At 51.1% G+C, this 279191-nt stretch overlaps 10 protein-coding genes across 15 annotated transcripts; 2 read left to right on the top strand and 8 right to left on the bottom strand.

Annotated features, from left to right (window-relative positions):
* Window positions 1-206: 206 nt before the first annotated feature.
* CCDC187 (coiled-coil domain containing 187) lies at window positions 207-35126 on the bottom strand (the record flags this gene model as incomplete). The annotated part of the gene is given in 28 exon segments (XM_082295481.1): window positions 207-787; window positions 1070-1195; window positions 1628-1774; window positions 2118-2459; window positions 3109-5456; window positions 6195-6363; window positions 6551-6734; window positions 8811-9031; window positions 9799-9886; window positions 11024-11211; window positions 11335-11459; window positions 11951-12179; window positions 12989-13099; window positions 13485-13582; window positions 19103-19278; window positions 23743-23842; window positions 24284-24963; window positions 25042-25133; window positions 25497-26206; window positions 26530-26658; window positions 29238-29336; window positions 29746-29853; window positions 29856-29863; window positions 31150-31656; window positions 32200-32269; window positions 32987-33080; window positions 33865-33908; window positions 35108-35126. Coding segments are annotated over 28 exon segments (7398 nt in total). The 3' UTR covers window positions 207-601.
* Window positions 35127-49573: 14447 nt separating this feature from the next.
* GPSM1 (G protein signaling modulator 1) lies at window positions 49574-116128 on the top strand. The gene is made up of 14 exons (XM_082295370.1): window positions 49574-49662; window positions 72097-72318; window positions 72778-72913; window positions 73185-73327; window positions 74453-74576; window positions 75330-75445; window positions 75659-75814; window positions 77468-77576; window positions 80101-80227; window positions 91848-91918; window positions 94025-94204; window positions 111718-111877; window positions 114076-114284; window positions 114392-116128. The coding sequence occupies exons 1-14, from the start codon at window positions 49604-49606 to the stop codon at window positions 114578-114580; spliced, it is 2001 nt and encodes a 666-aa protein (XP_082151496.1). The 5' UTR covers window positions 49574-49603; the 3' UTR covers window positions 114581-116128.
* Window positions 116129-119567: 3439 nt separating this feature from the next.
* DNLZ (DNL-type zinc finger) lies at window positions 119568-121192 on the bottom strand (the record flags this gene model as incomplete). Its single annotated transcript, XM_082295353.1, has 3 exons — window positions 119568-119874; window positions 120400-120539; window positions 120962-121192. The coding sequence occupies 3 exons, from the start codon at window positions 121190-121192 to the stop codon at window positions 119703-119705; spliced, it is 543 nt and encodes a 180-aa protein (XP_082151479.1). The 3' UTR covers window positions 119568-119702.
* A 229-nt stretch (window positions 121193-121421) lies between these two features.
* Window positions 121422-129999, bottom strand: CARD9 (caspase recruitment domain family member 9). The gene is made up of 14 exons (XM_082295274.1): window positions 129871-129999; window positions 128678-128774; window positions 127116-127338; window positions 126634-126771; window positions 125956-126281; window positions 125367-125546; window positions 125042-125191; window positions 124640-124765; window positions 124348-124539; window positions 123752-123793; window positions 123117-123162; window positions 122421-122491; window positions 121832-121908; window positions 121422-121639 (listed from the first exon to the last, which is right to left on the bottom strand). Exons 3-14 carry the CDS (start codon window positions 127297-127299, stop codon window positions 121543-121545), a joined length of 1629 nt encoding a protein of 542 aa, XP_082151400.1. The 5' UTR covers window positions 127300-127338; window positions 128678-128774; window positions 129871-129999; the 3' UTR covers window positions 121422-121542.
* SNAPC4 (small nuclear RNA activating complex polypeptide 4) lies at window positions 129128-142829 on the bottom strand (the record flags this gene model as incomplete). 2 transcript variants are annotated; one of them, XM_082295267.1, is made up of 23 exons in its annotated part: window positions 129128-130033; window positions 130656-130786; window positions 131279-133344; window positions 133766-133793; window positions 134017-134115; window positions 134439-134509; window positions 134599-134833; window positions 135062-135151; window positions 135538-135939; window positions 136402-136487; window positions 136756-136850; window positions 136996-137090; window positions 137356-137462; window positions 137742-137889; window positions 138106-138270; window positions 138537-138609; window positions 139101-139205; window positions 139746-139827; window positions 140164-140242; window positions 140900-141025; window positions 141401-141559; window positions 141941-141987; window positions 142664-142829. In XM_082295267.1, 22 exons carry the CDS (start codon window positions 142827-142829, stop codon window positions 130667-130669), a joined length of 4644 nt encoding a protein of 1547 aa, XP_082151393.1. In that variant the 3' UTR covers window positions 129128-130033; window positions 130656-130666. The 2 variants fall into 2 exon arrangements, with proteins under 2 accessions (XP_082151393.1, XP_082151392.1); XM_082295266.1 differs by having other exon boundaries at window positions 135538-135942.
* A 90-nt stretch (window positions 142830-142919) lies between these two features.
* ENTR1 (endosome associated trafficking regulator 1) lies at window positions 142920-146351 on the bottom strand. The gene is made up of 7 exons (XM_082294970.1): window positions 146222-146351; window positions 145920-146138; window positions 145362-145435; window positions 144850-144961; window positions 144520-144582; window positions 143765-143901; window positions 142920-143464 (listed from the first exon to the last, which is right to left on the bottom strand). Exons 1-7 carry the CDS (start codon window positions 146333-146335, stop codon window positions 143371-143373), a joined length of 813 nt encoding a protein of 270 aa, XP_082151096.1. The 5' UTR covers window positions 146336-146351; the 3' UTR covers window positions 142920-143370.
* Window positions 146352-146473: 122 nt separating this feature from the next.
* On the top strand, window positions 146474-152051 carry PMPCA (peptidase, mitochondrial processing subunit alpha). Its single transcript, XM_082295040.1, has 13 exons — window positions 146474-146565; window positions 146761-146963; window positions 147104-147183; window positions 147515-147597; window positions 147904-147998; window positions 148142-148242; window positions 148634-148897; window positions 149093-149185; window positions 149423-149541; window positions 150000-150090; window positions 150214-150276; window positions 150643-150787; window positions 151078-152051. Exons 1-13 carry the CDS (start codon window positions 146513-146515, stop codon window positions 151245-151247), a joined length of 1560 nt encoding a protein of 519 aa, XP_082151166.1. The 5' UTR covers window positions 146474-146512; the 3' UTR covers window positions 151248-152051.
* An 825-nt stretch (window positions 152052-152876) lies between these two features.
* INPP5E (inositol polyphosphate-5-phosphatase E) lies at window positions 152877-162475 on the bottom strand. The gene is made up of 11 exons (XM_082294964.1): window positions 162349-162475; window positions 160574-161625; window positions 158936-159059; window positions 158625-158722; window positions 157936-158060; window positions 157696-157815; window positions 157212-157319; window positions 156369-156530; window positions 155695-155810; window positions 155200-155336; window positions 152877-154160 (listed from the first exon to the last, which is right to left on the bottom strand). The coding sequence occupies exons 2-11, from the start codon at window positions 161413-161415 to the stop codon at window positions 154028-154030; spliced, it is 1965 nt and encodes a 654-aa protein (XP_082151090.1). The 5' UTR covers window positions 161416-161625; window positions 162349-162475; the 3' UTR covers window positions 152877-154027.
* A 585-nt stretch (window positions 162476-163060) lies between these two features.
* On the bottom strand, window positions 163061-189780 carry SEC16A (SEC16 homolog A, endoplasmic reticulum export factor). Of its 4 annotated transcripts, XM_082295260.1 has the most exons (31): window positions 189737-189780; window positions 183221-185775; window positions 181961-182473; window positions 181260-181405; window positions 178836-178921; window positions 177838-177967; window positions 177194-177392; window positions 175940-176117; window positions 175384-175526; window positions 174883-174944; window positions 174521-174659; window positions 174020-174262; window positions 173675-173772; window positions 173054-173135; window positions 172782-172899; window positions 172450-172561; window positions 172085-172190; window positions 171488-171628; window positions 171279-171392; window positions 170475-170676; window positions 170041-170283; window positions 169277-169365; window positions 168729-168887; window positions 168411-168488; window positions 168130-168186; window positions 167842-167953; window positions 167414-167551; window positions 167233-167333; window positions 166768-166842; window positions 165130-165204; window positions 163061-164715 (listed from the first exon to the last, which is right to left on the bottom strand). In XM_082295260.1, the coding sequence occupies exons 2-31, from the start codon at window positions 185699-185701 to the stop codon at window positions 164647-164649; spliced, it is 6489 nt and encodes a 2162-aa protein (XP_082151386.1). In that variant the 5' UTR covers window positions 185702-185775; window positions 189737-189780; the 3' UTR covers window positions 163061-164646. The 4 variants fall into 4 exon arrangements, with proteins under 4 accessions (XP_082151386.1, XP_082151385.1, XP_082151383.1 ...); XM_082295259.1 differs by having other exon boundaries at window positions 175940-176057; window positions 181961-185775; XM_082295257.1 differs by having other exon boundaries at window positions 181961-185775.
* Window positions 189781-194248: 4468 nt separating this feature from the next.
* Window positions 194249-236795, bottom strand: NOTCH1 (notch receptor 1). 2 transcript variants are annotated; one of them, XM_082295276.1, is made up of 34 exons: window positions 236629-236795; window positions 234868-234949; window positions 218218-218480; window positions 217577-217915; window positions 214458-214580; window positions 214074-214307; window positions 213801-213956; window positions 213525-213710; window positions 212992-213105; window positions 212249-212362; window positions 211010-211243; window positions 210545-210655; window positions 209684-209876; window positions 209305-209450; window positions 208635-208748; window positions 207595-207714; window positions 207171-207323; window positions 206550-206778; window positions 206216-206417; window positions 205950-206103; window positions 205520-205704; window positions 205209-205341; window positions 204644-204763; window positions 204437-204549; window positions 203416-203987; window positions 202280-202708; window positions 201335-201483; window positions 200483-200699; window positions 200064-200154; window positions 199678-199843; window positions 198688-198983; window positions 198226-198373; window positions 198024-198121; window positions 194249-197568 (listed from the first exon to the last, which is right to left on the bottom strand). In XM_082295276.1, the coding sequence occupies exons 1-34, from the start codon at window positions 236684-236686 to the stop codon at window positions 196090-196092; spliced, it is 7521 nt and encodes a 2506-aa protein (XP_082151402.1). In that variant the 5' UTR covers window positions 236687-236795; the 3' UTR covers window positions 194249-196089. The 2 variants fall into 2 exon arrangements, with proteins under 2 accessions (XP_082151402.1, XP_082151401.1); XM_082295275.1 differs by having other exon boundaries at window positions 204644-204901.
* Window positions 236796-279191: the final 42396 nt, after the last annotated feature.

Below are 279191 nucleotides of genomic sequence, written 5' to 3' on the forward strand. Positions count from 1 at the left end.
TTATATCTTTATTTATCCTGATTTTAATTTTATTTGAAAGACACCCTGAATGAATGGGACTGGAAGAAATCTGATCTCTTTTCAATCAATTATTCAATAATGAACACTTTCTGAATTCCCGTAAGAAATATTTGCACAGTATTTATTTTAAAAAGAACTAACAAAAATTTGGTCTTCTCAGTGCAAAATAGGTGGGGCCACAGCAATTAACATAGTGAACAACTACCATACTGAGGAAATGCTTCCATTTCCTTGTTAAAATGTTGATTTTTCCAGTTTTGCCAATACAAAAGGAGTATTGATTTCCTCTGTTTTGTCTAAAGTACATTCTCAGCACCCCACATTTGGATGTTGTAAAAATTCAACAGGCTCACGTGCACTGCATGATAAATAACCCAATTACAGGCACATATCTAATTGGCAGGAATTGAAGGTGCTGATAGAAAAGCCTCCAGTTTAAAGTGCATTACATCAGTATTTTGTCTCATTTACATAAAATTGTAGGTACTTAACCTGAATGCCTGGCTCTAGGTCCTGCCATTCCATGTGCCACCTTCTCTGAAGCCATCTCCAGGCTCCTTTTAACCAGTTCCACAGTATATTAAAAGAAAAAAGATGGTGCACAGTCCCCTTTAAAACAGGCTTTTTTCAGATAAATCTTATTAAGAACTCTGATTGTGTCAAGGATCAAGCTATCAAATATGGCTTCAGTCATCCTCATCTTCACTGTGAATTCATCATCACCATAGGAAGTCCACTGAGATTCTTCCTTGTGGAGCTCCTGAATCTAAAATATAACATGAAAGGAATTTTGACTTCAAGGATAAGAGGTTCACAAAACTATTGAGACACTGCACCTAATCCAACAACTTTATACATGCATCATTAATTTATTTAATTTAAACCCCTCATAAGAACTGGAAATACTGGGTTATTAATTCAATAAAAGGAAGGTGCTAATTTGAAGTTCTGAAGTTAATTTAAGAAGATGTGATTCTCACAAAAGGATGAGAATTTCTAGTTTAAATCCAGAGGAAATAAACAAATCCCCACTGGAAAGTCTGCTTACCAGAATAAGGTCCACTCTGTCTCTCTTACAGTTTCCATACTTGGTCATATTTAGGAATTTTCTTTTCATTTCTAAGTCATTCTTTTCCAAGTTCATTATTTTATTAATTTCACCCTGAACAAACATCTACAAAATAAAGAAGGCTGAAAAGAACTCTCCTCATAGGAAGTCACTCCAGATGAGTGACAGGTGCCAGTGTGAAAATCCAGCTTTTAAGTACATCCCAAAGTTTAGGGGACTGATCTAGATGTAGCTGATCAATACTGGCCACCAAACACATTTTAATCATAATATTACTTCAGAGGTTACATACAAATTAGTCATAATTAGGAGAGTTTAAAGGCCCATTCCCATTCTTAACTCCACACATAGGGAATATTTTCACTAATTAGCTCAGTCTTGTATTTATTCAGGCATTTCAGAGTAATGCTGTTTTCTTCTCCCATCACCTCAGTTACACTGCCATAATCCTCCCAAATCTCACATTTCTTTTTGCCATTGCGGTGTCTGCTCTTTTCACTGATTCTTGTTCCTGTACTTTACACTGCCAGAACGTACCTTGACATCACTGACATCCGTCCTTTTGCAGAGATGCCTTCTGGAACAGTGGGATCCCACATTTTTTTTCATCCATGGGAACATATTTGTCTTTGCAGTCACTTGAACTTCTGCACGCAGCAACTCACGGCTCAAATCAAATATAACCTGTAACAAACTCAGCAGGACATTGAAGTCAGGAGACCTGGATTCTCCTGGTCTACAGCATTCCATGGAACTTGGCTTTTCCTGAACAGACCCAAACCAGACACTGGGTCAGGTGTCCAAGGTCTTATGGTGGAACAGTGGCAAAAGTCTGGATTCTCTACAAGGACATTTATTCAACTGGAATTATTCTGCAGCAAACTGCAAAATACTCCTGGTAGTAGCTTTCAGTGTCCCTTTAGCTATATTTAATGTTAGCAGCTGGAATAATATTAAATATTAGCTAATATGAGTCAGCCTACAGAACACTAGAAGCGTTAATTAACAGTTAGTGATTTAAAAATACCTGATTATACATCCTCTTGCTTTCCGCTTCCAAATCATTCCCTGGGAGATCATTATATTCAAAGTACTTTGGCACATTGATGTTCCTGAAATTTGAATTTATGCTCTCTGGGGTCCATAATTCTTCCACAGCATATGCAGACAAATTCTTAACATAAGAACTGTTATGTGGTATCACAAGAGGAACTTCGACAGTTTTCTTCCAAGGAGCTGAGTGCCACTGGTCTAATTTGTACAAGTATTGCTTTTGTGTTTGTCTCACCAGCACATTTTGGTCAGAATTAGGCTGATCAAAATCTTCAGAGCTTCCAAAAACACCAGCATCAAGGATTTTTAAAAGGAGCTTCAAGAGAGACAAAGAAAAGCCAAATGACATATTCCATATTTCCCCACAATTTTTAGAGGTATTGAGATTATTAGCAACTGATCAAGGTTACACTTAAAACCATCTTATTCATGGGCTCAAAGAAAGGCTTACTGATGTATTATTAAAAAAACCACAAACCTATTTTAACTGTATTTGGCAGAGTTCAGAATTAGAAAGAATTACAGTTCTGGAGTTCCATGAAAATTTTTGTCATTTGCAACATTTTTGCTCTAAATGTGGAACTGCTCTCCCCACCACCACCCTCAAAGCAATTTTCTCACAGCCAGGGGCTAGAAAGGAGTCAGGCAGATGAGCTGACAAGGGTTCAGTTTTGCTCTGAAGTTCATAAAAATTGAAGTCTTTGCAGATTTATCAGTTTTGACAACTGACAAATTCCAATAAAGAAGCCACATTTTCTTTGTTTGGACGATACACGTGCTATCCATTGGCTGCAGGATAATTCCCTAAGTGAGGAATGGGTCCCATGAACTGAGCAATCTGGTTCCTAACATCCACATGATATAATTTATATGGATGATAAAAAACTGGGCTACACAAATTTTTGCCTCTGTAGACCCAGCTTCAGGGGCAACACTTGAAATAAAAACATTCCTACTGTACTTACAGGCATGGTGGTTGGAGAAAATTCTGGAGATAAATGAAGTACCTTGTCTGCTTTTGATCTGTGTTTTTTTTTAATCTTCTTATATTCTTTAACTGCATCATCTATGAATTTAGTTACAATTCTGTCTGTTACTGTGTGACAACCATGAATGCAAAGAGTATCAAAATCACCCAGTGAAACATCAGAAACCTTTGCCGATGGTTCAGATAAGGCAGCAACTAAATTTTCTTTGAGGAGAAACACTTTCTGATTGTCTTCTTGCTTTAGGCCTTGGCTATAATTCATCATGTCTTTTTCAAAGGCACTTTTATATTTGTGTTGAGCTGTTTCAGAAAATGCAATTAAAATGTCAAACAGAAGTTTTTTACTGAGTTCACTTGCAATATCATCAGCAAGTTTAATTCTTTTCTGATCCTCTACCAAGCAACAAATATTTTTGCTTGTGTTTACCTCATCTGTCTTGCTTTTCTTTGAAAGAGCATCTGCAAATATCCTTTGTTTTATTTGTGCCAGTTCTGTTTTTTCATTATCTGATCCCAAGCACATTAAGTTATTTTGACAGAGGAATTCATTACAGTTACACTGGTTGGAATGGGGAAACTTTTGCCCTTTTCCAGACAGCAAGGCACTGTGTAACCTAGATTGGTTTTCTTTCACTTCCGAACCTCCTGCACTGTTTGTGTCTTCTGCTTTCTCCTCTGCAAACTCCATTCTCTGCTCAACATCTTCAGAACATTTGCAGTCTCCTTTGAGGGAGTTATCATCATCATAAAAGGAGTTGGAGTCTTCTTCATCCCCCATATAACTGGAACTATTTTTGTTAGCCCCCAACAGGTGTGAAATCTCATCAGATCTGACAAAGACCCCACAGCGCTGAGCACACTCAAAATACTTCACCCCTTCGTAAGTTCCAGCATTGTCACCTTCAGCTTTGTCCAGTGCAACACCAGCCCAATGGCCACTGCCAAAATGAGTCTGGCCTTTGAACATCAGAGTTCCAGGCTGGCTCTGCTTTACCAACACTCTGTCCCCAATTTCAAATGATGATAATGGGTCGTCACTGTCCTCCTCAGCACTGGGCAGCTTTACATACATTTTGCATTGTTTCATTGGGAATTCAGGACTTTTACTGCCACCAGAAGAATCTGTATTTGACACAGGCAGAAACTCCAAACGCTGCAAAGGTGTCTCCTGTTTTCCATGCTGATGTTCTGATAGACAGCTGGAAAGGGCTGGAAATGTAGATTGTTCTGAGAGACAACCATCCTGAGTTGAAAAAGAACCACTTGTCTCTATACTGAGCAGGGGAAATTCTTCAGGCACAATGTTATCAGGTAATGGGGGTAATGCATCCATTTTCAGTGATAAATCTTCATCCAGGCCCTGACTAGACTCTGAGCCTGTCATTTGTTCCGGTGGAGATGGGAAATCATCCGTGCCAGAGGCAGGATCACCATTTTTCATTTCATCTGCACCTAAAGGGGGAGGAGGAAGATCTTCACTTGGAAATGACAAATCCTTTTTGTTAGAGGATGGCAAGTCAGCACTTCCAGAGGACAATACTTCATGCAGGGGACAAAGTATTTCCGACAAGATATCCTCATCAGTTGGAGGGAGACCCTTATCACTAGTGGAGGTTGCATCAGTGCATGAAGGGCTGGCAGCTGCATCATTCCTCAGTTTTGGGATCTCCTGAGAACAGGGTTTGTTTCTGCTGCAGCTTTGTGAGACACCCCGATGTGGCTCAGCCGTTCCCTCAGAAGGGTTTTCAGACTGGGAGGAATGTGCTGACTCAGTTCTGGAGGCATTTGCTTCATCTGCTGGAATGAAGGAAAGCAAGTGATCAGTGCAGCCACAATCCAATGCATCTCCAGGGTATTTCTGAGAGTGGGATGAAGTCTCAGTTCTGTCATCTTCAGGCAGCCCACGCTCATTGTGTTTGTCACTCGGTGATGTCTCCTTTCCATTGCTTATTGCTATTGGCATAGCTTCTGAGAGATTAGCAAACATATCCCCACTGTCACAGACAAACTCTTCTGGGACACTGACATCTGTGTCCTCTCCATGTTTCAGCTCTAATACCAGGTCTGAAATGAAACTGTTTGAGATGTTGACTGCAGACACTTTCTGAAATGCTGGGGGTGAAGAGCCTGATTTGGCACTTTCACATTTCAAAAAGAAGTTGTTTGACTTGGATGATGATTCAGTGGAAGTTAATCCTTCAGAAAATGCTTTTAAATTTAGTTCTTCATCAGAAGCTTCATGAGAAATATGGTCCAAATGCTTCAAACACTGTCTGGCATCCACCTGATGGATCTCAGAAGAGACAAGCACTTCCACTTCTTTAACTGGAACATTTAAAAGAATTTGTTTTTAAAATCATCATTTTATAAAAAATATTTTGTAGAAGAGGTTGCTGATATATCACTTGGGATACAAAAATCTATAGTGCTCCTCACTATGATATCTAGGAGTAAATTAGGAGTTGGACTTTATGATCCTTGTGGGTCCCTTCCAAATCAAGATATTCTATGATTCTATGAAATGCAGAAAGACGATTCATTAGAAAAATGACAGAAACAGGAAATATTGCCACAATATGTAAATATTTATATTACAGAGATTATGCATACCCAGAACTATGTAAATGATATAACTGACTCATATATAAACAGACAGTTTTATTTTTTACCTGTCCTACTGAGAGTAAGAAATATGAACTGAGGATAAAACCTGGAAACAAAAATAACTCCAGCATGTCCTGTCCAAGTCTATCTTCAAGTGATCTATGTTCTTCTAAAAAGAACATCCTTAAATTCTTGAAAAACTGCCTCAAAAGAGGGTAAATTGTTAATGACACAATCAGAGTAAGTTATGATTTTGTTCTGGGGAAGCAGTATAATCATCTCTCTTAATAAACCTCCGAGACATCCCCACCATCTTGCCCAGCAGTGATTTATACATTGGTTATAGTGAGCAAGACATTTTGGTAATAAATGAGAAGATTGTCTCTCTTTCTGTCTGGATTAAAGTTTGATTGAAGTGGTTGAAACAGATTGTACATAATAGCATTAAATATGATTGACCTGTTCCTTCAAGAGTATTTTCTGCCTGAAGCAGGCATAAGTTACACCAAGCAGGAAGGATCCCCAGGCCTTTCACTGGGTACTTGCTGCCATATGGATTAATATCTTCATTATCTTTAGGATCAGTGTTTGGGTTTGAAAGAAGTGCCTTTTCCTCCAGCACAGGTTCCTAGAATGGAAATATTTAGGAGACAGAGTTAATGTCTTAAGGAAAAAGTGCACATAACCAACACACAAGGCTTATTTTGACTTCCTAAAACTGCCAAATGAGTCTTGTGTTGGTCCTATCTTAAGGCAAACATAAGCTGGGATACGCTTTCTTTAGGCATTAATGTAATTCCAGAGGTGATCCTTACCAGAAATGCACCCTTTTTGTCTTCTATTGTAATGAGTGTGGCTATAGGTTCCATTCCAGCTGAATTTGTAGGTTCCAGAGGTAAGAAAATGTTATCCTGAGCACTAAGGGACTGCTCCCAACCTGGGGACTCCTCCAGTTGTTTCTGGTGTTCTACCAGTAACTCCTTGTTCTCAGTAGAAAAGCTGTAAACAGTTAGACAAGGAATTAATGATTGGGAGTTGGTTTTGTGTTTCCAAGTTAGTCAAGCACAACCAGAAGCATTTAATTTGTACCTTTATTGATTTCCTATGGATTTGCCATGACTATCTCTAGACTGTTCACATACACGTTTTCAAAGCAGCAAATGAGTAAAGCCAGAAACACTCTGAATAGAATATTTATTTCTCCATTCTCCTCCCTCTCACTTGATCCTGTATTTTATATAATCAGTTTTCTAATCTGCATAGACAAGAATAGGAAGAAAGTGTAAAAATCATCTGCACTTAAAAGGCAAAACCAGGGTCAAGCTTTGAACCTGTTTGCCTTCTTAATTTCCAATCAATTATAGCACATCAGATTTCAATAGTTTTCATTAAATTTTTCACTTTAAATATTGCATCACAACTTTATGGACATTTGGGACATCAGATACTGATTGTGATGGTGAATTTGAACTTTCCTCTTACTGCAGAAGCACAAGGCAACATGATTCATACTCAGGATTTTCCATTAGAGGTACAGTTCTAAAATAGACAGTTGAGTAAATTATTCTGTCCAGAAAAAAAAAAAGTAGGTTTTTTTGGTTTTCTGACTTGTTTTTACTTTCATCCCTATTAATACTTTTTAAAGGTTTTTATTTTTTGTCTTTAAAGGAGACCTATGTAGTATTCCCCACCGCTGATGTTTAAGGACTTCAAAATAAATATCCTGATTCAGAGTATATATCCCCAATTCTTAGTTAAAATTTTGTACATTTACAATAAGCACAAGTTTCTGTATCCCTTATTTCTAGTATTCAACATTCAGTAACAGAACCCCAAACCAGCAGCTTTTTCTGCATGTTGGTAATTTATTATTTCACTTGCTTTCAGTTTTATAAGTATTTCCCAATCCTTTCCATCCCCTTACAGCCCTGCTTATTAATTGGTTCCTGATCAGTATAAAATATGAACACATCCATGCAGATGGATAAATAGCATAACTACCACTCTGCACTCCTACACAGGACAGAGATCTATGGACAATCAGCCAGAATTTGGGTACATTTGAGTTCCACCAGCCCCTGGCTGCTCCAGACTGACACCAATATTCACTGTTCTCCTATGAGCAGCCTTGTCAGTAATAAGAAGTGAAAGCACAGCCAAGAAACCTTTTAAAGATTTCTCTGACTTGTAATCAATAACACCATGAATTATAGATCAGTTCCATGCAGGGATTTATTTGAAAGCCTTTCCCTGTGGGGACTTAAGTAAATGCACAAACCTGACTCACCATCCTGCTAAAGTTCTGGGTAAAACTGAATGAAAGGGGGTTTTAATTCATATAGATAAATATATTGTCTTTAACTGCTTTTTTTCTTCCTGAAGCAAACCAGGTTTTTGTTCTGAGCAGAGTGGATACGGTGGGGTTCTCATTCACACTGCTCAGCTCCTCCAGCCCAGTGGAAAGCAGACAGGGATGCAGGGGATACAGCTCCTGGGGAGCAGGAGGATGGTGATTTCTCAGTCTGACTGAACTCCTGAACTATATCTCACTGTGGGCATTTTACGTGACACCTCCATGCTTCAGTTTAAGCAGAAAATTTAGCCCTATGTCTTACAAAATCCTTCTGTGGCTAAATCCTCAGTGAAGCACAAATATGCTCTGAGGGGCTGAGTGACACAGAGGCTCAGAGCCAGACGATGACAAAGGAGTGAATTTCGCCAATTAAATCAATACATTTCTACTCATTCCATATGGGTATTGTGAAGCCTAATTAATGTATAGTTGCAAAGTGGTTTGGGTTTGTAGTTAAAAGCCACCATGAAAACATGAACTATCATTAGCAGTTGTGTGGCATCATTAAAGGTGCCCTGAGGAACTCACCATTTGGGACAGAATGATAAGCAGTGAACTTGATTTATCAACTGCTTGAACACAGAAGTTTTCAAGATTTATCATCACAAACTCCCTCTTTGGAATATCTAAAGCTCACACAACTATCTAGGACATACCTGTCTCCATCTTCTCCCCTGGACTGGGTCTTACCTTCAGCAATCACTGGGAAAGGTTTTACTTACCCCTCATCTTTCTTGCTCTGCTTATTCTTTAGCTGGACACAACTCTCTTTACTCCCTGACTGTGACTTTGTAGCCTCTTTCTTCCCAGCCAAAGTGTGCAGCTTTTCCTGCAGTTGTGCTGTTGAATGCTGCATCATTAAGATTTCTCTCTGCTGCTTTAACAAAAGCTTCCTTTCTCGATGGGCTGCCTTGTGGATGTTTTGCAGGTTCTGGATTTCTGCCTACACAAAGCAGAGAAAGAAAGGAGCATAACAGAGTTAAGAAAACAGAGATCTACTTAAAAATATGCATAATGTTTCTTAACATAGGGCACTATTAATCCCAAAAGACCCTGAAAATTCAATATGTAGGTTTCTTCCTTTTTTATAAAAGAATTTGCAGTTTTATTTTTCACCTGGGGTTTCACCTGTGAAAACTGATGACAGGTAAAGGGATATTTTGATGGGGTGTCAAGAGCTGAGACCTTTAAAAATGAATTGTCTTCAGATCATTCAAAACTACAGGGTGCTTGTAGTTCACACAAGGAATTCCTTTACTTAAAGGAGAGGTTTGCACTACATAAGGAGCAGGACAGAAATTTTCTGACTACCAAGTGTAATTATGAACCCTGCATAGTGGAATAACTGAGACGATAAAATTAGCTGTCAGATTAATTTAATATATTTCAACATCACAAGCATAAATCAGTGGAAACCTACATTATATGACCTGTTTGTTATGGCATAAATAGAAAAATCCACAATAACACTGAGGTAGCAGAAGGAAAAAAAAAAGATGTTTTCTTTTATCCAAGATATACAGACTGCTGACTTTGGCACAAAACCCACCTCACTGAATGTAGGAAACATGCAGAATAATGGATGCAAAGTGATTTTTAATTTTTTTAAAACGCAAACCCCACTTGATCCAGCAGCTCCAGACACCTCCCTGTGCTGCATCCTCCCTGTGGATATGAGATGAATCCCAGCTCCTCTCGCTGCAGCATTACCTGCTCCCGTTTCAGCTCCGTCAGGATTTTGTGCTGCTTTGCTGCCACAGCAGAGGCTCCAGTACTATCCTGCAGGTTTTCCAGAACACTGGAGATCAGAAGGATGAGAATCACAGTCAGATAATTAAACACCTTGAATTTACACCAGGGATGGGAGCAAAGCTCCTCTCAAAGCAGCTATAGGTATAGAAGGCTCTGCAGAAAGTTCCAATACACTCAGAGGGCACCTCACCACTCTTTGGTGCCTGGACCGCTCCTGAAGCAACTGGAGTCTCCTGAGCTCTGGGGAGAGACACCCTCCCCTGGGGGCTTCCACACAGTGTCTAAGCCCAGTCAGTGCTGAGGGACACACTCACTGTCCATCCCTGAGGGCACCTCATCCCGGTCAGTGCTGAGGGACACACTCACTGTCCATCCCTGAGGGCACCTCATCCCGGTCAGTGCTGAGGGACACACTCACTGTCCATCCCTGAGGGCACCTCATCCCGGTCAGTGCTGAGGGACACACTCACTGTCCATCCCTGAGGGTACCTCATCCCGGTCAGTGCTGAGGGACACACTCACTGTCCATCCCTGAGGGCAGCTCATCCCGGTCAGTGCTGAGGGACACCCCTCACCATCCATCCCTGAGGGCACCTCATCCCGGTCAGTGCTGAGGGACACACTCACTGTCCATCCCTGAGGGCAGCTCAGCCTGGTCAGTGCTGAGGGACACCCCTCACCATTCATCCCTGCGGGCACCTCAGCCTGGTCAGTGCTGAGGGACACACTCACTGTCCATCCCTGAGGGCACCTCAGCCTGGTCAGCATTGAGGGACACACTCACTGTCCATCCCTGAGGGCACCTCAGCCTGGTCAGTGCTGAGGGACACACTCACTGTCCATCCCTGAGGGCACCTCAGCCTGGTCAGTGCTGAGGGACACACTCACTGTCCATCCCTGAGGGCACCTCAGCCTGGTCAGTGCTGAGGGACACCCCTCACCATCCATCCCTGCGGGCACCTCAGCCAGTTGGTGCCTCACACAACAACCCCAGAGGAGGCTGCAGTAGAAGCTCAACTCTGCTCTGGAGACACTAAAACCATGCAGGCTCCTTTTGTCTCTTCATGTTTTACTTGCTACTTGCTTCTTAAGAAGATTTTACATTTGTTGTCTTCCCCTGAAAGAAGGAAAACCTGTCCCGGCCGAGCAGGCCTCTGCCGGTGCTGCCCCCCGTGCCCCTCACCGTCTCCGGTGGCCCAGCCAGGCCAGCTCGGCCCTGGCCCTGTCCCGCAGAGCCTTTCTCCGGAGCCGCAGGAGCACTGCCTGGTGCCGAGCCCGCAGCTCCTCTCCCCTCAGGCACTGCTCCACCACAGCCAGGCTGGAACCATGGAAGGTGCTGGAGCCTCCGAAGCGTGGAATAGCTGCGCTCCACTGGGGACAGAGCAGAGCATTGGCGTCATTGGGTGAACAGTTTGATAGAGGGGCTAAAACCAAAAAAAGCCACCAACCCAGAGAAAGAAACGCCCTTCAGACTATTTCGAGAGCTGGTGTTACCTGGCTGTTGGAGCTGGCCTGGCCACTGCTCTCTCCAGAGTCCCAGGTCTCCCCGTGGGAGAGATTCACCTGAGGTGACAACAGACTCAAGGCGTGGTGGCTGTGCAGTGACTGCCTGTGATCTGCTGGCAGGGATCCCAAGGCAAAGAATTAACATCACCAAAAAGAAAATATTTGAAACAGAATGAAAAAAAAGAAACCCAAAAAATGACTCCCACAGTGCAAGTTAACATCCATTCCTGAACTCAAGGTGCCTTTGGCAAATACTTGTCAGCTGGGCACGTGCACTGCTCTCAGCAGGAGCCAGAGGAGCCACTCCACAGCTGTTCACTGTCAGGAGCAAGGTATGGACAATAAACTTCCATATAAGTCAAATCTTGATGAACAGGTAAAAATTAAAGAGTAGGCCCATCAATAGGGTAAATAACTCTCAGCTCCCAACATGATTTTCTTAGAAGGGCCAGGAGTGCAGAGGAACATGGCCGTGGTTTAAATAAGCACAATAAACATAAGTATTTAGGTCAAAATTTTCAAAATTAATTAGAAAATTGTGCTCCAGGCCAGGTTAAATGGGGCATTTTCTCAATATCACCAAATCCTTAAGCTTCATGTTCACCTCCTTGAAGCACTGAGCAATATGAACCTCCTCCTCGAGGTTTTCTTTCTCCCACTATTTTAGGATCCACTGGACTGTGCTCTCTTTCTATCTTCAATGCAGAGTGTCTCAGTGAACCCATCTCTTGATTACTGAAGGTAAGAAAAAGGAAATGCTTTCTTATTGCAGTCAGAGATACAATTTCAATTCCTAGCTTTCGCAGCCAAGTCCTCTGTGACAAAGACTGAATCTTTTTCAAACCAGAATGCCACTCATTTTTATGTGATACTGCAAGTTTTACCTGTGCAAAGGTGCCTTTCTGGTAATTGCATCAATAAGACCCTGGAACCAATTCTCATGTCTTTATACCACTTTAAATTAACATAAAAGTGCACAGACAATATTCTAATTCACATCAATGCTATGATGGTAAAGCAAAATGAACAAAATTATACTTTTCACACACGTTTCAGAGGGGTTCCTACTTTTTAAAAAATACAAAATCTCCCAAAACATTGCAAAAGTGTTAATACTGTAGTTTGGGCATAAAACACAGTAAAAAGACTGTATTGGAATTATTTTAATGCCCCAAAATATTCACATAGGCAAACCACAGGCCAATCCTTGGAGTGCCTCGCTGTACCCTGCCTCCTGTACCTGGCAGCAGCAAGGTCACCTTCCAACCAGTGTCCTCTCTGTGTCTGCTCTGCGTGGTACACTCTTGTCACAGAAGGATCACTGCCTCTGGAATTCCTGCTCTCCTGCACACACAGAAATTGTCACACACCTCAGTGATCTATTTGAAAGGCATGACATTTAAGCCTTTTTTTCCTCATCTTCTTGGGGAAGCACCTGGTTGTAGATAATGCTTTTCCTATGCCAACAGTTCCTAAAGAGCTGGATTAATTAATGGGCTGGATACTACTCCCAGGGAGAAAACTGTGTGGGTATATGAAGGTAAGGTGGAACAACAGCTCACAAATTGCTGTGCATTTAGAACTGCTCTCATGAGAGTTGAGGCCTAGAGGTGTTGACACAGGATCTGAAATCATAACTTACCTCTGAATTGTGCTGCAGCAGGTCCCTCAAAAACCTGTGGCTTTCCTGAACCTCTTGCTTTGCTTTCTCCCTCAGCACCATAAGCTGCTGTTTCTGCTGGAGCTGATGAAGCTGTGTTAGGAAGTGACACATTATAAATGATATCTTTAACCAGGTGACACAACACCTGAGAGCTGGGGGGGCAAAGGGCAGGACAGGAGCTGCACAGCCAGTTTCTGTCACATCCTGCTGCCCTGGGCAAGAAGCACAAATGCTGCTTTGGCTGCAGTACAGCAACATCTCCTTACCCACCAGAGCTATACTGAGGTCTCCAAACAGCAAATTAGGGCTGGCACCTCACCTTTATAGTCCATGGGGTTTATAAACCTGACTCAGATCAGCTGATGCCAACTGATTATGGCCTAAGCACACCCGAATCTGGGGATAGGGAGCACCTTTTTACCTGGGAGAGCAGGACTGGAATTCCCTTTGCTCCTTACACAGGTTTCCCACTGACCTTCAGTTTGTGAGCCAGTAGTAGGGAGGTTTGCCTCAAAACGTCCAGATGGCTCCTGTGTTTTTCTTCCAGCTCTGGGTGGCCAAGGTCTCCCTCACCTGCAGGAGTTTAGGGGACCATCACAATGGGAATGTGTACATTGTTCCTAATGGCATTTTCCTTTCAAATCCTCCCTGGGCCTATTTTTGGAAGCCTCCCTAATCTGACATCTGCCTTTATTCCTGAAATAACTTCTCTGCATACATTTACTTCTTCTGTCATAAGTGTAGAAGGGAAATGCCAGTCCTGCACCCTGTCAGGAAATGTGTGAGCATAAAGTCCTGCAAGTATTGGGAAGAGGCAGGACTTGAGGGTCCATGCGAGGAGAGAGAAGGAGTGAGAAACAATTCCTGTTCTAAGCCTGAATTTCAGAGTGTGGGTTATTGTCACTCTTGGTCCCACTTCTCCTTTGCTGCACGAACAGGATCAGCACCACTGGGTACAAAAGAAAAACTTCCCAACCTTGTGACAAGGTTTCCCAAGTGACAAAAGTCACTTCTTTGGGAACTCGAGCAGCATCCTGCATGTCCCCTCCATCTGTTTTGGGATGCAGGCTGGTTCTTCTCTTTTGTCACAGGAGGACACAAACCCCTGGAAAAAAGCTTTCATTTTTGAGTAGGGATGTTTTCCTTCCTGTTCCAGGTGCACTTATTTCACTGCTACTTCCTCATTGTACCTCCCCTGCCTGTGTGACAGTGCAGCTGATATTATGTTTACCAGCGAAATGTTCTTGGCTGCTTGAGCTTCTCAGATGAATTGCTCAGCTTATGCAAACAGGTTGTGTGTTTGTTCTGTGCTGTGCCACTGTCAAAGCAACCAGAGTCATAAAAGAATTGAAGTGTGTGTCATAAATAGAAATAGGTTTGGCTTGGAAACTTGAGATAAAATCTCTATCCAGATCACCTGAATCCAAATTACCCCATGGTGCAGGATAAGCCCATGACATGCTGAGTTTGTTTTTGCTTTGCAGACTGAAGGGTCTTTAACACAGAAGGAGCAAAGATGTGGGCTTGTTTGCATGCCAGGATGGGGTTTGTGTTTACGTGGGTGTGAGTGAAATAAAATATTAAATCTTTGAGCCTGGTGCAGATTTTCTATTAGAATGCTGCTCAGTTTTTATAAACAGCTTGATTGCAGATTTCACTTTCCTCCTACAGTGGTACTATAGGAGGCTTCTCTTAACCCCCTCCTTTTCAGAGTCAAGAGACTGGATGGAAATCTCACCCTTTATTTTTGTAATGGGCATTTCCTGGTTTTGAAGGGTGGTTTGAAAAGGCAAAATCATACTAAATTATCTAGACATGCCAAATTATGGGTTCACCCTTACAGAAAGCTTTTTGATTTTAGCCAATCTTTCTAATTTTGAGGACTGCATCAGGCTCTTTAATGCTGATAGTTACTAGAGATGATTTTGTGCAATTTTGTGCAATGGAGTGGATGAAAGAGCTGGTTTTAGTGCAGGGGAGTTTTATTAGTGGTTTTAAGCAATATCATAGAAGAAAAAGACGAGTGAACAATTCTTCCGTGGGTCCACAGACAACACTTTCAAAAGCTCCTTCAATACTAACACATAAGGTCATTCTATAAAAAAGAGTTACAAGCTAAGTTGTCTGAGTAGCTTTTAATACTAATATCTGGGTCAGTGAGAAATATGATCATGTATTAGGATATAATTTAAAACCTAACAAATATTTTCAAGCTGTGCCTCAAACTGAACAATGCTGTTGTTCTGCCCAAAGCCCAACCAGTGTTACTGACCTCAAAGTGATTAAAAAGTTTGCTCTGATCTCTTTTCCTTCCTTTTGAACATAATTTTCCTAATTGTGGCTATTTCCAGATGCATTTCTTGTGTTGCAACATTGTGCATTAAAGAAAATACCATCTGGCTAAACTTCACGTCCATTTAGGTGATGATGAATGGCATTTACTGCCTACCCAGATAGCTTCAATGTGCATACACTCAGCCTTGTGAAAAAAACGCTATTTATTAAATCACTTTCCGCTGCACCTGCAGAATCTCAGCAAAGCCCTGTAGAATCTCCCTGACATATAATTAAAAAAGCCAGGCTAAAAGTCTCATTTTTCTAATCACTTGAAGCAAGGCAGAAGCATTTACTGCTGCTTTACTCAAGGACAGCTTTTTCTCTTTCCGCCCATGTCAGCAATCAGACCAACCCAGTTATTATAAAAATACATACTTGCAACTTTAGCTGTAAGCACAACTTTGGCTGCATTATTGCTGGAGGTGTATGAATATGGGGTGTAAATTGTCCTGAAATGCTGCTGTGGAGTGGAGCAGCAGATCCAGAAGGAATTTCCCCATTTGCCCCCATTCAAGCAGTCCTTCCCCTGTCCAAAATTCCTGTGTTAGCTCAATTGCTTTATTATTTCAGGATGCTCTTCAGGTAAGGTGAAATCCCACCCAGGATTTCAGCACTCAGTGTGCAGGAAAGGAGCTGCAATGATGACAGGTAAAAGGGGGGAAGAAAAGAGGCTTGGTAACTCCTGATCACAGCTGAGAAATGCAGCACAGGCAGTTTGGCCCTTCTTCAGCAAGACCTGTGAGCCAAGAGCGATCCCCAAGCAAGAGACTTGAAATGTGAAGGCTCTGCCTGTTCCCCCAGGAAATCCATGGGCTGATCTGCACTCTGGAGAACCTCGGAGAATCTGTATTTCCACAGAATCAGGTCCTTCTCTCCTCTCTAAACACGTCTGGTACCCCACTTGCCACTGAAGAGTGGCTGCTTACCAAACAAGGGGATTAATGTGGCCTGTGCTGCTCCTGTGCTCTGCATATTTTGTGTTTATATAAATCCTCTGGTGTAGAGGGCTGGCCCGAGTTCAGCTTCCAGCCAGATGTTGCAGCACATGGCAGTGCCCTCACCCTGCTGCTGCCCCTTCTCACACGGAGCTGCAGGACAGCTCTTGGCTCAGGATAGCAACAGAGCTGGGCCTGAACCTGGACCTAACCAGAATCCTGAATTTCCGTGGAATGCTCCTTCTGTTCCTCATCAATTATTCTAAACTCTCTCAGTCAATGACACCATCATTGCAGACAACTCCAGAGGTGCTGGAAGGGAGACTGGAGCTCACTGGAGCTGTGGGAAATACAAAACACAGCCTAGGATTTGGGAGGGAACACGAAGAACTGCCTTAGCTCAATGCTCTCCATTAGACCACAATTAGCTGAAGCCATGCTGATACACTTCTGTGCTGATTCCACTAATTTAATAATTTCTCCCTCTTCCAGAAGCAAGAAGGCAGCTCCCTCTAGTGATATGAGAAAATATGTCAATCAGCACTTTAGGGGAAAGATGATACATGTAAATATATTTCCCTTGTAGTTCAGGTTAAAATTCTGCATTTTAAGAACAGTGGGAAAAATTAAATTCACTTTCCTAATGCAAATTACTCTGAAGCAGTCACCATGCTTAAGCTTCAACATTTAGAAAATACTTTTTTAACAATTAATTTGAGCTTAAATTTTGCTATCTCTCAAATACAAAAAAAAAAAAAACAAACAAAAAGTCTGGTCTGATGAAATGAGACTTCTGGCTCATTCAGTCCAGTCTGGCTCAAAGACCATTCCCTAGACTGTAGGAAGGGGCACAGGCAAAGTGTTGTATTTTTTTGAAATAATCGAATTATTTATTTAATAGAAATACAGAAATTTGGGTACCGTGGGCTGTATTCAGAGGACCAGACGAAATAGCAAGGAAAGTATAGCTCATCTCCTCAGCTCCCTGTGGGAGAGACCTGGTGGTTTGGCAGGAATGACAGAAAGATTTTACACACTGATGTAATATACAAATCTCTTCCTTACCAGCTCATTGGTTATACCAAGTTTTGTGCCTAAACTGATGAGAAATTCATATAAAAGCAATGTGAAATAGTTCCCAGTGCTACCCGTGGAGACAATTTTTGTTCACCACAGCACGTGCTTATAGGATTTGCAATTCTGGATTTTATACTGGCTGTGTGTAAAAAGAAAATTCAACAATTCAGGACAAGTTCACTGTCTTACCCCAGGCAGTAAACAGATACAAATATTTCGTGAATATCTTCTTCTCTCTGCTTAAAATGTTTAAAATGAATTTTGTTATTTTGCCAAGTATGACCACTACAGAAAATCTTTCTTTGGCGCAGCAGTGGGTGGTCAGGTGACGTGCGTCCCTCTGGAAGGTAAATATGTGCATTTGGCAGCAGTTGTAGAATTACACCTCATTATGCTGCGTGTGCACGATGACTTCTGTGTCCCGTGAAAGGACAGAGCCAAACTGCTGAGCGATGCCTCCGAGCAGACAATGCAGCCTCGAGCCTGAATGCCCCGTCCCTGCTCACGGTGGTGACAGACCCACTTGTGACCCATATTTCAAACCCACATTGTGTCCACCACGACACTTCTGTGCCTCCTGTGCAGCAGCAGGGCCGTGGTGGGAGTGCTGCTTCCCAGTCCAGCAAATACTTCCCAGCTCCTGCAAATACTCAGGGAAGGGGAAGGTTTCTCCTGGCAGAGACACGAGGTAGCAGCTCCTGTTGTTTCTGTGGTGAATAGTGGATGGATGGGTCTTGCAGAATTGGGGGCCTTAGTTATTAATAGTAAATAAATAGGTTGTCTTTCGCTTAGGGAAAAACACTTCAGACAACAGCCTTGCTGCCCAATCGTCTGAGGTCCCTGGGGATAGGGAGAAGCACAGTGAACAATGCTGGCTTCTCCACCACCCCAAAATCCAATATTATGTATAAAATATTGTGAGGAAAACAATGAAGAATCCTTAATAAGAGCAAAGGCTTTTTGTAAGTACCCTCTTTGAGGAAAGGTTATCTGATCTTGTTCTTTTGTCTGGGAAAAGCCCTTAAAACAATGCACCATCTGCTCCTGTTTGGTGGGAGCAGGCAGAGATCTCTTCAGACAGAGCGGTCGGCACGCTACTGGTCGGCTTTTAACCCTTTCGGCCACAAACTTTCCCTTGTTTCCGTGCAAACCTTTGCTCCGGGCAGAAGTGGCGATGTCCTGCACCCTGGCCAGCCCTGAGCACCCTGCAGCACATCCCTCCGTTCCCCCTGCATCCTGCCCACGTCCCGTGCCTTGATGTCTCTTGCTGTCCAAGGAGGACAATATCCCACACTGCTCAGATGGGATAATTATGAAGAGTTGATTGTAAGGCTCCCAGACCTTCAGATGATGCTGGGAGGTGCTGGAAATGTCTCTGAGCTAAATGGGGTCTGTTCCATCTGTAGCTGTCACTGTGAGCTGAATTCACACCTGTGACAGGACAGCATGGAAAAGGCAAAGAGTTTCTATTGCATTTCATGCAATTTTAATAATAATTTCATATAATCTCTTAGATTGTACATGAATGTTGAGAGGACAATTTTTCATGTACCCCTTTTTCACCTTCAAAATCTGGAACAGAACCATCTATTTGAAATTGCCCCTCACCCCAGAAGATTTTTCAGCCCTAGCCAGAGCCATTAGCAAGAATTCTGTTGCACTGAGGGACTGTTCATTCTATTGCCACAGCACAAGAAGTACCTTGGGAGGGCACTGAGTGTCCCTCTGGGAGATGCCACCTTACCCAAGTCCTGCTCAAAGCCGTCAGTGCTCAGGGTGGCAGAGGGCTGGAAGCTCAGGCTGTCCCAGATCCTCAGGCTCTCTCCACGAGACTGGTTGGCCATTTCCTCTTGGTTCTGAACTTTCGAAGTAGTCTCACATCCATAGTGATCCCTCCGTGCTGTGAGTTCTCCCTGCGGGCTGTGTCAAGGTAACAACAATTGCTAAGTTTTTGAGATGTGTATAAAGCAAACTTTTGAACTAAAAACCAAAAGTTCTTTCATTTGAACAGAACTGCTACATTTTGTTAAATGGAAACAAAAGGCTCCCTGAGAAGTCATACCTGCCAACGTACAAAATCTCCTGTCTTGTACCTTGATGCTGTCAGGAAAGCTAACAACAATCATTGTTACCTACTCTAATTACTGCTCTGAAAGAGCTGGGTATTTTTCAAGCTGATGGCAAACAGAAACAACAACCTTGCAGTGTGGAAGCTTAATTTATGAGGGCTGCATTGTACAATCTGTGCCATTGTTGGGACTTGGTTGCACAATCCAGCTCTGAACCTTGGCAAAGAAATCTGTTTAGAAACACAAAGTACTGAGCTCTGTTCCAGGGTTTCTGGGACTTGTGCTGAGCATGACTCTGGCCCAGCTAAAATCTGGGAGTGATAAATATGTTTTAATATTTCAAAACAATGTCAGCACCAAGTCCCGCAGACGAAGACCTCAGCTAATTGATTTTACTTTGTTTTGGTCTGTAACTATCTGAGCTTAACTAAAAAGATTAAGAAAGAAGGTGTGAAAATGGGCATTTATTGATCAAGCCTCAGCTGAACCACATGCGGGAGCACTGAGACACTGAAATGGTGACAGATGTTTTCTTTTTTATACAGAAAAATGAATGTGGAATTTTTTTTTTTATCGGCAATCAGCTTAGGGAAATCTTATTTCATTTTTCTCATTAATAAGCTTTTCTTTGTTTTTCATGACCCAGAAACTGCTAAAACGATTAGTACAGCTTCCACTAACGTGTCTTGGATGTAGTCTTCAGAAAGTGGGAGCAAAGGTGGATGAGAGAGAAAGAACAGAGGAAACAGGGATTTCTTAAAAAGCAGTTGTAATATTCATTGGTTAAATGTGCTGAGTTTTGTCTCTGCATTTGTGTTGTGATGGTTGTTTAGGCATTGTTTTCTCTGGCTCTTGGGAAATGCCTACTTCTCTTTGGGTCTGTGTCCTGGCAAGGGCATTGGTGGAAATCAATGCAGATTCTACAGAAAATACTGGGTTTACACAGCAACGCCTGCCCTCCAGACACAACCAGCTCTGCATAAACCACCACAACTGCCAGATGAGGCTCTTTGGGTTTGCACAAAAGAGAAGGTGTTGCTGGGTCCACAGGAGGAGGCACAGCTGTGATCCAACAGGTGACTCTCCAGCCATCACCCTCTGCCCTTCAGGCCACCCAGAGCACTTTCAAGTCTGAACTTACAGCAAAAATGGTATGATTTTTTTGACTCTTGAGAATGTAGCCACTTATAAAGGTAACTGAAACAAAATAAGATGGAATTGCCCACACATTTTCTGGCGGTTTGGAGAATTCCCATCAGTGAGTGATTTGCATCAGCAACAAATCTCCGCCAGCCGCCCCTGCGGATGGCAGAGCAGCCAGGCATGAAATGGGAACATTTCTTATGGAAACAGGCACCTGCGGGATTTCGTGCATGAACACGAGCCGCTGTTTTCAGGGCTATAATTAAACATGTAAACAGCAAACTGTGCTGTTGAAACTGGCTGTGGAGAAGGTCATGCTCAAGAGCACTGGGTTTGGAGCGCTGGGTGCTTTGTATTTGTGAATGAGGCCGGCACACAGTCAATTTTAACAGGTGGCTTTGTTCAGATCAGCTCTTGAGAGAGACAACTCTTGGTCTGTTGTAGTCAAATGTGGACTCCTAACTCCTTAGCAGTGGAAGTCAGAGCACAGACCCAACTCAGCTGTTTTTACCATCACATTTTCTAACCCAGCTCCAGCTCCATCAATGAGAGCTCTACAGAAACAGGTTTACAAGACCGAGAACACAGCACTGACCCCTCCTGTTAGCACAGCCTGTGAAGTTTTGTGTGCAAGTCAAGAGACAGGCTCCCTTCACTGCCTGCTAACACTAACACTCCCCACAGAGAATGCATGCACTCACAGTGCAAGTGTTCCTGGAGCAGGAGAAATTCTGGCCCTGCAAAGTTCATCAGTCACCTCCTTAGAGCACCCTGGTGCTCCTTTGTCAGGTGGCTTTCTGTCTGATCTGATCTGTAGTGAATCAGTTGATACCAGATCAACTTCAGGAGTGTCCAAGCTTCAGCAGAGGTGCAAAATTAGACTCTAGATTATATGCAAAGAAAAGCTGAGGACAAAAGACAGGCTTTTACTCTGAGCCTTTGTATTAATTATCTCCTTTACCAGTCGCTAAGGAAGGGTCAGGCATGGGGTGGTCTTTCCTTTATGTTGTCCCCTCACTGTCACTGCTGCTGCATCACAGGAAGCCCTCAGCCCACCAGGAGATGAGTTTGGAGTCATTCACAATACAGCCGCACTTTCCACTTCTAATCTCTAAATACAGCGATATTTTATCTGCAAGTAGCTCTCCTCATCTTTTGAAGCAGCACTTGCAAGAGGCTTGTGATTTATTGTTTGAGAGGTTTTATTGGTGTTTTTTCAGTGATGCTCTGAGGACTTTTTGACTCCGGCTGCTTTGCTTTCTCAGTAATTGCATTGTTCAGCAGATCAGTGCAATCTGTCTTATTTCTCCTTGGTTTGATGCTTGTCCCTTACAGCTGGGGGGCTGTTCCTGTTGGGCCCAGGGGGTCCTGCACCTACCATCCATTCCTGTGAGTTTGGGTTGTGTCAGGACAAGAGTGATGGACCCCACGGCTGCTGGGCTGTGCTCCCCAAGGTTCAGTGCAGACACAGCTCTGACTCTCTCTACTGCACACTCTCAGCGCCCAGGGCTCATGTTTTATACATTTGCCATCTTCTGTGACAGAACAGCTCCATAATCCTTGCAACTGATCTCTTGGAGCAGAAATCAGCCCAGGCTTTGTGAGTGTGGTGGTTGTGCACAAAGAACAGGGGTTTAACTCTCAGTAATTCCAGTAATTACTCCTCATAACTTTGGTAAGCTCATCTGTCTGGACTTACCTTTCCAATTTTCATTTTCCTCATGTTTGCTTTGCGCTGTAAAGCTGTAAACAATCTTCTTGAAAAGAATGCTGGGCCTAATATCCCGCCTTCAGTTAAAAAGAGAAAAAACACTCCTTTTCCCACTAGAGAAGTTTAGCTGCAGGTAGTTTGGCACAGCCAGCTCATTCCCAAGCACCATCAGAGTGCCCATGGAGCAGAGCCGGACTGTTCCTGCCTGGGCAGGACCCCACAGTCCTCAACCAACTCCTCATCCTTGTCTCTGAGCGGGACACCGGGGACATGCAGGCCAGTTTGCTGCACACAGGACCTTTCTTTGGTAATGCCTGTCCAGGTCATATTTAATCTTCCAGGGCTCAGGGGATTTATTCTCTTGGGGAAGACGTCTCTGCAAAGTCGTGTGGCCTCTGTGGGGACTCTGGCTTTGTCCTTCTCTGTGGCTGGGCACAGACACACTCTGACCTGCAGTTAATGTTTGTCCCTTCATGGTCCCCCTGTCACCCCCACCTGGGGCAGTTTGCTCTCTAAGTCAGGCCAAATTCAAAGAGGTTTCTCTCGACTGCTCTCTCCATTAAATATTTAATTAACGTAGGCTGAAAACAACCTACATTAACGTAATCCTTGTTTCTACAATTCCTGTTCCCAAACCAATTTTCCACAATATCACACGTGTGCTGTCCAAGGAAAGGTGCTGTGTGTGAGCAGGTGTTGCTCGGCACGCACACAACCCACAGAGCTGCAGTGACGGGAATCCTTCACTCACTTTTAGTGGCAGCAAAGCGAGTGAAAGCAATCACTCGAAATTAATTTTGTAATTATTCCCCGCCCGAAGGAGGCCGGGGCAGCTTTACCCGGGCTCTCGCTCCGTGCCCGCGGCTACCGCCGCCCTCCGGTGGCGAGAGAGCGGCATGGCAGCGCGCCCGGGGCATCACCGGAGCCGGGATCCACCGACCGGACCCGGGGATCCGCCGCTCCCGGGATCCACCATTCCCGGGGAAACCACTGCTCCCGGGAGCCCACGGGACCCGGGATCCACCGACCGGACCCGGGGAAACCACTGCTCCTAAGGAACACACCGGACCCGGGATTCACCGACTGCTCCCGGGGATCCACCAGCCCCGGGGAACTCACCATCCCCGCTATTTATTTTAAGTCTGTGTAGCACATTTAGCAGTGGATAATATATCCAGCTCTGTTATTCACAGTTTTCCAGCTACATGGGGTTGGGTTTACATTTCCTTTCTTACTTCTGGAAAAACCTAGGCAGCAGAAGGGGAAGTGATGTGTCCAAAATCAGTAGCAAAGCCACAGACAAAATTATGAAATGTCATTTCACAGATGCAATGAGAGGGAAGTGAAGCCTAGAAGACCCACTGCCCCGAGTCTGGCTCCAAGCTGAATTGGTGCTCCTTATTTTAAATACATGTGCATGAGGCGCATTTAGCAGAGAATAAAATATCCGGCTTTGTTTACCTTCTAGCGGGGAATCTGTGAGCTGGAGAGGCTGGGCTGGTTATTGGCTTTTCATGCCACAGACTTACGTCCACCTTGGAGCCCTTATGCACAGAGAAACCTTTTTAAAAGACAAATGAAGATACTTAATAAATATGGTCTTCATAGAAATGAAATGGCCCAAGCTTTGGCATCTATTCGCTGCCTACTTACGTGTGAGCACTTCACTTCCATACTGCTCTTCTTATCCACAGGTTTTTAACTACATGGGGTTAAGTTTATAATTCTTTTACTTCTGGTAAAGCCTAGGCACCAGAAGGTGAAGTGACGTGTCCAAACTTGATGGCAAAGCCACTGATAAAATTAAGAGATGTACTTTCACAGGTGCAAGGAGAGGGGAGGAAAGGAAAACCTAGGAGAGCCACTGCTCAGGGATTTTCCAAGACACAACACTTCCAATAAATAGCCAAGGGGAGATGAAGCCTAACCCCTGCTTGTAGCTTTGGAAGACCTGGGCAGTGGCACCTGAGCATCCCTGTTGTGTCACATCAAAAGGATTTACCTTGCAATGTGTTCCTCAGGTCTCCTGCAGAGCTGAGGTGCCTCTGTCCTGCACTACGAGTGATCCAGGACAATTCTTCCCTCTCAGCATTCCCACCAGGCAAAGGAGTTGGCATTTGCTTCTGTCTGTCCACGGCTGTTGCTCCCTCAGTGCTGCCCACCAGGCCAATCCTGCTCAGTCCATGACATTCCCTATGGGATGCCTCATGTAGCACATCAGGATCTGTGGTGTCCAGAAGCATTTGTACAGTCATTGTCCTGTCTTGCTCATCCCTGGAAGCCTCAGGTTCTCGGGCAGAAGGAGGCTCACTGTAAAGGTCCAGAGTTGTGTCTGTTGATTGTTTGTCAGCAGAGCCTTTAACCCAGCTTGCTGCACTCAGCCTCTCCCTTGCCATGTCAATCTTTTCTGCAAGTTCCTTGGACAGACTATGAATGGTTCTCACTTGATCCTGCTTGCTTCTGTGTGGAGAAAGTCCAAAAGATGAGTCCTTGGAGGAAGGTTTTGCATCTTTCTGAGGAGCAGAAAAGCTCAGAGGAGGTGAATGCAGAGCTGGGGGAGAGCAGTCCCTCAAGTCTTCACATTTCAGAGGACTGAGAAACCAGCACTGGGATTCCAGTGGTGCTGCAGGACCTGATGCCTCCCCTTTTTTAGGTGATTGAGCTGTTTCTAGGAGTTGATTCCTGTCAAAAGAAACAAAAGAGAGTCTGCAGTGTGAGCTGAGAAAGATGCTTTCTAGGATGCCTTTTATGTGTGAGTACCTGCCTCTGTGATCTTTAGGTGATAGAGGAGAGGATGTTTCATCCATCCAGGCCATGAAACTCGTTTCCAGGATTCCCCCACTGGTTTGCTCCTGAAAGAGAAGAGCCCATCAGTGTAAGCACTAAACAGCTGGCAACAGAAGGGTAATATTTGGCTTTTATTCCCCTTAATAATTGGCTCATATAACAGGAAAACTGCTCACACCACACAGCCAACCTGTTTTTTTCACTCAGGCAATGGAGATTTCCAGGGTTTTAGCCCGAAGTCAGGGTTCCAGCCCTACTAATGAGCCCAGCAGTTTATGCCATAATTATAAGCTAATTGCTCTATTTTTCTAGATAAAACTTTTTCTCCCTCGCACTTCAAAGCATTTGTATGAAGTGTTTCATGTCCTACACAGTGCTGCACTGATCAAGATTGGAGGGGGTTCAATCTGCCACTCCTTAGGACTCACAGGCTCAAGTTCACACTGAGGATTTCCTTTGGCAGAACCCATTTTCCCAATGGATTTGTGAATCTTATCAGGACACGATTTCTTCCCAATAGCTTCTTTTTGCTTCCTGTACACTTCTTGTAACCTCTTCTTCCTCATCTCTGCAGCCTGCACTGAAGACTTTTTCTCTTCGAGGAGTTTCTTCTTTCTTTCTGCCTTTTTTCGGTACATAAATTCCCGAACACTCTCACGGCTGTAGGGGTGAGGTTTTTTAAGGTTTCCCCTCCTCTTTGAAGGTTGCTTAAGGTTTTCTTTCTCAGACCCTTTCTGTCTCTGAGGAGATGCACTTTTTCCTCTGCTGCAGCTTCCTGAGGTGCTGAGTTTGGCTCCATCTTTCACTAATGAAGGTTGTATCCCTTCCCCACTGAAGGCAGAGGGAATGCCCCAAAGTCCTGGTGAAGGAGAATGGATCCCTAGAGATTGCTGTTTCACAGCATCTCTGGGGAGCCTGATATGTCTGTGTTCCTCACAGGACTGGCTTTGCAAGAGAAGGTTTCTGAGTGCTTGATTTGCATCCCCTGTTGGTGCAGTGCTGCCCCTTCCAGCCTTGCTGCGAGCAACCACAGAGCTTTGGAATCCAGGGCTCTTCCCCACAGGTTCATTTCCCTTTACTCCGGAGCTGCTTTCCATCGCTGGCATTGCCCCAAGTCCTCGACCTCTTTCCAAAGGTTCTGTGGGAAAGATTTGGAAACAACAATGATGTAATTACTTCAGAGAGTGACAATTCCTGTGTCTATAGTGTGCATCTCCCAACCTGCTTCCTACTGCAGCTCTGAGGACTATTTGCACGTGTCTGTTGTAAAATCTGGGATATTCAAGGGAGAAGATAAATCTGTAAAGGTGAAAGGTGAAGTTGCAGTGGCCATTTTTTTTTGCAGGAGCCATTAAAGAAAGGTGCTCAGAAGGGCCTGGAAAGCTTTTTTCAATTAGGTTTAAAACCCCCTGTTTTAGTTTGTGTGCCAAAACAACCAGTGCTGTAGAGGGGCAGCTATACCAAAGGTCTTTGCTGTGCTCTGCTCTCCAGGTCTGCTCCTCAAATGTGGAAATGGAGGGGGTGGACCCAGCAGCCTTCTAGCCAACTTCTGACCTTCTCTCCATGCAGAAACACCAGGTAGATTCACACCTGAAACACAGAGTTTGTATTTAATTATTAAAGCCCCACATGTTCTTTGAAAGATTATTGTAACTCTCTTATTCAAGTCTATTTAATGGTGATTTCCAGGAATCACAATCAAGAGGTGGGGAGATAAAAAAATCAGTCAGAGCAGGTTTAAAATTTTAAAAAAAGTTGGTGCTACTTTGATAACAAAACATTTTTAAAGCACTCAAACTTTGGAGGCTGCCAGGGTCATGAATTAGACAAATTCAGGAGTGCTACATGTGAAGGTTCAGTGCTTTCCCAAGGCTTTACCATCAGCATTTATATCATTTAACACCTGTGGTACATTCACACAGTTCTTACAAGTTTTACTCAGAAATCACTGACTCCCAAAGGCCTCAAGTACACTGAGAAAAGGTCAGGACTTCCTGGGTACCAGCCCATTTGAGAACTGAAGGGAAGGGGATAACAAAATTATTCTCTTCCTTGTGATTACTTCAAACTCACCAGAGGAAACTAATTCATTTTTAAACTGGTGAGAATCAGCAGGATGTGGTGTGGAAGAATCAATGGAGGATACAGGACGAGGGACAATGTATAATGCAGAAATAAACAGTGCAGAATGCAGCACAAACAAATTACTCTTGCTTAATAGGTGGTGTCACATAATAGACAACATTTATCACTGTTTTACTTCATAATTTTAGATTGCATTCACAGCATGCCAATACTCGTGCATTTATGTATTTATTGCAAACACTTCTCCAGCACAAGGTGGCTGAACAGGTACTTAGCTGGGTTTTGCATGGAAATCCTCACCCCCAAAATCTCCCCCAATTAAAACACTCACTTTTTTTTTTTTTAATAGGAAAGATTTTACTCTGAAATCAGTATCAGCCTCAGCTCATGTGGTTCAGTGCTCAGTCAATGGACTGAGCCAGGCTTTTCAAGCTGCTGCTCATATCTTGTCCGTGTGCTGAGCTGTGGGCAGCACCTCGGGGTCAGGGCAGCTGCTGGACACAAAGGACTTTCCAGAGACTGACTGGTCAGTGGGATTGCCCTGAGACTGCCCTGTGCTTTGGGAACAGTGTAAGGCAACATCTTCTCCTCTGTACCATGGCCATGGCTGGAGTCACAGCCACCAGCTCTGATGTCTTCATTTGCAGCAGCCTCTGAGATGCTCTGCAGGCTCATGTGAATCGTGTCACAAGGGGAGTGATGTTTTTCAGACAAGGAAGAGCTGCACTCCCTGTGGGGCTGAAGTCACTTCCTATAATCCCATGGATTTCCTTTGGAAGCCTTCAGAGGAATTATCACCAGATCTGTGCATGGTGTTCACAGCAGGAACACACAGGGGATTGCCAGGATCTGTTGGGCTCAGGAGTGCTGGGATCCATCCATGTCTTTAAGGAAACACCTTCCTGTATCACTTTGGCTTGTGTTTAGCAGTACTAAAAATGCAGGGTGCATTTATTTTGTAGCCTGTCTTAGTTCCTCTGAATGCACCAGACAAATTAATATGTGGAGCAAACAGAACATTGCTTCACATGTTGTTTATTTCAATTAAATCTTTTTTTTTATCTGCATCGTGCTCATTAACTACAGAAACTATGATGCTAAAGTTCAAGAGCAGCCTGCATTCCTGATGAGAACAGCTGATAGAAGAAAGTCTTTTGATTTAAATATTCTCCTGGGTTTTTCCCTACCTACGAACAGATGAATATTTTATAGCTGTGGTGACTTAATTTTTTGTTAACTACAGCAAATTTATAATTCATCAAATTCCTGAGTACTCTGGCTCTGACCCCTGCCCCTCATTCATCTCTTCATAGCCCTGCCTTGGCTCTTTCAGTGACAGAAACTAATAGCCAATAAAGACACCATGACACTGGCAGTTACAATGATGAATGCTTCACGTAGCATGGTCTTATTATGACCCACTCTCAGAGGAAGAGCAAGCCATTTTTCAAACAATCCATTAAAACAAAAAAAACCCAAAAAACAAAAAAACAAACCTCCCCCCCCCCAAAAAAAAAAAAAAAGATAAGGAAATTATTAAATATTTCATGCATTTTAAATCATACTTAGGTAGTAGAGCACACTATGCTCATAATTCCATCTGCATAGAATTAGAGAGCTTGGATTTTTTTCTTTCTGCTGCACACAAGTTACTTGGTGACTTGGCTGGTGTAAAGTACAACCCACAGCACTTCCACTTCTTCCCCACAACATCTGAATGCAACCACTTCTATGCAAAGCAATAGCACTAAATGGGTAAAATTACACCAGGGATTCAAAGCTGCCCTTAGAAATACCTGTCAAATAAAACTGAGAACTAGCAATTGAGACTTGGATAATGAATCCAACTTTTCACTGCCTTGATTTGGTCCCTGCTTGTCAGGCCAGGAAATCCCTGCCTTTGGTGGCACCCTTAATTCATTAGGGAAACTGAACTGAATAGGTGACAGACAGCTCTTCCCACCAAGGATGTATGACTTATTTTTCATTTCTGATGATTTTTGATCCTGGCAGGTCTGGAATTCAGCTGCTCCAGGCAGTTCTGTCCATCAGTCCTTGTAATTTCTCACCGTTTTCAGCCTTACCTTTCCCTGCCACTGCTTTCTCCAGAACACAGGACGTGGATGAAAGCTGCCTCTGGTGTTCTGTTTGGATTCTCTGTGCTGAGCTTCTCTCTCTTTGGTCTTTAAACAGGAGGGGAAAATAAAACACAGAAAAGAATTAGTGTAGCTAAAATCAAACTTGCTGAACCCAACAATCCAATCCTAATCCCATTCCCTTGGAATGTAAAAGCAGGAGTGTTTTTATTGAAACTGGTCACAAAAAACGCAGGACTCCTTTTTTTTATTTTTGTGGTATAGATGTGCCAGCAAAGGAAGCTTTGGCCTGGATCCATCCCTGAGGCTGTATCCATGACGCTGTCTGTCCGTACCACGGTTTACTGTGCACACAGCCCCGACCTAACTGCTGCATCCAGTGGGTGCAGTGGGACACCCTCCCCTTGGTGTCTCTGCAGATCCAGGCCAACCTTTCCATGCAGAGCAAACACTGAGTACTTGGGGAAGTTCCCAGTTATGATACCTCATTGCTAACCTGGGATCTCTGGGGCTTTTTTATAATCCCTTCCTTGTCCAGGGATGCTAAATCCTTCTCTGCCTGGTATTCTGTGCTCTTCATCAGGCAAGGAGAGAGCAGACTTGGGTTTGGAGCACTAAAACCCAGAAAAAGAAATGTTTGAGTCCCATTAGGAGCTGTGCAGATGCTGGTATTCAATAGCTGAGCTCCTGCATGTATGGAAAGCAGCACTGGGCTCCCAGGGCTGGGCTGCAGGTGTCTGACAGAGGGAATATCTGGCAAAGCAGCTGTGACACACTTTTTGCAGCAGTAGAGTATAGGCAGACAAAGTGAACAAGATGCAGCTGAACTGAGTGTCTGGAGCTGTCAATCCCCAGCCTCAGAGTCTGTGTCTGTCCTGCAAGCTGAAGAGTTTGTCTGGCAGTTCCCTCACTCAGTTGCGTAAAATGGTCTGGGTTAAAAACAAACTAAATAAGCCTTCCCTTGGGAATGTCCCAGAGAGGCTCAGCTCTGGCTTCTGGCTTTAGGAGGGGTAGCATCAGGCAGTGGTGACAGAAAGTGCTGCTTGATGCAGCTGGAAAGGGACACGTGGCTCCCACAGACCTGAGGGCAGCACCACAACATCCCTGCAAAAGGTGACGGGGAGCAAATCCAAGGGAAACGCCCCTGGAAGCTGGCAGTGTGTGACAGGGATGCCAGTGCCCAGTGAATTAACACTAATGCTATTACAGCAACAAGATTTATTATGTGCAGCTTTTCAGCTCGGCTCCTCTAGTGCTGTATTCCCTCAGTAATCCCCCTTGGCTGAGGCTGCCGGGCTGGCCCTGGGCAGCTCCTGACTCCACGCCTTGCTCCCAGCAATCCGAGATCTTAAACCACACTAAACTGAAGTGACAGCTGTAGATGGATGGTTCTTTGGCCCCAAATTTAGCAGCAAAGCAGGATAAGGAGGTCTAATAATATTTGCTTTCAGAACCACACCAGTTCCACTGAATGAGCTGATAAATCCCCTGTAATGCCTCTGAACTACACAATTCCTGCTTTAAATACCTGTGGTGCCTTTCCTCCTTACTGTACTCCTGGCTCCTATTCCATGTTTTATATATGGCAAAAGGAAGAATGTGGGAGGAAAGGGGAGAAAAGAATAGATTTGCAGCAAATTCTTTACTATTTTGAGGAAAGAAATTTATGAATTTGTGTGTGCTGGGGAGGAAATCCGGTGGGGAAGTGAACTGAGCAGTGGGATGTACAGCACAGGGAGGTTTGTAGCTGCAGAAATAAATGGATTTATCACAAGAACATGGGTGATGCCCAGAGATACCACAGGGAGGGGTGGAATCCGTGGTGAGTTATTCAGCTGTGCCAAAGCACTGCTAGGGAATACCCAGTTCCAGCCTTTCTCCATGGATTGCAGACTGTCACTGACCTCTGTAAGCTGGAGCAGGAGGAGCAGAGGCCACTCTGCACACCTTTCTTTTCAGGGCTCTCTTTGGCAGGGGCTCTTTGGTGAAAATCAGGCGCTCCTGCTCTTGAGCTGCTGCTTGCTGCTTTCTCTTCTGCTCCTGGATCCTCTTCTTGAGCTGCTCTAACTTATTTTGGGGTGATTTTCTCCACAGCTCTTCCTGCTTCTGATCTCTGGCCTTGCTGGCTGCCGAAAGGTGGGATGTGGGAAGCAGGAGAGCCGTGGGCATGGGGGTGCTGCTGCCACACGGGACAGAGAAGGAGCTGCTCCCTGCACAGGAGTGAAGTGGGCGACGCAGGGAGCAGGGACATTTTTCCTTCTGGACTGGGAATCCTCTTGAATCTCCCTGCTGAAGGAAATTGTCCCTTCTTGGGCTCTTCAGGCTCTTTGCAGGGACCCATGTTCCAGCTGAGCCTTCGCTATCCACAGCCCAATTCCTGGCAGGGCTGCAAGGTCCTGAGGCTGCTCTGGGGGCCAGAGGGGTCATTCTGGACGGGCCAGAGGTCACAGCAGGGCTCTCGGGCAAACAGGTCTGTGAGCGAGCAGGGAAGAGAACAGCACAGCTTCCCCCTCTTAAGAAAAAGAGAAACAAGGGTCAGTATGTAGGAGGTGTTATTAAATTTGTATAAATACACTGCCATGAGTGACTGCTGAGCTTGTACGTGTTCTGATGGTGACCTTGGCATCTCCACAGAATCAGCATTTTGCCAGTCACCAGCAGTCTGGCAAATGAAGATAATATTAGGAGAGTACAGTGCAAATTGTGATCTGATAAGAGAAATTATGAGCATGGGCAGAGAACTGATAGCAGGCACTGCCTTCCTCCTCTGCCTTGTTTGTCACAACTGAGGGTGAAATTGCTTGGTGACTCTTTTGTTCCCTTTTTCATTCTAAGGAACAGTAAGGTTCTAAACTTTTTCTGAAGTCCTGCATCCCAGAATTTTAAACTCCTTTACGTGTGCCTTCACCAGCTCACCCCCCAAGTGCTGTACACTCAGGTTATCATTTACCTGTGGGCTGGAGCAATCTCACTGCTCTTTTTCGCACTCAAAGCTGTTTCATCTTTGTTCCTCTCGCCATCTACAGCACATCAAAACCATGTCAGTGTCAAAATGTCAGAAATATGCCTTAACCATTAAATTCAAAGAGCAACTTTTACTGGGGACTATCCCCCAAACAAACCTGGCCCAGAAATATTAAATAAATATAAAATAAACAAGAAGTAAACATTAAATAAACATTAAATAAGTATTAAATAAATATTAAATAAATATTAAATATATATTAAAGGCTGGCAGCTGAAACTGTTCCCAGCCAATAAACCACCTCAAAAACAAATACCCAGCAGATATAAAAATAAGTGAAGTCTGTTCTTGTAATTAGTTTTTAAGAATGTTCTGGAATTGGGTTACATTTCCTGCTTTTTTCTTCTCCCACTTTATCTTTTAGAAATGACTTTAAACACATTATGTAGTTCCTGCCAAAGTTAGCAAACAAAATGCTGCATTTACATCACTTCAGTTGTCTCTGGAGAATAAACCCTCAGAGGAGAAGCACAGGGAGCTTTTGCTGTGCTGTAGCTGGTGGGTGTTAATGCTGCAGCTTTTGCTTGAGTTCTCCCCAGCAAGATGTGACTTCCTGAGCATTGTGATATTTTGCTGGGAACACTACAGAAAGCTGATGAAAATACACACTTGCCTCCATAAAGAGGGTTTTTCACTATCTCCTGCCACCTTCCCTTCCCTCCAGCACCAAAGCAGTCCCATCTCAGCGGTTTCCCAGTAACTCAGAACTCACCAAAGCTCTTTTCGTGCCAAAGCTTTCTTCTGGCTGCCTGTGATTTGGCACAGCTCCACGTTTGATGATAAAATTTGTTTTCAATCCTTTGTAGCTGTGAAAAGGCAGATTTTTCTTTTGAAGGGAGACATATGTTTTGGTTTATTTCTGGAGTAGTTTTTTGCTGGCATCCGCTGCTTCTCTGATTAATTTTGCAGCTCCTAGTTACTGTGTAAATACTGGCCTGTCTGAGCATGTTCCATGTGGTATTTCCTACAGTTGGAAAGAATGCAATTGACTGGGAGGATAAGAGGTGAAATCACCTCTCTCCTTTATTGCCACTTTGCAAGTATGTGTGCCTCAGATTTTTACTGATGTTTTTAAGGACAGCTTAAGCTGGAAGTGACCCCAGCCAAGAGCAACTCCAGCAGTGGGATGCTGCTGTCAGGTCTTTGCTGTGCAAGCAACACCCTGTGGATTTGGATAATATCCTGCATTTATCCAAGGAATGTCAGTTATGGTGGCAGCTGCTGTGCTCACAACTCCATCATGTTCCCCACGAAGAGGATGATAAGACAGGGAGAATCCAGAGGATGTCCCAGCTGTTGTTCTGCTCAGGGCTTCAACCACAAGCAAGGCAAAGCTTTGTCTGTTCTTGTCATTAAGTTTGTGAGTGTTGTGAAATAGGGTAAAATTATTTGCTTTTCCCCTTATCCTCTCTTTGTTATTTAGCAAATAAAGAGGTGATGTGTTCACTGGGAAAGAACAAACAAATAGCAGGTTTACATTGCTTTCAATTACAATATTTCCATGGAATTAAGCCGTGGAGGTGATGAACAGGCAGCTGACAGAAAGAGATAAAGGTTTGTGACAGCAAGTGCTCCCTGAAGTGCACATACCACTGCTTTGGCTTCCTGGAGACTCTTCCAAGCCAAGGCCACAGCTGTGGAATCCAGAGAGGAAAAATGTTTTAGCATCTCTTCACTATTGACAGTTTCCCCTCATGCCCAAACCAGGACAGATCATTGAGCTGGTGGCTGAAACACAGAACTGCTCCTGAAAAATTGTGTCTGGGCTGCTTTTGTATCTCAATGTGTGCTGAGTTCCATCAGAGCTAAAGATCTCTGGGCTATGCTAGTGCTTATTCAGCAAAATCCTTGCTGATACTAGCACACATTTTAAAAAGACTGAGCTGAATTTCCCAATTCAGTCCTATTTGTAGTAGTTGCTTACAAGAAAAAAATCCCATTCAGGACTAGTCATGAAAGAATGGCTCATGTCTTTTTATGGAAAAAAAAGTAAGTGCCACATCAGATACAGAGAAGCTCCTGCTGTGAACTCATTGAATGCACTCGACAGAAACTGAGCTGTGATGCTTTCAGGCTGAGGAAGGTTCACAGAGCAGGTTTCTTTAGAAAGCAGCATGAAATGGGGGGGTTGGTGTTGCTGTTAGGGCTATGAACAGTTACAAAACTCCCCAGCACTCTCCAAACTTTAAAATATTTGCTCCACTGTGCCTGAAGTCACAGAATCCAGATTAAACTAAGCACTAAAGTGTTTCCACAAGAGATAAATCCTCGGTTTAAAAAAAAGTTACCCAAGTCTCTGCTATGACTGTGCAGAGCAAAGTGGAAACTCATTACCCACACACCAGTTAGAGGATCCAATTCTCCAGAGGCAAAGCTGTTCTCCATTTTTCAGCTCTGCTCCAGCTCTGCTTACTCGGTCTCCATGTCTGAAACAACCATACAAAGGGACTGGTCACTGCTGCCCTCTGAGAACAACCCAGGGCATTTATATGCTGATAAGAATATAAATTTTCTCATCTCTAATTGCTGACGGCCCATGAAGAGCCTCAGCATTTACATTTCTGTGGTGTGTGCAAATCTTACCTGCTATTATTAATTTCTCAGCCTCGTGACAGAGTCTTCGGAGAGACACGGATATGACAGAGCTGGTAAACGTCCTGCCGTGGGTCAGTGCGCTTTGCAGAGCTGCCTGGGAGCTCAGGGATGGTCAGAGAGTCAGGAAAATCAGCTCCATCCATCCATCCATCCATCCATCCATCCATCCATCCATCCATCCATCCATCCCCTCCATCCATCCCCTCCATCCCCCTGTTCCTGCCCGTTCTACACTTACCTTTTGAAGCCTCAGCCATGCATGAAACAGAATCTCCACTTAGGAGCTGTGCAAAAGCCCTTTGGAGATGATCTGCAGCCTTTCAAGAGTGGCAAATCCCCAAGGCACTTCCAAAGGGAGGTGTGAGACCGATCCCAGCACTGAACATCCCATGTGCTGCTCCTTCCCTGGCTGAGCCATCCACAGGCTCCCTGCTACCAGCTGGGAATGCAGAAGAGCCAGTCCCTGCCCTGCCCATGAGTCCTGGGAGGAGTGGGAGGGCCGGAGGAGTCCCACCAGCCCCTCCAGGGCTCAGCCATCGCCACACCTTTGTTTGTGCCCCTCCGTGCAGGGCGACAGCGGCCACAGCACAAGGGAGGGGCTGTTGGGAGCAGAGGAGAAAACAAACAGCAACAAGAGGAGCCTGAATGCTGATCTCAGCTTGCAAACACGTGGCAAGATGCCAGCAGATTTCGTGACAAGCCCTTGTGTCCTTTCCAGGGCTTTTGGCATCCTGGCAGTGACCACTGGCAGGGCTGGGTGGCTGCAGAGGACAGGGCAGGGTGACCAACCTGAGGCCCAGGTGGGAACACCTTTGCACTTTTGGGATGCCAGAGCAAGGAGAGGGACCAGACCTCCCTGAGTCCTCATCCCAGGGCATCTTTCCTCATTGCAGAGCAGCTCTTCCCATTCCAGGGCATCTCTCCTCACACCTTCCCCTGTGGGCTCACCCAGCGTTTGATCCTGCTCTCAGTCACACCTGAATCCCTGCTTTCAAGAGAGCAGAGGGCTTAATTTTTAGGTTCTATTTAGGGGAAAATTAAAATTAAATTTTAAAAAACCTACAAGTTTTCTGGTCTTTATAAGCAAAATCTTTATAATGTAAAATAAATGTATACTAAAGTCTCAGGTGAGGCTTTTCCCCCTTTGTGGCTATCACTTATTTTAAGTGTCACAATCTTTTAAGTGTTAGTATTTGAAATCTGTGGGTAACCGTTCATGTTCTCCAGGTTTTGGGTTATCTGGAGGGAACAGTCTGATGAGCCAACAGCAGAGGGCAAACGCAGCCTGCACACGGGAGCTGCAGCACTCGGTGCTGGGAGCCTCCCGGCCCCAGTTTGTGCCGGGACAACCCAGGAGAGCAGCAGGTGCCACCTCGGACAAAGCCAACCTGCAACGGGAAGCAGCAGCAAAACTCACAAGACAGCCACGATTCACTTTCCTTTGCATTTTCACTCTCTTGACGAAGCATCTGATGGACTTTAGTGGGCTGTGGTATCCTGGACTGAGGCCTGACAGTGCATTTCTTACAACCCCTCAAAATTATGGCTGCAAATAGCCATAAAACACATTTATTCTTGCCCCACTTACTGCTGTTGGGGGTTGAATTTCAGTGAGTACCCCATGAAAAGGCTCTGGATCCTCTTCTCCCACCCCACTGCAGAGCAGAGAGAGCTGAGTGCTGTTCCATCAGCATTTTGGTTTATATTGAATCTGACTCCCTTTTCTGGCTTATATCTTCAATTCTTTGTTCATTCTTCATAACTCTACAGATTTGCTTCTAGCAGCAATATCAGGATTGTGAGTGTTGGTTATTACTGGAAAGCACTCAGAGGGTGAGGCAAGACACTGGCACCACATCCTTTCATGCCCACAGATCCCTGTGGTCTCTGAGAAGTCCTCTTGAAGAAACAGACTCAGCCTAATCTAATAAATGTCCCTGCTCAGAGCCTGTGCTCAGATATCCCCAGCAGTTCAGCTTTTCAAGTCTAACCAAACAAGGAATTCCTGAGCTGCAGACTGGAGTCGCAAAGTTCCCGTTTCAAGCTGTTCCAAGCCAACGTTCTGGCCTGATTAGAGGTTTCAGTGCTGGGAATGCAGAGCTGGTCCAAGAGGGGAGCCACAGCTATTCCGGGTGCACAAGTGATAAGAGCCCTAATTGCAGTCTCAGGGCTCAGGGGCAGCCACTGTGCCAAGGGAACCTCAGAGAGGGGAGAGAACACAATGTGCAACCTCACAGCAGCAGGAGGGCGACGCTCAGGGAAGATTTGGGAAGATGGGAAGCTGTGACAGCCACCAGAAAAGCCCAGGGCTGGTCCCAGCCTGCTGGGATGATGGAAGAGCCAAGTGGAGCAGGAATGCCTGTGCTGTGACAGGCAGAGCTCTCGGCAGGCAACGCTTCTCCGGTCCCTCAGGTCGCACTGGCGTCTATTTTGGCTCCGTATTTTCTCAGCAAGCTGTCGGAGCTGATGAGAGCCAGGAGAGTGACAGATTGCCACTGTGTTATGCTGCACATCTTGCAGTGTTAGACCACAAATCTGCTGAGAGATGAAGTGAAACCTATCACTGGGCCAAATCCCACTTCTGCAGCGTGTGAAACTCCCAAGTCAGGGAGCCAAGTGTGAGCTGAGGCAACGAGGAGCAAATCCATCAGGATTTTTATTTTAGATCTGCATGAGTGAAATGAGCCAGTCATGTACAGCTCTGTCCTGCTGACTGCACAGCTCCTGTCAACACGGAACCAAGGCAGGAACAGGCCCCGGGTTTGCATCAGCCCCCAAACACTGAATTTCCCCTACAGAGATACTCCAACCACCACCTACTCATTTTAGCAAATCAGACAACAGGCTGTGGCATGTTCAGAGGAGGTTTGACAAAGGAATTTTAGGCTTTTTCTGGAAAGGACATTGCAGAGTTTCTCATCTAAGAACCTGCCAAGGGAGGTGCAGCTGACCTCCCACACATTGTCCGGGTGCGAGTCTTCTTTTTTCCCAACCAGCACTTCCCACTTACACACACGATTGTGAATGGGGCAAGTAGTGCCCAGTTCTGCCACACTCAGAGCTCCAGTGTGGATTTTTGGTGGTTTTGCAAGGCAAAGGCAAGTGGCTTTGATATTTACTGAACCCTGTATGAGGCTGTTTGGAGCCTGAAGGTTTGTTTGACATGGACTCACCTCCCAGAAGCTTCTGCTGCTGTGCACTGTCACTGTTTAGGAAATATTTCACCCAGTAACCCACAAGGTCTAGCAAAATTCAGGAAGTGCAGATGTACGTGCACCAAACCCAGAAATTCCTAAGTCTCAGTGTTTTGACATTTTTGCACCCTCCAGACATGTCCCAAGAATCTTCCAAACAACCCACAGCTCTGGCAGACACACTCCTTGTATTCTCTTGCTGGTTTGCTCCCTGTGCCTGGTTTTGTGGGAGTGTTGTGAGTTCCCTCACTTCTGGGAAACACATCCAGCTAAAAGGAAAGAAAATGGTATTTCTTTGTTGATTTTTTTACAGTGCCTGACTAAGCAATTTTCATTGCAAACCATCTTCACAGCAATTCTCAGTTAGCAAACAATCGAAGCCCAAATCGAGACTTCGATTGCAAGCTGGATGTGACATGAATTTTGTAGTGAGCATATGGAGGGAAGAGGCAGCTGATAAAAAAACAAGTGCACTGCTCTGAAGTCTGACAGCCAAGGCCCCAATCCCACACCCACTGGAATCTGTGACAAAACCACCTGAAGTTAAAAGGGACAAAGATAAAGACACTTCCTAAATTGGGATTTGATTTGAACCTGCGAGGAGCTTAGGGGACCACTACGCTTTGAAGTCATTCTTAACAGTACTTATCATCTCTCAAATCAGCAGCATAATAACACTGAGACAAATGGGCTGCCCCATTAACGGTGCCGTGTCACAGTTCCTGAGATAAGACACAGATTTCTTCCTCCACAGGTAATGTTGTGAGATATCACTGCTCATGTAAAACACCCAGAGACAGGGGAGGAGTCTGATTTTTGCTGGTACCACTGATAACTTTTCCTCTTTTCCTTTCTCAGTCCTAGCAGATGAAATTCCTAATTCCTTCCTACGTTGTTGGGAAGCAGCAGATCCTTTTCCCATGGGCTGTGCCATCCCCTCAGTGACTGAGTTGCAGTGAGTGCTGAGAACAGCTCGGATGCAGGTGGGAGGCTGCCACGAGGCTGCCCAAGCTCAGGGAAAGATTTGCTGCAACAGAGACACGCTGCCTTTGCTTGGCTGAGAGCCACAAACACAAGGGAATATCAAGCTTGTATTTTCCTACTGATGTCCTAAAATAACAGGAGTAATGTGTGTCAGGATAGAACCAGACCTTCAGAATATCTGGATGTTGTGCTGCCTGCCAAGTGATGTCTGGCAAAGGGCAAGTGCTCTCTTGATGGGCTAAAATACAGATCCATCATCCAGTTATTGGGGGAAAGTGTGTTAAGATAGGAAATAGCTATCCATGGCCCGTTTGGGTTTTTTTCCTATCAATAGGAGACTATGTGAATGGAATCTGAAGTGAAAAGGGGGGGGGGCTGCCTGCACTGTGCAGTGGAATGTGGGAGAGCACAGGATTGCCATGGAAACCCGCTGTAGTAAACGGGGCTCTCCAGCTGCAGGAGAGGATTTATAGTGCCAGGCTGGGAGTGGGCAATTTAAATCACCAGTCTACAGGTAAAATGGCACATTTCCTTCCACCTTGTCTCCCTGCACTGCAAAGTGAGAAAGGAAGGGTACGTGGGTGGTGAGAATTACAGTACGGAGTGATGAGGTGTCTTAAAGCCTGACCTAAAACACTCAGCAGCTGATGCAAAGGTTCTTGTGGATTTTGGTGGGGGCAGGAGCAGCCCCGTGTTCCCTGTGCCCCAAACCAGAGCAGCAGGCACAATACCTGTGTCCAACAACCTCAGAGGGACGAGAAGCAGAGTCCATTCCCTGCTTGCATAACCTACAGATGGGAAATCCCACAGCTCAGGGATGCTCCCAGTTTGTTCTTTTGGTTTGGAGCTGGGGAAGAGTCCATCTGGTAAAAGCCCCCAAACCAGCCTGTTACACCTAAAAGTGAGACAAAATATGCTGTGACAGGCCCTGCTCTGTAACAAGGGATCAGAGAAGTGGGGAATGATTTACAGTGTTCAGATGCCCCCATTTATTGACATTCAAGCACAGTGATCTATGGAGTGCTGTGAGACAGCAACAACATTATTTTTGCAGTGCTGCCTTCATCACCATTTATTACCAGGTCCTGGGTGCCTGAGCCCATAATTTCCTGGATCAGACACCACACATCTGTGTGATCCCATTCCCAGCTAAGAGCAGTGGTTAAATCTGACTTCTATGGAACCACCATGGGGCCAGGCTGGGCTTTAGCTCCACTAAGTTTAACTAATTTGCCTTGTTGTCATAGTAAACCTCAAAATCTCCTGATTTACCATGCCTTAGTGTGACTGGATTGAAACATGCAGGTTGCCACACACCTGGGTATATTTGTGTCACTAAATATAAGAAGGAAAATTCCTTTTGAGCTGGAAAATGCAGAGTCCTTGGCAGCAAAGTCTCAAAGCTCTCTGCACTCTGGAAGGGTGTTTTATTGTGCTCCACAGCTTTTTCTTCCCGTGTTACTTTGTTCTGCTTCAACCTTTCAACAAGGCATCAGAGAGCTACCAAAAATGGCAAGATTTAGCCTCTTCCTTCAACAAGAATGATATGTTCAAAATCCAAACAGTCCAGTCAAAATCTGGGAATTGGGTCCTCCTGTCGTACCTCTGCTGCTGCCTGTTTCGAGTCCTGCCCACACAGCAGATGCTGCCAGCCAGAGTTCCACTTCCCTGCTGCATTTATTCCTCTCTGGAGTGCTCTCCTGGTGCCTTCAGCTTTTGAAATCCCTCCTTTCACCTTTCAGCTTTTTATATCTACTCAGCAATTTGCAGGCCATTAATCTCAGCCCTGGCATCAGAGCTGCTCTGCCCAGTCCCAGCTGGGACACCAGCACGACTACCAGAGGTTATGAGAGCAGAGGAGCTTTATAGATCCCACTTGCTAAGAACAGTCCCTGGGGTTGTTGACCCTTTGCTCATAAATTCACCTGATTCCCCTCGACTGTATTTATTTCACCACTAAATGCCAATCCAAAGCAGTGTCAGTGGAGAAGCAGCAGGCTAAGCCAACACAACAGGCCATCTCCTGCCTTGTTACGCTCTGTCAAGTCAGGTTGCCCTCAGATTTGCTGGAGTTTCATTCCTGCTCTCCCCTGGGATGCCAGGCAGCACAGTCATTTAACCCAAGATCATTTATGACTGACTGGAATTTTTTTGTCTGGCTTTTTTTTTTTTTTTCCCTCTGTCTCTTCAGATAACAATGCAAACCAACAAAAATATTGCCTTATTATTGACAAAATGAATCTATATGGAGCTAAGTACAAAGGAAAATAGATACCAGTGCCTGCCCATCTCCAATGGAAAATCAAGCCAGCATATGTTGAAGGCTCGATTCCCTGCTGATGCAGAGTGGTGCAGCCCTGTGCCAGCAACCAGAGCTCTCCCAGTTTATGTAAGCAGGGAAGCTGACCCCGAGGAGTTTCTGTTCGCTTGCAGCAAGGGGTAGGCGTGGTAGAGAAACAGGAGATCCTGGCTACCTGGAAATGATGGTTATTTAGGGACAGAGACACCGGGAGCAAGGAGTGCCATCACTGTGCAAGAACTTGGTAAGAAAATGTGGACTTGATTAATTTTTCTGGTAGGAAGGTGTTGAGTTTGTAGAGACCAAGATGCATGCGAGGGAAATGTGCTGTCCTGTCACAGCCCGGACTGGAAGGGTTCCCACATGCCCCTTTTTTGGTTTCTATGACAACATCATTTAGCTCTGGAGTGAAAGTCAAAAGCAGCAGCCAGGAGGGAGGGACACTGCTCCGAGGAGCCACCGCCTTCAGTGCCTTTGCTTTTCCAGGGAAAAGAGAGGGGATGGAGACTGTAGACATAGACTAACAGAGCTTTGCCAGTCCCAAACCTCTCCCTCAGAACCAGGAGTGTATTTTCCAAGCTGCAAACAACGAAGGACACAAATATTTGATCCCACTTGGAGCAAACGGTGCCATTCATTCCCCCCCCCCCCGGGCCATGCAGGGTGTTAATCACCCACGGGATCGATACACCACAAACACGCTGAGATTTGCCAAGCCAGGGAAAATATCAAATATCGATGGATAACCCTGATCAATGGGTAAAACGAGAAGAGTGTTTTCACAGCTAACAGGGCAGATTGTCTAATTAAAGATCTGGCATAACACAAACACTGGGTGAACGCTGCATCAGCCCCAGAACCTGTGTTTGAACGGCAGCATTTTTAACCACCGTTCTTCCTTCCACACATCGCCTAATGCAGGCTGCACTCTGCTGCTAAGAAATTAATTGTGCCACTGTTTAATTACCTGCATTTAAAAATCACCTCTTATTTCCAGACTGAATTTGCCTCGATGCAAGTTCTGGATGTGCCACTTTCCCCTAGACCAAAACACTTCCTATTCCCAGAAATTTTCTTGTCTATAAATTTAAGTCTCACCCACGATTAAGTCAGACTTTAAAATTCATTTAAGTAAATGGAATCAATTCACCTGCCAGTTTTGCATCACTCCTGTAGGTGATATTTACAGTCTTGGCTGCAGTGCTGCTTTGGCGTCTTACACTTGGTTTGGCAGCTCCCAGTAGCCCCCATGGCCTCTCACAGCCCTACCAAACAAACCAATCCCACCTCTCCCATTAATTGCTACTGTCCTAAATCCCCTTTTTTTTAAACACAGACTTTACCACTAACATGTTCCTACTCATTCTCTAGATTACTGATAAAATGGGGATTGATAAAAGTGTTGGATAACATTGTACCAAGAGTAAATCCTTTTGGACACACTAGAAATTCCTTCATCAGATAATTACTTTTTGATGCATGTTACTAATTTTTCCATCCATTTAAAATAAGCTACATTGAATTTTTTTTTTTTTTGGGGAGTACTATTTTTAACAGAATGTCATGCAAGATTAAGTCAACTGCTTTGCAGAGGTCTAAATCTATTATGTCAGCAGAATTATCTTTATTAACTAAAATTACATGAAAAATTGCTTATTTGATGAGCAGTTTTCTGGAGCAAGGGCTTGACATTCCACAGCCCTTTTGACTGCATCCCATATTAGCATTGCACCAGCACTGGATTAATGAGGAACTTGGGTAATCCCACTTACTTTTATTCTAAGATATTTAATAAAATCACAGAATCACACATGGGTTTGGGCTGGAAGGGACCTTAAAGCTCTTCTCGTTCCAACACTAGATACCTTCCACTATCCCAGGCTGCTCCAAGCCCCATCCAGCCTGGCCTTGGACACTTCCAGGGATGGGGCAGCCACAGCTGCTCTGGCACCCTGTGCCGGGGCCTTGCCACCCTCACAGGGAAGGATTTCTTTGGGCCTTTGAAACTTTCTTTGTGGTCTGTTATTTGCTCAAAAATAAGCATTAATGGTGTCTTCCAGTTACCAGTCCTAAAATGAGAATTATTACTTTTAGAAAATGCTGCTTAATGTTGCTACAATATTGTCCTAATATTCTGTTAGAATGCTAAGAACAGTCTTCCCTTCAAGTGCAAAAAATACAGAAAAATGTGTACAAACTGAGCAGAGTTGAGCTGTAAATGGTGGTATTTTTGCACTGGCTTTCATTGCTGATTAGGAACTTGATGGGTTCAGACCTGAGCCTGTGGTTTGATGCAGTTTTGGTGATAACCAGAATGTGTTTCCTGTCACCACGTGCTGGTTTGGGGACTGGAGGGGCTCTGCTGCAGGAGCCTCGGTGACCTTGTGGTTGGTGACAGAGTCACTTCACCAGCAGCTTCTTCTCCACCTGCCTCTGATTCACAGAATTGTTGGGAGTTAAATAGAAACAAGTTCCACCCTGAGTGTTTGGAAAGCACTTGCAGAAGCTTGACTAAATAATGCAATTACACTGCAAATATTGGCAATCTGCTTAAAAACAAACCCAAACATGCTCATAGTTAATGTCATTACCAACAGTTACAACTTAAAAAGGAAATAAAGCCCCCTTCAAAGGTGAAAATATGTATTTCCCCCCCCCGGGCTTTCAATTCTTAGCACAAGATTACTCTTTATTTCAGTCAATGCCAACAGGAGGTTTTCCCAGACTTCCAGCAGAAGAAATTGGGGTTTTGTCTGTTGACTCTTGGAAATTGAAGTTGGTTAAACAAACCCACTGCCAACATTGTAAATAGAAGCTGATCATGACTGAGCTCTGGGATATTTGTCTGAGCAATAGAGTTTTGATGAGGTGCCTCCAAGAAAAGCTCCCTGGTACTGCCACCAAAGCTTCCAAGGCCAGAAAATCCAGCATATTTCTGGTGAGCCCCAAGAGAGCCTCCCACTACCCTGTTTGGGTCTTGGTTGAAGCTCTCTTGGAGCAGGCACCACCAGGCTGTTGAATTCTGCAGGAACAGAAGAGCTGCTCCCAGGCAGTGAGAAGGGATGGGAATTTACCAAGGGATGAGAAAGAAGCAGAGATGTTCCTTGAGCATCAGAGCTTGCTGCAGACATCACGGGGGTGCCAGGGCAAGCTGGTCCAGTGTCCCTTAGGAAACTGCATCCAGAGAGGAGATGCCATGGCACAGAGGAGGTTGGCACGAGGCAGAAATCTGCCACAACACACATCAGCTCCTGTGCTTGAAACTTTCTGAGTTCAAAAGCCTTCCCAGGCACTCTGTACAGTCATTCTGCCCCGAGGTAAAGAGCAGGATTTCAGTGCAAGAGGAGCTGCTGGCTTGTGGATCCAAGGGATACGTGACATCAGCACGAAGGCATCAGGACAGTCCCCTCTGGCCTTGCCTAAAAAAATCCCCATCTCCCCAGCAGGCCAGTGCCAGGCCACGGGGTTCCATTTCATCAAAGCCTCTACAAGGCTGGGAGCAAGGGCATTTTAAGGGTCTCTTGCTATTTATTTAATGAAGCATTTTCAGTCAAGCTTGAAAGCTGAAGGAAGCGGATGAACTCTGTTGCTTTGTTTGCCTCCTCTGAGGCCCCGAGGAGCACTAATGACAAGGAAATTCAGGGACATCAGAGACACAGGATGTATAAATATGCACAAAGCAAAGGCCAAATCCTCAGGTGCACCCAAACACCAGGGGATGTAACCTGTGAGAACCATTAAGGTCTTGATGCATGTTTTCAATGCTGTACCAGCAGAGAGGGCTGGGCCCAGGGTGGGGAAAGAAAGGTAAGAGCCCACTGGCTGTGTTCCTGCCCAGGTTCTGGGAAGGGCTTGCATCCAGCTGTACTGCCCAACAGGAATCTTACCCAGCCCCAAACTGGGCAGCTGAGCTCTCCTGAGCCCCAGAGGGTCTCTGTGCTCAGCAGCTGTTGCTGTTTCAGGAGTGCCTGCACACAGCTGAATTAATCAGAGGAGCTCGTTACTCAGAGCTTTTCCTGAATGTCTGTGCTCCAAGACGTTTTTAAAAGAGACAATCACAGTCAGTAAAACAACTCTTCACTCTCAGATGATCCTCTTTATTTCACGTATGAATAATATTCCTGGCTGTGAGTCTCTATTACAGTTATCTGCAGATTGTAATAACCTTTTGTGCTTCTACTTTGGAGATGAAATAATGGATCCTCACTGAGTCCTTCTCTCTGATGAGAGGAGTGTTGTTGCCTTAGGACCAGACTCAGTGGAAAGAAGGATTGTAAAAGCCCTTGAAAACTCTAATTTCTTTACAGGTCCTGAAGAAACAGTGTGGCACAGCAGTTTTATTTGGACCAGTTCAATCTTTCAGAAGCATGGAGGGTTCTCTTCCCCAAACACAGACATTGAACCTTGTTCTTAATTTGTTGTTTTAAGTAAAGGAATAGCTAAGCACTCCTGCTGAAACCCATCCCTGCTCCCTCCCCACTTCCCTGCCTGGCTCTGGGCTGTTCAGAGGAGGATGTTGTTGCAACTCACGTAATTATGCTTTATGAAGATCCCAAAGCCAAGGCAAATGTTCCTGGTTCAGACAGGCCGTGTGTGGCCCCCATTTGCACACCAGCCCTCAGACCCTCCAGGGGCATTTTTATTATTCCCTTTGTCTTTCACAAAGCCAACTCCTCTCTTACCCATCTTCACGCTGCTGTCAGGCTCATTCAAACTCCTGTGCTCACAGCTCAGTGGCACATTAAAGATCTCCAGCCACTGTTCCTTCCCCAGGAGAGAGAGGTAAAAGTCATTTTATTATTTCCACTATGAGGCAGCACCAACAGTGATGTTCCACAGGAAAGCAGTCCTGGCCAAGGCTGCCCATCATCCCCTCCCTTCCAGCTCTGGGTCCCTGGTCTGGTGCCTGGGGAAGAGGATCCAGCTGAAAAATACCCACTGTGAGCTCTCATCTCCTGCATACAAAGGAAGCTACATCCACGGGGGTATTTCCTTCTAAAAACTTGCTCAAAGGTAAGTTTATCTCCATCTAAATTCACGGCTGTGAAACTGATATAAGTCAAGACAAAATTTCTTCAGTTTTGCTGTGTGGTTCTTTTTTAGGCTGGTTTTAAGCAGCACTTCCTTGCAGGCTATGTTTAGAGGGATTTAGAGAATGGAATGCAGGACAATAGCAAGGTGCTTTTAGAACCTGCCAGCTTGAAAAAAAAAGACAGCGCAAAGTCTGGTGATTAATCACAGCTGTTGCTAGAAAGAGAAGACAATTACAGTGCCGGTTCTGTAGTGATTTCAGCTGGGGTCTGTGAGTTTCGGAGTCTGAAGTGCAGAGCTCTTTTTGCACACAAACCCCAGCAGAGGCCCCCAGCAATCCATTCCGGGAGCTGCAGGAAAGCTGCCGTGGTAATTAAGAGGAATCTTTGCGTTTTGGAGGGAGTGCCTGGCTCTGGTGTGTCTGGAAGATGAAGACATGGAAGCAGCGGAGGGATGTTCCTATGTCCTGGCAATTCTTAAATGATTGACAAAATTTACTGTTGATTTCTGTCTCGCTGTCTTCCCTTGAGCTCTCTGTGCCTTCCTGCTCTCGAGGCTGTCTCTTCCAAGTGGAAGGAAATATGGCAATAGTTGCAGCTCTTGCATCTTGTGTTGTGATAGCTTTGGGTATCAATTTATTAAAGAAATGTTAAAAACTGCCCAAGAAGCCTGAAGGATCCTGCAGTCCTATTCCTTAGAGCTGTGATTCTGCCTGTGTTTGTAAGTGAAGGTGTAGAGACACTCAGGAGCTGGGAGGAACAAGATTTTGAGCTTTAAGATTGCAGAAACAAAAGATGCTGGAGGTGCAGAGGTGCATAAGGTCAAAGGAAAATGAACCCTGCATTGCCTTTGATGGATTGTGGCCCGGCTGTGTGGTACCCTGCCCTGCTTTTCAGGATCCACTCCTCCTTTTTTCCATTCTGCAGCAGCCCTTTTAATGTCTAAAGATTCCAGCTCCACTTCTTGATGTTATCTGCACTGAACAAATCAATTCTCATACCTTTCTCTGGTAGGTCACACTTGTCACATTCATCTGGAGCCTCTCTAATTGCTCCAGGTCCTTCCCAACACATGACATGATGTGCACATGGTTCACCAGAGGATTTAGTGGTATTTCTGAAGTACTGGGGTTTCTTTCTCTCTGTACTCTTATAATTTTCCTGTTTCATTGCAGCTGAGCAATGGATCTGCTTTGTGGCTGAGGTCCAAATCCTTGCAGGGAGCTTCTTGGCATGAACACGGAGGGTTAACCAAACCCAACCCACAGAAAAGTAATTGAATTATTTCATCTAATGAATTCAAATCTATTGTGACCTATCTGCCACTTGTACAAGAAGAAAGAGAAGCTGAGTTTGTCAGATGATAAATTATCCATTGCAAATTCATGAGTTTGAAGGCCAGAGGGGACCATTATGCTCATCTCAGTCTGACCTCCTGCACAACCCAGGCCCTGGAATTTGACCGAGCGATTCCTGTGTCATTACCATGTGGGTGACCCGCTTGCCCAGAGCCTGTGGAACACCATAGATATGGCTACAGCCCAAACTGGAAGCTGGCCTCCTCCCTCCTTTCCCTTGCTCTCCTTTCCAGCATTGTTTCTCTGAAGGGCAATTCCTCCGTCTTCCCACACTCGCTGAATGCCAGCCCAGCGCTGGGGCCCGGCTCAGCTCGGCATCCTCAGTGCCTGGGGCTGAGAAAGGGCTGCAGCAGCAGCAGCACAAGCTGGGTTCCATCTTTTGCACTTATGTCCTTGTCTGGAAGAGGGGGGAGGCATGGACAAACACCCCCTCTGAAGCACCAAAATCTCTCAGGGCTCAACAGGCCCATGTTTCCATGGCTTCTAGGATGTTTGCTGCTTTTTGTGAAACCACAAACCTGGGTGAAAACTGGCTGATGTGAGGCACAGAGTTCCAGCCTGGTTCTTCCAGTGGGGGTTCTGTGGCAGGTTACTCAGGAGTGCAGAGGGATTTTTTTTTTTTTTTTTTTGGGATAATAAGGCACTCAGGACAGCACCACACCTCCCTGAGTGAGGAGACAGCTCTCACCAGGATGGTTTCAGCTTTCTCTGCTGTAGTTTATCTACAGAATTGAGACTAATCCTAAGCCGAGACACAGACGCAGGTTTGTTTATGGGTTTTTGTTTCGAATTTAAATGCCCAATCAATTAGTTATTGGGAAAGAGGCTTTTGTGGTTTGCTAGTGGGGTGTTATTGATGATCTTTCCTGAGCAGGATCTGAGTTTACTCCTGATTGGTGTTTTGAGCAGGTCCCCAGGGTGAAACAGTCCAGTAAATAGGCATAGCTCTGGATTCCCTCCGACCACAGTGTTCTGTGTGTGCAGAGCAAGCTGCTGGAAGCCAGGAAAAGCCACAGTTCATAGCTGTGCTTCTTTGGGGGGAGGGGTCTGTGATGATAATGACGTTTAATTTGCTGTTGCTGGGTAAGTGGCCCTAACTTTCAGACAGGTTTCTGCTGAGTGACCAACTCCCTAACTTTTCCAGGAGCATTTCAAGCCTTGGAGAACAGAGGGAGCTGGACGCAGTGTTTGAAGATGATCTGCATCCATGTCTGGGTGGAAATAAATATTTAAGGCCCCAAGGTTCAACAGGACATAGTTAACTGAAAGAAGCTGCTGTGGGCTGGAAGGAAAATCCCTTTTCCTGGTGGATTCCTCACTACCAAAGAGAGCAGCCAGACTTTGCTCTGTGGCTCAGTCTGCCTGTGGTACAGCCCTGCTGACCCAGCACAGCAAATGCAGCCCTGCCAGGTCCTGCCTGCTCCCTGCTGCTCGCCCTGCCTGCCTCCAGGTGCAGACACTTTCGAAGACAAAAGGGCTTTGGCCAAGCCAAACCCGAGACTCATTATGGTTTTTAACAGCTCCACCTGGTCAGAAATCAGCGATGCTGCTCCGCTTTCCCTCGGCGATACCGTTCAGGTGTGGTGCCTGCACCTCCCTGCGTGTCTGGGGCCGCTCCCAGGTGAGCGCCGAGGCGCTCCCGGGAACACGGGGGTTGTGCCGCCCGCGGTGCTGCCGTGCCCGGACCGCGCTCCTCGTCCCGCGGCGGGACCCGCCGTGCCGAGCCGTGCCGGGCGGGAGGGAGCGAGGGAGGCCGGCCGGGTGACATCAGCCGGAGGAGGGGCCTGCCCGCGAGTTTCTTTGCTCGGTGCATCACTTCCCGGCGCTGCCATACTCCGCTGCCCGCTCCCCGCCGCGGGGCCGGCGCCCATGGCGAGCCCGCCTGGCGGGGACAGCCCGGGCTCGGCCGCCCGACGCTTCCACTCCAGGTGAGCGGGGCCGGGGACAGCCCGGTCGCTGGGGACAGCCCGGCCCCGCAGCTCTGCCCATCAGCGAGCCTGCGGAGCCCCGGGGACAGCCCGGTCCCTGGGGACAGCCCGGCCCCGCAGCTGCGCCCGTGCCCGAGCCCCGGGAGCGCAGCGGGGTCGCCGCGGAGGGAGGGAGCGCTCAGCCCTGGGAAGCGAGGAGCTGTTGCACGGGTGGGGATCCGGCCGGAGTAGAGTGAGAGGAGCCGGGAAGGACGCGGCGCTCCCTCCGTGGGGCAGCTCCCGCTCGTGGGTGGTGGGAGCTGGCGGTGCCCCGGTGGGATGCTTGGCACGGGAGCGAGCGGCTCCTCTGCTGAGGAGGGTGATGCTGAAAGCTGCTCGGCGCTGGGCAATCGCATGGGAGGGTCCTAATCGCACTGCAGAGACTTCGAGTCTCAGCTTTAAAACTGGGCGCTACAGAAATTCACACAGGGCTGGAAGAAAAAAAATAGCTCTAGGCTGTTTGGCGTTCATGGCAATGCCGTATCTTGCCCATTCTCTTGGTTTAGATCAAAAATGGAAAAGACTAAGCTCAAAGAAGACTAAATGAGTCACTTTGAGGCCTTACAGCGTTGTTCATGCTGTTCACCATCGTTGCGTTTTATCTCTCCTCTAGCAGTCTGAAGTGGAGGTGGTGCAGTAGCTGGACTAGAGGGCTGAAAGAGCCCAAGAATGCTTGAAGTGTATGGGATACAGTAGCTTTTCATCATTCTCTTTGCAGGCTCTGCAATAATTAGCGCAGCAGCTAGTGGGTTGTCTGCTTTAATGAGTGTTGGTTCATTAGGGCAGCAGGTGTTTCTCGGTTATGTTGTATTGTAGAGCAACTCCAGGGAAAAAGGAGGAAGCAGAGTTAATATCATTGCTCTGCCTAGTCTGGGGGAGCTAGAGCTGTGGAGAAACCTGCTGGATTTTAACCAAACTTGGGCTTCTTCTTTCTTTCTTCTTGTTTTTCTTGGAAACTTTTTGGGGATGAAATTTTGGTCACTTTTGCAAAGGAAGTTTTCATGGGAAGCTGCTTATGACAAATGTGTGCCTGCACATGAACACTGCTCCCAGCTGCTGGTGAAGAGAGAACAGAAGAGAAATGGGAGGCATTTCTCCCGTGGCTTATCTGGATGGCTCTGGCAGGGCATGTGGTTTTAAAAGTCTCTGCTGTGCTTTACAGGCCTTGAAAGCAGGTGCTGGTGGAGCCTGTGTCCCTACTGCTCTGTGAGATAAGTGGTAAATTAGTTTCTTCCTTAGCTTCACTTGTGTTGCAGTGCAGAAACTTCAGGGTGAATTCAGTGCCTCTCTCTTGTGTGATGGGTGGAACCTCAGGTGATTGTTTGGGTGGTAAAGCTGTAGTAACTGGTACCAAAAGCTTAATATGTGGGGTTTGTTTTTTTTTTTTGCTTGGGAGCATTAATTGAGGTGTAAGACCTGCAGAAGGTACCTGTGCAGGCAGGGAGTGCCAGAGCCCTTATCTGGGGAGCTGGGGGAGGTATTTTCCTTCTAGGAAACAGGGGTGGGTGGGGAGAAGCATGCCAAAAATGAAAGTGTTTATTAATTTTATTACATCCCTCAGTGGTTCCCTAAATTCAACCCCTCCTAAACAAAGGTACGTGCTCTGTTGTGCTGGCAGCAAATAATCTGTGTGCTGACTGGGCCAAACATCTCTAGTTACAGAGACTGAAGTTAAATCTCTTGCTACAGCAGTCACATGCCACAAAACCGGGGTGTTTCTGTCCCTGGGCAGCTCTGTGCATCTCCCCTGCTCACCTTTCCAATGCCATTTGCTACACAGGACTGTCAAGTATCCAGGGGAACTTGGTGGAAATCCAGGGCTTTGGAAGCTGGGACTCTGCAGGGCTGGTGTGTCTGTGGGGGTCAGCTCCTGGTGTTGGGTATGGGGTCACTGCTGGGGGCTTGTTGGAATTGTCCAGTTCTGTGATTGTGCTCCTCAAACTCAAGTTGACTGAGTTCTGTGTGAGCCTGAGTTACTGCTTTACCTTCCATGAGGTTTTGGGCTGGTGCTAATTGAAGTGCATTAGTTCAGCTGTGTGTAACCTCTGAGGACTTGTTGCAGAATAGGGGTTGTAGGAGCTGTGCAATACCTGCTGGCAGCAGGTGTCCTGCTCTTTCCCACTGCTGCAGGTGCTCTAACTTGCCTTTTTGTGCTGGCTGGCTGATCCTGAATGTGTAGGAAGCATCAAATCCATCAAATGGTTCCCCTGGACTCTGGAGAGTGACAAGCTCGTGCTGGGGACAAGTCCACCCACCAGCGTCCAGAGAGCTCCCCTGGATTTGGGCCCTTGCTTTTAAAAGGCCACTCTGGAGATGACTGGGTCTGGGAGGGAGACATGGACATGTCCTGGGGAAACCATCACTGTACTGCACTGACATCATGGAGATGTTATTGATCTCAGAAAGAACGTTAGATAATGCTGCAATCAGCCCAGAAATGCATTAATCTGGCCTGAGAATGCTGATAAAAACACACCTTGTTCCCCCCTCTCCCTTCCCTTGCTCTCTGTTCTCCTGCAGTCTCTGTTTTCCAAAGCACTGTTGGCTTTTGTGATGTTTACAAACTTTTCTTGATTGTGTCACAAACAGTCCCCATCTCACTCATTAGTGTCACCACGGTGAGGACCTGACCTGCATGAGCATCGGGCAATTAGAGAGAGCTCTGAGCACCACAGAGCTCTGAGAGAGGAGGCTCCTTCCTCCTGTTCTGGTGGGAAAATAGGGATGGAAAAATTGCTGGCCTTCTGACACGGAAGGCAGCGAGAGAGGGCACAACTCAGCGTGGTGGTTGAGGCAGAGTAAACTGATGTTTGCAAAGCAAACTGGGGAGAAAAATCTGCTGCTGGGGTGAACCTGTGTCTGGAATCATTGCTGTTTGTTTTGTGGGTATCCAGGGGGTAACAATACCGTGGAATTCTTTGATATTTTCCCTAGTTCTTGTAAAGTAAACTTGCACAACTTTTAAATCTGGACTTTGTATAAGGCTGGCAGCTATTTTCTTTCCACGAGGTGGTGGTTAATTGTATCTGCCTGAGGTGAAAATTAGCACCAGCAGCAGTGCTGGGTTTGGAAAAGGGCAATCAGCTTCCTCTGTGGGATTGGGAAAGGGCTCAGGTGCACTACCAGAAAGCTGGGAGTGACCATTTGGTCTCTGTTTACTCTGTAGATTAAACTTGAAATTGCTTGATTATTACCTTTGTGAATGCTGGTTCAGAGGTTTCTGAAAGATTCTGATTTTTCTTCTGTAGGCCCCTGCACTCAGTCTCCACCAGGCAGAAGGATGTGTAAAACAGGACAAACATTTCTAAAATAGCTGTGCTGCATAATAGGTGGCCTGAGCAAAAATTATATGATAGCTTAGCAGGCAGGGTTGGCTTTGTAGATGTCTGTTTTGGGACGTTTTGAACAACTCACTTGTACTTTCAGCTCTGGTGAGTCGTGTGGTCATCGCAGTGTGGAGCCAAGCAGGACACTGAGTATCTGCCACAGCAGGGAGAGGGATCCTTGTGGGCAGACCTGGGATTGGCACTTGGTGCTTTGCAGCAGGATTTTGGGCATCCATTCTGATCCTGCTTTGCCTCTGCCCTGTAGGTGCTGCTGCAATACAAACAGTTCTTGTCCTCAGGGCGTTAACTGGAGCCTGTGCACATGGAAATGGAGCTGAGGTGATGCCCTGCCTTCTCCCTGTGCTGACTTGCACTTCGCTGATTCAAGTTCTGCTTGTTGTGCCTCTCCTGGGGTGAGAGCAGTCCCTCTGGATGCTTTTTCCTGAAACCCTGTGCCCTGTACGGGGTGTTTGTGCCAAGCAGACAAGAAAGAGAACGTTGTGCCTTGGCCACGTGTTTGTGGTTGTTCAGAGTTTGTTTCTGAGTCAACTGAAGTCAAATCAGTTTGTGACTCATGTGTGGCCTGAGGATGCCCCTCAAAGCCAGTTCCCTGCCAGATGAAGTTAATAATCACACCAGAGCTGGGTCTGGAAGCAGCTGTGACCCTTCCCACCTGGAATGTTGGCTGTGAGGCAGGAGCCAGCTGTGCTACCCAGAGCTCCGTGCCCAGCTGCTGAGGTGCCTTTTGCTACCTGTTGCTTTGGTCACTGGATGCTTCCCTCCTGGGAAAGTGTCTCCAAGAGCTCGCAGCCAGCAGGAGGGGAGGGACACTGGAAAGAGTTCCTGTAGGCAGGAGATTTGTGTTTGGATCATGGTGACTGGGTACAGCAATTTTGTTCACTCCATGGGTGCTGGGTCCTGTCAGAGCTTTGGCTGATACCTGCAGCATGAGCTGCTTATGCCAGAGGCAAATCTTGTGTGTGATTAATTTCTGTTTTCCTGGAGGATGTGACCAATTAGGGTTCTGCTGCCCCTTAGTTCCAAAGTTAGTGCCTGTTACACCAAAGGATGAAAACGTGTTATGAAAGCTGAGAAATTGATTTGTTATAGAAGAGTGATTTTTAAAATACTTTTTGGCTCTTCCTCTCTTGAGCCAAATGCATCTGGACCATGACCACTGTGGTGATAGGAGACAGGAGCAGGCTGCACAGCTCTGTTGGCATTTGCCTCCTCCAGCTCAGTGATGAGTGTCCCAGACACTGGATTTTTTCCTGATGTATTACATAAACCACCGGGGAAAGCCTTGCCTTGGCGGTACCTTGAGGATGAGCAAAGCCATAGCCAGGAGCAGAAAGGCTTAAAATTGGATGTGCTGGTAAAAGTCTGGGGAATCAGCTTCTCCCCTCACTGATCCAGGCCTCAGGCTTGGAGGGAGCATCTGTGGGAGGCAGATAGGAAGGGATTTTTTATGGACTGGCAGTGATAGAATGGCTTAGTTTGTTAAAGGAAGCTCATCAGGATGGAAGATCCTGCCTGGATTCAAACCTGTGGACTCTGTGTGTGTGTGTTCCCATTAAAGCAGGAGCTCTCCAGGTGTGCCCTGAGGGGTGACATTCCCACCTCTGGTTCTCTGTGCTTGGAGCTGGAGCGAGGGCAGGGGGTGGCAGTGCTGGCGTGGGGCACGGGAGCCCTGCAGGACCACCCTGCTGCCACCTGCCCAGCCCCGCTCATCCTGCCCTGAGTGGATCTGTGTCTGTGTCCTGGATCACCTGCACAGCCAGAGACTTCCTAGATGTGGCTCCCTTCATCTGTGCTGTTCTAACACATGCCCAGGACACGACTTTGGCACTGCTGTCTTTACTTTGAGCTCTCCACAGAGCAAATGCTGCTCTATCTCAAGCCTCATCTCCCCAGCTCTCACATTCCTGCTTTCCTCTTTGTTCTCTCTTGCCTCCTCTCCAGCAGATCAGGAATCTTTCTGTTACTGGAGAACATGAACTCTATTTTTGTTATGGCATGTTGATTTCTTGCTGTCTCATATTTTTGCTCTCGAGGTGATGTCCAAACTTGCATTCAGAATTGCTTGAAGAACAGGTTTGAACTCTGTCAGGTCTTACACTGCAGGAAGCCACAAGCAGCAACTTTCTGAAAGTGAAGAGATGGATTTTGCTAAACTCTGGATGCTCTTCTGCTTTAAGAGCAATTTTATCTCCAAATTGCCCTCAGGTGTATCCAGTGCTGTGTCCCATCCCAGTCCTGCTCTCTGTGCCCCTTTGATCAGCCAGCCCAGCTTCAAGAATTCCGCTTCCCAGTTATAAAATCCTTTGCCAACCAAAGCCATGAAACCCAAATTCCTCCTGATCTGGGCACACAGGCTGAGTGTCCCAACCACAAAGTGAATTCTGGGCCTGGGCTATTTATATTGTCAGTGGGAAAGCTTTTCATTGACTGTGCTGTTCCCTCCCTAAAGATACTTTTAATTAAGTGTTATTCAACGGATCTGACTTTCTAATTGGCTTAGATTTAACTGGTATAAATGGGGTTTATTTTTTTTTCCACTGAAAGCTGAAGAAAGTAGGAATAATTTTGTTGGAAGGCTATTTGCATTCAGAGTCATGTCCATCTGTTGTTTAATGTAATAAGCTGATAGACTGAAATAAAAAAGCCAAAAAAACACCCCACAACCAGAAAGTCAGCATCCCTGCCAGTGCTTGGTGAGGAGAAGGGGAAAGGGACACGGTTGCCTCTGCTTTGGAGCTCTCTAAACAATGCCCAGCAATATTATGCAACTGCTTAGGGAAGGAAGTGAAAAATTATCATTACAGTGCAGTTTCAAGGGCAATATTAAATGAGCAATTTGCAGCACAGCCCTGTACTTAAGTGCCTTAACTCACTTCTCCTGAGATAAAATTAACAGGGCTGCTTAAGGACAATAGCCATGACCTCTGTTCCCATCAGGCGAGGGGCAAAGACAGGCTCTTCTTAAACTGAATCGGAGGCACTGGACTGAGAACCTTACATTACCAGTGTAATGGCCTGGTCCTGCAAGTGCCTGATGGATCCCTGCCCCACTGAAGCCTGAAAAAGGGGTGACAAGCATCTGCTGAAGCACTCATTTATACCTGCTCTTCCTTATTTCAGTGGAAGGGATAAAAAGACCTTCTGCAAGGCCCTGGACCCTGGAGCAGCAACAAAACCCTGGATTAATGACTTGGAAAGCAGTGCTGCTGTCTGTTCAGTATTTTCAGAGTAGGTGTAAACAGCTTAAAAGTCTTCTCCTCCCGTTTTACTTTTAGCAAGAGGATTTTGCCCAAGAATGCCAGGTGCTGGAACCACAGGTGTTTTCTTTCTGACTCTGAGATTAGGCAGGATCTGTCTAAAGAAGCTTCACCTTCTGCTGTGAATCAGTAACTCTGTGCAGCTGCTACCCCTGGAGGGATTTTAAAAAGAGGAATATTGGATTGTCTTGGCTCCCCTCAAGCTTTTCTATTGCCCTTTGCTCTTGCACCCTCTGGAGCTGCCAGAGGGGCTCTTCCCTGGGAGTTTGGGGCTAACGCAGGAGAAAGATCGAGGAAAGGGATTTAAATGGGGAAAACACTAATGACATAACTGAGTGTAAGAGCTATTTCGTGTTCCACCTGGGAGCAGGTGTTTTTTCTTGGAAGCTGCTTTTAAAAATGCATGGGTAGGACTGGGAGCTGTCATTTCTGTCTGCAGCTGGCTCTGAGCAGTGCAGGGTGACTGCTGGAGGCACCTCTGAGCACACGGGGTGTGACAGGGCTCCTTTCCTGCCCTGGGGATCCTGGTTCCCTCACATTCTCTGGCTGCCAGGGAGCAGAGATGGCTCCTGAGAAAGGGAGCCCTTTCCTGGGTGTTGTGGATGCAGCTCCAGCTGCTGATCCGCGGTGGGACCTGGGACAGATTCCTTGATTTGCAGCCTCTCCCTGCTGAGCCTGGGAGGATTGGCTTCTGCTATAGGAGTGCAGCAGACTGAGCACAAGGAGATCAGCTTTGCCACAGGGCAACAGAGATAATTAATAGTTGCACTGAGCTTCCCAGGGGAAGCTCCACCCTGCTGCTGGGACAGTGGGTCCATGGGTGCTGGAGTTTCTCCGCGCCTTGATTAACAGAGCTGCACAAATGTGTATTTGCAGGTAGAACAGAGGGGTTTGCTGTACCAAATGGATTCCCAGTTCTGGTTCCAGGACTTTGTTGGCACTCCTGTGATTTTGCAGAGCACTGGGCTGTATTTGCTCTGGGGTGGGTGTCACAGCAGGTACCAACTGAGTGTTCACCTGTACCTGGTGGTACCTCCCTGGGCACTTTGGTGTGAATTGCTGTGTTTTCCTGAGCTCTGGAGCAGCTTCAGCCCAAATTAGCTGCGGGACAAGTTTCTCCTGTGATCCACGCTGCAGAGTTGAGGCGGCTCTTTGTGCACTCCGTCTGTGGAATATCCATTCGTGTCTGAGGAGAGCTGGAAATGCAGATTAATATTAATCTCTGGGGCTGTTTGTTAATTACTGTTATTCATGGTTTGTATGATGGTGCTGAGTGGATCCTGGCAGGGTTGCATCCGTTCCAGGGTTTCAGAGTGCGTTGGTAAACACCGGTATTTTATTGCAGCCTTTCTGGGAAATATTGTTCCTGTTTTCAAGGGTGGGAAATGGTACAGTCTTCAGGGTGAAAGAGAATAGAGGTGGCAAAACTGGGAGCTGAATGTCCTGACTCCCACTCCTTTCCTTCAGCACTTCCTCACCCACGTCAGAGTGAGGGTAATTGTGCCAATTGTGAATTGGAGACCTTGGCTTTGTCCTTTACCGAGCCCTGCTGGGCAGTGCAGCACTGGTGTCACACGAAATTACAGTGGCTCTGCTGTTCTAACAGGGAGCAGAAAGTTGTTGAGGAGGAAGTTACGAGCTGGTGGATTAAATACCAAGCTCTGCCTGTTCACAAGGTGTGATGTGGTGGGAATGCTGCAAACCCCAGGAGAAGGAGCAGCCTGGGTGGCCCTGGGGTCTGGTCCCTGCGAAGAGCCCAGTGCCAGGGACTGGGCTTGAAGAAAGCAGAACAGCCCTGAGTGCTGAGGCACCTGTGACTCCACATGTTCCCTGTCTCGCAGGCTTTGAGAAGAGAGCAGGTAATTTAAACAGGGAGAGAGGGACACAGAGCAATGTTCCCTGTCAGAAAATCCTGCAGGTTAAATTGTGTGAGTGAGTGGAGCTGCCCTGCCTTGGGGGTGGTTGTCTTTTGGGGTATGGTGAGAGATGGAGAGAGAAAAGCACATATCTATTGTTAAAGTTGGGCAGGAATGATTTGGGATGGGCAGGAGCTGCCAGTGCTTTGAGGAGGGTCCTGTCCTTACTGTCCTTGTGCACTCACAATATCCCAGCTGGTGCTGCAGCAGCAACAGCCCCTTTTTTTAGCAGCTGTCTGCAGAGATTTGTATGGAGGAAATGCTCTGGGGATTGGATCTCGCTGCAAAACACAGAGGCCATCAGATTCAGCTTGTTTATCAGCCAAGCCTTCTGCAGCATGAAGGCAGGAATACAAACCACCAGCGACTAACAAATGAAAATATCGGGCTTCCTCAGCCACGGGTGTTTCTCTTTCCCTCCTGACAAGCAAGCCCTTGTGATTTCCAGCTTGGGAAGCCCACGGGCCAACATCTCATGGCGAGTGAGTGGGGACTTGTATCCATAAAAGCAGCTGAATGTCCTGGAATTGTGATACTCCACGTGTACCTCCAGGCATTTCCTGGCCTCTGAGTTCAGCCGAGTGTCTGAGCTCCTGCATGGGTCTAAATAATAAAACATATGAGTTCACTACAATGTGCCCAGAATTTTAAGGCCACAGCCCTTGGCCAGCTCTTGTATGAATTGCTTCCATCAGGGCAGTAATCCAGGAAACTACGAGCACGAACTGCTTGGTTGATGGAATTCTGTGGTTTGGTGCCTTCCTGGGTAAAGCCAGGGGAGAAAGGAAAGCTGCTGTTTTCTCTGTGGTCATCCCTTTCGTGTGCCCCACTGGGAGGGCAGGCAGGGAGTGTTCCAGCAGGTCCCACAGGCTCTGAGGAGATCCTGGTCCATGGGGAGCTTCCGCAGTGTGCTCAGGTGTCTGAGGAGTTAATAATGAAATGACTGAAAATACCCACGTTTTCCTCTGCTGTTCTGAAGGAAAGAAGAACTCACTCTGCAAGATGTTCTCGCCAATGAAACCATCCTTTGGCATCAGTGGTTTTGGCAGAAAGTGGTCATCAGCTGTGCCAGCGAGTGACCACTTTGCAGAGGGGACCAGCAGCAGATGTGTCACAGAAGGATGAGGAGTGAGTAGAGAAAACAGCTGTGCTCCCTGCACTGAGCAAAGTGATTCTCCTGTGGTGGAAATCCCTTTCTGCAGGGCCCTGGGTGAGGTTGTCCCCAGCGTGACTCAGGAATTCAGCTCAGGTTTGCTGGAGCAGGGTCAAGCTCCAGCTCTGCTTTGTGGAGCTCCAAGCCCATGTGCTGAGGGCAGAGCTCACCTGGCCAGGGCAGCTGTGTGAGCAGCAGCTTGGGAAGGGAAGGCAGGAGATGCTTTGCAGACCTGGCTCCAGACAGAACTGAGTCACTTGTCGAGGCTGACGCTCTCGGAGCTGGTTGCCTGAGGCTGGCATGGCTCAGACAGAGGAGTGAGAAGGCAGCCATCCAGATACACACAGAGGAGAGAAAAGTAACAGCTCTGAACGTGTGACTGCGATGGAAGTAAAAAAAAAGCATCCCCAATTAAAGCCATGTGTGTTGGTGGATGTAACTGCTCCTGAAGGTTGGTGGAGGCTGTTTGTGCAGCACAAATGCAGCCGCTCCGGAATGCCCTGGATTAGAACAGGCAGGCTCCTCCAGCACACGGAATCTGTGTGGAAACAGAGCTGTTCCTGCATGGCAGCAGCTCCCCCAGCCCACCACCCTTAGGGGTTAAGGTAAGAGCTGTCTTGTCACCTGTCTCCTCCTCCCCTCTGTCCCTGCTCCTGGAGCACATTTTCCAGGCAGCCTGGTGCTGTGCCATGTGTTTGTTTCACTGCTGGATGATGATGATGTCTCTGTGCAGGAGCAGAGGTTTTCTTTTCCTGCAGACATGCATAATTCAGTTGTCAGGATAAATGGGCTCCCTGGATTTGGGCGTGTGTGTAAGCCTGAAGCTGGATCCTCCCTTCTCTCACCAGTGTGAGGCAGGAGGGGAGCAGGGAATTCTCCCAGTGCTCCAGAGCAGCAGCCTGTGGTCTGTAAACTCACTGCAATACCTGCGAGGTTGCAAGAAGGATCTAAATTAAACCTAAAATAGGCCTGTGGAGAGGAGCATCCTTGCTGTATTTGGGAAGACTTTTCAAGAAACATGATGTTCATGCAAACTCCTCCCGTGCAAGAACAGGACCGGAGCCTGCTTCACACGTAAAGAACACGATCTACATGACAAACTCTTATCAAACGTGTGTTTGCTGCTGTTTACACCTGTGATTACACTGCACTAATGCCACAGTGTCAGAGCCAAACTGATGTGGTGTGTGGGGAGGAGCAGGACTCGCCTCCCTGCGCCTGATTTGCACAGACGTGCGAAGTGTTTCCAGGGAGGATGTTTTCCATGGAGCCACACTGGGACAGAAGCGCTAAAAATCTGGGGAGATGCGGTGGAGGACTCAGTTCCACAGTGCTGTGGAAGCAGCTTGCAGGATGCTGGAGGGTTCCCTGCAGAGGCAGCACACACCCAGCACAGTGCCAGACAGCAGGGCTGTTCTCTGTGGAGCAGCGAAGCCGAGCTGAATTCTCACCTTGCGCGGAACCGCGCGGCTTCCTGGGAATCCTGCCACGCTCGGGTCTGTGGGCTTGCAGATTAATCTGGTGGCATGCATAGATTTTTCCACAGTGCCACAGAGCACCCAGAAGTACTTTTGGTGCTGCTCTGCTGGATCTGGGTTTGCACATAGGAGCTGCAGGAACAGGTTTAGAGATGCTGGCGAGGGTTGCAGTGGACACCTGGCTGATATTTGAGCTCCTGGGGAGCCTCTTTCCCTGTTTTTCAGACAGATGTGGAATGATCTTTACAAAATCCAGAGGGATGCCCTGCAGCTGTGTAAAAGCCAGGGAGAAGGGCAGTGTTGTATGTGAGCTCTTGCTCTGTTGGCCAGGGGAACCTTATAAACCAGTGAGTGTCTCTGAGCTGATGCCCGATTTTTGGCACCCCTGGAATTTTCAGGGAGAGCACAACAATGCTTTCAACAGCCCTCTGAGCAGGAGACAGCTGCAGAAAAACAATGTGAAATCAGTGCAATCTGCTGTGCTGCAGCTTTGCCAACAACAGTCTGTCCTGGTGGCTGGCAAAGCTTCAGCCCTGACAGCTCTGCCCACGGCCCTGTGTGACCTGGGAGAGCCACCTTTGTGAATCCCTCTGGTTTGGGCACACAGGGCTGTAATCACCGAGGGAGGGACTGTCACAGGCTCTCAGTGGTGTGCTCTGGCTTGATTTCACCCTCCTCAAAGGCTTTACCAGATGGTCATTTGAAAAAGAAGTTGCTGCTTGTTAGGATTCATTGGATTTGTCTGGTTCCTGCTATTTGTTCTTCAGTGAGTTCTGCAGGAAGTACAAGGGCCAGGTTCGTGCTGGCTCTGTCACTAAGGTCCCATCCAAACCCTTTTCAGGTGCAAGTGCTGGTGCTGCAGAGCATCCTCAGCGTTCTCTTGGCGAGCTGGGATTGCTCAGCACCTCCCTGGCTCAAAGCCTGCGTGGCCCAGGATCAGGGTGTGAGTTTTCTGATGGATCCCAAAGGCCTCTCTCCCTTGGACTGAAGCACTTGGCCTGGGGCTGACGGAAGCAGATGAGACAGGAAGGGAACAGAACCAAATTGGCTGTAGGTTGCTGTGGAGTCAGTGGAAAAAACTGTGGTGTGAACTTTGTGATGGTTTCCTTTTCTGCTGCATCACGATGACGATCCCATTGCCCTGCCCTGAGCATGGTCTGTGGTTTGCAGGGGGCTGTGGGCAGGAAAGGCAACACGTGGGGTGTGTGTGCAGCCTCCAGCTGCTGCAGGAGGTTTGGGGTGGGGTGGGACATGGGCAAGAACCTGGGACAGGCAGAGGTGGTGCCTTTGGCTGGCTGGGCTTGGCTATAGCTCAGTCCCTGGTGTTCCTGGGGCTTGGCAGCACCTTTTCCATACACAGTTGTTTTCCTGCTGCAAGCCCATGCTCCGAGGCGGGAGCAACTGGCAGGCTGAGAGAGGAAGGAGAAGTGGGGGCTGCAGCTGGAGGGGTTTGAGGCAGCTTGAACAGAGAATAGACTGGGGCCTGTGGGAAAACAAGCCTTGCTTTCACTTGAGAAGGTTGTGCAGGAAAGGAAACCTCACACAGCCTGTACAGCTGCCCAGAACAACTGGGACGATTGTGCTGGTGGCACTTGTGGAGCTGAGCTTGACCCTGCCAGCAGCTGGGAGTGGCAGGACCCTGGGGCAGGAATTGGGGGAGGCTGTGATGTTTTCAGTCAAAGCTGTCTCAGCTCTGGTCCCAAGCTGCTCCCTTGCTGTGTCTGGTTTGTGCTGGCACTGCTGTGTTGGAGCTCCAGTGGGGTCCATGACGACTCATCCCTGGCCCAGGCAGCCCCTTCTCCCATTCCAGCAGCATCCAGGCTGCTCCCATGGGAACTGGCTGAGCCCCCCACTGCGTGTCTGGGGGGCAGCTTTAGAGAAGAGATGTCTGTACATCTCTCTCTCATTTGTGGTTCTTCTGAATTTGGAAAGAGCTCCCCAAACCAAGACTTGCCCATTCTCAGTATTAAGTTTGACCTGAATGAGCTGCTCTGTACTGGTGGGTAATAGAAGCTGAATGGCATAAATGAAATGGGTAAGAAATAAATGGGTTGTTTTCATTGTGTGGTTGTTGATCAGGCAGTTACTCGTTTTTCTAATGCATATGGTAATTGTAACCTGCTGTATTCTGCAGTGTGGCTGTTTAAATCACAGTGTATATTTTAGTGAGAGATGTGTTGACCCGATTGCCAAAGGAAGTTTGTAATGAAAAGCCTCTCAGCCTGCATGTCCTTTCCTGCTCTCTGGCTTCTGGAAGTGACTGAAGGAAATAGCACTTCACTGCTGCTGAAACCATCCCCAGAGTGCTGTTTAATGGCAGGGTGATGGATTAACCTCATTAGGGGTGCTAGTGTTGTACAAGAAAGCAAAATGCTCTTGGAAAACTCAGGAAGTTTCCTTCATTGTGCTGAGTTCATTCCAAGTCTCCTCTGTGACAAAACAGGAACGTCTAAAACCCCATCCTGTTGCAGGTGCTGGTTTGCCTGGAGCTCTGCAGGGCGCATTTCAGGGGTCAGGTGCTGCAGGAAAGAGACAAACTGCTGGGTTTTGTGTTCCTGGGAAGGAAAGAGCATCCTCAGGCATCAGCATCATGACTCCACTTGTATTTGGCAAGCTGGTGCTCCTGGCCTCTGCATTTATTTCTCTTTTTCTCAGATGGCTGCTGATGGTTGGGTTTATGTCCTGGTGATGAGCTGTGCAAAGAGATTGTGTTCCAGGCTCATTTTGTTCTCACTCTTCTTGAAAGTGAGTTCTCCTGCACAGTTCTCCTTCAGAGAATTTGATCAGTTCATACACTCGGTGGATTCATAATAATATTTTTTTCCTTTGGGAGTCAGAACATGTTTTAATGAATTAATTTTCAAATTGATATCTCCTTAATCATCACTTCCTCAGACCCTGCAAAGTATTTGCATCCTATAATTTAAGTGCTTTGAAACTGGGTATCAAGTGAAACTGTTAACCAGGATGAGATGAAATTCACATTTGCCCCTTAATCTCGTCTGAGCATTTTCAAGTGCTGCAAGTTAATTACATCCATGGTAGTCCTTTGATACTTGAGTAATTTTGGAGCACAATGATTTAAATTTGTGCTCTCTGCCTGGTAGAAATTTCACTCCTCAGCTGACACAGAAAAATTTCCTTGTGTTGTCTGTTCTTTCTGTGGGTCCAGCTGGATTTGTGGGCAGGATTTGGGTCATGGATTCACGATAATTGTTGCCAATGTGTCATTTACTGAGAGCCCAAACCTTCCAGCTGTGGATCAGGTTTCCAGAGGTCAAGAATGTCTTCAGCTCCTGGAGTTGGGGGCACTTCTTTGGGCATCTTCAGTGGTTGTTTAGCATCGTGCTGAGCTGGTGGCACGAGCTGTGTGAGCATCCCTGCCTGGATGGAAGGTGCTGCACCTCATTCCCGATGGAGCAGCTGCCCTTGGCACTTGTGAGGGAGCCCTGGCAGAGGCTCTGGGAGCCAGGGCTCCTGGGTTCCTTTCCCTTCTCTACAGCTGACTCACAGCAAGGCATAATTTGCCCACAGAGCCTCAGCTGCCTTTTTGAAAAATGGGGTAATTGCTGCCCTCGCACTTCTGCAAAATATTATGGAGTCCTTAGGTTGAAGTTTCTGCACCTACCGACTCAGCATCACAAACTGCTTCACAAAATGCTCTGAAAACAGCAAATAACTCCCATCTGTCCTCTGTTCTCCCATCCCCACAGATCAAAGCCACAGAGGTTGTGTAAGCAGGGGAATGCTGGATGACTTTTGCTTTCCAGCGGGCAGTGGGGAGTTTGAATTTGGATTTCTGACAATGACGCAGCTTGTTGGAGCCATTCTGCATTGAAATGGGGTCCTATTCAGCACTGCTAATAAGAGGGTAAAGGCAGCTAAATACAGCTGTCTTCCTTAGTGTCATTTGGGATTTATTAGCAAATATGCAGTGGAATTGAATCCCTTGTAAGTACTCTGCAGCTAATGGTAGATAGCAATTAGCTGAAATGACTACTGTGGAGCACTCATGCTGCATCAGTGAGGGGACAGGAAACCTGGAGCCAGCACACAGACCCAGCATCTTCCAGAACTCCCTGTAGCTTTTCCCTCTGGATTTTGTGTTTCATGCCCTTAGCAAACGATTGCGGTGAAAATCGCTCCGTCTGGGTAATCCCTGGAGCTCCAGCTTGAGCAAACACTTCCCCAGCAGCAGCAAGTGCGTGTGTACATTATTATTTTCAGCTCAGGGGTCATTGAAAGGACTCACTGCAATGTTCCTACCAGCAAAAGTGTGCGGAGTGAGAACCTCCTCCCCTCCAGATGTGCTGGAGGCCCAGAGATGTGAAGGGATCTGGCCCAGATGCTTGGAACCAGTTCAGAAGCTGGGGAGGACTGGGTGCAGCATTCATGGTTTCATCTCCGACCTTTGCCTCTCCAAACTCAACAGAAGGTTTTCTTTCCTTCCCCTCACTAATGAGGTGAGCTGTAGGTCAGGGTGGCCCAGGGGTTCTGCCCTTTGGCTTTAGGGGAACCGGCTCCTGTGTGCTGGTTTCAAGCTTCCAGAAGTGCTTTGAATCAGGCTAATTCCATGTATATCTTGATTTGTTTGTCACCCTGCCTGCCAGCCTGTGTTTGGTACAGAAAACTGCTTGTCAGGAGGGGATTAGGGCTGGGGATATGCTGTGGGTGGGGAGTGAGGGGCTGTGCTGGCCACGTTCCACCTGAACTGGTTTTGGGAGTGAGATAATCGAGTATTTTCATTATTCTCCTGCCAGGTTGCTGCTGGGTGTGTGGATATGGAGCAGTATGGATAAGAGGGACTGAATGACGGATGGATGCAGTGCTGTGGCAAGGGGATGCCATTTCAGGGTAGGAAGTTGAAACCATGTGTATTTAGGAGCAAGTAATGGGATTTTCTTAAGGATTGGAGCTCATTTGGGAGCAAGAGAGAGGCAGGTGTGAATGTGCTGGACCCTGCCTGGGACAGAGTAACCATGGAAAAACTGCCCAAAACCCCTTGGGAGAGTGCCCCGGGCAGAGAAGAGCAGTGCAGGGCTGGCCTGAGGCTAAATGGGTATAAATTCACTGTGAATAAACTCGGGCTGTGCCTCAGGAGCATCTGGAACAGCTTTTCTCAGCTAGGGAAGCACGGGAAAACAGTCGGAGCCTTTGCTGAGGCTTTAGCACAGGGAAAATGTGAACTCCTCCAGTGTGTCCTGGTCAGGGGAGGGGACACATCCCCAAGGGTCTGGAGCTACCTGGACCTGGAGGTTCAGAGTCCTCAGGTACAGGAGCCGTGCAGGGCTGGGAAAGGAAATTGCTAAAGGGAAATAATTCCCAGCTTGATTGACTGGCAGCACGCCCTTGAAGAAAGTAATTATTTAAATGCACATTTGGTTCGTTAAGGCAGTGAGTATGCATTTACACTGAGCACCTGGTAAATCTGATCCTTTTTTGGTTCGGAAAATGTTTAATTGCTCATCACCAGCACTCTGGAATTAGATTTATTTTTGTACAAAACTTAATCAGATTGCAAGCAAGATGCTAAAATCTGTTGCTTCGCTAACTCATATCAATAGAAATACTAAGGGGAATTTTTTACTACTCTTGGTGGTTTTGATGGGTTGTTTTCTGCCTTGCCTTCTGTCTAAAAGCTTGGAGTTTTGAACTATGCAAGGTCTGATTGGGAACGAGTTTTGCAGTCGCCCCCACTAACGTGAATCAAATCTCTATAAATACCTTTCCTTTTCCCTTTTCTCTTTTTTTTTAAAGGCAGTTTCACCTTGCAGGCAGGAAGAGGTTCTCTTGCCCTGTGGTATTTGTAATATTTAAGGCAGCAGACAGCTGACCCCAGGCTCTGTCTGGTGACACGATAATTTTCTGTGTCACCTGAGGGATTTGTTGTCAGCAGTGACAGGTTGCTGTGAGCAAGGCAGCCCTGAGCAGGGTGTTGGGAGGTCTGAGTGGGCTCCACACTCCAGCGTGGTGTTCCCACTCTGGGGACCTCTATCATCACCAATTATAAAATCCTAATTATAGTGCTTGACAGCAGTCACAGTGATGGTTGATAATGGCACTGATGACACCTTGTGCTGCTCCCTTTATTTCTCACTTGACAGTGTCCTTGGCTTCCCCAGTGCTCCTGGGACTGTCTCTGCCTTCTCCAAATTGCTGAAAACATTTGATATGTAAGAATCTTTGTATTTTACCTTTTCCAAAGGCACATTTTTGCTCTGGAATTCTTTGAACAAGCTTGCAGCAGGCAAAAGGCAATCTGTGCTCCAGCTCCTCATTAGCTGCTGCCTGACAGTGATGGGTGACCCTGGCAATTCTTGTGCAAGGCTGCTCCTCCCGTTCTTCTCAGCTCTTTCTGCCTTCGCATCAGTTATCCTTTAAAGAAAAACTTAAGGGGGGAGGGAGGGAGGCCCTGCCCATGTTGGATTGGGAAGAGGTTTCCTCCTGCCTGTCACTGCACAGTGGAAGGTCACCCTTTTCTGCTTCATGAGTGTGAGAAGCAACACCCATTCCTGGACTGGGGACTGGCAGGTGCCACATTGATGGGGACCAAGTCATCTGCCAGCATTGTGCCACCCTCTCACTCCCCTGGCAGAATTCTGGGCAGATTGCTGAGTGCATTTGTGGCCAAACGCTGCATTTATATGTGGCCTTTTATTGCTTTTTCAAAAAATGTTCTCTTTGCTGTTGTGTTCTGGGAGCCTCCTCCTTCACTGCTGTTTTATGGGATTGTGTAATCCAAGGTGTGGAGGAGCTGCAGGACTTGCCCAGCTCCAGCTGGGAAGTGATGCTGGGACTTGTTGCTGGACACACCAGCCCTGTTCTGATTTCTAAATTACAGATGGTGTCTTCAAAACTTCATTCTTGTCTGGCCACACTTGACACAGCCTCTCATCTTCCTTCTTTCAGAAGGAAATGTTTTGGTCTGGGACTGGATCTGGGGGAGGTTGTTGGACCTTTCTGGGTGCTTGTGGTGGGGCTGGAGTCTGGGATGATTGAACTGGATGATCTTCAAGCTCCCTTCCAACCCAAACCGTTCTGTGATTCTGTGAATATTTGGAAATCCCACCTGTCTGGTGGAACACACAAATCTGAGTGGTTTGCACTGATTTAGGGCAAAGCAGGGGCCGCTTGAAGTGACCTTCCCCCTCTCCCATGGTCAGATCTGGGATGTGCTGGTGGAGAGAAGGTTGAGCATGGTGGGGGAGTTGTGTTAAGCAGCCCCAGTGTCCCAGCTGTGAAAAGCAGCTCGTGTTGTGCCAAGTCTCTTCTGAGCTGCACCAGATGGCCCAGCCCAGCTCCTCCAGCCTGTCCCAGTAATCTGCTGACTCAGGACAATGGGAATCTTCTTTGCTGGCATTAAGGCCTGAGCAGCAGGTGCTTGCTGAGGTGACACAGGCTCAGGCGTGTTCCCTTGTGTCAGCAGAGCAGAAACTTCACACCTGAGGGCTGGGAGGGAGCAGGATGTGCCTCTCAGACAGGGCTGGTTTGGGGCCCATTTAAATGGGCAGGGATGTGCTCTGTGGGATCTGCCTTCTGCTTTTCCCAGGTCTGAGAGCTGCTTGGATCATTTCTGGAACTTGCAAAGCTTCCTGGGTGGCCTCTTCGGAGCCTGGCAGGTTAAGGAGTGCTCTGCCCAAAGGTGACCTTTTGGAGGAACCCTGGGCTCTCCACCTGACAAGGGCAGGTTTGAAGCCCTTCTGCTCTTGGAGCAAACAGGCAGCAACAGGAAAAGCTGATGGACCACAGGGCAAAAGAGCAGTCCAGAAGGGAGGGAGCTGCTTGCTTCTGACCATCCCATGGACTCTTCTAGGGCTCATTTTCTTGTGCACACTGAAAATATGTGAGTGAGCCAAGACACTCCTGTTCCTGGAATTCAGCAGTGGACTCACCTCTCTGCTACCTGAAACAACAGTGGATGGAGGATATTGAATTTCCTGGAGGAAAGAAGACATTACTCTCTGTAGGCCTCTGGCAACAAAAGCAATGCTCCTTAATTAATGGTTGTGCTGCCTGTGCAGATGAAGTGGAAACTGGAGACCAGCTGAAAACTGGAGAGCGGTGTGTGCTGTACGGGGGGGAAGATGCCATCAGCATCTGCAAAAACCTGGGGCCTGCCTGCCTGCAAGATTGTTCCAAGTAGACCTCAGCCCCACTGCTTCCTTCTGCCAGTGGCTTTGGAGCTCTGGGTGTACGTTCAGAAAATGCACAGACAGCAGAAGAGGTAGGGGAGAGCTTGGACCTTGTCATGGACTTTTCCCTTTACTGGTCTGTCAGGGTGGTTCAGGTTTGTCCTTTTAGCTGTATTTTATGGGCAGTTGAGTTATGGGCTTTGGAAGCTTTTTAAAGTGGAGTTTTAGTGTGCTCCAGTTTGTTGCTTGGCCTTTAGTTGATTCCTCTGCCCTTGGCATCGTGTTCCTGAGTGCTTTTGAGCCTAAAGCGATTGAACTGCATGCAAAGGTGCTTCCCAAAAGTAGCTCTGAAGGGCAGGTGGGTTTTACAAGTGGGTTGTGTTTCTATCAATAGTTGCAGTCCTTGTTTGTTGTCCAAGGCAGCCAAGGCTTGGCAGAGCAGGATGCAGGGGAAAAAGCCTCCTGTCCCTTCCCCTTGTTTGCTCAGGTCCCAGTCTGAGCAGTGATGTTAATTAGATAAGTCAGATACTCTGCAGAGCAGCCTGTTCAAGGACAAACAGATTTTAATTAAGGGCTGTGTGCACTGGGAGGTCATGTCCCTGCCTTGTGCCTGGACAGTTACTATGGGAACACCAGGGAAGCACCCAGAGAGTGTGAGTGGGTCACAAAGTGGGCTCTGGGGCACAAAATTGGGGTATGGCAGATATGGTCCCACCCTTGCAGTGTGTACCTGGGTTTTGCTGCTGTGGGAATGGGAACCTTCAAGCTCCTAAAATAACCCAAGAAGTTCTGTGTGAGCTATGCCATGAATTTGGGAAATCAGTCTCCAGCTCAGTTTTTTGGACTGTTTACAGCTGGTGAACTCAGTTTCTCAAAGAGAACCTGGATGTTGGGAAGAGTTTTGTTTGGGCTGAAATTTGAGCTCAAGTTAGTTTGCTTCTGTCTCTACCACCTTCTAACTGGAGTCATTAACTCCAGTGGTAGTGGCTCATTCCTGCATTTCAGGTCCTCTCAAGATTCATCCCCACTAAGCTGCCTGAAGTTAATCCTGCTGATTTGAGTACAGGGTGTTCCTTGTCTTCCTTCAGTCCCAAAGCTCCTTTCGGCTCTTTGGGATGTATCAGCAGAGACTTGTCACTGCCTGATGATGATGCAGGATCTACAAACCGTGGATGTACCTTGGGACTGATGAAATTTCGGGGGGATCCCCAGGCAGAAACTCATTAATTTTCATGTGGTCTAGTAAGAGGATCAGCAGAGAGAAGTTAAATATTTTTAGTCTTAATATTTTTATTCCTGCTGTCAAACAGAAGCTGAGGCAGGGACAAATGCAGCACTGGCACCACAAGCAGCTTTCTTGTATAAATAAAATAGCCACTCAAATGTGGGCTTTGCTTTGGAATCAAATGTTTGTGTGGGAGTTCGGGCTGGGAGCTCACAGCAGCGGCTTCACAACCCCCTTCTCCCTCTTGTTACCTGGTGGCTTTGGGGAACAGGGAGGCAGAAGAGGTCACAGGTGTGTTTGAGGGGAGAGTTTAAAACCAGGTCTTCTGCTATTTTTCTTTAGGTTGGTCAGTCCTTGTGGCTGTCCTGCTTTGGAGGATGCCGTGGGGCTGCCAAGCGTTGGGTGTTTGGAACCACGCGGAGCCGACTCAGCAGGGAGATTGCCAGGGAAATGGGCTTGGATTTCAGAGGGTTTATGAACTGCTCCTGGAGGAACTGGCTTTGTTTCAGCTGAGGCAGCTGAGGAAGCAGCGTTCCGCCTGTTTGTAGGGCAAATGTGTCAGGGTTGGAATTTCCGACGTGCATCTCCCTGTGCCCCTTCGGGAAGGAGAGGCGAGTGCTGGTGTGGGATGGAGATGTGGGAGCACGGGCCTGGAGCAGGAGGAGCTGTGTCCTGGAGCTGGTGTGTGCAGGGCAGGTTGTCCTTGCTCTGCAGAGTCCCTGGTTGCAGGGCTGGGCCTGGGCTCCTGGGAAGCATCTTCCAAGGCTCTGCAGGAAACTCCTCCAGGAGGAGTCTGCTGGACAAGTTGTTCTCTTGGGCTGGGTACCACAAACTTCCTCCAAGTGCTGAGAACAGACTAGAAACCACCTGTGGGCATTTATTATCTTCTGACAGACCCTTGCTGTTCTGCTTCTGGACAAGGGAGCTGTGTTTTTTTCTTAGCAGGCGTCCACCTTTGACCTAGATAGTTTTGACTTTTAAAAATAAATTGAGCAGAAAGAGAGAAAAGAGAAGCATCTGAATAGAGGAGTGGGAACATGCTGCATCCATCCCCCTTGGGAAGGGGCTGGCTGTGCAGCAGGTGAGACATTTCCAATGAAAGCTTGGGAATCCCTTTGGAGAACTTGGGATCTGCGTGGTCTAACAGGGACAGCTGTGACTTAGAGAGGACTTGGTGGGGCACTCAGAGGGGGGTGTTTTCTCTCTCTTGAAGCAGTGTTACTGCTCACAGTGCTCTCTCTGACAGCGTGGAGTGTGCCAGTGCCAAAGGTGTCAGAAAGTGCACGGGGGGAAAGCTGGCCTGGAGGCCAGTGTGCCGAGTGCCTGTGGAAAAAGTGACAGCAGGAGAGTTAATGAAAAGCAGACACTGAGCACTGGGAGCTGCTTGGCCAAGAAAATCTGCAGGGTTTTCTCTGGTATCCAGTAAAAACCTGTTACATTTTGGCTTCCCTCTCTCTTGCCCCAGGGAAAATGGTTCAGGTATAAATACCTGGATATGTGGGATATGTAGCTTCTGCAGCACCTGGAACTGCAGCACAGGTGGTACTCCTGTGATGATTCCATGTCTTGGAGCCAGGAGCCCTGAGCTTCTTGTCCAGATTCCTACTGGGAACCCAGGGGCTGCCTTGGGCTGCTTGCAGATATGGTCTGTAAATCAGAGAATCTTAGAATGGTTTGGGTTGAAAGGACCTTAAAGACCATCCCCTTCCAAACCCCTGCCACAGGCAGGGACACCTTCCACTTGAAGCTGGAATCTGGATGCTCCTGTGCTTTGAGTCCAGGGGAAAATGTAAAGGTATGAATGAAGCAAACTCTGTAGCTGTTGCAGAGCAGAGTGGGAGCACTGCAGCCAAACTCCTCTAGAAATAATTCCCTTGTTTTTGGCAGAATGGAGGCATCCTGCCTGGAACTGGCCCTGGAAGGAGAGCGCTTGTGCAAGGCTGGGGACTTCAAAGCTGGGGCAGCCTTCTTTGAAGCAGCAGTGCAGGTGGGGACAGAGGACCTGAAGACTCTCAGTGCCATCTACAGCCAGCTGGGCAACGCCTATTTCTACCTAAAGGAGTATTCCAAGGCCCTGCTGTACCACAAACATGACCTTACCCTGGCCAGGTGAGTGTGTCAGCGCTGCTTCATCCTCATCAGACACAGCCTTGAGTGAGGACAGGTTCTGTGGGGTCAGAGCCCAGCAGCCTGAGTGGATCTGCTCCAGAAATCCACATCCAAAACTGGCCCTGGGGGTGATTGTCCTGTGGAGAACTTGGGACACGATGGGAATGTGTCAGCTGCCCTCAGAGCAGGGAGATGGAGAAAGGGATGTGGATGTGAGGAGGGTGCTTGGAGCAAGAGCAGGACAGGGTCCACTTCTGTCCCCAGGTACTCCCTGTAATGACCTGCAGTCATTAGAGCAGTTCTGAGACAGCAAATAGGGAACAAGGATCTGCCTTCAGAATTGTGGGAGCTTGCGGGAAGCTCTCCAGCCACACGTGTGTGCTGCAAAGCTGCAGCTTGAATCTGCCTCCAGCAGCTGGTGAATAAGTCTCTGAGCTCTTTAACACCTTCATCTTGTAGAACCATTGGGGACCGAATTGGAGAAGCCAAGGCAAGTGGCAACCTTGGGAATACACTGAAAATACTGGGGCAGTTTGATGAAGCCGTCGTTTGCTGCCAGAGACACTTGGACATTTCTCGGGAGCAGGGAGACAAGGTAATGGTTCCAACAGGAAATATTTCCTGGCTTTAAAAAGAATCTGTCTGCAAGTCAGTAAATGTGATCTGGTGAAGGTGGGCTTTGGAAGGGGCTGCAGGGTGAAGCTCTCCTCTCTGGCTGCCACCACACGTCTCGTGCTGCTGTGAGGGTGAAGATGGGAAAGGAAAATGTGGGCTTGTGGTTCTGCCCATCTGTGCCCAGCAATGGAAAGGACCACACTGGGATGTGAAGTTAATACCTTGCTGTTGCCTGCTCTTCTTCCCTTTAGGTAGGTGAAGCCAGAGCACTCTATAACATAGGAAATGTTTACCATGCAAAGGGAAAGCATTTATCCTGGAACACGGCCCAGGACCCGGGCTACCTGCCTCAGGAGGTCAAGGACACGCTGCAGAAAGCTTCAGAATATTATGAGTAAGTATCCAGGCTTGGCCATCCTCTTCTGCTGCAGGGAACAGGGCCACTGAATGAGAATTTGCAGGTTGTAATAGATCAGGAATATTCCCCTGAGATGCCAAGCTATGTTGGCAAATTAATCTCAAAGGTGAGAAAATGTCTTTTATAAAATTTGAGCTAAAATTCATCCTGGCATTGGCTTTGTAAAACTCGCTGTGGTTTGAATTGTGATCATGCAGTGAAGTGCAACAGTCTGCTGCTTCCCCGGGCTGTGTTGGGAAGCTGAACTTGCAGCTCCTGTAGCCCCTGCTGCTCTCTGCTGGCCTCCGTGAGGATGGATCCCTGTGCATCTCCATCCCTGTCACCCAAGGGAAGAGTCCCTTTGAAGTCCTGGTTCTTCTCAAGGATCTGCACTTCATCTTGCTTGTAGCATCCTTCCTTTTCCTAAATCATTTCAAAGATCACTGTGATGTGCCACATGGGAGGTTGTCACCAGAATTTTGGGCTCCTGTTTTTCTCCTCGTACTTCAGAGTTTTGCTTTTATAAAGCAGTTTTTAAAATAGGCTTTTTTAGTGAAGAGAGTGATAAGATGTTATATCCCTCTCCTCGTATCTGAGGATGTGGTAGTGCCTATAAATAGCTCACCACCCTTTTTCCAATGAATGGTGCATGTAGCATAGCCAGGGGGGTAAACTTGTGCCAGCAGTGAGTGTTCCACCACTCTCTGTGTGCTGCCTGTGTAAAAGGAGAAAAAAAGGTCACGAAATGCCAGGAAGCTCCCAGAGCAGAGCCATGGCATGGGGCTGTGGATCTTGCCTCTCTCCCTGGAGCAGGGCAGGGAAATCTTCCTGTGCCCCCGGTTCTGCAGTGAGGTGGCACTTCTGATTGAATGTGGGATGTGTCAGACCAAGTGTGTGGGCACAGGTGTGATTCCTGCACGGAGCCACCCATTGCCTGAGGGGACAGAGCAGCAGGACCTGCACCCCTGGCTTGGCACGAGCTCCCAGAGCTGTCACCAGCCTGTCACCTGTGCCCAAGTGCTTTGGGAGGGAAATGCCTTCTCTTTCCTTTCTATGCAAGTTTCCTTGCCGTGTCCCCTGCAGGGCTGTGGCTCATGGATGTTCTGCCCTGGTTTCTTTCAGGAGGAACCTGTCCCTGGTGAAGGAGCTGGGGGACAGAGCTGCTCAGGGCCGTGCCTACGGCAACCTTGGCAACACCCAGTACTTACTGGGCAACTTCAGTGAGGCCATAGCCTTCCACAAGGAGGTAGGAGACACCTCTGCTCCCTTCCTGGGCCTGGGAGCAGCTTTCCTCCTCACCACAGCCCAGCAGGCATAGGGAGATGTTTTCTCCAGCTGTTTTCTTCCCTCCTATGTGAACCCCAGGGTGTGCCCTGTTGTACCAGCTCACACTGAGCAAATCTTACTCCAGTCCCCATCAGCACCTCATGAGCAGCTTGAGGGAAGGGTGCTGTTGGCTTGGAAACCAAAGGAGATATCCAAGGGCAAATTGCAGCTGGGTCTAGCAAGGATTTTTTTTTTTCTCTTAATTTGTCTCAGTCTAGATTTTAATAAATGCAAGCCATGAATTTAATTAGGCTGCTGAAAGAGCTGTTGATCAAGAATAAATGCTGCTTGTAGATCATAATAACTTCCTGCAAAGGTTTACAGGGAGGTGAGGTGACAAAGTTCCTGCCCTGATTCAAATGCAATTTAGCTTCTGTTGCAGTGTGCGTAGCAGTTCCCTTGCAGTGGAAGGTGCTCAGCACCCTGGACATTCACTGCTCCTCTGCTTTTTAAATGCTGGGGGGCCAGCAACATCACTCCCCTGTTTCCAAGGGCCTTTCCTGGTGCTGAATTGCAGAGGAGGAAGAGGTTTCCTGCTGCATCCAGCCCTGACAGGCAGGTGCAGCACGGCCTCGCCGGGTGGGAGCTTTGCAGCCCTCCAGGTGAATCCCCAGGGAAGCTTCTGTGGGACAGGAAGGTGCCACCTGTGCTGACTGAGCTGTGTCTGCTGCAGCGCCTGGCCATTGCCAAGGAGTTTGGGGACAAGGCAGCCGAGCGCAGAGCCTACAGCAACCTGGGCAACGCCCACATCTTCCTGGGCAGGTTCGACATCTCCGCCGAGTACTACAAGTAAGTGCCAGGGGCTGTTCCCTGGGAATCCCGAGCTGTCACAGCCAATCCCTCAGCTCCAGGGGCTGTGACAAGGGACCTGAGGTGGCAGGGCTGGTGTGGTGGGTGATGCAGGGTGTTAGAGGTGTCAGCACGACACAGGGCACACCGAGGGGTGGCTTCTCTGTGTCCTGACAGTGACCGGGGCTCTTCTTTCCCACCTGTTCCCTGCAGGAAAACGCTCCAGCTCTCCAGACAGCTCAAAGACCAAGCAGTAGAAGCCCAGGCTTGCTACAGTCTGGGGAACACGTGCACACTGCTTCAAGACTATGAAAAAGCCATCGAGTACCACCTAAGGCACCTGGTGATAGCACAGGAGCTGGGAGATAGGTAAGGGAGTGCCTCAGGTGAGGGTGCAGAGCACTGAGCCCTCTCTGACTTACTGCTCTCTCTTGCTGGGGTTAAACACCAGTGATGTGTGTTCTTGAAATCTCTGGGCAGCCCATCCTTAGTCCAGTCATGTGTCAAAACCACGACATGATTCACCTTTCTCATGTCTTTCAAACCTGGAGATTGGGCCCTCAATGCTGTGTCTGTGTGGGCTGAGTGAGATTTCTAACGAGGGGTACTTCAAGAAAATGCATCATGCTCAGGGCTTTGCCAGTGGCTGCTGCTGTGTTATCCCAGGAGGGTTTCCCGAGAGCTCCCTTACATTCACAGAAGTTGTCTTTTCCTTAAAAGCTCTGTGTTTAAGGCACACAAGATGTGCCACTTTGCCCTGTTGCTCTGGGTTAATGCTGGAAACTTCCATGTGCAAACAAATGATGTTGCACAGAGGGCGTGGAGATGATGTATTTTGTTTCTTGGTCTTGCTACTCATTATTTAGGAGGCTTGGCCTTTTAATTAAAAAAAAAAACTTAATTTTTCTTTTTTTTGAGAGGTTGGTTCTTTTTTCCTGGATGTTCTGATCCTGAGCCTTTTTTGCAGCTGAAGTGACTTGGCAGGCAGCTCGTTCAGCTGAATGTGCTGAATTCCCTTGGAAGCTGGGTGTCCTCCACTAGATGGAGCAGGGACATCAGGATGGGAGAGCTGTGCCACCGCCCGGGCAGTCTCTGCTCGGAGCAGGCACAATCCCACCCAAGGGTGAATCATGCTGTGGGGGTGCAGGCCTGTGGGCTCCTGCATTTCTGGGAACACACCCTATGAGCAGAAGGTATTGAACAGGGTGACAAGAAAAACGTTGAAATGCTGATCAACCCGCCCAAACCTCTGAAAAGGGAGTTGCAGTCATGCTGAACCTCCCCCTGCGCCCCCAGGTGCTTTTTTTATCCCTTCTCCCCCCACATCTGCTCGTTTGCAGAGCTGAGCAGGCTCTGGGGAGCAGGAGGCTCTGCCTGCTCCTGCAAACAGCTGCTGAAGCTCCAGGGACACGGGAGCCAGGCTGGGGGTCTGGGCTGCACAGGGCAGGCTCCACATCCACCTGCTTTCCCTGCCTCCTGGAAACCAGCAGCAGTGCCCAGAGACCTCGTGGAGATGTGTCCCTGTCCTCTGCTGGATGCAGTTCCAGGCTGTGTGTTCACCCTGGTGATGCAGTGCTGGGACTCAGCTGGAGCTGTTGCTGCCTGCAGTGTTCTCTCCGTGCCATTTTCTCACTGGTTTAGCTCTGGGCTGTTGGATGTTGCTTTCCCTCTGTGCAGCTCTGGAGAGGGGCCCTCGTTGTGTGAGGTGGAAGCTGGACAGGAGCTCCAGCTTCTCCTCTTGGGCTGGTGCTCACCAGTGAAGCCAAACCATCCTGAGCCTTTGCTCTACTGCTTAAATTTTGTCCCTTTGGGTACAGTCCTGCTTCCAGGCTGTTGTTTATCCCCAGCTCTTGCTGAGCTCAGTGTAAGAAGAGTTTAAGATGTCCAGCACACATCATTTTCCAGTGTAGAACCTCTGTGGAGGTGGAAGCAGAGCAAGGAGCCTGGCTGGCAGTGCTCTCCAGAAGGCCCTGCTGGGCTTTGTCCAGCATTTCTGTGGTTTGACAGTTTCCTGTTCTGCAGGGTGGGAGAAGGAAGAGCCTGCTGGAGTCTTGGAAATGCCTACGTCTCCCTGGGGAGCCATGAGCAGGCTTTGCACTTTGCAAGGAAACATCTTGAAATCTCCCAAGAGGTAAGAGAAGCTGCTGCAAATCAGAGGGAACCTGTGACCCCTGGTGAGAGCAAGACTATTTCATGCCAATGAGTTCTATTAATGCATTTATCTTGCTCTCACTGCTCTGGAAAGCCCTTCTCTGTGTGCTGTTTCAGTGGTGTCCTTAGGAACTGCAGAGCTTGGCTGGAAAACACTCTTTTGGTGGGAGGCTCCCAGCCTTCCCCTTAATTACAGCAAATGTGTGAGCTGTTCTTTGCTCTTGACCAATGTTCCTGGGCAAGAAAGGACCTGGGGACTTGTCCACTGGCTGGCCAAGGTGTTGTGCACTCAGCAGGTGTGAAGGCACTCAGGTACCTCTTGGTGTCCAGTCTGTAGGATCCTGCTTTCCTGAGCACAAGGAGATTCCAGCTGAGCTGGACCTGCAGTGTCCCGATGCAATGGATGCTGTCCCTGGATGCACACAGCCTGCAGCCAGCCCTGTGCCACTGCCACCCCCTTTGGGGTTTCACCTTGGCCTTGCCCAGCTCTCTGCAGCTTTCCTGCTGTTCTTAGGTGGCTCAGAAGTGCAGAAAGCCAGAATTGCACTGTTTGCTCTTTTCAGTGTGTTGAGGAAATCGGCCGTGGCCTCTTTAGTCTTCCCCAGATGAAGAAATTGCCCTCTTGAAGCACTAATTGAAATCACCATGTGTAAGTGTGCTGGGTGTTCTCCTGCCTATTAGGTTGGCTAAATCTCTGAGTAGGGCTGACACAGCAGCCTAATTACAGATTTAATTATACTGATCAGACACACTGAAGAAATACTGTTCTTTGGCCCTGTACATTTTAGGACAGATTAACTTTCCCACGTCTACTCAGGCTGTGGCTGAGTCCTCAGAGCAAGACATTGGCTGAGGGGCCATGGGAGGATGAGCACTGGTGGTCCTGGGGCCTTTGGGGGAGGAAGGGAGACCCAGCAGGGTGGGGGTTCCCAGTGTTGTCATTCCAGGGTGCTGGCTGTGGCTCCAGCTGTGTCAGGAGTGGGTTCCTCATGGCTGGTGGCTGATGAAGTTCCCCAGTCATGAATAACAGAGCAGTGCAGAGATTGTCCCTTTGACAAGCACCAGGATTTTGCCCAGGAGAAACTTTGTGGCATTCAGCCTTTTCATGCTGATGTTCATAACTCACTTCCCATCACCTTCTTCCCAACGAAGATCTAATGATGAAACCTGCTGGGGTGACCACACTGGAAGTTGCTGCAGGGTGATCAGAAGTTACCTACAAAATTCCACTGGAATAAAGGAGATATACCTAAAATCCTGGAAGCTGACCCAGCTCTAGGACACTGCTCCAGAGTATTTCTGTCATCTCAGAGTGCAGCTCCTGGGAGGCTGAGGGCAGAAAGCAGGGCTCTGCTGTGGTGTGCGTGGCAGGTCCTGCCCAGGATCGTTGTCCTGCCCTCGGTTGTTAATAGAGCTTTGGAGATGATCTGAAATGAGTGGAAGTCAGGGAAGCACTTAATAGAGCATCAAGGACTGTGAGACCTAACCAGGACATAGTAATTTCTCTGGAGATGATGTCAACAGCAAATCTCCTGTAATTGGCAGGGGGATTTATGCCTGGTGATAAGCCCTTTGATCTGCCTCCCTTTACTGGCGCTTGGGGCTTTGTCATAAATAATGTGGGGATTTATGGTTTTGTTCCAGCGTGGCTCGTGCTGCCGTCTGTGGCAGGGGACACAAAAGAGCTGTTGCCAGGCATTTAACAGGAATCAGGCCTGCCCAGGGGAACAGCCAAGGTCTTCCTCTGTCACGCAGGCTGCTCTTCCTCTGAAGAGCAGAGGCTGTTTCTGGGTGACCTCTCCGTGTCCACTGGTGATGTTGCAGCGCAGCCCTTCTCTGGTTTGGTTAAACTTTGAGGAGGACCCAGCGTTGTGTCCTACAACTCCTCGTTTTACATAGCAGGAGCTGTTGGACAGATCTCTCCCCAAACGTGTAACATCAGCTTCCTTGGCCTCAGGCCAGCGAGAGGTGGGAATTGGGTAAAATGTGGACTTTTAAAGGATTTTTTCGGAGCGTTGTGTGGGTAGATCACTAGGAACAACTTGAAGTTGTATGGCTGTGAGCCAGGAGAGAAGGGCTTTGGGAGCCCTGGTGTGACACTGCCCACGTGGCTGATGGCAGTGTGGCTGTCTGGTGCTCAGTAACTATGGAAATACTTGAGGAAGGGGGCTGGGAGTTGCAGGGCTCTCTGCCAAGCCATGTGTGGCTACAGGACAGCCCAGACGTGCACGTTCAGGCTCAGTTCTGTGGCAGTGGGCGAGCTGAGCCCTCTCAGTTCCTTGCACCGAGTTTTGAGGTGCAGCACAGCAAGCACAGACCCTCTCCCAAATTATCTCCTTTGGTGCTGAGAGCTGTGTGGTCTCTCAGGTGTCTCGAAGCTCTGTTCTGGCTGTCTCTGTGTTTGATTTTGGGGTGGGACTGGCAAAACCCTTGGCTGGGGGGCTGCTTGCTTGGAGCACCCCATGCCTTTAACCACTGCCCTGTTGGTTTTCCCTCCTCTGCAGATCGGGGACAGGAATGGGGAGCTGACAGCACAGGTGAACATGGCCCAGCTCAGGGCAGCCCTTGGCTTGGGCCCCGGCGATGAGGACGTGGGTGCAGCTCACCCCTACTCTGGCTATGAGGCACAAGGTGAGTTTCTGGGATTCTGGGGGCATTGGGAAGTCTCAGGAATTTTGTGTTGTGGGGAGGGAGAGGTGTTTGCAAGTGGGCAGGAAATAAAAATGCCAGAGCAAAATGAGGCTGTCGAGTGCCTTCACCTCAAAGGGGGCTGGGATGTGTTTGCTCTGTGCTTTCCATGATCTGCAAAGGCAGGGAAGGATCCCCAAAAAAGGGCACAGAATGAGTTAATGGAATTAATCTGCTTTGGGAATAAAATTCCACGTGCCATGCAGCAAACCGGATTTCTGTCTTTTAAAGCTCTGCAGGGCCCTTTTCACTGATTTGACTGATACCACAGGCTTTCAAGAGTGACTGGCAGGGATTTTTGGCTGCTTTTATTCTTATTAGCACCCAGGAACAAGCCCAGGGCATGGGCTGAAGGCAGGTTGGGACCATCAGCACGCACTGGGTGACATTTCACCCTTGGAACACCTTCAGCCGTGCTGAACACAGAAACAAGATGTGGCAAGGCTTGGTCACGGCAGCCAGAGTGGCTTTACTGGCCCTGGGTCACTCTGCCTCTGCTGCCAGGGAGCAGGGGAGCACTGATGGGTCACCACAGTGTGTCCCCAGCTCGGGGACCGTCTGTCTGTCCCGGAACTCCCCACTGCAGACACAGGTGGGTGCCTGGCATGGGCACTCCCATGCTGGGGCAGACTTATTAATTCCCACAAACTGCATCCCAGGAGGTGTCCACTGATTAAATATGACCTTGTTGGCACGGGCACGTTCCCCAGGCACTGTGCTCCCTTTCCTGTTGGTAGCACCGACGTGGAGGGGATGGTGCTGGGGCTGAGGCACCGTGCCCTGGGAGGGGAAGGAGAGGCTGGCTGTGCGTGTGTGCTCTCATATTGATCCCCAGGCATAACCTGCTATGTCAGTGCCAGAGCTTTTCCTGGGAAATGGAATTGTGGTGAGGGAACCAGCGTGTCCTGCTGTGCCCCACTGGAGCTGCAGTGGAGCTGAGCTGCTGCCTCAAAGGCTGTGGGGGCCACAACAGCTTCCCCAGCCTCCCTTTGCACGTCATCTCCCCTTTGTAACTCCTGCAAAACTCATTCCTGGCATTTCCTCAGGGGCTTCCCTTTGGCAAGTGACTTTGTTGTGAAAGGGGAAGAGGAAAGGAACCTCAATGTTGGCGCTGTTTCTGGGTCAGAGGGAAGTGTGGATGTGGCCCATGGGCTGCTCGCTGCCCTCCAGAGATCCACATGTGCTGTGTTAACATCTGGAGCCAGCAGTGATGTTTCTGTCATCTGACAGAGGCAGAGCTGTGCAGGTCTGTGTGTGTGTGATCACTGGAGGATGGGAAAGGGCTGAGCAGCTGCAGTCAGAGTTCTGGAGGTTGCAGTGACCTCATTAATCCGTGGTGCCCTTGCTCACATTCCCAAGGCTGGGGCCGTTTGTGGAGAGAAGGACGAAGAGTTCTGGGGAGGAGCACCAGCAAACGACTGGGATTTGCGGTGCAGAGAGGGAAGGATCTTGGAGAGCAGGATTTCCCCTCTCCAGGTCCTGGGAATCTGCTGGGGAGGTAAAAGTCAGCTCTGTGTTGGTGGGCTGGGGCCACAGGAAGGGAGTGTGAGATCCCAGCTGGCTGTAGCTCAGGTGGGGAAGGTGCTGGTCAGGGCACAGGGAGATGTGCAGAGGGCACAGCCTGTGGAGAGGAGCCTGGCTCCTTGATTTCTCCTTAGCTTTTATCCCAGCTTCAGCTCTCTTATTCTGAGCTTCAGTGGAGGATGAGAGGCCACAATGTGTCTCTGAGCCCTTGAGGGAAGGGAGATGTACTTAATGACTGCCAGAAATCTTGGTACCCTCCTGTGCACCTATTAAATGATTAGAAGAGTATAATTATTTATATTATTAATAGCAGCAATTTACAGCCAGAGGAACATCTGTTTCTGTAATAGGAAGCAGGTGAGAGAGTTGAGATTCAAGTTGGCTTCTGAACCAGCCGTGCCTTTTGATGTTGACAAATCTCGTGGTGAGGAGAGCTTTCCATTTTTTTTTCCCATTCAGATTCTTTTCCCTGCATAAGGTTACAAAATGGCTGCACATTCCTGAGGATGCTAAAATCCTCTGATAAGGCAGACATGTGATAAAACACATCAATTTCACCAAGCAGGTACAGTAAAGCTTCAGAGCAAAGGCTGAGCCATATTTTCACTGTGATGTCCTTCACAGGTTATTTTTCCTTGTAGGTCTTGGGCATTGCCCTTCACTGGGGTCTGGGGGTGGATGGAGTGCCTGATGTTTTCCTCTGCTGTTCTGGCTTCCCTTGCTGAGCTCTTCATGATTTTAATTAATATTCTGAGAGTATTTGGATGTCAGAAGACAAAGCTGGAGGCCAGGGAAGTGGGGCAGTGCTGCAGAAGTCTTGTGAAAGCAGCGACCTTGTTGAGAAACGCAAACACAGAGAGCTTAAAGCAACAAACTGAAGGAAGTTGGAGAGTAGCTGGAACATGAAGTAAATAAACAGGGGCTGGGTTTGTTTCTCCAAACAACCAAAAATGTGGCCCTGAATAAGCCTCGTTCTCTTTCACACACTGCAAGCTAAGAGTTGAGTGCGGTGGGGTTTGCCTGTGGACAGAAGCGAAGGACTTCTCTGTGGCTCTGTGGGGTTGCTTTTAGGGGTGAAGGCAAGCAGGGCCAGAAGCAGCACTGGGAGGTGTCGGGGGGTGCAGACAGACAGCACTGGTGCCCCCTCCCTGGCTGCCCTTTCCCAGATGAATTGCTGTGGGCTGAGGCTGCAGCATCTGCCCAGTGAGGAGCTGCCTGCACCCAGCTGAGCCCTTCCTGGTCCCAGCCTGGAGGCAGTGCCTGCTCCTGGCAGGGTGAATCAGGTCTCTGGGGATGCTGCCTTGATCCTCGGGGGGGATCCTGCCAGCTGGGAGGGGAGCACAGAGCCAGGAATCACCCAGCAGCCACAGGATGGAGGTGCTGGGCAGCAGGCAGAGAGCAGCCCTGGCCACCCTCTGTACCTCTCCAGAGTGGGAACTGACTCTGGGCTGCTTTTCTTCTGCTTTCAGCAGCTCATCAGCTTCAGCCGTCACCCGCTGGCAGCAGCAGTGTCAGGAGACACGAAGCAACCTCTGCTGGCAGCTGGGAGTGGGTGGGGAGGGCTGCAGGTGTTCCAGGAGGCGTTGGCATGGGGATGCTGCCAGAGCTGGTTCCTGGCACGGTTTCTGCGCTCTTTGCACAACACAGACACCACTGCCCTGCTGTGCTCAGCTCTGAGAGCAGGCAGGGACTCAGCCCTGAGCCTGACTGGGAGCAAACCCAGTGTAGGAAGCTGCAATCTTGGAGTACGAGGTGATCTTACAACTCCGAGCAATTGCTGTGATGTTGGGCACATCTTTGATTTCAATTTTCCCCCCCACTTGCAATGGGCATCAGCTTTTCTCTAACCAAGGCTGGAATAAGGCTTCTTTGCAAATAAAGCGTTGGCAGTTTGGGTCAAAGAATGAGCCTGACTTCCCCCCTCTGCTCATCTTCTGCTGAGAAGTGGTGGGCACGAGGCTGCTCTGCTTGTTTGGTGTTCCAGAGGCTCCGTGCCGGGAATGTTCGTCCCTGTGTGAGGCAGCCCAGCTTCAGGTTGTGTTCTGCAGTGGGCACAAAACCCCACTCCTTCCTGAGCACTGCTCAGCTCTGTGGGGCTTTGATTGTGGGGCTTTGCATCCTCGATGCAGTTTTGAGCTCATCTCTTCACAGGAATCTTTGAACCCTTGGATCAATAAGACTGGAATAGAAGAAACCTGCTTTTATGTTTTCCAGCCTGTTTGTTTTTGTTTGTTTGCTTGCTTTAAATACCTTTGAAGTACCTAAAAAGTGTTTAGGGCTGATAAAATAGGCAGGGTTGACCATCCTTCTGCTGATGCAAGTGGGGAGCTGGGGATGCTGCACCCCCTGCCAGCCTGTGCCTGTGCCTGGATGCTGCCCAGGGACAGGGATGTTCCTTCCCTGTAGTTTGTTCAATCTTCCTACAGAAAACTGTCAGCTGAGAGATGTGGCCGTGTGAGAGCAGCATCTTGCTGACAGTGGGCCAGCCCTGCTCCCTCAGGCTGTGATTTCACTGTCTGGGGAGCATTTTCCTTTCCCTGGGCAGGCAAGTCGGGGTCACATCCCCAGCGTGGAACCTGCCCTGTCCTTACCGGTCACACTGAGTAAGTGCAGCAATTGCAAGTGCTTAATATTAAATATCCTCAGCTCTATTTGATTTTCCCCAGGAGCTGATGGGCTGCAGCTCAGCCTTTTTTTCATTCTGAAAATGAAAGCCCGAGGCTCTGCTGGTTGATTGTACCTGCTGACACAGGGTGGTGATGGATGAGGTGCTGGAGAGGCTGAGTGGTTTTTGGCCAAGTGGAAGGTAGGGTTGGTGGTCTGGAGCTTTGTTGTGCTCCAACAGGTGCTCAGAGGGAGAGCTGGGGCAAATATTCCCATGTGCCTGCAGGAAGGTGTCCAAAAGACCTGCCTGTGGTGGTCCTTCAGGGAGCAGGGCAGGAAGGACGGGAGAGCTGCTTCCACAGGGGGGTCCTGGAGTGAAGGTTTAGGACTTCTAAAAGATGTCTCTTGTTTAGAATGAGTTTTTTTCTAAACCTGAGTAACCTCAGCTGTTAAATCATTCCAGCACTGATGGGGGGATGAACCTCTGAGTCATTTGGATTTTAAACTCAGTGATTTAGCACTCACTTCAGACTGCCCCAGTATTGGCTTTAGGAAGTTTTAAAATACTCTTCCCAAGTATTTATTGTTCCCCTCTCTCATCTTGCTGTGTGCATGAGCCTCCTTCCCAGCATCTGTGTAAAATCCAGCAGGAGTTCTTGGCTCACAGCAGAGGAAATGCTCCAGGACTGGAGAAGATGATGTTGTGCTACTGAAATTTGTTTTATCTTGATGCTGGGGGAGGTGGCAAGTGCTGGAAAAGAGGATGAGGAAGAGGCCAATTCTTGAAGCCTGTGGCTTGTGGCAAAGCCATCCATTCAATCAAGATTCAATCTCTTGTTGTGGGGAGGGAGAACTTTTTGGAAATGGGTGGTTCTGGGAAGCCTGAAGTTCCCTTTGGCTGCAGTTCCAGACTCCAGCAGCACTCCCAGCTCTGCTGTGCTGTCTGGTTCCTGAGTGCACCTTCCCCAGACAGTTTCCCTTGGTAGCTGCTGTGTAGGAAATGCCATGGCTGTGATGCTGCTCTGTCCAACAGCACAGCATTGCCATTAGGATCAAGATTCTTCTGCTTGCTGTGCTTCTTATGCAGCTCAGAGCAAGAAGAGAGAAGAAGGAAGCTCTCTTTCTTGCCCAGCTAGAATAACCTTTTCTCTTTTAAAAGTTTCTGTATGGATGACCACGGTGTGCTTTGGCACTTCTCTGAGCAGGACAAGGCCAGACCCTCAGCAGAGTCTCTGTAATCTCTTGAGTGACCTCAGGACCATCCTCCTTCCCTGGCAGGGACAAGCCCATGGACAGCCAACCTTGGCTTAGCAAAAACACGTGGCAGAGCCCAGGATCCCAGTCCAGCGTGGGCAGCGTATTCCAGGAGCTGCTGTGAGCTGCTGGCTGATCACAGCAGCATCCAGGGGGAGGGATCAAGTACATTCCCCCTCTTTTTCAGAGGATTTTACTGTGGGTGTTTGATGGCTGCTAAGCTGACACGTGGTTGCTCCTTCTCTGCCCTCTCTGAATCAGTCTGGAGGACAAAATCGCGTCCTTGGGCTCGTCTGGCTGCTGGAGATGTGGCCCCCGTTAATTATTGTGTGTCACTTCCTAGCTAAACTCTGAGTTTGATCTCTGCTTGTTCAACACGGGCTGATAATGGCTGGTGGGAGGTCATGAGACTCTGCTGTGTCGTGGCAGAGAAAATCCTGCCCTTAGAAGCAGGCCAGGTGTTGCTGCCAAGTCCATCACCCTGCTCTTGAATCAGCCCTGAGGTTATAAGCCTCCTCCCAGCCTGCTCCACCCAGTTCAGTTTATCTCCCAAAAGATCCTTCTGTCCCCACAACTGTTCCTCTCTGAAGCAGACGATTGCCTGGGGGGGTTGTGGTTTAGAGGAGGCTGTGCCTGACGTGGCCCAACCTTCCCACAGCCTCCAGGGCTTGTATTTGTGAAGTGTTTCATGGCTGAGTGCTCTGTTTTCTGCAAATACCCCCCCTCAATATTTCGTTCTTTGACCCAAATTGCTGATGCTTTATTTGCAAATAAGCCTTGGTTAGAGAAAAGCTGATGCCTATTGCACATTTGGGGGGAAAACTGAAATCAAAGGTGTGCCCAACACCACAGCAATTACTCAGAGTTGTAAGGCTACAAATAAGATCACCTTCTACTCCAAGACTGCAGCTTTCCTACGTTGAGTTTGCCCTCACTGGGGGAAACAAATAAGAAATCAGAAAAAAAGTAGCTCCCTTGTGCCATTTCTGCCTCCGAGGAGGATGCATTTCCAGGTTGTACCTCTTCCATGTGAATGTGAGGGCTCTTTGGCCTGTGGTGCAGTGTCTCCTCATTCCCTCTGCCCATCTGAGGAGCCTCTGTGGCAGCTGCTCACCCTGAGTGCAGTCAGCAGACGCCCCAGGGCTCTGGGTGCTGTGTAGATGTGCAGCGTTGCTGTTATTTCTGTTATTTTCGGCCCGTTGCTCAGCTGTCAGACTGGATTGTGGAGATGCAGAACTCGGGCGACACGAACACAGAGCATCTTCTGCCAAATCAGCCAGACGAGCACCTTGATGCAAAAGGAACTTCTCTTTATTGCCACATATTGTGTGCAGCTTTTTTCAGAGGAACGGTTTTGCCACAGAGGAGAAAACTGCAGGATTCTTGTTCTGGTGCAGGGTTTTGTTGTGCTCGGGGTCTTTTGGGAGGTTGAGATTTGCTTGTGCTCTGTGTTCCAGTGGATACAGCTCAGTGCTGGAGCCCAGTCCTCCCAGCAGAACAGGGATCATTCCTTGTCCTTGTGGTTCCCAGTTCTGTACCCTCTGACACAGAAGGACCCAGAGCTGTTGGGATTCCTTGGTCCTTTCCTGCCTGTGGGATGGGGGTAAGCAGATGCTCCTTCCCATGGATGGGCACACAACAGCTTGGCACCAGCATTTTATGGCCCAGTCATCGTAAATAACTGATATTATTTGCTTTCTCTGTTTAGAGAAAAGTATTGTTCTATCCCAGTAGCAACTGGGAAAACAAATGCCACCATTTATCAGGCGAGTGCTGACAATAATAGAGGTCAAGTGGATTTATAATGCCAGAACCCATTATGTGTTTGAAGACTAATTAAAGCCTTAAATGAGATGCTTGTCCTACTGGAGGCTGCTTTTTTTTTTTCCCCCTTTCTTTCTTTTCCTGCTGCTGTGCTTGCTTTCCCCCTCCCCCTTTCCTCTTTAAGAGCTTTGCTGTAATAATGGAGCACGAGCCTGACAGAGCTTCCCTGATTAGGTGTCGGCAGCGCATGATTTGAGATGCTCCGTGAGCACTGGGAGCGCTGGACCGTATCTCCACTGTCACTTCGGAGCTGGGAAGGGTTTCCAGACCAGCATTCCACCCCAAACAACTGGCTGGCTGCTCTGACTTAATGATATTGAGTAATATTTAGAGTTGTCTGCCAGAATCAAGGGTCTGTACAGAGGGGGGGAGGCGATGTCCGGGGCTGCGAGAACTCACCCAAAAGCCAAATCAATGTCTTGGTTAATGCAGGTACAGGGGGGAATGACCTTTTTGTGAGAGTACAGCAAGCCCTGATGCTGGATTTGTTGTGTTGTTTGGGGTGCCCAGCCTGTGCTTTGTGGGGAGCAGAGCGTTGTGTGTGCAGCTCGCCCAGGAGTGCTGCAGGCAGCGGGGGCTGATGTTGGCTCCACAACCTTTCCCTGTTGGTCTTCCATGGAGTCCCCTGTCAGGTTGAATTCTGCCTGCTCTGGCACAGCCCCCCTGAGGGATACAGTGTGTTCCCAGCTGCAAATCCAGAACTGGCTCTCTGTCTGGGGTGGGGGGGCCCTGCTCCGCTGCTCCGGCTCGAAGCGGGAGGGAGGCGGCAGCTGCGGGAGAGGGGGCAGAGCTGGGAGTTATCAAAGCACATGTCAGCTTGATGAGAGCTCCTGCCAGAGCTCCCTGAGTCGCTGCTACACATGTTCAGCTCGATCTTGTCAGCTGCAATCTCTTGGAGATGGAGCCTGCCCATGGAGGAGCAAAGCTCTGCCCATCTTGCCCTGGGTGCTCCTTTCCACGAGATCATCCCATCCCCATCTTTGATAAAACTTCCTTGTGCTCTCTGTGGCTGCAGAATAAATACAAGAACGTGAAAACCGTTAAACTCGCCTCAGCAACCAAACTGCAAAAGCAAAAAGTTGAAAAAAATTTTTAAAAATCCCCTTGGTTCGTGGTGCTGCTGGGGAGATCCTAGGTGGGGAGGGAAGGAGGAAGAGATTTTGAAAAAAAATATTTAAAAAAGGAACAACACCCCTGAGCACTGAACAGAGCAACATCCCAGGAGCTGCAGGAAAACAGGGCATGAATGCAGCCAGTCAGGAGCGTTGCTCAGCTGATGTTCACAAGAAGGTTTCAACTTGCTCTCTTTGAGACCTCAGTAAACCTCCAAGACAGAGAGAGCATTTAGAAAGGCCCCTGAGGTTTTCCGTTACTCTGCTGCAGGCTTGGTAAGCATGCCAATAAATGCTGGAGAGAGGGGGAAAAGCCTTCCAGAGGAACAGACCTGGGTTTTCAGCTGCTCAATCCTTCCCATCCCCGGCTGCTGCTGCTGCTGTGGATCAGCACTGGGGAGAAGGAGGCAGAGTTCAACTTTGGCTGAGCATTAAGTGGTGCTGCAGGTATTTCTGGGAAAAATAAGTTGGAGGAGGCTGAAAGTTGCATCTGGAGCCATCTGAGGGAATGGAGACAGAAAGTTAGCGGGACTCCTGTTGTGGGACACTTGTGAGTATGGAAAGCTCTGCTCTCCTGGAAAGTGGATGAGGATGTGTGGGATGAGAAGGGGAGAAGCTCCCACACATCTGGTGGGAGCTGCTGCTGGTGTGGATCCAGTTTCTGGTTGCCCTGAGTGATAGGGACCCTCTAAATTCTTCTTGCTGCTTGTTTTAGTGGTGGTGAGTGAGGATGGTGTTTGGCCCCAGCACTGGCTGGGATTTCTGGAAGAAACAGCTGAGTTGGATGAAGTTTTTTTGTAACTCTGAACTCCTTCCTCTCTCAGCTCAACTGTGTGTAAACCCCACACAGTCCTAGACAGGCACCAGCATCAGAGCAGGAGAAAAAGACGACTTGTTCTGCTGGGCTAGGCTCAGCTGCCTGTGTCTATTAAATTAGCACCGGGCAGGTTTTCTCAGCTCGGAGATTAATGGCTGCTGGCCAGCGGTTCAGCGCTCTGGGAACACACAAAAGCACCTGAGGACAGAGGTGTGTAATTAATGACTCTTTGGACAGCTGGGAATGGTGTGTGTTTATCTAACTGGGCACACTTTGCTGCTTTCTTGCTTTCCTGGGAGTGGCTGTTAAACGGGGCCGTGACGCACACTCGCTTCCAGGGGCTGGCCTTGCCTCTGAGACCCAAATGTGCCTCTGCTCAGGTGTTTGGAGGTGATTTTTACTCCACACCCACCTTGCTGCTGGAGGTTATTCTGAGGGAAGCCACAGGCAGCTCTAGCAGTGTCCATAGGGCGTAACTGGGAGCCACTGGGAACAACCCAGCGCTGCCTTCCCCTTGCTGAGCTCCTGCCTGAGTGATGTGGCAGCACCCAAAATCCTTCACCCATCTCACAGCCGCCTCCTCCATGCTGAGGATGGTGGGAATGTGGTGGAGCAATAGGAATTTTCTTCAGGAATAGGGTTGTTGGGCATTAGAAGGGGCTGCCCAGGGAGTCACCACCCCTGGAGGGGTTCAAGGAATGACTGGATATGCACTCAGTTCTCTGGGCTGGTTGACAGGGTGGGAATTGGTTGGATTTGAGATCTTTGAGGCCTTTTCCAATGTAAATGTTCAGAGCTGCTGCCAGCTGGGCCCCTGGCTTTGTGTGGAAGGGGTAGAGTTTGGTGGAAATGCCGACTGCTCCTCGTGACGTGCGTTCCTCGCTCTCCTGTGTGTTCACATCAGTGTCTGTTCTCCACCTCCAGCCCTGATGTCAGTCCCCTGAACTCAAAGCCTGGTAATGAATCACCTTAAAATGAAGCTGGTGCTAATGTTCCTTTTGGAGTAGAGAGGCAGAAATGTGCAGAAATGTTCTGCTGATTTGAGTCTTTATGGCTGCGAGCAGTAAATCCCTTCAGGGTGGTGAGGGGCACAGACATAAACTTCAGGTCCCTTATGACTGAGCTGTGATGTGTGTTCATGACCTTTGGTGATGTCCCAGCTGATCTGAGCTTGTCTCTTGTGAAGCTGAGCTTTTCAAAGCGGTGCTGTCCTTGGAGCTGGTGCAGTTTGGATACAGCTGTGGTGGCATCTGGAGCCCTGGCTGAGCTGGCAGTGTGCTGGTGCAGGAATCCCTGCAGCCTTTCTCCATTTAATCCCCATGCTCTGCTTTCAGTCAGCCTGGATTTGTGAATTTTGTGCCTTCTCTCTGTTAAGTTTGTGCAGTGAGCAGCTCTGGGGCCCCCTGAGCCCGGAGGGGTAAGGGGCACTGGTGCTGCTGGGTTGGTGGGAGCTGGGGATGGTGGGCTTTGGGGAGTTTGCTGCTGCAGGAGCCACACAAAGCTCGTGGTTTCCATTCTCAGGGCTCAGCGTGGGCATCATTCCTCCCCCAGGATTTCCCCTCAAGCTTGGAAGCTGTCACAGGACCTTGAGTGGAGAGTTTTGGTCTCTGCCCTGCAGGGTGTTGCTGGAGTGGGGTGTCACGTGGGGATCAGCTAAACTGAGCCTTCAGGAATGATCAGGGAAGGGCAGAAGCTTTCCCAGATGTGGTGAAAGCATCCCAGGGCCATTTTGTACATCCTGGGTGTTTGTCAGCAAGGCAAGAGCAGCTGGAGGCAGGTTGAAGGCAGACTGTGGAGGTAAAGAGGGTTTGGAAACCAGGAGTCACAGCTGAGCTGTGTTTCACCCACTCTGTTGTTGTTGGAATCAGACATCAAAATCTTATGAAATCTCAAATGAATATCATAAATCCTGCCAAGTTTTGATTCCTCTGTCAGGTTCAAGGCAAGATTTTGCTCCCCTTAAGGCTGGGCTTGTGATAGTTAGAAAATACTGCTCCTTCACTTAGTTTTCCAGCCTCTGTGGCTATAGAGAAAAGCTCAAAGTTGAGTCCCAGAAGCATTCTTTCAGTTAAAAACACGATGATAAAGCAACAAATCCACAGATGCATGAAATGGTCTATTTGTTACGATTTTTCTTAATGTCAGTCCCATGACTTTTGTGGTTTAGGGTGAGGTTTGTAACTCCAGAATTCCAGAGACCTTGTCTGAGATCGGGGTTGTGGTGTGACCTGGCTGCAGCTCGATAGCCACAGCCTCACACAGCCCTGTGGCAGTGCTTTAAAAAGACCCAAAACAATAGGAAAAAAACCCCACAAGTGAATCTCAAGGCCAACATCCCATCCCTTTGACTTTTAGTGGTTTGGGTTCTCTCTGTGTGACATTTGTGCTGTTGGTGACACCCCCCTGATGTGAATGTGTTGTTTTGTAGGAGCCAGGCCAAAGAAACTCCAGAGGAACAGCATGGACAGCTTAGACCTCCTCAAGTTCCCTTCTGAGAAGGTAAGCAAAGATGTCTGGCCTCAGAGATTGTCAGTGGGAATCTGTACACAGATTCCAGTTGGTTTGTTGTTGACTGGCTTCATTTGCAGGGAAATATGCAATTAGCAGATAGCATTGGAGTCAATGGGATTAACCAAAGAGGGTTTCTAGAGAGCTTGGAGGAAAGGAACAGCTGGTCTGACTAAAAAGGCACTTAACACTCAAAGCTGAAAAGCCACTTCTGGGCTTTTTTTGAAAAAGCAGCCCTTTATTGGAAGGATCATCGTGAGCTGTTCAGCCCCTGGGTGGCTGTGGCAGCTCCTGGTGTCCTGTCACCCTGGTGGAGTGACAGAGGGCAGACACAGGAGAAGGAGCACTGCAGGAGGCAGAGGGTTTGTTGCAGGGGCTCCAAGGATTGCTGTGCTGCTGGGAATGTCAGATCCGAGCAGATCAGCGTTTCCTCCGTGTCCCCAGGGCTGTTCTGGCAGCAGCTGGGAGGCACTGAGCCCTTCCAGCTACAGGGATCATTTCAGTCTCCCAGAAAATCCTGCTGGTGCTGCCGAGGGCTCAGCCGTGCCCCTTCCCAGAGGAGGTGGCCAGGCCTGCAGCCATTCTGCCTTTTTGGGGTGGTTTTGGCACAAATCATTCATGTTCTCCCAGTGCTTTCCAGGCACAGCTCTGCTGAGTGTCCTGGGGAACATTTCCCAGAACTGTCACAGAGAGGAAAAGCTCACCCAAGCTGCAGGTGGGTGCAGACAGGGAAACAACCTCAGGCTTGAGAGACCATTTAGGTGCCTAAAAATCCCAGTAAACACTGGGAAGGCCAGGCAAAAGCTCCTCCCTGAATTAACTCTCTTTGGAAAATAAATTCTGAATGTCCTAATGTATTTTTATCAATTCTCCCAGTGCCCCTTGGCTGTTTTGGCTCTTGCCTGCTCTCACCAACGTGACTCCATCTCTGGGCTGTCGATGGCAGGGGCAGCAGTGCCCAGGGTCAGGGGACATTGGCTTGTGTGTCCTCATCAGAGCAGCACAGCCCCGAGGGCTGGCCAGGGGCTTTGCTGATGTGTGCCTTGCTGCTAATGCTGTTGGTTTCCTGCTCTTCGCTGTAAAAGCTGAACACCACTCGATAGTTCAGGCAGGGTTCTGGATTTCAGGGGTTTCATGGGGAGGATGGAGCAAGCAGGAGCTGTAGGGTCAGGTGTGAGCACTCCTGTGCCCCCTGCAGTGGTCCTTGGCAGGGTGTGAGTTCACTCTCCTTCAGAGAGTGCTCTGGATGCAATTCCTCTTCTCTGTGCTGCTGTGGCTCTCAGGAGCAGGGGGTTACAGCCCTGGGAGAGGCTCCTTTGCTTTGTGCTGTGGTGGAAGTGAGGAGGTTGTAAGGAGTAAATCCATGGAGTGAACTGTGATCTCTCCAGCATCCTCTCAGTGTTGTCTCTGCCAGAAATGCCTTCAAAGCCAGCAAAGCCCCCCTGTTACCACACTTCCAGGAGCTCCTGTCCAGTGCCTCTGCACAGAGTTGTGTTTTGGGGCACAGGGAATGCCCACCTCAGTTCTGAAGCTTCAGCACATTTCAGGAATGCTGTTCCCTGCTCATCCTGCTCTCTCCAGCCTCTTACTCCTTCATCTGAGCTCCTCTGGTTTTATCTCCCAGCCTCTTGTTTATTCCTTTGTGTACCAGACTAAAACCTCTTTCTCACATGCTGGCTTTCACCCTGAAGGTGCTTACAGCCTGTAATTGAGTCATCTCTCCTGTTGTCGTGCACTGAGCAGTGCAAGGGCTCCAACCAAGGCACTGCAAGGCACTTTCTAGATCTGATTTATGTTCATGTGGCCGCTTTTTAAGGTGTGGGCACTGGCCTGGCTGCACTGATGCCATCAACAGCATGCAGGGAAGCCAATCTCGCCTTCCTTATTCTCACTATTCCTGTTTGGAATCCCTGTCACCTCCCTTTCCCCACACCTGGGGTGACAGTCCTGTATTTCTGTGTTTGTGGGAGCACTGAGCACAAGCCCCACATGAGCTGTGCTGCTGTGCCTCTCCTGCTCTGTGGGTAGGAGCCAACAGAGCTCCACTAAAACCTGAGACAGGCACTTGCTGCAGTGACTGTTTCTTGCTTTCCCAAGGACCAGAACGGGGACAGCCACCACGTGCGAGAGCTGAAGATCTCAGGAAAGGAGTTCTTGTCGTTACCTGTGAGAACAAAGAAATACCGGGAGCACCAGTCCAGCTCGGAGAGGAAATCCCAGGGATCCAGTGCATCCCCTCTGGATGCTGGGGAAGTCCGAGTCCAGGTGCCACAGTCGGTAGGAAGATGGTTCTTATCTCCAGTGCTGAGTTCCTCGTGTTTGTTTTTACCTCATTTCCAGCCTGTTGTGTGGGTGGCAGTGGGGCCTTTGGGCTGGAAAACAGAGTCTGCTTGTAGCTCTGCTCTGTTTGTTGGCTCTGGGGGCAGCTCTGGGCAAATCCTTTTGCCTCTTTGAGCCTCAGCATCACTGTCCTTTCAGCAGAGCAGTGGTACCAGTCTCCATCACAAACTGGTCGGTGAGGGATTGGCCCTTAGTGGTGATGTTTATAACCTTCTCTGAGGGACAGGAGTCTGGAGCTGAACTTGGCTGAGTTTAGGTCTGTCAGGATGTGATACCCTGAATTCCAGAAAAGCACAGCAGTTTGGGTGCCTTGTGGAGCTGATTTGATCAGCTCCTGTCGTTCGTGGGGAGTGGGATTGGTGCCTTCAAAAACCAGAGCCTTCCCAGGTCTTTGGTGAGTGACCAAAAGTGCTGGTTGCCTTTGCCAAGTATAGATGTTCCACCTCATGCTCTGATCACACTGATGGTCAATGTGCAGAGTGGGCTCTTAGAGTTCATCAGAGATGGTAGAATTCATCCTGCAGGAGCTTTTCTTTGGAAGCAGCACAGCTGAAACTCATTTCCTCAAGAGCAGGAGCTGGCCCTGATGTGGGTGATTTCCAGGTTACTGGTCCTGTGCTGGGGAGCTCTGATCAGTCTGTGCTTGGCTCCCTGGAGGATGGTGGGGATCCATGTCCTGGGAAGCTCCCCAGGTGCCTTTTGCTGTTTTTAACCGGACAGTTCTGCTGGTTTTGGGGCGTTCCCTTCCGGTTGTGTTGATGTTTGTTGTGACACATGGCAAACACAAATACTGGGGAGCTTTCCTGCAGCTGTGCTGGGTTTGTTCCAAGCCCTGGAAACAGGGCTCACACCCACAATGATGGCACATTTCTGGATCGTGGGAGGGGGCTTGAAGGTGTTTGAACTCAGTGATCTCAAGTGAGAAGCCCCAAATCCTCAGCTTGTTGCCAGGAGAGACGAAGCGTAAGGGAAGGATCAATGATCTCATGGGTGCTTGGAAGTATTTAGGTTTTTGCTTTACACTGAGTCTCTAACACACTATCACAGTTCTGTGATCATGCAGTGATTCCAGATGGAATAAATCCAAGCCAGAAAAGACAGGCCTATTTTTTTTCCTTGGCATTTAAGAAAAGCGAAATTAAATATTTTCATGCTGGCTAAGAAAGAGTCGGAGCTGCAGAGCTTGGGATGAAGCCTGGTTGTGGAGTGGGGATGCTTGAAGGTGTTTCTAGCTCTGAGTCCTTTGTTCCTCGTCTGTGGATCATGGGGAGAGCAGATCCTGCTGTACCTGTGTGCATGAGTGTGTGGACACATCCCTGTTTTACCACAGACATTCCTGTTTTCGGTTCTCTGGCCACTGGAGACCGAATTTTTACACCGACTGGGGTTTTTTTTAGACTTCTCTGAGCTCATTCTTCATCCCCAACAGTGCTTGTGGAAATGGTCTGCTGGGAAAAACATTTCCTACAGCTCACCGGTGCAAACATGATCACTGGGAAGGAAAACAAAGCTCATCTGAGCCAGAGAGGAGACAGCAGCATGGGGGCACACAAGGCAATACAAAAGCAGAAAAAAAACCCACTTCTGCCAGAAATAGCCTTGTATTTTTAACTCAGACATTCAGCTGGAGACCAAACAAAAGCCATGCTCCATCAAGAGCTGGGAAAAGCATTCCTTAGGAGTGTAGCTGTGGATCCATGGACTGGGTCTAAAAAAGGCCCTGTGGGGCTTTGCCAGCCACTGGTCACCTCTTGGCAGCACGTGTGGGGCTTGGGGAGTGGCCAAAGGGCTCTGTGGTGGCCGTGGGGGACACGGCGGGGTCGCTTCAGGGGAGTTCTGCTGTGGTGGTGCTCCCAGCTTTGCCAGGCTCACTCTGCAGCACGGGCCAGACCTCAGAATGTTTAAAGTCAGCGTCATCCTGTGGGTTTTGCCAAGAGCAAAGCAGCCCCACTGTGTTCTGCTCTTGCAGGGGAGTTGAAAAGCTGCAGTTCCATCCGTGGGAGCCTTTGTAATCAAAGGTAGCAAACCCCACCCAAATGGGAGAGAAGCTCTTCCTGGTCAGGCTGTTCAGACAACAATTCTCCCAGATCCCTCATTTTGTGAGGGAAAAAGCAAAAATTGTCTTTAATCCATTGGCAAACCCTGAGTCCTTAATTAGAGGTGAGCTCTAAAGGTTGATCTGAGGTGCTTTTCTGGGGTGCCACAATCTCTGCTGTCCTATGGCAGAGGAGAACCCAGGCTGTGTGCAGGGGAAAAACTCATCCCAGGACTCCCAGGTCCAGTGATGTAACCTCTGGACGAGTCCTGCTGTCAGCACAGCCCCTGACCTCCATCCCAAGGGGCTTCTGCAGCCGGGCAGCTCCCGGGATGGGGAGGTCCTGGAGGTGAAGGTGCCTGAGTCAGAGCTCCTGGATTCAGCACCCATCCCCTGCCTGTTGTTTACCTCCCTCTTCCCCATCGTGTGATGGGGTAATGCTGCTTGCCTGCCTCCCCCGGGGAGGTTACAGAGGCGTGATGATGGCTGTAAAGTTGTTTGAGCTGTGGATGGCAGGAGCCGTGGTGGTTGTTATTAGCATTGGTGATGATGCTGCTAATTACTGAGCTGCTGGGAAACTCCCCATGGGAGGAGGCGGCAGAGGGGAGGCAGGAAAAAGTGAAGTGAGCAGGGGATGGAGAGGAGCCTGTCCCTTCTGGCAGCTCTGTCGGGCCCTGAGAGGAGGGCTCAGCCTGCGGGAAAAGCCGTGGGGATGCTGGGATGGATGGGAGAAGCCATGGCCCAGGTGCTGCGGAAGGTAGGAGAGCGTGGCAGGTCCCCCCTGTGCCTCCGCCCTTCCTGCCCCTGCTGTGCAAGAGGCTGGTGTTGAACGTGATGCTCATGCAGGAGGCTCCTGACCCTGCTGGGGCAGAAAGGGGCTTCCTTACCCTTCCCAGGGCCCCCTGAAGTGGGGGAATTTCCCAGCCGTGGCTGGTGGTCGCTGGGAGGAGAAGGACCAGCCCTGCCAGGGTTGGAGGATGAGCAAGGACAGGGTCCTGCTCACCTGTGAGCCCAGGTGTGCAGCTCCCCTGGAGCTGTGAGTGCCTGGCTCTCCACAGCAAAGGTGGGTTTGGTCTGGGAGAAGCTGGTGAGGGTGAGATGCTTCTGGCCACGTTTTTGCTCTGTTGCAGCAGAGCCCTGAGCAGAAGTGGCTGTGTTAAGAGCTCCATCTCTGTGCTGCAGTTGTGGGCAGGCAGATCCAAGTCCCTCCAAATCCCTCCCTGGGACTCATGCAGTGCACACCTTCCGAGTTTCCTCTCTTTTAGAAGGAACATCAAAGCACAGGTTTTGTACTACATGAAACTTGCAGACATCAAAGGCTTGCTCATAAATTTAACCCCTCTCTCCACTGTGCTGAAGGTCAGAACGCTCCAGCTCAGGATTGACTTGGTAGCAGATGTGTTTTAGGGGGTTATTAGAAGGTTACTGGAAGGATGGGATTTTTCTAACACTTCAAAAATATGAGAGATTGTGTCTCTCACCCTCCTCTGTGCAAAAAGGAGAGGCCCATGGAAGAAAGGGGCTGTGTATTCTGGAAAAGACTTCCTGGGGACCTGCCCCAATTCTGTGTTTAAGGTCAGCACTGAGCTGAAATATTTGAGGTCAATGGGACTGAGCATGAGCCGGGGTTCAAGGGCTAAAACCCTTTATTGTGTCAAGGTCCAACAGCTGGAGCAAAACTCACGGGGTGGGGTAAGGCTCAAACCCGCTCCTCTCTAGATCTGTGCTCTTGAATCACGCCACAGCAGGGCCAGGAGACACTGCAGAGACAGAGGCAGAGAAGTGGGTATTTGCTTTATTCGGCGCGCCGGGTGTGTGGGGATCGCTCCTCCAAACACACACACCTGGTGCTCCCTACAACACAGTATGATGGGCTAAATTATGAATATTCATCACGTTCCTTGGGACAGGTGTGGTTATACAAATTATTTCTCGGAAGTCATTAGCATATGGGCCACGCATGCGCTGTGTGTCCTGGTGGTCGCGCTGAGGAAGACCTCTCCTCTTCCTCGAGGGTCTTTCTGATGAAGGCCAGTAGTCACCCTCCCAGTGAACTTCTCACCTTTCTCCCTGGGCATGCGTAGTCCTTTGAGGAATGATTCAGCGGTCTCTGAGATGATCCTTGTCCCCTCTATCTTGACAAGATTAGGGTGAATTTGGCTTCTCAGGTTTTGTAATTAACATCTGCTGTCTGAACTAACATTTGATGTCTCCCAATAGTTAACTTGTGCTTCCATGAGTTAGTTATTGACTGCCCCTTCTTCACTCTGGAAATGGTCCTGATCCTCCGGGCTCTCCCCTTCCCAGGGAGTGATTCGTCACTCTCCAGATCTGTCCTCAGCCAAGCCCATTTATAGTCAAGGGAAAGAGGAGCTGTGTCTGATTGCAGTGACGACTTGCAGGGTTGCTGATGTATTTAGACACCGAACAATTTTCAAGCACTCTGCATCACCAAACATTCCCTTGGACAAATGTTTTTATAAGGCCTTTTTTATGATTACAGTGAGAAGCAACCATAAAAGAAGGGAATTTTTTTGTAGGTCATACGACCCCGCCCCAGAGGCAGTTTGCCAGAGTTCTTCTGATGGTTTTGTGTCTCAGGAGTTCCTGGGGGATTGTTGGGTTGCAGGATGCTCGTGGTTGACCCTCTGAGGGTCAGCCCTGGGGGCAGTGGCAGGGAGCAGAGCTGGAGGATCCTGCCTGTCCTTGCTGAACCAGGGGTTGTCCAGGCAGCTCTTGGCTGTCAGGTGTCCCCATCCATCCCTTGTGACTTCACTGGGAACTGCAGAATGGGCTGGGGTGCAAGGATGTGTCAGCCTTGGGGGTTTCTGGCCCCACAGTATCATTTCCCTGGTCACCTCGTCTTGTTTGAGAGGAGATTGACACTTCCTCAATTCCCTCAGGAGCTGGAACGTGGGGTTTACACCAGGCAGCCTTTGCTGCTCTGTGGTGCATCTTCCCTCTCTTTTAACGTCAGGTTGGTCCCTGCTTCATCTCCCACAACACAAGGGCAGTGCAAATCACACCCTCCTTTATCCCACAGCCTCCATGTTTGCTCAGCTGCAGGGGTATAATTATGCCATTAGTGCTGGTCAGACTTTCTGGTGTAAACGTGCTCTGAGAGCTGGGGAGTGGAGAGGAAGGGAGCAGCCAGAGCCGGGGAGAGAGGAAAGGCAGCTGCAGCTAAATTTAAGGCTGTTCCTATGACACCTGGAGGCTGCTGTGGTGGTGTCAGTCCTCTTGGAAGTGAGCAGGTAAACACTGAGCCGTGGCTTGTTCTTGGAGTGCTTTATCTTCCTGTTGGGACCTTCCAAAGTGCTCGGGGCAGGGAGGCTGTGCTGTTTCCTAGCTGGAGGCAGGATGTGCAGGAAAACCTGGAGATCTCGAGCCTGACAGGTATGAGGAGGCTCTTCCAGGGATTTGGGCTGTCGGGAGAAGCAGTCAGGGATCTGGTTGTGTCCCCAGAGTCATCTTAAATTGTCTGACCTGTCTTTCTCTCTGAGTCTCTTTGTTGAGGTGCACAGTCCTTCTTTAGCTCCTGCTCTCTGGCTCAGGTTGCACTGATGCTGCACGAGCCAGGAGAGGTGTAAGAACTGCTCTCCCAAATCTGGAGGTGCAGCAGAGCCAGAGCCAAGGCTCTCGGGAGTTCTGCAGAGCCCTGACAGTAATTCTTCACTGGGACTTCGGTGCTGGCATGGGAGGCAGGGAAATGAATGTGGGGCTAGAAAACCTCTGCAAAAAGTGGCTGCACGGAGAAGGTGGGGGGAGGCAGCAGCATTTTCTGGCTTGTGCTGCCTCTGCTGCATTCGTTGCCTCAGAGGCAAATTATCAGTTTCTTCCTTGAATATTAACAGCTGCCAGGTAATGAATTCCCCCTCTCTGTTTTATAATGGCACTAAAATTGGGATTTGCCTTGGTTTTCTCTGTAATTATCCAATGAGCCTGTGTGAGTGAGAGGGAGGCAGGGCAGAGCTGGGCAGAGTTGCCTCTGCTGCAGGTGAGTGTCATGCCTGGAGGATTGAACTTGGGAATGACCCTTCCTGAGGGGCAGGTCCAAGGGATTGAACCCAGGAATGACCCTTCCTGAGAAGGCAGGAAACTTCCATGTGCTCCCTGGGACAGGGCTGGTGTTGGCAGGGCAGTGTCTGTAGGGGCTGCAGGGATCAGTGACCCCGAGCTCCCTGTCTTTGGGCTATTTCTGTTGCTTGCACACCCTCTTTCTGTGTTTTCCCTTGTTTTCCCTTGTTTTCCCTGCTCCCAGGCTGAGGTCAGGCTGTGGATCGAAGCTGTGCCGTGTGGAAGGGAGATGGAGGCAGGATTTGTACAAGCCTGTGCCTGTGCGTCAGCCACACGCAGGGAAAAGAACCCAAGGGCTGTGCCGTGTGTGGGAGGGTGTCCCAGCCTGGGATCTGCAGGGCTGACACCAAGGGTCTGGATGTTTCTCAGATCCCTCAGGATGAGGGTCAGGGGAATGTAGGAAGGACTCCATATTCCATCCTTAACTGGCTACGGGTGGAGGCTGGCTCTGGAGGTAGAAAACTGTAAGAAAAAGCCTCTTACCAGAGGAATCTGCTCTAGGAAGGAGGTAAAAGCTGAGCTGCTTGTCCAAGGTCACCCAGCAGACTCGTGTTGGAGGTCTGAAGGTCTGTGACCCGGGCTGGAGGTGACAAACCAAGCTCTGCCAATCCATTCTTCTCTTGGCTCACTGTAACTGAGTTTGCAGTTATTGGCACTTTGAAGCCGTAATTGAGGTCTGCTTTCCTCCTTGCACAACCTTTTCTCCCGGCAAACTGTCAGCCATCAAGTGGGATGAGACAGTAAAAGAGATGTTACACTCACCATTTCCTAGAAACTGTCACTTTAAAGAGAACAGCACTGGAAAAAAAAAACGATGAATTGAAGCCAAACCCAGAGCAATAAACCTCCAAATGTTTGATTCTCTCAAAATCTGGAACTTTTCATTCCTTTCTCGGGTCTCTGCCGTGCCTGGGGCACTTTGTACCTTCACAGTTCTGGCCTGTGGCATTTATTAAACTTCACATGGCAGAAGAGCTTAGAAAATATCATAGCCCAGGTTCTCTTTGGATGTAAATCAGCCAAACTGGGCTTAAATCCCTGGAGCTGGGGTGGCACCAGATGACAAGGGGGCCTCTGGTGACTCTCAGAGCTGTGTTTGATTTTCCTGCACAACCATCCCCGAGCTCCCAGCTGTGGCTGGAGGGATCTGGCATGGATGGATCCCTGTGCTGGGAAAGGATTGTGGTCTGTGCTTGCTGGGGCTACACAGAGAGTCCTTTCTGTACCGGTAACTTGTGTTTCTCTTTATGTAAATGGCATTTCAAACCAGGAAATGCATGCTAATGTGATGTTTTCTGGGTTTCACTGAAGGACAGAGCTGTATAACCAGACCAGTTTTGTCTGAGCCTTATCTTCGATCATGGCTGTTTGCAGCTGCTGGGCAGAGCTGGAGGCTCCCCCAGAGGACACAAACACAGCACAGCCCTGGGGCAAATTTAGGTTTTGTCTGTTACTGCCCAGCTTTGGGGAGGCCAAATCACCCCCAGAGAACAGCCACTGGGGCATCCTGCCCAGAGGCCACCCTGCAGCCTTTGCTGGCATCAGGCAGCTCTATCCGTGGAGTTTGTGGTCAGGGAGGAGGGTTCAAGGAGGCAGTGACCTCTCGGGGGACAGGTTGTTCCTTAACCCACTGCTTTTGGATAGACACTGTCCCATCCAGTGCAGTCCTCTCCTCTGGATTTAGGATGACCTTGGGGTGAGCAGAGGCTTTGGGGTCTCTCTGAGCTGCCCTTGCATCTGTACTTAGGGTGTGGGAAACTGAGGCCCCTGGGAGCTGGCTGAGGATCCTCCATGGCTGCAGGAGAAGGATGGGAATCCATAAATCACAGGGAGGTTCAAGGGCTGTGTCTGGGAGCTCTCCTGATAAAACCTCCGTGGCAGCAGGAAGGTTCCCCCTGTCCCCAGATGAGTGTGAAGGCAGCTGAGGGGGGGTCAGGGTTAGAGATGCAGGCAGCAATTCCCAGCTGGACAGAAGGTGTCCCTGGTTTTGGCACTGGCTGCAGGCTGGGCACAGCCTGTGTCAGGTTAACGTGGCCTCTGCTCACACCTCACCTTCAGCATCCACATTTCCCATTAGCAGAGCTATTTTTAAGCCTCCCAAGGCAGTTAACACCAATTAATCTGAAAAAGCCCAAATAATAGTTTTTCAGAGCCCCTGGCTCCTTCCCATTCCCTGTGTGGCCCCAGAAGCCCTGGCAGAGCTGAGCCCAGTGAAGTGCTCCGTGTGCAGGGGTGGCTGGAGAGGCTCCCTTGGGGAGATGTGCAATTAGAGCAGGGCCCCAGACCATCCCAGAGATCCAACTTTTCCATCCTGGATCGTGCTGTCTGTGCCACAGGGGACGTTCCAGCTCCCTGCAGTGCTCATTGATGAGCAGTCGATGCAGCCCCAGACAGAGCCAGCAGAGCGAGGCGCTGTGTGTGCCTGGGTGCAGGAGGTGCCACTCCCCTGGGACCTGCAGGAAAGTCCCAGCAGGATTCTTTGCCTGTATCTAAAGCCACTTGAATCCCAGTGATCTCTGGGCACTGTCATGTGGCACAAACCCCAAACAGGGTGTAGTTTCATCCTGCCCTTTGCAGCAGCAGGTACCAGAGCAGGAGATGCTTTTGGCTGATAGGAGAAGCTGCTCCTGCCTTTGCATGTGATTTTTGTCTTGCCTGTTTCAACTCTACTGAGCAGGGCTGTGTCTGACCATCGCTGCAGTGGCAAACCCACAGGTACCAGCCCCAGGAAGCCTCCCTGCCCCAGCAGGGCCAGGATTTCGTGTTTTGTGGGGTGCCTTGCACAACAAGGCCTTGATCTCGAACGCGGCCTTCAGGCATTACTGCCGTGTGAGTAAATAATAATTAAGATCTGGGCGTTCGCTGAGCCAGGGGTGTTTATGTGCAGGCTGGATGTGTTATGGGTGCTGATGTGGATGGGTGTGCACAGCTCCACGACCAACTTCCCCCATCCCCACCACCCCTGGGGAAGGTGCTGCATCTGCTCAGCTCCTTTGTAAAACATCGCTGTGCTCAGAGCAAGTAGGTGTCTAAATAAAAGTCTGATTCAAGAAAGCAGCACAATTTTGGCAATCCAGAGACGAGCAGGCTTTTTTTGCAAAGCGTTTTCAAAGCAAACTGTCAGGAGGTTCCAGTGTGAGGTGCAGGGGCTGGGGGGAGCAGGGCATCTCTGCAGCTGGAGCGTTGGATTGTCTCCATCACCCGAGAGGAGCTCACCTGCCCTGCTCCATGGGGCTTGGAGTGGGGAGGTGGATAGAGGAAGTGTTCTATATATTAACCTTGTGCTAATTAATCAGGAATATGGGTTATACCCTTTCAAGCACCGTAGTTATTTCAGTTTAGCAAATTAGTGCTGCTCAGCTGAGACTCCACGGCTGAGCATGGTCCTGGTTCCACCCCTCTCCAAGTGCAGAGTAAATCACTGCAATGAGTTGTAGCCAAAATCCTGTGTTTTGCTGCTTGGGTGTGTGTTGGTGTGCACAGCCAGGTACCACAGCCCTGGGTGAGAGCTACACCCCACAAACTCGCTGCTTGTTGTCATCCACCTCCAACTGGAGTTGTTTCAAGCAGTAGTTCAGGTTCACTCCCAGTTTTGGTGTTTAATGGAATCCCCAGGTTTTTGATAGGTCAGATTGACCTCTAGAACCACTCATCCTCTGCACAGATTGCAGAGACTGACCTGGAATGAGAATGCTTCTACCTTGTGTCCTTGGTTAGTAAAAAAGCTCCAGGTGCTAAATCCAGGCTGGTGTGTTTCTGTTAACCAGTGACAGGGAAACCCAGCCTGGCATGGGAAAAGCTGTCAAAATCCATGTGGAAAAGTTGCTACATTAACTGCAGAGGACTGTTGGAATACACAGAAGAGAAACCAGAAGTAATTCCCACTGGTCTCAGCAGTAAGGGCTGGACTGACCTGTGATTTCAGGACAGCTTGTTGTGTAGCTGAGGAAAAAGTGTATTAATGTGCTCGTGGCACAAAGTGGCCCAATCTGGTCACGATGGCAGTGGCTTCCAGACAGTCAGCTCAGCACTGCAAGCAGCAGAGGTGTCAGTAACACTTGAGCCAGACACCCCCAAGGCTCCCTCCAAACGCAATCAGCAATGAGGTTGTCACCTGCTGCTGAGCCACAGGCCTGGGTTTGAGCCGTGTGTGGCAGCAGGGCACGGTCCCAACAGGTCAGCACTGACTGTGTTATGGAAGGAGGGAGCGTAGGTGAGTTATTTTGATTTTGTTTGGAACAATAAAACCAGAGTTATTTGAAATCTTAACAACAGAACCAGCTTTTAGCACTGGCGTTTATAGGGATGAGTGGGCGAGTTGTTTAAAGGGAGAAAAATCTTTGAAAACAGTCCAAGTGAGGGTGATAATTTCATGCTCCAAGGGAAGTGTGTGCACGTCCTGGGCCTGGGCAGGGTGTGGATGGGCTGTGCCAGGGGCTGGGCACAGCACAGTGCAGGGCACACGTGTGCCCAGGACACGCTCGGCTCCCTGAGCTCCAACCTGACGTTGTAGGTGGTGTCTCTGTAGATCACAGATGTCTCACTCATTCTCCTTTGCTGCATCCTAAACTCAGAGGGAAAATGTCATTTCCTTATGTTGTTCCAAGCACCGACCTCGTGTGTGTGGGCTCTGCCCCTCTGTTATACCCATTTTCTGCATTTCCCCCCATACCAGCTGCAGATTCCCCTTGCAGAGCTCTCCCAAGGCAACCCAGCTCTTCAGATTGGGGCAGAGTCCCCGTCCTGGTTCATTCCCCTGTTGCCCCTCTCTATCCATGGATCCCCTGATCTCAGCCCCAGTGGGAATGGGGCTGCAGCAGTGGTGTTGAGCTCACAGGAGCTGTGGCTGTGCCCTGCCCTCCCTCAACCCTTCTTTCCCTCTTTAGCTGGGGCCAGGTACCGAGCCAGGAGTCCTGGTCTCAGGTCCCACAGAGTTTCCATCTTTCTCTGGAAATTACTGTGTGACTCCTGGAAATGAATTTACTGGTGTGGTATAGCATGGGCAGTTCCCCAAAGCTGCATTTTCTGTTCAGGTTAAAGCAATTTCCTACTTTTGTAGTGAAAAATGAGAATGAAGGACAAGTGTGGACAGAGAGCCGAGAGTGCCAGCGGGGCTCTATCCCCATTTTGCCCCTTTGGAAAAGTGCTTTTCTTCCCAGTGCCCCATTTCACAAACGTGAGGTAAGAACAGCTCTTTGGCTGCTGCGTGGCATTTCCATCTTTCCCTGTTTAAAACCCTTTTGCAATTAGAAATTTCCCTCTGTCGAGCAGTGTTACATTTAAATCAAGAGATTGCTTATGGCTCAGCAGCCTCGGCTCTTGCAATAAGACAAAAAAACCACACATATCTAATAATATGAGGAGCAGGAGGACTATCAGGAGCTAAAAATGGTCCTTCAGTATTTTGGTGCTTTAAATCCAAACGCTCAGATTGTGTCTGTGTGTGCACAGAGCGTTTGCTGCCGTGGTGCCTGTGCCTGCGGAGCCGAGTGTGTTTGCAGATGTAGTTTGGGAGAATCGATCCCAATCTATTTTTAAGGTAAAGTGAGTGTGGCGGGTGGGAGGTGAGGAGGTGGAAGGAAAGCTAAATATTCACGTAGCTGCACTGTGTGTTTAAGAGCATCATCTAATAGCAAGAGGATCGTGGCAGCGAGGTGAGGGAGAGAGGAGCCTTCTCCGGAGCCCCCCCCCCCCGCACCGTGCCAGGGCACGGAGTGGCTCCGGGAGGAGGTGGCAGCGGGGCTGTCGCTTTAAGCCTCAGCTCGCACCCAGCGGGTCACTGGAGCCGGCGACGTTCTTCACATCGCTCCGCACGAATCCCGCTCCGCACGAATCCCGCTCGGCGGGGCTGCGAGAGCCTCGGGCAGCTGGAGCATCCAGCGCCGGCAGCGCTCCTGCCCGCGGACATGTGAGAGCCGGAGCCGGGGAAGAGCTGGCTGCTGAGGTCAGTGAGGCAAACTCGGGGTTTGTTTGTGTTTCCTTCTTTCTCTGAAATGAGAGGCTGGATCGGGAGGAGCAGGAGGAGGAGGTGGATACGGAGACGCAGAGGATTCACTCAGGCCGGGATGTGCCGTGTGTGCTCGGGGATTTAAAGTTTTCAGGTAGCTCCGGTGTGAACTTTTTATTATTAATATTTTTGCAGCTGCAGCGGTGCTCAGGCTGCTCCGGGTGTGCCGTGTCTCACAGCAGAGCGTGCCGAGGGTGGGCGGTGGGTCCCTGAGCCCGGCCGTGCCCACAGGGGGACACGGGGTGTCTGTCACCAGCCCTGCATCGCGGGGGGAGCGTGGCAGCAGCGCCCGAGGATTGGCACGGGAAGGGAAGTGGTGTCCTCAGCAAAGACCAGGCGAGTTTTACAGCTCTGCTGCCTCTGAAGCTGACGAGGAGTGGCGACTCCAGCCGAGGAGCTGGTGGCTGGGGACAGGGACAGCCCCGCTCTGGAGCCCGGGGACGATTCTCCAGGCATTTCACCTCCTGGTAAAACAGGCTGTGGATTTCAGCCAGGGATTTCTTTCCACTCCTCTCCTCCACCCCCGCTTGCTTCTCTGCAAACCTCCCCCTTGGTGCCTTTCTCCAGGTGAGGTGGGGAAGTTCAGTGCCTGATGTTTTTGGGGTTTGGGGTTGTGGCTGTGCCAGAGGTGCAGCCCCCACGGTGAGTTCTCCGGGGTGAGGTGTGGGGTGGTGCAGGATAAAGAAAAACCACGTGCAGGGGACTGACAGACAGCCCTGGATAAGGTGCTCCTGGCACTGGTGGTCACCAGCAGCACCAGCCCTGCTCCTGCCTGGAGATTTTGAGGTCGGCTGCCTTGAAAAGAGCAGAGGTAAGGAGCGGTGACATGTCTGGTTCACAGGGGGAGAGGCAGATAGGGCAGGGCACGTGGGCATGGACGTGTGGGAATGGATAACTGCCAAGCCCGGGGCAGATAAGAGCCCGCTCAGACAAGGGCACAGATTGCCAAGGACTGTCCACAGGGTAGAACTTGGTCCTAGAGACTGATTGCTGCATCCTGTCGCAGCTCTGTCTCTGTGGGACGTGGTCAGGTCGCTTCATGTCCAGGTTGTGTCCTCCCTGAAATCAGGTGAAATGGTGGTGGACACATTTAAATGCTGAGGCAGCGCACTCTGAGGGGGTGACAGTGAGCACTGCCGTGTTATCCCTGAACCTGCCGCTGTCCTCGCTCATCCCTGACCTGGGCGCTCACCAGACACTTTCAGGCAGCAGCTCCCGAGCTGGATCGGCTGTACCAGACCCGTCAGGGTCCATCCACCACTGGGTCCTGCCTGCAGGTCCCAACGTGCTGAACCCTTGGAGGGCTGGACAAAGCCGGAGTGAGCAGCCCTTGAGCCTGACGCTCTGTCCTGCATCGGGTCAGGTCTGCAAGAAGCTGAGCCTGGAGGAGAGGAGGGGAGCCAAAGGCAGGTCAGTGCCCTGGGAACACCAGCTGTGAGAGAAGCTGGTCTGACACAGGGACAAGGTTTGGCTCTTTGGGTGGCTCATGAGTGTCTGTGGTTTGGTTTGGTGGGTGAAGCTCCCTTTGGAGCGGACGTTTCACCCGTGTTTGGGTGACTATGGAATTGCTGGGGGATCTGCCATGACTTGGCCAGCACAGAAATACCTGCCGTGATGCTTGGGGACTTTTGGGGCACTGTCCCAGAGCAGATCTGACAGGCTTTGGTGGGGCTCAGCAGCGGTGTGGGAAGAGTTGCATCCCGAGCTGCTGTGGGGGCAGCAGGAAGCTGTGGGAAAAGCCGCTACCAGAGCGTTGGGTTGAAGGGATCTCTGGCAGCAGATCTTGGTGTGGGGGGGGGCACAGCTGTGGATGAAGGGGGGTCTGGGTTGCTCAGGTGCCAGAGATTGGGACAGGGTGCTGATCCCAGGATAGGGCAGTGGGAATGTGTCGAAAAAGTTCTCTGCACAGTCCCAGGTGGGCAGCGGGTCCAAGGTGGAAGCCCTGCAGGGCATCTGTGGGCTGTGGCTTCAGGTGTTGGGAGCTGGAGAGGTTTAGTTCTTGCAATGAGGCTTTCTGCCTTTGTTTAATGGCTTTCCTGAATCTGAGTGAAAATGGCCAGCGGTGTTGAGGCACAGGAGTCAGTTTTGACTTTGTTTTGCCTCGCCTGGGATCGCTTCAGCCTTGGCCTCACCTGCACATCTGGAGTGGTCAAACCGAGGGATTTCCCCAGGAGATGCTGCTCCCTGTGCTGCACCTCTGGGGCAGAGCTGGGCAGCCCAGGACCTTCTCAGCCCAAAACTGTGACAGGTTTTATTTGGTGTGAGAGTTTATCAGAGAGGAAAATCAGTGGCATTGTGCTCCTCCACTGGGTGTAGTGACCTTACTGGGGTTTGGGGCTCCTGAGGAGCTGGTGGTCCCAGCCTGCAGGCAGAGGGGAGGGTGGCAGAGCAGGCGCCTGTCACGCTCTGCAGCTGCTTTTTGCTGCCTTTCCAACACCTCAGCTGTGGTTTTACACATCCTGAATCCACCCAGGCAGGTTAAACAGCCTGTTCCTCCACCAGCAAGGGAATGCGTGCAAAAGCCTGGATGCCTTCCAGTGGCCCATGTGGGGAGAGTCCTGCTCCCAGCCACTCAGAAAATGGGAACAGAGCTCTAATCCCCATGAGCTGGACCTCCACCTGCTTGGGATGGTGCCATCTGTGTCCTGCCTGAGGTTAGGGGGCAGGAGCAGAGGCTCCACACTTGTCCTTGTCCCTGTGTGGGCAGAGGCGGGAGTGTCCCTGTACCCCTGCCAAGGGCGAGCATGTTTGCAGCCAAATCTGCCCCGGGGTGATCTCTACAGTGCCAGCAGCCCCCAGGTCCCTCTGCCCCGTGCAGATGGGGTTGGTTTTACTCTTTGTGATGGCATCTGGCTGCCACAGGAAGGTGACAGTTGGCAGAATTTGGGCAGTTGCGGTGCTGGAGGCAGAGAACGGGGGATGAGGCCAGGCAGGGACACCAGCCAGGAGGTGAGAATTGGTCTTGGGGCTGGAAAACCGAAGCTGGTGCCGAGGAGCCATTTAGGGGTGTGGCTGTGTGTCTGTGCTGTGGCAGGGCTGTTGCTCAGCCCCATGAGGGGATGCCCTGGCTCTCAGGAAGCCTCCTGACCCTGGCTGTGCCAAGCCCCGAGCGAGCACAGCTCGGGAGCAGATGGCGAGCCCCAGGGTGTGATCACACCTCCATCTGCCCTCGAAGTTCCTGCCTCAGGGCTGGGAGCAGCCTGGCAGGGAAGGAGCCGAGCACTCCGTGCCTTTTCACATTTGGGCATTTTAATTAGAGAGGTTCAGGCCTGGGGCAGGGTTTGGCTGGAGGGAGCCTGGTGCCCGAAGGTGCTGCCCTGGGGCTGCCCATGGGCCATCCTGGGCTGGCAAAGCCCTGTCAGCCTCCTGCCTCCTGCCCCTCAGGTGCCACTGGGAGGTAGCCAGGCACACAGCGAGCCCCGTCCCACACCTCCATGCTCTTGGCTGCTCTTCCTACTGATTCAGAGCATCCTTTCCTCTGCCAGGCACGTTGGGAGCAGGATCCTGACACCCCGAACTGCAGGGTCTCTGCAGGATGTGCCGTGGGGGGATCTGGTCCCTGTGGAGGGGCAGCCCTGAGCTGGGGGCTCTGGCCATGCACTGTCAGGCTGCTCCTGCAAGCGGGAACTTCTCCCGTGGATCCAGGACTGCTCTGATTTACTCCATGCAGTCGTGGAAAAGCAGGAGGGAGGCTCAGTGTGAATGAACCGATTTCCTCCTCTACCCTGAAATTTGGGTCACACAACCCAACATAGCAGAGCTGTGAGAGATGCAGTTCACCCTCAGTTCAAGCCCAAGCCAGCTTTGATTTCCGAGGTGCAACTGTTGGTGGCTCAGAGGGTCCATTGGAGCTGTGGCTCCATTAATGAATCAGCACGTGGCAGGCAGGAGGTGAGAGGGGTTTTTCCCCTCCCTGATCAGCTCCCACATTGCCAATGTTCCTCTCTGGCCCGCTGCTAATTTTGACGCTGCCCTAAATAGAAGCTGAGTGCATCTCATCTGCTTCGCTTAGCATACAGGAAAATTGTTTTCCTTCATTTACCCAATCCAACTTGTGGCTTTAACCCTGTCAGCACAAGTCTCTCCCCACTGCAGAGCTCCCGTGAAGGGCTTTGCCTGCCCCTGCCCCGGGGAACAGCTCTGGTGGAAACGGCACCGTGTGTGGTAGGATTGGGAGGGCTCCCAGGCTGCCCTGAGTGGCCACCAGCAGAGCTGGGAGTGGGACTTTGCTTCATCAGCAGCCAAGGGAATCCCTTGCTGCGCTGGAAAGTCTGGCTGGCTCTCCCCGTGCCCTCTCCATCTCTCTGGTGGGATGTGCAGCCCTCCAGGAGGGACCCAGTGCCCCTTCCCAGACTGGCCTCAGCTAGGAAATAGCTCAGATAGACCCAGTTCTAGGAGGTTTTGGTTGCTGTCTGTTGTGGTATTTTTTCCAGCAACTGGTGGGACCAGCTTGGTGTGTAGGGAATATCCCCAAGCCTGGCAAATGCCCCTCTTATCACTGACTAATTTTATTTCCCATTCCAAGCGACTCCTTGGAAAGATCTGTTGTTCCTGCTGCTCTGTCTGCTCCAGATCAGGACACACAGCCCCTCTCCCTGCTGGAAGTGGCTTGGAGAGGCTGCCTCCAACGCGAGCCTCCTGCAGCACGACTTAAATATATCCCTGTCCAGTGCAAGGTGCTCATTTGGGGCTCTTGTGCAAGAACTGTTGTCCTGAAAAACTGTAATTTTGTGGCATTTTCAGCTGGGTGACTGCTACAAGTGCTGTGCTGAGGACACAGGGGCACCGAGGGGAAGCGTTGGGGTGTGAGGGGCAGTGCCCTGGAAAGGTTGGATTTAGCTGGTGGAAAAAGCAAACCCTGAGCTTGGGCTGAGTCCTGGCTGGGCACACGGCAGCACTTCAGCCAGGGTGGCTGCACGGTTCCTCTCATCCTGCTCTGAGCCCAGCCCTTTCCAGCCCAGAAGCTCCCCTTGGAGCAGTGCCAGGGTGAATGCTGTGAATGTTGTCCCCTTTCCTCCCCCCTTTTCCATTCAGCCTCCAGGTTGCTCTGGGTGCTCTGCAGTGACAGTGGCTGCTCTGCACAGGGTTCATGCGTGTGCTGGGCTCGCGTTTGGGCTGTCGTAGTGCCTGGAGCCTCTGGGATCAGAGGGACCAAAGAGCAGAGACCCCAGCAGGCTCCAGACTGTGGGGCTTGGCACATCTGGGGCACAGCCAGGAGCCGGCCCCTGAACAGACCAGGAGAGGACCCAGCTATTCCTGAGGCTGCGCTGGACGGAGCGATTGGACTCGGGGACTTGTTTGGGGTGTTCTGACTCTCCTCTCTCTTCCCAGAAAATCAATCGGACCCCTTCGGACGAGGAATGCTTCTTTGACCTGTTGAGCAAGTTCCAGAGCAACCGGATGGATGATCAGCGCTGCCCGTTGGAGGAGTGCCCAGCCGAGGCTGCGGAGGCAGCTGCCACGCGGGTCCCTGCCCTGGGAGAGCGGATATGTGAGCACCGATGTGTTCCCAAGTCCCTGTCCCTGTGGGAGCGACGCTGCTCCTGCGGCGTGCCCAGCTGTTGTGGTTTGCCGTGCATCCTGTGATGTTTTCCTTGAGCCTTAGCTCTCTGAACTTAGCAGTTCCTTGGCAATCTCCGTCATTATTTAAGGAAGGAAAAAAACGTTCTCATGTAAATGGTTGCCGAGGGAAAGGCTGCGGAATGTGAGCTAAGGTTTGGGGAGTAAATTAGAGAGAGAAATGCAAAATACATTTAGATTTTTTTCAGTGAGGGTCTTTAGGTCTTGGATTCTGAACAGGGAGGTTGGCACAAGGACTTGTGCCACTTCCAGTACCTCCAGGAGGAAGATGATGATGGTCACATTGCTGAGGGAGCTTTGTGAGAACCTGGGGTCTGGGACATGCAGGGGCTGGGTCAGGCTTTCTCAGGCAAGTTAAAATATTGCCAGTTTTTGTAATAGCGTTGCCATGGAGGAAAAACTTCTGGATTTTGTACTGTTCTTGGATGCAGTGGTGTTAGGTGCTGTGTGAGGACAGAGGAGCCAGAAGGATGGATAAACAGTGGGAAGCTGCTCAGGCAAACAGTTCAGCCCTAGGAAGGACAGGGATAAATTGAGGAAGGCGTCTGACAAATAGACAGGGCAGGAAAGGCAGGGCTGTGTTTGCACTTGGGTTTTGTGGCTTTTTCAGTGTTCAGGGCCTTTGTTTAACCCAAGCTGGGGAAAAGCTCTAAAATGCACAGATCACCCTCACACGCTTAATCACCAGCACAAAGGGCTCAAACCAGTTATTTAAACTGATGGATTTGTTCATCATCAGTTTCCAAATGAATACAAAGTGCAAACGGGAGAGGAGGAGACCCCTGACACCGGTCTCAGAGCCGCAGCACAAGGAGCAGGTGCTGGGGCAGGGGCTGAAGCAGAGAAGGTCAGGCTGTGGCAGGAAGGCAGGTTGGCTGTGAGGTGAGAGGGTTTTTATTGTCTAAAAATAAGGTGGAAATGAGCATCACTTTGTCAAGAGATGCATTTCTGACACACAAGTGCATTTGGCTGTAACAGCTGTGTAATTTAGGAGACGGGGTTGAAAATGCGGAGCTTTATAAAGAATGCACGAGCAGCCCCACGTTTGGGCTCTGAGCCTTTTGGACGTGTTATTTTCAAGGATTCTTTGTGAGCTGAAGGGGAGGAAACTCATCTCTGCGTCAGCACTGAGATTTTCTTGTGTTTCTGCAGCTCCATGAGCTGGGGCTCTTAGAACTTGTGTCGGGAGGCTCGGAGCAAGCTCTGCTCCAGTGCTTTGTGCTCAGGGAAATTAACACCACTTGAGCTGGATTTCTCACAGTTTCCCTTTGCTTGTCCCTGAGTGCAGTGTCTGTTGTTTGGGAGCCTTCCCCTACCTGGCAGCTGCAGGAGCCAACAGGCTCTTTCCAGGGAGCGCTGCCCAGAGGTGTTTCCAAAGGCTCAGTGGTGGATAGATGACATGTACTGGTTCTGGACTGGGACCCCCCAGCACCAGCACAGCCCAGGCTGGCTCTGCTGTGTGAGATGAGCAGACACAGAGCCAGGAGTGTTTTGCTGGTGCTGACGCAGGTCCTGCAGCCCGTGACAGCCAGACTCTCCTTGGCAGTGCCTCTCCTTGAGCAAACAGCCTGGATTTCTGGGGGGTCTGGGAAGGTGCTGCCAGGTGAGAGGCTCAGCCAGGCCTGGGCTTTGCTGATGGCATGTCTGGAATTATTCCAGGCCGTTGGGACTGTGTGGGTGCCTGTCACAGCCACAGGAGCCCTCAGGAACTCTGTGCTCACCTGTGATTGCCCAGCTCTGCCTGTGCCTCTTGGCTCCAGGTGGAAACCCAGAGTGGAAGTAGCAGTGGAAGCTGCCTGTAGTGCTGGAAACAGCAGGGATCACACCCAGGCAGTGGTTCAGCTCTGGGCTCTGGATCTCCTGGGCTGAGGTGGCACCTTTGGTGGCCTCCAGGAGCCGGCCAAGCACGGGAGTAGGCAGGAGCAGGGAGCCCCTCAGGGGCTGCAGCAATGGGAGGTGGGTGTGTGAGGTTCTGCTTTATCAAGGCATCTGACTCCCCCTCTGCTGCCTGCTGGGTTTGTGTGGGTTGGAGAGGAGTTTGGGGAGGGGGATTTGGGCTCTGCAGCTCAGGCAGAGTGGTGACCCTGCTGTGTGCTCTTCTCTCCTCAGCACAGTCCACCATGATGGCATCTCCACAAACAGAGGAGTTCTTTGACCTCATCGCCAGCTCCCAGAGCAGGCGCCTGGATGACCAACGTGCCAATGTGGGCAACCTGCCTGGCCTGCGGATAACCCACAACAACCTGGGCCACCTGCGTGTGGAGGGCGATGCCCAGGAGCCCGGGGACGAGTTCTTCAACATGCTCATGAAGTGTCAGGTACGGGCCCAGGGCTGGGGAGCTCTGACACCTCTGCTCCAGCCCTTTCTTTCATGGCAAGGCTGTCCTGGCCCTGCCCTGTGCTAAGGTCCCTTTCTCCCCTACAGTCCTCCAGGATCGATGACCAGCGCTGTGCCCCCCCAGACTCCATCCCCCGTGGCCCCACCATGCCCGACGAAGACTTTTTCAGCCTCATCCAGCGTGTCCAGGCCAAACGCATGGACGAGCAGCGTGTGGATTTGGCCTCAGCCCAGGAGGCGGCCGAGGAGGAGCAGCAGAGGCCTGGTTCCAGCTAAGAACTGGGCTTTGATCTGGGGGGGTTGTTTCAGCTTTATTTTGTTTTTTAAGAAGGAAAAAAAGAGTAGGTGGTTTCAAGCCTGAGCACTCCTGTACTCCCAGTCTTGTCCCGGGAGCTGCACTTCCATCGTGTTCCTACGGGAAAGCCCAACGGATGGGGGACAGTTTTTAAACAAGGGGTTTTTCTAGAACACTGGGCACAGCACCTGGAAGACTTTAGCAGCCCCTCTGCTGATCACCTAAAACCCCAGGAACTTGGAGGAGCCCACAGGGGGTAGTTAACTCCAGCCTCTATGTCTTTTATTTCCATAACACTTTTAATTATACAGGGAAAGGGAAGAACACCTTTTCCATTTTGAAGTCCTCCTGTCTTCCCTGACAAAAATGGCTCTGGATCCTTCCCTGGAACATCTTGTTCAGCTTTGTTCCTTCTACAGGAGAAAAAGAGCCCAAGTCCTTTAAACCTGACTCCATCCCAGCTGCATTGTGGTCCCACACACCTGAGTGTATTTTAGGTTTGCTGAGGACTCTCTGGAGAGCCCTGGACATTCTCTGCTTCCAGCTGCAGCCCTGCAGGACCTGCTGAGTAGGGGCAAAGCCTCGGTCACCTTGAGCTTTAGTGGGATTTGTTACCTCTGGAGCCCAGGCAGCTGTGCAGCCCCAACTGCAGCCCCATGGCAGGGGCTGTTCCTGGGCAGGGGGAAGGAGGAAGGAGGGCTCTGCCCAAGTGTTCAGCCCATGGCAAACAGGGACAGCTCCTGGTGCCACTCAGCTGAGGTGAGGGTGTCTGAGACAGAACCTGTGTGTGACAGGGCCCTGCTTCAACAGCCAGCAAAGCTTTCTGCCCATGGCACATCCCTCCTCCCTTCTGTGCCGATGGCCCTCCTCCTGTTTCTCCTCAAACCAGCACTGAGCTGCTCCCAGTGAGGCACTCTGGTTCTGTCCACCCATCTCCAGTCACTGGAGCCTCAGGAGAGCCCCAGCCTGGGGGGCTGGCTGGGAAGTCACATTTACTGTCATTCCCTTCCCCTTTTGGACTAGCTGGAAAAGCTGGAGGAGGAGAGCAGGGACCTGACTTGAGGAGGTGCAGTATTTCTCCTTTGCTTGACCAGAGACTATGCTGCACTTCAGAAACTCCAGCACTGAGTTGTGCCGAAGCAGCGCCGTTCCTGCAGAGAATAAATCAGCACTTTTGATTCAAAATGCGTTTGATGGAAACATTCCCAACCAGCAGGGAGATATTTTTAGACCAGTGATGCTGCTCATGGGGCATTTACCCTGCCTGCACTGACCATGTGGAGTGGTAGGTGCAGTTTACCTGCTACCTGGGAGCACTCACCTGCTGCTTGGCCTAGGCCGGGTCTCCCTCCTGGGGCTAGGCAGAGCTCTGGAGAGGGGAGAGGAGGACTTGCCCACCCCCCTATCTACCAGCCAAGCTGGCATTTGCAAAAGAGGTAAACATTGATGATGATGATGACCTTACCAGCTGCAGGCTCAGGCCTGTGCAGCTCTCAGCCAGGTGGTGAACTGGAATCTGACCATTAAGCTTTCAGAGGTATTATTGAGGTATTATTTGCCATATACTTGAATGTATGAGCTTATTTATTTTTTACATGTGCATTTGCTAATGTCATTTTAATGGGAATTTCCAACCCACAGGTACTTGGTTTTTTTCTAAAAAATAATCTGCCAAATGGATTAATATATTAGAAATGAATACAGCTCAAGGGGAAGGGGTGGGGGGAATTGTGCTTAATAAATATTTGTGTCTAAGCTTCAGTGCAAATACTCATTTCCATTATTTCCTGGCTGACAGAAGGGCTAATCCTGGCCCTTTGAAATAGGGATGGGGGTGGATGGGGGTCTCTGGTGACAGACACCACCACATGTGTTAAGAAAAGCATTGTACACCCACCTCCACATCGCTTTACGCTACGAGCACATGGGGCTCCTGGCAAGCCACCACCACCCCAGCTCTGCCTGCCTGCCAGCATGGATGTGGCTGTGGAGGGAAGGCACAAAGCCCTGAGAATTCCCTGCCCAAAAGTTTCCACGACGACAGGGCAGACAGAGCAGCCCTGCACGGCTGAGAAAAGGCCACTGGCAAAGGCTGAGGAGAGGCTGAGCTGTTCCTTTCAAGCCCTGCCCAGCTCTGCCTCGTCTCAGTGCCGCCCCGGCGCCTGGCCCAAAGCTGGGTCATTCCCCAGAGCCAGGGGACAAGGGCAGGGAGTGCTGGGCACAGTCCTGGCACCAGCCCTCAGAGAAGACACAAAGCAGCAGCACTCCCTCATTCCAGCACAGCAGGCATGAGTAGGCTGTTGGACTGGGCTAGAAGGTGGCTTGGGAGCAGCAGAGTTGGGATCCTGAGCCCTGTGAGGATAAAGCCAAGCTACAGCTGGGCTTCCCACGCCTGGCTAATCTGTGCTGACCCCTGCCAGCCCTGATCAAAGATTAATAAAGAGCCACCAGTTTGTTCTCATCAGCTGTTCTCATGCCTCTGGGTGCCTGGGCACAGCAACTCTGTGCTAGAAAGCTCTGTGCCCTCAGGTGTGTAGAGACTTAGATTCCCAGGAACAGGTGATCCCTGGGAGTGAGTGATGGGGGTCTCACCTCCTGTCTCTCCCTCCTGAGCAGCTGGGGAAGGCAGCACAGGCTCATTCTGAGCTCCTGTGAGCACAAGGTACTGGCTGCCATTGAGTCTCCAGAGCAGCCTGCAGTGGTGGCTGCTGTGCTGAATCCTCCTCTCTCCCACGCTGCCAGGCTCGATCCCACACCGTGAAGAGCTCTCTGATGCTGACATCCACTGGAGAGCCGCGGGATTGCCGGCCCGTGAACTGCTGCTGCAGCTGTGGAGTGTGAGTTACTGGGAGCAGGGCTGTCCCCAGTGCAGGGCAGGTCCTCTTCATGAAGAGCCCTAAAAATCCTGCAGAAACACGAGATCCTGCCCTCTCCTACCTAGCTGTTAACAAGCAACCAGAGGCACTCGCAACAGAGGGCTGATGTCAGTCCTGGAGAAAGGCATCCCCGGAGAAAGGCTGTGTTCTCCTCACTCCCTGCCTTTGGCTAAAGCAAGCCCGTGTGATCACTTGTGTGCCCTTTCCAGAGCAAAGCCACTGCCCCATGACACACCATTTTTCAGAAAAACACAGTTCAAAAGGGAGTGCAAAATTCCCTTTTTTATCTGCAATCTCTTAGCAGTAAATCTTGTTTTATATGAAAATTCCCTCCCATGATGTTGGCCTGAAAGAACTGCCACCCTCCATGCTCAGAGCTGCAGAGACAGCCCCAGGGCACAGGGACCTGTCTCTGTCCTGCCTCCAAAGAGCACCTGGTTCCACAGGGCACTGGGACAAGGAAACACTAAAATCTAGGAACAGCCAAAATAGATTTTGCTGCATTTTTCACTATAACACAGCAAAAGCTGGCACCACCTTCCTGTAGCTGGGACCCAGTAACAGGTAAGAAAGGTAAGGAAAACAGTATAAACAGTATAAAAAAGCCAGGTTGTAAATGAGTTGTTTCCAAGGCAACACGGATCCTGCAACAGCTGCTCTGTTCCACCCCATCAAAGGCATCAGCACCATGGAAGCAGAATGCTGATTTTCAGATTAAAGGTAATAAAACAAGCACTTTTCCAACAGTACTAATAGGTGTCAGAAGCCCAGCTCAGGGGGAGAACACAGCAGAGCATTGAGGTGCAAGATTCTGTTTCTCAATTCTGGGTCATTCCAGCAGCTGGCTGTTTCAGGGAGAGCTGTATCTCACCAGGATCTGAGCACACACGAGCTGGCTGATGGAAGTTCCTGCCCCTGTTTCATCACTCTGCACTGGTACACCCACAGGAACATGACAACTTTCCTGGTGGTCTGACCCAACACTTATAATGCAACACATGTAACTGTTGGGAACGCTCCAGATGAAACTCATTAATGCCTGCAATGCCCTCACTGAATCCTTGGCTGATGAAGCACCACAAGCACCTGGAGATGCCTGGCTGAGAGAACTGGGTTTGCTCAGCCCAACACAAAAAGGCTGAGAGGGTTTTACTGCTTTCTGTGGCTCCCTAATGAGGGGGATCCATAGAGGTTTGGGACCTCCACCCTTATCAATATTCACAGGATCCTGAATATCCTCCCCTGACAAGCAGATTGGACTGGAATCCTCCAGAAGGCTCTTCCAAATTCAGTTAGTCTTTGATTGCAAGTTTAAAACCCTAAGAAAGCACCTACAGAGGAAACAAGCCCTAAGTGAACATGATCACTTCAGTGCCTCATCCACCACTACCCGAGAGCTGCATGCTAACAAACTCCCACATCTGTCATTTATTACTTTTTACATTTCTAACTAATCTTAACACACTGCAGTAGCACTAATAAGTCCCTCAATATCTGCCAAGACAACTTTCTAGGTGCTCTAATTCTCTCCACCATGCTCCAAAACTATTAATTTTGCCTTCACACCCACACTCCCCCTCACCAACAAGGAGTTGTAAAACCCCCATGCTGGAGCTCGAGTGGGATCAAAATACAAAACTTTCAGCCCTGACATGAGTGGCACAGAACAAAACTCTGGAAGATGTCAAAGACTAGATAAAAGCAGCATTTGACTGCATTAAGAGCCGTGATCTGAACCTCCTGCAGGGTCATTCTGGCTTTAGAATTTTGGGACCCATCTCCTCAGGTGGCATCAATTTAGAATTTTGGGACCCATCTCCTCAGGTGGCATCAATTTAGAATTTTGGGACCCATCTCCTCAGTTGCCACACCTGGGCATCCCTAAAACCTCCAGCTCCAGCTGCACCTCATTAGGTCAAACACACATGGACAAAGAATTTCTGACTGCCTTCTCAGCAGGGAACTAAGCCAGGCATGGGACACTGCTGGGGCACTAAAAGTTGCCTCAAAGTCAGCAAAACAAGTACCAGCAAAAATATCTACACCATCTCTAAAGACATCAGCTTGATCAAAGGCAAAGACACACAACACAGAAAACCCAACACCCGAGTTTATTTTAAACACAGACAATTGAAATTGGGGAATGAAGGTGAAGAGTCTCTTGCCACGAGCCAAATGACCCAAATCCCATGTGTCACACCTGTCCCACAGGCCACAATCCCTTGTGTCAGGTGTGTCCCTTGCTGCCAGGCTCTGGGGGGGTTTCCCCGCTGTCCCCTTCCGCCAGCTGACCTTGGGGCCTGGGCTCTGCCGAGCTTTCCAGCAGCAGTTCCAGGGCTTCCTCACCAGCCACACGTCTCACCTTCTCCCCTTTGGCTGCCAGGATCTCCTCGATATTCCTGGGCAGCGATTTGAGAACCAACAGTGACACCACAGCAAAGGCCCAACACAGTCACACACAGGCTCGCTGCACTCCGCTCTCAGGACTGACACGACACAGTGAATCACAGGAACATCACCATGAACACCACCCAAATTCACCACAGAAAACCACCCAAACTTTCTGGGACTGTTTTCATCCACTAGGATCAGTAATTTAGCAATTACAGCTAAACAGAAGTCTTAAAAGGTATCTCGAGAAGTTAGAAATCACTGGAATTCCACAGCAGATCACCTGCTGGCACCACTAAGGACCCCTGTGTATCCCACAGCTTCTGCTGCAGCTTCACACCAATTTATTGGGATCCTAGACTGTGACAGTAATATTACAGTGACAGAAAACCGAGTCAATGTGTCTTAATGACCCGGAGGAAACTTTGTTTTTAGTATGAGCCGCATTTTAAAAGCATCACTGAAACAAGGTATCAGCTCAGGAAGCTGCACCCTGGAGCAGGGTGTGAGGAGGATCCTGCTGGCACACTCACCTCTTTCCCTCCAGGTCGGAGAACCAGCCCAGGTTATCGGCGATGACATGGTGGTTTCTGCAGACGGGACATGTCACGATCACCACCCCTCGGTGGTAGGCGGCCTTAGAGATGGATTTGGCTGAGCGGGTCTGGCAAACCTGAAAAACAAAGTGCATTTTATGAGCACGGTAACTGCAGCTCCAGGGACTTTTAAGACAAAAATACTTTCGCCATTAAAAGCTTCTTCCCTCCCTCACCTCTAACTATCCCAGGTCGGCTCCATCATGTTACGATGCCGTGAGTTCAGCCCGAGACACAAAGGCTGAGAAGGGTTTTACTGCTTTTTGTGGCTACCTAATGAGGAGCATCCACAGAGGCTGTGGGATGATACCACCCTCAGAGATACCCACAAGACCCCGAGCATCCTCCTCCAACACGGAGCTTGGACTAGACACCTCCAGAGGGCTCTTCCACTCTGAATTAAGTCTTTGCAAGATTAAAACTAGGAAAACAGCTACACCAAGAACCCCCCGGCCCCCCCAGCGCCGGTGCCCTCAGAGCCCCCCGGCCCCAGGCCCACCTTGCAGGTGTACACTAGGCGGTAGTGCGTGGCCGGCGGCGGTCCCGGAGCGGTGCAGAGCGGGCGGGCCGGGCTCCAGAGCGGCCCCGGGACGGTGCGGGTCGGACCCCAGAGAGGCGCTAGGGCGGTGGGGGCCGGGCCCCTCAGGCCGGGCGGGGGGCGGCGGGGCCGCCACGGCGGCGGCGAGCGGAGCAGCGCCCTCAGCGCGGCCCGCTGCATCGCAGCGCGCATGCGCACCGCCCGGGCCCTGAGGCGGCCGCGGCGGCCATGTTGGTAGCGGGCAGCGCCCGGGACCTGCCCTTCATTAACGCTTAATTAACCAGTGGCTCAGCCCGGCCCTGTCTCACACGTAGATATTTAAACGTGTTTATTAACTGCGGGGAAGTCAGAGTCAAACAATAGTGTCACTTTAGCACTTTTCATATTTGGATGGTTTTAAAATCTAAACAGTCCATCGAGAGTGAAATTGAGAAGCACAGCCACCCTACGCATAGGCTGGTGTTTCCCTCAGGGGTTGGCTCCTGAGGAGCCTTTGGTGTCGGTGTTGTCCCTTCCCAAGGGACCTTGGTGTTGTCCCTCTCTCAGGAGCCCTCGGTGTCGGTGTTGTCGCTGCCCGAGGTGTTCTCCCAGTCCGCCTCGTGGTGCCGGTCCTTGGGCACCCTTCTCATTGCTCTTTTTCTGAAAACAAGACCAGACATACCATTTTTAGAAGGTATCTTCTGCAAACAAGCAGCATTTCATACTGTTAGTATGTATTAGTCCCTTTTGCGATTCATTTTATGCCCTCCATGAATCAAGCTTGGTGACAGGAAAGGGGAAATAGAAATCATGGATATTTTCCAGGTAAGCCCTGCTTACTGCAGCGCAGACCTTCGGTAACGCTCAAAGCAGTCCTTCATCCTTCTCCTCTCCTTTTCTGCCAGTTCCTCGTTGGCCAAGCCACACTCCTTGAAATGGAAAAAAAACCCCAAAAAATGTAAACAAATATGAATTTATTCCTCATCAGATCAACTCAGATCAGTATTAACACAAGGTTGTTTCCTTCATCTGCACAGTCAAGTACAGCAGGTTCTTTATTGTGTGGGCAGGATTGTAACACTTCTGTTTCACATGGGTTTACTACATTTATTCCTTCACATTTGTAAATTTGGGATTCTTTTTTCTGCACCGAAAGTAATACTGCAGACAATTAAACTGGAAAACATCCCCACCCAGAGATGAAGGGAAGAAAGTAATTAGAGGAAGTTTTTATGCACAAATGGAGAAATGTCCCCTGTAAATGTTTTGCTGTTCAGAGTTCACCCTTTTTGGAGGGTGGATTCTGCACTAAGTGCTCAGAGTTTGGAAAAGCAGGAGCTGCTGACACGCTTCTCTAAGCTGGTAAATCCATAATTAATGAGAACATTAAAGATCACAAACCCCAGCCATAGTAAATAAGAGCCCACAAAGATTCTCTTACACTTGGTGATTTTGGGGGCAGATTGCTCTCTCGAGGGCTAAGTTCTTCGTTTTCTCCTTCCAGGCAATCTTCTGAAAGATGAAAAAACCACAGCTTTAGTCAGGGTTGCCATTGCAAAGTAACTTCTCCCTGCAGCAGTCCTTCCACAGAAGAGCTGTGATGTAACTGCACAGAGTCCACAGCAGAACTGAAACCAAGCCCAAAGCACTCAGAACTTCATCCTGTGATCAATCACAAGTCACTTCTCATTTTAATTGAGCCCTGAATCTTGCCCAAGATGGTGGAATTCCCCACCACACTCGGGAAGGGACACAGCTTTCCACTTCCTACTTAAGCAGGAGCAAAACATACCTTTGCCAAGCAGCTCCTGTGCTCAGTGCGTTAAAAATAATATTCATGTCAGAGGTCACCATAAGAAACATATTAATCATTATTTTAACCATAATTTGTCCCTGCTCCCCAAGTTGTGAATATCCTGGCACTTCACACCAGACCATATTTTGGTGAAACTCCTTCTGTAGTGACCAGCTGTCACGATACACATTTTCAAACTGAGAGAAGTAGAACAATAAAAAAGCCTTTTTGGAACAGTGTCTTTCAGTTTCTGTGAAAAATCTCCCATCATTTAGATCTTCCAGGAGAGCAAAACAGAATGGACCATCCTCTCCAGAACTCTACTCAGTGTTTTACCCTTACTTTTAGCTGTCTGTGTATCTTCATCCAGGTGACTGTGAAGAGCAAGCTGTGAGACAGAAACAGAGCAAGAACATCAGAACTGTCCCTCAGTCTGTATGAGTAAAAAAAGGAATATAAACCCCAGGACATGCTAGAACCAACCTCTCCCTACTGCTGCCAGCAAACAGCAGAGTGAGCCAGGAGTTACAGATTTACTCATAGATTTATCCACCGTGAATAGATCCAGCTTCCTTTGGCCTCATTTATACTTCTGGCCTCCAGACAATGTGGCAATCACTCCCTCACTGAAGTTATGAACTAAGTGAAACTCTTTACTATTGATGGCCCCAGGGTAAGACTTATTTTTGCCTGTTCTCACACAAGAGGGAAAATTAGAAGCAATTCAAAACAATTCAATTCCCTCAATTTGCTTACACTCAACAAATCTCACTGACTAATGCCATAACTGTGTCCTACACTTAAAATTTCAGGACACAGGGAGATTCTGTCACTGTTTTGCTGCCTCTGGACCTTTTGATGTCACTGCAATGAGCCTGAGCTGTGAGAAACTGCTGATACTTGGGGAACTGAGCACAGGTGAAGAATATGGAACCATCCCAGAGGAAAGTAAAAGGTAAACAAGGCACCATACTCACTTCCTGGGAATCTCTGGAGGAGGTGTCATCCAGGTCAGAGGTCTGAAACAAAACCAGTATAGATTAATCATTCCTCATAAGCAAGGAAATGACAGCAAGGGAACATACAGGAGACTGAGAGCTCCAGAAAACACAGAAGTGTGGATTTGCTGCCTCCTACACTCCTGTCTGGCCACTCGAGAAAGTACACAAGATGCCATCTTAATTAAAATATATCTAATTTAGTTCCAGAAAACTTAGCTCCCCGTTTCATCAAAATGGCTCACATCCAGTCTCTAAATAGAGTCACTCTTTGGTGGTTGAGGAACCCCTCATCACCTTTGGAAATGCTCCAAACACAAACATAGCTGGCCTTAGCTTGCATCTGCCCAGCTTTTCCATGCCTGGAACCAGGGTGAGGTCATAGAAACTATCCTATCTTTCATTTTCTAAACTCAGCATTTGCACTGCAGTGGTTTTAATTAATTTTGATGGTGGCTCAGGCAGGTGGTCACTGCCTGCTGAGCTGGAGCTGCTCAGGTGCAAAGGCTTGGGAACAGCCACAGTCTGACCCCATCCTCAGCTTCTCAATCCCATCAAGGGGAGGAGAGTTATACCGGTGTGGGCAGCTCCAGCTGCAACCTTTTCAGCTTGGCCTCAGTGGCCAGGAGCTGACTATCCTTCTGGAAGAGCTGCAGCTGCATCTCGTCACATCTCTCCCCCAGCTCCCGGATCTGCTTGCGGTAGGCATCCTTCTCCACCAGGTTCTTGGAATACTGCACGTGGAACTGCTCTCGGGTCAGGAGAGCCTGTGCAAAGGGACAACACGTGGCATTCATACAGCAGCACGGGCAGGGCTGCACTGTCTGCCCACTTCAAGCAGCAAGGCAGTGATAAATATGTTATCACCTCATCCCTCTCCAAAGCCACTTCCTCCATCTGCTGCAGAACAGCTTCAATCCGTTTTTTGTACATCTGGGAGTCCTTCCTCAGAGATGTGCACTGTAGCTCCAGCACCTCTTTTTCCTCTGCAAACTGCAGAGACAAGGTCAAAAGCACCTGCTTGTGGGCAGAACCTGAGCCCGACTGACCCCACTCCTGCTGTGTGCCACAGATTGCTCTGGCCAGAGCTCCGTGGGGTGTCTGAGCTGTCACCTGCCACACACAGAGTGTTAAAATACAGGTACTACAGTAGGAGCAGCAGGGATTGCTCCTGAGCAGCTGCTCTGCTCCACAGGCAAGACACTGCAGGTGCTTCACCCGCCTGTCTTATCCATGACCCTCAGGAGGAACTTGAACAGCAGCACCTACTTTGTCTTGGAGCACCTTGGCTCGGTGCAGCTCCTTGCGCAGGCTGTAAATGGTGTTCACCAGCTCCCGGCGCTCTTCCAGGATCTGGCTGCAGTCATTCTCCAGCATATCCTTGGAGAGGCTCTTCTCCAAATTCTGCTCCCTGGCGACCTGCAGGACAAAGGAAGAAGTGAGACAGGGCCACCATCTAACTCTGTATCGATTCTCTCCCCTCAGGGCTCTATCTGACTTGGGCAATAGCTGACCCCCACGATCTTCACTGCAGCATCGCTGCCCTGGCTGCTACAGACAATCCCTTGAGTCCATACCCAACCACCCTACCAACCTGGAGAGTGTTTTCCAGCTCCTGGTTCTTGGCCAAGAGCAGCTCCTTCTCCTGCTGGATCTCCCACACCACCTCGTGGCTGGGGCGCTGCTCTATGGCATGTTTTAGCTTCATCGTGTGCTTCCTCTCCAGCTTGCAGTCATCCTCAGCCTTCATGAGGCTGTGCTTCAGGTGATCGATCTACGAGAAGGTTCAGAGCTCAGCAAGAGCAAGGAGGAAGCTCTGGCCTGCAAAAGCAGTTCTCACTCTGTTCCCCAGACAAATGTGGGGCAAGTTTCTCCCCAGCTCTCTTTTCCTCAGGAAATGTTGTGCTCTGGGAACCAGAATCCTGCCTGTGTGCTAACAGATACATGTTCCTGTGCTGCCTTTGTGAGAGCAGCCTTGTGTGAGGGAAAGACTGGTCATTATTCATAGCACAGCTTGTAAAACACGGGCCTATAGGGCTGAGCTAGAGACCACGAAGACACATGCTAGAGAAGATGCTCAGTGCTTCATGCTGGACTGGAGCATCCTTGGCAAAGACAAGGTGCTCAGCCCAGCCTCCCAGGGGCCAGGTAAGAAGGGGGAAGCTGGAGAAACTGTGACTGACCTCTAGCAGCAGGTCCCTGTTCTTCATGAGGGCCGCACTCTTCTCCTCGCTCTGCTTGGCGTAGCTCAGGGCCAGGTTGTAGTTCTCGTCCTTGCACTTCCGCAGCTCCTTGCTCAGGCTGTCCCTCTCCTCCTTCATCCTCTGGGCCCGCTCCTGGTGCTTGCGGAGCAGGCTGTCCCTGACCCACATCTCCCTGAGGGCGTCCTCCTTGGAGTGCAGCCACACCGTCAGCTCCTGCGCCTTGCGCTGCTCCTCCTGCACCGCGCTCTGCAGCTTCATGATCTCGTTCATCAGCACCTGGCTCAGGCCAGACTCCCCAGCCGTGTCTGTTTGGGGGGCAAGGGTCACTCACTGCTGTCCTGGCTGCTGCCAGGCACACACTGAGCTAAGCTTCCCCTCCAGATCACTGCAACCAACCCTGATGATGTGTGATCAAATTATCCCCACTGTGCCTCTCTGCTCTGTGCCTTCCTGCACCACAGAATCATTGACACAACGGGCGGAAGGAAGAATTCAGCCTTCTGCATCTTCCTCCCGCTCGCCAGTCCAGCCAGTGACACCAGGGCTGTTCTTCCCAGAACCCCTCCTCCGAAGCACACAGGGAGCAAGGCAGGGAGTGCTCCCGACTCCGCACAGCAACACCAAAGGAAGAGATGTTGTTGAGAACACAAACATTACCTATAATCATAGAGAAAACCCTGCTGGGCTCTTTGCCAGTTATTTTCTTGTACAGCTGGGGATAATAAAGCTCCAGACTCTCCATAAACGCCTCAAAGCCCTTGTGTCCTGTTCGCTGAAGAATGTCCAGGAGAACACCTGAAATAATGGCCACAGGAGATTCTGTTCAGTTATTTCTCTCTTTACCTGTTTGTAACGTTAAAAAAAAAAGGCTTCACTTCCTCCACGTACAAAAGTCCCTGGGATCCAATCACAGAATCAAATAGGTTGGAAAAGACCTCTTGGCTCACTGAGTCCATCCTATGACTGAACACCACCTTGTGTAGACCATGGCACCAAGTGCCACATCCAGGCTTTGCTTAAACACCTCTAAGGAGGGTGACACCAGCACCTCCCTGGGCAGTCCTTCCAATGTCTAACTCCCCAGACGATCCCAAACCAACGGCCTAGAAACTACACAGAAGTATTTGAAGTGCTCCCACCTGCCTTCCGTTTGCGCATGACCAGGCTGGGGTCATTGAGAACCTGCTCCTCATCATCCGGGCTGAGCACTTTGCACTGGCGCAGGTAAGGGGTGATCCGGGAAGGGTCAATCACAGAGATCAGCTTCACACGGAAGTTCTCCAGGTTATTCCAACAGATCTCATCATTATCCTCTTCCAGCATGTCAGCAGTGAGGGGAACCAGTGAGCAGCGTTGTCCTGTCTGGAAAAAAACAACCAAAAAACAAAAGAGCAGACCTTGAGCATCTCAGAGCAGTGTGGCAGTGGTGGTAAAAGCAAGGATGTTCACAGACTGAGAATGCAGATGTGTCCTAATCAGCTGTTGCCTCTGCTTCACGAGCAGTTCTCTCTTCCCTCTCCACCTCACAGCATTTGAGATCCCTGCGTTCTGTCTGACCACACGGACACCAAATCTGACACTCACAAGAGCTGACACTTTACCTCAGAGCCATAAAATAAACTTTTATTCCCTGTTCATATCAGCCATTCTGTATCACCAACCTGTGCCTCTGCAGTCACAAACCTTGATTCTCCTCCTGTGTCCTGGCTCTGAGAAAACCTGTCTTGGGGGCAGCCTCCCTCTATATTTTGACTAGAGAAAAGATGATTCCAGGATCAAAACTGGTTTGAGAAAAAAGGGGAAACTACTCAACTATACCCTGAGACAGGAAAGGGAAGGAAAAGAGAGAGAGAGATAAATAAAAAAAGGGGAAGCCAGAATGGGTGATGGGGGAGGAGAAAGATGGTAATGGCACCATGAGTCAGCAGTGACACATGGGCCGTGATTTTAGATTAATTCTGGTTTTGTTTTCTAGTCTGTCCTACTCAAGTACCTACTGGGGTCCAGAAAGTTTCCTTGTGCAGTGGTCAGGAACACTAAAAAGAATGAAAGTCACAGCCATAGGTGTGTGCAGCTGACTTCAGGGGATGAAACAAGCCACAAAACTAGAAGAAAGAGGCTCTTCAAAGGCTTTCCAGCTGTTAACATCTTTATCCAGGAAAACAGGTGGCAGCAAGAACTCGCTCTTGGTTTAGAGTTCAGCTGAGAAGGATGCTTTCTATATTGATGCCTCTAATTTTGGATGTCCTCAAGCTTCCAGTATAATTATGACAACTTGGTATTTTGAGGGGAAGGGAGTCAAGTCTTGGCAAAGCAAGGAACACAACCCATGATTCCCAAATGACAGGCTGTGGCCTTGGCAGCACTTAGAGGAGCAGCCCAGCAAGCAGCATTGTGACGATGCTGAGCATCACCAGGAGACCTGTGCCTGCCTCCCCACCTTCCCACAGCCCTGGAGCTGAAGCCAGAACTCACTCAGAAAGTGTGTTTTAAAAAAGCCTGGAGAGCACACAGGCTCCGATGCCATGGCAGCATGACACATGTTCCCATTAGCTTCCCACTCCACTCTTTGTTCTGCTTTCTAAGTTTATGGAGAGTTTTTCCATGTTATCATTAGGAGTAGGGCAGAGATGCTCAGAGATTCTTTCAGCCTGTGTTTCTTGTCATTAAATTAGCTTTACACTAAAAAAAGATGCAGTACCTGTGTCAGCTGTGCCCTTGCTGAAGGTAATCAGAGTGTCTGTTAATTGACCAGTTAAGCTTGTGAGGTTTTATTCTAGTGACAAATCAATTTGATCCTGAAAAAAGACAAAGACAGCTGCTGCTTATACAGTTTTCCCACAATCAAATTACAAGAGCACCTTTTGAGCAGCTTTTGCAAAGGCCAACAATCGTTTAGAGCACAGCTCACCTTTCCCACCAGTGCCTCACTGTAACAGCCTGGGCACAGCACCCACAACTGTGCAGCAGCTCCTGCCACAGCTGAATTTCCTGGAAAACTGGTATCTGTACTGGCTTATGGAAAACAGAGTACACTGCAAGAGGAAAGCCATTCCACAATCATTCCTATTGCTCCCCAATGTCTTGACATCAAGTGACAGCAGCATTGGCACCCAGTGACCCTCTGCCCCCAGCTCTGCCTGAAGAGACCTCACGGAAAAGATGGAACTCCCAACACAGCTCCCCACCACACTCAGGGAAGTTCAGTCAGTGCAGTGGAATGAAGCTTTCACAGCACTTTCCTTCTAGATTTTATCAGCTTTGCCTCAGCTAACCTTGCACCTCTCTGCGAGACAGAAATTGCTGGGTTATAAATGAAGAAACAAGTTTTTTTTAAGTGATTTGTGATGTCTGTACAGGGCAGGCTGTGGAAGAATCAAGAATCCTAATTCAATCCTGCAGTTTTAGGCACATGAATATTCATTCCCCACGTTCTCCCTGGTTTTCATGCAGCCTGAAAACTTCATTTTTCTCATTAGCAATCACTCTCATACACACATTATTAAAAGCACTATTTACCAGGAAAAAAACCCACACAGAATACATCAGTAATTTTTAAGTGAGAAAAATAAAACATCTGTATTTCAACAAATACTTAAGACTTATTTTGATACAAAATTAATCTGCTGCTTATTCCACAGTATTCAGTCAGTTACCAAGCAAAGCCACTTTCACAGCACTAAAAACCACCCAATTAACATATTCTGAACATGGATAAACATTCACATAAATAGGGGCTAACACAAGAAGGAAATAAATAACCACCATTGCTTGTTTCCCCAGCAATATTTCCAGCAATATTCCCCCCCAGCATCAATGACAGGTATGAGTTTGAAAGAGCAGAAGTCTGTGCCTGAAAGATTTCCCTCCAGCCAGCTTCCTTCATTTTTGCACCTTGCCTACAGATGCAGACTTTGTTGAGGGATGGGAAAATCAATCCAGCATTTTCCTCTTCCCCAGGTCCATCCAGTCAGCGTGTTGGAAGTGATAAAAGTGAACAGTGCAAAGATTATCTCCTTCCCGCCATGCAGGAAGGCAGAGCTCATTCCAGTGACCCCTGTAACAAAGCACAAACAGCTCCTATCACTCACAGCATTTTCACAGGGAAGTTGCCCTTTTGGAGTTACTAAAATGAATTTTCAAGAAAAAAAACCACCCCAACCAGTCTCATCTGACAACCACGTGAATCAAACACCGTTCATGTTCATTCCATCCAGTGCTCCAAAAGCCTCAGCAGAAATTAGGACATCACCCATTCGTACCCTACAGAAGGTGGCCTGCTATAACCATAGAGGAATGAAGCCAAATAGGGGAAATAAACCCCAAACCCCACTAAATTGTTCAAGGATGAAGCATTAAAGAAAAACTCCACTGTCAAGCCCGTAGAGTGCTACCAACTAGGTGCATATTAAGTAGGCAGAGCATGAACTAAAAGGCTGCCAAATGTTTGAATTTCCCGAGTCTGATGTATAATTTTATCATAGAGACATCAAGTTTTCCCTCTCCCCACAGCCTTAGGCTGTGATGATGTTGAGTGTAGAACTCTGTGTCCTCAGGGAACAAGAGGAGAGATCATTTCAGTCCTTTCCTGGGGTCATGATTCATTGTCTGAGCTGAACCACAGACAAATGTGGTTCAGCTTCTCAGCAAGAAGTACAAACCACTGAGTAGCTACTCACACATTTCCTTCTCATAACCTCCTCCTCTTCCTGAAGCGGGCACTTCTCCTGATTTGAGGAGCTCCGGCATCAGCCACATCAGTGCAGGAGCCCAAGGCAGACTGAGCAGCGCTCTCTTCAGCCCTCATGCCCTGCAACAGAAGCAAGATAGATGATCAACACCACAAGAACTGCAAATAACCCCTTCAGCCACCTTTTTATTTTAGGGAGCTTGGCAAGATTTCTAAAACAATTTTTCATTTACCTTCACAATGAAGCATGGGACAACATTCCATTACCAATGTCAGAGACAGCACAAAATATCAGAGTTTTCAGAGCGAGAACAAAGGCCTGATTTCAAAAATGCAAGTGTCAGGGCAGCAGATTATAAACAGAAAAGGGAAGGGAGCTTTGATACCCACTTCTGGGGACTATCATGGCAAGTTTAAGGTGCCATACAAACCATGGGCTTTTACCCTCCCAGCTGAGCTGCAGAGCTTTTCCTTTCATCAGCTGTAAAACTGTTTATTCAAAAGGACCAAATTTCTGCTACACTTAAGAACAGTGGGGGTTTCCCCTTGGATTCCAGTGCAATATTTATCTGGCAGTAACATTCTGCTTTTAGCCCCTGGAATCTGTTTTACCTGGTTTAGTAAATCAAGATCTTTGTCTCCAGGCTCATCCCCAAGTCTCCAATCCTCCTGTACTCCTGTTAATTCATTCCCACAGCTCTCTTCCTCAGACACTTCTTTCTCACTCTGCCACTCCTCGTCATCACTCTCCTCATATTGCTTCCTGCTGGCTGACAGAGTTGTTGTCACTCTGGGAGGAGGCAGAGTTGCCAGGACAGCTGGGAGTGTGAAGGCTGCCAGGAATCTGGCTTTCAGCAGGAGGTAAGCAGGGTTATCACCCAGTTTCTGCTGCACCAGTTCTCCAATAGCATGGAAGACATCCCCAGTGCCCCCATCCCCACTGGCCTCAGAGGGCAGGAGAGAGGCTGCTTGTTCTTCCAGGGCTGCTTTCTGCACAAGGAGCTTTGAGAGGGTTTTTATGTTGCAGAGAAAAGGTGGCAAATAAGGCAGCCTGGTCTGCAGTGATGGCACCTGGACCCCTCGTTTCCCACTCAGCCACTCCTTCACCAGCCCCTCATCCTCCAGGGAGACCAGGCTGAAGTCAAGGAGATTTTTCTCTGCACTGGAAGTGCTTGGCTGAGGAGGGACGTCAGCACTTGGTGGTTTGGAGGCAATGGGTCTCTTCTTCCGTGCCTGGGCACCAGAGCAACCAGAGCTCCCTGGGACATTGCTGGGAGGAGCTGCAGCTCCTGGCTGGAGCACAACACACTTCCTGATGCTGTTTGGATTGGAGGATGATCTCTTTGTTGTGACAGAGTCACTGCTCTTTCCCAAGCTGGTGAGACTGGGCACGGGCTGGGAATCAGAGCCCTGAGTGCTGGCAGGGGGCTGTGTTTGGGGCAGCACCACAGCACACGGGGCTGGGCTGTCAGCTGGAGGAGCAGCTGGAGGAACAGCTGGAGGAGCAGAGGAGTCTGGAGCCATGGAGGAGCCATCAGAACATGAGGGGGTTACAGCAGAAACGCTGGATGTGCTGCATCCAGGACTCACTGAGGCCACAGGTAAGAGAACTGTGGACTGGTCATCCTTTCCCAAAGGAACTCCTGCCAGCTGGGAACTTGGCCCTTTTGTCTCTGCACTGCTGGGCTGAGGTGGATTTGTTCCAGCTGGAGTCCCTCCCAAACCAGAGACATTGCCACTGGAAGTCACAGTTGGCTGACGCTGCCTTCCCCCAGCAGCACCTGGCATTCCTTGGGGAACACCCACCAGAGTCTGCACAGCACTGGGGAGCAGAGCCTGGGGGGTGACAACCCACGCCAAGGGCAGGATGCTGTTGGGAATCACGGGTGAACCAGCTTGTGGAGTGACAAGAGCGGGCAGCAGGCTGACTGGCCTCTGCTGTGGCCCATTACTCTTCAGCTCACAGGTGACTGGAGTGGAAAGGGACAATTTGTTGGTGCCAGACTCCAGGCCAAGGGGCACCACTGTGATCTGCTGTGGCACAAAAGCCTGGTTTTGCAACACTGCTGAAGCTGAGCTACTGGCTGTGACTTGACCATTGCACCCTCGCTGGTCTGGGGCCTTCTCTGCTGCAGATGGATCCATGCCTGGAAAACCCCTTCCTTCAGGGCTGCTTTCCAGAGCTTGCTCTTTTAGTTCCTTCTTAGACTGTAGATCTGTCCCTTGTGAGCAACCAGGGCTTTCCCCAGTTTCTGGCACTGCTGAGGAATGGTTTTCAGGCACGAGCGCAGAAGCAGAACCTGCAGAAGAAGTCCTTGTGGGCACTGGTGAACCCTGTACTTGGCTATCTGTACCAGCAGCTGCTGCAGGTTTGCTTGCTGCTTGTGCAGAGGGAACGATTTGCTGTGGTGGGTGCTGGATTATCAGAGGCCCTGAAACCAGCACCTGTGGGGCAACCAGCACTGTCCTCTGCATGGCCTTCTTGGCCTGGTACTCCCTTAAACGCTTCTCTCGCAGCAATTCCAAGACAGTTTTAGCCTTCTGCCCCTGCCCGGCTGCACAGCTCTCCGAGGCACCAGTGGAAGGTTCTCGTGCTCTCAAGGCAAGAGGTCTCCTGACAGTATTCCTTGGTATGCCCCGCTGGGAATTCCTCTGGGAACAAGGCTGGGATGAATTGCCTGCAGAGGAAAGGAAATAAAATTACAATTAATGAACAGTATTTTCAAAAGCTGTTCCTCAGCTATTAAACATCAAGGGATGTGGCAAAATTCCTGTTTGAGAATGCCTACAACACCAAAGTTCTGATTTAATCAAGCCGTGTCCTGACAACTGAACAAGTGGTAATTGCCCCCAGAAATCAAAGATGGGCCAGGAATGCACCTTAACACCCCACTGAACTGGTCCAGTGCCACTGGTCCCCCAGCCCTCCAGGGTTTTTTCCAATCCTTACCAAAGGGGAACATGTTTAAAGATCCAAGAGTAGCAAAAATGAGCATGACAATGGGGGTTTGTCCCCAAAGTTCTCCTTCAGTTAAACTGGTCATTAATGTAACAGTGATGAATTATGTGAAAGTTCTTGCACATCATAAAAATAGGTACCTGAAGAAGTCTCCGTATTTTGGGAAGCCTGTAAAAAAATTATATTAAATTATACTTCTGATAAATCTAAAGATGATTAAAACAGCACAGATGTGAATCAAACCTACATCTGCCAGCTCCTGGCCATACAGCCAGCATGTTGTTCTGCCTCTGAACCAAACCAAACTGCTAACACACATATAAACTGTGTGGCCACACAATTAAAGTGTTTACTTGTCAATACTTCAGTGGGAAAAGCTTAAAAACAATACCTGCTGAGGACTCCTTGCATTAGCCTTAAGCAGCTCCAACTGCCTCAGCTTCCTCTCCTTAATAATTTTCATACAGCCTTTGGTATCAATCTGGAAGAGCTGCAAGGTGAGAGCTTCATTAACATTTGAGGACAAAAAATGTTTTGTGGGATCAGTGACAGAACAAGACAGATGGGACATGCTTCCCATGCAAGATTCTGGGGGCATTTTACACTTACAGAAAAAGCCCTGGCACAATCAGATTTTGGATGCAGGATTTATTTAAGAAATTTCATATGCAAGCCATGAGGGCAGATGAATCCATTAATTAGATTATTTGTTTAAGAAACAAAGATAAACCATTTATTTAAGCCTCAAATGCTGGAAAATAAAGACTAGCACTGTTTGAAAGCAGGTAATGCTATTAAAACAGTAAAACTTACCTGAATGAGCAGTGCAAACAGCGGGGTGCTAGTAAGACTGACTGACTTAACCTTCTCGTGAATAGCAGCAGCTGGAAAGAAATCCGACATCACAATCAGCTGGGAATTCACTCAGAAGACATCAGAAAGCAGGGACAAAGGTAGGATGGGTCCCCAGTACCTTTTGTCTGGTGAAAAGCCATCCTCCCAGCCTGCAAGGTGCGGGGCAGCAGCACATTGCCCACCCAGGGGGTCACTGCCATCAGCAGCTTCCTGTCCAGGCTCAGCCGCTTCCAGTGCTCCCTGGCCCAGCGTTGAGCTCTCTTTGGCAGCTCCTGCAGCCCCTGGACATCCTGGCCAACAGCTGCACCCACTCCAGGGGGTTTGGCTAAAAGGCTGCCAGGAGGTCTTAGCATCTTTAATTGCCGTGCATGAAAAAACACACAATTAAGAGTTCCCATTAGGAAGGTTCTGCCATTAGTCCCAGGACAAACTATTCACAGGACAGTTAGGACAAAAAACTGTGAGCTTTTCCTCTTGGGGTTACAGTGCAAGATCTACGATTATATAAAAAAAAATTCCTACTGAGCACAGCCTGGCAGTGCTCACGTCACAAGAGCAGACAACACACAAGAGGCACTCACAAGTCTCCTCTGGAAGCTCGTGTTATTCTTTAATATTGTTCTCACGTCCTCCAGGCTGACCTGCAGCACTTGTTTTCCACTCTGGGAAGCCTGAACAGGAAAGCATATGAGAAAAGACAGAAGGGAAAGTAACTCACAGAAAATTACTAGCACTGGATATGCACAGCAGGTACAAGTTTTCAACATTCCTGCTATTGAAGGTATCTTATTAAATGAAATCAACCCTGACGTGAAGACCTTTACTTTTAATCCTTGTGCATCATCGCAACACCAAATGCCTATTTCATAAAAGTTTTGTGTGAGGAATCCACCAAAACCCAAAAATCAGAACTTACTGGGTAATTATCTTCACATTTTTTGGCTTAACAGTACAAGGGAATGAACAGCAAGATGTTATCTGCTCATCACATCCTCCCCTTACTGCAGCAGCTGCACTTCCCTTCTAACTTCTGATCCAAGCTCCCATCCCAGCTCACCCTGGCCATCACTTCTGCTGGATTCTTCACCACCACGTCTGTGGAATGGGGCTGTGCAATGCCCTTCAGCAGGGTGTACAGCTCAGAAGATTTATCAGCAGCTCTGTCTCCATCACAGGCTGCCCTTGGAATGTCACTGCAGCTGGTCCCTGCACCAGCCCTCGCAGCAGAGAGGAGGGACTGGATTTGGTATCTCTCTCCCATTGCCTCCTGCATGTCAGTCCCTGTTGGGATCCACAGGTCAATGCTGGGGACTGCATACTCCTTCTTCCTTGTGGTGCTGGTCACCTCCTCCTCCTCTGAGCTGTCTGTCAAGTTCAGCTCCATGTCCTCCTCACTGCTGCTCTCTGAAGGGCTGGAGCTCTCCTCAGCGTGACGCCGTTTGGTCGCCCCAGATCTTTTCTTCTTGATTTAAACAAGCACAGACAAGTTTTAGTCAGTGTCCACCCCTGCCTTGCAACTTTCTCAAATCAGTAAGCTTCCTTTTTCAAAGGAAACAAGATTTTGGAAATAAGACCACCTTCAATATGGCCTTAAGCAGCCAGAATTTCTCAAGTGACTGGGACCAAAACTAGCAATTCATGAGGTACAGACATGAAAACCTACATATATCCCATCCTTACAGGCATTTCAAGGCAGTAAAGAATTCTAGATAATATACAAATATATAGCAAATTTACTTCAGCCCTTCAGAACAAAGGCTGCTTTCCACATCAAAAAATTAAACTGTGAAATCCACAACAAAAACCTTGATCATGTGAAATCCATGTCATTTTTAAAATTGATTTCATAGGATTCTACTTTTAGGTTAGAGAAACTTAATTGAAGAGATGGGACTGTGACATAGCAGGATTTCCACAATACCTTAGCACCAATCATGAGTTTCCACTTGCTCAGGCATTGGGAGCCAGTCCGATGTGGCAGCTCGGAAGCTATTTTACTCCAGTGACCTGAAAAGGATGCAGAACATTTTTATTTGTGCCACAAACTCAGCAGCAGGCCTTTCAGTGCAGCCATCACACACATATTATACATTTCCATGGATAAGAGACAGAGTTACTGCATGAATGGATCTCAAATCCTTAACACCCACAACACACAACACAAAGAAGTTGCAATCATCAGTACAAAGCAGAGCCTGCAGGGCTTACAATGAAAGAGGAGAAAACCTCAGTGACACCTCTAAACCTGTATAGATTAAGCCACAGAAACACCTACCCAGGCCATGTTTTTGAACCAGCTCAATCAGCTGCTCCTCTTCCTCCAAGCTCCACTTGCCTTTCTTTACATCCCAGTGCAATGCTTTTAAGTACCTTCAAAATGAAGACATTGCAGTCAGGAACATTCAATCCTGCTTGTAAAAATCAGATCATCACTGCACTCCAAGGCTGAACAAACCCAGCATTCCTAATCAGAGCTTTCCCTTGGTTAAGGGGCTGGTACTGGGCCTGAACTCACCGGTCCCGGCACTGGGCGTCACTCCTGCCCGGCACCTCCGTGCGGATTTTGTACCAGTCCTTCGCCCCGTACTTCGTAACTGCTGCCATCAGCATCTGTGGGCATCAGACAGAACAAGAGCTGAAATCCTCACCAGTATCAATCCCAACAGGCCTGAGACAGCAGCAGGTCTATTTGTTTCCTGTGCAAATCTCTGAACAAAACTTTAGAAGCTTCTAAGCCCTCTTAAGCTGTAAAGTGCCCACCTTGGTCTATTTTACACTTCTCTGTGCCACTGCTAAAGCTCAGATAGAGCCATGCCACACCTCAGCAGTCTAACACTGCCACCCTGCAATTCCAGGCCCAGAGAATGGAGCTTACAGCATCTTCCTCTGCAGTCCAGGGTCCTTTCTTCAAGCTGGGGTCCACATTCTTTGTCCAGCGGTAAATCAGCTGAGCAGAATCTCTTCCTTCCATGTAATAAGCAACTAGAAATTAAAAGGTTTATTTAACTCTGTTGTAATTAATATTTCTTCCTTTATCTGGACAACAGTTACAAGCAGTGACTGTCATAAGCAGCACTTTAATCTCTCAAACAACGGTGCTCAAGCAGCTTCAGCCAAATTTCCAAGATGGATAAAGGGTCCAAGAGATATTAAGTTCTTGCTGATACAATGAAACTTCCAGGCAGGTACAGGAAGCTTCCACCAAGGAAAAGAGAATGGGAGAATGAAGCATTCCAGGTGAATGGAAGGTTTGTCACTTACTTTTCTTGTATGGGATATGGCTTCCCACTCTCATCTCTTGAACAAGCTCTAAAAGCATCTGATCCTCATCCTTGGTCCATTCTTTCCTTTTTAAATCTTTGTTATAGATTTGGTACTTCTGCAAGCACTGGAAAGGTGTCCTGTTTGTCTTAACACAAGGTAAACAGAGAGAAGCAGGTAACTGGTTATTTATGAGGACAAAAAGCAAAAGGGAAAAGCTAAAGTACCAAACGTTTTTGGTACTGTTCTTGGACACTTCTCAGAAAGCATTAATTAACAGTGAATTAGCATTAACATGGTTTTTAAAACCTGACACGAGGCAAAGTACAGCCAGAATGAACCAACCTGTCACCTCAGACCTTACCCCCAGCTCCTGGGCAATGGTCTGCCAGTCCAGGTAGTTGTGTTTAGCAGCTATCTGCTTCAGCCTCTCTATTTCCTCGTCAGTCCATTCCTTTTTGTTGATGCTTGGATGCTCCCAATTTTGCCAAAACTTCCTCAGTTCTTCTGAGCTACGTTGTCCATCAAACTACAAGAAACAACAAAAATACATTTTGTCTCAGAACTGAGATTAAGACACCTGGACAAACAGGAAAACGAGTATTTTGCATTCCAGATATGTCTTATTGCCAAGTTTTCCAGAATTAAATCCCCAAATTTAACAAGTTGAAATCACTTAACGGTCAGCTTGCAGAAATGCAAGCTGGAAACACTGGATGCAAACCAGGTCAGGTGGTTCTCCAAAGAAAGGACACAGATATCAGAGGCAGTAAAACAGCTGATCCCCCAACTCACATGGATGTTTGAAATCTTGTCCCAGTCATGCTCATCGAATCTGTTTCCTATTAAGTCACTTTCTGGGAGTTGGCTAAAGCAGCAGGTACAAAGAAAAAGACAGAATTGTATTAAATGGTTAATTAAACACTTTGTCTTCTTGATCCTGCCTCATCTCATTCCTCCCACCTGTTCCTGACTTCCACAAGAAGGGAACACTGAGATTAGCAGGAGAAACAATTAATCCAAATATGTTGCTCTAGATTAGTTCACGAGCAAAAGCTCAGAAGTACAAAAAGTTTCAGAGCTCTCTGCTCCTTTGCTGCTAAAGTAAGAACCACTTAAAGCAGCACCTCTCTACTGGGTACAGACACTACACTTTGTGTATCAAGGCCCAAACACATTTCTTAATAAAGAACTGTGGAGATGAGAGAGCTGCAGAGCCTCAATAGAACTTAATTTTTTACAAGCCAACACAAATAAACATTTCTCCAAATGTCACATCTAGAAGTGGAAGGAGAGAACTTTTAGAGCACAACTCTGAGACATTGCATTTTTCACCAAGAACACAGAAAAACTTCTTACTTAATTGACTCTATTTCTTGCTCCAAGCCTTTGATTTGCTTTTCCAAGGTCTGTTTCTCTGTTTCAGTCTTGACTTTCTCCAGTTTCTGATTCCAGTAACTCATCCTGTTCAAAGACATTTTTAGCACTACTTAATAGGACAGATGGGAATGAGGTCAATGGCATCAGAAGATGTACAGCAGAGACAGTTTCCCCATCAGTATCACTCCTCCCTTCAAGTTCATTTCCACACCAAACTGTTCTCCCAGGTTTTCCCACAAGGCACACTCATTACCTTATTTTTGCCCCTTCAAGGCAATCACTGACCCAGAACACATCTCAGATAAATAATTTTGGTGTTTACAGAGCAAATCAACGGTTGCTGCAACAGCAATAAAGACTGTGCCAGCTCCAGCACAGAAATCCCTTGCTGGACACACCATTAGGCCTCACCACATATCACAATTTCAGCTTCAAGCCCTGCAAAGTATTTGAAGTTATACCACAGTGCCAATGGGAAGAAATAGATGGCTATAAAATCCCACAAACACAAACAACTAACAAGGGAACTTGCTGGAGCAAGGTGGAATCTCCACATTTACCTTCTCCTCCTCTCCCATACAATGTTCTCAACAGGAGAAAAGAGGATTTTTGGGCAGTACTCACTTGAGCAGCTTTGGCTGGAGCAGGCGCTGCAGGCGGTCGCTCACCACGGACTTCTGCAGCAGCGTCTTCTCTCTAGTTTTCCCTAAATGAAACAGAGGAGTAGTCAGACATCAGAGCAAAACCACTGCCAAGAGGCACCCTCTGCTCCCAGCACCCCTGGGAATGTCCTCCAGCTCTGCACAAGAGTTCCCTGCCCAAATCACCAACATCATGTCACACTTGGGCAAGGCACAGCCTCCGGCTCAGTTTTATTGGGATCTCCAAAGAGACCCCGATAAAGGAATCACCCTGGGAGCATCTGGAGCTGCAGGTGTCCCTTGAATTTCTCTCATCTGGTCATGAATAAATATGTTTGTTATATGAATATATACATGTTGTAGCTCTTCTAGAACACTGAACAGCACACAGACTTACTTACACTTGGCTGAATGCAGTTGTTCAAAGGATTTTATGCCCTGAGCTGCCTTTTCCTTGGCATCTTCATTGGAAGGAGGGCCCTGATGAGGATTAGAAAGGTTAGATACACTGGAGTGTCAGACAAAATTACTGTTTCTTCTTAAAACTCCAGCATGAACTGCTACAAAAATGACTGGAAACTCAAACTTGGGCAAACTGTCACACTTAGTGTTGAGCTTTGTTAGCAAGAGCTCACATATACATAATTTAAACAGAAATATTAGCAGGCATTGCTTGAATATATTAACATATAGATGGTGACATCTTGGCTACCACAAAAAGATCTCCTTTTACTGATGACTTTTTAAAAACACATGAAAAAAAGTACTAATAATTGCCCCAGAAAATACTAAAAAAATACAGAAAATTTCAGATACAGAGAAAACTCAGTTTCACAGACAGTCAGATTTCAATGAGTGCTTTAAACTGCAGCATGGAACTGGGTCATGGAGATGAACACAAATAAAGTTAAGTTGCAACCAAGAATGTTCAAGCCCCTGGCAGCTGCAATACCCTCAGAACTCAGAGGGCTGAACAAACATTTCCAAAAGAGGGGGAGTGACAAGTGAGAGGAAAAAGGTTTCAGGCTGAGTGGTGACATTCAGTCACACAAGTGAAATTAGAACAGTTTAAACACATTACAGTGTGCATCTACCACTGAAGACACGTCAGTCTGGAAGCTGCTTATATTTACTTACAATTCCTGTTGTTTTATCCTTAAAGTATGGCTTCATAAAATGACCCAAAAACACATTTGCTGGTAGATTTCTGCCATCTCCTGCCTTTGCTGTTTTTGAACCATCAAGCTCACACATGATTTCCTTCTGCAATACAAGAATAAATTGAACAACATCAACGTCTCCTTCGAATTCCTGATTTCAGAGAGCAGTGGCTGAGCCACCACAAACATTCCAAGCAGGGTTCATCTGCAGCACCAGGCTGTAAATCAGTGCTTAAAGGCAGGATTTGGAACTTCCTGAGTTTACACAGTGCATTGCAGATGATTAAAGAGATGAATAAAATACTAACTTGCTACAAGCTAAAATATAACACATAAAATACCCACTTTTGGTTGTAAGAAGGCATTGAAATGTCAGCCAAATAAACCCACATTAGTCTTGGGCTGGAGGGGAAGGAAAGATGGCAAATGGCCACCCAGAAAAGCACAGAAATGAACATTTCACTCCTGCTTTGCTCACCTGCTGTTCTTTGTTTTGTGCAATGAGCAGCTCCACTTCCTCAATCTTTTCCTTGATAACTTCCTGGTACACATAGTTCATCTGCAGGCAGGTTTCTGGATCCTGTGGCAGGCTTTCAATATCATCATCATCACTGCTGTCTTCTTCTCTTTCCACTTCCTTGAGGGAAATAAGGCATTTAGGGAGAAAAGAGAGAGAAAGAGTTGCTTTAAAAGCAGGTCTGTATCAATCAGTTCTGTAACTCAGCCCCTCCTCAGCTGAACCTGCTGAGTGACCACAGCCTGTGGGGTTTGCAGGGACACAGAGCAGCAGCACCAGAGCCAGCAGGCCTCTGACTCTGGCACTTGTCACACAAAGAAATCTCTGACATTGAATAACAAAATCCTGGGCAGGAATACCCAAACTCCAGGTCTTACTGAGCACAAAGCCAAGGCAATTGCCTGGATTTCCCCAGAAAAGGGAGAAAAGGGTGAAGTTTCCCTTCCTCCTGCTCTCTTCAATAGACAGGTGGAAATACATCCTTAAAGAGAAAACAATTACCATTTCAGCATGAGAATCTTCATCATCATCATCTTCATTATCATCATCTGTTAGACAAAATACAAAAACGCTGATTGTAGTGGGGTAAAAGGAAAGCTTTAAAACCAAATATTTTCAGTTAAAACACACAGGAAAAAGCACCAGAGAGATGTGACATGACCATCAGAGGGTTTGGATCCTGACAACGTTGTCAAGTAAAAAGTGTATTTAGTTATATCCACTTATGCTTTTTTTTTTTTTTTTTTTTTTTTTTTTTGTCCTGGAGAAGGAAAAGAAGAGCAGCTCTGGATAACTACAGCAACAACCAAGCTGCATCCTGGTCCTGCACACGAGAGGCTCCCGGGTGTGCAGCCAAGTGAACATTCCAAGCCAGCAGAAACACAAACTTCGCACCAGCAGCCCCTCAGCAACACTCGGGTGTGCTACAGACGTCCGGCTTAAGTTACACAGAGCCGCACGATCAAAGCACGGGGGGGTGAAGCCTCTCCGGACAGAGAGCTCGAGCTGTCACCGATTCCTCTTGGCTTTGGAAAATGAACTTTAGGAGGCGCAGGAGGGCTGGGCGATGGTGCAGCTCACACAGCAGTTTGCGATGCTCGCTGAGGCCTCGCGATTTCACTGCTGGCGGTGTTTGTTGGGCTCTTGGGTGCAAAGGGAATGTGCAAAGTGCCGGTGCCGGCGGCTGCCTGGGGAGCGCCCCGAGCCCGCCCCCCGAACCCGTACCGGAGCTGAGGCTGGAGTCGGACAGGGCCAGAGGGACGTCGGCCCCGCCGGGCTGCAGGCTGCGTTCCAGCTGCTCGATCTCTCGGCGGATCTTCTCCCGCTCCGCATCGAGGTCGAGGCCCTCGGGGGAGCGGAGGGGCCCGGCCCGGCCCGGCCCGCGGGACATGGCGGCACCGCCGCTCCCGGGGCTGCGCTGGCCCCGCCCCCCCGCTCCGCCAATCGCTGCTGCGCGCCCGGGTCAGCTGACCCCAGCACGTGACGCTGCGCAGCCAATCGGGGCGGGGGCCGGCGCACGTGCACGGCCGGGGGCGGCCCCGGGCCCGCAGAGCCCGCCCCGGGCCGAGCCCCCAGCGGGACCGCGGCACCGCCGGCCCCAACACCCACCGGCCCTTCCCCTCCACAGCCAGGGCACACAACAGCAACGAGAGCCCCAGCCAAAACCTGCGATGCTCGCAGAGTCCCAGCCGAAACCTGGGGGAATTGTGGGGTGCGAGGGGAGAAGGGGCCGCGGGCCCAGCCCAGCAGCGACAGGGATATTGTCTGGTCCATTCGGGGGTCAGCGATCCGATGGCTGTGGCTGCACCGCGGGAAGGGATGGAGGAGCCCGGTGTGCAGTTTGGCACGTCGAAATGAGGCCAAGTATCAAAAATTCACTTTTCAGTAATAGTTCCATATGAAAACAAAGTACTCCGTGTTGTGTGAGTCACTCACTGTCCATCCTCTGACACCTCAGAGATTCTGTCTATGGATTTCAGGAGATCAGCAACGAGCTGCAGGGATTCTGCTCCGGAGAGCAGCTGCCTGGAAAGGGAGAGAGGCAGTGTTAGATGGGGGGACAGGCAGCCAGGCAGTTCTGGGGTGGGGGTTGCCCACACTCTGTGATCCATCAGGACTGCAGAGACTCAGAGACTCCCACTTCCCACTTATTTTTACCACCTACACTTGGAGGAAAACACACTGCAGGTAAGAACACGGAATAGCTCCTCTGGCACACAACACAAACCCTCGAGTTTCACTCCCCACTGAGGACGTTTATTTGTGACCCCAGAATGTAGCCACGTGTCAGGATGGTGTCAGGAGAGCTGTCCCAGCCCAGCTCACCTGATGGATGCCCGGGAGCTGGCTGTGACCTGGAGCAGGTGCTGCAGGGCCACCTCCGCGTTCTGCTTTGCCGCGGCCAGTCCCGCCTGGCCCGCCCGCAGTGCCTCGCTCTCCAGCTTGGAATTCCTCAGCTCAGCCTGGCAGGAACGGGCAAAAACCACGTGAAACAACCACAGAGCTCCAGCAGATACTCCTCAACTAATGAATACATTCCCACAGCAGTTTATGGGTGTGTAAGGTAATAATTAACTAAGCCAGACGTAGTGAATACAATAAAACAATGTAATAAATAGCAACTAGATCCCATAACCAGACTGCCTGGAGGGAGTGTCTTCCCAGAATCGTTAGGGGTGGAAGGGATCCATGGAGATATCCAATCCAACCCCCTGCCAAGGGTCACCTAGAGCAGGTGACACAAGAATGTTTCCAGGTGTGTTTGGATGTCTCCAGAGAGGGAGGCTCCATGCATTCCCTGGACAGTTTGCTCCAGGGTTCTGACACCCTCCATGGAAAGAAGTTCTTCCTCCTTTTAGTTTCTGGCCATTGCTCCTCATCCTGTCACTGGGCATCGCTGAAGAGTCTGGCACCATCCAGGCCCTCCCAGCTTCTGACAGGATACCACAACTCCCAAGCCTTTACTGAACCTGGAAACACGCTCAGCATTTTCCCAAGAGCCTACAAACATCTTGCAATATCCTTTCCACTGGCTCAACTCCGAGAGGTGTCCCTGCAGCCCCAGCAATGCTGCTCTGTACCTGGAGCAGTGCATTTTCCTGTCTCAGTTTGGCAGCGCTGTTCTCAGCTTTGACAGCCCGTTTCTGCAACAGAACAGAGATTATTGAAACCACAGCGTGCTGAGGCTAAACCAGGCAGCTTTGAGCTACATGGGAATGAGTGATTCCAGCACAGAACTTGGAGGGATATGGTTTATGTTACACCATGCCATGTTCTGAATGTTTTAGGAGGTAGGAACAGCTCCCTCCTTCCCTCCTCACTGCTCCTTTCTGGCATCTGCAGAACCTCCCCACCCTCACAGGGAAGAACTTCTTCCTGACATCTGATCTAAACCTAAGACCAGCACTTACAGTCATCAGCTGGAGATTCTGCTCCACGTGCTGCACCATCGCTTCCAAATCCCGCGCTTCTTTTTCTTCTTTGATTTTGTTTTCCTCAAGCTTTTTCTCAAGCTTCCTCATGCTTAAAAAAAACAAGAGATGGCATCCAGTAAGCACTTGTACCATTAAATACTTCAGGAATGAAATTCTAGGAAAGAATCAAGAATCTCACTGTTATAAGGAAAATGAATTCTTCCCAGAGAACTCCAGTTCTGGGGTGTGGCTCAGGGGATTTCTCTGTTCCACATCCACCAGCATTAAGAGGAGCTGAGTGAGGAACACACAAACACACTCACATGTCAGCTGGCTACTAACTTTCCAAGACTTTTTCAATTAAAAAAGACAGGTTTGCTGATGCATTATTAATAAATAGGATAGACTTCAACTCCATTTGTCTTCTTTAAGGATGCTGTTTCTAGTGAGCACCTCTTCTAAGCCAACCCCTCACATGGTTATTTCCCCCCACACTGTGGCTCACGCACTTGTCTGCTTGAGTTTCGGACAGAATCTGAAGCTTATTGATCTTGCTTCTCAAAATAGCATTCTCTTCTTTTAGCTAAAAAAAACCAAAAACAAACAACCTCTCATTAGGATTGGGGTGCATTTTCGCAACAATACCAACAATCCAAGATAAATAACAGAACATTCAGCTTTAACACTGGAAATTCTTGCACTTTCTAATACATTCAAGCTTAATTTTACCTTCAGTTTATCCATCTGGAAACCACTTCACTAACCCTGTGGGGCACAGGAATGCGACACTGAACCGCCAGTGCAAACGTGGCTAATTAATGCTGCCAATTCGAAACATGACCTCAAGGGCCAGGAGCACGAGGAAGTCACCTGGGTCATGCGCGGGGCAGCAGGACAGAGAAGGTACTGGACCTGATTCATGCTGAAAAGCACATTTCCAGACCTAATTCTCTTCCTCAGCATCTCTTGGTGGCAGCAGGCGGTGACATCGAGTTCTGTAACAACCTGGCGCGCAGCTCGGGGCCCGCCTGACAGAGGCAGGAGCCGGGAGGGCGGGCAGCGCTCACCTGCTCGTAGCTCGGCTGCGGGAGGGGGACACAGCCCGGCCCCGGGCGGGCCCCGAGCGGCGCCGCGCAGGAGCCGCCACTGACGAGGTGGGCCTCCTCCACGGCCAGCGGCTGGTAGCTCTCGCTCCATTCCTCCTCCTCCTCCTCTTCCTCCTCCTCGTCCCCCGACTCTGCGGGCACTGCGGGGAGCGGCGGCACGACGGGCCCGGGCCAAGCCCCCTGCGGAGGGGAGAGCGGGGCTGAGGGGGGTGTCCTGACGAGATGGGACGGGGACCCGGCCGCGCTACCGCCCAGGGCCTTACCTGTGTGTCACCGCCCGCCCCGTCACCGCCGCGGGACTTGGAGCGGACGAACTCGTGGAAGGAGAAGGGGTTCGGCTCAGCCGGAGCCCCCGGCAGCGGCGGCGGGGCCGCCATGGCCGCCTGAGGGCAGGGCAGGGCAGGGCAGAGCGGGGCGGAGCGGGGCGGGGCTCCCCGTCGGAGCGGACCAATGAGCGCGCGGCTGCCGCCGCCTCGCCCAATCGCGGCTCCGCCCCCGCCCCGCCCCGCGGGCCCCGCCCCGCCCCGTGACCCCGCGCTCCCGGTGGCGGCAAGATGGCGGCGGCCATGGCGTGGCTGCGGCGCGGCGCCTGCGGCCCGGCCCGGCGGTGAGCGCGGCCCCGGCACCGCGCGGGGAGGGGACGGCGCTGGGGACCGCGGGCGACGGGGTGGGGACGGGCGGCAGCGCTCGGGACCCGCTCTAGGAGGGGATCAACGCTCGGTAGCGGCCTTGGCGGAGGCGCCGCCGGCGCGCCCGGCACGGTGCGCCCGCAGGCCGTGACGGTGTCCCCGGTGTCCCGCAGGTGCGGGCTGGCGGCCGGCCGGAGCTACAGCGGCGGCGGCGCGTACCCCAGCGTGTCGCTGACGTGCCCGCTGCCCGGCGTGCCCAAGGCCGTGTTCGCGGCGGCCGAGAGCCGGGAGCGCTTCGAGACGCGGGTGACGGTGCTGGAGAACGGGCTGCGCGTCGCCTCCCAGAACAAGTTCGGGCAGTTCTGCACCGTGGGCAGTGAGTACCCGCCGGGGCTGGCGGCAGCCGGCCGGGGCAGGGCTGTGGCGGTGTCGCCTCGGCTCCCCCCGAGCCGGGGGTCTGTCTGTAAGGACCGGGGGTGTGAAAGTCACGCTGGTTTATTCTCTTCTTTATGCCAGTTCTGGTAAATTCGGGATCAAGACACGAAGCGAAATACCTCAGTGGTATCTCCCACTTCTTGGAAAAGCTGGCTTTCTCCGTGAGTACTGCCCTGGACTCCCCAGGGGTTCCCAGACCTGCACGGGGCAGCGAGGGAGAGTAGCCAGGGAGGGCCTGACCCTCAGGGCTCTCTGCACTCGAGCTGTTTAAACCGTGGTGACAGAGTTAATAGAGTCACAGAATCTTAATTTCTTGTTAATTATCACGGCTGTAATTATATTTTGGAAGTCTCTGTGCTTTCACCTGCAAGGTTGGCAAGTCGTGATCAAATCATTTGACTAAAAGGATGTAGATGATAGTCTGGGCTACGCTGAAGAGTTACAAGCAGTTATTGCTTTACTAATTAATAACACTGGTATCTTCTTCCTTAGTCCACAGCTCAGTTTGGCAGCAAAGATGAAATTCTCCTCACCTTAGAGAAGCATGGAGGCATTTGTGACTGCCAGGCATCGAGGTGGGATGCTTCTGCTGTTACCTGGTGTTGTAGCACTGACAACACTTTGAGTCTTTTTTTCTGGTGTGGGGCACGAAAAGCCACTTTTTGTTCCCAAGCAGCAGCAATCCATTTGCGGTGGCTGCTGGGAAGCTACAAAAGCGAGCCTGAAAGGATTATAAAATTCAGATCTATTGAATTTAATGATTAAACAATTAAATAACTTAATGATTAAAACAGCCTCATCTGTGATTTCCTGATACTGAGGTGACACTGAATGATCCCAGAAGTGACTTCTCAGTGCAGAACCTGTTTTTTGTGTTGCAGGGACACCATCATGTACGCAGTGTCTGCTGATGCCAGAGGCCTGGACACCGTGGTCAACTTGCTGGCTGATGTAACACTCCAGCCCAGGTTATCAGGTCTGGGAACACAATTCTCTGCCTCAAAAAAACATTTCCAACAGATGGCTTGCTCTCAAGGGCTCAGAATTCTTGAAGAAGTGAGCTTGCAGCAGCTGGGTGTTTTGTGTAGGGTTGCCATCCCTTGCTTTGTCTTGTTGCAGATGAAGAAATTGAGATGACCCGAATGGCCATAAGGTTTGAGCTGGAGGATCTGAATATGAGACCTGACCCAGAGCCTCTCCTCACAGAAATGATCCATGCGGTAACACACTGGGAATTCCACCCTGTGTGCAGCCTCCTGCTGCATTCTCTTCCTCATGGTCTTTTTGGCAGCTTCAGGGTTTATTTTAGACTGTTCTAAATTCAGATTTTTTTTGTGGGGGGGGTAGAATTTGGCTGTCCCTTCACTCTGAAATCCAGCATTCCACACAGGTGGAAGATTCTAACCCAAGCTAAAAAATAAATCTATCTGTAACTTCTCTTTATTGATGTTGGTGACAAAACGTTACTGAGTTGCACTGACATTAGTGAAAAAACGCTCAGCCTTTCCTCTCTTAGAAGTGGGCTTAATTCCAAAACAAAAACAGGTTTAGAGAGGGGGTTTAGGGAAAAATGAAGTGATGTTTGTGACTTTAATGTCTGTTCCCTTTTAGGCAGCCTTCAGAGACAACACAGTGGGACTGAACAGGTTCTGCCCCGTGGAAAACACAGACAAAATCGACCGGGATGTGCTGCACTCGTACCTGAGCAGTTACTACACCCCAGACAGGATGGTGCTGGCCGGGGTGGGGATTGAGCACGAGCACCTGGTGGAGTGTGCCAGGAAATACCTGCTGGGGGTGGAGCCCGTGTGGGGCACTGGGCGGAGCAGGGGCGTGGACAGGTCCGTGGCTCAGTACACCGGAGGCATCGTCAAGGTAAATGGTGCAAGTGGCATCAAGCATCTTGCTCATTTCTCTACAGGCTTTTGCTTTTCTAAAGTTACATTTCATGAGTATGAGCACAGACTGGCCATGGCAGCTGTTAATTGTGATGTGGTAGTTATTGGGAATGTATCAAACTGGGTACAAGAGGGAAAATTGGTGTTAATAATCTGTCTGCCCTTCCCACAGGTGGAAAAAGACATGTCAGATGTGAGTCTGGGCCCTACTCCCATCCCAGAGCTCACCCACATCATGATTGGGTTAGAAAGCTGCTCATTTTTAGTAAGTATTAACCTAAAGTCCTGCATTTTGGATGCCCTGTACTTGGAGAATCCCAGGAACACTGACTCATTGACGTTTTTGCTGCTGCACGTAAAAACAAGCAGCTTTTTCCATGACATTTTGCTGAAGGCCTTGACCTTCAGACTCCTCTTGTGCTGTGTTTTTTTCTCCCCTTTACTCACCCCAGACCCTTGAGAGCTGTGCCATTACCTGACTGAGTTTCTTGTTGCAATCCAGGAGGACGATTTCATTCCTTTTGCGGTGCTAAACATGATGATGGGAGGTGGTGGCTCTTTTTCAGCTGGAGGGCCTGGCAAGGGCATGTTCACCCGGCTGTACCTCAATGTGCTCAACAGGTTGGTTTGTCTTGCTGTTTAGGGCTGGCAGAAACAGTCCTGTAGCAGGTTCACATGGGAAAAAAAAAAATGAAAGCAACCCCCCCAGGTTTTACATCAACTTATTCTGCTTGGAATGTGGGACTGGTTTGTCAGTTGGCATTTTGAGAGGGTGAAAGTACAGGGCAGAAGTGACCAAGAATCCTGTTTTCTTCCACTTGTCCTATCCATGCTTTAATCAGGGGATATTAACAGGATTGGCTCTGTACTGTCCTGGGTTTGGTCTCAAGGATTCAAGTGGAAAGAGGGGAGTAGATGCCACATGCATAAATTGTCAGAGGCAGGGATTGACAATTCTCATTGCACTGCTGAGAATCCTGAAAATGCACTAGGAGGGAGCTCACTGATGATGTTTGTTTTAATTTTTACATTGTAAATTCTGGTTTTTTAAATTTTAAAATACTGTTTGTATTACTCAGGCACCACTGGATGTACAATGCCACCTCTTACCACCACAGCTATGAGGACACAGGTCTCCTGTGTATCCATGCCAGTGCAGATCCAAAACAGGTACAGAGTCCTGTACTCACAGACAGGTGTCTTTAAACAGTAACCACATCACTCAGTACCACGCAGTGGTGTTGACACAAGAAGCATCGTTCTGATCTTCTTTCCATGATCTGTTTTTCCCAGGTTCGGGAGATGGTGGAAATCATCACCAGGGAATTCATCCTCATGGCAGGAGCAGTGGGAGAGGTCAGCAGCACATTTGAACTTGCAGATGGTCTTTGAGCTGAAATAATCCTTGGAAGTGTCCCAGGCCAGGTTGGACGGGGCTTGGAGCAACCTGGGATAGTGGAAGGTGTCCCTGCCCATGGCAGGGGTGGGGCTGGATGGGGTTTAAGGTCCTTCCCAACCCAAACCAGTCTGGGATTCTGTGAATGCATTGCACTGACTGTGCTAGAATGGGTTTTTATAGACAAGTTTGTTGCATTTCTGTAAAAGAATACAGCAACATGAGCAATGCATCCACAAAGGGAGAGGTGTCTGCAGAACTCTTCCCTGTTACCTTGTATTAGAGAGCAGCAACCAGAATTTTTTTCATTTCCTGCTCATTCACAGGTAGAACTTGAGAGAGCAAAGACACAGCTCAAGTCCATGCTCATGATGAACCTGGAGTCTCGGCCAGTGATCTTTGAAGATGTGGGGAGGCAGGTTTTGGCAACAAACACAAGGAAGCTACCTCACGAGCTCTGTGCCCTCATCAGTGAGTAGACAATGCTTTGCCTTGCCTTGAGGGAGCTGTAGGTACACTTAAAATATTCTTGTAGCACTGGCGAATTGCCTTTGAAAGCCTGGGGGCATAAATACTACAGAAATACATTTCAGACTGAGCTTAATTGCTTTCAAGCTAACACAGGGGCTTAATTTAGTCAGAAGGGAAAACCAGAATCATGGTAGAGAAGGTCTGGACTTGGTTTTCTGAGCATCAGCCTAAAGCTGCTTTGAGCTGTTCACAGTGGAGTTGTCACAGCTCTGCCTTTTTTCTGTCTGCAGGTCAGGTGAAACCCACGGATATCAAGAGGGTGGTGACTAAGATGCTGCATAAGAAGCCAGCAGTGGCTGCCCTGGGTGACCTGACAGATCTGCCCACATATGAGCACATCCAGGCCGCTCTCTCCAGCAAGGACGGGCGGCTCCCGCGGCTCTACCGCCTCTTCCGATAGAGCAGCACCTCCTGCCCGGCCTCAGACTCCCTTCTTTTTTAATGGTTTTTTTGATTTTCATGTTGCTGTACCACCCTCCCTCCCCCCAATGCTCCCAGGCATTCTGTGCAACCATGGAGCTGAGCAAAGCTGCTTTGGAGCACTGGACTGTGAAGAGCTCGTGTAAGGAGCCAGCCCTGGCTCCAGAGGAGGAGTTTGAGCCTCTGAGTAGGTCATAAGAGGAGATGGTGTTGACACCCTTCTCTTGGCTTTGGGGAGAACAGAGCAAGCCAAAATATTCATCACTACAGTGAAAGCACATCTCTGAGCAGTCAGTCACTGCTGTGCTGCCTCTTCATCACCCCAGCAGTGGAAGTGGGGCTGTCACACGAGGCCCCAGTGTGCCCTTCCTGAGGAATGTGTGGCACCTTAAAGAGCTTGGCTTACGTGTCTGAATTGAAAGAATATTTATAACTGTTACCAAGGTGAACAAAGACTTGGTCAGACTAAATTAGGAAAATAATAGTTATTGTCCCCAGTGAAGTTAGGCAAAAATGTCCTGCAATCCAGGTTTTGTTAAAAATCATGGATCCATTTCATCAGTGTAATTCACCATCTGACAAGGAGTCACCCACCTGGGAATAACTTCAGCATCTTGCTAGAGCTCTGAGGGAAGCAGACCCATGACAGAACCAGTTTTCTGTGGAGTTCCTCTGCAGAGGTACTGTACATAATGGACACTTGCTTGAGAATGAGAACAATTCTATTCTTCAGGTTTTCACTTGGACATGAACTGTGCTAAAGAATAAAAGTTCTTTTCCTCCAGCATTGCTATACAGTTATTAAAATATGAGTTGCTGCTGCTGCTGCACCTTAAACTTGTGCCTCATTTCCTCAGTGTCACCCAGATGGACTTAAGGCCTTGCAAAAAGAAGACACAATCATCAGTCTCACAGCAGAGATGTGGCTCAACTGAAAGGCAAGATGATAAAATGACAACATTTAGAAATGCAATCTTGACTGACACCATGTCACAGAAAGCCAAGTGCCACACGTGTGGCATACTGAAGAAATGGAGACTCAAAAGAGGAATAAAACACTGGATTTATATAATCCCCTAATACATGGGTGTAAAAATACAAGACAGCTGTGTTGCAGCACTTCACTGCTAGATGTGTATGGTAAGGAGCAATCCAGCTGGGAGCAGAGCACTGTGAGGCTGCTGTTACCTGCTTTACCCCGTCCTTTCCTCATGCAACTCAAAAGAAAACATGTTGCATTGCTTCCTGCAGAGCCCACAGTGTGGAAGTCCTGTTCAGTTGTTGTGTATGTTTGTGAGGAAATAAAGAGACCTCTGAACAACTGAAGCAAGTAGTAAGAGTTCTGAAATTCATCTGCCAAGGGTTTCTTGAACTGGCAGGTGGAATATACTTTGTTCAATGCAAACAAATCCAGACAAATCTGTCCCGCTCCTCCAGTTGAAGACAAATGGCCCAGGTCACCCAAACATGCACCATGCAAAGAACTCTGGTTCTGACAACAATAAAAGCTGGTTCTCAGTTAAGGTATTGCATTAATTTATTTTTATTCCTTTAAAAAGAAAGGAAATCCAAATACCTGATGGCTACAGACAGGTCAGTGCCATAAATGTACCGCAGAACAGGAGCCTGTCTTGGACAGGTTGCATAGTCAGCAGCACTTCCTCCAAGGTGTTTGCATGATGTTTTAGGTCCTAAGGTGATTAATGATCCCATCTGTGCCCATGAGGAGTTCTTAATTATTAGCTGTACTTAACATTTTACCAGTGCCATACTGGTCCTTGTAGTATATATAGCCTTAAGACAACACTACTTCAAAAATAGCAAGTTATTCACAGTTTACTGATTTGGAAAAATAAAACCAAAAGGAATTGACTGTGATTGGAGGTAATGGAGCTGTGTGGAGCTGAGTGGCTGCAGTTGCTCTGCAAACCTCCCTGGTGCACTCACTTGACATCACTTTGGTGAAGCATCACACAGTGCCTGTTCTGAGACCATGATTTCCAGCTCCTGCTGCTGAAGGCAGGTAGTGTTTAATCAGCCCTGGGGAGGACAAGTGAGTTCAGGAAGGGATTGCTTCAAGCAGTCTCAGCAGACAAATATATGGCCTGAGAGTTTGGTATTTACCCCCTTAGTAACAGAAGGCCTAGAGAATGATTATTGAAAGGCAATGTTTCTACACTTCAATGTACAGGAGTACATTCACACACAATTTGCTGTAGAGGACCCAAAAAGCCCAACACAGGAGCACCATCCAGACACAGAACTGCCCAAGGCCATGAACTGGTCCCTGTTACTCATTGTACAGAATACCAACGCTTGGCTACAGAGAAGGAGCAAACCCAACCCCACACTGGATGTAAGTTAACCTGATCAAACCAAAGAGACAAACGAAATTCACCTTTCTGCAGGCTTTTCTTAGGTCCCCTGCCCTGGGTGATGCCAGTTCCAGCAGCTGTGCCCCTGCGTGGAGGGGAACCAAGGGTCTGCACCCAGTGGCTTCCTAAGATAGTCTGGTTAAAAAGAAATCAATTACACCAGTTGGGATGGATGTCTTAAATAACTGACTCCTTTTCTTCGGCAGAAGCACTCGAGCTACATGGATTAGCTCATGCAAATGAATCCAGGATGAGGTTTAAGACATTCTTCACAAGCCACAGCAACTGCCAGAGGTGCTTAAGCAGACAATTCCCTGCAGAGTTTGCCAAGGCCTGAAATCCTCTTTCAGAGCACCTCTACCATGAGCATTGCAGAGCTCCCAGCTCAAGAAATGCTACATATGCTGCTGGATCTTTGGTCCTTTTGTTCCAGGCGTTTCTGAAGTTCCCTTGTAGTCCGCCTCCTTATTCCGATTAAATACAGATCTCTGTCAAACTGCCCTGCAGCCAGTGGGATGCTGCAACAGAAGCACAAGCCAGCAGGTCAGGGCATGAATGCATTCTTGTTTGCCCAGCATTTCCCTACTACTTCATACAACAAAGGCCACAAACCTAATTTTTTCTTTCTTAAGGCATTCAGCTACTGCTGTGGGAGAAACAAGAGTTGTTCTTCCACGGCAACAAGTTAAGGTTTTTCACAGTACTTTAAAATGCTGGTTTGTAAAAGGGAAATGCAATGTAAAAGGGAAGCTTTAAATTTTAGCATGAACTGGCCTGCATTCATATATAGAGGACTTTCTTTATGACTCTAAACTAAAGCCCACTCATTTGAAAAGCTAAACCAGGTTAGTGCTAATTTGGTGTACTCACTGGTGTGGTTCACCTCAACAATTCTTACCTTGGTCTGTTTTAGGGAGGCCAGAGGAAACCTGAACAGCCCATCACACACTGCTATTTAATGGGTAATTAATATCCATAAACAAAAATTCCCATTTGTAATTGCACTGTTGATTAAATACTTTGAGAAATCACTTTTCTTGATACTCAGGTCTTGAAAACCCTGACCATTGTTACTCACAAAAAAGAGAATAATTTCAGTGATTTAACCACATTTTTTAAGGAGTTCTGCTAATGCAACAGCCCACAGTAGGACATTAAGAACTTGGAGGATCTCAAAATACTCCACTGACATCCAGCTGTGCTGAAATGCAGCCACCACTGGGGAAGGAAAACAGAACTGATCCCAAAGCGGGAATGAGGAAGAGGAAATCTGCCCATGCTGACAGGGAAAACAAAGAGCTGCATCCCAGATAAAACACAGATTTATATTCAATTCCAGTGGGCTCTGTTTATCCCCCTCAGAAGGATTAAAGGACCTGGCAGCAGGGATTTCAGCTGTCAGTGCAAGGTTTAAGCTCTTTCTGCTCTGACCATGGGCATGTACTGGGTAAAACTCCAACAGGCTGCAGGGAGCTACGAGGGACAGACACAGGAGAATATCCTTGGGATCACTGGAGCCATGAGCAGTCATGTGGAGCTGCATAAGGAGCTACTCACTTGTCTCTGCCAGGCCTCAGCTTCACACGAAACAAGGCAAACACAGGCCTGTGGTCCGAGGTTTTGATGACAGGACAAGAGGAATACTTGACAGCCTGGATGTCATCCTTGTAGCGGCTGCGAAACACGACCCGGTCCTGGGGGCAGGGAGACAGGGGACAGGGATGGTGACTCCCTCTGCACATCACCCACCCTGGGAAGCAGCACTGGCTCACAAGAGACAAATCCATTCATTTATCACACTCCACTCAATGGAATTAAGGTGTCTTGGATGGGGATCCATTCATGAAGTGTCTGATTCCAATAGCTCTTCTGTGCTAGCTCTGAGCACAGGGGAGAGCCCACTCAAACAGGGAAAATAAGGTTAACAGGCTGTGCCAAACTCTCCCTGTGCTCACAAATTCAACAGTCCTTTCTTCCACAAGTCCCAGTTGCCCTTAAGCAACGAATCTCGGCACAACGGAATCCCCTTTGACTTTTGAAATCATCCCTTACCGTGTAGGAGGGAGTCCTTTGCTTGGAAGTGGTGTCATAGCTGTCCTTTCCTATGTCAAACTTGTAGGAAGGACGAAAATGGATATCAGCCTCTTGGAATCCTTTGAAAATAGACCCTGTGAGGGAAGGGGAGAACAGCATGAACAAACTGCTCCTTCCTGACAACTGGGCACTGTGTCTACTAATGCTGGCTAGAAACAACAGCCATGTACATCCCAGAAAAACCTGGGCTTGGGCTCCAGAAAGGAAGCAAGCTCCAGTCCTGACTAGAGAGGATAAAAAATACCCAGTGGCTGTTTAGTCAGTGGCCAACTGAACAAAGAACAGCTGGTCCATGCACTTCCTCTTCCACTGAAAGCTCGTGCTGCTTTGCAGATGCTGTTCAAATCTAAATTCCTTGGACACTGGGACAGAACAATGCCCAGGTTACGGAGGAGTCAGATGAAACAGCAGCAAATGGCTTGGGAGGTTACATTATACAGAGCAAACTGCTATGGCAAAAGGTCCCTTGACACACTGCCACTGTATTTGACAACTGCTGACTCCCTTTTTTAGGGAACTTAACCAAAGAAAGCAGGAAAAGGTCTCCAGGAAATGGGGATTGGGCTGACGTTACTCCTGTGTGTAGGTATCTTTGTTCCTGGAGAGGAGGGAGATGAACAGCTGCCCCTTACCCCGACTCATCTCACTGGTCAGCTGGTCATACACCAGGAGCTTGGACACGTCTGTGCTCGGGTTCTGGTTCAGGATGGAATCCACAGTCTCCCGATCCTTATTCAGCCGGAAGTTGAAGTCACCAAACCAGAAAACTTCATCAAACCGAGTTGTGACATCACCTGCAAATTCAGACCACAAGTGTTCAAGGGATGCTGCTGAATGTGTTCGAGGAAATTCATTCTTTTCACTGCCAGGAGATGACACCGAGTATGTTTTCTACCTGTGATCACCACTGAATGTGGGAATTAAAAAGCCAGGATAAAACAGAAGTGTTAAAACTTACACAAAAACCTAATGCTACACTGCAGATAAAGAGTATATTCAATTTTCTAGTAAAAGGACCTAATTATTTATCTGGGCATCAAGTTGTCAGCACAGTATTAGGAAATGAGAATGGAATTTGGCCAACAATGCTCTGACCTGTGTACATTCAAAGTCACATAAGGCTTCTTCTCTTAAGCTTTGAAATAAAGTAATTCCTGATTCTAGAAAACACTTGGAAAGTGAAACACATCTGTAATATTCATAATAACTAAATGAAAGTTACCATATTGCTAAAAAAATACATCACGTAAAAATTCCCTTTTGAATTTTCTCTCTCCCAATTTTTTTCTCAAATTCCCTTTTTTAAGAAAAAAAAATCATGGGAATAATAACTACCCTCAGACAAAAAGAGCTGTGGTCTCTTTTTACACTGTCTCAAGTGATAACTTTTCTTGTCTCTTTCTCAGTGCAGTCTGAGAGACAATGCACAGACTCTGCTGATCTGGGCTCCCACACACTCATGGTTTCACACTTACTAGAACTGGATCGATATGGATTTGTGTCCGGAACATTCTTGGGAAGTGTAAGGGCTTGAATGGTTTTATTGTAGTCCAGTTTCCTCTCATTTACTTTACTGTCCCCAGCTGCAAGACAGAAACCCCATTACTGCCAGGAATGAATAATTTTCATTCAATGACCATTTTTGGTTACACCAGGAGCTTCCAAAGGGCATCACCCATTTTCCACATGTAAAATGTGACACTCTGGGAGCGTCTGCACTGAATAATAATGACAGAAAGTGTGGAAAAAGGGATACGATGGTGCAGAGTTCATTTCTGTTTCCATAAACACAGTTCTTTTGTAAGTTTGTTACCAAACAATCCTCCTCCCTTATCCTTCTCAGCTCAGCAATCCTGAGCTTTGGCTTCAGCCTGTCCTGCTTTTTCACCTCTGTACAGCTCCCTCCCCTCCCCTCCTCCCTCAGCCAGGACACTCATAGCAAGACTGCAAATGTCTCACATGTGAAGTGAGAGGTGATGAAGAGAAATGAGGTCCCAAAAAACGTGAAGCAGATTCCCAGAGCTCCCTTGGTTTTGATCTGAGACACGATTCGAGTTGTCACTGTGGCATACTCCACTTCTGGAAGGATGAAAAGAAGATGCTATCACTGCAATGCTTCTGAGAGTGAGCAGGGAGGTTAGGAGAGGGAGAAAAGGGCAGGGCACAGGCTGGCAGCAGTGCCTTCAGCTCCCCACGCACCTGAGCAGAACCAGATGAGGTCCCTGCGGAGGAACACGGACATGTAGAGCACTCCGTGAGCGGCCGAGTGCAGCAGGACGTAGTGGGGGCCCAGCGTCTCCTGCAGGCGGATCTCCCACTCTCTTCTGCAGGAAAGAACAACAGCTGGATCACACAGACAGTACAGGAGACAACAACCAGGAGAGGAGATCAGCATTGTGCACACAGAGCAATCCCTCTCATACAGAACTACAAGTCATAAGCAAAACCTGCACTGAACTAAGGGGTGGCTGCTGAGATGCCACAGAAATCAGTAGAGCTTTGCCATCAGCTGCCCCAACAACAGGATGGAATTCTGCATGCTCAGAGAAGCTGTTCCATCCCTGGCAGTGTTCAAGGCCAGGCTGGACAGGGCTTGGAGCACCCATGTCTAGTGGAAGGTGTCCCTGCCCACGGTAGGGGGTGGGACTGGATGGGCTTTAGTGTCCCTTCCAACCCAAACCATTCTGGGATTTTATGATTCACAGATCTCTGTGACTTTTTCCTCTAATCCCATTTCCTCTGGTGTTCGTGCAATAGAATTCAGTCTTGTTAAATTGATTGATTATTGCAAATATTAAGAACATAATGGGGACTATTTCTAGTCTAATTCAAAGCAAAATGATTAGTTAACAATAAAAGAAGATGGTTCATTACATTGTTTTTGCTACCTGTCTGGACAGCCTTCTTGAACCCCAATGACATACATGTCCTGGGCAAAGTCTGGATCTGTTGGCAACAAGAAGTCATCCAGATTCACTGGAAGTTCCTATTACACAAGAAATTTAAAACAAAAAGAAAGAAAAGCAGTGTTAGTTATGCAAAGATTTACTAGAAAAATACCTTGTAATTTGACAAAGACGATGACTCAGGTTGACAAGGAACATAGTCATGAACAAAAAAGCATCACCCCAATCCTTGCAGTAGAGCTGGGCTAACTTTACTGCTGCCAAAAGACCTGTGAAGACTTCTGTGCACTTACCTTCTGACCCTGCATGTTCCAGGTGGCCACAAAGATTCCGATGTTCCGATCAGGGAAATACCTGCTAAGTTCTTCTGCTCCCATTAAGGCACCACTTGCCAGAAGGCTGCCTTCCAAATAGCTCCTGTAGACAGAAGACCCAAAAAAAAGCATCTAAGGAATGGGCATGGCAGCTGGGATACTGATTTGTAATGCCTGAACCTTGAAGTAATCAAGAATATACCTTTAAGAAGAAGGAATTTAATATTTATATATTGTTCTGCTTGCCTAAAGTTCCTTCCAAAGCCAGGACACGAGGGTGATAGCGAGGCTGATGCTGCTCAGGTTGTGTGATGAGAAGGCTGAAGCCATCCAAAGTCTTCAGCCCCACTAATACTCATCCAGAGAGAGAACAAAGAAATTTGTTTGATAGCCTCAGGTTGCCCAGAGCAGCTGTGGCTGCCCCATCCCTGGAAGTGTTCCAGGCCAGGTTGGACAGGGCTTGGAGCAACCTGGGCTAGTGGAAGGTGTCCCTGCCCATGGCAGGGGGTGGGGCTGGGTGACCTTTGAGGTCCCTTCCACCCAAACCATCCTGTGTTTCCATTACATTTGAGTACCTTGAAGCAGCTCAGCTTACTTCAAACATAAAAACAGCTCCACCATTTCCAGTGCTCTGGCATCAAGCTTCCCCTAACCAAAAACTCAAACTCACATCCTTCCTTCAATTCAGCTCATCAAATCACCTTCAAGAAAATAATTTATTGAGCCTGAGGTCTCAAAGCATCCCCTTTGGGAAGGACAGATGCATCCCGCAGCACGTGCCCCTCTGAAGGACACGCTTACAGAGGTGAGGGATGCTGGCACAAGGACTGCATGTTGAATAAGCATTTTTAATCTTGCTTAAGCTCTGCAAATAACGAAGAGAGAATAATGTCAGGAGTTCTGGGCAACCCAACACTGCCCACCTGGCTCCAGCTGCTTAAGGGAGGAATGGGAAAGAAAACCCTGTGGCAAACAAGTAACAATCTATCTTTGAGGCTTTTTTTAGTAGTTAGTAGCACTTTAATTGATCTCAGAATTATTTCCCCTCTAGTACTGACTCCCATGCTTTGGATCAATTATTAGATTTTTCCCTCCTGGAAAAGCTGGGGCAGAGGAGCTCCTGTGGGATACTAGAGTAGTTCCCAATACATAATTTGATCCTGCCGGAAGCCAAACAAGTGCAACATCTGCTCAGCACCTCACAGGACTCTGATAATACTGCATGACAATTTCAATTTAAAATATCTGGTGTTATTTTTTCTGCAATTTATCATTTCAGTTCAAGCCCAATGTACTTTTAGATTTTTCTAAAAAATAGTTTTCCCAACTGCTGGCTTGCACAGCTACTGCTTCTTAATTCTCAAAACAGATTATGTAAACATTGCAAGCAAACTGACAGCAAATCAAACTCGTATTTAAGAAAATACCCAGCTAAAAGGAGCAAATGTACCAATCTCTTCATCTTCCAACTGTTTCCAGTCCCCACAGCAGGTTAAATAACACAGACCGGCTTTTGTGCTTTTCCAGGAGCTCAGAAGTTCCCTGCCCCTGCCCAGTGGGATTCTCCTTCCCTTCCAACACCCCAAACTCTGCCAGGAGAAGCTGGGGGAGCCCTACCTGCTGCGAACATCCTTGGCTCGAATGGGAGTGAGCACGCTGAAGGTGGATTTCATGGAGTCTGTGGAGCAATTGTCATAGAGTGTCCCATTGCCCTGCAGCTTGGAGTCGCTGAGGCTGCTGCTCACCCTCCCAAACTTGTGCTGAGAATAATGTCGGTAATCCAGACAATCTGAGTCGATCCTATTAGCTGTCCTCAGGGAGTGGGAGGCCACGTTGAGCTCCATGGGGGGCAGGGGGCGGGCCGGCATGATTTGGGACAGCCGGGGTTTGCCCCCCGCGAAACCCTTCCCCCGCAGGAGCCCCCCAAAGGCACTGGAGATCTCGGAGGCTCGTTTGCCCAGGTCCGAGGCGCCTCCCCTGCTCTTCCCCACGGGACTGGCTTCCAAGGCGTCTGGTGAACTGGGCACGGAATCCTGCTGGCAGCAGGGATTGCAGGGGCTGGCCCTGCCCCTGGTGGGAGGGCTGGGGGACGCTTCCCGCAAGGAACCGTTGGAGGAGCTCGTCTCGTTGGGATCAGTCAGACTTTCCTGGCTTGTCCTGAACCGTCTCCACCTCCTCCAGCTCTTCTCATCCAGGGATGCAGCACGCTCCAGCCGGGGCTTCCGAGGGGGCCTTGGAGTGATTGATTTAATTTTCATATTGGCTTTGAGCTCTTCCGGCAGAAGCTTTAAGGTCTCACTTACAGACGTGGCTATTTTCGGAGGTGCCCCCTCGCCCCCAGCCTCCTTCTTGGCTGCTTTTCCAGCTTTTTTTGCCTGCAGGTCCTGTACTGCTCCACCCTCCATGCTCCGAGTAAGACACACCCTTGAGTGCTGTGGAAATCCATTTGGAGTACTCATTGTCCCCTAGGTACCAGCTATGGATGCTGCTCCAGACGAAAACTTCCTCAAAGCATGGTTTCCTTCCCTTTACCACCCTGTGGGTTCACAGGGCTTTACTCAGCCAGCAAGACATGGGAACTGCAGACAGCTCAGCCTTTAGCTGGGAATGAAGGGCAGGTGAATGTGCAGGCAGATGCATCGTCTGCAAAATTCCAAGACGTGGGATACCTGGATTCCCCCAAGAGAAAGATGTAAGAATGAAAAGTTATTGAGCTGCAGACTGTACTCCTTGGTCAGAAAGCATCTCCTTGCAGGACCTCTTTCTAGCACAACTCAAACCTTAACGTGACCTTGTTAGAAAATCACTGTTATTTCCCGTTTTTTTCCCCCAAAAGCAGAGCAGAGAAGTGACCTCCACACTGCTGCAAGCACCACGGCTGTGTACACCCTTCTTTGAGAAAAGGCTGTGTGTCCTGTTAGCACGAAAGGAAATTTAAACTACACAGAAACCGCAGCTCGTTGTCCTTGCCGTACACAGGCGTCACCAGCACAACCAGCCCGCAGCACCGGCTGCCCGAGGCCAGGAAATTTCCAGTGATCCCACAGCCAGGAAATCGCTGCCGCCTTTTCCTGCCTTGCACCAACCCCGCTCACTGCCGCTGACACCGAGACAACACCCAGGGGTGGGTTTAGGGTACGGAAAAGGGGTTCGACTGCATTTCTACACGAGGGAAGCACCTCGTCATTCTGCGGCTACCGCGGACCAGCCTCCCCCGGCCGCTGCACCTGGGAGGGCAACACCCGATGACCGCAGCCCGGAGCCCGGGTTTGGCACCGAGGGGCCGCCGCCGGCATCCCCCGGCCGGGCAGGACGGACCCGGCCCCGGCCCTCACAGCGGCCGCGCCTCCCGCCCGCCGGGGCCGCCCCTTCCCCGCCGCCGCGGGCCTCACCGGTTCCTCCTCACGGCTCCTCCACGCTGAGTCGCAGCATCGGTGCCGGTGCCCGTTTCTGTGCCGGTGCCCGTTTCGGTGTCGGTGCCCGTTTCTGTGCCGGTGCCGGTCCCGGTGCGGCCGCCCCGGCCCGGCCGTAGCAACGGGGGCAGCGCTGGGCCGGGCCCGCCCCGCCCGCAGCGCCCCCCGGCGGCCGGAGGAGCGCGGAGCGCCCGCCCTCACGGCGGCGAGAGAGCAGCGACCGCGCAAAGCCGCGGCTGTCGCGACACGGGATGCCGGCGGCCTTTGAAAAGCAGCTTAAAATAAACGTTTTACACTTAAAGAAATTTTAGAAGTTGCCTAGATTAAGCCTAAAGCTTCAATTTTGAACGGTTCAATGATCACAGAATCGCACACTGGTTGGGGTTAGTAGGGAGCTTAAAGATAACCCAGTTCCCAACCTTTGCCAGAGGTAGGGACACCTTCCACAGGCTCCAAGCCCTGTCCAGACTGGCCTTGAACACTTCCAGGGATGGGGCAGCCACAGCTTCTCTGGGCACCCCGTGCCAGGGTCTCACCAGCCTCCCACCATCCCATCTAAACCTGCTCTGATGCACAAGCACCTTCCAAACAACCAACACTCCAGGCTGCCTTTCCTCACACAGATCATTCCCGGACAAACAGGAGAGGTTCCTCCACCCAGCTCACTGAAACAATAACCACAAGAAGAAAGTAAAATGTGAAAGTGCTCCAGAGCGCAAAATATTTTATTTAAGAATTTACAGTGTCAAATCTTACACTTAGGAAAGACAGCTGCTCCCAGCTCAGAGGGAGCCTCCTTTGAATGAAGTTGTTTGGCAGTCTCTACTGAAAGGAGAAAATAATCAGCAGCCTGGCTGGACTAGAGGAAAGCCAAGTGTCTGATTAGGTTTCAATTATAGAAAAGTAAACCACACTGACTGCTGCTGCCCACGTCTGGAATTGAGTATGGACCAGCACCCAAAGGTTTCTAATCCCCCCAAATAGTGTTTTACTTGGGCTGCATACAAACCTTCTGGAACATACATAAGGCTATCATGATCTTAGAAAAGTGGTGTTATTCAAGAAAAGAAAAAAAAAAAAATAAACAACTGGGGACAAATACTGGCAATTTCACATTCGTATTACTTCTACTCCTGGGCAGAAATTCAAGTAAAATCAAATAGTTTGGTGGCAAGTTCTAAATAAAATATGGCCTAATGATTTAATAAATATTTAAAAGTTTATTTCTCTCTTTGCAGATAATTCAGATTCTTCAGTGAATATAAACGCTGCATATCATGGTTTTCAAGATTTCCTATATTAAACCTAAAGATTTTAAAGTCCATCTGTAGAGGTCTAATCCACCTACTTTTAGTACGAAATTTAGCTGCTACCTATTTAAGACCTTGGTTATTTTAGTAATGGAGATTCAAGAACAGATTATTACACTGATTCTGGCACTCCAAAAAGGTAAAAAGAAACAACTTCCAAGCTGTTACCCCCCAGCTGCAGAGTGCCAGCAGTTTGAGAGAAAGCAAAGTAACCGTATTGCACTTAAACAAACACTCACTCGTCAAGAGAACAGCGTCAGCTATGATACAGAGCTCCTTCCCACTATACACTTGGCTTTACAGGTAGTCTAAACCACAAACTACATACAGACTAGGAAAGATCCAAATCAAATTAGGATTAGATTACAGTCACAGTTTTCATTCAATATAGGTCGATTTATTTGGATGAGCTGTGGCCCCCTCCCCCCTCCCAAAAGCCAAACCAGCATGAGGCATCTCCTGGGCGAGCCTCTCCCAGGGGAACATCTCTGGCTCCACACTCTGGCTGAAAGCATCACAATTGTGCATGGTCCTCTTAAGGCCACAGTGTTATCCTACAATGTGGACATGTTTTCTTTTTTAACCCCTGCTGGGAGGGGAGCATCCTTCAGAAATTAAGGAATCCCTGAAACTATGTCTCGGAAGGTCACACTAGTAAGGTTTAAAATAAACTTGAGGAATAAATTGCCTATGCAATTTACAGGTTTTGTAACAGACAGCAACTATTTCCTCTCTTGTGTCTATTCTTTATCACAGCAAAGCTATTTCTAGCCAGGTTTTGAAAAGGAAAAGTTACATATATTTCATGTTTGGTAATGGTTTGCGTAGATGAGGTGCAAGCGTGAAGATCACCCATCATTAAATTTCTGTCATGTCAACTGCAGCTGATGCCACGTGCCATAAGGCTGAAGAGTTCTTTGCATACTCAGAACATGAGTGATAATTCCAAATACAAAGCCATTGTATTCTACTTCAATGTTGGATACTTCCTCTGTCCAATTCTTCCCAGTCTTGAACTTCCAGTGGCTGCAGGAGACTGAAAAAAAGAACAAGAATAAACAAAATGTTCTGTAAAAGTGTCATGCTGGAGACAAAATTTTAAAAAATTTGGAATAAAGTTTTGAATGGAAACTTGTTAAATTGAGCAGGTTCCAGACTGATCTTTGTGGACATTTAACACTATGTGGAACAACCCTAGTTGGTAGAGCACAAAATCATGTTTTGTTCAATAGTTTTGTTCAAAATATAGAATCAGGCTGGTTTGGGTCAGAAGGGCCTTTAAAGTACACCACATTCCATCCCCTGCCATGGGCAGGAACACCTTCCACCATCCCAGGCTGCTCCAAACCCTGTCCAGCCTGGCCTTGGACACTTCCAGGGATGGGGCAGCCACAGCTGCTCTAAGAAATGTTGGATAATAAGGAAAAAGAAAGATGAGGCCTTTACTCACTTGTGCAAATTGAGAGGGGTTGTAGAACGGTACCGCTCCTGCTGAAGATGCCCCTGAGGGTGGAACAGTGGCAGGCTGGGAAGAGAAAACACTGAAATTAGACAAGGGCAGAGCTCCAGTGCCTCTCCAACATGGTCTGCTAAGTTATACAGAGCAGATATTTACAGGATATTCATAATGCCAACAACATGGAGAGCGCAGCCTATTGGAACAACTGCAGAGTGCTGGTACAGTTTGCATCCAGATCCAGAACAGGACTGGCTTCATGTAAGAATTGGCCAAACAATGTCACATGCATCAACTGCAAATAGCTCTGCAGATCCAAAGCATGCAAAACCAACACAAGACACCAGTGCAACTCCACTCAATTAGTACCTTCTGCCTTTGTTAGTACACCTCAGGACTTGCCCCAAAAGAAACATTCTATGTCAGGTTTTGCTTTACTAAGAAATATCAGAAAGGTTTGTGTCACCCCTTTGTGGTGACCCCACAGCTCTGGAACTCCCAGCAGATGAAGCATTCCTTTAATTCCTACAGGGACTTTTGCAGATGGTTTATTACCAAATTGAGACTGGCAGCAGCAGAATGACCAAGTTTTGCTTGTATTGAGTCTTTTTAGGAGGTTTGGTGGGTTTGGTTTGAGGATTTTTGAAGTTTTTTTGTTTAAAATCAACGGATTTCTTTAGTATCCCAGAAAAAAAAGATGATGAAATTATGTGAATATCTTAGGAACATAAATAAAAAGCATGCCTGGATTACATGCACTCTCATAAATAGACAAAACTGAAGACCCTGTTTGAGTGTAAAAAGGAACACTACATCATGATCTACTTTTAATGATATTTCTGTGAAATGAGGGGGAAATGACTAAAAGTAGCATTAGTATTTGAGCAAATGCAAAATAAGGGGGGGGGGGGGGAGGAATTAAATAAGTTAACATAAATGAGAATGGCCAGCCACATGTACCTGATTAAAATGCTGGCTTACTTCACGTGATAATGAACTCATTGAACTAGAGCGCGAAAGCTACAAAACAGCAAGAACACACAAATACAAAAAAACACAAATAAAAAAAGTCGTCATGCATGTCACTGCCCCAAGCTTTCAGTTGTTTTATTTCATTGTCAAAGTCTCACTGCCAAAGGTTAAACCAACTTCAAGTTAAAAAAAAAACAAAACAAAAACAAACGTAAAGCCAGAAGTTAGTTTAAATCAAAAGGACTTCTTAAAGCACGAAACTATGTAGGTATAGAAAACATTAAGTAGGAACAAAGGTAATGTTACTCTGCCTGGCACACAGCAATTTGTTTTCCTTGTGTCTTGCACTTAATATTAGTGAAATTATATGCATGCATGGAGGCAAGAAGAGACCCTTAAACTGCTACTGATATTTTACCCTGAAAAAGGCTTTTAAAAGTACTGATATAGGAAAAGGAGATCACAGAATGTAGGACATGGAGGCTGAACTTCTCATATGGGCTTAAAGGTCTTTTCTGTACAATTCTGGAGGCAGTCAAATCCCATCTTGGCTACTCATCAGCCACTGAATCAGTTACTTGTTGTTTTAGATGGCCCACTGTAAGACCATTACAACTAACAGTAAAAGTCATTAATTAAATACTTTGCAACAAGCCTTACCTCGCCTGACTGGGAGCCATCAGGGTTAGGAACAGGAAGTCCAGATCCTGGAGGAAGGGCTGCAGGGTTTAAGTACTGAGGAAAAACAAGGCACTTCTGTTTATCACTGTTACTGTGAGGCTATTTCACACTTCCCTAGAGATCCCACTGAAGCAGAACAATGTTACAACACATCAGGCAGGTGTAACAGGCAGTGTAAGACTCTTCCCGTATTCTTGGTCCCTTTCCTGGCACATGCTGCACCCATGGAAGCTGCAGCCCTGCCAAATGAGGAAATGCAACCTCCCACTTCCATTTTCACGTGCATTCCCCTTCTCCTGTTCTTTAAGTAAAACGTTAACCCACAATCCCCACAACAATAAAATGTTTTATGTACTGTGGCTGTGAAACTGCTGCTCAGAATCATGACAGGGGGTTTGAATCAGAAGTTTGAGTTCTATCCACAAGACATTCCTTCTAACCCACCTCTGGTTCCACAGCTGCAGCAGGGTCTGTGTTGGTTTGGTTTGCAGCTGGTGTGTGCTCTGCTGCTCCACTCCCTTCCACGGGCTGGGATTCCCCTGGAACTGCAGAGGAAATAGGATTTAGCCAAACACACCAAACCCATAAACAGCCATACAACCTCCCCACACTCGTATCCACACACCTGAGTTTGGAACAAACACGTTGGCAGGAATGGGCATTGGTGCCAAGGGGGCAAACAGGTCTGATGGTGCAGGGACAGCACCACTTGCCTTGGTGCCTCCTGGATTCAGGACATCCACATAACGGGCTCTGTTTCCAGCTAAACCAGTAACAAAAATAAGCCTTGTGTTAGTCATGCCTGTGTCTACTTTGAAGTTTGCTGCTTAAAGCATCTTTCAGGATCAGAAAATAACACTCCAGGGACACAAACAGTAACACACCCAAGTCATGATACTGTGACGGCAGTGCAGGAGCTGGGCACGAACAAAACCAGCAACAGCCACAGTTCCACTGAGCTGACAACTGTTCCCAAACAACCCTGGAGAAGTCAGGACTTCTGCCTTCATATTTTATTCAGAAAAGGTCTTAAATATCAGTGCTGGCTGTTACCTGCTCTCCTGGAGAACACATTGACAGAGGCACCAGGTGGGCCTCCAGGCCCAGGGGGAGCAGCCTGAGCAGCTTTAGGAAATCCTGTTGGAGGTGGTGGGGGAGGTTTACTCTGCAGGGAGACAAAAAAGAAAAAAATCCAATCACATCGTTGACTGATGTTGCACATTTTAATCCAAATCAGTAAAAAGCAGCTCATAAGAGCCAATAACAGATTAAAGAAAATTCTGTGCCTAGTACAGATTTTTGTTTCCCACTTGGAAAAATCATGAGGACTCAGGTTTTTACCTCTTCTTCTGGTTCATCCAGATTAACCCAGCGTTGTTTCTGCTCATCCCAAACAATCTAAAAGAAAATCACAGTCAAAACCAAAGAGCTCAGAGCAAGCTGCAAACAGTTGAAAATAATTGTAACTATTTTCTTTAAATAAAACCAGCCTTAGAATAAAAATAATCTTCAAAGTTTTACAGTCATTTGTTTACTCATCCAAACAATGTTCATCTGTCATCCAGGAGAACAACAGAACAAATTCAAGTGTATAAAGGTTTTTGTGATTTTTGGGGCCTTACTGATTTGTTCTTGTCATCTGGCAGGTGAGCCTCATTCTTTCCTTTTCCCATCAGCCAGCGAAACCAGGTTGCACCAGTCTGAAAAGAAATTCAACCTGCTCAGTTAATTCTCTCACCACTGTCTTTACAAGCAGGTTAAAAGAAACATTCATGCAACAACACATTTTCTGTTAGGGACTTCAACTCTGAGCCCAGAGTTGCACCTAATAAACAGGAATAAAGAATTTAATTAGGACCTCTTAAGTACCATGGACTAGGGGTGACCACATTTACTAACACATCTCCTCCAGCTGTAGACACCTTTCTAAGAAATTTTACCTTTTTAGGTGCTGCCTCCTTCTTTGTTTCTTTTTTAGTCTCTTTCCCTGCAGGAGCAGAGGGAGGAGGAGAGGGTTGTTTTGCTGCAGAGTTGGATCTCTCTCGTCCCACAGAATGAACAGAGGACTCTGAGGTTGTTCGGGATCTTCGCCCATAGCCCTGCATAAGAAATACACAGGAAAGCACAAAGTTGTCACTGCTGCAGTGATGGATCACATTTCATCTTCCTAAAAAAAATCCTTCTTTGTAAAATCCTTTAGCAGAACTGATCTAAAAGTTAATACACCTAAAGATGGATCTTTGTCCTGGTGCCTAGTTAGATATAAAGCCAGGACATAAATGCACAATAAACAAGCAGCTGAATATCTGACACAACATTAATTTTTTATCAAGAATTTCCACACAATTAAAGACATTTAATCTGGTTATTTGGGAACTTCTAAAAACCAAGCTTCAATTCTTGCTGCAGAATAACACAGAGCCCCCAAATCCTCTTGTGCTTGTATGGTGCTGCAATGCAGCTGAAGAAATGTATGAAATAACAATACCATATTAGCCATTCTGCCATAGAAATCATCCTCTCTCTGTTCAGGGAAGGAGTTTTGTGAAGGAGACTCTGGGGCAATTCTCTGCATTCCTTAAAAAAGAAATTAGATCATGTTAGCAGGGGCACACACCAACCAAAGAACCAACAATAAACACCAAAGCCCCCAAGCCCCACAATAGTTTTAAGGCAAAAGTTTTCACCAGTTATGACTTTTGTGCTAGAGAGAACCTGGTCTTTTAAAGAATGAGAGCTGCAATTGCTGTGATTTTTTTCCCTCTCCTGTCTGGGTTTGTGTTTGTTCTAAACACAGGCCAGAGCAGGCTGAGGGATGCAACCAGCAGGATGGAGCAGTTAAAGGTTCCTCATGTCTCAAACTCTACCAAACTTAGGTTTGCCTCCTTCCACACGTGTCAGGCTCTGCTGTCACAGAAATGAAACTTATCAGGGTCCCAAGAAGCTCACATCCAGAGGCAGAAATCCCTGATACAGACCTTGGAAACAGAACTGCCAATCCCAGTGCACTCAGGGATGATGTCAGGGTCTAAATCATGATCTGCTGAGTCTGACCTCACTCTTAAAGTAAGCCAAAAAAGCAGGATGAATACTACAACTTTCTACAGATGTTTCTATACCATTACATGGTGTTTTTAAATTTCATTACCCAAAACATTGACTATTTTTTTAATACTGAGATATTTTGAATTATTCCCCAAAACACTTTATTCCCCTTAGAAGGAAGGAAAGCTGTTTATTAAGATCCCAGACCTGTTTCCAGGTTTGTCTGCTCTTCTGACCGCGGTTCCATTTCTTGTGGTGGCCCTCCTGGGGGTAGTGTTGACCCTAAATACAGTGGGGATGGTTCAGTTCCATAGGGATTTGAAAATCCTTGAGGTACAAATCCAGGTCCTGGACCAAGAGGCTGAGGAGCCACTGGGTAGAAAGGGACACTTCCCTGGTCACCAGGAGGAGGAATCATGGCAGCTGAGCCATCAAGGACAGCCTGAGGTACTGCAGCATGAAAAAAAACCAGAGTTAAGAGCTATAATTAAACAGAAATTCCAGTGTGAACCTTTTACCCTATGAATGATACAATGCAGAAATGAAATCTCCCTGTTCCAACCAGCCTCTTAAGTGGTTTCTTCTATCAGAAACCCGAAACCTTTGTTTTCTCTCTGTCATAAAGGACATGAAACACCAACCTGAAGGCATCAGCTGCACGCTCTGCATCTGTTGAGCCATATTAGGTAACAAGGATGCCAACAAGGCATTTTCAGCACCTGGACCCACGTCACGGCCACCTCCCCCATCACACTGACTGGCACGGTCCAGTTCAGAGCTGGGAGTGCTGCATTCATATGGAGGGGGAGTGGATCTGTCTGTGTTATAGGCTATTGCACCCTCCTGCATGAAAAAGCAAAATATTATTAACTGAACTGTACTAGGCATTCAGTTCATAACCAAGGGAACATGGAGCAAAGCAAATCTTAGGTGTGAAAACAGGTTTTTAGTGTTAGTCAAGAAATGAACTGTCAGCCATTTATAAGCCAAGTTCAACCAATAATTTAAAGAGTTTATTTGTTTTTGAATTGAAACAGTTAATTTGCTCAGGGTTCAAATTGCTAACACATCTCTTTAAATAAATGGCAATTCTTTCCTTTCTGTTATAATCTAGGAACACTAATTCACACACAATTTTATGGCAAGCAAATCCCCTGCTTACAGCAGGAGTTACTGCAACCAAATGAGTCTTGCAATTCTCCTTGCATTATGATATTAAGAAAAACCTGTCTCATACAACTTTAACTATTCTGTATTGAATCTCAGAGCACTAAAGTGTGGCAAATTCACTTGGTTTACATCATAACATTTGCAATTTATGACATGAGTGTATAAGGTCACTTCCCACGTTTCTGTGATTAGCAGTGTGAAAAAAATATTTTGGAAACTGGATTTACACTAATCCTTTAAAGAGAATAATTCATGCTGAAAAGCACACACTGTACCTTGATCTGTCCATCCACATGTCGAAGTGTTACTAACCAGGGGGGCTCAATAAAAGATTCCTGTTCTGGTTTTTCTTTTATCTGAGGGTCAAACAGGCGCAGCTGGGATGACATCTGAGGAAAAGAACCATTGCGAAGTGTGAGTTCATCAGCCACAGCTTCCCACCTACAATATCCAGCCACAAACACTTCATTCCTCCTCCTGTTACCTGGATTAGCTGGCCAATCAGCACAGGGGAATAGTAATGGGGATCTTTCAGGACAGTTCTGGAAATCACTTCACAGTAGTGGAAAGCCTGGGCAGCAAGGCCCATCTCAGCCAGCCGACAGGCATAGATGAACTTGAAAACCTGGGGGAGGCAAGCAGGACAAATAAACCAAGTGTTCACAACACTCTGAGTGAGAACAAATAAAAGGTACTCTGGCATTTCAGCTGAAAGCTCAGGTATCTCATTATCACATCTAAAATTTAAGGAACAAGCATTCAATTCTCCTCTTCCACCTAATGCATCCAGTGGAAGTTGTCTATTTATCTACAGCTAGTGCCAGCAAATTCTGCTGGATTTTTCTTTTGGAATAGAGAATTACAATAAAAAAAGTTAAAATTCCGAAGTTCAGGATGTAGAGGTGAAAAAAGTGAAAATGAAATGTGGCAAACAGGAAAACAGCTATATTACATTGCTATCCATGGATATTTGATGTCATAGCAGATAAAATATTTGCCACACTGACTACAGCACATGAAAGATTAAAAGCATGAAATCTGCCAAAACAGAAACCAAACCGAAACAGGAACAGCTCTTCACCTGGAAATTGGGCAAGCAGCCAGGCTGACTTCCTAGTGACTGTGCATATTCATAGGCTTCTGTTCTTTGAATGGCTTCATTGGTGGCAAACTTTAAAAATGGCAAGCTATTTCAAATAGGAGAAGAAAAATATTATTTGAGTTTATATATGTTGACAAGAAACACAGATCTGTCGGTGTCAGTCACACAGCTCTGTCAGACACAAAATATCAACAACTTCTACAAGACACCACATCAAATAGTTATTTCAAAATCAGCTGCTCCTTGTGAGGACAAGGGGAGCAATGCAATTCAGTCTCTCAAACTTTCATTTTTGCATTGAAAAAGTTGTGTTTAAAAAAAAAAAAAAAAAAAGAAAGCCAGACCTGTGATTTGATCCAATTAGGACAAGCTTTGTTGTCTTCCTTGTGTAAACTCCAAACCCAACTTGGGCCATAAGGTAACAAAAATGAGCAGCATCCAGCAGGCCTTTAGAAGCTGCAGAAAAATAAAGGACAGAGCTCAGGATATTTCAGTGGCACATCCTTTGTCCTGTATTGTTTGGCTTTGCATTCAAATGCTTTCACAATAGAGACAAGCCCATACAAAACTGCTCCACTTTATATTTTATGAAGAAATTGCCTGTTTTCAAAAAACATAAGCTGAGCAATCAAAGCTTTTCCTTCAGTCATCACCCTGTTCATTCCCCAAGAGTTACCAAGAGTGTCTCCCATGGTAGCAATGGTCCTGGATTCCAAGTCCACATTATTGGTCAAGTTGGATAACACCATTGCTAGATGAGGCCTCCAGTCTCCCCATTTCTCATCTCCACAGCACTAAAATTAGAAGAATTACTAGGTCAAATCAGTGACTGGAGCTCTGCATGGGTAAGTGTTTCAACCTAAAAAGGACCAAAACAACTTCTCTGACATTCTAGGAAGATTTCTGTTGGGAACTCCACTCCTCCCTGCAGCACCCAGTGAATCTTACCGTGGATGCAGCTGGCATCCTTCCAGACATGAGCTGGTAAACAGTCTGCAGAGGGTCATTAATTGGGAGACTGTTGGCAAATCTGCAGAGACATTGCAGAGAAAAACAAAACATAAACATGGGGTAAGCAGTTAAAATGTACTTCAGCTCTCAGTGGCAATGAATCTAACCTAGTTCAAGAGAAGGAAGTGCTGTGTGAAAATACTACACTGAAGAAGAAATTGGGATAATGTTCAAAAGTAAAACATTCCCAGTGAACTGGGTCTGGCACTGTAACACCAGTCAGTCCAAGCTAGGAAAAACCTCTGGATTCTCCCCAAGCCAGCTGACTTTAACAAAACTGACAATTGAGTTTTTGCAGTTTTTCCCAAGCAAGGCCACAGATGACATTGTTCAAATACCCCTTAAATGGAACAGGTGGCAGAAAATAACTTCTCAGGTTTAACAACTTCTCAGCCAGAAGACCCCAGAATAAAAAGTAACAAATGACAAATAAATACACAGTAAAACTAAAGCATAATTCTTGCATGAACTACTATGGATAACCCGTGATTTTGACATTCTCCACCTCACTAGCAGAACAGGCAGCCAAATTTCACTAATCAAAAAGCAACTCAGTACCTGGTCATCACTCTTGCATGTGTCCTGCTGTCCATTTTGCTGGCAAGGAGCAGAGCATGACCCCACAAACCATGCTTCATGGCAGACTCCAAAGCATCCTAATCAAGACACAAATTAGCTTACTGGGAATAGCTTCACATATTACTCACAAACACAGCTGTACAGTAGTAATTTGTGATCAAATCAAAATATGTTTGTTCAGATAAAAGCTAAAAAACAAATACTATTTTGCTTTAGATTATGAACTGTAGGGCAAAATATTTTCTGTATCAGTGTAGTGCAGTGCCATGAAATATTATATGCACTACAAATGTTGCAAAAGTAAGTAGCAGCACAAGCACTCACTTTCTTACGGCCATAAAGCAGCAACTCCCTGAATCTCTCAGTCTCCTTCTCAAAACTGTCAACTGTGGTTAGAAGATTATCAGTGAGAAATGAGAGCTGGGCTTCACCAGACTCCTCTTCCACTTGTTCCAAAGCCTCATTAGTGAAATCAATCAAATTTGCCTCATTAGGGGACTTCCCAGGAAGCCACACTGTTTTATGATCTCGGAGCAGAAGTTCAGCCAGGTCTGTTCCCACAACAGTCTGTGTGTGTGGAGAGAAAACAAAAATTGAAAAACCTGTTATGTCAACACTGCCTGCATTTTATTTGTCACTTCAACAGCAATATGTGAACATCAGCACCTCTGAGCAGCTGAGGATGAGTGCCCAGTTTCCACATTCCTTCAGCCTGTGAACTATTCCATGATCAGTGACTATAACACGTATTCCTGATCTTTACACAAAAACTACTTGTGAACAAAATCCTTTAGGGCAGATAAAAACTTGAGCAGTGAGACATACCCCATTCTGCCTGCACAACAGTACAATAAAGTCCCAAAGAAGACTTGCAGATTCTTTGTCAATTAAATTTTCATTCTTAAAGCACTGTGCAGCTTTACTTTGTGCAAAATTAATAACATCCACTTTATGGGTCTCATCCCTGAAAAAAAAAAAATAAGAAAAGAAGTTTTTAATGAGGCATATATAAACATTCAGGTCATTATGTGTGATTAGTCTGAGGAATAAATTTAAAGCTCCTGTATTATTTAAGCAGGTGAAAAGCCACAAATATTTTAAGTCAGTTTAAATGCTGTAATTTACAGGCAATGAAGAAATTATTTCTGAATGCTTTAAAGTTATTTCTGGAAACTGCAAGAACATACTTAGCAAGAGGACCAGGAAAGGCTCTCATCTCTTCTTGCTCTGGAGAATGCTGTAACATAGTCTGAAACACAAATATAATCCATAAGAAATTCTTATACCTATGAATTTTGCTTTTTATCAATAAAACACCCAGACCTGAACATAAGCCATCATGTAATCAAGCCTCTTTAACAAAATACAAAGGGTGACTAACAACCTGCTCAAGGATGATAAATTATGAAATCTACTTTACATGGAAGTTACTCTGTACATCATCCTGAACAAAATTATAAAGAGCTGGATGATCTCGTCATGACTAAGTCATCTCTCAGAGGAAAAGAACTTTTAAATTTACTGTTTTACTTATGATTACAGCCCAAACTGATAAAGATACATGCAGTGACATAAAAAAAAAAAAAAAAAAAAAAGAAATCAGGAAGTTACAGATTCAAGTTCCCTACTCCCCTTCCAAAAGAAGGACCTTTATTCCATTACTTCCCATTTTTCCTTTTAAACTTTACCTCCATGCTGTGGATTTCAACCAGAGCTGGCTGGCCCTCAGAAGGCAGGTTTGGCAGTGCTTTTATTAAGAAGCCCCCAGGCCCAAACCTGGCACAAATATGAGGCACTGAAAATTTCTCAGGTGTTGAGGGCCTTAAAGGTGCTGAAATTGGGAGAAAAGATAAAATAAGAACAGGTTACTATGTCTTGTAACTAAGTAAACTTGTTGATGTATTTACCCAATTCAAAAATTCTGAAGTATTAGTGGAAAACACTCTGTCATTTAATTTGGCTGAACTTTGTAAGAAACAATTAATCAGTTCCTTTATAGTCCCACATCTGAAGATTTGCAATAACTAGAAAAGTAAACTAAAGAACTTTAAAATCCACTTATTTTTTTCAATGCAGGGGCTTTGACTGTTTGTATCAGACACATTTCTGTGATCTCTGTACAAACGTGTAACACATCTTCAAAGAGCTAATGACAGACATCAACAGACTTTGGAAAAGATTTTCCAGAGAAGTGTTTTGCATCTATAGCACAATGCTTCCCCTCCTTGCCCAGCGTGTCCATACCTTGTTCCACAGCTGACCAGCCTGTTTCAGCAGGGTAGCCATAGTCTGTAAAAGGCTGCTGTCCATCAAAGCTGGGATCATACCCTCCATAGGGATAATCCGCATGGAGCGACACTGCCTGCGCAGGGGTTTCATAGGCATTACCCGTTAGATCGTGGTTGCTCCTATAGAGCTGGCTCTAGACAGATCAGATTAGTGAGGGTTAGCTGGGAGCTTGGAGTTACACACAACAAGCAGCACTGCAGACTGTGAGCATTCCCTCCTGACAGCTTCCATTGTCAATGCTCCTTGGGAACCAGGCTTACTGCACCACTGCCTTGCAGAAAGCCACCCGGCGAGATCCTTCTGTAGCACAGGCTACAGCAGATAACTGATTTATCTTTGTCTTCTCCCCCAGTGTTTTTACCATCATTTGATCTGTTCACATCCAAGCACGTTCAATTCTCTCACAACAGAATTTCTACGTTCTTGTGTGAAAAGCGTGAGTTCTGTTACCAGCAACTGTGAGTCAGAATGAATGTTCACCTCTGCTGTAACAGACAGAGAGTCTCAACAGAATAAACCCAACAAATGCCAAATGGCTTCAGGTGCCTAAAGATTAATGCCTAAATGATTTCCAATACTACTTCAAATATTACTAAATGAATTGGAATTCAGACTGGGAAAGTACCTAAGCTTCCATGAAACACGAGGAACCAACTACAGGTAAAATGACCCATTACATGAGCAAAAAGTGTACCTCAAAAAATTAGCTAAATATTCTCTGAGGTTTTCAGGTATCTGTAGTTGCGGTGTAAAGTGGATGAGTAATCAGTTAGCTTTGGTTTTTGCTTTTAAAGTCAAAATAACATCATACAAATATGGAGTTAGTCCTTTAACACATCCCAAGTTCAGTAACACAGCCATGCTTGTGATGAGAAAAACGACATGACACAAAGCCAGGCACACTGTCCACTACAGCCAAGCAGAGGGAAGGCAAAGTTCTCACAAACAGCAAATGGATTCAGTAGAGGAAATTTTCCATTTCTGTGTGTGTAGCAACTTGCACAGCTGAGTGCTGATTTTGGTTAAAGTTCTCTTGACAACTGTGACAAATATTAAGTTCAAAACGGTATTAAAAACCAGCCTTAACTTACAAAAATTTTCAAAACACACATTCCCTGCGCTAACACCCAAAATATTTTCTTATTTTCTAACGCTTCACCCACCCCCAAGAGAGGAAGTGCCAGGTTGGTGTGTGCAGCTGGAACTCACTTGCTGGGAGCGAGAGCTGAAGCTGCTCTGGCGGCTGTGGACGCTGCGGGAGCTGCGCAGGCTGTGGCCGGAGTGCTCGCTGTGGACGCTGCGCCGGTCAAACTCGTCCCCGTAGGGATCCCTGTGGGGCTCCGAGTCATCATCAAAGCTCCCGGTGAAACGGGGATCGTATCTCCAGTTATCCTCGTAGCGGTCATTCCTGATGGACAGACAAAGCAGGAATGAGCACAGCCAGCCATGGCCCCCAGGGAGGTGACTGTCAGGAAAACCAGACCTCACTCCAGAAGGGTTCTTGAATCACTACCTACACCGAGGTTCTTGTTACAGCAAACAAACTGACATTCCTTCAAGGAGTTCATCCTGAATATTCAAGATCAAGACCAACATCATACTCAGAGTCTGCTCTAAAAACCCACAGAACGTTCAACTAGTTTGAAAACAAGTGCTGCTACCACCTCCAATCCTTCTCTCAGAGTGATGTGACAGCTCATCTGGTTTCCTTCAATGACCTATGTTAAAGCTACAGAAAGGACTAGCAGCACTGTGAAATTTGTGTAACACTGCATTTTAGCAGTCTGTTCCAGAGAACCTGCTGCTCCAGCTCTGGAAAGAGCACTGGGAGAACGTGGATTGACTGGACAAACCTGCTGCCATATGGATATGCTTCTCTCTTCTGGTAAGGGTTGTGCTCAGCATCATACCAGTACCTCTGGTCATAACTTCTAGGGTCTCTGTACCTGGGGTCATATGGGTATCGTTCCCAGCGACTTGGATCTTTGGAAAAGAAAAATAAATGGTTCAGATATTGGTAGCCTTGACTATCATCTTTTTCTACTTCTTTCTCTTTAATTACAAACTGGTTTGGTCCTGAAGCACAGAGCAAAACCAAAGCAATGTACTTAAAAGCTATGTAAATATGTCCACTTCTTTTTAGTTAAAAAAAAACCAAACAACAACAACAACTTTAAAGATCAATTTTACACCTTTTAGAGAAAACATGGTTTTCTCTAAAAAGATGGTTGTTACAGTTAGTTACTCTTGAGGGGTCAGTGTTTGCCATCAGATCTTTTCTAACACCTTTAAAACTCAATCCTGCTATCTGTTATGACATTCACAGAATCTTTGTGATCAGTCTGCAGACTGCCAAGCAAAACATCTCAGGATGTGGACAGATGTTGCTTAAAACCCTCCCAGGCACTACACAAGCAATTACCTCCAGACTCCCAACGCCAGCATATCTCAGTGAGCACTCAGATAATGATGGACAAAACCAAAATCCAGTCATGAGTCAACTTCTGTTTACAGCCACCTAAAATTCACTTTACAGGTTTGCCTGCAGGTCACACACCAAGGACACACCCCAGTGAAAGGCAGACTGAGGTGAGGAAAAAACTTACTTTGTTTTCTATTTACTACTTCTACTGACCAAAAAACATACAGGAAAGATGGAGAGGTATTAAGAACTGAAGTAGGCAAAAAATCAATTTTCAGCAAGCATAATTTTAGTCTTGCTGGTCATTGAAAGGACACCAGTTATATTCATGTGGGTTCTCTGATCTTAAAATTTCTCTTCCCCATAAATTATTGTTTAAATCTGCAATTTTCTATGGCAAAAAAATCAGAGTTCTTTTTGACACCTTACCTCCATAATCATAGGAGTTTGGGTAATAGCCTGAATAATAATCACTCCATCCACTTTTTCCATAATAATCTTCTGTATACCCTTGCCTGAAAGAAAGCACACAAGTATAAAAAAATTGTTATTCCACCTTAATCTCTTCTAAACTCAGCAGGAGGTAGGAAAAACTCTATGCCACAACTGATTAGATAGTTTCATAGTTAAAACAATGCATTTCCAGAAAGCCAGGGAATCATAAAATTAAGACTTTACAACCCAATACAGCACTAAATTGTTGTGTGCCATCAAAAGCTGACAGCCCTTAGCATACAATAATTTAGTGGCATTGCAAACTGCTTTGGTGATAAGTTTAATTACTTACAGGCAATTAATCACAAAAACTACTGCTATAATTAGCATCCTTTGAACTGTCTCAACAGAGAAGTCGATAATTTAACAATTCATTAAGAAATAATGGCCACTCCAAATTTAATGGTGTTTTATTATACAGCTTCTGATGAAGAAAATACTCATTTACAGAGCTGATTGTCCAAAGGAGCACAAAAACATGGCTAAAACCAACACAGCAAAGTAAGGGTCAGCGCACAGAAAAAAATGATTAGCATTCTTCTGATGGAAAAAGAAAGATGTGGCCGTTGCTCAAAAAATCATGAGCCTTTATTAGATAACATTTTCAGGTCATCATCCTAGAATTTCTGAAAAAAGCCAGAGGATGAATGTTAGATGAAAAATGCAGTGTCTACATGTATGCACATAAATGTATATATATGTATACATCCATGGATGTTTGTACCTCCACAGGTGCATCACACTCACAAACACACTTGTGCACATACACACAGCAGGTGAAGATATTTCATGCCAATGTGAAGTGATGGCAACTTCCACGCTTCCCTACAACTGAGAGTGCAAACTCCAAAGTGGCCCAGCGAGTCAAGGAGTGTGGGAAGTCTGCTAACACAGCACTCACTCTGCAGAGGAGGTCTGATCTTATCAGATCAGGTTTAGCCACCCAACCAGTCTCCCCAGTCTCCTCCAGAGAGATCCCATTCCCTCCCCCAAGCAGCGTTTACAAAGCTGCATCACCACCATTGGCACATTCAGGGCAGTTTCACACACACACAGCTCTGCTGCCCTGCAGCTCCTCACCACAGCCCGTGTCTGACTGCACTGGCACTCACACAGCAGCCCTGACAGAGCCACTTCTAACAGGCTTTGATCTGCCCACTGCCACATACAGAAACTTCAACCCCTTCTAAAAATAGTACCTCAGGAGGGTACACACGACAAGTGCTACTAGAGGTTATCATCTCATTTCAAGAGCTCACAGCACACTTAAATTCACTCATAAAATGGTAAAAGTTATCACATGGAGTTACAGGCACTGTTTTGTGCTCCTCAAGACTGAAATACATCTATAATCTTCTGCAGGTGGCAACCAAAATGTTGCATTTGTAATTTGATCACTGCTCCATGAGTGAACTACAAACAACACACAAATACTACAAAGGGTTTAATAATTTCCAGAGAGGTAACTGGAGTTTCTCTGTTAGAAACTGCAAAACCCCTCAGCAGATAACAACAGTAACATTTTACCATTAATTGAAGTTCATACAAATAACTCACACAATAATCATCAGAAAGCAGCAATCTCTTCAAGAGAATTTGCTGTTTCTTTCTTGAGAAATACTAGAGATTTAATCCTACTTTTATTTAACATTTTCAAGGAGCATCTGAACACATTGTTCCCCTCTCAAATTTCTTTATTTCATATTAATCAGACAGATCAAGGCTTTTAAGTTTCCCTAATCAAAACCTGCAGTGAAATGAGTGGGTGGGACAGGCCCACACAGCACCTCTGCCATCCAGACCACAACCTGAGAGCTTTGTGAGGAAAGCTTATCCACAGCTGAGGGAACTGTCACACAAATGGACCTGACACAGCACCAGGATGTTGTCACCTGACTCACCACTCTCTCTTCTGAGCACCTGAACCACTGCGTATCCATGGTGCCTGCAAGGCAAACCCCAACCAATGGGCAAAAGTGCCATTCATTAACAGAATGAGGGGCCCCTGCTTAAGTGCAAGGCAGAAAATAAATGAGTATTGACTAACAACCCCATGGCCTGCACTGCTCTTTCACAGCAAACATCAGCACTGAGGCCATAGCAGTGACTTCCTGCCTGGCAGAAACACCAACAACCCCCAGAGAACTGAATGAAAGGAATAACAAGGCTCTAGCAAGAGAAGAGGCTGTGGAATTGTATCCTCTCCAGACGTGGCATTCGACACCGTCCGTCCCTATGGCAGCACACAAAGAGGTTTTGAATTCCTCCCTGTGGTTTGTGCTGTAAAACTCCAACAGGCATCACTAGAGTCTCTGCTTTGGGGTATCCAGATCTTGACTCAATTTAGGAATTACACACCTGGAGGAAGGTCTGTCAGAGCAGTGGCTGGCCCTGGAACTGGGCCGCTCAGGCTCGGGATAGCGATAGCTCCCGGGCTCCACGTAGGCAGTGCCGCTGCCGTCGTAGTGTCGGTACCGGGGGTCGTACTGCCCATAGCTGTCCTCCTGCAAAAGGCAAGCACAGGCAAGGGAAGAGGCTTCACACCTCCAAAATAACAGTTAAAACCAAAAAACTTCACCATTCACACCACAACGGTGATACCTGAAGAGATGCAGATTAATAAACTACAGTTTAGCTTTCATTACTTTTTGTGGCAGTCAAGTTATTAATATCCTCAACTTAAAGAAAAAAACCCATTATGTCTGGACTAAAGGCAGTTCAACCTCTCTACTAACTCATCAATAATTCAGGCAGCAGGAACCAAATTTGAGCACCTGGACAGCCAAGCCCATTATAACTGCCAAGTTTTTCCAAAGAACCAAACAAATTGCTATGAGCAATCTGTGCCAACTGGAACTGATATCAGGAACTACTTAAGCTTCCATAATCTTTGCAGTGTCAGTTTTGTTACTGCTGTCTGGATTTTCCCTACACTTAAACACTTAACATGAATGCTCTGCTGAATATTGATCATGACACAACTGTTTAAATTCGTAACTCAGAAATGAAAATTAATACTACATACTAAGGGGAGAGGAAAGGGCAAAATGAAAACTTACCATGTAATAAAGGTGAGCTGCAGTCCTGGGGTCTGCAGGAGGATAAGGTGGTGGATATGGAGCCTGGTAAGCATCGTAAGGATGTCTGTAGTAGTAGTAAGGGTTCTGGGGTGGACCGAAGGCTTCCTGAGGGGTCTGAGGTGGGGGTGGACGCTGCAGGTCTTGCTGCCCATTGGGTGGGACTGACTGAGCAGTGGAGGCAGGAGGGGCTGTGGCAGCTGGAGCACCTGGAGGCTGTTCTGACACCGGCTGCTTCCTGGGACTCGTCTGGTCGTACCTTGGCTGGGCTGAAGCTGCCTCTTGTGGTCCCCCAGGCTGGGGACGATTGCCCAGCACCTGGCTCTCCCCCTGCTGCATGGCTTTAGCCCCTTTGGAAATCTGGGAGTCTGGAGGAACTGAGGACTGCCCAGATGTTGGTGGCTGCATTTGAGCTGCTTGCATTTGTGGTTGGGGTGGCAGCGCTCCCTGTGCAGCTCTGTCTGATACAGCCTGGTGCTGTACATCTTTTGTCACCTGTTGATAGAAATGTTGTTTGTCAGGCACCTCGGGACGCACCTGACCAGCGCCAGCGGCCGCCTGTTGGACTGGAGCACCAGAGGGTGACTGATTGTGCACCTGCACAGAATTACTTGTGCTGCTTTTCTCCAACGTCCGTGACACTGTGAAGTCGAGCACTCCAGCAGCTTCTTTGCTACTTGATTGATTTGCAGAATTATTAGCCTGTGCTATGGAATTAACGGGGGGGACTAGTCCACTTGCACTTCCACTGGGAAGATTTGTCCCAGGAGAAACAGAGGAGTTAGACCCTGGCTTGCTAGCAAATTCAGAAACGAGGCCTTCCATATTAACATTCTTTTGCCCTTCTGGAGTCAAATTAAGAGGAGTTTTCATTAGCAAGTTTGCAGGCTGATTAGAAGAAGCATCAGAAGAATTAACAGGACTTTGTAATAAATTATGTTTTAACAGATTAGTACTTGGAAGTGAATTAACTAAGAGAGATCCAACTTGCATCACAGGTAACGGCATGTTTTCCCCACCAGCATGTGAAGTTTGGGGACCCATTGCAGGCTTGTCCCCAACTCCAGAGTCCTTCATTGGCTGATTGTTTTCATTGTTGCTTAGCTGATTAGATAGAGAAATAGAAAAATTAATTGGCTGAGCCAAGTTATAGCTTTGATTAGGCTGAGCAATCAGAATAGGTTGATTTTGCAAAGACTCTGTAGGTGGAGAAGACAACAAACTTGCATAACCAGAACTTGCCTGAGACTGAAGTGCCTCCTCTTCTCCCATTTTGGGAGGATTCTCAAGATTTTCAAAAGTTATATTTCCATCTTGGGAATGCTGCACAGCAATAGTCCCTGGTTTGCACGGCTGCTGATTAGACAGGCCTTCCTCTGGTGGCTGAATGACTTCCACAGTCTGTTTGGCAGGTACGTACACCGCAGGAGCAGCAGGAGCTAGAAGGACATTTCCCCCAAAATTTGGTAACTCATTGTGAGCCCATAAAGTTGTTGCTGGGCTATCACACTTCTTAACTGCTCCCTGAGCTCTGGTTGAGGACCGTCTCTCAGACACTGATTGTATATTTTCCACAACAGGTCCAGAGTGCAGCGTATTTCCAGCTTCCCCAGTGCCTGCAAGAGGCCCTGGGTGTACCTGAGGCATGTAAATTGTTTCCAGATTATCTGGTGGCTGTTCAAGATTGCCAGGGGATGCAGCAGGCACAGCTGTGTTCTTCTTGATATTCTTTTGGTTTGAGTGGTTCTCTCTTAATTCAACCACCATCTTTGCTTGGTCAATCTCTGCAGGTTTTATACCAACTCCATGGGACCTCACAGGTTCAAAAGAACTATTTGCACTTGTCTGAAACACTCCTGTAGGCTTAGGAGGACTTGGAGTGGGAGGCTGGGATAGATTGCCATGGTAGTTCTTGCTCAGGTTTAGCTCACCTGAATCACCTCCCAGAGGAGAGGAGTCAATCTGTTTGAAGAAGCTGGCAGAGGATTCCTCATCAGGCTTCCCAATTTCCTGCTGGATAAATGTACCGACTTGCTCTGGGGGCCGTGCTGAGCTGGAAGTGCTCCTGTGGCTAATGTTGCTGTAGTTGGAAGAGACACTGTCTGGTCGGACAGGATGAGGTAAGGAATCAGGTGCCTCCAAGTTTGGTCCTCCTTCAGCATGGCTCACAACGGCGTTCTTGGGAAGCATCTGACCCGGGAAGGATCCGTACCTGTACGGATCAGGACCAGCAGCAGGGGATGAAGCATTGATGTTCTGTGGTTCACTTGGCAGCACTTCCTGATTCTGAATGCACTCCAGGTTCTCCACATTTTCGTACTGGGACCCAGCAGCTGTGTCACCTATCTGTGCCTCGTCATCACCAGCAAACAGAGAGTGCTTAGCAGCCTGTGCCTCCTGATGACTGGCAATTTTAGGGAAGTACTGAACATCCATTCCTTTCTGTACCATCTCACCAGCTGAACCTGTACTGAGCTGTGCCTGAGAGAGAACATTGGTTGCCCCCTGCTGAGGATGCACAGGCTGGTGATACAGGGAGGCCAAATTTGGCTGACAGGCATCAAACTCCGTTTTCTCCATTACGTAATTTTTTTCAGATGAAAGTATTTCTTCATTTTCTGCTTCATCCCCTTTGAAAAACATGGAGAGAGTTCCTGGATCTCGATCGGTGGGAATAGATCTATTTGATGTTTCAGACATAGCTGGAGACTGGTTTTTGGGGTTGTTTTCCTGAGCTGTGGGAAGGACAAAACCAGAGCCTTGCAAAGGTGGCTGTGCGTAAAACTGTTCCTGGTAAGGTTGGCTTAACCAAGGGTTAGTCATTTCTGTGTTCTGCCTAAACACATTTCCAGGCTGGATGCTGTTCATGTGATGACTGCTGTTTGCAGGGCCATTTTTCCCATTCTTTTCACAACCAGCGGATAAAGGCGCTTGCATGATGTTTTGTGGAATACCTTGGTGTCCAGGACCCTGCGGGACATTTGTGTGTGGAGGAGGGTGAGAAGTGCTGACAGAAGGCTGAGAAATGTTATGAATGTCAGACTGAGGAGATGGCTCAGGATAGGGCACAAAATTCCGAACTGGAGACTGCAGATTCCCTGGGACAGGCCTCCACTGGGAGCCAGGCTGCTGGGGAGGTGGTGGGAAAAGTGCTGCTGCATTGGGTCCTGAAGGTGCATCATTTGGATCTCTGCCAACATCCTGTCTAGCTCCAGGTTTGTTTGCTGCAGCCACCATTCCAGGATGCACACTGAAAGAATTTTCCACTGCTGCTCCTGGGTTATAATGCAACGGCACTGCAGGCCCACGGAGTCCGAGATCGGCGTTGGGATGCCCTTCTGCAGCACTATTTATAACATACCCCGGGGACGGAGAAGGAACTGGAACATTAGAAAAGGTATTGGTGCTTATCCCTGCTTGAGACACAGGAGCTGACAGAGACGTGTGTGGTCCATGAGGATTGTCCCCGGCACGGGAGGGCAGCGGATGCACGAGGGCTGGCTGTGGGAACGCCAGTGCGTTGCCCTTGGATGGATTATCTAGAGGGAAGCCCTGTGGGGTTTGCCTGCCAAAGGCAAACGGGTCTGTCACGGGCTGCACCGGGGCAGCTGCGGCGTTTGCCCGTTTGCTGAGCGGGCTGTTCCTCCAGTACATGTTCCGAGCCACGCCGGCGGGAGGAGGAGGAGCCGCTCCCGCTGGGACAGCCTGCGGTGGCTGCTGCATGGCAGCCCTCTGGCAGGGTCACACGGTGATAAATCGGCCCTGGAGGCAGTAGAGAGATGTCGTCTTCTGCCCTGCTGAGACAACACAGGTACAAGTCAGTTCCCTTTCTCATCATATATGCAGCACTTAAGCAACTTTTATTTTACAAACAAAATCAGTTGAACAATTTGAAGTGGAAAGTATCTCCCTTCTCCTCAGAACACGTAAGAAACTGACACACTCCATTAAATCTCTAAATCCAAGTCCGGCATTAATGAAGTGTAAGGCTGTGTGGCATCAATGCACATTATTTAACAATTCTACTAACAAATGTATCCAAGTAAGACTAATTAAACACAGTTCAGACCTGTACTAGTGTCAAAGCCTCCAACGGTATCCCACTGTTACATTTCCCAGAAATATGCATCACGGAGAGGACAGCAACCAGCCTAGAACAGAGCCTGCAGCACCATGTCCTGCTCAGTTTAATTACGAAGAGTTGAGAAGTCATTATCTAATTCTAATTCTGTTAGAGATGATCTTCAGCCCTGATGCACTGGCACTCCATGTGAATGGACCTTTTCACAGGTAAAATGAGAAGCATCCCAAGAAGGAATTCATCAGATGTTATCACCCTCAACAGTCCACTTTTGGTTTAACTAAGAAAACACTGTGTGGTACAATATTGTTATTTATTTTGAGAAAGACAATTGGATCTTCATCACAAATATCGTCTCCTCTAGATGAATGCTGCATAGCAAAACTCAATTTAAGGAGAGAAAAACAATCAGCTACCCCCACCTATCAATGACCATTCTCACTTTAACACCAGCGGGACTTTGGCACAGTATCAGGGTTACAGCTGCATTTCAGGGTGGAAAGGACACGCTCGGAAGTAATCCAACTTCAACTCCAAACAATACCAGTGAGGAATCTGGTACACAGGAAGTTCAATAAATTCATCAGGGTGTCTTTTTCAATTTTATCACCACTTAATCTGGGGGAGGATGGAGGCTGACAAAACCAGAGGAATTCACCAATACTTGTCCAGTGGAGCCCAGTGAAGCCTTAGCAATATGTGATAATCCTGTTTTCTCATAGTACACAACAAATATTGTTTATAATATGCAGAGTGAAGTAACCACAGCAATGGTTCCATACCAGATGCACTTCTGTTTATAAAAGAAAAAAGCCGTACAATTCTTATTTGGAGTTCTTCTAAGATTCAGCATCTTGTCAGCACGAGTAATAAAATGGGAAGCCAGAAAAGTCAGATGTTTGTAATCAGGACAAACTTCTAGTTTCTAGTTATCAAAAATACTACATGTATTTCATAAATATTTATACCTAAAAATTCCAATAAAAAGCACACTGACAGTACCACAACACACAGACTTTACTGGACATCAGTACAACTTCTGCTAAGGAAAACTCTCTCCAACAGCCCTGTGTATAACCCAAGTCCCTCTTTCAGAGTCAATAGAGACTCTCAATTTCTTCCCTATATCCATATATTCCATAGCCACATCTTCAGTTAAGACTCCATAAACCTGTGTTTTATTAAGATGGGAAGGACAACACAAAACAGATTTCAACAGAAGCATCAGAGCTCCATCAGTTTCATGTAGCACTTGCATGTGCCTTCACCATTCTTTTTAAAGCACAGCTGCTGAATTCCATCAAGGAATGCTTACAAAAAGGTTTTAAGACTTTGCAATCTTTTCGCCTGTTACAATCCTGAGGTGAAGGTTTTCCAGCTGGCCATGCTTACCAACCTTGCTGCCAACCATGTTTCCAGGAAACCCTGCCTAAACACCCATCCCAATTTCCACGTGCTTAAGGAACCTCTGGCTGTTCTGGGCATCCCCATTCCTTTTTCATTGTGTTCTTTGTTGTATTAAGCAGACTTTAAAAACTCCTCTCTCCCCTCCAAATAAACTCATGGGTTTATGCAACGTACTTTGGACTGGGGAGGAAAAAAGCTAATGAAACCATCTGCCAAGGCAGTTATGTCCTGGAAAGCACAAACTTCACTGAACAAAATATTGGTATCTACTAAATAGTTCTGTTTTTCATGGAAAAGTTGTTTCTGAAATACAGCTGAGCACAAAAGCCAACTTAAATACCCACTTCCAAATGTCTAATGTGGGCTTTACTCCTTGCAGTGTCTCATTAAAAAAATCCTAATACTTTGCCATATTTTTGTAACAGCCGGTACCAGTAATTAGCTAATTAAAATAAGTGTAAAGTCCTACTTTAAGGCAGAACCTGCCATTCCTCTAACAGGATCTTTGATGGTGCATAACAGAGGTTCAACACAAGGGATCAGCTTCCTCAGAAGCAAAGTTAATATTAACAGACTGCACATAGTAGTAAAAGCAAGCAAGATTTGAGGAACTGAGTCCAAATAAAATGAACGTGCCCATGTCAGGTAATTTAAACAGAAGATAACTCAGTGCTACTGACCCTCTCTTGTGCCTCATCCAGGATTAACGGAAATGCTGATTTTAAGGAATTTAGAAATAACTACACAAGTTAAGAGCAATCCATCTCTGTTTTATCTAGTTTGGAAATTCTTAACTTTCAGCCGGTTTTTTAATTAATAAAGCAGAGCAGCCTGCTAAACATGAGTCACCAGGAGTAACAATTGCAGAAGGTGTTTCCAGGCATACCAAGAAAACATTGCCAATGAGGAAAAAAAGATTAAAATGCCCTAGACAAGGCCATAAAAATAATTTCACCTAATGAGCTCTATAGCTTCATCTATAAAGAAATAATTTCTTTGATGGGGCTTAGTTATTAATTTAATCCTACCTAAATAAATTACTCTTAAACAGAATAACTATGCCCCCAAAGCAAGTTACAGAGGACTAATATTAACTCTCATCCTCACACATGAACCAAATGATAAATAACATGTTCACATACACAGATTCCTAATGAGAACAAAGTGACAAAACCCCACTGCAATCTCAAATACAGGAACAGCTGGAAAAAGAGATTTGCAGCTTTAAAATCAGCAACTACTTTTTCAGTTTTATCTTACGCAGACAGCTACGCATCTGCACACATGTGGGTGACAGATTGAACACGTTCTGCATCATTCATGCTCCTCACAGATTCCTACCGGGCTTCTCCTAAGCAGCAACCAGAGTTACAAATGTTACTCTGTTAAAACGTAGCCAACAGGACAAGGGGGAACAGCTTTAAACTGGCATAGGGCAGGTTTAATGAGCTCAGGAAGAAATCCTTCCCTGTGAGGGTGGGCAGGCCCTGGCACAGGGTGCCCAGAGCAGCTGTGGCTGCCCCTGGATCCCTGGCAGTGCCCAAGGCCAGGCTGGACAGGGCTTGGAGCAACCTGGGACAGTGGAAGGTGTCCCTGCCCATGGCAGGGGGTGGAATGAGATGATCTTGAAGGTCCTTTCCAACCCAAACCAGTCTGTGACTCCATGAAAACAGCTCTTTGAGAATCAAAAGCACAGAAGCAGCACAGAGCACTCCCGTTTATTTTGAAAGGAGCCCGACTACCAGTTCTTTACCCCAGCAGCTCCCGACGCTTTCAGGCAGCCGCACTCCTGAGTCAGCACCAGTTGCACAGACCTGTGGCACCTGACAGCTCGGAAAAACAGCCCTGACCTGGGACCAGCGCTGCTGCTGTCAAAGGGAATACGTGATAGCCAACATCAGACGGTACTTTCTCCCTCCCGCACCCCACGGAATAACCTTCGGACCCCCGCAGAACGTCCCCGTCCCACCGCCCCACTCCAAACAGAGCAACCCAAATCCTGCGGGAAAACCCCCGGGCAGCGCAGCCCCGCGACTGCGGCAGCGCCTTCGCCCCTCTTTGCGGCACCACAACCCGCTCCAACCGGGGCGGGGGGCCGAGCCCAGGGCTGCGGGACCCGCCGGCTCCTTGCGCTGCGACAGCCCCGAGGCCCACCCGGAGGCACGGCGGGGTTGGCACCGGAGACACCGGGGCCCGCACCTTAGGCCCGGCGCTCCTCACGCAGCCCACTCGGGACCCGCGGCCCTCCCTCCGGGCGCGCCCCGCGGTACCTGGCAGCCCCCGCCGGCCGAGACCCCTCAGCAGCCCCCGCCGCCCCTCACGGCCCCGGCACCGGCCGCCGCCGCCATCTTGGCACATCCGGCTCGGGGTTCCGCCGCCGCCGACGTGTCACGGCGCGGCGCGCGATGACGTCACGGCGGCGCGCGCACCCGGCTGTGTTGCTGTTCAGTGCAGAGAAACGGGGGCGGGGACGAGTCGCGGGTTCGAGGCCCGGCTGGGCGGCTCCACGTCACGGGTTCGAGGCCCGGTCGGGACGTCTCGTCCCGGTGCCGGCACGGTCTCGCTTCTAGGCCGGGGTGCGGTGGAGCGTGTCCCCGTTGCGGCTCCCGTTGCGGTCCCGGTCCCCTCGGGTGTCTGGTGCGGGTGCAGTGGCGCGGGCGGCCGCCAGGGCGGGACAGAGTTCCGCCGGTCCGGTGCCGGTCCCGGGGGAGCCGCTGCCCATGGCGGGGCGGGTCAGGGGCTCCCTCGGGCTGCTGGAACTGAGAAATTCGTGATGCTAGACAAAGAAGGAAATGAGATTCTGCCTCACAGAGACAAGCTGTGACTCGCTGCAAAGCGAGGTCCTGTCCTGCACGTCCCTGGGGGCTTAATTAGTAAAGGTACATTAACTAGAGGAGGCTGCGGTGCACGTGTGTCCAAAAGTATCGTGACCAGAAACGAATCCCAGAATCCTTAAGTCTTAAAAAGCCCTCTAAGGTCACCGAGTACCGTGTTCACCACTAAACCCCGTCCCCAAGTGCCACCTCCACGTGGCCTTTTGACCTCTCCAGGGATGGTGATTCCAGCACTGCTCCAACGCTTAACCACCCTTTCCGCGATTAACTTCTCCCAGATATCCAATCTAAACCTCCCCTGGCACAACTCGAGGCCGTTTCCTCTCATCCTGTCCCTTGTTCCCTGGGAGCACAGCCTGAACCTCACCTGTGTCCATCCTCCTGTCAGGGAGATGGAAAGAAGGAGAAGATCCCTCCTGAGCCTCCTTTCCTCCAGGGCTGAGCCCCCCCAGCTCCTTCAGCCACTCCTGGTGCTCCAGACCCTTCATCAGCTTCGTGTCTCTCTGAGGTGCGGCTCTATTTTACACAAACACGAAGCTTTTTAAGCCAGCAGCAGAAGAATGTCTGTCACCCACCAGCGCGGCCCCCGTGCTGATACTGTCACACCCTGCACCCAACAACAAGCCTTGGAGAGGAAAATACAACGACCTAAACAAACATCTTAATCAAGGGTCATTATCGGTGCAAGAGCTGTTCCTGCACGCTTGATCATTAAAGCAGGGGAATATCCTCAAAGCCCCCGTCCAAGCAGGGGAAGCAGCACTTTGATGCTGGTGTGGGAACCAGAGGCAGCGCTGTGATTTTTAAGTGCCTTTCATCTCCCTCTTTTGTAGGAACATTCTTATAAACCAGCTTGTCAAATACAATTTCCCTGCGCAGGCATGAGTTGCAGATAAAGCCCTGGTTCTCCCTTGGTATTTCCCCCAACAGGTGTAATCTGAGGAAACATGGTTTTAATTAGCCTGATTGGCTTTTTGTGTGCTAAATACCATCAATAGCTCACATCTGTATCTACAGTTAGATATTTATGTTTATTTAACCCTCTCATACACGGGTACACAATGCAAACACCAACAATGGGATCTCACCTTTGCTGTTCTGACAAATAAGTAATTAAAAAGAATTGCCACATTAAAGCATTCAATCCCTTTTTACCCTGAAGTTTTCTAGCTGATTTGCTGGACTCAGCGATAGCTCTGGACTTGAGGGACCCATTATAAGTGAAAACCTTTGCCAGTGAGGACAGCACGTGTCCTCTCCTCCTTCACAGAATCACAGAATGGTTTGGTTTGGAAGGGACCTTAAAAATCATCGAATTCTGACCCTCTGCCATGGGCAGCAACACCTTCCACTATCCCAGGTTGCTCCAAGCCCCGTCCAACCTGGCCTTGGACACTCAGGGATGGGGCAGCCACAGCTTCTCTCTTCCTCAGCTCACCTGGGACATAAGACAAACCATACTGACCTTTTCCTGGTCATTTATTCAGTCTTCAGGTTGCACACAACCAGAAACACAACCTTACCCCGCGAGCGTGCTATAAAAAGGATCATTCTTTGAGTTTAGAAACAGGGAAAATGGCTAAGAGAGATTTTCTGTATCCCTTACCTGTATTTGGCATCTTGTTGGCCAACTGGACAAGCTGAGTTTTATTTATTTACTCATTCAGTTGCTGTGATTATTCAGACTACCCCAGCCACATTAACCCTGTGTGCTTTGAGCGAGGCTAAACCCGAGATGAATTTGGCTCCTTTTGTACATTCTTCAGGGGCTGATTTCAGCTGCAGCAACAATTCCTCAGTCAGGGCTGGAGCAGCTGCGAGCAACTTTCTGAGCAAACACCAACAGCCCGGAGGGAGAAGCAATACAGAGTAGCAGTTTCTAAATGTCCCATCTAATTGAGCAGGAATAATGAAAACAAAGAGTGAAAAAAACCAAAAAAACAAGCCCTCCAGCATGTAAACAAATAGTTCAGGTGCAGGGATTCCTCAGAGCACCAACATACCTGCCATGGCAGTAGCTAATCTTGTTTCACGCAAACACTCCTGAACCCTTCCCTCGGCGTGGGATGTGATTTTAGTGCTTCTCAGCCTTTTTCACCTGGAACGCTTGCCATGATCTATTCACTCCTCAGCATCCTCTGGTGGTGGGAGAGCTTGAAATTCAGCTCCCAAAAATTCCTTTACCCGCATGAGGTGAAGATGAACTTGTGGTGGGACAACGTGGGTTGGTTGGTGTGGGAAGATAAATCCTTCTGGACAGGGAGTTGGTGGGAAAGCCTTAAGTGCGAAAGGAGAGTTTGAAACTAGGGTAGTTTCTCTTGTCTCTTATTTAACTTTGCCTCAATCCCAGCTGGATCTGTGACACGACAATCATCTCATGTACCCACGAGTTTGTTGGTCACCGGATGCCTCATAAATATAAATCACTTGGGGCTAAACACTTAAAACCTAAATTTTTGCATCCTTACTCCTCTGCTACTTAGAAAATCTTAACTGACTTCTAGTTCAAATGACCTTGTGGCCAATTAATTAGTATCTCTTCGTTTGCTTCTTTCCATGGTATTTGGCCCCCTCTTTCCTTGTCCTGTCCCTCTGCCCATTCCTCATGGAAAATCCCATGCTTTGCAGCCCCTCTTGTTAAACGAGCCACATGTGTTGCCTCTTGCAATGTCACGTTGTTTTCCATGTCCTCATAAACCCTTTTTTTAATCTATTCCAGGCCAAATTTCCGCCTTGCCCATGAGTGACTTGGCTGTAGTACACTGGACCGGGCAGGAGAGGATCTTTTAATGTCTCCTCGCTTTGGGATGAGCCTCTGCCAGCCCCACTGGCAGCACTGGAGCCGTGCTGGGCTTGTGCTGGGATGGGAATGTGTGGGAGAAGCCTGGAAGGCTGAGCTGTGTGGGATTCATGAGCAGCTCATGTGTGAGTCACGCTGGAGGCAGACACACTCCATTTAGTGCACCCCAGATGGGATGCAGCAGACACAGGCAGGGGGAAGACACATCCTGGGAAGCCCATCTCCAGCATGTCCCTCTGGGTGTTGAGATCCTCGCTGGTGACACATTTTACAGGGGGAGGAGGGGTTTGTCCTCTGTTAAAATACCCCTTTCCATGGGGGTTGATGTTCCCTTTCCCGCAACGTCACCTCCCTGACCTCTGAAGGTGAGTTTTGCTGCTGTGGGTGGCACATAAAACGCCACTGTCATGGCACCAGTTGCTGACCAGTCGTACAGCAAGTGTTTGGGGGCCCTGGATCTGTCTGGGGCTGGATCCCAGCCCCGTGCACACATAACCTCTCTCCCTCCCCAGCCACGGAGTGGAAAATACCAGCATTCCAGGCTTATGTGATTTGGGAGGAGGTCAATGGCTCCGCTATTTATATCCAGTTATTTGGGGACTTTGCAGCTGCATTTGCACTACAGAGTCCCTGTGGGGTAGAGAAAGAATTCAGTGAAATTAAATTAAATTAAATTACCTTAAAAATCTTTAAGGTAATTCAATTGTACAGCAAGGACAGCAAACATTTCTGGATGGTGGAGTGACACAAGTAAAACTGTCCCTCTGGTGCTGCTGTTCCTGTTTTTTTTGAAGATGCGAGGGACATTCTTTAAAACAATTTTTCCATGTTTCCCCTTTTAGATCTTGACCCGATGGCCTGAGGATATCAGAGCACCCACAGCAGGTGAAGAGCTACCTGGGCAGAGCTCCTCCTGCCTTGCTCAGGTGTCTCAAGTCAGTGAGTTTAGCAGAAATTAAAGAGAAATTTTCATTGTCCAAAGCTCTTCTCTGAGTTTTTACACAGAGAACAAGATGTTGGGAAAGCTCCAGCCCTGTGTGCAAGAAGCAGCCCTGAAAGATGGCAGGTGTCAAATCCAGAATTCAACTGACCCGTAAGAAAAACACCAAGTTCCAGTTTTAGTAAAATCTAGATGCCCAGAAGCATCATTTATTGCAAATCAGTTAACCAAAAAAAATACATCATTTTTGCAAACTACAACTTTGCATGTACATAACTTTATTACAGAAGATATCTTTTCTTAAACTACACTCTAGTTTATAAAACATAGGAAGATTCAACACCACGTGATGTTTTTATCACTCATATTAGGCGTGTCACGATAACAATGGTCTGAAATGTTAACTAAGATGAGTGCTCAGCAAGGCGCTGTGCCTTGAGAAATATCCATTTTATTTGGTGTTCTAATAGAAAGGAATGAGGAAAAGGAACCCTTTTCTTAGGTTTTCTTGATTAACTGCTCTCTATCTGCCTGTCCCATACACATTATCTAGTCTTAGGGTGTCTGCTTGCTTTTGCACCCGAGTGAGTGATATTCCAACACCTCTAAAAGGTGATATATTTATGATATATTTAAGACTCGCTCATTTAGATTTTTGAAACAAAATCCACCTTTTCTTGAAAACAAACAAACAAACAAACAAAAAAAGGTATTTACAAACATTAAATCTGCCACAGGCTTATACTGTATTTTACATGATACACAGAAAGAGTGCACATCAGTGTAAAAAAAGATGCATCACTCCAGGCTAACGTCACAGAACAAAATGTTAACGTCTCACAGCACAGCTGTGCTGGCCCTTCGCCCTCCAGTTTGGCCAGTCCAGCCTCCCACCAAAACCAGCAGCACATCCCACTGGGCACCCAGTGAGGGCTCTGCCAGAGGAGCTGGGGCCGGGCGAGCACGTGGGGGTGGCAGTGTGATAATGCTTTGTAATCTCACTCAGGGTGTCTGCACCACCAGACACACCTTCTTTTAAAAATAGGCAGGCCATCCTTAAAATAAGGATGTGGTTTACAAAGTTTATATTGGCATTTATTTCTTAAACAGTTACTCAAAGGCAAACACGAAAACAAAACAAAATTAAAAAAACCAGTAAAGATATTCAAAGTAAAATTAAGTCTCCTTTGTGTATATACTCCATAGTTATGGGCTTGCTCTCTTGGAAGTTTGGCAAATATACTTCTTTTTGATGGGGGACAGTATTCATGTTTTGTAGTTGGGTTTTTTTAGCTTAGAAACTGTTCTTAGAGGTCTATAATCCTGATTTTCTTTCTTTTTTTTTTCTTTTTAAGATCATAAAAATCATTTAAATATATATATTTTTATATATATAAAAACAAGAGAGAACAAAAATTTCTATTATCAAGGCAAATGTACAACTATATAATACTGAAATTTAAACAAAGATTCGTGAATGGTACCATAAAATGTCCTCTCATATAATAGCAAAGGAAACATTTTAAAGTACATTAAAAAAATTTGTCCATACTTAATTTTTTTCCCCTTAAGGAGTGGTATTTTTAGTCAATTTTTCCTTCCCCTCTTTCTCACCTCTCTTTCTGAGTTGAAAGAGAAAAAAAATAAATTAATGGCATTTCAGAATCACAAATCGTCGCTTACAGCTTTACATAAACATTTCCTTTCAAATCAAACACAATGAACCCCCCCAAACAAAAGAGAACGTCCTATAAAAACCTAATTTGTTGATTTCTCCAAACACAACTGGTGTCCCACATTGAGTTCTTAACAATAGAACATATAAATAAAAAGGCAGTGTTCTCATGTAAAATAAAAAGTACATAAATAAATACTAAAAAAAAAAAAAAAAAAAAAAAAGGAATTAATTTGTCTTTTTCTTTTCTTTTTTCTTTTTTATAAAAACATATTTAAAAAGGATCCTTTAATAAAAGCATCCAGTGTACTTTTAAAAAAAAAGATCTCCCTCGAGCTTCTGGCTCCCAGTGAGAGTCTCTAAAACACCTTCCTTCACTTGAAGGCCTCGGGGATGTGTCCCATCTGTGACTGCATACTCGTGGGAGGGCTGGAGATGCCCTCGGACCAGTCGGACACGTTGGAGTGAGGAGAGGAGCTGGACCACTGGTCCGGCGACTCCGGAGACGGCGTGAGGAAAGGGTGGTCGGGCACCTGGAGCTGGTGGCTGGGGGTGTTGTCCAAGGGGGAGGAATAACTGTGCTGGGAAGGTGGGGTCAGGAACTGCGTGGTGGTCATGGGCTGGGCGAGGGAGGACGGCAGGGAGGTGGGCAGCAGCTGGGAATCCTGCGGCAGGATGGTGTGCACGGCCATGGCGCTGCTGCTCACCGGCTGCAGGTCGGGCTGGCTCAGCTCCGTACCGAGGAAATTCTGGCCCATGTGGCCGCTCCCGTTGGAGCCGGGGTTGTGGTGCTGCTGCTGCTGCTGCGGCTGCGGCGGCGGCTGCTGGGGCTGCTGCGGCTGCTGCGGCTGCGGCTGCAGGTTGGGCTGCTGGAGCTGCTGCTGCTGCTGCATCTGCTGGAGCTGCTGGCTCTGCATCAGGTGGGGCTGGGACGCCAGCCGGGTGCTGGGCATGGCCTGGTAGCTCATCATCTGCGACAAGCTGGTGGTGGGCAGCCCGTTGTGCAGGGAGGTCATCATGCCGTGCTGCAGGTTCTGGGGCTGCTGGTGCGCCCCGGGCTGCAGGTTGCCTCGCAGGGGGTTGTACTGGCTCTGCACCATCCCGTTCTGCAGCCTGCTGAGCCAGTCACACTGCCCGTTCAGCCCGGCCCCGCCGCCCACCGAGAAGCTCATGGGGGCATTGCTCATCACCGTGCTGGGGCTGGACACCGGCAGGTGGGACAGGCGCGGCGGCACGGAATCGAAGCCCATCCTGCTGGAGTTGCCCATGGCCATATCCTGCTTGCCCGCCATGTTGAGGTGATTGATGCTCAGGTGGGCATCGGGCATGCCTGGCAGGTGGTTCAGAGGCATGGAAGGGGACTGCTGGAACGGAGAGGTCATCAGTGGGGGAGAGGCCACGTCTGAGAGGTACCCGTGGGGCGACTCCAGGGAGTCCACTGGAGACAACACGCTGGAGTTGTCAAGCAGACACCCTTTTCCATCTTGGGACTTTTTCCTCCGGGCTTTGAGGTCTTTGGCATCCTTGCCATTGCAGCTCAGCCCCTTGGTGCTCGGCTTCCTGGCCTTCTTGCCCTGCACGGCGGGTTTGAGGTTGCCGATGTAGCTGTTGGGGGAGCAGAGCGGGGGGGACAGGGTGGGTGCCCCCAGGGGGCCGTTGTGCAGGGGAGGGCTCCGCACCAGGTTGTACTCGTCCAGCAGCCGGACGATGTCGTGGTGCATGCGCTCCTGGGCGATGTCCCGCGGCAGGCGGTCCATGTGGTCCGTGATGTCCCGGTTGGCAAAATGGTCCAGCAGGACCTTGGCGGTTTCGTAGCTCCCTTCTCTGGCTGCCAGGAACAGTGGAGTCTCCTCCTGGAAAGCCAGCAATGTTTGGTTAGGGTTGAGTTCATGGATTCTCCTGGCTAGCACTGCCCTGAGCTCCATGCCCAACTTCATGTTGTTGGGTGGCAGAGATGGTCTGTCCTCATCTCTCCTCTGGTGAGGGTTTGCTCCTGCTTTTTTCTACCCTGCTGAGCCATCTCCATGTACTGATATCAAACCAGGAACCCCCAAGTGACCCAGAACATGCTGGAGGTGGCCACAAAGACACTGTACCAAACTGCCCACCAAGCACTGCACAGCCCCTCAACATCACCCCTACAGCCAAATCCCACAGTGCTCCTTTTAGCTAAATCCAACAACTTCATTCACAGCAGAACAATCAAATCAGACTCAGTGCCAGGCATTTGTATTTTAGCCAGAAATTACTCTTTAACAGACTCCCACAATGGTTCTTCCCTTGCATATTTCAGCCTGGGAGATCTTACCTTATTATTCTGCATGTCCTTATTGGCACCATTCTTCAGGAGGACCATTGCAGCTTCCACGTTATTCACAGCAGCTGCCCAGTGCAGGGCTGACTTGCCTGGAGAGGAAAACCATGAAATACAACACACATCAGTGAGTGCTAAGATAAGCAGTAAGCATCCCTTTTGTCCCATGTCTGGGCTGTTTTAGCTGCCTCAGTACCTAAATCATCCACGGCGTTGACGTCAGCGTGGCAGTTGATGAGGTCATCCAGCATCCCCTCCACAGCCAAGCGAGCAGCCAGGATCAGGGGAGTGGTCCCGTCATGCATTCGGGCATCCAGGTCTGTTGCCCTGTTCCTAATCAGGATCTGCCACGAGAAGGGCCAAAGCAGAGGGAACACAAACATTAGGAGGGGCAGACAGCAAGGCACTCCAGGTATCCAGGCTTCAGGACCTGCAATGCCCTTTCCAAAGGTTCATCTCTCCAGTTCTGCTCCCAGTCCAGCGGTGCTGCCGTGGGGTTGCTGCTTTGCTGTGCCCCAAGACAACAAGAGCTTCATTTTTTAACACTGTGACCCCACACCTTGCCCAGGTGAGCAGGAGACCCTGTGATAAGGCTCTTCACGTGGCACCACTATTTCCCCCCAAAAACCCCGAAACCGGCGGCCAAAGCATCAATCACCTGGAAGACTCCTTGGGCATCGGCAGAGACGGCGGCGTGCAGGGGTGTCCGGCCCATGTTGTCCTGGATGTTGGCATCAGCGCTGGCCTCCAGCAGGCGCTTGGCAGCGTCCGAGCGGGAGTACCTGGCGGCCAGGTGCAGGGCGGTCTCGCCGGTGCGGTCAGTCTGGTTGTGCAGACTGGCGCCCTGGTAGATGAAGTCCGAGATGACGGCGGGAGCATCGTCCTCCTCCTCGCTGTTGCCGGTCTCCAGCCCTCCTCCGCTGCACGAGGCGATCATGAGGGGGGTGAAGCCGTCTGAAAGCACAGGGGAACCCGGGGAAAAAAGGCTTTTTACCCTCTGTAATGCAGGAGGCTCAGCCAGACGCTCTGTCTGCGATAGATGCTTATTCTCCTGGGTGCACCAAGACTGAGTTCCTGACTAGTTCTGAACATCAAACACGAATATCCTTCCTCTGATATGGATCTGAAATTCCTTAGTGGTATCTTGCCACTCAGTGCTTTCCCTATTTCATCTGCTCGTTTGCACATGCACCACGTAAGGTGCAGTTTGTAAGGAAGGCTGCTCAAAGCAAACCAAGTGTGGTAAATACCTTCATTATTTCAGAGCACAGTTCCACAGACATGGGGAAGACCAAGTGTTTGTAAGAATTTAAAAACCTATTAACCATTGTTAAAGACCTGAAAAGAATGTGAAATGTACAGTTGGGTGGGAGGAGAGGAATATAGGAGCAGCAGAGAGAACCTGGGTGATTTAATAGGTACTTCTGTAATTTCCATCTCAGTGACTGAACAAAAGAGCTCTCATGGAAAGCAAAATGGGACAGTCTCTCTCTAGATCACACACAACAGCAACCCTGTGGTGCAGAATTTGTAGCAGTGACTCTGTTCCAACAAGAGACAGGTAGGGCTGTGGGGCTGCTCCCTGCAGGGGCTGAGGGAGGGTTTGACATGAGCTGACAGCCAGTGCAGAAGTGCAAGGGGTCCTTACCCGGCCCTCTGACGTTGACATCCATGCAGTCAGCATCAATTTCCCCCTGTGGAGGGGTAGGAGCCATGGAGGAAATGCGCAGGTCAGCGGCGTCCAGGTGCTGCTGTGTCCACTGCCTGTGATCTGTCTGGTCATCCGTGTCCGGCAGCATTGCCTGCTCCTCGAACTGAGGAAACAGCAGGGAATGAGCTCCCAGAAAAGCACCTTGGGCTGAGCTCCAGTCTGGGAAGCCCTGAGAGGCTCCAAGGTGTGTGCTTGTCACAGGCAGGTTTGCAAAGCAGCTGGGAGCAGCAATGAGGGGCCCCTGAGTGTCCCTCTGCTCCTTCTGTGACAAACCCAGGAGTGACTGCCTGCAGCATAGGGAGGGAATGTGGCAGAGGGCTTACCCTGAACTTCTTGGTGTCCAAGGTCTCCTCATCGCCCCACTCATTCTGGTTGTCATCCATCAGCGTGCCGTCCGAAGCATTTTTGAGGGGTCTTTAAAAATAAAGCCATACAAAAAGTTATCTCCTCTGGAGAAACCGTGATGGACTGTGTCCATGTACGTACACAAACTGAAAGAATAATCAACCAATTTCCAGGAGGTTCCCCTCAGGCTGCATTTCATTTTTTACCAAGTGCAAACAGATTACAAAGATGGAACACTGCTTTTTTCCCCATGCAGAACTTTAAGACCCCTGATTTTTCTCCTCCCTGCCACACCAATATGATGCACTGGAGAACAAAACTCCGACGGGCTCTCTCAGGAGAGCCCTGAGCAGCCCTGCTGCACCGTGTTTATGGGGTTAGCAAGCAAATTACTCACTTCAGTCCAACAGAATCCTCCCCGAGGGGTTCCCGGCGCTTCTTCTTGCTCGACTCCGTCACTTTGAAGCCCTCTGGGAACCAAAGCTGCCCATGCTCCCTGCGCCGCTTGCGAGACACCAGCACTCCCAGTCCAATGAAGGCGAGCAAGACCAGCGCAGCCACCACCACGTACATAGGATACAGTTGGGAGTTCTTCGTGGGCTCGGCTGTTTCACCTACAAAACAGTGGGGCACAAAGAGATGCTGAGACATTAAGCTGCATAGCAAACCAGGGACAGAGTGGAAATGAAGGAAAATTAGTTAATAGAGGTACCTAAGTCTGATCTAAATCAGCCCCCCCCCTCCAACCCCCCCTCCCCAAAATAAGGTCATTTTATACGCTATTAATCAGAATTGCAAACTATCGGCAAATTCTCGGCTGCACAAGGCAGCCTGCACCAGGAGACAGCTTCACTTTTTTCTCCTTTAAGGAAAAGGATTAGCAAACTTCAAATCATTGCGCTTGCATTGAGCTGTTAAGACAAAAGGATTTAGGGGGGATTTTCAAGATACAAACTTCAACTCCTTGCATGTCACTGATTGATTGGAGCTGCTTGGGTTTTCTTTTCCTTTTCTTTTTTTAATAACTTTTAGAGTGATAATGATTTTGAAATAAAACCTGGAATAAGCAAAAATAATAAAGTGTGTTTCCAATTTTTTTAAAGAAAAGACTTAAGGGAGAAAAAAAAAAAAAAGTGAGGTTATTAAAACCAGACTGTGCTCAGATGCAGCCAATTGACAGATAACTAAACTTGGGGAAGGCTGGAAAGTTTTGGCTGTCTCTCCTCCCCGGCTGACCAGCTGTACGTACTTTTAACAGCTTCTATTTTGTAGGGTATGTTCAGGTTGCCGAGGGAGGCCAAGGCTCCCAGGAATGCTGCCACATCGGTGGCACTCTGGAAGCACTGGGAAGATGACTGGATGCACTGGCGGTTATCAATTTCCAAGTAGACGATGGATCTGTGAGAGAGAAGAGTCAATAAGGAACAGGGAGCGATGACCACACCGAGGACACGGGTGAGCCCCGTCTCCCTGCCCTCTTTAACCCCCATCAGTGGGAATTAGAAGGTGGGAACCCATCTCCTTGCTTCCCTGTGGCCCAAAGCCTGCAGCTCGCACTCATGGTCTGTTGGATTTGCCTCAGTGAATGCAGTAAAATCCAGCTCTTTATCTACAGGAATGGATGGGAGGCTCTGTTTCACAATGTTTGAAAATTACCCAGACACTACAGTATCTTAAATAATGCTGCTTGGGAGCCTTCAGATCTTCTCACATCATTTTCACTGCTCTAACTCCTTTGCCTTCGGTGGTTTTTGATTGAGTCCATGGAGAGGGAGCAGGTTAGATGTGCATGTTTACACCAAAGATCTCCAAACACAGATTGCAGTAATTGAGTTTTACAACAAAGCTCTAGAAAGCATTTCCCAGGGAGAAAATGAGGCTTAACTTAATGACTTCCTGAAGTCAGACAGTCGGTCAGGCCAACCTCTGCTTCCAGGTCCCACCCAGCCCAGCCCCGGCTCCCAACAATGCACAGGACTCCTTCAATCGTGAGAGTCGGCGCAGCATTGTACCCGGGATTCCTGAATGATCACTCCATTTTCCCACATGAGAGCAAAATCCGGTTTCTGTTCGCACAGAAAGCAACATCTAAATACAATTATCTGGCCTACATCCTTCCCTTCCTAGCGTGTTACTATTATCAACACAGAAAGCAAACTCAGAGTGCTGCTCAGAGAAAATGGAACCCTCTTACCCTCTGATGTCCATCTGATCGAGCTCCCTCTTCTGCCTCCTGCCAGCCCTGGAGTAGAGACTGCTCTTCACTTTGTTGATGACGGCACTGGACATATCTGACCAGTCCTCTGTGGACCTCTTGATGTAATGTTTTTTCAGTTCCTCCTCATTGCCATAGTATGGGAAGATCATATATTCCCCCTTGGGGTTCTTCTTGAAGACCACGTTGGTGTGCAGGACACGGCTCAGCTCCCGCAGGAAGTTGAAGGAGTTGTTCTTCAGGTTCTCGGGGGTGATGAGGACCACCACCACCAGCGTGCCATCTGCCAGCTTCTCTGGCATGTTGTTTGCACAGTCCAGACCATCCCACTCACACTCAAAATTGTTGCAACCCTGGTCACAGTGACCATCCGAGAAGTGATCTTTGCAGTACTGGTCATACAGAGGGCTGGAGGGAGGAGGAAGAAGAAAGGCAGAAGAAAGAATGAGACCAAGTACTGCAAATAACACCTATCTGCTGACAAAAACAGTGGTGGGTCCACAGGGATCACTCTTTTGTATAAATATTCTTCACCCTGACAGACACTAAACCAGTTTAAGTAGAAAGCAGCTGTTTCCTGCAGCATTCACCTCTGCAGGTGAGAGAGAGCAGCTGTTAAATTATAGAAGAAAAAGGGACAAATTACTGTGACTCAGAGAAGGCATGGGGACACAGAATAGTTACTAAGACCAGAGTTGGTCCAGGAATCTGGGACTAAGTTCCTGCTGTTGCCAAAGACAATGTTTGGGAAATGCTTGGATGTTAACATCATCATGTTTCCTGGCTGCTCTTCCATCTGGGGTCTCCCTGCCTTGAAACTGACTGTGTTACTGCTGTGAGTTGGAGAATTCACTTCTATGGAGCGATACAAGCTAGGACAGGGAAGCCATCTGCAGAGCGTCAAGCTCAGAGAGCTTCCAAGTGGATGTAAACTCAGAAGGACCACAGGGAGATGTGGTTGCTTGAGTTGCAGCCCCACAGGCAGCAGAACAGAATGCTGGAAGTGAACAGCAGGCCTGAGTCTAGGAGTTTTACCAGATGCAATCAGAAGGACCAGAGAGTCACCACAGAGGTCATGGGCTTTAAAACAAGAAGGTTTTAAAGAAGCCACTTACTTGCACTGCCCCTCGTATTTCTGGCAGTCAAACCCATCGTAGAGGCAGCCAGCATTATTGCACTGAGAGTCACACTTGCCATCGTTGAAATACTTCCAGCACTGCAGAGACTGGGAGCAGTTCTTCCAGGGATCGTTGAAGTTGAGGGAGCAGTCGCCCCCGTCCCAGCCGCAGGCGTGGTTGTTGCATTTCCCATCACAGATCTTGTTGCCGGCGTACCCCGCGCACACGGCGATCTCGCACTTCTCCTCGATTTTGGGGGGGATGATGTCCTGCCCGATGCCACCCTGGAAGTCGAAGTCGAGGATGTGGCAGTTGAGGCCGTTGAAGTTGGCGGGGCAGTTGCAGCGGTAGTAGGGCGAGGCGTCGCTGAAGAACTCGCAGGTGCCCCCGTTGTAGCAGGGGTTGGAGGTGCAGGGGCTGCTGGCTGGGTACTGGCATTCGGGGCCCGTGAAGGCCGGCGTGCACATGCACTTGGAGCTCTTGTGGATGGAGATGCAGGTGCCACCGTTCAGGCAGTGCAGGTTCCCACAGGTGCGGGAGTCGTTCTCGCAGGTGGCACCCACGAATCCCTGGGGAGGGCACAGCAAGGAGGGAGTCAGAATCGCTGATGCTGTCCTACAAGCAGCGTTAACACACATGTGTTTTGGGAAACTAAAACTCACCCTCTAAAACTGGCGATGGGCAAGAATAATCTTGAATGTAAAGCCCGTCAGAGCATCCCCTCAAAGTGAAGGGAGCTCTTTTCCATAGCTGCCTGCTCCACTTTGTGTGGTGCAAATAACATTCAGCCTGTTCTACCTTCAGGCCTGAGCCATCTTCTCCTTAACTCTATTCCAGCATCCTTGCAAGCGTGGAGGGTGCACATTTATGGATGCACCCACAGCAAAGCATCCTCTCATCCATGCCTATCCCTGCCTATCCCAGCTTGGGAAGCCTCGGGGGCTAAACTGGCCTCTTGACCACCCCTTGTGCCCATGCAACATTCCTTGCCCAGAGCTGGAGAGGAGCAGGCACCTACCGGGGGGCACTTGCAGATGAAGCCACGGCCAGTGTTGCTGGCAACAGCACAGGTCCCCCCATTCCTGCAGGGTTTGCCTTTGCAGCCGTCCACCACGGTGTCACAGCGACGGCCTGCGAGGGAGAGGAGCGTGTGAGGAGCAGAGGAAGGCGTGCAGGGATGCCTGGAGGGGCTGCAGGCTGGGAGCAGAGGGGATGCAGTGCTCACCTGCATAGCCAGGTCGGCACTCGCATTTGTAGTCGTTGACCCGCTGCACGCAGTTCTGGGTGCCGCGGGCGTCGCAGGGGTTGGACAGGCACTCGTTGACATCTCCCTCGCAGCGCTCCCCTACAAAGCCAGGGGGGCAGATGCAGCTGTAGCCACCTACCCGATCCTTGCACTTGCCATTGTTAAAGCACTTGGGCCCCAGGGTGACAGGATCAAAGAAAGGGCTGCAGTCATCCACATTGATCTCACAGTGCACCCCTAGAGAGATGGGGGAACAACCCACACAGCTCATCAAACAGTATCGGGGGGCCCGCTGCTCCCTTGTGTGAGCCTTCCCTGCCAAGGGGCTGAGCCTGACCACGTCAGTGGCAGCCTGAGCCACCTCTCGGGCAGGAGGGACATGGCACCACGTGGCCAAGGCCGCGTGGCCTTGATGGCTAAGCCCGTGAGCAAACACAAACCTCGCCCGCTGCATTTGCTGTTGCCAGCCCGAGCAGCTAATGAGCAGAATCCAAGGATATCTGCACTCAGCCCAGTAATGCCCCAGCCTGGGGAATTAATTTACCTTGAGTTCCTCTGGGGCAGGAGCATTTGTATGTATTGATGAGATCGATGCAGGTTCCTCCATTCTGGCATGGGTGGGACAAGCACTCATTGATCTCCTCTGAGCAGTTAACTCCATGATAACCAGCCACACACTGCAAGGAGGAAAGAGGAGAAATATCAGAGAGGTTCCCTCCATTCCCACATGGCTGCAGGAGCACAGCCAGCACCCCAGTCTCCAACTTGGTAAAGGGGCATCCTGCCCAAGGGCAGCATCTTGGGCAGCAGAAAGGCAGTAACTGGGGCTTTTTTACCTGCCCCCCAGGCACCCACCTCGCAGGAGTAGCCTCCCAGGTAGTCTGTGCAGGTGGCTCCGTTCTGGCAGGGGTTGGGGGAGCACTCGTCCACCTGCTCCTCGCAGTAGCTGCCGGTGTAGCCGGCTTGGCAGCGGCAGAAATGGGTGCTGCCAGTGTCTACACAGAGCCCCGAGTTCCTGCAGAGATGTGCTACATCGATACCTGTCAGGGAGAGCAGAGTGAGATGCAGGGACCTCGGCGACACCCACACATCACAGGGCCATGTCCTGACCACCACACATCCCACAGGCAATCACAGCCTTGGGGGTGCATTGCTAGAGCAATCCTTGAGATCACTCTGTGCCAAAGATCCCCACCAAGAGAACTGGCCACATCCCTGCTCAGTGCCCAGCACAGGGGACACCTGGGGCCCTCAGCCTGGCCCTGTACACATGGCAGGGCCTTACCTTGCTGCTTAGCAGCCACCTCGCAGGACACACTGGGGACATCGCAGTAGAGCCCTGTCCAGCCACTGTTGCACTCGCAGTGGTACAGGTTGCTGGTCTGCCAGCACTTGCCCCCGTTTTTGCAGGGAGAGGAGTCGCACCAACGCACCAGGTTCTGGGGGAGCAGAGCAAGAGATGAGGGTCAGAACACAGCAGGGCTTCTGCAGGAGTGGAGACTGCAGTGACCCCCAGATCCCCACAACAGCATCCAGCCAAGCTTCCCGTACCTGGCAGTTGAGCCCGGTGTATCCCTGGGGACAGGTGCACTTGTACGTCCCGTAGCTGTCCTGACACGTGCCCCCGTTCAGGCATGGCTTGGAGTCACACTCGTTGATGTTGTGCTCACAGTAGCTGCCTGTGAAGCCGGGCAGGCAGACGCAGGTGAAGGTGTTGATGCCATCCACGCAGGTGCCACCGTTGAAGCAGGAGCTGGGGACACAGACATCGCACCCCAGTGAGTCACCGCTGCTCGCGCTCCACGCCAAAGGCCCCACGCACCAACCCAGGGCTATGGGGCAGCACAGGGACCTCAGCCCCTTGTCCCAGCTGGCAGGACTGTACCTCTCCGTGCAGTCAGGGGTGTTGTTCTCGCAGTGGATGCCGCTGAAGCCGGAGGGGCAGGTGCAGGTGTAGCTGTTGACGCAGTCGGTGCAGTTGGCCCCGTTCTTGCAGGGGTTGCTGGCGCACTCATTGATGTCCTCCTCGCACTTGGGCCCACGGAAACCAGCCAGGCACTCGCAGAAGAACGTGCCAATGCCATCAGAGCAGGAGCCACCGTTGTGGCACGGATCTGGAGAGGAGGGACGTGCATGTGAAGATGTGATGGGTCCAGCTGTGGTGCAGCAGCCCAGGCCGGGAGTTGCTCCACAGCACTGTCCCCATACACATTCCCTGGCCATGTGGAAGAATGGGACTGAGCCCAGGGACTGGGCAGAAGCCAGACCAACCCCACCAGGAGACTGGACACAAGGAGAACCCATGGCACACATTATCCCCCAGCCTCCTTCCTCCCACTCCCATCTGGCCTTGGACTGATGCAGCTCAACAGGGCTCGCAGCACTGCCCAGGCCACAAAGGCAGCCGGGGCTGGGCCATGCATCGGGAGGAGAATCCCAGCCCCAGGAAAGGCCATGAGGCTCAGGGCTGGGCTGGGTGCAGTCTGGGGGCAGCCCCTGCTCTTACTGGGCTTGCAGTCGTCGATGTCGGTGTCGCAGTTGCGGCCGGAGAAGCCGGTCCGGCAGGCGCAGCGGTAGCTCCCGTTGGTGTTCTGGCACGTGGCCCCATTCCGGCAGGGGCTCTTCACACACTCATTGATGTCGATCTCACAGGTCTGACCTGGGGACAGAGCAGGATAGGGATTGTGTGGGCAGGGGGTGCTGGTGAAAGCCCTGGGGGTGACAATGACATCTTGGGCACCACTTGCATGAGGGCAGGAACCAAGGGATGCAGGCAATGGTCACATCCTGTCCACCCAGCTGAGCCACGGGGCAGGTCAGGACCCTCTCACAGGCCTGGCTTCCTCCCCCTGCCTTTCCCTCCCTCCCCCTGCCTTTCCCTCCCTGAGGGGAGTGGGGGGTTCTAACTCCCAAAAGGGCCATGCCCATACCTTGCCAGCCAGGGGGGCAACTGCAGGAGAAGCTCTTGTAGTCCTCTGACTCCTGGCACTCGCCGCCGTTCTTGCAGGGGCTGCCAGCACAGGGGGCCAGCACGTCCTCACAGGTGGCTCCTGCACAGGTACAAGCACCCGCTGACACCCTCCAAAATGACAGGCGGCCCAAGACCCTGTTATCTCCTGCCCCGGGCTGCTGCCAGACTGGGGAAGGCTCTGGACTTCCCCACCACCCCAGGGCAGCCTAGCTGGGGCTGTCTCCTCCACTCCTGGTCACCCATGACCCCAGATCCCCACAAACTTTTAAGCCCTGGCTATCTGGGCTGCATTAAAGCATTGCACACTTCCTTTGGCAGGGAAGTGCTGCTTGGGGTGTCTTTCCCCCCTTGCACTCCCTCCCCCCTTCCCTCTCCGCTGCTTTTCCTGTTTACGTCCAGCCAAGGGACACGTTCCCTCCAAACCCTTATCTTCCCTGTCAGCCAATATCTCCTGAACTGGCCTTTGCTATTTTCCAGAGCCTTCCCCTCCCTGCCTGCCCAGTCCCCGTCCCCCCAGGGGTTTCTATGGCCACCGGTGAGGGCAGGAAACGGCTCACGGCTTCCTGCAATTGTGCTCGGCTGCGCGAGCGGAAGCGCAGGGCCGGCAAACAGGAATTGGCTCAGCAGAATCCCCGGCCCCTCGGCCTTGGATCGCCTTTTCCAGCACGGGCATCATGGCTGGGGAACGGTGGGGTGTGAGTGGGGCGGCCCCTGGGTGCTGCTGCCCCCGAGCCACCGCCCTGGTACCCTCCAGGAGGAGGAGGAAGAGGAGGAAGGGAGGAAGCTGTGGCTGGCAGCTTCCCAAAGCTCCTGCAAATTTCCTCCAGCTGAGCTGTGGAGAGGTGGAGCCATGGCTGTGGGCAGCCCCTCGGCAGGGCAGTGTGAGGGAAGCCTTCACGCTGAGTGCCAGCTCACTGCGTGTGCTGGGGACCAGTTTGGTGTCACAGGTGAAGAAGAAACTCCCCAGAGCCGTGGTGGGGCACAGGGCACTCCTCTCACCTGTGTAGGGCAGGAGGCAGTTGCAGGTGTAGCCAGCGACATCATCGATGCATGTGCCCTGGTTCAGGCAGGGGTTGGAAGCGCATTCATTGATATTGGTCTGGCAGTTGGGGCCTGTGTCAAGAAAAAATAAATAAAAGAGGCTGTGATGGAGGTGTGCTGGTGGCAGGGGGCTGAGGGTACAGTGGGGACATGGTGACAATGACAACAGCACATCCATCGCCCCGGGAAAGGCTCCTGTGCTCAGCGCCAGCCCTGAACTCTGCTGAAGGTCTCTGGGCTGGCTGCACTGCCACAGCTTCCAGCCACACCTGGGGCTCCACCGTCCCCAAAGTGAAGCCTCCAGCCCATCATGGGAGCACCCACCCACAGCTCCCCCCTAGGCCTTGGTATGGGGGGAACATGGCAGCATCCCTGCCTACACCCTTAGAATCACAGAATCACAGACTTGTTGATGCTGGAAAAGCCCTCTAAGATCATCAAGTCCAACCATTAACCCAGCATAACCATGTTCCTCACTAAACCACATCCCCAAATGCCACATCCACACCCCTTTCAAACACTTCCAGTTATGGTGACTCCACCACTTCCCTGGGCAGCTTGTTCCAGTGCCTGACCACCATTTCCAGGAAGAAATTTTCCAGAACACCCAATCTAACCCCCCACTTACCGCTGAAGCCCTCCCTGCAGGTGCAGATGTAGCCACTGGTCATGTCCTTGCAGGTGCCACCGTTCATGCAGGGATTGGATTCACACTCATTGTTGTTAATGTCACAGTTTGTCCCACTCCAGCCAGGGTCACAGTCACACTTGTAGCTTTGGGGAAAAATTGGGGCATAAAGATCTAGTCCGACCTGGTCCTCTAGGCTACACCAGCCATCATTTTATCCAGTAAATCCTGTCCCTTCCAGGGAATATCCCATGGCGCTGGCCCAGAGCACGGACAAGCACCAACTCAAGGGTGATGCTCGCTCTCCTCTAACCCAGACTTTGTTGGGGACCCTTTGTTCCCTGTAGCCCCCCATCAGCCCCTGCACCCTCCAGCCTACCCATTCAATCCATCGTGGCATTTCCCATGGATGCAGGGGTTGCTGTTGCACTCGTTCACTTCAGACAGGCACTTGGGGTCGTGGAAGCCCTCGGGGCAGAGACAGGTGAAGCCGTTGATGCCATCCTTGCACGTGCCCCCGTTGTGGCAGGGGTTGCTGGCACACTCATCGATGTTGATGTTGCACATGCGCCCTGGGAAAGGGGGAGCAAGAACAGTTACCCTGTAAGGACGGGTGGCATGGTGTGGGGAGAGCACCCACCAGGCAATTCCCCCTCCAGCCACCCAGGGAACGTCTGCTGGAGGCTGGGATCTCGGGCCACACGTGTGCCGGCTGCAGAGGAGCGGGCTGCCCTGCAGGCAGGGTGACTTCACACCCTGCATCGCCTGCCTGCCTTCATTAAATGTGACTGGGAAGAGGCCGTGCCCTGGGCTGCTTTGGTCCAGGAGGGAATACTGAAAGGAGGAGGTTTCAGCCTGTAACCCTACCTGCCACGGCCGACAAAGCCAGGCTTTATTTCGGCTCCCGGCGGGCCCGAGGACAAGGGGCCGTGCGAGTGGTGGGGGCTGCTCCCATCAAAGCCCTCCACCATTTCCAGCAGCCATCAAACAAACCAGTTGGACAAGGCAGCAACCTGATACCCATGGGAGTGGGTGCAGCGGGAGTCGAATTTGCAGCACCAGACACCCCTTTGATTTCAGACCGAGCCAGGGTCGCCCTCCTGAACAAGCTGGAGCGCTGGAGGGTGTAAAACCTCCTACAAGCAGAATGGCAGCATCCCCCCTCCTTATTGCACCCTCGTCCTGGTTTTGTGAGGCACCAGCAGCTGCAGGTCCCCAGGGTGTGAGGCCCTGCTCTCACCTGTGTACCCCGGCTCGCAGGTGCACTCGTAGCCATTGATCTTGTCGATACACTTGCCGTAGTCGCAGGGGTTGCTGGCACAGTCGTCCAGGTTGATCTCGCAGTTGGGGCCTGGGGAGGAGAGGGGTGTTGTTAGGGGGGCCCCAAGAGGAGAGGGGTGTTGTTAGGGCGTCCCCAGTCCCGTCAAAGCAGTAAAATGAAGCCCGCTGGCACTGACTGCCACCGCTGCCCCACAACAAAGCGCCTCTGCCATGGGCAGCTCCCGGCTGGGGCGCGGTTCCTGCCAGAGCTGAGCACCAAACCGGGAGAACTCGCCCTCACCCAGGATGCCCCAGGGCGGCCCCAGCACCAGGGTGGCTGCTGGCGGTGGCCCAGGGCCAACCTGCCCCAGGATGAGGATGGGAGCAGGATACTGCACCGGCACTGCCGAGCCGCACGGAACCCCGAGAGCTCCCTCCTGCTCACCCGTGGTCCCTTTGAGGCAGATGCAGTTGTAGGCGTTGTTCCTGTCCTGGCAGGTCCCCCCGTTTTTGCAGGGCTGGCTCTGGCACTCGTTGATGTTGATGTCACAGCGGTGGCCCGTGTAGCCGGGCTGGCAGAGGCAGGTGAAGGAGGCGATGCTGTCCTTGCAGGTCCCGTAGTGGCACGGGTCAGGGTCACACTCATCGATGTCGATCTCGCAGTGGGTGCCCGTGAAACCTGCCACCAGCAGGAGGGACACAGGGTGAGGATGGGGGACACGAGGTGGGGATGGGGGACACGAGGTGGTGATGAGGGACACTCCTTCCCATCCTGTCCGGGTGTGAGGCACTGCACTGGGGTGGCTTTACCTGCCCCACCGTGAGCCCTGGGACCCCCAGGAGTGGGATCCAGACAGGGAGCACCCCGATGTGCTGGCAGAGGGGCTGGTCAGACCCCAGCCCGGGGGCTTTGTCCCGGGGTGCACAATGACCTGCATTAAAGCTGCCTCGGCTCTGGAGCGGGGCCCCGCGCTCGCCCGCGGCTCGTCCCGGAGTGCACGGGGGGGGCCGGCCGCAAGCACCCCCGAATAATAACCCCCCCGGCAGCTCCTATTCTCCTGGCCGGCTCCCTCCCCGCCGGGTTTGGGGGTGGAGAGCCGAGGACAAAGTACAGCTTTGACTAGACCCCGCCAAGCCCACATAGCAGCTTTTCATCGGGGCTTGGCATTAGCAAGACACTAATTAGAGGCCATTCAGCTGGAAGATTTCTGGCGGGAGCTGCTCCACAAAAGAGCCACTGTTTGCCACCAGGGCTCAAGTCATCATTTTGTGCAACTGCTCCTTGGGTTTCGGTCGGCGAGCCCCCACGGCCCTGCACCTTGCGTCCCCATAGAGGCAGCTTTATTCCTTCCTTCCTGCCTTCCCCCTCGCTGCCGCCCCGGCAGGCGGGAGCACGGTGGGACGGCTGCTGCGGGGCCACACCTAAGGAGTGCCAGGCTCCATACACCTGGCCCCGGCACCAGCAGGCTGCAGAGCCCGACTTGCTCTGCCAACACCTGGGAAAGGGACATTCTGCTCCATAGGAATCACATCAGCAGGGACTGACCCCACTGACGGACGGTTTGGGGACACCTGCCACAGCAGGTGCTTGCAGAGGTGGGCACTAAGTGATTTGTCAATGTGGTTTTATGGCACATCACGGGGCAGGACCCCCCCAGCCCGCCAGGATGCAGGATCCCCTCACCTTCGGTGCACTCGCAGCTGTAGGTGTTGGGGCCATCCACGCACTTGGCACCATTCTTGCAGGGGGTGCTGGCACACTCGTCGATGTCAAACTGGCACAGGTGCCCGTTGAAGCCTGGAATGGAGGGAGAAGTCACGTCCCTGCGCACGGCCGGACCCGCCAGGCTCCCCTCCCTGCCGCCGGGCAGCTCCCGCCGGGCCCCCCCGCCCCGCTCCCGCCGGCCCCCCGCATCCCGGCTGGGGCGCCGGGTTTCCATGGGGACGGCTGCTGGGGGCCCTGAATGCGGGGCTGCGACCCACCATTGAGAGCATCTTATTTACATCTCTAGAGGAGCAAAGTCTCTGAACTTCAAAACCTCCTTTCACAGATTAACCGTCTCCCCATTCTCTGCTCCACCCCGTGACTTTGACACCGCATTCAAAGCCGCTGGTGCGGCCCCCCCAGCCCCCAGCCCTCCTTCCCAAAGAGGGGCCTTTTCAAGTGCAAAGCCGTGGGGTTTAATCCTCCTTCCCCTCTCCCATGGGCCGGAGCTGGAGCAGCAATGCCTGCACGGGGCTCAGCCCCTCATTGCAATTGGAGAAGCCTCCTCCGAAGCACCAAGAGGTGCTTGCTACACTCTGCCCATTCCGGAGGGCTATGAAATTTAAGGAGCCCATTCCTGGCTCGAGTCAGGATGCGTCCTGGCTTTGTTTCCACCACAGTGGCAGTGGATGGATGCTGGTGGTGGGATGGATGCCACGTACCAGTGGGGCACTCGCAGTGGAACTCGTTGATCTTGTCAAGGCAGTTGCCGTTGTGCAGGCAGGGGCTGCTGGCACACTCGTCCGTGTTGATCTCGCAGTAAACCCCCTCGTACCCTGCCGAGAGACCCAGCACCGTCAGTACCACGGCACAGGGCTGGCACAACCACACGACAGGTGCGTTACAGCTGGTCCCCCTGTCTTTAAAAGGCAGCTCAGGAGATGTTCTACACATGGTGGGATCTGATGCACAAGATGCTCCATGGTTGTCCATCTTGGATCAACAGGCTTTGGCTCAATCCAAGCCAGCAAGATTGGCAAGAGGAGGAATCCAGGGAAGGGCCGATAGTGCCCAACTCTCACTTCTTGTCCCCCCACTACACAGCCTTTACTGAATTCTCTCTTTCCGGTGCTGTTCCCAGGCACACAGGAGCTGTTCACCCAACCCCGCACTGAGCTGAAGCTCAGGGGCACCCAAAGCCCTCCCATCACCCACCCCCAGCTCTAAGACTGCGTCCACAGGGCTGCCCACGCACCGGGCATGCAGATGCACTGGAACTCCCCGATCTGGTCCAAGCAGGTGGCATCATTCTGGCAGGGGTTGGAGAGGCACTCATTGACATCGATCTCACAGCGAGGGCCCGAGTAGCCCTGCAGACACTGGCACTGGAAGGACCCTTGAGTGTTGATGCACTTCCCTGCGTGCTCACATGGGTTGGCTCCTGTAACACACAAGAACAGCTCTCAGGACTCGCTCCTGGCTGTGCCAGAGCCTTCCCCAGCCGCGCTGCTGTCACTCTGTGTGAGCTCACCCAGCGAACACTCGTCCACGTCCTGGTTGCAGGCTGGCCCCATGTACCCCGAAGGACATGTGCAGATGGCTTTGCCATTGACAGGGTTGGTGTCGCAGTTGGAGCCCTCGTTGCAGGGGTTGCTGATGCAGGCGTCGTCCAGGTGGCACAGCAGACCTGGGCAGCAAAAGGTGCACGTCAAGGACGATGGGTACATGAGTCATTACGGACCAAGACCGCAGCAAGAAGCCAGGGGACATGCAGGGCAGGGGACAAGGTGGGACAGGGCCTCACCTGTGCGGCCGTGGGGGCACTCGCAGTAGAAGGAGGCCACCCGGTCGTGGCAGGTGGCCCCGTGGAAGCAGGCGGCCATGGCGCAGTCATCGATGTTCTCGCTGCAGTCCTCGCCCGTCCAGCCGTTGACACAGACACAGTTGTAGCCGCCGTGGTTGTTGTGGCAGGTGCCACCGTTCTGGCAGGCGTTGGGCATCAGCTGGCACTCGTCCACGTCCTCAGTGCAGTACTGACCTGCCAGGGGACAGGGCACCTGCATGAAACTGGCACTGACCCACTCCCGGTGTGAAGCAGGACAGCTCTGCCCACACTGTGCCCAACATCCCCCTGGGCAGGACCCGTGCTCCCAGCCCAGCCCTGTGCCATCCTCACTGCTGGCATTACCTGTCCACTCCGGTGGGCACTGGCAGTTGTAGGTGTTGACGCCATCCACGCAGGTGCCCCCATTCTTGCAGTTGTTGCCCGGACAGTCATTGATGTTCTCCTCACAGTTCTGACCTGTGAACCCTGCACAGACGAGACATCAGCCGTGATGCCAACTCACCCACTGGCTGTGTCACCACCTTGTCCCTTGCCACCCCCCACCACCAGCAGGGTGTTTGCTATCAGGTGTTGAGTGTGTGCCAGGCTGGCTTTGAAGCCTGGTTTCATCTTCATCCCTACTCTGCCTCTGCTGGAGCCTGGCAGGCAGCAGCTTCCTCTGCACAGGGCAGGGTGTCCCTCGTGCCAGAGCCTCCAGCTCTGGAGACACTTGCCCCAAGCAGTGGAGGATCTGACTCCACACCAGCGGGAACGAAGCAGGGCTGCTCCCACAAAGGCTTGTGGCACTCAGTGCTGAATCATCGGCTTTAATTTCACTTGTAAAGAGCCTCAGCAGCAGCGCTCGCCTCTGAGGGGGATCCAAGTCCCTGCCAGGGCAAGCCACCATCCCACAGGGCGCTGGGCTCATCCCATCCCACCTCCTGCTTGGGTTTGTTATCACCTCCAGCTGATAGCATGGAAACCCTGCCACCCCCAGCCTCTCCAGCAGGAAGAAAGCAGCCAGGCCCTTCTCAAGACATCTGCCAAGCCACCTCTGGCTGACATTTGTGTTAAAAGCTGCATTTACTCTACAACCCCCAAAGCTCCTGACCCAGCTGCTTGGGGTTTGGGATGGCAATGCCAGCCCACAGTGCCAGTGTCCATCTGCAGCTCCCCCAAATTCTCCAGGGCATTCTGCAGCTCCAGACCAGGCTGTTCCCTGCACAGACAGCTCAAAATGTCACCTCCACAGGTAAGGACCAGGTGCCCAGACTCATCCTCTGTGGGACCCCAGACTCTGGCCCATCTGGGAGCTTTCCCCTCGCTCTCTCCATGTTTTCCTCTCCCCAGCCCCATCACATGGGGAGCAGCCACAGCTTTTTATGATTGCTGGTAGGAGTCCAGACCAGATAACATTGATTTGCACCTCACTTTTTAGCAGCCGGGCTGAGCCTGAGCAGCAATAACTCGCAATGTCCTAGATACCAGGATTAACTCATTTTGAACCGTCCAAATGAGTAATTAGTACGGCAATTACTTTAAACTCAGGGTTACATTCTGCAGCGATGGCACGATAAAACAGCCAAGATTAGTTTAACTTGAAGAAACCCGGTAGGGCCAGGCCTCTCTGGGAATGAAAAGGGGACATTGTTCCAGGTTTGCTGTGCCACATACCAGCATATCAATCACCCCCTTATCATGAGGAACAGCCCCCCCGTCCCTCTGCCTCTGCTGCTGGTGCAGCTCCTGCACCGTGTGGGACGGAGGAGGTGCTGAGGGACCCCTGTTCCCCGGAGCAGGGGCTGTGCCACCCCACGGGAGGTGAACCAGCTCCTGCACGATGCAAATCTCCTGGAAGCGGCCCACGGAGCCGCAGCTGGGTGTGACAGCACTGATCCTGCCGGGAGCAGGGATCTCCCCCAGGGCCGTGCCTCACCCCGCCATGCCCGACGCTCGGGCTGCTCAGGGAAAGTGCCGTGTCAGCAGAACGGCAGGGCAGGGCCAGCACAGCTCCTCCTGCCACCTCCACCTGCCCGTCCCTGTGGCAGCGCCGCTCCGGCGGGACAGGGCTCGGAGCTGCTCCAACGGAGCATCGCCGCCGGGAGCCCATCCTGCAAGGAAAGGCTTCCTTCCTGGCACTGCTCGCCCGGTCAGCCCCACACCTCACTGTCCCTAAGGACAGGAGCTTTGCTCCAGCCCGGGTGTGCAGGGGTGGAGGTGAGGCAGGAGATGCTGCAGGGATCTGTTCTGGATGGCTGATGGGATTCCTGAGTTGCTGCAACCAAAAGCTTTGGGAAGGGGATGGAACCTCTGAACCTGTGTCAGGCATCAAGACAAGATCCCCCGCACTGCTCGCAGGGATCACTTATCTTCCCCTAAGGTGGGCTGGCTGCCAGCAGGATGTGGGGGTCTGTGCCATCTGGGAGACCCCATCCCCACCCTGATGCCATGTCTGCAGCAGAGATGGGGCAGGAGCTACAGGGAGGGAGGCTGGAGCTCCCCATGGCAATGCCCAGCCCTGCCCAGGGTGCAGAGCAGAGAAGCCACCCAACCTTCATCCTGCCCTGGCCACTGCTGGGCTATGGGTGACCAGAGGATCAAACCAATCCCACAAGGGACTCCTCAGGCAGCGCAGTGCTGCCCACAGCTTCCTTCTCAGGGACAGGGCGGGGGCATCCCCTCCACATCTGCCACAGCTGGCCAGTGTGCCTGGCTCGGGTGAGGAGCAGCGCTCATCCCAGCAAACACAACCTGGTTTGAGTGTGGCTCTGGGCTGAAACTCCATGGTTTCATTTCTCCAGCTGACCCAGGGATGGGCGGAGCGTGGAGCTGCTCAGTCCCTTCCTCCCCCTACCCTGACTGCGCTGCAGACCCACTCTCCGAGGGCAGAAGTGAAAGGGCTTGGTGGGGTCAGGGGGCCGTGTCACAGCTGCTGTTCCTCTCGAGGGCTTGCAGGGTGCCAAGCTCCTTTCCAGGGTGCCAAGATCCTTTCCAGAGTGCTGAGCTCCCAGGACAGCCCCCACCAGGAGCCCTCCATGCCAGAGACTGCAATCCTGCTGGGCTCCTCCAGAGCCTGCCGGAGGGAGCAGCAGCGAGCACGGAGAGGGTCTTCCTTCCCCAGCTCCATTAGCACTCGGAAACTTTCCAAAATAGCTATTCCGGGCTAATTATTCCATTCTGGAAGTAGATTAAGCTAAAGCGGAAAAAGGCACTCTTATTCTGGAATATGAGCATCCGCAGAGGGGCCTTCTTGTTATGGAAGAGCTATTTTGGTGAAGCACAAAGTATATAAAGCCCCCAGATGAACTCTCCTCCTCGGGCATCGCTGCCCGACGTCTTCCCAAAAGCACGTGACACAACGAGCCCACAACCAGAGGGTTTTCTCCCTCCCACAGCCGCAGCTTGCAGGAAATTTGGCCACTACTCATTTAGGGTGGGCTAAGGTGCTGCAAGAGGATCCCCCCGTCCCTTTCCCTCCCTACCTGGCAGGCAGGTGCAGTCGTAGGTGGTGTCTCCGATCTGGCGGCAGGTGCCCCCGTTCTGGCAGGGCGAGGGGTTGCAGGGCACGTAGAGGTGCTCACAGTTCTGCCCGGTGTAGGCCGGCTTGCAGGAGCACTGGTAGGTGCCCACCTCGTTGGTGCAGCTGCCCCCGTTCTTGCAGACGGGCGGGGAGATGTTGCACTCGTTGACGTCCTGCTTGCAGTTGGCGCCGTGGAAGCCGGCGGTGCAGCGGCAGATGTAGTGGGCTTCGAAGGGCACACACTGGCCCCCGTTGGCGCAGGGGTTGGAGGCGCAGGGGTCGGCCTGCTGGCAGGTTTTGCCTGGGGAGGGCAGGGAGGGAGGGTGAGGATGCAAAGAGCAGCTCAGCTCTTGCTGGCAGTGATCTACACCGCGGTGCAGACCTGGATCTGGGGCTGGTGGTAACTAATTCCCCCCCCCCCAAACCTCACTGTGCAGGAAGGTCACAGTTCCCCCAGCTGGGACCCACCCAAACTCAGGTTTGCAGCCCACCCTCCCCACCTCTCTGAACCCAAAATGAGAGGCAGCTGTCCACCCACAGGGCTAACCCCTGTCTCAGGCCATCCCTCCCGCCCCGGCCGTGTCCGCAGGTGCCACCCCTCACCTGACCAGCCGGGTGGGCAGCGGCACTTGTACTCGCTGAGCGTCAGCAGGTCGCAGGTGCCGCCGTTGCGGCAGGGGTTGCTGAGGCAGACGTTGTTGCGGGGCGTCAGGCACAGCTCGTCGGTGAAGCCCAGGCGGCAGGCGCAGGTGTAATCCACGGTGCTGCCGCGCACCACCGCGGTGCAGGTGCCAGCGTTCTTGCAGGGGGAGCTCAGGCAGGGGTTGGGCAGCTGGCACCGCTCGCCCACGTAGGCACCGCTACACCTGGCAGGGGTGAGACACACCGTCATTGGGACGGCCCCGAGGACCGGCCCAGCCCAGCGCCGCTGCCCCGCACGTCGGGTTTGGCAGTGGCGAGGCTCTGCCCTGGCTGCGCCGGGCTGGGAAGAGGAAGATGAAAGAGGTGCTGGGAACAAAGGCGTCCCCCATGGAGGGGCCTGCGCCGACTTGCACAACCGCAGCCGCGGCGCTGACATCCTGCGTCTCATCGCGGGGAGAGTCTTCTCCCTCCCCTCCCTGCTGAAGAGGAAACCAAGGCACAAGGGACACATGGTGGGGAGAAGAGGAGCATCCCCATACCCACGCCAAATCCATGGGGCCAGGCAGCATGGGGACAGCCCCTCTCCCTGCCTGTCCCTGCCCATGCTGAGGTCTCTGCTTCACCAGGGGGATTTTTATCCTCCCTCCATCCTAAATCACTCAAATGCAAATTAAGCAAGGGCTCGGCATCGGTTGGCAACAGGTGGGACATGCTCCTGCTCCTCACAGTCAGCTGAGAGCTTCCCCAAAGCCAAACCCTGCACAAGGAGGGTGAGCGGCCCTGGCTGCTGCATCCCTCTGCGTGGGGGCCCTGAGAAAAGAACCCCCGATGCCACCACTGGCTTCACCATCTGTCACCACTGGCCACCTGGGCTGGAGCAGGACTGGGGCTGGCAATATGCCCTGAGGGCAAATCCCACCAGCCATCCTGGTGGGCCCGGGCAGGATGTGTGGCTGGCAGGACCTTGCAGAGGGGGCAAGGTAAGGACAGAGCAAAGCTGTGCAGCTGATACCAAAAAATCCCAGGGGTGAGGCACGAACGCTCCCGCGTGGCATCTCTTGTATCCCGTCTGCAACACACGATGCCACCAACAGGTTTTGTCCCCAGCCCTCTCTGCTCACATTACAGCTCTTCCAAAGGGGATGTTCTGTGCTGGCTGGGCTGTGCTGAGCAGTCATGGTGAGTAGGGCATGGGAGGAGTGAGGTAGTGCTGGCACACTGCTGTCCCACACCACGATGGCATTGCCACCACAGGGCGAACCACGCTCAGCTCACGGGTTTCTACCAGAGGCCTTGAGAGCAGAAAGAAATCTGGGATCCTGCACGGCCAGGAGCTGGAGGGGACGGGTGGGGAAGGCAATGGCACCTGGGCACTGGGGGACTGTGGTCCCCACGGTGCTGTGGCAGGCCGGGCTCAGGGCACCACGAGCTCACACCTGTTGCCATTGGATCTGGTGGGACATTGCATTCCCGAGCCTCCTGCACGGCCTCCAAGGCTCCCATGGCGAGGGGGTGAGCAGGGAGGGTCCCAGGGAATACTGCAGAGCACAGCAGTCACCTACAACCCCCGAAACAAGACCGTGGGGCTCCTCCAGTGAAGCACAACCAGCAAACCCCACCCTCGGCCGCTCCAGCCCGGAGCCACCGTGCTTTGCCGGCGGCAAGACCACGTTTCAGCCCCGCTCCCCCTCTCCTCCTCTTCCCCTACTTTTTTCTTTTTCTTTCTTTTTTTTTTTTTTTTTAACCCAATTCTGATTTCATTGTTGGGGATTGTGTGAGAATTTGTCAGGATTCGGAGACATTTTGAGTTAATGAGACGGCATTATCCAGGCCAAATGAAAAAGAAAATGTGTATAATAATAAATCAGGGCATCTGCTCGGCACACAAAGGGCGGCGGGGAGCAGGTGTGCATCCTAATGAGGCACAGCAGCTGCCGGCGCCCGCGGACGGTGCCCGGCTCGCCGGCGGCTCCGAGCCCCGGGCGCCGCGGCCGCGGGGCGACGGCGCTTCTGGGTGGCTGCGCGGGGGAATGCGGAGGTTGGGGCCGCCTGAGAAGGGCTCTTTGTGCGGGGCCGGGCGCAGGCACAGGCGCGGGGACGGGCGCAGGCACAGGCACGCCGCTCGGCTGCGCAGTCATCTGGCAAAACCCCCCGTGCGCGCCTCCCCGCACCGCACACGCTTTTTTTGCCTTAAAACAATCCCCCCGCGTTCCCGCGGAGGCTGGAGGACAGGGCAGCGTCACGGGAGGCTCCAAGGGGAGGGAAAGGCGGAAAAAAAGGAGAAGGTGGATGAGGAAAGGAAAAAAAGAAAAGAAAAAAGTTGGTGCTGGACAAAGAGCGCCGGGAAGCGCGGTGGGAGCTGCCACGGCGCGCTGGTGCCACCATGGGAGAGGGACGCGGTGCTGGGGGAGCAGGAGGGGATGCTCGGCATCCCAAGGCCAGGGCAGGAGGCCAGTAGGGCTCTCTGGAATTGGGGTTCCTGCGCCGCGAGGTCGGGGAGAGGGGAACACAGCCCAACGCCCTCCCACCCAATTAGTTTTCGGACCGTTTCCAATTCCAGCGCAGGCAAGTGGGGGTTTGAGCACACAGACGGGAAACCAAAGCAAATCCTAGCCTGAATCTGGGCATGGTTATTAGCCAGGAGGTTAATTAGTGATGGGAAGAAGAAGCCTGAGGGACAGGGAAGCCCCTGCCTGAAGGCACAGGGCGGGTTGGGATCACTGGCAGTGCCTGGGTTGGGGACTGCCTCATGCCTGGCTGGGCTGCTCAGGTGCTTTCCAGGCTTGTGCTTCAGGAAGTCCCTCAAGTTTCACAGCGTTGGTAGACTATTTTAAAATTAATTTCTATTTGTTTGTGTTAAGAGCCGATTTATGGCCACAATCAGCTCCGGAAGTGAGGAGAGTGCAGCAGATGGCAGGGAAAGGTTCAGCTTGGAAGGGCTGGGATGGGCACATGTGGGCCACTGGGACCAGAGTACGCTCAGGCTCCACATTTCTCCTCCCAGAAAGGGGTGTTCCCAGCAAATCTTTGGGAAAAAAGCAATACAGCACAGGCACCCTTACACTCCAGCAGTCACTGCCCTAACCCACGGAGGAGTTTCTACCATGCCACGTGGGGCTGTGCAGCACAGACCCTCTGTATGTGCCCAGCAACTCTCACCCTCACCCACCCGCTGCACACACCAGCTCCCAGCATGGGGGGCCTCTCAAATCTTTCCATGGTTTCTAAATCATCTTGGTTTCTTTTCCCAAGGCAGTGCCCAGGACATCCTCCTCCCTCACACCTGGCAGCCTCCACACCGCCCCTGCATCTTCTGTAGATGCTTCCGCACAGAACGAGGCTGTTCCTGCCCTCTCTGCAGCAGCAGGTCTGAGACAAGCAGGGAAGAGCACGTTCCTGGCTGTGGATGGAGCCACGGGATGAATTCCACCGTCCCCTCCCCTCACGGGTCCCAGAGCTCACTCACAGACAGAGATTGGAGCTGCATTTCAAAGCCCAGCGACCTCAGCAGATTCAGAGAGTCCTGGCTGCAGAGGAAAGCCTGGAGACAAGTCTCGCATGCAAAGCAAGAGATCAAAAACCAGGTGAAGAATCAGGGTGATCCTAGTTGTAGTTATTGTTCCACTTTTCCAGGTCTGGAAAGGCTGGATTCAGCAGAGCTAAGTTTAACTCCCAGATGTCCTATAACCTCATCATTTCTCCAGGGACTAAAAACCTCTCCTAAAGCTCAGCCCAGGGAGCTGAGCTTTATTTTCTATAAAAAACATGAGGTGGCATCAGGGATTCCAGGTGAGCAGACGTGGAGGATGCGACGCCCCCGCGGGCTCAGCCAGGTGAAGATCACCCTGTGGTTTTTCCTTTGGCATTTCCCAAGACGGGGCTACCCAAACCAAACCCCAAGCAGCTCATGGAAATTAGCATAGGAGACATTAAAGCTCGGCTTTAATTACAGATATATGTGTTGGCAGAGGACAGGGCGGGTGCTGCAGGATCAAAACAGCTCAGGAGGGCCATTAGAAAGCGGCTTTGAGGCGGCGAAATGTGGCCAAGCTGCCCGGGGTCCTGAGGAGCCTCTGTGAAAGCCCCGGAGAGGCCGCTGTGGACACACCCCCAGCTCCAGGCGTGAGGAGCACCCCGTTCCCAAACCAGGCAGGAATGGCTAAAAATACCGGTGTGTCTCCCTCATTGTTTCCGTTGACTCATTAACCTGCTGAGGACGCACCAAATGCTCCATTTTGGCTACTGAGGGAGGGTGACGGCATCCCCATCCTGATCCCAATCCCTGTGATGGCCCAGCCCTGCTCCAACACACAGTGCTCCCTCTCTCAGCACCATTCCAGCAGACAACCTCACTCCTCTACACTTCTGGGGCATGTTCCACTCCACCAAGGGACCAGGCTGTGACTGAAGCACCAGACAAGACAGGGGACAGCAGTCAGTCCCCATCCCTGTGGATGAGGGTGCTCCTTGCAGGGGTGAACAGGCTGATTTACACCCCCTGGGTGTCTGGGGCTGCCGGCCATCCCGGTGGCTTTTTTTGTTTCAGGGGGTCAGGCAGAGGCTGGGAGCTGGATTCCCACAGCACCAGGCTGGGATGTGTCTTCCCCCTCGGAATGAGCATCCGAGTGCAAACTGTGGTGAGGGGGGACACGATTAATAATGCACAGAGCTGCCGGCCCATAAATCTGCATGATTCATGGCCAGTGTGAAGGGTGACGGAGAAGGCCTTGTCCAAGGTCAGACAGCAGTCCCTGGGGACAGCCTGGGAACAGCAACAGCGGCCCCAAATTCCCACTCTGCTCCCAGCACCGAGCCTGGGCCAAATCAGGATCTGCTCAGCACGGGCACGTGCATTTGTTGTGTCTGCTGCACATCCTTAAGGAGTCACAACCAGTGGCCCAACGCTGCAGCTACTCCAGCGAGGCTCCAGCAGAGCTCAGCAGGTCAGATAATCAAAAGCATGAATGAGCTGCAGGAGCATCAGAGCCTACGAGCGCTGCTGCCTCAGCTCTGCTCTACACCTCTGCTCGCTGGGCTGCCACAGCTTCCAGCACCTCCTGGACCCACCAGCAGTGCTGGCAGAGTTGGGGTGCCCATCCCAGCCCCCCCAGCCTGTGGTTTCTGCTCTGGGTGCTCCCCGTGTGTGGCTCTGGCGCTGCCAGCCCTTTGTTCGCCCCGTCCCCGCTCGCGGCGCGCGAGGCTTCTCCTCCAACCCACCAGCAACAGGTTTTGTCCCTCCGCAGCAATGCGGGCACTGAAAGCATCCCGAGGCAGATGTTTCTGTGACCTCTGACCCAAGACTAATGTTTTCCTTTCTGCACTAAGCTGCCATCTGCCAGGGCCAGCACAGATGACACCCAGGCGCTCCCGCAGCCCAGCCCGCCCCGGCACGGCTCCCGCATGGCGGCACGGGGGCTTTGTTCAAATTTGGGATGCACAGCCCTGCACAAGCACAGCCTGGGGACAGGGGGTTTCAAAGGTGCACAGGGATGCCCTGGATGTGGGGGCTCAGCCTGCATCACCCCACAACTCACACCACCCACTGCTCTCCTGCCTGGCCCCAGTGTGTCTTCCCAAGGGACCCCGAAGTCGTGGCAGGGCTGGAGGTAAAACCCACTCTGGGCTTAAAATGTACCAAAAAAGCCAACAAGCAAAACGGAAACCAGGTGTAAACTGGAGCACATGCACAGGCTGTCCCCCACGCCCATCCCATGGAGGGGGAGGTTCAGGGGGCAGCCCCACACAGCAGGAGGGGACGGGGGGGCTGGTGGGGAGCCCCATCCCGGTCCCTGGCCCCACATCCAGGCTGCCTCTTATCTGCTCTGCTATCACCTAACCTCTTCCTCACCCTCAGCTGCTGGAAGCATAAACGGCTGTGGTTGTTTTCCCCAAGGTACGAGCAGCGTGGGAAAGCTGAGCAGGGCAGGCTCAGGTCTTTACTCGAGCACCATTTTGGGGGCGCTTGAGACTAATGGGACCAGGACACTCCTTGGTGCTGGGTGTAGGGTCTCCCACCATGGGGAGCAGCCCCCACCCCAACAGGCTGGGCTGGGGGATGCTATTCTCTGCTCCGTGGTACCTGTGCCTCGGAACAGCCACCTCAGATGAGCCCCAGAGTCTCAGGCAGAGCCATCCCAGCACAGAGAAGATTCAGGAGCACAGCTGTGACCTTGAGCGATGCAGAGGGTCCCCCCAGGGGACCATCACACCCCCAGAGCCCTGTGCAGCAGCAAATGTGCTGCGTGACCTGTGGATGGCTGTGCCAGCGTGGTCGGGACCCCTGGAGCGAAGCAAGTGGCCGAACGTGAGCAGGACACTCAGATTTCACATGTTTGCTGGCAACAGCTGAGGGCAGGAGAAACAACCCGCAGGAGAGCCTCCCTCAGCTGCACAACAGCCCACAGCCACTGCAGGCTGCTCCCAGGTGCAGAGCACTGACACGGCCCTGCCCCGCTGTCCCCACACCTCTGGGGGCAACCGTCATGCCCGGGCTGACAGCAGGAACCACAACCCCCTGCCCCACACCTTCTCCTCACCCCAGCAGCTGCAGAGCCCGGGCAGTAGGGAGCCTGCTTTCCATCAGGCAGCCACGCACAAGAGTCACCTTTCCAGTTGTGCCAGTGGCTCCCTGCCTGGCACAGCCTGGGAGCAACACCCCAGCTTTCTCCTGAAGTCACACCCTTCCCCGTAAGACACGTTTGCTCACTGCCAGCCCAGGGAACACTGATCTCCCCTGGCTCCCGTCTGACCAGAGAAAAGGCCAGTGCTTGGGGATATGTCTCCATGTCGCTGAGAGAAGAGACCTGCTTCTTACTCCATCTTACTCCATTCATTCTTATTCCACTGCCTCCCCAAGAATCCCTCCCGTGGTGCATGGAGCAACAGGTGCATACAGTCTCCAGGATGGCTTCCTGCCTTGGAAACATCCTGCTGACACAGGAGCACACTCTGGAGCCAGGGGAAGGCAGGGGGGTCTGGAAAATGATCCAGCTGGGAAATCAGAGCTCAGCACCCTGCTCTCTGCCCCCACCTCCTTGCCTGGCATCACCAGGAGCCTGCAGAAGGAAATGAGTGCAGGGAGACAAAGAACACTTTTGGATGCTGCCCTGACCTCCCTGGGGCACATGCTCCCTGTTCCCTGGCAGCCATGGGCTGGGGGGCTGCTTGAGCCCCCTCTGGCAGCGGGCATGGCTGGGCTCACCACACCTCACCTGCAGCTTCACTCGGTGGTTTCTGGCACATGTGGCTGTTAAGAAACCAAAGGCTTCACCACAGCTCCCAGGGGAGCCAAGGCGTGAAGGCAGAGCTGCCCAGCTGCCCTCACCCATGTGGGGCACCCCGACTGGGTGATGCACCCTAAAGCTGCCCCGGCGCCGGCACAGCCCCACAGAAACCTCCAGCAGCCACGACGGAGCTCCCAGTACCAAAACCCAGCACAAGACCTAAGTGGTGGTTTTTTAAGAAGTTTCATCCAGGTCCTGCGTTATTAAACACCCTGGGACACCAGCCTGGGAAAAAAGCAGAGTTTCACACAGGGAGGTGGTTGGCAAAGCAGCAGGTTACTCTAAGTGACATCAGGTTAATAAAGCAAGAGCAGATCTCCATTCTTGTTTAATTAAAAAAGCAAACTTCAATCCCAAGTCTTTGATGTGTTTTTTTTTTTTCTTGTTCCATTTCATTTTTGACCTAGCCCAAGTCATCTAATTGAGATTTTAAGATCCAGACTTTCATCTGGAGAGAAACTAAAGGAATTCCCAAAGCTGGATATACCCGTGGACAGGAGTGGGGAAAAAACATGCTAGAGCCCTGTTCCTCCTATGATGGAAAAAAAATGGCTTTGTTTCTTAAGCAGACATTAGTCAGGACGGTTTGGGAATCAAAGGTCCCATTGTAATGAAAAACAATATAATCCCATTACTAGGCAGAGTGGCCAGGCTATTCACGGGTGGTAACTGGCTACCTGGGAAGGAGCTGCCTCTCAATGGAGCTTCATTCACAAACAAACATGAAAGATGTCGAAGGAAGAGCCCAAGACAAAACTCGCCTCATTCCCACCCTCAACAATGGCTGCTATGAAATATTTGTTTTCCCCAGTCGATGTTTTTTATATCCTCTGCCGGTGTAAAGCGGCACGGCCCCATTGTTTGTGGGAGCCCGGCTCACTCCGCTCATCCCGGCCCCTGCTCCTTCTCTTGCAGGAGCCCATTTATGGGGTGACCATGAAGGATGTGCTTCCAGCAGAGGATCCCCAGGGAACACAGCCTGGGCTGAGGCTGGCACATGGTCCCATCACCCACCTGCCTGACTTTCCTGGGGCAGGTCCCCCAAAAGGCACCCACAGCGCCCAGCAGACACTGGAATGGCACCCGACCCCTGTGGCATCTCAGAACACTCCCTGCGACTGCTCCCTGCTCTGATTCCTCTTTTCTAGACTTTTCCCCTTTCATAATGTTTTATTCTTTAAGCCAGCAGAAGAAAAAGTCAGAACTGGGGGGACATAAGGAATTTCTATCTCCACAGGCTGCCCGCCAGCCCGGCACTGCTGGTGCCTGAGGTCACTCTTCCCTCCCCACCTCTTTTGGGGTAAATGCCGGTTTTGCCCCGCTCTGGACCCAGCACTTGCTGCCCATGCAGGTTGAATTCACTCTGCTGTGCTCTCAGAGCTCTGGCACACACACAGCCCCAGTGTCACCATCTCACTAAGTGATGATGGACTCTTTCTTTTTTCCCCTTTCCCCCTCAAACCAAGTTTTGGCTAAACACCGCGCTGCCCCAGAGCCAAATATGGAAAACTCCCACTCGTGACCCCACCATCCCACTCGTCTAATCCTGAACATAAAACCTACGATTAGGATCTGAACAGCCACCAAAAGTTTAAACAAGCTAAATTTAGCCCTGATATTTATAAACAAGGAGGAGAGGGGGGTTTTGCAGAGCACACGGGTGCCCCTGTGGCACAAAGCCAACCGAAAGCCAGAGCAATTCCTGCTGGGGAGGTTTCGGTGGGATGGGGAATGGCCAAAGGTGGCAATGGCCAGACAGGGATGGCTCCAGCTCCCCTTGGCCCCACAGCCATGAAGCTGCTGGTCTCCCTTTACAAGAGCAACAAAACTCTTGCCCACTTGGAAACCATGTGCTGAGGGACGTAAAACACCCGAGAGCAGATGGGTATCAGCTCCCCGGGATCTGTATCCCGGGATTTCTGTTGCTGCCGAGTTTAACCAAGGAAACGGCGAGAGAGGGAGGGAAGCCTCTGCCTCCGACACCTTTTGCCGGCAGAAATCCCTATGTCAACATGACGCCCTCGCCGAGGGAGCGGGACAATGGTGGCGGCTCTGCCCTCCGGCCGCAGCCCGCATTCCTGCCCCCCTCCCCTGGAAACCCCCCTTTTGTGGGGAGCAGCAGGCCCTGTGAAAGGGCCGTCTGTCGCCCTGCCTTTTGACTTGGAGGTCTGTGTCTAACATTTTAATAGGGGCTGGGGGCCGGGGACAGGCCCCCCCTCCTCCCGGGCTGCTCCCCCGCGGGGTCACTCTCCCAGCCCGCCCCAAGGCTGCGGCCGCCGCGGGAGCCGCCGGTGCTGCACATCCCAGCGGACAGCCACATTCCTCCACCTGCTCCAGAGGAGCCATCCCATGGGTTAGCCACCCATGAGTGCCTTCGGGAGGGTCTCATCCTGTTCCCCCCAAGCAGGGATGCTCCAGAGGGGCAGGAGCGCTGGGGATACGCTCACCTTCGCAGCTGCTCATTGACAGCAGAAAATTCCTTAAAACAAACCCGTGGACACTCACAAATGCTCAATCCCCAGGCAGCGATGCCAGCAGGGACTGTGTGGCCCTTGGGGTCCCCCTCACACCACTGACATGGGACAGAGCAGCTGACAAAGCCAAATACCACAGTGCCAAAGGCTCCTTGCCATGCTCCTCTGGGGGACAAGTGGGACAGGCACAGGTAGTGTCACATCACACCAGGAGCCACGGAGGATGAGGAGGAATCGGCAGCAGGATGCCAAGCTCAGTCCTGACAGCAGATCATGCTCAGCCCAGAGCGTAGAAGCAAACCTGGCACTGCCACTCTCAGCCACTGACCTCAAATCAAGCCCAAAGCAACAGGTTCCCCCAGGCCTGGGTGCCCCTCTGGCACCCAGCCCTCCCAGCCCACCACCACCAGGCCCCTTGCCTGCAGGGTGCCCCTTCTATTAAATAAGGGCAATGTTATAGCGTCATTAAAACTTAATAAATCCACTTCCCATATAAATACCATTAAATTCAGGTTTTGGGGAAGGGAATTAGGGTGAAAACTTGTTAAGAGAAAATGACTTGGGTGCAAATAAATTTTTGCAACTTGACTGAGCATGAAAGTTTCCCATTAAAATGCACCTCGGCTCCCTTTGCTGGAAATGTGCAAGGGCCTAATAACCATGGCCTAAACATTAACTGTTTAACTGGCTTTTCCAATATTAACTCCAGGCTGCCATGGGGGGAAGGGGAGGACGTGACGGGTGAGAGCTTAAAGCAGACATTAATTACTGCTGTGTGAGGGAGGCACACCCCGAGCTCGCTTCTCACCAGCATCCTGCTCCCATGGCACATGCTGGGATTTTGGGCTTGTTCTGTGCGGGGCCAGGAGTTGGACTCAAGGATCCTTGTGGGTCCTTTCCAGCTCAGAGTGTTCTGTGATTCCCAACAGGACTGATTCTGGGTATGGCTGGCTTTAAACACGGCATGAACCCCGCTGCAGTGAGGTGGTGGGCACGAGTGCTGCCCCGTTAGGTGCACTCAGTGATCATTGTAGGTTCCTTCCACGTGAAAATATTCTTTTTGGGGGCAGAGCTCCCCATATAGCCCAGCCAAACACCTCTCCCCCATCCCCAACGCCTCACAGAGGTTTTATTCCTGCATCTCTCACACCAAGCACTGCATTTACCAATCGGAACCTCCAGCATCATCGGGTTGCCCAGAGCAGCTGTGGCTGCCCCATCCCTGGAAGTGTTCAAGGCCAGGTTGGACAGGGTTTGGAGCAACCTGGGTTAGTGGAAGGTGTCCCTGCCCATGGCACCAGATCTTTAAGGTCCCTTCCAACCTAAACTATTCCACAGTTCCATGATCACTCAATTAACCAACAGCAAATTGCCTGAGATATGTGGAAACCCCAACACTGTCCTGAACCACAGACCCTGCCCATGGGGCACCTGCCAGCACGAGGAGGTGACAGGAGAGCATGTGGCCCACCAGGCATGCACTAGAGGAAGGCAGAGTCCAGATGTGGGTGTCCAGGTGAGAACAGGCACCACCACACCCGGCCAGAGGCTCAGCTGGAAGCAGCACTGAGCTGCTCTACCAGCAAGACCCTGGTGTTAAACACTGGGGAGTTCCCAGGTGGGCATCTCTAACTGTCCTGGGGAGCTGCCATGGTCTGGTGTCAGTGGGACCAGCAGCTGCTGCAAAGCCTTTCCAACATCACACATGGGAGCTGTGCTATGAAGTCCAGCCAGCAAAGCCTGACCCTCACACCTCTCTGCTCCTGGGTGCCTCCACATTCAGATACTCAAGGATCAAAACTGCATCATTCCCCCTTGACACCAGAGCAGCATTTCTGTGCTCATTCCAGAACTCTGGCTGCAGCAAATCCGGGCTCATGAGGGCACCATGCAGCAAGGCAGCATCAGGGACTGATGGGATTTGGGCACAGCTGCTGCGATGGGTGGATGCAGCACCATCCTTCAGGGCTGAGCTCCCTGTGCCATGGGCACGTAATGAGATGAAAACACCATTTGGGAAGAAATTGGAAGCACCCCAAACCATCCCTTCTCCAGAGTGCTGGTCCTTCTAACCCTGAACACAAAGCAAAGAGCTGCAGGAATAGCCCAGCTTGGGGAGTGGTGAGTGGGCAGCCCAAGTGCCCCTCGGTGCTGCCCCACCAAAGGCAGCAGCAGGAGCCTGGCAAGTCCTCAAGGATGGCTGCACACAGCCCTGAGTGGAGCAGGGAACCCTGAACACTTTTTTTGGCTACTGGGAAGAAGACAGGACTCAACCAAGACCCCACTGCAGGTTTGCTTTCCCAGGGGGGTTTAAGTTCTACCCCAGAGGCTCTTCCACTCTGCAGCCCCAACACATGGTGCAAAACCTTCACCTGGCAGCACGTTAACCACAGAGAAGTCTCCATCCAGATCCAGAGCTCACCAGCTCTCCCTAAGTGCACCCCGAGGCTACTCCCTCGTTAAACACACTGATGCTCTATAAATTTCACATTCCACTCATGTACACACGCCGCTACCACTCGGGACACCAACCAACACGAGCAAAACGAGGGTCACCACACCTCCAGGCCTGGAAAAAGCAGGTTAATTTCCAAACAATGTTATTTTAAAACTTGCTAACTGCCTCCTGATTATGTTGTCCGAGCCCTTAATTGGTGAATAGCCTGGTCTTGCAGTGACTTATACGTGTCACCCTCATGCTGCATACAATAAACCATTACATGGGAGGCGAGGCCAGGTGTGAGGCATCAGCTGGAACAAATGGACGTGTTGTGGCTGCCAGCAGGAAGGAAGACAGCGAGTCAGGTGCTGAGATTTTGGTGGAATTAAACATACCCCATACCACGAAGCAAGTGACCTCCAGTCCCAGGGAGCAGAGCCCTGTGCACTGCTTCACGCCACGAGACCATGAAAACTGAAGATGCCCCTGCATGACTTTTAAAGGTCCTTTCCAACCCAAACCGTTCTGTGAGCACACAGCTTCGAGCACCTGGTGGGGAACAGCCCCATAATCTCAGGTGATGAAGACCACTGTGAGTTCTGATCCCCTCTGCATCACCCCATCTCTCCTGCTCACCTCTGTGCTGTGGTTGCTGCTGAGGCACCTACTGAGAAATCTCCTCTCAAACATATCCCATGCTGGTCACACAGGACAACCCTCTGGCCACCACAGGTACCCAAGCCATGAGAAAAACCAAGCAAAAAACCTCAGCCTAAGTGAAACAGTCCCAAGGCCAGAGAGCAGGAGTGAGTGGGACCACCTGAGACAACTGACAACCATCGAGACAGAGAGCAAAGATACAAACAGATCCTTTTAAACAAGATCTAAAACCCTCACTGCTGTCCCAATGGCCTCAGCAGCTGGGCTTCAGTTTCTCTTCCACTGGAATCCGCAACAGGTGACACTTTGGTATTTTTAATCTCCCCTCTTACCCATTTCCACCTTGTTCTTTCCGAGAATGAGATCAGACTCGAAAGAGCCAACAAGAGTTCTCAACATGGCTGAATCACTGCTCGTCTACTTCTTTAAGAGCTTCCTCTGGTTGATTGTTCAACACTCCACCCTCTTCCTCTCCAGCACCGAGACTGCATTTTTTCTTTGTTATTATTTCATGGAAATAACGTTGGGTTAAAGCACATGAGAAAAACCAAACCAGAAGGAAACTTCCGCCCTTTACAATGAGATAACAATGACTGAGCAGTTGAAAAACTTGAAGGGCACAGAAACTTGCGGGGCTCACATCACTCCTCTGCCTTCCTGGTTGTCTCCTGGAAGAGTTTTGAGCTAAAATAATCACCTCTTCCCGCTACAGTCCCCCTCAGAATGCTTCTTCCCATGTTTCTGGCCAGCTGCCCGTGGAAGCTGGTGGTGGCAACAGGCACCAGCTCAGGAGCCATTGCCCTGGCTGAACGACAACGCTGCGCTGATTCATAAACAGAGGAAGTACTTTAGCAAACCGACTTTTCCCCCTTTTCAGCACAAGCCCGGTGATTAATTTAACTTATTCTTTCCCTCCGCCGTCTCTTCTGCTCCTCTGAGCGAGAGGAGAACCCAGGCACAGCTCCTCTGGCTTTAATGGTGAGAGGCTGGTGGAGAAGGGCTGGAAGCTCAGCCCTCTTTCATTGCCATCTGCTTTTAACTAGTGGAGCAAGGGAGGTCCTGGGAATAAATGTCACATGGCACAGGGAGCTAAAATCAGCCCAGCTCATTTGCAGGGATGCCAGTCAAAACTAGAGTTATCCAACAGTCTAATTAGGGGCTATCACTAGAAGTCAAAACGACCTCTTGGAAAAACCTTCTCATTTAGTCTGGGAAAATGCCTTAGTCCAAGGCAAGTGTCTTTTCTGGAATGCCACAGCTCCCCAGCACCATGGAGCCTCACGCCAAGCCCCGCAGCAGCCACCAGCTCCACACTGGACCTCTTAAAGCTCCAGCTCTGGGACAAAAACACCCAGTGCCTTCAGCTGGGGTCTGTGCAAGACCCACGAAACTCTGCTGCTGCTCTTCCTGCGCTGGAAGACCCGGACAACCCTGCCAAGATGGAAAGCAGCTCCAGAGGAGCTTAATTAGGGCGCTTCTGTCTCAAGCCTTCCAATCCAATGCTCGGTCCCCTCCATTCAATTAAAGCCCTGCGTGCTCTGCACTGCCTGGCAAAGGGACAAGCAAGATAAGGCACCTGGAGCTTTACAAACTATCTCTGTAAAATAATAAAAGGCAGAGAAAGCTCCTGGTCTCGCACCGGCGGTTCCCTTTCCGTAACAGGGCTGATAACCTGGGGTTGGAGTTATCAGAGTCGGCTCCACGTAACCCAATGAGCTCTCTCCCGCCACAAGCACCGGGACACTCGTCCTCTGGAGCAGCGTCCCCCTCGTACGCTATTTATTTCACTCCACTTTCTAATTGGATTTGTGGGGGCAGCACAAAGGGGCTTTATGGCCAAACTTTGTTAAGTGCCAGGCCGAGCAGAGATGTGGCCAGCAGCCAAAATGGTGCATTTCACGCAGGCGCCAAAGGGCAGTGCCAAGCTTTTCTGCGTCTGGTATCTTGTGCTCTTGGCTCTGCTTTGTTTAAGAAGCTTGGAAGCAAAACTCCTTGTCAAGAGATATTCAAACAAAGTGAGAAACCAGGATCTTGCGAGTTGCTATCAGGTAACTTGGGAAGTTGCACCTCCTTCAGTCTGGCTGTACCTCCAATATCTGCCCCCATCACCCCGCATGGGACAAGAGCTTTAACACACCCAGAGCACACACCTTGTGCTCCTGCAAAAGTAACTCACACTCACAAAGCATCTGCAGCCAAGAGAGAAGTGGTTATTCACAGCCAGCAACCAAGAAGTTCTTTAAAGTTAACTTTTTCTCTCAAAAAAAAAAAAAAAAAACAACCCACCCCAAGCCTACTTCGGAGGCTTCTCCAAATAGAGCTCGCACACATCAGATCTAATTAGATTCCATCACCATCTGCACATGAAATGTAAATCAGGAGTTGCAGAGACTTAAGAAAAAAAGGAAAGAATGACCACAAGGAAAAGGAGGGGTGTAAGGTTGGGGAGGGGGTGGAGGGTTGGGCATTCTGGGAAGCCATACATGATTAGTCACACAGCATTAATCTGCCTCCCTTAACAATAGCTGCCGAATTTCGACCGAATCCCAGCTGTCGCTCTTTGAATGAAAGAAAACAAGATTTAGAGCGTCAAGCGTTGGTAAGGGCTTCTGTGCAAAAAAAAGTGGCGTGCATTCATTAGTGCCTCACAAAGGGACCCAGCCTTTGTCCATTAAATTGCTCATGTGCCTGATTGATTTGCTGATTTATTTGCACCAAAGGGTTGGGGGGCTCAGCTTGGAGAAGGGGGTGGGAGGTGCCCGGCTACTGGGCAGAGTAACGGCACCCAGGCGGATTTGCAAAAAAGCAACTCACATTGTCAAGGGAAACTGCCATTCAACAGGTTGGGATTGGAAATGCCTTCAGGTTCCTCCGCCGAGGACTTCCTATTTGGAAATTTGGGGTGGGTGGGAACGTCTCCCCGCCTGCTCACAGCTCAGGCCGTGTTCAACAGGCAGAGGGGAAATCTGGCCAGAAAACAGAGCCTTGCCCATTCACATTTCTTTTACGGAATACTTTTAAAAGGGGAGCTGGAGTCTTATTCATTTCTCTTGGTTATTGTTCCCTGGGAGCCTGGAGTGAATCGGCCATCGCTGCGGTGGGTCGGTTGGTCCTTCAAAGAGTCCCAATGCTTTACACATCCGTTTCCCCACAATCAGCTTGGAGAAAGCCCCAGCCTGGGTGCCAGGTCCCACCAGGAACGCCAGGCTAGACCACAGCTTGGCACCAGCACTGGCAGGGCTGCAGGAGGAGGTGCCCTGCTCTCCTGGAGATGCCTCGTCGGCCCACGGACACCACTGGGGCAGCTCCAGCAGCCAGAGCCATGCCATGGAATCTCTCCTGAGCGTTTATTGGAGGTGTACTGGTCACCCCAGTGTGCAAAGGACTGAAAGGCAACGCTTCGGGGCCAGGAGGGAGTAGCTGCAAGACAGACAGACAGACAACCTCCCTCCCTGCCCGACGGTCCAAGGAGCGCCGCGGGCTGGCCCTACCTCCTGCTCCATCACCAGGGCAGTCTGCATAGGCTAACACCAGCAAAACATGGCCCTTTGCCCATGTTTTTCCACCCAGCCAGGAACAAAGCCCGATCCTGCCAAACTCGCGGTGACTCCTACACAAGCAGGTTATTCTTGCCACTCAAGGAAAGAAAACGCATCTTGCCCTATTAAATCCAGAGCCTTCAAAGCAAAGTCAACATGCATGTCAATAACTTTGGTCGGGGGAGATGAAAATCCTCTGGCTGCTCCATACTTACTGGCACACCTCCGTCCCGTTGGGAGAAGTTTCACACTTGCCCCCGTTGAGGCAGGATTCGGCAAGCTGCGAGCACCGTAAACCTGCAAACAGAGGGACAGCATTAGCCACAGCTCAGGGCCCTGCTGGCAGTGGAGGTCTGCATCCCCTGGTGTCACCCAGGCTGGGGACAGTCTTGTTGAGACCCCCAGACCCCCTGTGACTGTACGGCCTGGTGAGGTGGGGGTGCAGCACCCGGCAGCCCTCACCCGCAGGGTGACGGAGGGGGCAGGGACTGCGTGGCCCCTGCACTGAGAGGCTCACCTAAAAATAAACCCAGGGTGGGTTTGAGGGTAGGCTGTGCCTGCTCCTCCAGCAGGAGGACTGACAGAGAGAAACCCCAGATCAGGCCCTTGATTGACAAACGCCATTTGGGAAAAAACATCCACCCCGGAGCCCATTAGTTACCACGAGCTCGGTAACGAAATGAGTCGCCCGTCATAACTTGCTATGAGTAAAGGTTTCATTGTCTAGCCCTCAGAGCCAAATTCTGCAGAGTTACCACAGCAACTCGCTGAAAGTACCAGAATCGCTTCCGATTTCCACCTCGGCTCGCTCTTCCCCTTCTCTGCCCGCTCGCTCTTCACGGTAACTGGTTCTGCGACACGCGTGTGCAGCGGGGCAGTTTCACATTGAGCGACTGCAGCTTCGCTCCGCCACCGCCACAACCCAGATCCTGCCCTGGATGGGTGCCGAGCCCACGCACCCCGGGGACACCCCGCCGGGGCTCCCTGTTCCACGGCAGATGGAGTGGGGTGCTGGGGACCGCTCCGGCTGGGCACAACTTTCTGCAAACTTCGCCTCCGAGGGCTCCCAGCCCTGTTGTGGGAGCAGCCCCCTTGCCTTCGCTCCCCAAAATCCTCTCAGGGCTCTCCGGAGGAGGCTGCTAGCTCGGCCTCGGGGCAGGGGGGCATTGCAGGGTCCCGACCCCCCGGGATGGGGTGCGCCCCACTGCGTCCTGCACTCCCGGCCACTTTTGGGGCTCTTTTCTGGTGCCCCGACCCGCTGCCCCCGACGGTCGCGCAGCGCTTTGCTCCGAAGCACCCGGACCCGCCCCGGAGGGGGGCCCCCGCGGGGCCCCGACTTTCAAGAAACAGGAAACCGAGAAAAATTTGCAAAACGGTCAAAAGCTGTCGCAGAACAGCAGCAGGAGCGCGGCCGCCCTGCGCGCCCCCGGCCGGGCCGAGCCCCGGCTCCCCCGGCACCGAGCTCCGCTCCCCCCGACGGCAGCGAGCGCCGCTCCCCGCGGCAGCCCCCGGCACCGAGCTCCGCTTCCCGGCGGCCCCGAGCGCCTCCTTCGGGGCACCGAGCCCCGGCCACCCCCGCGGGGCTCAGCCGCGCTCCCCCGCGCCGTCCCGGCCCCGGCTCCACCGAGCTCCGGCCACCCCCGCGGGGCTCAGTCCCGCTCTCCCTACACGGTTCCGGCCCCGGTTCTCCCGGCGGCGACGAGCTCCGGTCCTCCCGCAAGAGCCGAGCTCAATCCCCGCGCATCCCGCGGCACCGAGCCCCGGCTCCCACGAGGACTCCGCGCCCGGACCCCCCCCCCCCCCCCGAGGGCGCCGCGCTCCGGTCCCGCCGCAGGAGCCGAGTCCCGGTTCCCACGGGAACCTCCCGGCCCGGAACCCCCGACGGCGCTGGGCTCCGGTGCCCGCCGCGCCCGGCCCCGCTCCCGGCAAACTTCCTGCGGGGCGGCCGGTGCGGGGCCCGCGGCGGCGGCCCTCACCTCGCGTCAGGGCGGGCAGCAGGAGCACCAGGAGGCCGGGCGCCAGGAGCCGCTCCATCCCGCTCTGCTCCCGCCGCTCACAGCCGCATAGATCCGCGGGGCCTCGGCCGAGCCGAGCCGAGCCGGTGCCGGTGCCTGTGCGGGTCCGCGCCGCCCCGCCGGGAGCCCCAAACACAGCGCGCCCGAGCGCAGCGACTCCGAACGCGGCGCCTCCCGCGGCTGCTCAGCCCCGGCGGGCCGGGCCGGGCGGCGGGGGGCGGGACGGGACGGTGCGGGGCGGGCCGGGCGCCACGGGACGGGAGGGGATGGGAAGGGACGGGCGAGACGCTCCTCCCTGCCCAGCCCGGGGGGCCGCCGCCGGGAACCCCCTTCCCGCCACAGAGGGTCCCTGAGTGGGACGCGAGCGGGGCTGCGGGGTCCGCACAGCACCCACGGGCAGCCCCGGGGCGGCCGCTTCCCTCCGTGCAGCCACCGGACACCCCCGGTGCAGCTCCCCACATGCAGACACGGATGCAGCGGGTGCAGCTCCTTCTCTCCGTGCAGCCATCGCACACCCTCAGTGCAGCCTCCCCCCTGCAGTCCCCCAAATCCCGCAGTGCAGGCCCCCATCCCCAGTGCAGCTCCAGCACAGCTCTCACACGCAGCCGCTGCAGAGCCCCAGCACAGGTTTGGACACCTCCATGCAGCCCCCCACAAGCAGCCCCAAATTTCCCCAGTGCAGCTCTAGACACCCTCGGTTGAGCCCCCACCCTAACCTTAGTGCAGCCCTGCCATGCACAGCCTGCATGATCCCAGTGTAGCTCCCCCATGGTCCCAGTGCAGCTCCTGCATAGCTTCCCCAGTACAGTCCCCCCAGTCCCTGCACGGCCCCTGGGGCCACAGTGCCCACTGAGTGACCACAGGAGGCCTCAGGCCCAGCCTGACCCATGCTGTGTCCATGCAAGGACCCGGGGCACACAAACCACGGGACACACGGGAATGGGGTGGTTGTACCGGGGTACCAGGACAGGGACTGACCATCCCCTGGGGGTCACAGTGGGCCCAGGGAAGCTCAGTGTGGATCCCCTTTCTGACCGCCAGCAGGACTCAGGTGTGCACAGGTACACTGAGCCGTTTCCCACCCAGCTCCCCCGTCGGTGCCGGCAGCGTGCACAGAGCTGGGTCGGACGTTGTTTGTTTTGTGCTGTGAACTCATGAACTCGCAGGCAGAGCCTGGCCAGCCCCGTGCACCACATCCACAAATAAACAAACACACTGGGAGAAGCGAGGAAGCCAAACCAAGAGGCAGCCCCACAACCCCCACGTGTGTACAGGTGTCCTGTTAGAGCAGCCGTGCCAGGGGGTCCCTGTGCCCCCATCCCATGTCACCAGAGCCCCACTCCTGCTCCAGCTGTCACTGTGCCACAGTCAAGCCTGGAAAATCAAGCTGTCCCAGAGTGTGGCAATGCCCCACCTGAAATCCATCCAGGCCCTGAGCCCAGGACAGGTTGAAGCCCTTAATCTGGTGTTTGTGGGTGTCTCCTGCAAGCTGTGGCTGCAGGGGGGTGCTCAGGGGTGTGCCCACAGAACACCACTGATGGGAAGAGCCCATGTGAGGGTGCTTAAAAATGATGCTTCCTCATGGGGTTTTGGGGGGCTGGCCCTGCTCAGCGAGGCCGCAGTGCCTGCAAAAGTGGGGAGCAAAGACTCTGAGTGTGGAGAATTTGGGGTACCAACTGTCCCAGGGATATGGGTACCTAAATCCCATTGGACTCCTGTGTCTCACCCTGAGCCCCTCAGCTGTTGGAAGCTACTGGATGGCTCTTTTACAGCTCCCAAACACAGGCACATGGAGGGATGGCTGCCGGCCGTTGGCTGCAAGCTTGGGAAAGAGGAAGAGGAAGGAGAGTCGGCAATGGGTTAATGGGAAGGAGGTGACGCTGTGGTCATCTGTGTCTCTCATCACAGGGTACCTCTCCACCAGCCCCTGGGCTCATCCCATCCCATGCCAGCCCTGCTATTATCCCACTGCTTCCTGTTGTAAACTATTTCCAGAGCAAGTGTGAAACAATTAAACAAACTGAAGGGCAGAGTCTGCTCACCAGATCAAAGGCGTGAGCCCTGCAGCGGTACCTCGCTCCCGTGGCTCCCTCCTTCCCTGCTCCTCCTGCCTTCCCCACTCTGGGCTCTAAAGCAGTGCCCTGATCGGCGCTTGGGAGCCAGGGCTCTGTGTGGAGCATGGTGCCACTTGGGGTTCAGGTGCCACTGGTAGCTCCAGCCTTGAACAATTCCAGAACATGGGCCCTGCCTGTTCCATCCTCCCTGCAGACACAGGGTGAAAACAACTGGGCAGTGGGATGGGACCCCAGCTGTGCCATCACGACCTTGTCACCATCCCCAACCTCATCTGGAGGTACGAGGACAGCCTGAGGTTCTCCTTGGAGATGGAGACTTTGTGCTCTTTCTCCATGTGCCCCTTCCCCCTCACCGTCAGAGCCCATGGAGCAGGGAGCATCCCAGCTCTACCTGCCTGGAAATACCGGCCGAAGCTTTGCCCGGGCTTGTTCTCCATGTGCAGAGAGCACCGTGCGTTCAGCTCAGCTGCGCTCTGGGACTTGATCCCTGACACTTGGGAGAGTCTCCCCTGCCCCTCTGGACCATCATGGGTGTGCCTGGGGACACGGGGCTGCCAGGGTGCCGCGCCTGTGCCAGCTGGGGATGGAGAGGTGGTGATGCTGAAGGATGTGCAGCGTGGCGGGGTGCGGTGACAGGACCGGCTGCTGGATACACCAGATAACCGCGTGTGCCAGGCTGTGCTGGAGGTGCTGGACTGAAAGGGCACGTGGGAAGCCAGGAGTGAGCCCTGGCCGTGGATTTCCTCCGTGGCTGGAAGGGTCTGTGCGGTGTCCGCGGACACGGCCGCGGATAAACACAGACAGAGCCGGGCGTGCGGCCGCGCAGCCGCGTCGCCTCGTCCCCCGAGCACAGAAGGTCAAATCCATCTATTTATTGCCGTCACCCGGGGGCTCTGTGACCCCGCAGCTCTGGGGCTCTGCTCGGGGAAAAGGCTTTGCTGGGAGGGAGCTAAAAGGGTCCTCTGCGGTTTCCCACGAAAGTCTCGACACGGGGACGGCTCCTCCAGCCAGGCGCTGCTGCGAGATTCCCGCTTTAATCTGGTTCCATCCTTCCCCTGGTACAGGGGATCTGCTGCAGGATCCTCGTGGGGAACCTCCTCAAGTTTCCTTCTCCCAGACGCCTCCTCCTGAGACTCCTACCCGCAAAAGTAAAAAAGGGAGGAAGGCAGAAGGCAGCGCTCAGCATAAATCTTTTTGCAATAAGAGGTGAATAAGACATAAATCCAAAGAAACTTTTTATTTTGAGTGGCCTTCAGGGGTTAAAAATAATGGGATTTTAGGTCCTTTTAAAAATAGTGTTTGTAAAAGGCTTTAATAGAAACCTTGGCAACTGTCCATGTGATTAGTGATTTAAAAACATGAAACCTCCACACATGTTTAAAAGTTTTAATAAGTTAAAATTAAATGAGTGAAACTCTGGGAATATTTTTTTGTTACTGCAAGCTAAGAAAATTATGTCCGTTAAGCAAAACTTAATACAAATATAAACAGGTAATGCACATCTGTAAATTATTTTCATGTCTCCAGGGGCTGGAAAAAAACCTAAGTGAGACCAGCATTCTTATATATATTTTGCCTTGACAGCTCAGGAAAAAATTTGCCAAAAACCAGAGTTAGAGCACTGGGCTGGCGTGGGAAAGTTGGTTTAGTGAGAAATTTGCCCGAGGCTATTTAAATAAAAACAGGCGTTTTTTTTAATGGCAAATGCCTGTTAAATACAACCAACGCGGCTTCCAATCGCCTGAGTAACTTGTGTGCCTATTCCTTCTTGACACTTTCATCTCTTTATCATCACAATCAATATTTTGCTCTTATACCTTCAGCGCAATAAAAATAAGACTGATAAGGCAGACATCAAACTGGATCTCTCCTGCTTTCCCCACCGTGCTTGGCTTGGCACTGCTCTGCCTCCTGGATTTGGGAGCACCACGGAGGGTTAGCCCTCCTCATGCTGGTACATGCACCCCCACCCTCCCTCACGCTCTGAAAAAAGCTAATTTTTAGTAATTAAGCGTGAATCAAAGCAGGTAGAGCATCCTGGAAAGTCTGAGCAGATAAAAATGCCCTGGTCATGGAGTCTGTGAGGTAAAACTATCCCAAAGCTGCTCCATAATGGGATTAAGCTACGATTCTCCGGGGCACCAGAGAAAAGAGGCTGGATTTGCAAGAATGGTCTAAATCCTGATTTTTTTTTTAAATCTTATTTTTCTTAAATAGCTGAGTGGAGGATTGTGCCTGGAGAGTCACAGGCTAAATCACACCAATCGTGCCATCCCTCTGCCACGGTGCTCTGGCAGCGTGTGCCCATGGAGGATGACTTTCCTCCTGGCAGTGCAGTGGGATTTGGTCCCACCAGGACATCCAGGGCTGGGATGGGACAAAGGACAGTGAGCCCTTGCTGCCATGGGCAGAGGTTGGTGCCATGTGTGTCCCTGCCCTGGCACAGCTGCTGCACCGGGCTTGGCACCTGCAGCGTTTTCCTCCTCCCGGGCTGCTGAAACTGGTTTTAATTGCAGGGTTGCTCCCGGCCATCATTTCTCAGAGAGTAAAGTCAGCTCAGGAGCTCTCAGCCAGGGCTTAGTGACAGGCCAGAAGACGTCCCCGAGGAGCAGCTTTGCCCGCGCGGTTTGTACCTGGGTGAAAGGTGCTGCTGCGAAATTGCGCTATAAAATCTGTGTCACGTTTAAAATAAAATGTCTTTATGGGCTGTGAGGGGCGAGCAGGTGCTGGACAGGCGTCACTTGGCCCGGCCCTGGCCTTGCTGGTCTCTGTGCTGTTCCTATCCACCTCCATAAAACAACTGAAACATTCTCTGTTGTGTAAACAGAGCCTGGTGGGGTTTATGGAGCTGCAAGTGACAATGTGCTTGTCCCCAGGCCCGTCCCAACCCACAGTGCAGTTGGAAATGCAGTTCTCCCTCTCCTTTGGTGCATGTCCCTGGTGCCTCTATTCCTGTTTGTGCCTTTGTCTGCACCCTGGTGCTGCAGACCCTGCGTGTCCCTCTCCTGTCCCTCGCCAGGGGGATTCCTCAGGGTGTCACAGACACCCAGCTCGGTGATAGGGGCAGCTCTGCACCCACAGAGGAGATGCAGGGAGTGACCCTGACTCTCTGGAAGTGCAGACCCCAGCCCAGCCCTGGGGACATGTGGGACATACTTGTGTTTCATGTGCATCTTCTTTCAATTCATTCAATTCAATCCATTCCTTTGCTTTTTCTCCATTCCTCCTTTTCCTGCCGAAGCACTTTTCATCACCTCAGCAACCAAATTGCTCACCAGAGTGTGGAGGGGCCAGGATCAAATCTCCTCTGATATCTCCATTAAATAATCGAAAACCATCGCTCACAGCAGTGAAAACCCAAGTGTGATTCTCTGTGCACAAGCCCAGGCATGAACCTGATACTGGATTTCTGGACTGCTGTGCAGTGCCGACCTCGTCCAAGTCACGCTGGCATCCCCACAGTTTCATCCGTGCTGCTGGGATTTGCCTCTCCCAGGGCACACGCTCAAGAAAAACGTCATGCCGTGTGGACACTCGCCCCGCTCAGGTTTCGGGCAGGTTTTCTGGGAGGCATCACTCCCGGAGATCTGGGCGTGCCTCTTCTCGCTGTGCTGGCCCGGAGGGGCTGGGTTGCAGGGTCCTGGGATGCCACTGATACCAGCAGGGAGTTTCAGGGGCAGTTCAGTGCCAGCTCTGTTCTCACAGCTCTGGGATTTGGGACTCCTCTGCCGGGATGAAGCCAGCTGAAATTCTTAAGCGATTACAAAAAGAGAGTAAAAAAGGACTTTCTGCACCCCAGCCTTTGCTGATGCTCCATTCACGGGCGCTCCCACCCACCGCCCCCTCTTTCCTTCCACATGGAAACGGGAAGACTGGGAGATGGTTCACTTTCCAGAACAGCTCCAAAGCAGCCTTTTCCTCCCCAAAACACACACAGGGAGGACCACACATCTTCTGCACCGATGCAGGGTGTGTTGGGCTGCTGCACCCGGGATGGCAGCCCCACGCTGGGGTGGTGGGGTGGCTCCTTTGTCCCCCCCTGCCATGGCTGGGCACATGTGTGAGAGCTGCTGTTGGGGAACGCTTCCCACCCAGCTCTGACCTTGGTGCCTCCCAGCAAAAACACCTCCTGGAGAGGGGCCAAACATAATAGCCAGTTCCTTCTACTCCCTTCCTTCCCAGGCAGCCACATTATCACAGGGCTCGGCCGCGAATCAAAGCCAGGCACACGAAGACGGGAACCAGGAGAAATCGGCTCAAAGATGCCGTTTCCGCTCGGAGGGCAGCGGCCGCAGGGCACTGGAGCCGCCTGTGCTGTCACAGGGTGTCCCATCACAGCAGGCTCCATGCCCGGCAGGGAGGGAGGACCCCTGAAAACCATTTTGGTGCACCCAGGAGCTCCAGGAACCCCTTGTCGTGCTCAGTGCACCCCCTGTGCTGGGGCATGGGGATCCCCTGCCCTGTGCGCAGTGGCTCCCACAGCACTGGCTGCGCTCGGGGGCTTTGGTGGTGCCACAGCTGGTTCCAAAGGGTTTGGAGGAGCCCAGAGCCCATTCCCTGACCTCTGCTCATGGGCAGTTCTACGTGAGTGATTTCTTTCCCAGAAAACCACTGTGGGTTTTCACAGAATCACAGACTATGCTGAGTTGAAAGGGACCCATCAGGATCGTGGAGCTCAGTTCCCGAGCCTGTACACCACACTCTGAGAGTCGCTATCAAAAGCTCTGCTGAAGTTCACAACGATTACATCTACTGGCTTTCCTGGATCAACTGTTTTTTCTTTAGCTTTCGGCTGAAAAATAAATTTAGCAAATCCCTCTGATGCCACAATCCTTTGTCTCCCCTTCATGGGGAGAGGTCACTCCTGTTTGGCAAGGGCTGCTGCCTCTCTCAGCGGGATGGGAGCTCTGGTTGCTCCCCCATGTACAAGGACGGTGTCGCTGCTGCCGTGGCACGGTGCGGGCACGGGCCGGTGACACGGGCCGGTGACACGGGCCGGTGACACGGGCCGGTGACACGGGCCAGGCCGTGTGCCGTTCCACCCCCGGCAGCGCCTCTGCCTGCGGCACGGGCCGGCGAGGGTGCCGGGCTGGGAACCGGCCCGCCGGGAGATGCCAGCAAGGTGTGATCCCTCCTCTGCCGCCCGCAGCCGCCAACTTCAAAGCCCGGTGACCTTTCAAATGCAGCAGCTCCCGCACAGGGCGGGGAGACTCCCAGCCAGGGAGGAAGCGGGGAGTGCAAGAGGGAAACCACACACACCTGCGGACCCACCGGATGGATGGGACCGACCCCCTGCCCCAACACACGGGGACAATGCGATGCTGTCTGGTGGGACCTCCAGCACCAGCAGCTCCCCACTCCTGGCAGGATTCTGCGCCTTTGGAGTCACGTCTGCTCCTGGCACGGCTGGGCTGGGCTGGTGCTGTCGCCTGGACTTTGGAGCACAGACGCAGCTCAGGGTGGTGGTGTCCTGCTCCAGCACCTCGCCGAGCCGTGCCCCTGTGGGTTCTGCCAAGGCCTGGACGCAGCCACAGCCCTGCCCCATGGAGCAGGGAGCTGCAGGCTCCCGCAGGACGATGCTCCCACGGACGTCCAGCAGCATAAACACATCAAAGCGTGTCCTGATGGCAGCGAGTAAACAGGAAGGGACAGAAAGACAAACACGGCTCCTCGCAACTGTCGGGGGAGAAAAACAACTCTCTCTCCAGGCGGGAGAAGGTTTGCTGCCCGCTCAGCTGTGACCCCGTGGAGAAATGAGCCAGATGAGCCAAATGGGCCAAATGGGCCAAAAGGGCTTGGGACCACCTGCTCCAAATGCTGTGGGGGGCTGAACCCGGCCAGCGGGGGCTGCAGGGGTTGTGGATGCCCATGTGCCTCTTGCTGCCCGTGCATACCAGGGCAGTGTGCTCAGTGTTGTGAGCAAAGCAGATTTGGGAAAACTGGTGGAGATGGGGCTGAGTGGGATGGTGGCAGCACAGAGTGTTGCAGGCTGCTTCCTCGCAGGCTGCTTCCCCGGTGCCGAGGCTGGTTCCCAGGGCTGCCCGACAGGGCTGCACCAGGATCCCTAATGGGATTAGGGGCCTCCTTGCCCTGTCATCCCATCCTAATCCTGCTGGGAGGCGAAAAGTCAGGCTGGGACAAAAGGCATTAGCTGTCCGCGCCTGGCCGTGGCCGCTGACCTCTGCGCAGGTGGCGGGGCCGGGGCAGCAGCCAGAGACCCCTCACTGCTGCCACGCGGGTGGTCACAGCCACTGGCCAGCTGCCTGGACACTGCTGGGGACACTGCTGCCACATCGGGACCCCAGCCATGTGGGCACTGGATGTGGGAGTGCGGCGCTGGCACGGCTCTGCTGGGCGTCAGCGGGACGAGCTGATTCACCACCTCGGAGCAGCTGCTGTCCAGCAAAGTTCCTGTTTTTCAGTGAAATCCCTAACTCCATGCCTGGAAAAAACAAATGGGAGCAGAGCAGGTGCCTGGCCCTGTGCAGGGTGGTTGCAAGGGCACAGCCTTGGCTGTCTGTTGAAAACACAAACTCCAAAGCTGGACTGGTCCACAGTCACAAACCGAGGAAACAACTCAAAAAAATCCCCTCTCCAAAGATACCCCAGACTCAGGGGTCTGGGAGGGAGTCAAACCCTCTGGCTTTGGGGCATGAGACAAACTGAAAAGGTGAGAAAATAAAAATTAAATTTTCCCTGAAGAGGGATTATCCCCCATGTGCCTGCTGCCCTCCATCTCATCCCTGCTGCCCACCCAAGGTCCCCCACACAGCCCAGTGGGTCCCTGTCCCTGCAGAGTCCTGGGCAGTGTGGCCAAAACCACCTCTGCACCCACGGGAGATGATTCCAAGGGTCAGACCCGGGCTTTGCTAAGTGTTCAGGGGGTTTAAATGAAAACATTATTTAAATTAAAACATGAATGTGTCTCTCTGCACAGGCACAGCCATGTGGGAGCATTGAATGGTGCTCAGGAAAGGGGAGCTCATCCCACCCACAGCATTCCATGGGGAGAGCCCAGGGCTCCTCCTGCAAAGGGAACACGAGGGTGAGGGGCCCAGTCTGTCTGTCCCTGCCCCCCAAACCACAACCGTCCATGGGTGATACCCAGCCCAGCCCCACGGGGCACCGGGTGGGCATGGGGGGATCATTCCCCCGTGTGAGACTGGGTTGGCTTTGGTTTGCTGAGCGGGATGTTTTCAAACCTGCTCTTGAGGGAGGAGGTTTGCCAACGGAAATATGTAACTGACTGTAAATAATGGCTTTTATCTGCAGTGAAATGAAAGAGCTCCCAGCAGCAGCAGGGCAGAGCCAGCGGGGCCGCGCAGGTGACAGCGCAGGGTGTTGGGTTACGGGCTCCCCATCACCGCCAGAGCCCCCCAATGACTTGTGACAGGTTCATAAGCTGAGAAATGTGATGCTTTGCAAGGTTCAGTAAATATTAGGACTACTCCTCCCTCTTTCTGGTGCAGGTTTAATTGCGAGGATAATTCATGAGAGCACAAGGAAGGAAAAAAAAACATCTGGGAAAATAGGACCTGTTAAATAGAATCCATTAATAACGAAATGATTGTTCCTCTGCATGTGATTCAGACAGCTGCCTAATTGTTAATTACCTCGATATGAGAATAACAGGTAATTATGGGGCTGCATCACGAGGAGCTGACTTTTTTTTCTTCCTGCTTCTTTTCTCTTGGTGAATGCCGGAGCCGGAGCGTGCCCCAGCAGGTCACGCCAGGACTTGGAGGAGAGGCACTCCCCAGCAGGTTCCTCCTGAGGTGGAAGCTCTGGGTTCCAGCCACGTCCTGAAGCTATTCCTGCTCTTGGACATAGATCTCAAGACACACAGCTTTTCCTCAGGGTGCGGGGGACCAGACACCCCCCTCAGTCATGGGGCCCTGCCTGGGCAGAGCCCAGCCCTGGCTCCACTCTGAGCAAACAAGAACCAAAAGTCATTGGTGACCTTGGCTGTCAAATTCCCCAAGATTACTTGATTTAAGAGACATTCTTGAAATATTTCATTCCTATTTGTCTGTTGCAAAATGTGCTTTCTATGCACACAAACACTCTCAAACCCACAGGCACAGATGCGCAACACGCACGCAGGTAGGTACAGAGCAAGTATCTGGCAGAGACAGGACTCTGCTTTAAGTTTTTCTGCACTAAGAAACATTTCTGGGTCCCAGTTTCTAGAGGTGAGAGGAGGATGCAGAGACAGACAGGCACTGCTGGGGGGGTGATAACATCTGTGCAATTAGTGACGCTGCTGCTGGGGATTTGCCATCGCTGGTTCCGTGCAATTTGTGCCTTTGGCTTCTTCCAGGGAAGTGATGCCAGCCAAGACACAGCTGAGCAAAGAGGCAGTCAGGACAGAGGAGTGTGGATGGAGAGAGTTGTCTGAGACCTGATCAGAGGAGGAGGCAGCCCCAGCAATGCCTCCCACGCTGGCTGGGCTTCCCAGGCCTCATCCAGTGCTGGTGTTTCCCATGTGCAAGGGGAGCGGGATGTCTGCGTGGGATGTGGAGCTGCTTTCAGTCCTGGAGAAGGCAACACATCTATTCCATTAGCTGCCCAACCAGAGGGGGACATGAGGGGCCCCAGTGGCTCTGGGGTTACCCACCACAGGCTCTGTCCCAGCCATTCCCATCACCCACAGATGAGACACTTGAGGCAGCCTGGAACAGGGACCCTGCACCCTCTGTCAGAGGCAGTCCTGGCTCTGGGCACGTCCCGCTGCCAGCAACGTGCTGGGGAGGGAGGGATGCTCTCCTTCTCATCCCGGCTTCCTGCAGGCAATAATAGCCCTGGGTTCCTGTGTGTGTGGTGTATTTATAGTGTGAGAGGCTCTGCAAGTGCTGCCCTTCTGGCTCTCACCTGTTTCAGGGAGGAAACACCTTCTCCCTCCTGTGCATTCGTGCACAGCTTCCACACTGGAGAGGCCCCGGCACTTCCCACAGGCACAGCACAAAGCGGGTCCCACCAGGGGCACCTACGTGACCGTGTCCCTGCCATGGGGACGGTGCTGGGCCCAGCTGGGATGCCGGGTGGGATAACCCACGGCGTGGGCATGTGGGAGGCACGGAGAGTGCTCCCAACATCTGCCTTTGCACGGCGAGGGCAAAGTCTGCGGGATGGGTGGCAAGATCCTTCTGGGAAACAAAGAAGGAAGCCGGGAATCCAGCTCCCAGCTCCGTGCTGTCCAACAGATCTGGGGCTGGAGGCTCCAGCTGTGAGGTGGGCGATGCCTCCCGGCACTGGCAAGGGCAGGGCTGGCACAAATCACCCACGGCAGTGACAGGAGCTTATTTTTCTAAGCATATCACCAAAGAAGCTAAATATACATTTTCCATTCAATTGCCCAAAGCAGCGATAGCCCAGAGCCTAAAAATAAATCCCTTTGGATTGTGCCTGGGCCAGAATTAGACTGCCTTCAGACCAAGCCCTGTTGAGCTTCATCTCAACGTGAGCCTCCCCTCTGCCTCTGGGCTCCCAGTGGCACAGGACGGGGTGGCTCTGTGCGCCCCTGCCTTCTCCAGCTCCAGCCCAGAGGCTCTGTAGTGGCATATCCCAAGAAAGTGGTGGTGAGCAGAAGACTCCCAGCGGCTGGTGCCTGTTGCAAGACCATTATCTGCTGGAAAAGCTCATGTTTTGCAAGGCTTTTCCCAGGCTGGGGTATGCCAAGTGTTGGCCCAAACCCCAGTGTGTTCCCTGGTGCTACCAACCCCGATACACCACCAGCCTCCCACCCTGGCTGCTGCCTCGGCACCGGCTGCCTGTGGCTCACAACGCCACTTCCAGCCCTAATTCTGGCCCCTCTCCAGCCCCACATGTTTTTCCTGCACCCAAATATGCAAGTGGGATCTGAGTGCTGCTCCTCCAGCCGGTGGGTGACCATCTCAGAGGGCTCTGTGGACACATGAGGCCAGGCAGTGATCCCTTGACCACCCCAGCCAGACCCAGCTTGTCCTTCCCTTCGCTGCATAAGCCATAACCGCTGCTCCATCTCAGTGAAATAACACATTTGAAAGAAACAGGGGGGAAAAAAATACCCCAAACCCTGTAAAACTGAAATTGTAGTTCTCCCGGGATGCAGCGTCTGAAATATTCCCACAACCTTTGCATAATGCATTGCTCATGTCAGACCTCAGGAGACAGAAATTAATAGCTAACAGCAAGCAGGCATGGCACACACGTGGGCTTCCCTTCGTTCCCTGCTCCCAGGGGCTCCGTGCTCGGGGGATACTTTTCCTTCACATTCAACTCAAATAATTCTCATTTAAAGACCCGAGAAGAAAAAAGCTGCAGAGGACTCACAGAGAATTTGTGCCAAACAGGAAATATTCAATAAATGTTTATCCTCTCGCACAATGGTGGGGTTTCAAAAGTTTTCTATGGATGCGATTTAAAGCTGGAGGGGCTTCTCCTCCCCCTCCAGACTCTGGATGAGCGAGGGATGAGTTCTGGTTCTGCCTGTGGCACCAAACTCCCTGTCCGGGCAGCTGCTCCCGCTGATGGAAGTGGGATCTGGACTGTGCTGTCCCCCTAATTGCACTCAGGGCAGGAGTTAAGGGATTCAATTCCTGGGGCAGGACTTAGAGTTCACTGTCAGCCAGGACACTGCCCTGGTGGGATGCTCCATGCCTCAGTTTCCCTGCCAAGCCCTCCATTCCCTGCAGAAACGGGGCCGAGCTAACCAGACTCCTTTCAAATCCGCTCCTTCCCTCTGCTTCCCTGGTCCCAGCAGCTTTTTCCCAAACCTTCCTCCCCTCCCCCCCAAAAATGTGAAAAAATAGCTCCATCTGGATGCTGTTTCCACCCAGGCACAGGCCCCGGGGCCGGGAGCCAAGAGAGCAGCGCCTGTGAACGGCAGACGTGGGAGCCGGGGAGGATGTGATGGGGAAGCTGTGAGAAAAGCCTGAGGTCGGCAAACCTTCGGCCTCGCCGTGGGAGCCTCTCCCTCGCAGGAGAGGACTTGGCAGCCGGGGCTGAGGGGCAATGCCAGCCCCGGGCCCGAGGGACGGTGGCTGTCTGGGCTGGAGGGTGGCATGGAGGGGTACAGAGGGCTGGACAGAGGAGGGACAGAGCTGCCCAGCTGAGCCAGAGGCACCCCGTTTCCCTCCTGCTTCAGAGTGGGACATCCCATGGGATCGTGGCTGGTGTGCAGCAGCCTCAGGGATGTTGCATCACTCCTCCAGCAGCAGCTCCAGACTCCCCAGCCTCGGCCAGGGGAGGGGATGGGCTGGCTTCCCGCTTCCCAGACTTCCCACGCCAGCACGTGTTATTTATGACCCCCAGGTTTTCAAATTAAACATAAATTAGCGGGGGCGGGGGAAGCGGGGTCCCGCTCGTGGCCACCAAAAAGGTAAAACCTCGCTGGGGAGGGGGGCGGTCACAGCCGGCGCGGGAGGAGTTAAACCGCCGGCGTGGGGAAGCCACCTCCATCCTCCAAAATACAATCGACCAGGAAATAAACAGGAGCTTGTGTTTGTTTCAGTGCACAAGTGAAAAATAAAAGGATTTCCTGCGGGCCGGGGCGCCCGGGGTCCCTCAGCCCGGCCGCCCAGCCGCCCCGCGCCCATTGTTCGCCCCAGCTCTGCCGTGGGGGACATTGTTCCCTCGAAATGTCCCATCAGATAAAGGAGCTGTGCTGGCCATGGCCACCAGCACCAGCGAGAGCAAGCCCATGGGGTTTATGCAGAATTTGGGAGCAGCACCCAACTCATGTCCTGCGGCAGCGAGGGGGTCCCCCCCTGCTTTCCACCCCGGGGCTGGGGTGCCAGGCAGGCAGTGATGCCCTGGCATGTTTGTGGGTGACCCCACAGCCCCCCCCACCCCAAGTATGGCTGCAGCTGGAGCAGACCCAGATTTTGGGGTCTGAGCAGAGAAAGGGTACTGGGAGATCCGGGGAGGCACACGAGGGCTTCACACCCTCTCTGAGAGGGTTTCTCTCTTCCTCTTTTAATCAGCCGAATCTCACTGAAGCAGTAAAACCTCACGTTTCCTACTGCTCAATGATATTTGCTGACTGAAGTGTCACAACAACCGTACCGGATGAGTGGAAAAAAAGAAAAATGTTAGAAAAATAACCCTGCGTGGAGGCACGTGGGAATGCTGAGCCCTGACAGCCACGGGAGCAGAAACCCCTCACTGAGGCTGCTGCTCCTGGAAAGCAGCAGGGAGTCAAAGGGGAACCTTCCTGCAGCCTGTGACTGGTCCCAGTGCCTGAATCTGGGGCTGCTGGTGGTGCTGGGGTTGGCACAGGGCTGCACACTTGGGTGTGAGGTGCTCGGCAGGGCTGCCCACGCTTTCACTGCCGGCCTGGTGGAGGTGTTAAAAGCATCTGAAAACAAGGGAGATTTTGCATTTCAAGTCATTCCCCACCTGCTGCCCCTGACAGGGGTGAGAGTGAGGTCAGGGATCCACCTGGGGCTCCCTAGGAAACTCCCATGGCCCAGTAGGAGGCATTTCAGTGGAAAAATGAAGTAACAAAAGTAAAAGTGATGTGGAGGCAGCCCCCAGCCTTTGCTGCCATTTTGCTTTTGAGCAGCCTGGCCACGCTGGCATGGGTCTGAGCCCGTCTGCACTTGCCTTGCAAATCTCAAGTGGACCAGACTCAGTTTTGGGTGCCCAACCAGTCCCTCCCCAGCTCCTCTGGTCAGACATGTGAAATTTGGGCTCCCGGTACCGCGTCGGAGCAGCTTCCACTTAACCAATGCTCAGCCTGCTCTGCTGAGACGCTGCTGGTGGTGGCAGCTTGTGATGCTCAAAAACCACCTGGAAAAGCTGGGAACCACCACCTGGAAGTGGGGGAACCACTGCAGCCTCCGGGAATGCCGCACGCTCTGGCCAGGACACCGGTGTTGGGCAGTGCCGGGAGAAGGTCCCTGAGGGATGAGGGAGACAGAGTTGCTGGGAGAGGGTCCCTGAGGATGCAGGAGTCAGGACTGCTGGGAGGAGGTCCCTGAGGGGTGTGGGAGGCAGGATTGCCGTGGCAGCTGCAGCAGCTCCAGTGACTTGCCAGGAGCTGCCGGCTCCGAGCGCTTCCTGCGATTTGGCCCTTGGTGAATAAATAACCACACACAGAAGCGAAGGCAGCGCAGGATCTCGGGCAGAGTAAATATAGTTCATAACTCCTTTTTTTTCCCCTGCCTTCGGTCTGATCCCAAGCCCTGTCTGTTTGTACTCTTGCCTTTGTTTTGGGGGTTTTTTTCTGCTGTGTTTTTTTAACCAGCGTTTGATGGCAACTTCCCAACGACACGTTCAGGCTGCTGAAAGCGCCTCATTTTGCTGTGGCCGGGGCAGCAGCTTTCATTGATGGTTCGAATCACCAGGCAGGCTCTGGGTTGGAAAGAGACAACAATACTACAGAACTCAGAGGGTTTGCAGAACAAAACTTGCCAAAAAAGGATAAAAAGAATGGTTTGGGCTTTACTTTTTTTTTTTTTTTCACAACTGTAAACTAAAACCACTCTGGGTCGGAATTGCATCTGGGCTGGTGGGAGCACAGCTCTGTGGGCAGTGCTGGCAGACCTCTGTTGGGTATTGCTTTGCCTCTCTGGTTTCCAGCTCACTAGACCAAGCACCAAACCCAGTACCTGGTTAACCATCACTCAGCTGGTGTTCGAGGATGTTTTCCTGGCAGATGAACCTAATTGCCATGTTGGTGCAGCACATGCTGAGCTCTTCCCAGCACTCCTGGCTGCAAACTGCGGTGCCTGGGTTTGGCTGATTCATTTTCTGGCATTTCCCCCTCCCCGCAGCTCCTCTGGGGGTTTCTTGGTTTTCCTCACCAGCAAAGTTAAAAATGGAAAGGCAAAATATTTCTGAGGTGGTGGCCAGGCAATGGGACCCTTCCTGATGTCCCTCTTGGGGGTTTCTCCTGGGGATGCCACAGGATTTTGGGGGGTAATGGGGTGTGCACAATTCTGGCACAAAGGCTTGGCCTCGTCTGGCTCATATTTCAGTACAAATGGGGTGTCCCAGGGGTGGCTGGGCCAGAGCTGTGTCCACACGGATTGTGCTGGAGCGCTGGAAGCACTGACTTGGGGGCAGTTGTCCCAGCTGCTGTTCACAGGCAGGCGAGAGATTTCTCATCCATCAGCAAATCGGGGCCTCCAGGGGGGGAATAAAACTACCCAGAGTGCTGTCACCTGTGGGAATGCTCATCCCAGCAGCTGGAGCAGCCCCTCTTCCCTCTCCTGCTCATCCCCTGTGCGCCGTGGGACCCCAGCCCAGGGGTGGGAATGTGCCCTTCCTGGGGCTGCCAGCACAGACAGGTGGGGAGCAGCCCCGCTCTGCTCTGAGCAGACGATCCCAGGAGGAACTGAAACCTGCCCTGTGCTGGCAGGGAAACACTCCTGTCACGGCAGCACAGCCGCCACCAGCCTGCCCATCCCTCGTCCTTCCCACAGCTGGTTCCTAGAAAACCAGCTCCCAGACAGTCCCAGAAATTGGATTTTGCCCAGTGCAGCTTTTCAAACAAACCCAGGAATGATAATAGGGAAGCAGCCGGTCCCTCTTTGGTGTCGTTTTGCTTTATTTTTCTTGCACGTTGCAGCTTCCCACCACAGTCTGGCAGTGGCTGCAGGCTGCATCACCCACAGCCCCTCTGACTGAAAGGTCTCCATATCAGAGCAGAGGAGCACCAAGAATTGTGTCAGGTGCTGGTGAGGCTGAGCCTCTTCTCCTGGAGATGCCACCTTTTCCCTGGTGTGGGGCTGGGACAGATTTGCCAGCCCAGGAGTTCAGCAGCCCATCACCTCGAGCCTGCTGGTCCCACCAGGGCCTTGCTGCACCACCTGAGGTGAGGAAATACCTAAAGACAAGTGCCATGGCAGGGAAAGGGAAAAGTGACTCTAAAACATCACACAGATAATGCAAGAAATCTCCTGGGACAAACCTGGAGGAGTGGGGGGAGAGGAAGCCAGGGGCATCCCCATGGGAAAACACATACATGTTTGGGCAGCGAGAACAGAAGTGCTCGCTACTCATGAAAAAAACCCCACAGAAGTTCTTTTCAGGCATCAGCTTCCAGTAACAAAGCCAGATTGATGGAAAAAAAGTGCTTTTATTTTTCATTCGCCAACGGAGAAGCTAAAAAAGAAAAAAAAGGATGCAAAGAATAACCGGAGAAATATAAAGAGTCAGCTGAGGGAGCTGGGTCCCAGGGGTGCTCAGACAATGCCTGCTGCCCCCGGGCTTTTAATTATTGTGCTCAGGAAATCAAACAAGTGTGCTATTATTTATTTGGAGGAGGCATCGGTTTCCGTGTGTTTTACAGGGGTTTGCCCATGGGCACGGAGGGGTGAGGAGGGACTGGCCAAACTGCTTTGGGGTTGGCCTTGGGCAGGGGGGATAGGGAGAGGAGCTGTGGTCCTCCCGGCTCCCCAGGCAGGCAGCACTGGCTGTTTTGGGGTGCTGAGGGGTGAGCAGAGTCACGGATTGGTACCGGGGCAGCCCCAGTTCCAGCGGCTCAGCCACCGCTGATGGTTGGCAATAGACTGCTGGGGCCAGGAGGATCCTCCCTGTCCCACCTCCACATCCCAGTGCCCAGCGCAGCGTCCTCCCTTCTCCATTCCCTCCTGCTCCCCATCCTCCCTTGCTCGGCTCTCCCCCTCCTCTCGCCCCACCGAGCCCCGAAAGGAGCCCTTGGTATGTTGTGTGAGTTGCAGCTCAAGTGAGTTTTATTCAGCTCCACTAACCTTGGCAGACAGACCCCAGGGAAAGGGACAAAAGGACAATTGTTTGCAGCAATTTTGCCCTCAATTGGTTTCCCCATCAGCTTGCAGAGCGGCACAGCCAGCCAGGCACTGCCTGACTAACAACATTAAATTCAACTCGCGCTGCTGCGAGAAGCGCGGGGAGGGGCAGCGGAGGAAATCAAACTTTTGGGGGCCGCTTCTTGCCTTTCCACGCACAAAACCCCAAACCGCGGCAAGGAAACCCGGGGCATCTGAGCTGTTCCAGCAGCTCCGCTCTGCGGGACGGCAGCTGCGGCTCTGGTGCCTCTGTCCCCAGTGCCACCGCTGTGTCCGGCGGTGCCGCCCGCTGCCCCCGGCCCGAGCGCGCTCCCTGCCCGGGGCTGGCTGCCCGCACGCCGGCCGGGCCACGGGGCGCCGGGCTGCTGGCGTTCCAGCTGGAGCCATCCCAGCCCCGGGGCAGCGAGCCGGGAGCTGCTCGTGCCTCCGCGGCCGCCGGTTCCGCTGCTCCCCGGCAGCGCATCTTCACCCCGCGCCGGGCGGGCTGCAGCGCGGAGACCCCAAACGCGGAGAGGGTTTGGGCTCCAAGGTGTCACCGACGTGAGGTCAAAGCTGGCAGGGACCCTTCCCAAGCTCCGGAGAGTCTTTCCAAAGCGTTGGCTCTGGAGAGGCCGTTGGGGTAATTCAAGCCGGCTTCCTGCACGCCCCCGGCTCGCCGCCGGCCCCCCGGAGCCTCCTCAGGGCCGGGGAGTCGCTTGAGCAACCGGCACGTTTGTGCCAAAGATGGTTCGTGTTAAGCGTAAGGATCCCAGTGGAGCGAGGGTTTGAGATGTCTTTCCCTATTCCTCATCCCCCCCAGTCCCAGCCTGAGCGTTTCCTGCGCTCTCCCTGCCACCACACCGGCCTGGAGTTTGGCTCCTGAGGATCCCCACGGGAGCAGGAACGCCCGCTGTGCCTCCACCGCGAGGCTTTCCTGGGAGCAGCCTGGCCGTTGGGAGCAGGAAATCGTCTCCCATGGCTAAATCAGTGCAGCCCCACCCTCTGTTCTCCCACCAGAGCTCTGACACCGCGGCCCCCGGAGCCGGTTCTGGAGGGACACAGGCTGGGGAGGGCAGGAGCTGTGCGTTTGGGCACCTTCCCCTCCGCCCCGGGACCGCGGGTGCTGTAAAGCCCAGTCTGAGATCGGACTGTAACGAATGGGTTGGTTTTGGCCGGGCCCCAGCTGGAATCCTGCCTGCTCCATGAAACCAGCCCGGCTGCGGAAACGCGGGGCTCGGCCGGCTCGGGGACCTCCGGCACCAAAAACCCCCTGCCCACGCACCTCCACGGACAGCACGGGGGGGTTCGGCAGGATGGGGAGGCCTGGCCATGCTGGGGTGAGGGGTGGCTGGGATTAGCCCAGCTGGGATCCTTCCTTCCCAGCTCCAGAGGGTTTGTAGTGCTCCGACGGAGGCACGAGGACCCCACGCGTGGGCGACGTGTCGGCACAGTCCCCTCTGCGTGCGCCCCAGGACATCCCTGCACATTTGAACTCCAGCACAGCGAGTTTTGGGTGGCTGCATCGAGGCAAGGGGGATTTGCCCAGGCACATCCCGGCAGCGGGAGGGCGCGGGAAGCAGCCGCCCTTGTCTCAGCACCGCGGGATGGGGTGGCAGGTGGATGTGGAAGCACCTGTGGAGCTGGGGCGGCTCATCCTGAACTCCTTGGACCCACATGTCCCACACCCCACGGCCCCACACCGGGGATGTGGGTGTTTGCAAAGCTCACAGACGTGAAGGAAAACCTGGCTACAGCAGCGAGGAGAAATCCCAATTCACATGGCCCTGGAGGCCAAATTCCTTTCCTGGCTCTGGGCGGGTGGGAGTTGAGCTGTTGCCCAGCTCAGCAGCAGTGCCCCTTGCACAAGGCACCCCAAAATCGATCTGCCGTGCCATGGGGGGGGCTCGGAGGCCAGAGGGATCCCACATCCAACAGACTGAAAGGCCCCCGAGATGCTCTCTGTTGTTTATCTCCGGGGTAATTAGGTAATTAACAAAGCAAATGAATTTCGGTTTCTGTCTTCAGGGCTAGATTTGGCGTGGTGCTTGCCCTCGTTTGAGCTCTGTGAGGAGCACAGGGTGGACCAGGGTGTGTAAAATGCTCCCAGCCATCCCTGCCATCCCTCTGACCCCTCCCTGCACCAGAGCAGACACCGTCTGTGGCTGGGGGTGATCCCAGGAGCTGTGGGGCAGCTCAGCATCCAATAAAAGCCCCTGATTTTCCATGAGGAAATCTTTTGCTCCAGCATACTGGCTGCAGGACGGACGGGTCCTTGGGACAGGGCAGTCTTTCCAGCCAGCCCAGGTGCCCTGAGCTGGGATTTGGGGGTTTCTCAGGTCATCAAGTCTTCCAGAATGGAGTCTTTGAACAGTTTGTTCCCATGCATTGGGAAGCAGGAGCTCCTCTGGCTCTGCTACTTGGCTGTGAATTCCTACAGAACAGACTTTTCACTTCCCTGCTCAGCCTCTCTTCCCTTGGTCTGTGCGGAGGGGGAGAGGTGGGAAGTAGAGCCTGGTGCCATCCCGAGCCCATCACCGATGGAGATTTTGGGGAGAGACAGGATCTTCCTTGCCAAACCACTTTACATCAACAGTCAGCCCAGACTGCCTTTGCTGCAGGGACTGGCAGAGGGAGAGGCTGCGGAACAAAGGAGGAACTTCTCCACACATACCACACACAAATATTTGCCGTAGCAGCAGGAACAAAATAGCAAATTAACAGCAAACGAGCTGATCCTGTGCTTGGCCCACGTTCGCCAGGCAGGAAAGTCCCAGATTTCACCAGGCAGGTGAAACACATCCTTGGGAGCAGCTGCCACCAGGTCAATGAATTCCTGCCCGCAGCTTCCATCCCCAACGGCTGCTCATCCTCCAGCTCGGGGGAAAAGGCTGGAGGGAGGGAGGGAGGGAGGCTCGGCCGTGCCGAGCACGCGGGGCTCAGGCAGCAGCAGGCACGGAGGGGCCGGGAATGGGGCAGGCGCTGGCTGAGGTTGGCAGGGAAATGCCATGGAAACCCGCCGGCGTGATGCTGAGCCCCGAGCGTCCTCCCGCGCTGGGGCTCGCCGAAGAAAAGGGGACAATGGGGCCGGGGAGGCAGAGCTGCCTCCCCAAGCTGTCCTACTTTGCTGCTCTGCCCCATCTGTGAGCTGTCAGGCACCCGCCCCGCTGCTCTCCCCGGCTGGAGACCCCCACGCAGGCAGCGTGTCCCGAGCAGGAGGAGGGGGCTGCGCCGGCAAAAGTCACCAGGTCTGGGGGGATGCTGGGGGAAGGCGTCTCTGATAAGCGTGGATAGCCTTTTATCTGTCACCAGGGTGTGCAAACAGCAACCCCGAGCCCTGGCGTCTTCTTGGGGTTGATATTTCTCTTTTTTAAAAAAGTTTTTAAGCACAGACACACAGCCATGTGTGGCGGGTTGGGTGGATGTCTACTCAAGTGGAAAACCCTGGAAGGAAAAGGCACCTCCAACCAGCCTCCAGTCCCCAGCCCTCAACAGCTGATGAAGATTTTCCTAACTCAGGTCCAGTTTTGCCACGCCTGCCCCATGTGTGGTGCCATGTCATGGTGTTTCTGTGGGAGCAGGGACCCCCTGACTCCGGGGGGTTTTTCCACCCACCACCCCCAGGATCTGTGGGTGTGGGGTGCTCCCCTGAGCAGGAGGAGTGGGTGGATGCTGGGGGAGGCTTGCACGCCCCAGCAGGAGCTGCACGGGGTGCAGGAGCACACCCACATCAAAGGCAGCGCTTAATTAAGATTTCCGACGGGGTGAGATAGTGAAATGAGCAGATCTGGGCCCTCACCAACAGAGACGGGGTGACTCCCTTGGTCTGCACCGGCACGCCAGGCAGTATTTGCATCCTCAGACAGAGCGGGTTTTAATTGATATTGTGCTGGAATAACACCAGGAATGAAAAGAGTAGAGCCGTTTTCATGTCTGAATGGAATTCATGTCTGAATTCTCTCCTGCAGAACCCCAGGCCCCTGGGTGCTGCTGGGGTCAGGGTGCTGGATGGGCAGGGTGACATCCCACTGGGATGGAGCAGGGCTTTGCTGTGCTTCTCCCTCTGCCTGCCCAGCGCTCAGGAGGGATGTGGGGAGGTCACGGTGTGTATTTGAAGCACTTTGGCATAAACGTGAGCCTCTGCAGCAAATCCCACCAGCAGTTCACTCCTTGCCCACACGCTGCCCAGGCATCTTCCCTGGGCCCTGGCAAACCCCTTGGCCTCTCCCAAAAATGCTCAGGTATCCCCTTCCCCAGGGGGATCCCCCAAAGCCGTGTGCTCCGGAGGGACCCTCACCCACTGCTGCTCCAGGAGCACCAGGGCCGTGCCAGCGGCAGGAGGGGGAGCGGCAGCACGGACACGCTCGCGGGGGAAAAACCGTTTGAGGAAACGACGCCAGATAAATCAGGCGGATTCATTCAGATCCGATGCTGCCTCGAAGAAAGGGGAGCCTTTGTGGGGAGCGAGGGGCCGAGCCAGCCGTCCACCTGCCCCCGGCCTGCGCCGCCGGCTCTGGCGCCAGCGGCAGCAGCTGGGCCGGCCGTGCGCCCCGGCGCCTGCCAAGGGTGCCAGCATGGCCCTAAATGCTCCCTTTCACCAGAACTCCGAGGTTTGCCACAAGGAGAGGCACTGAGGGCTGCTGGTTACTCCTCAGCAGCGCCCAGTGAGGTTTGTGGGGTGCTCCGAGGGTGTGGGGTGCTGCACCCCAACCTGGCCCAGCTCAGTTTTGCTCCCGTCCCATCCAGGAGTTCTTTCCCCTCATTTCTATCTTTAACCGCCCCGCCAAGGGCAGGGGGACGCAGCCCCCCACCATTTGCTCTGATTCTTGGGATGCCCCACGAGCCGCAGAGCCCGGACCCCGGAGGGGGCTCCCGGGGGGGGTGGGAGAGGGGCTCGGGGGCCTTTGATCCGCCCCACATCTCCCCTGCTCCGTGCACAGCTGAGCCCGCGGGGGCCAGCACGGCCCCGGCACAACTGCGGCCGCATCCTTGCCGGGTGGCAGGCAGCTGGGATGGGGGGGGACAGGGAAAAGGAGCCCCTTTTGCTCATTTTCCTTCCCCCTCTGGCTGCTCCCGTTGTTCTCCTCGCCGTTTGGGGACCCGGAGAGGTCGGGGAGCTGGGACGTGCTGGGCAAGGAGCCTCCCCCTCCGCCCCGCCAGCTGTGACACCCGGGAGCATGCGCCGTTTCCGGAGAGGAAAATGACATAATTCATACCCAGAATAATTCCCTCCTCAGAGCAAACCCGGCTCTATCTCCTGGCTGACAGCGAGGCCCCAAACCCCTCTCTTGTTTCCTAATCTCCAGCTCGAGCCGTGAGAGACGGTGGGAAGCGAAGGAGAGGGCCGGGCCCGTGGTGTTTGAGACGTGGATATTGCAAATCAGCGCCGGGCAGGGGGGTTACAGCTCCAGGAATGACGGAGTCCCTAATTACATATGCTTAGCCAAGATTTTTGGCAGCAACATCAGAAAGGAGCTAAAGCTGCCTAATTCCTGCTTGCCCCCAAAATAGCCTCAAACACACAGCACCGAGGGGGGGACACGGCCCAGAGCTGCGGCTGTGGGGGTGGCACTGCTGGGGGACCCCAAGCACCCCCTCCCCGAGTCACTCTGGCTCCGAGGGTGGTGTGGGGGGTGGGTTTTGGTGCCGGAGCCCCCCGCCCCCTCGGCAGCTGCCCAGCTGCAGAGGGACATTTCCCACCGGGGCTGGGCTGGGGCTCGCCACGGCGGAGGGGCTGCGCCTGGTTATCTCCGCAACGAGGGGCCTGGAGCCATCAAGATCTGCTCCAAACAATCGCTTCCTTTCCCAGGCACCTTCCGAAAAAAAAAAAAAAAAAAAAAGAAAAGAGAGAAGAACAAAAAACCCCCAACAATAATAAAAGAAAAAAAAAAAAGAAAAAAAAGCGCTGACTTTTCCCAGTGCTGCCACATTTCCCTGCCTTGTGTTTTCCTGCTCCCACACATCTTCCTCGCCCAGGGATTGTCCCCAGCTGCCTCGAGCAGGGCTCCTCACTGCTCCAGGGCCAGGATTTATCCTGCTGTGAGCCAGCACAGGGACATCCATGCTCAGACCTGTGGGACTGGGTGAGCAAACCCCGATGGGACACCTTGGCCCTGGGGTAGGGATGAATCCTTCACTCTGGATCCAATCCCACATGTGGGGATGGGGCTGTGCCTTTCTCTGTCAGAGTTTTGGCTTTCTGCTGCCAGAGTTTTGGGAGTCCTCATGCAGCTCCGTTGTCATCTCACCCCACATCTCCCCCCAGCTGAGCCCAGCACTCTGGCGACTTCAATAATGACATCTTCCCAGAGGTTTTCCCGGTAAAAAGGGAAAGGCTGATGGATTCATGGGGCAGATTGCCCTTTCCCAGCTGCAGGGCTGCGGTGGGAGCACGAGCAGCTCCGGGATGGCTCTGCAGCACGGCCCGGGTGCTGTGCTCACCTGAGGCTGTGCAAGTGCTGCTGCCAGGGCGGAGCAGCGGCTGAGGGTCCCATCCCGGCATTGCTGAACTCCCCCCGTGCCGGTTCCCAGGGCTGCCATCCCCGGGGAGCCTTGGGGAGGCAGCTGCGGGGGCTGAACCCAAGCAGCGCCTTCTGCCGCGGGGAGCGGCGTGCCGAGGTGTCCATAACTCACGGCAGCCCGAGCCGAGCTGCTGGCGGCTGTTCCCAAGGCTGGGTTTGTCTCTGGGGACCACCCAGCATCCGTCGCTGCCCCTTCCCGGCTCCTCAGCTTCACAGCCTGCACAGGGAAGGGCTTGACCCAGGGTTCTGACCTCCTGCCTGCTGCCAGTGGCGTCCCGAGGTGTGCACGCTCACCTGGCCTTGCACACTCACCTGTGCCCTCTCACGCCCACGACACGGCTCTTCTCTCTCCTGGGTGTGGGCACAGCAGAGGGATTCAGGCATCCCTCTGCTCAGAAATGTGAGATTTTGGGATTTTGGGGTCAAACTGTCTCCCCATCAGGACATCGGGCACCTGCACTGGGTGTCTGGCAGAGGTTTGGGGCCACGTGGGCACATCCAAAGATGGTTTGGAGGGAAGCCTGAGGCCTGTCCCAGCTGTGTCACGGTGCTGGCTGACAGCCTCTGTCCATCCAGGGCCAGCCTCGAGGGTTGCCTGCAGTCAAAATGTAGCAGCTCTCCTCCTTTTTGGGGCTGACACTGCCCTGGGAGAAGCATCCCCCAACCATGAACGGACCAGACTTTTCTCCAGCAGGCTGGGGCTCTCTGGCTCTATCACTACACGAAGTTCTGGTATTAATCATGCTAATTGGTGCCAGGGTGGGCGAGCTGTGGGTCGGAGGGGCTCTGGGGTGGGTGGAGGGCTGCACGTGGTGCAGGAAGCAGAGCTGATATCTCCCCTTGGGCACTATCTTTGTCACACTCACAGTTTCCCATGCTGGTTTTGGGCGATAGGGCTGGGGCAAAGCAGAGAGAAAACGCCCCAATTCCCAGCCTGGGGGCTTTGATGTGTGTGGTCCCCCCTCATTTATGAGTCAGGCTGGACCCTGCACCTCTCCCCGTGCTCAGAAGCAGCTGGACCCTGCACGGCCTCTTCTCCTTTGGAGCATCCCTCTGGCTTGGCTCTACCCCCCACTGGTGCCCAGGGATAAATCCTTGGGATATAAAACTGCTTCTGCCCCGCCCCAGTTGTGTTTTGCCCCCCCATAAGCACCCCGGGGTGTGGTGATGCCCTGTGGGAGGGCTGTGCCTGGCGCTGAGGTTTCCCACTGGACAAGATTCATCTCCTGGTGATTCATCTCCTCTTCTGTGGGAGCTGGACCCATTTTGGAAGCGTGTGTCCCACAGCTGTAATCGGTGCTTTCCAGGGATGCAGGGTCAGGATTGGCCTCCTCCTCCACCGTCTGCTGCCTCATTTGTCAGTAATCAAAATCAGTGTTCTGGATCTCCACTGTGGGGTGGGGAGGGAGAGTTTTTCCGAGCCCCTGGGCCAGGGCTGGGTGCCAGAATGGGAGCAGGACTGGGAGCATGGCCACAGCCTGAGCCTTGTGGCACGGGCTGCTCCCCCAGCTGAAGGGGAAACTGAGGCATGAGCTGCCCTCACTGCTGGTATGGTGGGGAAGTCAGAGCCAGATGCCTTAAGCGTGGTTTTTCTTTACCATTTGTTTATTTTCTCGCGTGTTCCCAAGGTCCTGCTCTTTTGCAAGCCGAGGGTCTTTCGTAAGAGGAGGGACGGGGAAGTTTTGCAAGCACAGAGAACCTGCACGTGCCTTTTGAAACTGAGCCTGACCTCGGGGCCCGGTGGCTGCGCCTGCCACTGCCACCTTCCCCTTTCTGCCTGGAAAGACGAGGCTGAGATGGGCTGGTCTGGAGGCAGGAAGGGACAACCCTGCCCTGAGTTTGCCTGGGCTCAGCTGGGTGTGGACAGGGAGGTGAATCACTCCCACAAGGAGCAGGCACCAGGACAGGGAGCTGGGATGCAGTGGGGTGGTGAGTGCAAAACCATCTTTGTTCCATCTCCCTGCACTCTGAGGGAGCCTCTGTGCAGCTGCCGAGCTGGGCAGGGAGGTGTGATGGATGACACGGTGCTGCTGAGCCAGCCAAGGACTCTCCCTGTGCCCCGTGCCCGCAGGGAGAACCACCGACCCTGCTGGGGATGTCTCTGGGGCTGTGTTTGGCTGTGATCTGAATTCCAGAGCAGCAGGATGTGGCCATGCCCACCGACCTGCAGCAAACGTGCACCTTGTGGGTGCTGATGTGCACCTGGCTGGTGTGAGGCTGGTTCCTGCACAGAATTCCCTGTCCCACATCCCATCCTCCTCCCCCCGGCGTGCAGCACTGGGGAGCTGAGTGCTCTGGAAGGACTCAGTTACCTAATAGGAAGGGGTGGGGGTGGGTGTGGGTGTGATAAATACACGCAGATAATTTTACTTCAGGGTAAGTCAATAAATTACTAAAGAGCCTTTGATTGTGCTCTCAGTGGTGCATGTTGATTCAAAAACCTAAGACATTTAGCCTCAATTATGTCTATTTGTGTGTCTTTCCTGCCTCTCTTCTCCGCAGTGCAGGGGAAATAACCCTGCCTTGTCTGCGTTCCCACACCTCTCCCACCTCGGCCGCGCTCCAGATTTCACTCCTGTCCTGATAACCCTTCCAGTGGTGAATGGGAGAGGATCAGCTCTTGGCACGAACCCTCTCCAGCTTAGGCCAGCTCTCTGTGCTTGACCAAAAGGACTTGCATGGATGTGGCCAGCCCCAAGGGTACCAGCTGAGGCAGTGGGATGGTTTGAGTCTGGCCAGGGTTGTGGTTTCCCCTGTTCCCGCACTGGCATGGTGCTGGGATGATGCAAAACCAACTCCAGGCTGCAAACCATGCATGTGGGGACACCCTGGCCAGGCCCAGGGCCCTAAAACTGATTCCTTTCAGCATCTCCAGCCCAAGCAGCCCCGCTCCCCGCGGGCCCTGGCACAGCAGCGCTCACCCCGTGCAGCCTCGTGTGCTGGGAGCGAGCTCCTGCGGGGCAGCGTTGCAGTGATGCTCGGACCACACAGCTCCCTTAAGCCGCCGAGGATTCGGCTGTAAAGACGAGTTGGCACCGCTGCTGCGTGTGCTGGGTGGCTCGGCTGGGGACGTGTCGCCACGCGAGGGAACAGCTCGCTGGGCGGGAGGGCGGCTGCCATCAAAGGAGCGAAGGGCCGAGCCAGGGATCAGCTCTGCTCTGCTCCAGGGCGATGTGCGCCGGTTCCAGAGCAGTCCCAGGGCACCGCAGGGCTGGAGGGACTGGCGCTGCTGTTTTTCCCAAGTCGGGAAGGCAAAGTCAGCCTGCAGAGTGGGAGCTCATGGTCAAAGCCCCTTTTGCGATGGAGGGCGTGAGCTGTCAGGGCCGTGTCGTTGGAAATGAGCTCCTTCCAATGCGAAGATGCTTGTTTCCTTCTGGGGAATCTCAGCAGAGGGTCATTAATCGCCAGGCAGGGCAGCTCTGTCTGCCCCGTGATGGGATGTGGGTTCAGCACACAGTGCTGGCAGCGGATGTGCCAAAGAGCCCTCACTGACTGCTCTGGGCCAGCTCGAGAGCCTGGTGCTGCTCCATGGGTGTGCAACAGGCATTGGAATGGCTCTGGGAAGCAGAGGGCACCATTCCTGTTTCTGGCCTGGCTACATGTTTGTGCATGCAAATTTGACAGAGGCTTTTCAAGTGCAAATCTGCTGTGAAAACAAAAGGGAGTCCCGAAACTGGAGCGTACATAAGGTGCATTGAATGAAGATGTTCTTGCAACATCTACCCAGATCCTGCTTCCCCATGCTCTGCGCTTGCTGAGGTGCACCCAGCACCTTGTTCTTTGAGTTCTGCCACCTATTTTTAGCTGGCAGGGAGGAAGCACAATTACCCCGCGGTAACACCCACCCTCAACAGACACTTCTGCTCGGCTGAGCTGAGTGTGCCTGGCTGCTCGGGGCTCTGCTTCAGCGGAGGTTGGTGCCTGATGGGATCAGACAGGGCGAGGGAACAGCACGGGGATGTGGCAGGGACATGAAGTGCTCACACGAAGGGTCTGGCCCCCCTCCAGTCCCAGCCTGCGGGCAGGGAGGGACAGGGCTGCTGGGTGCAGGTGTTCGCATCAGGAGGTAAAATGTAATCCCTAAATGTTCCCAGTGTCCAACCTGGCTTCTCCCAGATGCCTGCTGCCGTGGTGCCATGGTGTGAGGCTCCTTGGAAGGCAGCCCCCACCCATGGGCACCCCTGGCCAGGCTCTGCCAGGATGTGGACACAGCGATGTGGCACATGGAGAGCTGCAGTGGGACATCAGCTCCGGGGAGCTGGGTCATGCCCGGAGCAGCCCACCATGCAAACTGTCCCCACTCCACACACCTGGATGCCTCTGGAACGCCCCCGCACGGCTCGTCAGTGTGGGAAACACATCTGCAGGACAGGAGGGCGCAGAGGGTGACACAGGGCGGTGGCAGCGTCCCCAGCCGGGAGCGTGTCCACGGCCTCCAGGCTCCTCGCACCGCAGCCCATGAGTCACTACCCAGGGCTATTTTTACCCCCTGGGGCAGCCTCGCTGGGTCATTCCCGGTTCCTAATTGCTGTGATGAGACCTTCATAAATCTCACCCGAAAGAGGAAGTCTGGGAAATCGAAATCTGCCGCTGCGAGCGAGGCGGGCTGGGCTGGGCTGGGCTGGGTCAGGCACCGGCGGCACCGCGCAGGGAGGGCTGTGGCCGGAGGAGGCTGAGGACAGAGAGCCCCGAGCTGTGACCTGCTGCCCTTCACACCTTGCATTGCAGAGCTCCCCACAGGGATGTTTTGGCTGACATTTAACCACCGGAACAGACTTTTTCCACCTCCCCCTCTGTTCCCAGCCTCTGCCTGCTTCCCTTAGTGCTCCCAAACTCCTGGAGCAGCCAAGCCGAGCCCAGCCAGTGCAGGGGAGCAGTGCTGGATGGGAAAAACCAACCCCTGATGTCTTGCCCAAAAGTCACACCACACCCAAGCATCTGAAAAAGCTTCATTGAAGAGTTTGCTGGCTATTTTTGTCAGTGCCTCTGCCCTTCCTGGCCAGGGCTGCGACCAGAAACAGCAACACCACGACGGAGAGGATGAGATGACCACGTCCTGGGCATGAACAGAGGAGAAGGGCTGGCGGATCCTGCTAGCAGGGCGCTGGAGGTGTTTGCATCATTGGGCCTCAATGCTCTGGGTTTTCTGGGTTGGGCGATGGTTGGACCCCATGGGAGGGTCCTGCTGCTCCCGCCGGGGTTTGGCAGTGGGCTGTGGGCTGAAAAGCAGCCACCAGCAGAGATAAGCAGCGCACAGAAACATTGCCATCTGCTGACACGTCCGGGCGCACTCGCCGGCCCCGGCCGCGCCGCTGGTCACCATTTGCAGCGGGAGCAGGAGCTCTGCAGGATGCCGGCTGTGCCCTCGCTGGGCTGATGTCTCCACCCAGCAGCGGGGCAGGAGCACGGCGGGATGGCCCTGCCAGGCACAGCTGTGGCAGGACCCGGTGTTTGGCACCGATGTGCAGCACCTCAGCTCGAGGCCGTGGCGATGGAGGCCGAGCTCGGAGCTGCAGGTGCTCTCACTGCTGACCACCCAGGAGATGGTGGAGGTCTCCCTGCTCATCCCCAAAGGGTTAATGAACCTGCACCCGGCTGTGAAGAAGAAGAGCGGCTTCAAAGTGTGGGGCAGCATCCAGCACGGCAGCCTTGTGCAGATGGAGAGGGCAAGTCTGGGTAATTGCAGCCTCTGATGCAAGCGCTGCAAAGGATTTGGGAAAACGCGCGCTTGGCTGCAAAAAGGAGTTTTGATTCCCCTCAGCCTGTTCCCCCCTGAGCTCCCCCCGGTGCCCTCCAGCTACAGAGCTCGGAGATGCGTGTCTTGGACTGGATTTGCTTTGTTTCATGTTCCCTGGGAATCTGGCACTGGTGTTTCCCAGAGGAAGGGTGCCTTCAGCTTCCCAAGTGCCGGGGCTTTGCCATGGTGGGCAGAGAGCTGGGAGCTCCCCAGTGCTCGGGCCTGGGTCTGCAAACACCATCCCCGAGAGCCGAGGTGCAACCCACAGTCCCATGGGGACCAGCCATCAGCCCTGCACTGCCAGACTGCAGGTTTATCCATGCATGGCTCTGGGATCTCTGTGCACAGCACCAGCAGGAGCAGGGGAAGCCAATGGCCACTGGGATTTGCTTCCCCCATCCCCAGGGATGCAAACACCCGGCTGTGGGCAGGAGATGGGGAGGCTGGTGCAGCTCCCAGACACAGGCAGATGTGCAGGGACGTGTCTGGCCAGCCCGTGGCCTCCCACCAGCACTTGTCCCACAGCTGGACTCAGCCTTGGTGTGGGGACAGTGTCACATGAGCCCCCAGTGGCTCGTCCCCCCCATGCCCTGGCCCAGGTGCCAAGAGATGAGTTCTGGTACAGTGGGGCCAGAGCAGCTGCTCTGAGCTCAGAGCAACCTTGGCTGGGTGGAGCATCCCAGGGCCATGGCCTGGACTCTCCTCTGGCCAAGCTCATTTCCCTTTCTCAGCCTGGCTGGCGACCTGGCAGCAAAGGCAGCGTTTCACTCTTGTGTCAACATTTGGAGGAAAAGGGGGGAAAATAATCATTTCTGTCAAACCCTGGGAATGTGGATGCCCTGAAAACAAACAGAAGCTCTGTTTCTTCAGTGAAAGGCCATTGTAAATCTGGTTGGCTGCCAAAAAGTGATAAAAATGATTGCTGTTCCGGCACTAGAGAAGAGTTTTGTTGGAAATGTCACCCCCCACGCACCCTTCCCCCAAATCTCAGTTTTATGAAAATACCATTTTTTATCAGTAGCCTGGCAGGCAGATGTTTGGCCTGGGCTCCCCTTGGAGGCCAGATACACCCAAATTGCCATTTCCAACCCCCTTTGTGTCATTTGTTGATTGACAGCTGCCAGTCACCACTCACAGGGTTTAAGCATGCTCTGGAGACCAGATTTCCTCCTCTCCTGGGCTTCCCTGATGGTGTTAGGACAGGTATTCCCCAGGCTAGAGCCACTACTCCCCACCTCGCGGTGCCCAGCATGGGGGATGTGGGATGGGCAAAGGGGCAGTGCCAAGGGAATGGGCCACAAGAGTTGTGGCTTTGCCAGGATGAGCCATGGTCCCTGGGAAAGAGCCACTGTCCCTGGCCAGTGCAGCAGCTGGCACAGTCCCTGGCTCTGGAGGAGGGAGGATGCTCCCTGTCTGCACTCCCGCTTTTTAAAGGGCACGAGGAAGAACGGTTGTGTCATCAGAGCTGTGAGCTGGACTTGTCAGGGCTCGTCCCTTATTTATTTAGGAACGGTGGCAGGTTTCCAGCCAGCTGTTTTCCTGGTGCAATATTCAGCTCCCAACCTTTTGTTCCAAGGCATTGCCCCGGCTTGGGCGCCTCAGCCCCAGCCCCGTTTCAGCTGGGGCAGCATCGAGCTCTGTTCAGGGAGCAGAGCAGGGCCAATACCTGAGGGCAGCTCTCAGCATCCCCTCTGCTCGTCCTGGCACAGCTGGCTGAGACTTTCCAGGTGTGCCCATATCAGGTGCTGCCTGATGGATGCCCCCAACCTGGGCCAGCGCAGTGGTGACAGGGACAGGGGGGACATTCCAAGCCCTCCAGCCCTGGCAGCATCACTGACACGGGGATGTGGACAGGCTGCTGCAATCCTGTACCTGCAGATCAGTTCGACGAAAATCACTGGTTTAAAGGCTGGGTATAAACACTTCCTGTGCTCCAGCCCCATTGCAGGTCTTTGCAGGGTCATAATGCTCATGGAAACCTTTTGGACCTGCAAGGAAACAGCCCAAGGGCTGGAGAGGGATCAGAGCAGGGTTAAAGCGTGGCTGTGCAGGTGTTTGAGGGCAGCGTGCGGGACTAGACCCTGAACCCCCCAATTCAGGCTCCTCTCCACACCTGCAGGCAGGAGCCCCATTCCTTTAGGGAGAAGAGGAAAGGAGTGAGCTGGGATGAGTGGCTGGGGTGAGCTCATGGCCACGGAGCAGCACATCCCAGTGCCTGGGGGAGCCAAGCTCTGCCTGCTGCGGGGACCTGCCCGGGCACAGCCGCTTCCCCGGCTGCTGCTCCGGAGGATGAGGATCCCACGGTGCGGAGCCTCCTCCTCCGCGGGGAGCGGCCGGGGGGAGCCGGCAGGTGGAGCGCCCGGGGCCACAATTCCGGATCAAAAAACCACACGCGTCCCGGCTCCGATAAGGAGGCGAGAGCAAACCCCCGCGAGCCGTCGGAAACGCGGCGTTTACTGGGAGCGCCCGAGGCAGAAAGCCCGTGCCCGGCTTCCAAGGTGCGTGGTGGTTGTTTTTGCACACTCAGACATAAATAATGATAGAAACCACGAGCAGGTTCCGAGTTAATTGATAGAACACCCAGTTACCCAGGCGGATTTGCCTCCCCCTTTTCTGGAGCGTCCACAGGTGGTGCGGGAGGATCGCCGGGGGCACTGCTGGGTTCGGAGTGCCTTTGCAAACGCTCTCCTTGCCCGGAGCAGCTGCTCTGGACATTCATTTTGAAGCAGACTATGTCTTTTTAGTTCAATTCTGTGGCTAAGCCTCATCTTTATTCAGGAAAAACTCCCATTTAGCAATGCAGCCTCACTTAGGGAAGGCACATAGGTCTGGGAAGGAGCAGACTCCTTCCAGCCAGCCTCATCTGCTTCTGTCCCACGTCCCAGTGGAAGCACTGACAAGATGCTCCGGGAGGGTCAAGACTGCATCCTTGTGGAGCACGTGCCTTTTAACATCTCTCCCTTCCTGAATTTCATGTGCTGATGATCAGGCAGGTAACAGAGAGCAGGACTGTGGCTGATTTTGGAGGGCCTGGCAGCTGATAAAATGGGATTGCTGGAAGCATGGCCCATCTCCTGCTATTTCACACCAGCCCTGCCTGCCCCACAGCAAGCTCCTGAACAAGGCAGGACTCCCATCTGCATCCCAGAGCAGATCCCTAAGCTGGATCCATGGTGGGAACCTGAGAGCAGGGAGCCAGGGCGAGCTGGGCTCCTTTGGCCTTTATTCTAATGATAATCAGGCTGAATTCCTCTGCCCGACCCCAAGGGATGTAGGCAGGGAGCTTTCCCAGAGAGCTGAGCTTGCTTTCTGCGGTCTCTCCTCTCCAGCAGGATCCAGATGGGCACAGGGCCCTCCTGGGGATGTGTCCTGGAGCTCCTGCCCATATCAGATCCCTGCACAGAGGCAGCATCCCTGGAGCACGCGGTGGCTCCGTGTGTGCAGCGGGAGGTGGTTTATGCCCGGACATGTCCCACAACCTGCTAGGAGAGAGCTGCTTTCCTTCTTCCCAGTGCCACAAAGGCAGCGCTGGTGGAAGGACAGGAGGGCCACGTCCTAGAACATCTTGAGAAGAGTCTGGTCCTTCCCAGCTGGCCAGGAGAATTCAGTCTCTCAGGCAGTGCTGGAGCTGGGGTAAATGCAAACAGCCAAAACAAGTGGGGGGAGTGAGGCCACCCTGGGGACCCTCTGATCCCCACGGCTTTGGGGGCTGAGGAGAGAGGGTTTTTCACTGCCTGCTTGAGAAGCAACAAGTTCTTTCTGCTGCTTTTTTAACCAGAGCCCTCTGCCATGGCTGGTCCCTGGAGCTGGCTGCACCATGGGCAGGGAGCTCCTGGGAACCCCTGTCTTTGGAGATGGATGGACACCCAGGACAGACACCCAGGGGGTCCCTGGCTGTGGAGGTGGATGGACGCTCACTGTAGACTTGTGCTTTTGTCTCCTTGCTTGATTTATTTTCAAACTCACTGGTTTTGAGGGTCCATCCTAACCAGCCTGAGGGACACTGGCGTCGCATGGGGACAGGGCTGCTGTGCAGGGCCTTAGTGGGTGCCTGCATCCAGCTGTGGGTGCCCAGGAGAGGATTCAGGGTGCAGCCCAGCCCTTGGCATGTCCCTGAGAGCCCCTGGGCAGCACAGTGCCTAACACGTGCATGCAAGCCCAAGCCCAGGAACCTGCCACGTGGAGGGGATGGAGGAACCCAAAAATCCCAACTTCACCATAAAAATATCAATCATCTCCAAACATCCATGCGATGCTGATCCTTCCCTCCCTGCCTGGTATTTTCTCACGCTCTGAAGCTGGCAGCAGACACTGGGAAGCAGTGTTGGAACTTGTCCTGCCGTCCCATCGAGGCGTTTATCTCCAGCATCGAGCCCTAGAGCTGGAAGAGCTGCAAGTAGGGGCAAGGCACGCTCCTGCTTGCTGCTTTCCATTGCGTCACTTGGGCACGGGCTGAGCGAGCGCCCCAGGGCCAGATCCCACACACACCACCCTGCCTGCTCCTGCAGAGCACAGCAGCACTGTCCTGAACGATTGACGGGAGCCAGGGACCCTGGTGACACCCCTGAGCATCGCTGGGATCCCTGCCCTGCCCTCCCAACAGCCTGCAAGGAACCAGTGGTGACCCCTCAGCGCCTCTCCCAAAAGTCATCAAGGGCTGCACGCTCAGGGTGACCCCAGATGTGCCCCTGGGTGTCTGACAGGGATGGGGACGCTGGTTGGGAGCCACCTTTGGAGCAGAGCATGGCCCAGGCCTGCCTGGATGCTCTGCTGGGATGATGGGGACAGGAGGGGACGGTGGCACAGATGCTGGGTAGGGGATGATGAGGCACCTGCCTCAGTGTGGGATCCTGCTCGGAGCCAGCTGGGGTAATTAACACAATTACAATTACAAGACAGGCTGCTCCTTGCCCCTCCCTTGCTGGCTTCTCCGTGAACCAATGGATTTGAAAGCCCAGCCACCCTTCTCCACATCCTCCCAGCCCCAGTGCTCCCGGCTCCAGCTGCCCGTGGCTTCCAGCACAAACTCCTGAGATCCCTCCTCTGAGCTCTGGCAAGTGCTGTGTGCCAGCAACTGTTCCCTGCCTGGGCCATGTGCCACCAGCATTTTGGTGATGACAGCATGGTGGTCAGTGTCCCCAGGGCCACAAGACCTAAGAATCTGATCCTTCTCACCTCTGGTTATGCCCAAGCCAAGGAGATGTCCCATCCCTCAGTTCCCAGGGAATCTTGTGACTCCATCCTGGCAGCTTCAGGTTAGGCCAGGTGCCTGCCAGATGGATCCCCATTTTCACAGATGACCTGGCCCTGGGCACTGGCCAGAAACATTCTTTTACCAACAGGGGGAAAAACAGAGCTCAGCAAAGCTTTATGTGACGCTGCAGCAATTCCTGATGGAGCTGCAGAGCCATGGGCACCGCGGTGGGATGGCAGAGCTGCCCCGGGCCTGTGGGATCGCGGTGCCACACTGCACAGGGGCTGGCATGGCTGGAGCTGGGGCTCAACGGGGTCTCAGGGCACGAGGCAGCACCAGGAGCAACCGAGCCAAGACAGGAAACCCGGCTGGTTTCCTCCACACTCATCACTCGGACGGTTTCTCATGTGTGGGTGCTCCGCTGTCTAATAAGGCTGAGCTCCCCACGCAGTGTCTCTGAGGTGACACCAGCAGTGACACCCAGAGTGCCTCTCTGACCTCTTATTCCACCGCCTACATGCACGAAACCGGCAGCAAACTGCTCTGAGGTTGTCACTCCTGTGTCACAGGAGGATTTGGCCCCTCACTCTCCTACACAGGCAGAGCAGTGCTGGGCACGGGGTGGGGGTGGTTTGAGGGCTGCTGGCGTGGCTGAGGGGGCCCTGAGGACAGGAGGAAGCTACTTTGGCTTCTGCGAAACCCACACGGCCAGAGAAAGCTTCTCTTCACAAAGCCAGGCACTAAAATGTGTTATTTTATTCATCAAAAACTTGGCACCCCCCTCCAGGGAGTGGTGCAAGGTGAGGAGCTGCTGTAAAATGAGAAGCTCCAGCTGGCTGGCACCAAAAGAGTTAAAAGCAAACATTCAGAATATTTGTCTTTGGCCAGCCTAGGACTTGTTTTTCTGACAGAAGAAGATAGTTTTATTTCAAAATTACCAGAACTCTCTTGCTCCCCTGGGCTTGGCTATCCCAGCGGGTTCACTCTGGGGCAGGTTTTCCCACCCTTGGAAAAAACTGAGCCTTTGAAAACAAAACCCTGTCTAGGCAGTAAAAAAAAAAAAAAAAAAAAAAAATTAGGCAAAGCTGCAAATGCTTGTTGATTACATTAAATTCCCAGATGGTCATTTCCCACCTCTCCTGGGTGGAAGTGAGCTAGATTCCATCCATGCAGGGCAGAGCCGGCTCAGGGCTGCCCCATCCCAGCATCCTCACGCCATGTCAGCCTTGGATATGGGGAGCTGGGATTTGATGGGCAGGAAGAAGGAAAAACTTAAAAAAAACAACCCAAACCAGGCTCTTTTGATGGCAAGAACCCAAATGTCTCTCTGCACCCTGACCTTTATTGTGTGGGGAAGGAGGGAGCGACTGGGAAAACGTGATAAGGATTGCCCGGGGGTGACAGCGACGCTGGGCTGGAGCCACACGTGCCAGCACATGCAGTGAGTTTGTCCGTGCTCAGCAGCAGGGGAATGTGGAGTCCTGGTGGTTTGGGATGGCAGCAGGGGCTGGAGACGAGGGGCTCCCGACTGGCCGGTGCCCCAGAAGGAATCAAGGTGCCCAAGGAAAAGAGAAGAGTCAGGACTGGAGAACTGAGGGGGAAGAGGCTGCTCTGCGGAGCTGCTCCAGGAAAAGTCTGCAGAGGCTCTTCCCTGTCCCCAAACTGGGGGTGCAGGGTGGGAAATCACTCCCTGGAGGCTTCTCTCACCTGGGATCCTGCCCCACCCATCATCCACAGGGTGCGGTGCTGCCGGGGGGGGGCGTAGGGAGCGGCCAGGAGTCCTTGTCCCCCCGGGGACTGTGCCACCTCCTGCTCCAGGAGCAATTAGGGCCCAGCTTTAACGGAGGGTATTAATGTGATCGGGCTGAAGAAACTGTTTACATTCACCTTCCCCTGTGTTTGGTTTGCGATAACAGCAGAGCAGGAGGCGATGCTGTGGGTGTCCCGTTCTCAGCAGATTTAGGGGGGTTTCCTATGGGAAAAGCAGCGATAGAGCCCTGGCAAGCGCCCATCCAGCTCCTTTCCCCGATTTTTTTTTTTAAATTTATGTTTAGCTTTTACCTCTTCTCAAATAAAAAGAGTGATTTAAAACCCTCTGCAATAAAACAATTCAAACAGAAGCCGGTCTGCAGCGCTGTATCATGGGGGAGAAGGTTCTCGTTATTTGCTTAATTACAGGTTTTTGTTTGTCGAGTACTTGTGGGTGAATTGTTTGCAAATAACAGGTGAGTTTATTCATGCTCAGAGTCTCGAGGCTGAGATTAGAGCTGGGCTGGGAGACAGAAGCCTGGAGGGTGCTCAGGGCTGTGGGTGACCCCTGGAAAGTCCCAGGAGGGACTCGAGGGACCTGGGATCACGTGCGGGTTCCTCAGAGGAGCTGCAGGGCTCTGAGGCCGTTCTGCTGGAGCTGGCTGCCTTACACAATATGGTCTTAATCGCGTGCAGTTTATCCTTTTTTACATTGCAGATAAGGATTAACTGCTTTATGGAGTCCCTGTAGAACGCAGTCCATTAATGGGAGTGAACCGAGGCTGCCTGGGCTTTGGAATCCTGGATTCAGCCTGTCAGGCCTGGCCACTGACTGCCAGGTGTTTCCTGACCTCCTCCTGTGTGTCTGCAGGAGATAACACCTCTCCTCAGGACTTTTCCCCCAGCCTAGGATGCCGATAAGGGAGTTTTGGGGTGTTGGAAGGAGAAGTGGCTGCCAGGTGCTGATGCCATGCTGAAAGTAGGTGGATTCAGAGTTGGGATGGACACGGGATCTGTGTGAGCACAGCTGGTCTCAGCCGTTTTGGGGCCATCCTGCTGCTGGGATGTCCCAGCACTGGAGCTCGGGGATCTCCTGAGAGCGTCCAGACCGATGGAAACGGCAGCTGCCCTGAGTACATGGAACAGGGAAGTGACACCAGGCACGGGGATGCGGCCCCAGCCAGGAAAAACAAAGCACAGGAGGCAAACATGCCCCTGCACCCACCCTCCCGCCTCTCCGAGGGCTGCAGAGAGCAAAGTCCAGACGGGAAAGTGCTCCCAAAGAGAAGAAATCCCAATGTTTGCAGCCTGCACACCAGGGAAGAGGCGCACCTAAAACTGTGACCGCGCTGAAATGGCGACGGAGGCGGAAGGAATCATCCCATCAGGAATCCGCCAAAGGGCAGCAGCCCCTTCTCTCTGCCTCCCACCCTGCTTGGTCAAGCCCGAGCGAGCCCCGCAGCCGTGCCCGAGCCGGGGCCGAGGGGCAGGAGGCGGCTGCCGGCCGACCTTGCGCTGGCTGCAGGTGCTGAGCTGGGATCGGAGGGGCCGAGGTGACTCAGGTGTGACTCAGGTGTGACTCAGGGCAGAGTCACGCAGCGCCCACAGCGCCCGCCGGCTCCCGGAGCTGCGCTTCGCCCCGGCCTGCGCTCGCACATTGTGCTGGGGGTGATGCGGAGCCGGCACGGAGCCACGGCGATCCCGAGCCATGATCTGGAGTGTGGGAAAAGCGCAATCGCTGCAAACAATCAGAGGCAAAGCCGGCAGCAGCACGCAGCGAGGCAGCGAGGAATTTGGAGACACATTCCAGCGGCGATGACAGAGGAGGGGCTGGGAGCTGGGCTGGGAGCGCAAAAAAAAAAAAAAACATGCTCCGATTTGTTTTGGTTTTTCTCCCTCTCTGCAGAGCTGTCCCGCCCCGCTTGGCTTTCGAGTAAAGGCCGGGATGCTCTGCAGGCGGGTGGCACGGAGGGAACCGGGACACGGCGAGCCCTGCGTGGGCAGCGCTGTCCTGCTGGCACCGGGGACAAGGACAGCTCTGCTGTCCCCTCTCACACCTCAGCCATGCTCTTGTGACCGGGATCTGGGACACGGGGACCCGGCTCCGCCGGCCACATGTGGCCGGACCTTTCTGCACTAAGGACCACGGGCAATAAACGGCCCATGTGCCAGGAGCCGCCCATGTGGCTCAGCACCCATCCACTGGCGGGCACTGCCAAGGATGGTGACTCTGGGCAAGCTGCTTCCCATTCCGTGACTCAGTTTCCCCTGAAACACTAACAAAACCTCTCTGCACCTTGGGGATTGGCAAGGCTTTGCCTTGGAGGGGACCAGCTTTGGGCACGGGGACATGCCCGTGTGTGCCTCGCACCCAGGAGTGGCGGCGCTCAGGAGCCGTGGTGGCCACCAGACTGGTGTCACTGGTCAGCAGAGCATGTCCCCGAGGGGCTGCAGCACAGCCTGTGGCCTTGCAGCTCCGTCACTCCCTCCCCTCGCAGCAGCTCCTCCCGGCTCTTCCTGACCCACTTTGTATCTGTGCATTGCACAATGAAGCAAAAGCAGGATGGAGCAGGGGGAGCGGATGCTGGCAAGGCCAGGGGCACACGGTGACAGGCAGCACGGCCCTCTGGCACCGCTGCGTGGCACGGGGCAGGGCACGGGGCAGGGCACGGAGGTGCTGGGAGCTGCTCCGGCTCTGAGAGAGGACCTGGGGTTGTGAGGATAATTTTCTCTTGCCCACTGTCATGCATGGGACACGTTCCAGGCTGTGGCTGTCCCAGAGAGCCCTGGCGGTCTCCAGCAGTGCTGCCGGTGTCCCCTCACCCTGCCGGGAAGGGAAGGTGTGGGGCAGACCCACAGGGCCGAGAGGGGACCGCAATTTGGATTTCAACAGATTCCCTCCACATCCTCAGTACCCATCTCCACCCCGTCCCAGCATCATCCTCCTCCCTTGCATGGGCACCCGGTGGGCAGAGGCTCCTCCAGATGGCACAAGGAAGGACAACTGGCACAGTGTGCGGGTGACCTGGGCCGTGTTTCACTCCTTGCTCCAGGCAGAGCAGCCATCCGGGAGCTACAAGCATTCAGTCGTTCACTGATGCTTTTCTTTGAAGCCCTCATTCATGCTCCAAGGTCTGTATTGATTGGGGACTCCAGGAAAGCATCTGCCCTTCTCTGCCTTCATCAATGACTTTCCCACATTAATCCACCACTTCCCTTGATAACCACACTAATTACTCTCAGATAAGTTGACTCTGGCAGGGCACCAGAGGCTGGGAAGAGGAACCTGCTCCAGCCTGGCTGTGCCTTAAAGCTGCAGGTCCATCCAGAGATGGGCCCCAGCGCTGGAGGGAACTGGCCATACTGGGAATGGGAGCACCACGGCATGGGGCTGACCAAGGGGCAGCACAGGAGCTGGGAGGGGGGGATGTGTGCTGCTGGGAGAGGTGTTTGCTTTCCATTTTTGAGGCTTTTGTATCTCCCAGGGAATCCCCGATGATTTTGCATGGATGATGATCCCGGACTGTGCCCCAGTGGGATGCACATCCACCCTCCCTGCCTGCATCTGCCCAGGCCTGGGGGCCCAGGGGCTTTCTCTCTTGTGCTGCAGGGTGTTTTAGACCACCACGGGAGGTTCACAGCCTCCAGCCTGGGGTGGTCTAGGCATGAGATGAGATCTTTTCCACGTCTCCATCTGGGTTTCCTTGAGGGGGAATGGGAGGGACGCAGTTCTTTGACCTCAGCCATGGTCAGGCTGAGCTGTGGCTCAGGAGCAGCCCTGCGAGAAAGAGCTGGATAGAGGGAATCCCACATCCAGTGAAGAAATTTTTCCTAATATCCAACCTAAACCTCCTCTGGTGCAACTTGAGGCCCTGACCAGCAGGAATGGTGCTGTAAGGTGAGGTTGCAGCAAGCAGAGTAAGAAACCCCTCCTGCATGGCCGTGGTGGCTTCCACTGGTCCTGTGGGGACACGGGTGGCAGGGGGACATGGGGGGCTGTGCTGGGCCCCCACGGGGGGACAGGACACCCCGGGCTGCCCCCCGCCATGCCCCTGTGGCCATTCCTGAGGTGGAGCCGCCATCTAGTGACACACAGATGGGCTTCCCCAGCGGGTCTCCAGGGCGGTGGTGGCCCTGGCCCTGTCCTTGTCCCTGTCCCCACCATCCCCAGCGCCTCAGGGTTGGGGGGACAAAGCCAGAGCCAGGTGCAGGTGCAGGATTGGGGTCCCCTCTCCTCATTCTTTCAGGGGGAGGCAGTGCATAAGCCCCGAAGTGCAAACCAGTGTTGGGTTATTAATTAATTTAATGATAGAACTGTTAAGGTTGGAAAGGCCTCAAGGAGCATGGTTAACAAGCATCACCCTGTTCACCATGTCCCTTTTGGACACTTCCCAGGCAGTCTGTCCCTGCTGGACACCACCCTGAGTGCAACAGGACGAGCCCAGAGGAAGATCCCAACCCTTTGGATGCCCAGCATGAGGGGCTCACCCCTGTCCCGTGAGCCACTGGCAACGACAACCAAACCTCGCCTGTCCCCTGCCATGGCAGTCTGAAGCCTCCCCACTCCAAGCTGCTCCTGCAGCACATTCAGGCCCATCATTATATCTTTAAACCCCCCATCCCATCCTCTTTCTGCCTCGAAAACTGAACAAAGGCAGTGGCCGTCCCGTCTCTTGTCCCCCTTCCATTTTCCTCCCGCTGGCTGCCGAGAAAAGGGATTCAGCCGTGCCCAGTGCTTGTGAAAAGCCCCCGCCTGCCTTGTGTTTTATGAAGGAAAATCTCCTTGGGAGAGCAGCCAAACGTTCCCAGCCTCCTGCTGGGTGTTTCAGACGGGAGTGCTGGAGGATGCGAGGGCACGGCGGCCCCCGGGTGTGGGGGGAGCGTGGGGGGGACAGGGATGGGCTCTGCAAAACCACCACCAGATTGCAGGGGAAGACCAGACCAGGAGGTCACTGCGGGGCTTGCATGGCCAGAGGTGGCTCTGTCTCTGCTGCCTCGAGGGAGGGAGGTTTGCTGTCGGGCTGGGGATGCTGAGATCCCGGCACATTCCCTGGGAATTATGCGGGAAGATGGGGCTGTGTGTGTGCTGTGACCTGGGCGCTGGCTGGGTGCTGGGTGCCATCCCTCTCCTCTCTGGAATCCCTCCATTATCCCCATCCTTTTCATCTCCTTTTCCTTTCTCTTTCCTCCCGCTCTTCTTCCCACACTCCCCCTCTCAGCACCTCTCCTGGACCACACATCCCCACGCACTGGAGACCTTTCAGACCCAGCGACTCTTTCAAAGGCATCCAAGAGGCCCCCGGGGCTCCAGCCCACCAAATCAAACTCAAATTTGCAGCTTATATGCAAACATGATGTGTGTGGACGCCGAGGCTCTGCTGGCACACACAGCGAGTAAACAGAAACACATGGCTGAGCCTGGAAGAGCAGCAGCCTCGGCTGAGAGCGGGGGTTTGGGGAGGGATTTCAACCAGCAGCACCCAAAGCGGGTGAGTCACGGGCACTGCCAGGCTCGGT

The sequence above is a fragment of the Coloeus monedula genome (assembly GCF_965178545.1).
Source record: "Coloeus monedula genome assembly, chromosome: 21".
Lineage (NCBI taxonomy): Eukaryota > Metazoa > Chordata > Aves > Passeriformes > Corvidae > Coloeus > Coloeus monedula.

Excerpts from the sequence above, each read along its gene's own strand:
- GPSM1 (XM_082295370.1), top strand. The coding sequence starts at position 49,604 with ATGGCGAGCCCGCCTGGCGGGGACAGCCCGGGCTCGGCCGCCCGACGC. Across the intron at positions 72,914-73,184 it reads CTCGGGAGCAGGGAGACAAG|GTAGGTGAAGCCAGAGCACT; the intron begins GTAATGGTTCCA and ends TCTTCCCTTTAG. Across the intron at positions 73,328-74,452 it reads AAAGCTTCAGAATATTATGA|GAGGAACCTGTCCCTGGTGA; the intron begins GTAAGTATCCAG and ends GGTTTCTTTCAG.
- CARD9 (XM_082295274.1), bottom strand. The coding sequence starts at position 127,299 with ATGCTGGAAGAGGATAATGATGAGATCTGTTGGAATAACCTGGAGAAC. Across the intron at positions 125,547-125,955 it reads ACAGGGACCTGCTGCTAGAG|ATCGATCACCTGAAGCACAG; the intron begins GTCAGTCACAGT and ends ACCTTCTCGTAG. Across the intron at positions 124,766-125,041 it reads CCAAGGTGCTCCAAGACAAA|TTTGCAGAGGAAAAAGAGGT; the intron begins GTAGGTGCTGCT and ends TTGTCTCTGCAG.
- ENTR1 (XM_082294970.1), bottom strand. The coding sequence starts at position 146,335 with ATGGCGGCCCCGCCGCCGCTGCCGGGGGCTCCGGCTGAGCCGAACCCC. Across the intron at positions 145,436-145,919 it reads CGCAGCCGAGCTACGAGCAG|CTAAAAGAAGAGAATGCTAT; the intron begins GTGAGCGCTGCC and ends GGTTTTTTTTAG. Across the intron at positions 143,465-143,764 it reads AGCTCCCGGGCATCCATCAG|GCAGCTGCTCTCCGGAGCAG; the intron begins GTGAGCTGGGCT and ends CTCCCTTTCCAG.
- PMPCA (XM_082295040.1), top strand. The coding sequence starts at position 146,513 with ATGGCGGCGGCCATGGCGTGGCTGCGGCGCGGCGCCTGCGGCCCGGCC. Across the intron at positions 148,243-148,633 it reads TCACAGAAATGATCCATGCG|GCAGCCTTCAGAGACAACAC; the intron begins GTAACACACTGG and ends GTTCCCTTTTAG. Across the intron at positions 150,091-150,213 it reads CCAGTGCAGATCCAAAACAG|GTTCGGGAGATGGTGGAAAT; the intron begins GTACAGAGTCCT and ends TGTTTTTCCCAG.
- INPP5E (XM_082294964.1), bottom strand. The coding sequence starts at position 161,415 with ATGAGTACTCCAAATGGATTTCCACAGCACTCAAGGGTGTGTCTTACT. Across the intron at positions 159,060-160,573 it reads GCCAAGGATGTTCGCAGCAG|GAGCTATTTGGAAGGCAGCC; the intron begins GTAGGGCTCCCC and ends TTCTGTCTACAG. Across the intron at positions 155,337-155,694 it reads AAAGGACTCCCTCCTACACG|GACCGGGTCGTGTTTCGCAG; the intron begins GTAAGGGATGAT and ends CCCTGCCCCCAG.
- SEC16A (XM_082295257.1), bottom strand. The coding sequence starts at position 185,701 with ATGCAGCAGCCACCGCAGGCTGTCCCAGCGGGAGCGGCTCCTCCTCCT. Across the intron at positions 169,366-170,040 it reads GCAGACAAACCTGGAAACAG|GAATGCAGAGAATTGCCCCA; the intron begins GTCTGGGATCTT and ends TTCTTTTTTAAG. Across the intron at positions 167,954-168,129 it reads TGGATGAACCAGAAGAAGAG|AGTAAACCTCCCCCACCACC; the intron begins GTAAAAACCTGA and ends GTCTCCCTGCAG.
- NOTCH1 (XM_082295275.1), bottom strand. The coding sequence starts at position 236,686 with ATGGAGCGGCTCCTGGCGCCCGGCCTCCTGGTGCTCCTGCTGCCCGCC. Across the intron at positions 214,581-217,576 it reads CGACTGCACCTGCCTGCCAG|GGTTCACAGGTCAGAACTGT; the intron begins GTAGGGAGGGAA and ends TCGTCTGTGCAG. Across the intron at positions 201,484-202,279 it reads GATCAGATGGACATCAGAGG|ATCCATCGTCTACTTGGAAA; the intron begins GTAAGAGGGTTC and ends TCTCTCTCACAG.